Genomic DNA, 236,160 nt, shown 5'->3' with positions numbered 1-236,160 from the left:
TCTTAAAGTTGTGATTTCCTTGGCATAGGGAACTTCCTGTGAGGAAACTCCTTCTACCAACTCATGTCAGCTGTTCTGTTACATATAGTCTTAGAGAATTGCCTGGGGCAAGCTCACCTGCCCAGGATCAGACAGCAGGTATGTTTCAGAGGTGGGACATGAACCCAGATCTTATGATTTTAAGGCTAACCTTTTATCCACTAAGTCATGGTACTTCTCAGGTACCATTTTTACTTAACAAAAATTATAGATATTATTCTAGACATGTCTCAAAGAATCACAGAACTTAAGAATTTGAAGCCATATCCATCCCACTGATACATTAATCAATCTCTTTTTCAACATACTTCAAAAGTGATTATTGAGCCTTTGTACCTCCAGTGACAGAGAATGTAGATGTATACATAAATATACATATGTATACATACATATACATAAACATAGACTTGGACATAGACATGTAATGGGGGAACTAACCAATGAGAATACAATCCTTAGAGCATGTGTAATACACCCTACCTGGTTCCAATCTGTGTGAAGGCTTGGCAAGTTTGCTTCAGGGCATGTATAATAGAGGACTCTTTCACCTTACTTCAAACTATGGGCAGCTATAAACCATCTGTTTCTTGTTGCTTTACTGAGTGGTGATAGAAAACTTTTTAATTGGTTCCTGAAAATGCATATACAAAAAATTGAACAGACAATCTCTTGTTCTCTTCCTTGACAGCTTTTGAGGAGGAATTGCTTGTAAGTCTCTGGTTGGGCAGGAAGGTGGCAGCCTTGCTTGCTTTGTCTCCCTACTTGGATGCCATATGTCTGTGAACACATGGCACCTCAGTTCCTTGTGTGTCTCTTTCCTGATTGATTGTAGGTGAATGAATATCCTGAGATGAGAGTGTCCAGGTGACTAGTGAGATTGGGAATCCATAAATTGGAGGACTCAGGGGATTAGCAAGATTGAGAGATCTATCATGGTTGTCTCAGGTCCTAGGAACAACTGGTAGTCCTGAAACCAACTATAGTAGTAGCAAAACGCAGGAAACAGACCACATGGTAGTCCTGAGGAATGATCTACCTGCCCTAGCCAACAAAGGAGCCACCTAGCTGAGCAAGGTCATTTATCTGCTTTATTGCTTATCAGCTATGCTACTCCTCAAGTTAACATTGTGGGCACTCTGCAAAGGGAGGGCTCCAAGGGCCAGGAAATGCCACTTTCCAGGTTGGCAGTGTGGTGAAGAATTAGCAATCACTTTGAGTCCATTCTCCCCAGTGGACTATGTGGAGGGAAAAATATATCTCCTGGTTTGGAGGAATATTGTTGTTCTTTGGTCCTTGCTATACTTTCTCAGTAAATATCCCTTTGTAAAAGCTAATTATGCTAATTAACTCATTGATATCAGGTTGTTAACTGGTTTAATGGTATTGCAAAGCACATAGTAGGGGCTTATGAGAAATAGTTCTAGAAACTAGTGAGTTAGGAGAATGAATCCAGTCCATCTTCCATTTCTGTCAATCAATTACTTGATGACAACCTTTCTTCCAGTTCTTCAGAATTCCTTATTGGTTATGCAATGCAGTCAGCTCGCACTCACATGAACCTTTCCATTGTCCTCTCTGTAATGCTCATTTTTAGTTCTTCAGATGTAGTGATGTCTCAATACCGTATAGCAATAATGGTAAAATGTTTGCATTAAAAAAGATGAAACATCTTTTGATGCCATGGAAAGTTTGCGGTCAGTAAAAATGTATTGCAATTTCTCATTAGTAGTCCAGCCCACTGTCCTTTCCAGTTTAACTCTGAGCCCAGCTCATTGTCCATTTGCATTGTCTGTCCTATGCATGCATACTTAGATGGTCAAACTCTGTAGAATATCCATTTAAATGCATGTTAAAATCTGGACAACAGTTACTTCATCCATTTGGTCTCCCTTGTGTGAATGGGCAGGTCAGATTTCTCTGAGTGATTACAGATCTCTTCCAGTAGACTTTGCAATGCCTGGGGACTTGACACAACATTCCATCCACAAACAGGAGCATCTGCAGAACTCCACCAACCACTTGGAATCCCTCACTGACATGGAGTCTGTGCTGGATCTGCTCCACCTTTTGGTGAGTATAATGTTTCTCTTGTACATAATTTTATAATGTGCATTGTCAATATTACATAAATACTAGTGATTATAAAAATAATTTTATTTCAAAATTTGAAATACTTAGACCTTAACACTGAAGTAATTTTTGAGCACTAAGTTTGAAATCAAATCAATTAGCATTTAGTAAGCATTTACCATGTTTCAGGCCCTGTGCTGAGTACTGGGGATACAAAGAAAAACAAAAACAATTCTTGTTCTCAAAGAGCTCACATTCCAGTGTAAACAACATCGGGGGAAACAATGTGGATATAGATTACATGTGTATGTATGTGTGTATGTATGTCCAGCATTCAGCTAGGAAGCCGGCCTTGGGCAGGGATGCAACTTTCTCAGTAAATCTCCCCTTGTAAAAGTTGAATGATGGGTTCCCCCAGGAACTTGCCAGCCTCTTCACATGTGACCGCTTTCTAAGCTGATCTGAGGTTAAGAACCAGAGAGAGACTTTCAGTGTGCACCTTCGTACCTAGAAAACCCAAATACACTATATATATGCATATACACAGATTGTATATATATATCTGTATCTATATCACATACACACATATAGATACACACACCTACACCTATACACATATATCATTACTGCACTTATTAATCCACTTTGCATCTGCTGCCTTGCCTGTTTTCAACTCCTAGGATAAGCTCATCACTTCTAAACTTAGCAGCATGCTGTTTAACTCAATCCCTGATTGACACTATCTCCCTCAGTCTCCTTTCCCCTTTGAATGGAGGATGGGAGAATCAAGTTTTCCATTACTTCCAATGTCTTCCTTTAGAGAGTATAGAAACTGGACTAAGCTCACTCCACTTTGCATCTGCTGCCCCACCTGATTTCAAGTCCACAGATGTCCCTTTGAGGGATAATAAGGCCCACTTCCCAAATAGAGAGTATTTTGAGAAGTACCAAGGCCTGACTCATTACCCCACAGAATAGTGCAAAATGGACCAGCCTTCATGGGAGTAAAGCCTAATTTTAGTTTTGATCCAGTCTTCTCAGTGCTCTATTTTTCATCAGGGTTTATCTTCCAAACAAAATAAAGTTTCCCAAATTGGAAATTCCATCAGCCCTCCTAATGTTACCTTTGGACAACAAATCAGTTCATGTAGAGGTTTGAGAACTCTCTCAGAGAGTTCTCTATCTCACATTAATGATTAACCCAGGGACTGAGGTCTCAAACACTAGCAGCTGAATTGAGTCAAACCAAGGTTGGGGCACTTTCATGAAAAGCAGCACCAATGGTTTACTGCTGCTTACCAAGATGGACATTTTAAGGATAGTCTTCATTTTAATCTGCATTGGAAGAAGCTGGGGACAGGAGCAGACGTAAGTGAAAATAATGCATATTAGTTTATAATGCTACTTGATGGTGAAACTTTGCTACTAACTCTTAATTGTGACCAAGGATGAGCTGCTTCATCTGTTTCCCTTTAGTTTCTTAATCTGTACAAGGAGGGGGTTTCAGATGACTAGAACCCTTCCAGGTTTAGATTTCTATAATTCTGATTTGAGCCAACAGGCAAAACTAATAGATATATTCATAGAAGCAGAAGCTTTGTCTTGGTGGTAATGAGGGGTGAGCTTAGAAAGAAGACAAGGGATTTATGGGCTGACATTGTGATTATGAACCTCAGGTAGGGTGGGTTGTCATTAAAAAAACAAGTACCTTCTCTTCTTGCATGGAGAGGGATAGATGGGAGGGAGGACAACCTGAAACATGAATTTGAGTTCAACTGCTATATTCCAAACGCAGTTCTGCATAACAGTCAATTAAAATTTATTTTGTTTTTCAGAATATTTTAAGCAATTTTATAATGTCCTTTAGTGGTAATTAGGACCCCTCTTTCCTACTTGAGGTAGTTTGAAAAATCCCAAGTTATTTTATTGATGTTTTTTGTTTTTTACATTATCGTAATTTCCCAAAAGATCTTCGCCATCCCTTTCTAGAGAACTATCTCATGTAACAAATAGAATTTTTAAATAAAGAAGAAAAATAAGAGGGAAAAATCAGCACAACTGATCAGTACGTTGAAAGTGAAGGTATCTTTTTCTTTTTTTGTATATATTTTATTTAATATTTTAGTTTTCAACATTGATTTCCACGAGATTTTGAGTTACAAATTTTTTCCCCATTTCTACCCTCCCCTCCATTCCAAGATGGAGTATATTCGATTGCCTTGTTCCCCTGTCAGCCCTCCCCTCTTTCACCCCATTTCTCACCCCCAATCCCTTTTCCCCTTACGTTCTTGTAGGGCAGGATAGATTTCTATGCCCCATTCGCTATATATCTTGTTTCCCATCTGCATGCAAAAAATAATTTTTTTAAAATTTTTTTAAGCATCTGCTTTTAAAACTTTGAGTTCCAAATTCTCTCCCCTCTTCCCTTCCCACCCATCCTCCCTAGGAAGGCAAACAATTCAACATCGATCACACATGTATCATTATGCAAAACATTTTCACAATGCTCATGTTGTGAAAGGCTGACTATATTTCCTTCCATCCTATCCTGTCCCCCTTTATTCAGTTTTCTCCCATGACCCTGTCCCTTTTCAAATGTGTTTGCTTTTGATTACTTCCTCCCCCTATCTGCCCTCCCTTCTATCACCTCCCTCCTTTTTTTATCCTCTTCCCCTTACTTTCCTGTGGAGTAAGAAACCCAGTTGAGTGTGTATGTTATTCTCTCCTCAAGTCAAATCCAATGAGAGCAAGATTCACTCATTCCCCCTCATCTGCCCCCTCTTCCCTTCCAACAGAACTGCTTTTTCTTGCCACTTTTATGTGAGATAATTTACCGCATTTTATTTCTCCCTTTCTCCCTCTCTCAATATATTCCTCTCTCACCCCTTAAATTTATTTCATTTTTTTAGATATCATCCCTTCATTTTCAACTCATCCTGTGCCCTCTGTCTATATTCCCTTCAACTACCCTAACGCTGAGAAAGGTCTCATGAATTACACACATCATCTTTTCATGTAGGAATGTAAACATAACAGTTCAACTTTAGTATGTCGCTTATGATTTCTCTTTCTTGTTTACCTTTTCATGCTTCTCTTGATTCTTGTATTTGAAAGTCAAATTTTCTATTCAGTTCTGGTCTTTTCACTAAGAAAGCTTGAAAGTCCTCTATTTTATTGAAAGTCCACATTTTGCCTTGGAGCATGATACTCAGTTTTGCTGGGTAGGTGATTCTTGGTTTTAACCCTAGCTCCTTTGACCTCCAGAATATCATATTCCAAGCCCTTTGATCCCTTAATGTAGAAGCTGCTAGATCTTGTGTTATCCTGATTATGTTTCCACGATATTCAAATTGTTTCTTTCTGGCTGCTTGTAGTATTTTCTCCTTGACCTGGAAACTCTGGAGTTTGGCAACAATATTCCTAGGAGTTTTCTTTTGGGGATCTTTTTCAAGAGGTGATCGGTGGATTCTTTCAATTTCTATTTTACTCTCTGGTTCTAGAATATCAGGGCAGTTTTCTTGGTAAGTTCTTGAAAGATGATATCTAGGCTCTTTTTTTGATCATGGCTTTTAGGTAGTCCAATAATTTTAAAATTATCTCTCCTGGATCTCTTCTCCAGGTCAGTGATTTTTCCAGTGAGATATTTCACATTGTCTTCCTTTTTTTCATTCCTTTGGTTCTGTTTTATAATATCTTGGTTTCCCATAAAGTCACTAGCTTCCACTTGTTCCAGTCTAATTTTTAAGGTAGTATTTTCTTCAGTGGACTTTTGTACCTCCTTTTCCATTTGGCCAATTCTGCCTTTCAAGGCATTCTTCTCCTCATTGGTTTTTTGGAACTCTTTTGCCATTTGGGTTAGTGTGTTCTTTAAGGTGTTATTTTCTTCAGTATTTTTTTGGGTCTCCTTTAGCAAGTCATTGACTTGCTTTTCATGGTTTTCTCGCATCCTTCTCATTTCTCTTCCCAATTTTTTCTCTACTTCTCTTACTTGCTTTTCCAAATCCTTTTTGAGCTCTTCCATGGCCTGAGCCCAATTTATACCTTTTTTGGAGGCTTTTGATGTAGGCTCTTTGACTTTGTTGACTTCTTCTGGCTGTATGGTTTGTCACCAAAAAAGGAATCTAAAGTTTGAGTTTGAGTCTGAGTTTGAATCTGAGTTCATTTCTTCTGCCTGTTCATGTTCCCAGCCAACTACTTGACCCTTGAGCTTTTTGTCAGGATATGACTGCTTGTAGGGTAGAGAATACTTTGTCCCAAGCTTTAGGGTCCAAGCACTGCTGTTTTCAGAGCTACTTCTACTCCACCATCACCCCAGGCTCTGTTCCAGCAGTGCTCCTCCTCCCCCAAGAACTGCCAACCAGGACCGCAATTCAGATCCAAGCAGGGCACAGCAAGACAATCTGCCTTTGTGCCCACAAAGTGCTCCTTGCATTCCCACTCTGATCTGCTGCTAGATTCCTCCCACCATGTGAGCCAGGGACTTGGGAAGCTGCTGATGCTGGCACTCTGGAGGCAGCCTCAGAAGCCTCCTGCTAACGCTACTGCTACATGACCTCCTCCACCCCCAGAGCTGGTGGCCAGACCACTCTGCACTCAATCCCGCAGTTTCCCCCTAACCTGCTCTTTGGCCTTTGTGGATTGAGAAGTCTGGTAACTGCCACAGCTCACTGTTTTATGACCCCACAGCTTGTTCCAGCTGGCTGATTCCGGGTCTGGTCTGTCCTGGTGAGGCTCACGCTGGGCTGCCCTCTGCTCTTAGCACTGTGCGATTGACCCTTCCCAGCAACCATCCAGGCTCTCCTGGGCTGGAGATCTGTTTCCCTTTGCTATTTCATGGGTTCCACAGCTCTAGAATTTGTTCAGAGCCATTTTTTACAGGTGTTTGGAGGGATTTGGGGGGGAAGCTTAAGCAAGTCCCTGCTTTCCTGCCGCCATCTTGGCTCTGCCACCTAATACATCCTTTACCGACAATGAAAATGAAGGTATCTTAAAAACCAAAGCTGGAAAGCTCTGTATCTCAGTCTTTTTCAAGGCTTTGATGTGAAGTTATGCAAAACATTTCCATATTAGCCATGTTGCAAAAGAAAATACACAATACAAAAACAAGGAAAAAAAGTTTAAAAATCATGCGTCAGTCAGCACTGAGTTAAGAGAATATATTAATTTTAAATGTTTCCAATAGTATAAAAATAATGATAATAATCAGAAAGCTTGGGCTATACAAAAATTGACCTATCTTTTCTATTGTTTTAACAGATACATCATTTCAGCAGCAAAAGTATTCCATGTTGGAGCATCTGAAAATGTTGTCATTCAAGCTTATGGATACACAGAAGCATTTGACGCTACCATCTCCATTAAAAGCTTTCCAGACAAAAGATTTACTTACTCCTCTGCCAAAGTGAATGTATCCCCAGAAAATAAGTTCCAGAACTCGGCATCTTTAATTGTATGTCTTCAAAGAACACTTTGTCTCCTTTTACAAATACAGAGGGAAAGGCAATTTAACATAGTATGAAGAGTACTTGTCTACAGGTGACAAAAGAGCTTGGTTTGAGTCCCAGACCCACCACCTCTGTGGGTAGATCATTTAAACTCTCCAAGCTTAAGGTTTTTTTAATCTATAAAATGGAAAGAATAATACTTACCTGACTCACCTTCCCGGGTTGTTATGAGAAAGCTGCTTTGTAAACCTTAAAATGCTATGACAATAATAACTATAACAATAGTAGCAACAAGAGCTAGTATGTAAAATTTTAAAGTGCTTTTCAAATATCTCATTTTATCCTCACAACAACCTTGGGAGGTAGTGTCGTTATTATCCTATTTTATAGATGAAGAAACCGAGGCAGACAGAAGTTAAGTGACTTGCCCGGGGTCATACAACTAGTAGGTGTTTGAGGCTGGATTTGAACTCAGGTCTTCCAAGCTCCATGTCTAGTGCTCTGTCCTAACTGCCTCTATAAAAATGTGAATTGTTATTTTCATCAAATCCTGATACGGTTTGAATACTGACATTTCCAAACATGGAGAGAAAACTTGTATTTCCATGTGAGATCACTAAATAGTTGAAGTAACATGCCATGTAACATCACTCATTCTAACATGTCTAAAGTAGACATTCAAAATGACAGAACTGCATCTAATACAGAAAAAAAAAACCTGAATGGATTTTAGAATATAGTTGAGAAATGGAAAATATCCATGAAGTATTGAGATGGCAGGTACTGGACTTCAAAATTTAATGCTAATGACTAACATTTACAGGGCTCTTTACAGCATAAAAAGCATTTTACTTTTATTATCTCAATTAAGTGTAACCATTTCCAGGTAATACAATAATTATGAGGAGAATTTACCTGTATCTTGTTTACTTTGAGGAGAATAATAATCCACATGTAAATAGCACAGTTACCAGCAGCTTTTCACGTATCAGTCCTCACAATTACCTTTGAGGCAGGTAATTGTTTATTGTTATTATAATACTTTATAGGAAGTAAACCAAAGCTACAGCAGTAACCTTCTCGAAGTGTCATAGCTAAGATCTGGCTAAATCAGTACTGGTTTCCGAAGATTATTCTCTTTTTCTTCTAGCGCTGAACTTTTCTAGTACTATTCAAAACAACACACTCAAAAAGATCATTTTACATTCTTTCCCAATACTTGTGTTTCAGATTCAACCAAGAGATTTGTCTAGAAGAGAAAATCCAGTTTCGCATGTGTATTTAGAAGTTGTATCTCCCCACTTTACAAGAGAGAAAAAAATGCCCTTAACTTATGAAAATGGATTTCTCCTCATTCAGACAGACAAGCCTATTTATACTCCTGATCAGTCAGGTAAAATGCTAATTATTCTTTTCTGCCTGGAAAATAATTACATGGTCCTTGAAAACTGTTCATTACTTAGTTTTGATGTAAACTAGCCTTGTGAGGTCATTGTTTTCATTCTTGGTAACTTTCACAGACTCACTAAGAGTGAGGAAAGGGATCTCTCAAGGGAAGTAAATCTGAGCTAAACCTGAAAAAGGATATCCTTTCCAATACTTATTATCTAATCTCCCCTTGAAGACTTCAGGTGACGAATTTACTCCTTTAGGAGGCAACTCATCTGACTTTTAGATGGCTCATATTGTTAATAATTTTTCCTAAAATCCACCTAAAATCTGGTTCCTTTGATATTTTCGTTCTTTGCCCTTAGTTCTTCCTTCTACGACCAAGTAGAACCAATGTACAGCTCTTCCATATAATAACCTTTCAAATACTTGAAGACAACAATCCTGTCTATCTCCCCTCCCTCCAGTATCTTCTATTTACTTGACTAAACAGCCACAGCCTAGGATGACATCATCTTTAGTCTCTTCTCCATAAAGGTCACATTCCTTTGGGTAGGTTTCCATTTTTCAATGTATTTCCTGAAATCTGACACCTAGAGCTGAACACAATGCTTCAGATGTGGTTTGATCAGGGCAGTTAAAAATTTTACCTGTAGAGACAAAATGAACCTATGGCTCATAAGTAGTGGTGGGTTTTTGAGCCAGGAAGACCTGAGTTCAAGTTCTGCTTCTGACAATATTAGTTACAAAATGTTAGCCAAGTTCTTTTACTTTTCCATATTGTAAGCAGCTAAAACTAGGTTGCAGAGAGGCTACCTGTCTGCATTTGTAGAAGGGCCTTCTTCACCTAGAAGCTCCCTATACCAAAGAAATCTCAGGTCTTATCTCTATCTCTATGTCCTAAATGAAAAATCACAGAATTAGGGTGTTTATCTTCATCTATAATTTGCAATGAGAGGTTTACAAAAGATATTGAAAATTGTTTTATCATTGTTAAGTTGTTTTAACTAAACAAATATAATGCTTAATTATAATTAGAGTATGATGCAGTGTAGATGCCAACTCCTTAACATCCTTCATTTTCGGAGCTAAGTTATTTCATTTCCAAGTTTAATGTTTAGTTGAATTGAACCTGAACTCTCATAATGCCTGGCCATGTAACAATAAACACAAGTTGCAGAAGGAAAGGCAGCAAGGTAGAGTAGAAAAAGGACTGGACAAAGACTCTGGAGAAACGGGTACCAGTTCTGCCACTAACTAGCTGTGTGACCTTGGGCAAGTCACTTCATTTTTTTTGAGCCTCTGTTTGCTTTTTGGTAAAATGAAGGGATGAAGTTAGATGAATCGAAGGTCCCTCCCAGTGCTGACATTCTTCATTCTCTGTGTAGAGAGGGCCAACCAAGCTGGTGAGGAGATCTAAGACCTTGCCATAGGAGGAACAGTTGAAAGAATTGGGGATGTTTAGACTGGAGGAGAGATTTGGGGGAAGGGTGAGGCGTTACTTATAGTAGCTGTCTTCAGGTTAAGTGCTATTATGTGGAGAAGAGATGACCTCTTTTGCTTGATCCTAGGGAGCAGAAGTAGGAATAATGGGTGGAAATTGCAGAAAGCTAGACTTAGATTCAATGAAAGAAAATACTTCCTATGAAGTAGAGATATTCTAAACTGGAGTTGAATATCTCAAGGGGAATTAGGTTTCTCCTTAACCAGAGGTTTTCACGCAAAGACTGGATGACCCATTTATTGGAATATTGTGTGGAGTATCTCTGTTGGATTTTGTATGGCCACTGGAAAGGGTCGCTTCCAACTCTCAGATTTGGTGAATCTGTGAATGTTATTTTGAAATTCTAGTTTTCTTTGGTATGGGAGTCATCTCGATCTGAAATTCTATAATTCTCTGAATACAGGAAGAAAGCTTTGAGGCATATAAATAGGATTTTTTAAGGGGATATATTTCTTCAAACCAGGGTCTCTTAACCTAACATTTGTAGACTTTAAAAAATATATTTTGAAAGCCGGATTTCAATATAATTGGTTTCCTTTGTCATCCTGTGTATTTTATTTTATTTTACGAATTTAAAAACATGATTATTATTATCTGGTGTCACCAGATTGTCAAAGAATTTTTAAGAATTCTTGACCTAAATAAGTAAGTGAGAATATTTATTTCAAATTGATTTTCTTTGCTTATATAGAGAAAAATAGAGGGTAGATTTTCAATGGAAACATTTACTTGTTTTCTAAACAAAACATCCATGTTTACGTCTTGAAATTGACTCCTGGAAGGTATTGATAAATCACATGTAAAACTGTCAACTTCATACATACCCATGTGTATATTTGCAAAAGTTTTTGCAATATTTTGCTTAATAGATAAATTCCTCAAAACTTGTGGTCAAATCAGATTTTTATCTATTGTATTTTAAATGAAATAAACTATATATTTAAAGAATTTTTTTTAAAAAAACTTTCGAAGAGGAGCTTTTTTTCCTTTCGTTTTTGAGAATTGGTCTTTCCATTGCTTTTAATTAGGAGTATGTAGTTAAAATAGGCAGATGCCTATATAATGCAGATTTCAGGAAACCCCTAAAGGTCCCTCTATCCTCAGACCATCTGATACCATGCATGGAATTATTCTATGGGTCACTCCTATGTGTTAAGTGGTTCTCTACAAATTTCCTAGAACATGAGATATACAAAACAGTACAAAACTTGACAAGATTTTTAATATTATTTATAATGAGATTACTTATTCTAGGATCCTTCTCCCCTTTTTCCTCCTATTTCTCTGTTGAATGGAATATCTTTCTCTACCCAGCTATATGTGTGTCCTTTTCCCTCCTTTGATCAATTTAGATGAGAATGAGGTTCAAGTGCCACCTACTCCCTCCACACCCTTCTTTTTGCTTGTGTACACTTCTACTTGCATATTCCGATGAAATATTTCCCTATCTCTTGAGAGAAGCTTTTTTCAATGTGAATGATAAGACTGTCATTCCTAATTTATCTGTTATGTTTTTTTCATATTAGACTTTATTTTCTGCAAGATCAACTTGCATTTTGAGACTAGAAGTTTTAGAAATCAAACAGTCCTAGAGTTTTGTTTTTGTTTGTTAAATTAAATAGAATTCAACATACTTTGTAATGCACAAATTGTTCTTGCAGTAAAGATAAGAGTTTATTCCTTGAATGAAGAATTGAAGCCAGCTCGGAGAGAAACCACCTTAACTTTTATAGTGAGTATCTTACTCATATAAATAATTTAGCAATGTCTTTTTCAGAAACAAGAATAGGGAAGTGCCCTCTTTAACTAAACTTTATCAAAATCCATTCAATTTTCAAAAACCTTTCATTAAAGCATCTATTATGCACAGATGTACAATGCACTGAGCCTATAAGCTATTAGGGGTAATAAGACTCATAGTCAACAAATCTTTACTGAGCACTTACTGGAAGCCAGGCACTGGGCTAAGTTCTGAATACACAAAGTAAGGCACAATGTGGTCCCTGCGTTTAAGGAACTCACAGTCTAATGGGGAAGACAATATGCAAAGAATGATGGACATACAAAATACGTACAGTGTAAATGGAAGGTAACCACAGAATGAAGGAACTAGCAGTGGGGAGAAAAGGGAAAGGCCTTTTGCAGGAGATAAGATTTGAGGTGAATCTTGAAGGAGGCCAGGGAAGCCTGAAGGTAGGAATAAGGAGAGAGAACATTCCAGGCCTGAGGGACAGCCAGTATAAAAGGTGTGAAATTGAAAGATGGAGTATTATGTGTAAGGAACAGAAACCATTATAGCTGGATCCTAGAGTTGAGGGGAATAAGTATAAAAAGCTGGCAAGGTAGGAAAGGCCAGGTTGTAAAGAGCATTAAATACCAAACACAGCATTTTCAATTTGAGAACCAATGGAGCTTATTTATTAGGGGGTTGACATGGATAGACCTATGCTTTAGGAAAATCATTTTGGTAGTTTAGTGGAGGATAGGTTGGAATAGAAAGAGATGTGAGGTAGGGAAATCAACCAGAAGGTAATTGCAATAGTCCAACTGTGAGGCGATGAAGGCCTACACCAGGGTGTATAAGAGAAGGGGACATATATGAGAGATATCATACAGATAGAAATGATGAAATTTGGCAACAGATTGGCAATACGAGAGAGAAGTCATGGATGACACCGACGTTGTGAGCCTTAGTGACTGGGAGAATCATGATGCCCTCAGTATCAAAAGGGAAGTTTTTGGAAGAGGGGAGAATTTAGAGGGGAAAATTATATAATTTCTGTTTTGGACATGCTGAGATTGAGATGGCTACAAGACATTCAGTTTGAGATTTCCAGAAGGCAGTTGAGAATACAGCAGTGGACCTAAGGAGAAAGACGAGGGCTAGGTATGGGAGCTAATGAGATCATCAAGCGAGATAGGTTTTAGAGGAGAAAGGAAGAGGTTCTAGGACAGAGGTTAGAAGAACACCCACAATTAGGTGGTGTGAACTGGATGAAGATCTAATGAAGAAGATTGGGAAAGAGTGAGGGATCAAACAGGTAGAACCAAGAGAAGGCAGTCACTAAAACCTTGGAGGAAAAGGTATCCAGGTGGAGTGAGTGATCAACAATGCTATGTGCACTTAGTCAAGATGAGGGTTTAGATCAGCAATTCTCAAAGTATGGTCCTTGGACCACTGGGGATCTTTTAGATTCTCGTGAGGTGTCTGAAAGCTCAAAACTCTTTTCATAATAATACTAAGACATGATTACCTAATAAAAAACTCCTCCTTTTCCCAACTATATAGCTGTGTGAGGCTGAATTTTCTTCATATAATTCAACCAAATCAATATATGGAAACCAATTAAATGTAGAAGCAGATGTGAGACTCCACTATCTTTTATTAAACCAGATATTAAGCCAGAAGCTTACAAAAATATGTAAAAGAAAGCAGTTCTAATTTTTTGGGGGAGAAGATAAAGTTATTTTTTCATAAAACATGTTATTTATATCAATATGTAATGGATTTATTGTTTTAGATGAATTAATAAATATTTTTTAAAATATCAGTTTTAATTTCTAATACAGTAAATAATCCCCCACAAAAGGCTCTTTGAAGTCCTCAATATTTTTTAAGAACGTAAATGAGTTATGAGAGAAAAAAGTCTGAGAACTTCTGATTTAGAGGAAACCATTAGATTTGGCACTTAGGAGATCATTGGTAAATTTGGAGAGAGGAGTTTCAATTGAATGGTGAGGATGGTAGCCAGATTGCAGAGTTAGAAAGAAAGTGAGAGGAAGGGAACTGGGGACACAGATTATAGATAAACTTCTCAAGTAGTTTTGTCACAAAAAGGAAGAAAGATATAAGATTATAGCTAGAAGGAAGATCGGATCAAGGGGAATTTTATAAGAATGGGAGATACATGGACAAGTTTGTAAGTATCAGGGAAGCAGCCAGTATATAGGGACAGATTGATGATAAGAGAGAGAATAGAGATGAAACAGGGAGAAATTTGCTGGAGGAGATGAGAGGATTTAGGACCAAGGATGAATGTCATAGGGTTTGTCTTAGCAGAGAGAAGGGCTACCTCTCCATATGAGATAATTGTGGGTGAGGAGAGAGTGGGGAAGATGTCTGAGTGATGGGAGATGTAGAGAAGAGGAAGGTCTCTGTGAATGACCTCCATTTTTTTTCAGTGAAATATAAGGCAAGATCCTCAGCTGACAGGGAGGGAAAAGAGGTACTATGGGAAGCTGGAAGTGAGATCAAAGTGTTTGGAACAGCCTTTACGGTGAATGAGATAGAGAAATGATTAGGTAGCTATAAAAAGATTGCTTTGCTCCAGTGAGAGCTCAGTTGAAATTATGTGACATAAATTTGTAGAGTTAGTACTCTTTTTATTATTTCCTTCAGCTTTATTTAGCAGCATATGAATAAGAGTGAAGGAGGTGGAAGGCGAGAGTAATCCGTGGCTGAATTTTGGCACAAGATACGGGAGGGATCCAGGGGATTCAAGAGAAGACAATGTAGCGTCGAGTTCATCCACCAAGAGGAGAAGAAGGATGATATAGTTAGTTCAGGAGTGGTCTTACTAAAGAACTGAGAGGTATAGGAATTGGTTGTCAAGCTGATGATAAAGAAAATGATTAGAAATCATAAGGCAGAGGGAAAGATGGAATGATTAGAGATTATGACCAGATAAAGAAATTTCAGAGTTCACAATTATGAAACTTCATACGAAATTTGAAAATTATAGAACACTTGTGGAGAATGGCAAGATCCAGACTCTGACCATCTCTGTGTGTAGCCAAGGTAGAGTTGTGGAGTAGGTCATGAAAATTGAGTAGCTTGAGGAACTTGGAGGTTGGGGTATTTAAAGGAATATCAGTATGTATCTTGATGTCCTCTCATATGATGGCATCACTTGGGATGGAGAGAAAGATTGTGAACCAGGCACTCAGTCCCGATCAACTAAATCTGGGTCCACTGTGTACAGTTCTTCTTGTCTCATTTTAGGAAAGACATTGATAAGCTGGAAAGGAGTGAAGAAGGATGATTGCAACAGTGAAGAACTTCAAGTTCATGCCATAAAAGGATTGGTTGAAGGAACTAGGGATATTTACCCTGGAGAAGAGAAGACTTGGGGAAGATAGGATAGATTTCTTCAAGGAAGTGAAAGGCAGTCACTTGCAAGAGGGATTAAACTTGTTCTCTTTGACTTCAAAGGGAAAAATGATAAGCAATGGGTGGAAGTTGCAGAGAGGAAAATGTAGATTAATGTGGGGGATCATATTCTCATAGCCAGAGATGCCTAGAAGTAGAATGGGCTTTCTTAGACGTCTCTGACTGAGGGCTGGATGACCATTTATTGGGCTTGTTGTACAGGCCATCAGGGCATCTAGTTAGACTAGATGACCTTGGAGATTCCTTCCAACTCTTCCTTCCAATGCTATGATTCTGTGATCCAGTGGCCATTTACAGGGTTTCATAGATGCACAGATTATTTGAGTTGGAAGGGATCTTAAAGATCATGTAAGCTAAATACTCTGAAGATTAAAAAAAATGACACACAAAGCATAAATGACTTATCCAAAGTCACACAGGTAGTCAAATGGCAGAACAGGGATTCAAATCTAGGACTCCTGATTCCTTGCCCAGTACTCTTTGCACTGTACCATTTCCTCACATTCCCAAGAGAAGACATTGACCCTTACTGTCATAGACATTGCTATGTTAGCTCAAAGTACTTGGTTCAATACCAAATTAAACACCCATTGTACTAATGGGAGGGGCACCATTTTTAAGGTCAGTTGAAATAAATCTGTGATCCTTATTCTAAGGAATCAGTTATCTAGTTAGAAGGCAGAATGCTATAATGGCAAGAACATTGGATTTTGGAGTCGGAGGGCAAAGAAGAGAGCTACTAACTACTGAGAAATGTGTCAGTTGGTGAGCAAAGCATTGAAGACTTATCATTCTCTCCATGATTTCTCCTCCTACAGTGGAGGACCTGAACTAGGGTCTTAAACATAACCACACCCACACACATAACCCTAACCCATCCCCTTTACATGATCTGCAGGTTTGGGTGGTTTGAGAACTGTTTGACCATATCCAAAGATCTGGGAGAACAAGCAGGAGGAGGTTTGGGGGACATGGCTAGGGGCTCATGGGTGCTTAACCTTTTTTGTAAGATGTTTAATATGTTCAATAAACTATGTTGCCAGATATAGTTCAGTATGTTGAATCATGAACAGAGGTAGGTAGGCCCAGGTATAAGGTGAGCATTTTGGAACTTCAAATTTCATCTTTTTGACACTTTGAGCAATAGTTCACTTTATGCCCTAGTGAAATTCTGAACCTAGCCTGGATTGTTCAAGGATAAGGGAGATTGTTAACAGTGCCAAATCCTGCAGAAAAGCTCAAATAGAATAAGGACTGAGAAAAAAAAAGATAATCAGATCGAGCGTTTAGGAGGTAATCTTTGAAAGAACGATTTCAATAGAAAACATGAGATTGCAAATGACTGAGAAGTGAACAGGCCTGAGGAAGTCAAATTTTTCATGTTGACCTTTTAGACAAAGTGTTTTTTGTTACTATCCCTATTATATACTTAAAAATTTAATCAAGCAAGTGATTATTAAATCATTTTAATTTATAATAAAATGTATTTTTAAAAATTTTATGATATAAATAAAATAAGGAAATATAAAATTCTAATTAATATAAAAATAATGCAAGTTTGTGACTAAATTAAAGTTTTTATCTTTTGAGGTTGCAATAAAGGTTTTCTTTTTCTTAATCCAAAGGATCCAGAAGGCGTAGAAGTTGAAATCCTACATGAAAACGACTATGTTGGCATCATTTCTTTTCCTGATTTCAAGATTCCACCAAACCCGAAGTATTTTAAAATCTTTCTAGATAAAAGCAGCTTCTCTTGCAATGAGTGGTATACTGGAAACAGTATTAGACTTATACATGAGAAAAACTGAGGCACATATTCTATCACTTACTACCCGTGTGAGGCCTTGTGCAAATCATTTAACTTTTCTGAGTCTCAGTAGCCTCATCTGTAAGATGGGAATAACAATACCTAACTTGCCTGTTTTTCTGGGCCATTATGATTCTCAAATAAGATAATGGTTATAAAAATAATTTGTAGACTAAAAAGCACTATATAAATATAAGCTATTTTTACTTTTTATTAGAATAATTATATAATTATCAAATATATATACATTTACATATGCACAAATATATTTACATATGCACAGCTGCTAGAGGCAGCTAGATGGCTCAGTGGATAGAGCTCTGGGCCTGGAGTCGGGGAGACTAGAGTTCAAATCTGGACTCAGACACCTATTAGATATGTGACTTTGGGCAAGTCACTTAACCTCTGTTTGCTTGAGTTTCCTCACCTGAAGACATTCGCCATCATAAAAATGGGGTTAATAGTAGCTCCTACCTTCCAGGTTTGTTGTAAGGAATACATGAGATAATAATTGTAAGGTGCTTAGCACAGTTCCTGGCACATAGAAGGCCCTTAATAAATGCTTATACCTTTCTCTTTATTCCCCTATATAAGCAATAAGTATTTCAGGGTGTTTTGTTTGTTTGGATCTGTGACTTCATTGATGCAGGGAGTTCCCTGTGAGGAAGCTCCCTCTAACATTGGGGATCTACAATTGATAACCTGGGATACTGAGTCAGTGTGAGAGAAAAGATAAAGTTCCTCTCTGAGGCGAGGAAACCCGAGTTCAAATTTCGACTCTTCTACATACCAGTGGTATGACATAGAGTAAATCATTTAACCTCTTAGTGCCCTAGGCTCTTAAGTTGTAGATATTTTTACATAATTATATTTTAGTTAAAAGTAGATGACAGTGTTCTCATGCGGTGTGGTGTCAGAAGTTGTTGGGTTGTTTTCAGTTGTATCCAACTCTTTGTGACCCCATTTGGAGTTTTCTTAGCAAAGATACTGGAATGTTTTGCCATCTCCTTCTCCAGCTCATTTTACAGTTGAGGAAACTGAGGCAAACTGGGTTAAATCACTTGTCCAGAATCACCCAGTAAGTGTCTGAGGCCAGATTTGAACTAAAAAAAAAAAAAATAAGTCTTTCTGACTCCAGACCTGGAGCTCTATCCAGTGAGGCACCTAGCTGCCCCACCTATTAGAAGATCTGGGTTCAAGTCTCACTTTGGCCGTTTTTTGCTGTGTGATTTTAGGCAAATCACTTCACTTTTTTAGGGCTCAGTTTCTTCCTAAGTGAAATGAAAGGGTTGGGCTAGCTGATCTCTTTACATCCTTTCCAGCTCTAACATGTGATTCTAGTGCTTGCCACCAATATTACAGAAAATCAGTCACGTGGAGCCACCTAGAGGGGACAAAAAGGTATTAGTGTGGTACAAACACATGTAAGACTACCTTAGGCTGGCCCTAGCAAGCTGACTTTTTTTTTTTTTTTGAAAGCCATGACTAATAAAAATCAGTTTCCTGGCAAGAACCACAGCTTGCCTTTCCAACTCCTTCTTGCTCAGGGGTGCATCTGAGCCCAATGAAGTGTGTCTGGAAAAGGATTTTTTAAAAAGGTGCTTCAGAATATTTTTATCAAAGCCTTAGAATTGTTCCAGTGTTGGAACAGATGCCTAATGTGCCATGATTAGTCTGTAAAGTATGTTCTCTGTTCCTTCCAAACCACTGTTAGAAGTCACACACACACGGAAAAGAGGGGTTGGGGGTGGGGGAGAGGAATGAGAGAAGAAGAGAGAGATACAGAGAAGAGAAAGAAAAGAGGAAAGAGGGCAGAGAGAGAGCAAACACTGAGCTATTAGTGACACAGCAAACTATATTACTAACTGAGCAAGTAATACAGTTAACAACCACTTTGTGGCTCAGGCAACTGCCTAAAAGTTGTCTACTAAATCATAGATCGGAGTGGGGAACCTGTGAAGTTTGGATTCAGCCAAAGGGCTGAGGGGTTGGGACCCAAGGAGAGGAATCAGAGAAGAAAAGAGAGAGATACAGAGAAGAGAGAGAAAAGAGGAGGTGGGGGCAGGGGGGAGAAAGAGGGGGGAGAGAGAGAGAGAGAGAGAGAGAGAGAGAGCCAGCGCGAGAGAGAGAGCACTGAGCTATTAGTAACACAGCAAACTATATTACTAACTGAGCAAATAATACAGTTAACAGTCTTTTTGTGGCTCAAGCAACTCCTTAAAAGTTATCTACTAAATCACAGATCAGGAGTGGGGAACCTGTGAAGTTTGGATTCAGCCAAAGGGCCGCACTTGAGGACCTAGAGGGCCACATGTGACCTCAAGGCCACAGGTTCCCCACCCATGTCGTAGATGGATTATGCTCTAAGGCAGTGGGGGGAGTGTTTCACTAGAATGAAATCAGATATCCTTTGTATAAAACATATATAATACATATATGTATGTACTAGATATACTACAATGTAATATATTATCTATGTGTGTACATCAATATAAGGATTAGGAAAATTCCCTCTGCTAATGCAAGTCACTATTATATCTACAATTTATAGTCTTAGAGAGCTGCTTAATTTGCAGAGTTTAAGTGATTTGCCCAGTCAGACAACCAGTATGTCAGAGGTGGGATTTAAACCTTAAGAATACCTGGCTCCAAGGCTAATTCTCCAACTACTAGGCTAGTCTGTTTCTTATATATCCAATATTTATATAAATATGTAGTCTTTTGACATTTACATAGTTTTTAACTTCAGAAAATCCATTCTCTTATTTTATCTTTACAATCCTATGAGCCTGGGCATGAGCCAATTTCATTGGGATATACACCCAGGGAATTTTCTTTTTATTTTTTAAACAATGGAAACTTTATTACATATAAATAAAATCATAAAGGACATTTTATTCATCAAACAAAATAAAGACACTAAAATTAATTTTAATAATTAGCTAGACTACTTTAAATATTTTAAAATGAGACATGAAATAATATTGGCATATTGGGTATGTCCTGTGCCAACACCTATGGTTGTACTTTGCAAATATTGTTTTTCCCATTTTATGAGAGAGGTGAAACTCAGAAGGGTGAAGTCATTTAAGTGGCAGAGGATTATAGTACACATAGAGAAATTGGTTTACAAAAGGGAAGGCCTTCTTGGAGAACTAGAGGGTTGTCCTCACTCTAGCATTATGGCTGATCTATACCAAAGGACTCCTGAAGTTCCAAAGTCTATATTCTATAACCAATATTTTAAGTTCATTTTTTACCTTTAAAATTTGAGATTTTATGCTGTAATATTTTATATTTAAGGAATTTTCTAGTTCTAATGTTCTAAGTGCTAACATTCTGTGTTTCTTTTCAAGCCTTATTAATCTGTGTTCTATGCTCTTTCCTTTCCTTTCCTGCTCTAATGCTCTGATGGTACTAGCCAAGTTTAGAATAACTTGTGGTTTGATGGGGGTTGGAAGAGAGGGGACAGGAAAGGGTGTTGCTTTTTTTTTTTGCCTCAGTCCAGCAGAGGGTGCTGGAGTTTCACAGCGTATTCTGTGACTCCCCCAACCCCCTGCCCCCAAACCCCATACAATGTCTTGGAAATTGGGGGGAGGGGGATGAAAAAACTGTGGAACAAAAAAATTATTTGAATAATTTGATAATTGTACAGTTCTCTGAAAGTAAAGAACAATATTTGAATAGTAAAGGGTATTTCCAACAATAACTTCTTATCAAGTTTGGATGACTGGTTTCTCACAACTCCAGAATTTCATCATTTGGCAAGCAGTGTTCTGTACCAAATGCTTTGGGCAGCTGCATTATTTATTTTCTGAAGTTTATAAATTATTGTTGAAGTTAGACTTCAGGATTGGCCCACTAGTAAAATTTTATTCAATTCAATAAACATTTGAGAAGACATTGCTTGGAATTGGCACTATCGGAAATTGAACTTAGGTATCTGTAGCTTTTTCTTCATTTATTCTGAAAAGAATATTTTATTTGTGCCCTAGCCCAATCCTGAAAACCATGCCTACTGACTCTATTAGCCTCAGAAACAGGCATTGAATAGATGAACTCTATTTGTTGAGTGAAGCCTGTGTTAGTTAAGGAAGGGAATTTGAGAATGTGTAAGATAGATTCTCTGCCATTAGAGAAACTTGTCTAATAGAATCATGTAAATCTCCATATGACAGCTATTTGCTTTGATAAACTATAGAAAATGGAAAGAAGTCATTAGGGACATAAACACAGTGCCTTGTGAGTGCTGTGCTTGCTGAGTTGAATTGAATAAAAAAAAATAAACTTCAATTACATGGATTTAATTTCATATAAACCTATTATCAAACTCCAAATTATTGTAACTAAGTAGGAGAAACAAAATATACATGTGAAAGGTGTGCTCATGTTGATTTTATGTGAGTTTTTCCCTTCTAAAAATAAAGTTGTGTTTAACATTTTCTGGGCAAAGGTGAGAACTATTATTAATCGATGACAACTCTAAATAATTTTGGCGATTTTGTTTCCTAGATATGGAGTGTGGACAATTAAAGCCAAATACAAAGAAGACTTCACAACATTAAGCCTTACACATTTTGAGATTAAGGAATATGGTAATTTCCAGCAACTGCTAAGATTTTTTATTGTATTTTAAGGATTTCTTTAAAGATGCTTTGTCTTTGATAAATTATAAAATGATAAACTACTTTAAAAATAAGAAGTAGGTTCTTATTCTAGGAATAATTATGATAAACCCTAAGTATAAGGTACTTTATAGCATGCTATTGAATAGGAATCAGGATTACTTGGGTTGTAGTTCTGGATTTGGCACCAACTCTGTAATCTTGGGGAAGCCATTTTAACTCTTCAGGTCTTAGTTTCCTCAACTAAAAATCATATAATGCTTTATGTTGTTATTTATTTTTTGCATGTATGTTTTATGTTTCCAACTTAATTATAATAATGCTAATGGCAATAGAGTCCACATATATGTAAGACTTTAAAGTTTTGCAATATAATTTCCTCAAATCATTTTTATGAAATAGTGTCCCATTTTGCAGATGAGGACAGTGAGGCTTAGTGAAGCGGTGATAAATTCACCCTAGGTCACAAAGCCATTAGGTGGTAGAGCCAGAGGATCAAACCCACATTTTCTAGCTTCTACTCTAAATTTTGCTATGGGAATTAATGGATCACAATCTCTTAACCAGAAGGGAGGACTATTAAGAAATAATTTTTCCTATTTTAATAATCCATTTAGCTATACCAAAAAGCTTTATCCTTTAAAAAAATTTTCAATGGTTATATGCTTCATTTTTTATTTTCAGTGATGCCACGCTTCTCTGTATCAATAGAACCAGAAAATAACTTCATTAGCTACAAGGAATTTGAAGATTTCAGTATTACTATAAAAGCTAGGTAAGTGAATAAATTTTCAAATTTACCAATTTTTTTTTAGCATAAGGACTTCTTTTTAGTGTAAAAAATGATAGCAGCTATTAGTACACATTGACTGAGAAAATATGTGAAGACAAAAGGCTCAAAAATTCATTAATACCTTTAGATGAATTTGGATTTTATTGGTCACTATATCTACATACATCTGAAAACAATGCAGTGTATAAAAGAGAGATTATTTATTCTGTCCGCAGAAAGTATGTTTGCTTTAGAGTTCACCTGAAATATTGAGATCATTCATAGAGAGCTCCCTCTTCCTCCTCTTCCTTCTATCATGCTCCCCATTATATCCTACTTCGCTCTATCTCTTATGAAGAGGTGGCCCTTCTGCTTGCCAAGATCACCTCCACTATATGTACCCTTGATCCTACCGCCTCTCCTCTTCAGCAGTTTGCCTATCATCCCCACCCTGTCTCTCCCTGTCTACTGGCTCCTTCCTTGCTGCCTACAAACAAACCCGTGTTTCCCCATCCTTAAAAAATATCTTCCTTAGTTTTTACCATGCCAATTAGCCATCATTCTATATCTCTCCTCCTTTTCTCAGCTAAATACCTTGGGAAAAAAAACCATCTACATTCAGTGCTTATTGTTTCCTCTCCTCTTATTGTTTCCAAAACCCTCAGTAATCTGGCTTCCAACCTCATCATTCAACCGAAATTGCCCACTCCAAAGTTATCAATAACCTGCATTGACAAGTCTTATGATGTTTTCTTGCTCCTCATCCTTCTTGACTTCTCTGCAGTACTTGACACTGTTGATGGTCTTTTCCTGGATATTCTGTCTTCCTTGGGATTTTGTGACCACAGTTTTCTCTTGGTCCTCTCCCTTTCCCTCTGAGCACTTCTCTGTCTCTTGTGTTAGGTATCCATGCATATCAGACCTATTCACTCTGGGTGTCCCCCAAGGTTCTCTCCTGAGCCCATTTATCTTTTCATGCCACACCGTATCACTTGGTGATCTAATCATTTCCCCTGGGTTCAATTATCATCACTATGTGGATAATTCCTCGTTCTATTTATCTAGCCCAGTCTCTATTCTGAACTCAAATCTTGTTTCACCAAATGCCTTTTGGACATTTCAGATGGATGTCTATATGTATTTCAAACTCAATGTGTCCAAAAACAATTAATTACTTTTCCCTCCCAAATCCTCTTCTCTTTTGAATTTCCCTATTATTGTCAAAGAGACCACCATTCTTCCAGTTGCCCAGGTTCAAAACCTCAATGTCATGCTCAGCTCATCCCTCTCACTCACCTCACGTATGTAATCAGTTGCCTAGCCTTGTCATTTCTTTCTCTACAACATCTCCTGTAGATTTCCCTTTCTCTTTACTCACATAGCCACCACCCTAGTTCAAGTATTCATCACCTCTTCCTTGGACCATTGCAATAACTTCTAGTCTCTTTCCCTGCTTTAAGTTTAGCCTCACTCCCATTCATCCTCCATTCAGCTGCCAAACTGATTTCCCCAAAGCATTCATCTGACCATATCATTCTTCGGCTCATTAAATTCCAGTGGTTCCCTATTACTTCCAGGACCAAATACAAAGTCCTTTGTTTGGTATTTTAAACTCTTCACAAATGGTTCCCTTCCCACCTTTTCATTCTTATTATGTTTTATTCCCCTTCATGCACTCACTGATTCAGCCACACTGGCCTACCTACTGTTCCACGAACAAAGCACTTTATATCACATTTCCATGCCTTTGTACTGGCTTTTACTCATGTCTTGAAGGCCTTTCTTTGTGAGCTAAGGCTCTTAAAGTCTTTGGCTTACTTCAAAATTCATCTCAAGTACCACCTCCCACCAGGATGCCTTTCTTGCCCCCCCATCCTAACTGCTAGTACCATCCCTTCTAAAGTTATCTTCCCTCTGATCTGTACTTATCTTGTGTGTCCTGATTTATATCTTATCTTCCCCTCTACAATATAAGTTCTGTGATGGCAGGAACCATTTTACTTTTTCTTTGTATCTCTAAACTTTAGCACAGTGCCTGATGCATTGTAAGTGCTGAATAAATGCCTGTTAATTAATTAGTTGAACTCAAAGGAAAACCATGGACTCCTAGAACTTTAAATATGGGATGGACCTTACAAATAATTGTAAAATGTAAAACCAGAGGCAGGATAGTATAGTGGATAGGGCACTGGACTTAGAGTCAAAAATTCTTAGTTTCAAATGCCAACTCAGATCCTTATTATGTGTCCTTGGACAAGTCATTTAACTTCTTTTTGTGCCCCAGTTTGCTCATCTGTACAATGAGGGGCTTGGACTCAATGGCCTCAAAGGTCTCTTACTGCTCGAACATCTATGATTCAATGATCTTATGAATCAGAACTAAAAAACAGTAGGTTTGCCTTCAATCCTAATAAAAGCTCACATTCACAGTGCTTTTTGATGATAAAACACCATGCACATACCACTAATATGTACCTTGAAGGATGATCAAAAGAAAATTTTTATACCTTCAAACACTCTTTAATATTACTCAAATAATATAAATTAGAAGTGGGCTTGGATTTAGCAATAAACCTTTATTAAAGAGGTTGCATTATATACAGGGGAACAGATCTCCAGTGGTGTCATCTCCCCATAGGCAGGAAGGGAGAGAAATAATAATGCTTCCCAAGAGTACATGACTTATAAGACCATCTAACACATTATCTCACAGTAGCCTGGTGAAGCAGGCAGGACAGAGATCACAATCCCCTCTTGATAGATAGTGATAATGATGATAACTTACATTATTAAGGGTCTTAGGGACTAGACCTGTGATTTCATTGGTCTAGAGACATGACTGTGGTCTTAACCTAGGATTGCACACCTAGGATCGTAGTATCTTAAAGTTAGTTCATTGACTATTATCTTGGAATGACTGGAGTATATGAGTGAAGGCATAACAAACATGAGGTAATATACATTAGATATCGGAGTCCACTTAGGCAGATATGGAGGACCTTGAATGAAGACTGCTCTAAGTTGAGTAAAAACTCTTTCTCCCAATGCCCCTTCTCTGCAACTTATAATCTTAGAAAGTTACTAACGACTCAGAGAGGTGACAGTCACACAGTCCAGGGTCACATTTCCAGAATATGTCAGAGGCAGATCTTGAACCTAAGCGTCTCTGGCTTCAGTGCTGGTTGTCCATTCCCTTTGCCATGCAGCCTGTAAATTCACATTTATATAGCACTTTAAAGTTTAACAATATTAACTAAAATTTATGTAGCGGATTGAAGGTTTACATAGAACTTTGTATTCATTCTCTCTTTTAGTTACGTCACTTATAAAATACTTTGCTCACAATTTCCCAGAGAGACAAGTAGTGCGTAGTACATGCTATTTCCCCCATTTTATAGACCAAGGCTTAGAGAGGTGAATCGCTTTGCTCAGAGTCAAACAGTGAACGAGTAGTGGTTTCAAAAACCCAGGCCCAATGGGAAGGTAGAAATTCTCTTCATTCATTCACCAAGCCAGGATTTTGTAAAGCTGAGTCTGAATCCTTTTCGTGTAACCTTGGGCACATCACTTTGGGAAACAGCTCAGGTGGTTCAGTGGACAGAGCACAGCTAGGTCCCAATTAGTGCAAATAATGAATCCTATGAAATGGTCACATATATCCATATGGGGCTTTGAATCAGAAAGACTTGAATTCTAATCTTGCCTCAAATATTTACTAGCTGTGTGACCCTGGGCATATAACTTTTCTTAGGCTGCATTTCTTGATCTGTAAAACTGAGGGCTTCTAAAGTCACTTTTAGCTCTAAATCTATGATCCTATGAACTCTTGGCCTGAGTTTTCTTATCTGTCAAATGGAGAAAACAATCTCTGCCTTACCTATGATGCAATGCTATTGTAAGGATCAAAACTTGATATAAAGTTAAGTATTGTTTTATTTTATTTGGGACTCATTATAGTAATCATTTTAAGTGTTTTCATTATGTTATCATTTGACAGCTATTTTTATAATAAGAAGGTCTCTGAGGGAGATGTTTATGTCTATTTTGGAATAAAAACAAGTTTAGAAGAAGGTAGGAAAGAAATGATGCATAAAGCAATACAGCAGACACAGGTAAGAAGATGTCACAATGATATGTTCACAAATTAAAATGTATGTTTATTTGTATATATTATACATAGGCATGGCTTTGGTCTTTACACATGTAATCATACACATAGAATAATAGAATCTTAGATTTATTTGCATGGGTATTATTTTGGAATGACTGGGGTGTATGAGTGAGGCTGTAACAAACATAATAAGGTCATGCATGAAGGCTATAGGAATCCATTTAGACAAATATGGAGGTCCCTGAATGACAATTATAAGATGCAAGTGGAAGAGCTCTAAATTAGGAATCAGCGTATCTGACTTGTAGTTTCAGATTCCAATTTGCTGGTGTAATCCTGTGCAAGTTATTTCCCTTTTCTGGTCTCGAGTTCTTCTTCTGTATTGGACTAGATGACCTTTATGACTCCTTCCAGTTCTAAAATTCTATGATTCTATAAAAGTTAAATTGAGGCAATTTTTTCAGATAATTCTGTTAAGAATAAAAATTAAGCCTTCATGAATCTGTCTTCCAACAAATTGTCTCTCACACATATGTAAAGATTATACAAAATTAATTGATAGATACAAGGACAGAGTTAATTTTGTTCCATGATTTTCTACTTACTGATATCAAGTCAGGCGCAAAACCCAGGGACTTATGCTTACTGAAGGTATTTATCAGTGGAATGTAAGATGACCCAAGGAAGGTCTAAATGGAAAAGGCATCTGCTTTAACTGTTACAATCCTCCAGATCCTCCTGTTTGCAGATGTCATTGACCTAATTGCACCAATCCCCTAAATACTGCAAGGCCTTCTTGATGCCATTCATTGCCCATAAAAAGAGATTGACATAACAGTCCATGTGGAAGACAAAAAAGGTAGATGAAGGATGCTTATTGTTAAGAATATAATGTGCAGTATGGCAACATACTGAATTAGTCTACCAATATACACATCTTGGGTAGTCATTATAGATGGAGAGTGAACTGGACTTGGAATTGATAGGAAGAAGAGAATAAGTTAGATTGTGTTTTGGGAGTGTGTAGTGCTCTTGTAGTTCCCAAGATGCTCCCTGAAGCAATACCTGATCCTTTAGCATCAATATGCTTCTGTGGATGCTGTGTCACTACAAAATATGAAGCATTGTAACATCCAAAGAATCGAAGTTATGGGTGATCAATAGAACAATGGTGAGTCTTATGGGGCTCATAAATTGGCTATAGAATATGGCAACCAAGGGGTAACTGAAGATCTGTTGACAAGAAGTGGTTTAAAACTTGTTCTTTAGGAAATTTTTGATTGGAAAAGGAAAGTGGTCCTTACAAGAAGTGAGGGATGACAGACAGATGGGCGGCCTTAGTGGTGCCCCAGTACCTGCGGAAAGTTAGAAGAGAAAGAGAAAGGGATCATAATAATTAGGTTTCTTAAATTTACTTGATTGGCCCCTCAAAACAATTCTGTTTCCGCAAAGGCAATTTGCTCTGGCTTTTGATACGCTGTCACTTGGTAGAAGGTGGCCACTGAATTTTGGATTCATATTCCAAATAAAAAACAGCCATTCTGAGGCTTCAATTCCAGTTGGGGACCCTTCTAAGCCAACAAAGCAGATTAGCGTGGGTTGCATCAAAGTATTTGGTAAGAAGCAGATTTGGGGGCAAAGCTGAATATTAAGTCAAACTTCAAAGTACCCTCACCGCATACAACTGGGGCAGTATTCCTTTGGATCTTAATGCTTACCCGTATGGACTGTATTGCCATATGACTGCTGATTGTGCTAAGGGCTGCTCAAAATGGATTCTATTTACCTCTTTAATTTCCCATGTGGTAAATATTCCACCTTTCGGTCTCTTTTGAAAAAACAGATAATAAATGGAATTGCAGAAGTGACATTTAACAGTAAAAAGGCAATTGAAGAATTATCATATCGAAGCCTGGAAGACTTAAATAACAAATACCTTTATGTGGCTGCTACAGTCCTGGAGTCAGCAGGTAAGAGTCTGACCTTATTTTGAGCCAGAATGAGTGAAAGTGGTTAAATATTTGGATATCACATAGGAGTGGCATAAAGCATGTAATCATGGACAAGAATGGCCAGATAAGAAGAAAAGTCTAATATGTATTGAGAGCAAGAGCTTACAGAAGGGCAGAGGGAAGCGTTGCACTGGTACCCAGGAGACAGTAAGACTCATGTATTGGGCGAAAGCTCTCTACAGGATTTATGAACAAGAATTTTACACAATGTTCAGGAGAATTTGGGTTATAAGCTGCTCCTGTGAAGGGAGTGCCCCTACTGATGGGATCCCATATGCACAGAAGAACAGCATCTAAAAATAAAACTATAAACATAACTTATATGTGTATATATACTTACATGAATCAAAGAGAAACAAAAACCCAGTATGAACAGATGCTACACTTCTGTTACTATTTCATGCTCCAAAGTTCAAGAGTCATAAGATGACAGGCTTGAAAGCTGGAAAGGGACCTTAGAGATAATCTTAGTTTAATCCTCTAATTAGGCAGACAAAGATATTGAGGCTCAGAGAAGAGGAAGTTATATGCCCAAAGTCATTCACATAGTGAGTAGCAGAGCTAAGGCTCTAATATAGGTCATCTGACTTCAAATCCGTTGCTCTTCCTGTGACACCACTCCATGACCTCTCCAAAATGACACAGCTGGTTAGTGGCAGAGCTGTTCCAGAAACAACTGTAGCAAAGTAAGCAAAGAGTAAGGAATGCATCTGTGCCTGGAATATAAGAAGCACTTAAATGCTTGTTGACTGGTTGGTTACATGCTTTCTCTGTAGTTTATAATTAGGTTTTGAAAAATAGAATTTCTGCATCTTTAATATGAGAGAATTGGATTTGCTCTCCAAGGCTTCTTCCAGCTGTAATATTCTGTCTTTTAACACTATGTATTCTAAGGTCCCTCCTAACACTAATGTGTCAGGTTCTGTTTTTTAACATTCTATGTCCTAAGTTGTCTTCTAGCTCTAGCATGCCTGTTCTCATAATCCGTGTTTTCATATTATTTGATAAGATCTCTTCCAGTTCCATTAAAATGCATTTTAACTTCTATAAATCAATCAACAAGCAAGCATTTATTAATCACCTACTATATGCTAAGAATTGTTATCAACAGCAGTGTTACAAACATAGAAGGGAAACAGAGCCTACTATCATGGGGCTTAAATTATAATGAGGGAAACAATAAATGTGTGTGTGTGTGTGTGTGTGTGTGTGTGTGTGTGTGGATGTGTGTGTATGCACACACACACATATATGTACAGAATATTTTTTAAAATACAAGGGAATTGTAGGAAAGAGGATACTGGTAGTGGGGAGAATCAGTAAAGGCTTCAGGGAGAAAGTAGATTTTGAGTTGAGTCTTGAAGATGACCAAAGATTCCAAGAGAAAGAGAAAGATGTGAGATGGTACCGCATTCCCCAGCCTGAGAGACAAGGAACAGCAAGTAGTTCAGTATAGCTAGCTGGACTGCAGATTTTGTAGAAGGCAGTGATGGGTAACAAGACTTAAAAAAATAAAAAAGGCCAATGTTGTAAAGAACTTTAAATACCAGACAGAGGAGTTTATTTTTGATCTTAGAGATACTAGGGACCCACTAGAGTTTTTTGAATAGGGGGAGGCAGAAAGAGACATGAGGCAAGACCAATTAGGAGAATATTAAAGTAGTCTAGGACAGAGGTGCTGAAAACCTGAACTGGGTTGTGGTTGTGTGAGAGGAAGGAAAGGCAAGAGATGTGGGGACAGAAATGACAAGTGTTGGCCAACTGATTGGATATATGGGATAAGTGAGACTTGAGAGATGAGAGATAAGTGAGAGATAAGAGAGAGTTGAGGATGACACAGATTTTGAACTTCAAAGATTGGGAGGATAGTGGTGACCTCAGCAGTAACAGGGAAATGTGGTAGAAGTATAGGTTTTGTGAGAAAGGTAATGAATTCTGTTTGGGCATTTTGAGTTTGAGAGACATATAGGACATCTAGTTTGAAATTTTCATTTGTCAGTTGACAATGTGGGACTGACATTCCAAAGAGAGACTAGGGCTAGATATATGAATCTCGGGATCATCTGTGTAGAGATGATAATCGAATCCATGAGAGCTAAGGTCACCATGTCTAAGATTGTAGAGAGAAAACAGAAGAGGGCCCAGGACAGAGCCTTAGAATATACCCACAGTCAGTGGTTGTGACATGGATAATGAAGCAATGAGGAGTCTGAAAAGAAATAGTCAGACAGGCAGGAGGATCAAGAGAGAAAAGTGTCACAAGGATCCAGAGAGAAGAGTGTATCCAAGAGGAAAGAGTGATCAATAACATCAAATGCTGAAGAGAAATGAAGGATAAAGATTAAGAAGTCATCACATTTGACAATTAAGAGATAATTGATAACTTTGGACAGAGCGTTTTCAGTTGAGTCATGAGACTGTGAGCCAAATTACAAAGAGTTTAGCAGAGTGAGAGGAGAGGAAGTGGAGGTACCAAGTAAGCGTAGGTGACTTTTTTTAGAAAGTTTACCTGAAAAATGAAGAAGGTACATAGGACAATAATAAGTAAGAATGATGGGATCTAATGAGTTTTGTTTTTTTTAAGAATGGGAAGACTTGGGCGTGTTTTTATACAACAGGAAAGGAATCACTAGATGGGGATAGACTGAATAATAGACGGGGTGGGGCTGATAGTAAAGGCGATCTGCTATAGAGAATGGGAGGGATGAATACATACAGAGGGCTTGGTCTTAGTCAGTCTTCCTTAGAGGAGGAAATAATGGGGGATGTTTTCAAGTGGTAGTGAAATGAGAAAGACAAAAGAGATGTTACAACAATTAGCCTAAATTTCCTTGTTAAAGTATGAGTCCAGGACTTCAGCTGAGAAGGTACTGGGCAGTGGTGCTATGGAAGGCTGTCCTCATCACGCTACTAAAGCTGCTCTTGTTAGGAATACCTGCTAATTTTTCGTAGTCAGATCCAACGGCCATTTATCTGGTCTTCTTTGCATCACTTGGGTGAATTAGCTTTCTGTGTCTACCTCCTTTCTACCCCCAATTCCTGATTCTCTTTCCTTGAAAGAAAAGACCACATCTTATAATTCTTCTGCAGCCCCATCATAGAGTCTTGGGTATAGGACGTGCTCAATTAATTTTTGTCAATAGTTCTTGTTATACAACTCATTTGAAATTATTCTTCAACCCTTTTCTTGAAAGTCTCTCTATCCTATTTGTATTTATTTCCTTTGTGAACCCCATTCATGAAATGTCTTTGACTCTCTATTCTTTCCCTTTCCATTCCATTATTCAGAGAGCTCATTTATTCTCCTTTCTTCAATGATCTCTATGTCACTAACTTCCACATTTACATTTTCAGACATTACTTTTTCATCACCTTTCCTCTAACCCTAGAGAAAGGACATTTGAATCACCTGAAACTTACCATGTCATACTTGAACTATTGCAAATAGCCTACTGGTTGTTTTGTCTGCCACAAATCTCTCCCTACTCTAGTCTATCCTTTACTCAGTTGTCAAAGTGTCTTTTCTGAAGCCCAGATCTGACCATGTCACCTCCCCCCAACTCAATAAACTCCAGTGGCTCCCTATCACCTTCAGGATGAAATAAAGAATCCTCTGTTTGGCATTCATACCTTATCCACTTCATACATTATATCCCCCTTCCTCCCACTCCCCATATACTCCATGATCCAGTGACCCTGTCCCCTTTGCTGTCCCTTAAACATGATATTCCATCTCCTTACTTTGGGTGTTTTCACTGACAGGATGTCCCCCTATATCTAGAACTCTCTCCCTCCTCATATCTGCCTATGCGACTCTTGACTTCCCTGGATGTCTTCAAGTCCCAGCTAAAGTCCCATCTTCTAAGAGAAGGCTTTCCCTGTCTCCCTTAATCATAGTGCCCTCTCTGACATTTTACCCATCTTAGCCTGTATGTATTTTGTTTGTATAGAGTTTTTTGCATGCTGTCTCCCCCATTAAACTGTGAACTCCTTGAGAGCAGGGACTACCTTTTGTTTTTCTTTGTATCCTCATCTCTCAGACAGTGCCTTGCACATAGTAGGCACTTAATGAATGTTTATTGAGTGACTGACTGATTGCCTTTTTCTTCTAAAACTGCACCTCTCCTCAACCTCCTCATCTGTTAAAAGCACTACCACTCAGTATGTACCACACTATTATTTGTTTTGCTTAGACATTAACTTGGAATTGATTGCGTCATTGGTTGTTTCATTCCATTGGTTAGAATCTACTTGTTTTATCCATGTGCCTTCCCAGCTCAACAATAATTCTGTTGAGGACAGGAAGCTTCTCTTCTGCTTTCCTCATTCATTCAGCTAAATAGCCAATGAGTTGAGTACATCAAGAGGGATACAAGAAAATAAACATATATGCCTTGCACTGATGGAACTTAGATGACATAACAGAAAAATGGCTGGATTTTTAGTCAGAAGACCTGAGTCCAAATCCCAGCTCTGCTATTTATGATGTGTATGACCCTGGGCTAATTACCTGACTCCTCCTGACTTAGATTTCCTCAACTCTAAGGTGTGAGGACTGAACCTGAATTAAGGTTCCATCCAGCTCCAGATCTATGTTCCGTCAGTCAACTGATCAGTCAGTTAATCAGACGTTTTATTAAGCATCTACTATGTGTCAGGCATTATTCTTGGTGCTGCCATCAAGGATCCTGCCTCCTATTGTTCCTCTGTTAGGAATGGAAATGATATATGCTGAAACAGCTACAATGCAAGATTGAATGTAAAAGTCCCAGGAGAGCGTTATAAAATACAACATTAATTCAACAATTCAATAAACATTTATTATTAATTATATTCAAAACATATTGCTAAGCTAGGGATACCAAGACAAAAAAATGAAGCAATCCCTGGCCCCCAAGAGCGTACATTATACTAGGCCCTACAACATGTAAACAAAGGAGGAAGGAACTACATCTGGCATGTGGGTCATGGAAAGCTTCATGAAAGATGTGACATTAGAAATGGGCATTACACTAATTGTAATGCATACTATGAGGTTATACATTTAGTAAATGCTTAATAAATGTACAAAGTGGTTGATTGAACAAATGATTGAATGGCTAAATGACTGGAAATATGGAAAATATAGAGAGATGGAGGGAGTATCCAGGAAATCATTCCACTCCATTGTACATTATAAAAACATCCCAAAGATGGGAGATAATGTTATTTATAAATGCTTATTGACTGATTATTAGGTGGATTTTATGAAGAAGCTGAAATACCTGGAATTAAATATGTCCTGTCTCCCTACCAATTGAATTTGATTGCTACTCCTCTTTTCTTGAAGCCTGGGATACCATTTCCCATCAAGGTGAGATGCTTTTGGAATACACAGTTATATTTTAAAAAATGTACAGGCAGCTGCTTCTACCTTAGTGTGTTAGGCAGTGGAGGGGGAAGGGAGTAGAAAAGATGGGACAAGAATCTAAAGAAATAAAGAGTGCAAAGAAAAGCCAATATAGCCAATTCTCTTCTGCACAGAGTTTTGTTGTTCGGTTGTTTTTCAGTTGTGTCTGGTTCTCTGTAACCCCATTTGGGGTTTTCTTGGCAAAGATACAGGAGTGGTTTACCCTTTCCCTCCCCAGCTCATTTTACAGGTGAGGAAACTGAGGCAAACAGGGAGAAGTGACTTGGTCAGCATCACCCAGCTAGTAAATGTCTGAGGCCAGATTTGAACTCAAGAAGTTGAGTCTTCCTGACTTCAGGCCTGGCACTCTTGCCACTGTGCCACCTAGCTGGCCCTTTGCACAGAATAGCCACACACACACACACACACACACACACACACACACACACACCCTTCCTTCTAAATGGAATTGGATTAAGCGTGGAGCAAGAGAACAAGGAGTACCACTAGTCCTGTGTTCTCAGGACAGGGAAGGGGGAAGGGAAGGGAATAAGCATTTAGTACAGAGATGGGAAAACCCTGGCCCAGATCCAGCCCCTGAAGCAAACACTAAGAAACAGCATCGATATGCTGGCAGTTGTGAAGACTCCATATCCTTTAAAAGTCTTTAGCAGTAAATTCCTATAAAGCCATTAAGGTGGAAATGCTTTCAGGAAAGTATGAGGCTTATCTTTCTTCTGTCTGTTTTTTTTTTTTCACTCTTCCCACTTTTCTCTCTTAGTGTGTCTTTGCATGTGCTTCCCTCCCTGTATGTGTCTCTCCATATGTATATTTGTATATGTCTGTCTGCAGGCCTCTCTCTGTCTCTCTGCATGTCTGTGTCACTTTCTGTGTCTCTCAGTCTCTTCTATGCCTTGCTCCTTGTTCGTCTCACCATGTCTGTCTCTCTTTGTCTTCCCTTTCTCTATTTCTTTATCTCTGTAGGTCTGTCTTCCATTCTTCCTTGCTACCTTCCTCTTCCCTTTGTCCCTTTCTTTTATATGCCCAGGATATAGAACTGGCATTTTTTAAAACTGAATTAAATTTATTGGCTATAATGTTGTAGGCAGCTAGGTGACACGGTGGGTAGAGTAATGGGCCTGGAGTCATGAAGACCTGCGTTCAAATATGATCTCGGACATTAGCTGTGTGTAACCCTGAGGAAGTCACTTAACGGCTTTCTGCCTCAGTTTCTCCAACTGCAAAACAGGGATAATCACAGCACCTACTTCCCCCAGGGGTGTTGGGAAGGTCAAACAAGATAATACTTGCAAAGTACTTAGCACCTAGTGCCCGCCACATAGCAGCTCTTAATAAATACCTATTTCCTTCCTTGTATTCCCAGGCTTTGTTTTAAAAACAGATGAGTGGAATGTTTTCTATTTTTCCTCTCTAAAAGATGGCCCCATTTAGCACCTCCCTCCCCCCAAAAAACCTTTCTTACACTAAATTTTTTTTTCTAATGTGAGCCTCGCTCAATCAGTTTTTAAAAAAAGGTAGATTGTTGGGTTTCAATTTTTTATAAAAAGTTTTCTACTTCTATTCTAGTTGAGTCCTTAGCCCCTGTGTGAAAACTGAATGCATATTTGCAGGAGACTAAGCTGCAGGGGCGAAAATTCTTTCATTGTTATAATCAGATTTGTCTCCCAAGGACTCCGTTCTCCCTTTCACTCAAGACTAAACTGGGTAAAACAGAGACTCCTGCTGTCCCTCTAGTCCGTCCTTTTCTCAGTATGAAAGTCATGCTGTATGACGGCGGTAAGTATTTATTAAGTGCCCACTGTGTGTCAGGCACCAAGCTAAGTGCTGCTGGCTAAAAGGTTAAAAACAGTCCCTGCCCTCCAGAAGCTGACAGTCTAATAGAGGAGACAGCATGTCAACAACAAAGTGAGTCAAGGGAAAGCAGTAGAGAGAATATTGGATGAGGAGTCAGAGGCATGGGTTCTAATCCTGACTGCTACATACATGGGCTGTGACTTTGAGCAAATTGTGATGCCTTTTTGGGTTCCATCTTTCTAATCTGCAAAATGTGGAGAGGAGGTTGGACCGGATGGTCTCTAAATTTCCTTCCAGTCCTGCCATACTATGAAATACTATTATGAATGTGTGGAATCCCCAAGACAGAGGGTCTCTTTAAGAATTAAATAGTTAATTTCTCTTGCTATAAGTCAAGGATCCTTCTATTTAATCATACGGTGAACATTTTGTCCTCTGGCATAGGAAGATAGCAGAATGATTAGAGAAATAAAGGTTCCGTATGCTTTAAAAGAAATGATATCATTTCAACTGGATTTTGGCATCTCTGGCACACAGGTTCAGGTGAAGGATCCCCTGGACCAATTTGTAGGAGGGGTTGTAGTAACTCTGAATGCAAAAGCAATTGATGAAAATCAGGAAGAGACCCAAAGAGAGCCCCAGAGAAGTACCACCCATCAAAATAATGGCGTAGCTTTGTTTGTGGTTAATCTTCCATCTCATGTGACAGCGCTGGAGTTTAACGTGAGTAGAATTCTCCTAACGGTTGTGCTTTCTAGTACAGTATGTACTTTCTGACTGTGTGTTTTGGCTGGTGTGCAAAACAGATGGGAAATTTTTATACATGAGGCAAGTGAACAGCTCTGCAATTTTACATTAAACATGTGGGAATGGGAGCCATAGTTTAGTTGGCTGAACAAACCTTAAGGGGTATAAATTCATCAAATGTACTTGGTAAATGATTTCTCCTATTGCCACCTCCTGTCCTCATGAGCCTCAGAAGAAGTCTGATGAAATGGTGGTTATGAAAAGTGGAATTTTAAATTCTTACATGTTATAATTCTAAGTAGTAGACTCTTCTTTCCATTAGCTGTTCCTTACCATGATAGGGTGGGGGAGGGGGAGAAAGTCTAAAGTGATCCCCCTCCCTTCTCTCTCTTCCTTTTCTTCTTGCTCTCTCTCTTCTCTCCTCTCTGTCTGTCCTCCCCCTCTCAATAACATGAACTCTTTTTCCTTTGACCTTGATCAAGACTATCATCTTCATCAGCAAATAATATTTACATTTCAAGATGCAAATAAAAAATCAGCAGAAAGGAGCCTGGCAACCTACAATGTATCAAAAAAGTAGTCTGCAGTCAGTTTTTATTTCCTTTCTTTTGAGAAATACTGCCACTCCCCACCCTATCCCTGAAAGCAGAAGTATGCTGGAGCCAGCTGCAGCTAGCTTGTAAAAGCTGATTGTTAAATTTTCAGGGAGAACATTTACACCTCAGAAATCAACAAATGCTATAAATTAGGTCTTCATTTACTCTTTTGTTGATTGTTTCCACTTACGAAAGTGATGGAGAAAACGTAAATAAGGCAGATTAAATTTAAAAGTGTGTGGTGGGTAGTTGACATGGTCGCTTCCATAGATAATATAAAGTATATAAAGTGCTGCCCAAACTTCAAAGCACTATATAGATGGCAGTTATTAATAATTATTATTATTATTTTGCTTACCCAGGTGAATGTTTATCTGGCTGCTCTCCTCCACTCTGTGGGGTTTAATAAATAGTCACGACCACCTTCTCCTTGCCAGTTTTGAAGAACCATAGGTCCATAAAGCCATAGATTTAGAAGAAGAAGAAAACTTAGAGATCCTTTAATCAAAAGGTTTTTAATTTTTTTGTGCATCATGGACACCTTTGACATTCTGGTGAAGCCTATGGACCCCTTCTCAGAATAATATTTTAAAATGGATGAAATAAAATATCTATGATTATAAATGAAGCCAATTATATTACAATGTAGTTATTAAAACTTTTTTAAAAAAGAATACAAGTTAATAGACCTCAGATTAAAAACCACTGATCTAGACTCCCTGCTCATTTTATAGATGAGGCCCAGAGAGGTTAAATGATTTACCTTAAGTCCCAAGGCTAATAAATAATAAAGCCATTAGTCCAATTCAGATCCTCTAACTCTATTTCTGTAGATTCTTCCTACACATCAGAAGAACAGGGGTCTATAATTTAGGATCATAGGACCATAGATTGAGAGTTGGAATGGATCTTAGAGGTTTTTAAGTCCAGCCCCTTCATTTTAAAGATGAGTAATCTGATTCACAGGCAGCTAGGTGGCTCAGTGGATAGAGCCCCAGGCCTGCAGTCAGGAAGATCTGAGTTCAAATGTGGTCTCAGACACTTACTAGCTATGTGACTCTGGGCAAGTTAACTTAATCCCTGTGCACCTCAGTTCTTCATCTGTAAAATGGGGACACACTGGAGAAAGAAATGGCAAACCACTCCAGTTTCTTTACCAAGAAAACCCCACGAGTTTATGAAGAATTGGACACAACTGAACAACAACAACCTGATTCACAGGGGTTAAGACTTGTCTGAGGAAGGGTTTGAATCCAACTCTTCCTGATTCTAAGTCTAGTGCCCTATCCACTCTGCCATGATACACTACTTTTTTAAAGCTGTTTTTTAGTATTTTATTTTTCCTCAGTTACATGTAAAAATAATTTTTAACATTTGTTTTTAAAACTTCAAGATTCAAATTCTCTCCCTTTCTCCCTCCCCCCGCAATTGAGAAGGAAAGCGATTCAATATAGATTATACATGCGTAGTCATGTAAAACATATCCATAACAGTCAGATACACTATTTTTGATACTTTGCCAGACTTTATTCTAGGAATTTTCCTGTCTTTCAACTTCACCTGTCTCTGCTATTTTAGATTTCTTGGGCCTCTCCTCACATTCTTTTTTAACCTCCTCTGTGGCCTTTCTTTGTAAAGTTACTCAATATTACAGTTTGCCCAGCTGTTAGAACAATGAAATTGTTATTTCTTCCTTCTCTTTTATATGAGGTGTTGTGAAATCTAAAAATTAAGGCAGATATAGGTATCTGGATTTAAAAAAAGATACATTGGTAGAAAGCATTAACATCATAGTCTTCTCCCCTTCTTTATATTTTTTCAAATAATAAGTATTTTTAATTACTCTGTCCTTCCTACTGGCCCCAGTCCCTGTGTTGAGCCAAAAAAAATCTATATAGCCTGGCAAAACAAATACCTAGGTTAACCATGTCCAAAAATGCCTGCCTCTCTCTGCATTTTAATTTCTTCACCTCTCAGTCAGGAAGTGAGTGGTATGTTTTGTCTTCATTCTTTTGGACTCAGTTTATCATTGCATAGATTAGAGATCTCTCTCTCTCTCTCTCCCTCTCTCTCTCTCTCTCTCTCTCTCTCTCTCTCTCTCTCTGTCACACACACACACACATACACACACACAGAATAATATCAGTATTCCTCTATATATTCATATCTATGTAGATCTAGATATGTATCTATATATCTATATATGGATATAGATATATCCAGATATATACACATATCTAGATAGAGATTAATTAAAATGTTAATCAAGTGGCAGAATGTAAGATGAATCTGTATAAATTATCAATATTCCTCTTATATAGTTATATTTATACCAATGTATACATATATGTAGATATCTATTTATCTATATGTGTAGATATAGAACTATATCTAGGTAGATCTATATCTATATATGCAACTTGGTTAAAATTATGAATTCAATTAATTTTAATTGACTAAGTCCATCATCATACCTTCTGTAAAAAGCAATAATTTTGTGTTCTATTTGCCCAGGCTTATGCCCTCAATTTCTTTTTCTTGTTTTATTCCCATTGCTAGCATTTTCAGTACCACATTAAATAGTAGTAGTGATAATGGTCATTCTTGTTTTACCCCAATCTTATTGCAAAGGCCTTTTTTTCATACTACATATAATATTTGCTCTGAAATTTAGGGAAATATTATTTATTACAGTGAAGAAAGGGCCATTTATTCCTATGAGTTCTAGAGTTTTAATAGAAATAAATGTTGGGTTTGTCAAGAGCCTTTTCAGTAACTATTAACATGAAATAATAGTTTTTATTATTTATGTTATTAACATGGTTTATTATATCTCTAGACTTCCTTATGTTGAACCAACTCTTAATTCCTGTCATAAAACTAACCTAGTCATATTGTATCATCTTTCTTATCTGTTATTTTAACTTACTTGCAAAATTTTATTGAAAATTTCATTATTGCTAAATTTATTTCTAATTGTTGCTAAATTTAATTATTACTTATTAATATTTTATTGAAAAACTTTACATCAATATTCAATAGAGTAGTGGTCTATATTTTTCTTTCTCTGATTTGCTTCTCCTTGATTTGGTTATTAAGACCACATTTATATTATAGAAAGAAATTGGTAGGGCTCCTGCTTTTATTATTGCAAACAGTTTATGCATCCCTAGCACTTAGCCCAGTACCTCTCACATAGTAGGCACTTAATAAATGTTTATTTACTGGCTAACAGCATTGGAATTAATTATTCTTTGAACATTTGATAGAATTCACTTGTTTAGTCAGCTAGTCCTATACTATTTTTCCCCTTTGGGAGTTTATTTGTGGCTTGTTCAAGGTTGTTTTTTCTTTCTGTTATTGGGTTATTTACATGGTCTGGTATTCTTTTGTTAACCTAAGTATGCATTTATGTCTTCTACATGATCAGTTTTACTCCTCTTCAATTGTTGCAAGTTGTCCTTTCTCATTTCTGATATGAAAATTTTGTTTTTCTAACATTATAATTTTACACCTCTTTGTAACCTCCTCACTTCCCTCTTTTCTCTTTTATTAGGTCAGAACTGAAGACCCTAATCTTGGAGAAGAAAACCAAGCTTTTGAAAAATATAGAGCAGTAGCATATTCATCCCTCAGCAAAAGTTACCTTTATATTGACTGGACAGAGAACTTCAAACCTTTACTTGTGGGAGACCACTTAAGCATTACTGTTAAACCTAAAAGTCCATATATTGACAAAATAGCCTCCTATAGTTACTTGGTAAGTACATCAAACGTCTATTTACTCCCATGGTATATTTCACTGTGTTTTTAGGGAATAGCTTTAAAATGACCCATTACAGGTAAATAGCTTGACTAACTTTTTATTCCATTTTGTCTGACTTGAACCCAGGACCTTTTTGTGTGAGAGGTTACATGGTGATTTAGTCAATTTTTAGTCAATAATAAATATTGGGCACCTATTTATGTCCTAACATTTCTCAGTCTCAAGAATCTCACTGTTTCAATGATAAAAATACCACAAATGACTTTCACTACTTTCACACTTTCACTATAATAGTTACAATGGTGATTAGAGAACCCAAGTCCTGTACATTCAGTGAAACCTGGTGATCTCTATTTTAAAAATAAATTAACAAAGGCTGTCCCTAACATTTGAACAATTTTATGTGAATGGCAAGCCTCACTCCAAAAGCTACATCTTTATTTTGTTTCTCTTTTAGGTTTTATCCAAGGGAAAAATAGTTAGTTTTGGGACCAGAGAGAGGCTCGAACATTTATCTTACCAGAGTCTAAACATTCCAGTAACTCAGGACATGGTTCCTTCAGCCCGGCTTCTGGTCTATTACCTTGTGACAGGAGAAAACAGGGCAGAGTTAGTAGCTGATTCAGTCTGGTTAGATGTGGAAGAAAAATGTGGCAATGACCTTCAGGTAAGTATCCCTAAGTCTGTTTCCTTCAGGAGCCAGCTCTCCACCTCAATGACTGACCTATGTGTATCAATATGGTTCTCTCCAAAAATGTGGTCTTTTGTGGATAATTTTTTCTTGTTTCAAATTACCTTTCAGGTTCAGCCGTCAAGAAATGAAAATGTATTTAGTCCTGGACAAATCCTCTCTCTTAATTTGTTAACACAAGAGAATTCCTGGGTTGCTTTATCAGCTACAGACATGGCTGTCTATGGAGTCAAAGGAAAACTCAAGAAATCCAAGGATATGAAAAATGTAAAGTATTGTAATTCATCATTCACAGGCTTGTACTGCGGCTTAGAACTGTGTTTCAGAAATAACATAATAATAATAATTCTTATTAATGAATAATGAATCATTTATATGGGGCTTTAACATTTGTGAAGCCCTACAGATATTATCATATTATCTCATTTTACCCTCACAATAATCCTGGGAGGTAGGTGCTATTGTTATCCCCTTTTTACAGAAGAGGAAACTGAGGTGGAGAAAAGTTACATGACTTGCCCAAGACACATGAATATTAATAATCTGAGGCCAGATTTGAACTTAGATTCTCCTGACTCCAAGTCCAGTGCTCTAACCACTGCACTGCTCCTTCTGGAGTCCTTAAGATCAGATCATATAATTGGAAGGGACCTGGTATATCATTTAGTCTAGTCATCTGTTGCATGTAGTAGTCTGCCCAACAACATTCCCAAGAATTAAGAAAAGGGTAGGAGTAAGGAATGGGGGGGGTGGTATTCTTTAATTTAAAAATTTGAAGCTGGCAATTATTTGAGGAAAGAAGAAAGAATCTGAGATCTCATGAAAATAAAGACATTCTGAGAGTGAGGAACAGAGAAAAAAGGGTATTTGTGGGCAAAAATTAAAAGAATATTTAAAGAAACCTGATAACAAAGTGAATATAAGACTTGGTGATATCCAATGTAGATGACAGCATGAACAATTTTAGATAAGTAAGTAGATTTATTTGGCCTGAGAAATCTTGTTGGTAATTTGTACATTGATTAAATTAATTAAGTAATCCTCAAAATTCTACTTTTTGTGAGCTATGTTGACACATGTTGAGCTTTCCTCAGGAAAATTTGCCTTGAAAAAGAACTAAAATGCATCTTCTCCTGAAAAAAACTGAGAGGTTGTTGTTGTTATTATTATTTATCTAGCAAAGTGATGAATATCATTTATGTCAATTCCCACTAATTTGATTTCAAGAATTTTGCAATATTTTTATTTGCTCTTTTTAAGTAAAATATCTATTGGAATAAATAAGGCCTTTACTAACTCTAGCTTTTTAAGCAAACATATAATGATTTTGTTACTTCCCCAACTCAAAAGTATAAATCAACAAGGTGTAGGTGACAAGTCTATTCTCTATTAGACTGGGGGTTTGCATCAGTCTGAGAGATGATGCAGCAATGCAATGGGAAGCAGGGAAGATTTTAGAGTAGAGGTGTGTTCTAGAAGCTTCTTTTGGGGTCAGAGCTCTGGACCTGTTATTTCATCAGTATGGAGAATTTCCAGTATGGAAACCTATTCTGATGACAGCAAATAGGCAACTCATTTGTAATTTATAGACCTAGAGAATTGCATGGGGAACTGATGGGTTAAATTACTTGCCCAGGGTCACACATCTAATTTGTGTTAGTTAAAACTAGTTTTTCCTAATTATAGGTCCAAATTCCTATTCACTATACCAAGTTGCCTCTTTATGCCGCAAAGGAGGCATCATGGCTATAAAACACTCCCTGAAATAGATATTCACTTTATGGCTTTGAGAAGGAATTAATTACCCAAACTAGATTAAGATTCTTTCCAGTTCTAAAATTCTGTGGTGTATGCTCTCTTATACTATCCTATGAACCGCAATTGTCTCCAGCTCTAACATTGTATTTTTATAATCTTTTATTTGGATAAAACATTGTGAATTCCTCAAATACTAGAGATACCTACACTCAAAATTAAGGAAGTAGATTCTTGTGAGAATTTTTGGAAATGGTAGTTTTGTTCTATTAACTGACTAGTTCAGTTAAAGGCAGGCCTGGGGAAATCATCTTAAGAGTTATAATACTTTTCTTGAGATTCACTGGTGTATTGAGTGTGGAGGTCAGTGGCAATTATAGAGTATGTGGACAGGAATAAGGTCTGAGAAGACTGGAAAGTAGGAAGGGGGTTTGTTATGAAGCCAAGTGTAGGATTTTATATTTGATCCTAGAAGCAATCCTAGAAACCATTTTTCAGTCATATCTGACTCTTCATGACTCCATTTGGGGTTTTCTTGACAGAGATACTGGAATGATTTACCATTTTCTTCTCCAGCTTATTTACAGATAAGGAAACTGAGGCTAACAGGGTTAAGTGACTTGCCTAGGGTCACATAGCTAGTAAGTGTCTGAGGCTGCATTTGAACTCAGGTCTTCCGGATTCCAGGGCCAGCTCTCTATCCACTGTGCCACCTAGTTGTCCTCCGAGAAGTAATTAGAAGCCACTAGAATTTATTGAATAGGGGTATGATATGGTCAGATAGGGGCTTGAGGAAGATCACTTTGGTAGCTGAGTGGAGGGTGAACTGAAGTGGGGATAGACTTGAGGCAGGGAGATCAACCAGAAGGCTATTGAAATAGTGCAGCATGAGGTGACGAGGGCCTGGACCAGGGTAGCTACAGGGTTAAGAGGAGAGAAGGGAGTAGAGAAGAAGAGAAAATTCTGTTGCCCTTCTTTTCTTAAAATTTCCTAGAACACTTTGGATCTCTCTTTAACCCCTATCACACTCCCTGCATTATATTTTTCTGTTTACATATTATATCTCCCTCCAACTCCCAGGTAATGTATAAGCTTTTTGAAGGCAGGGACTATATAATTTTTCATCTTTAGCTCCTCAAAGCCAAGAGAAAGTCCTGACACATAGCAAGAACTAAATAACATTGGTTGAACTAAAAATGTCAGAAATTACACTGTCCTTCACATTTTCCAAGGTCTAGAGGGAAGACAGAAATCAGAGGATATGAGTTCAAATTCTGACACTGACACTTGTTAGCCCCCAGAACAGCAGACAAGGAAATTCACCCTTCTGAGTTTCAGTTTTTCTCATGTGTAAAATGCAAGACTTTTTTCCTGGGTTACTGTGAAAAAAGGGTTTTATAAAGCTTAAGATGCTATAGAATTCAAGTTCCCTGAGACTATAGAGGGATTCATTGTCTCTATTTCTATCTTTGGGACTTTTGTAAATAGCAGTTGTTTCTGTTTTGGCCAGAAACCTTAAGGGTCTGTTCCTCCCAGTTTGATTCTTTTTTTTTTTTTGAGTGGGCAAACCAGACCATCTTTTGCCTCATTTCTTACTGAGGCTTAAATCACTGATTGGGTGTTGCCTCAGACAAACTGAGATCTAGCAAAGACCTTAGCTTAAAAAGGCCAAGCATTCCCACTGTATCTGGGGTTATCTCCAGTCATCCTGGGCTACGTCTTGCCTCTGGACTCAGATGATCCTGGAGGAGAGAGTGAGGCTGATGACTTTGCACAGTTCTGCCTCACTTAAATCCAATTCACTTGCAAGTCAAGGTATCACCCTCCTGATGTCATTGGTCCACTTTGAGAAGGAAAAACAAACAACTCTTTTATTGAGATTCCTAGCCTTTAGGACCTCATGTGAATAAATACATTTGCTATGAGGCTTCAGGACACAATGGAAAAAAGGGTGCACTGACCTGGGAGTCAGAATACCTGGGTTCTGATTCTAGCCTTGACACTGAGAAGTTATATAGGATGTCCCAAAAGTCTTAGTTCAATTTTAAGTTTTAATAGCTAGGTAATACATTTATTCTAATATCTTAATTTATATTATCTTTATTTATATTATTATTACATTTATTTATATTAGTATGAAACACAAATATTTAAGCTTAATAAAGCTTTAAAACAAAGACTTTTGGGACACCTGTATTACCTTGGATAAGACACTTCAACTCTCTGTACCTCAGTTGCATGTCTGGAAAATGGATTAGACAATTTCTGAGGTTCCTGCCAGACCTAAGTCTTCAGAATCTATGAAACTTCCCCTATTAAAATCAGCTCATGATTCTGTCTTCTTGTTATAGGCAATGCAAATTTTTGAAAAAAGTGACCTAGGGTGTGGTGCTGGTGGAGGTCGGGACAGTGCAGATGTGTTTCATTTAGCAGGACTTACATTTCTCACCAACGCTAATGCAAAAGACTCACAAGAAGATGGTAATGTGTTAATAATGTATTCTATGATTACATTTGGATTTATCTTTTTAATGGACCATGGTTTTATTGTTTTTAATGATTTCATGATAATGGAGACATGGAAGAATATGTCATACAAAAACTGGTTAATGGAAGAAGAGATAGTTAAGCTGGAGAAGAGCAAATCAGGGGAGGGACATAGTAGCTGCCTTCCAATATTTAACAAGCCATCATATGGAAGAGAGATTATGTTTGGATTGCTTGCTCCCACAGCACAGAATAGGGAATACTGGGGTGGAAGATGAAGAGAGGCACATTTTAGCTGTATGAAGAAAAACTTCCTGACAGGTCAATTCAAAAGGGAAATCAGCTTTCTTGGAAGGTAGTGGATACCCCTTGACTGGGAGGGTTTTTTAAGCAAAAAGCTAGACAAATCCTTATTGGGAGTATTATAGAAGAGTTTCCTGTTCCAATTTGTGCTAGAGCAAATGATCTCTTAGGTCTCTTCCAGTCAGAGGTATAGTGGTCAATGATTAAGAATTGACTCGCTGGAGGGGAGGGGGAAGAAAATGTACCCGCAACTCAATTTTGAGTTTAATCTGTATTATTAACATTTTCTCTAACACTTTTATAAAGCTAGACGACCAACAAACCAATAAATCAAGCCCTGGTTTGAAGTGTTGCCATTTATTAAGTATAAATGTGCACACTGAAAGTTTAACAACCTACTCTTGAGGGCTCCAGCATATCCACACCTCCAAGTGTGAGATACTGTGATATGGCAGTAAACAAACAAATGTATGAATGAACAAATAAATGAATGAATAAATGAAAAATAAAATACAATTCTTATCCTACACTTAGGTATTTTTCTGCAATGATACAGTTTATGATGAAAAACAAATCTTAATCTGAAATATTGAATGTGATTTTAAAGTATAGATAATTTCATGGAAAATGTATTTAAAATTTTTCTCTCCCCTTTTTTTTTAAAAACCAGATAAGCCTTGTAAGGAAATACTCAGACCAAAGAGAGATCTGAAAGAGGAAATTGATAAACAAGGTACTCTGAAAATTTTTTTGGATTACAAAGAATACATGGCTATATAATTTTGGAAACTGGATGCATTTTAAAATCATATTCCTCCCACTTCCTTATTTATAAACATAAAAAGTGAGATCCCTACCCTGTGGTATTAACATGGATTTAGGATGAATTAATTACTTAATTACTTAATATTTGGATTCCTGTTTACTTATCATATCTTTTGTATAATTAACATTAGACAATAACTAATTAAAAATTTACCTTAACAAAAGTGCTATGTTGGGTGCTAGGAAAATGCAGAGATACATAAGATGTGTCTCTACTGTCTAAGAGTTTATAATCCAGCAATGGACAGAAGACATTGACATAGGTAAATATAATACAAATTAAATTATAATGAGTTTATAAGAGCTATATGAAGTGATAGGGTATGTCAAATAATCTGCTTCTTGCTAAAGGAACTTGATCTGGAATAAATAGTCCTAGATTACTTGAGTCTCCACAGCTTTATAAAGTTTAGGTCTTGCTCATCTCAAAAACTTTCTCTCTTCCTTTGCAGCTAAACAATAGTTTAAATTCAGCGGTCCAGCCCTGCAAGTATTATAGTGATCCTCATTTTACATGACAGGACTAAGATTCAGGGAGGTTAAGTAACTTGCAGCAAAACTATGTCCTCATGCTAGTAAGTTGCAAACACTAGTATGTGTCCTTAGCAAATAAGTGGCATAACTGGAATTAAAAACAAGGTCTTCATTGTATAACATGAGCTGGTTTGGGGAGCTCTCTCTAGAGGCATGGGTATGGTGAATCAACACCCTGAGCCATACTATTCCACCCTCCTCCCAATCTAGTGCTAGGTAGAAAATCCAGAAAATCTTTATGGTTTTCTAGGCCTCACCTTTCTTTTGGACATCTCTCCTCTAGACATCTTCTTCCAGTTGCCCACGATTGCCTTCCTTTTCTGGAATTTTCCAATGCCTAGAACCTTTCATACAAGCAAACTTTCATGCCCCAAGAAATCTCACAAATTTGTGCCTCCAAGCCCAGGCCCTTGTCTACATTATGGAGCTTCCTTGTATTGGATAGAACCAGGTGTCGTTGTATTGAGCTTGGGAGGATGACAAGGATCTGCCATAATTTGTTATCAGATCAAGAGGGTGGCTTTCATAGCATTATTGATCCCCATTTCTTCTCTTCTTCCTCCTCTCTTCCTCCTCCTCTCTTCCTCCTCTTTTTCCTTCTCTTTGCTCAATGAATGAAGATGAGTCTTTAAAATAGATTTTTAGACTACCTAGGAAGAAATGGACTTCATATCTTTTAAAAAAATCCTTTTAGGCTCTAACTCTACAAAGCCTCCTGAGGTTGCTAATAATAAAATACTATATATTCCTCCTCCTCATCTTCCTCCTCCTCTTTCTCCTCCTCTTCTTTGTCCTCCACTTTAAGAAAGTAAGCAAAATGAGGACACAGTTACCAGCAGATCCTCTGACACATTCATTTCTGGTCCATATCCAACCAGGCGAAGTGTTTGTGACTGCTGGTGAGAAGGGCCTACCTCTCCCTATCTCCCCTTGCCAAAATGGTAGGCAGGAATTTAGTACTACTGGAACCCTACAGTTTTCAGACTCCCCAAGTGACCTCAGCTACTCTGTAATTATCGTCAAGCCTTGCAGTGATGACTTTAATCAGTTGCTTTGTCCAGTGCTGTTTGTCCTGATACTGACTGACAGCTAAGCCAACCAGAGACAGAGATTAAAGACTGTCAGAGGATGCTAGACTCTTCCTTTTCTTCCTCTCTTGTGATTAAGTACAAGAAGGTCCAGAGCAGCAGTCTGAAGATGCACAATACCCGCTGCCCCTGGAATGCCAGATCAACAACCAGACTACAGAATCCTCTCAGTTCTTTATTGCTCATGTTACTTCATAAGTACAGGTCTCAGTATAGGTGTGGGAAGAGATCAGGCAGAACTTCGCCTCACTTCTGGATGTTCCCAAATGTTGCAGTGTTGTTTTATCTCTACTACCTCCTGGCCATCCCCTCAGGATGTCTTCTTGATGGTTCTTTGAATGTTTGAGATTAATGTTACCAGGATTAATGTTAAGGGAGACAGGTCCTGGAGTAGAAATGGGGAGAGTCATGGGGGAGCACATGGTATGATTTGCCCTGAGCCAGAATCCCCTCGGGGCAGCTCTGTTTATGTTTGACATCTGTTTTTCTGGTAAGAAACAAACATGTATAGCAGTTTAATTAAAAATGCATTGAGAAGACTTCAGTAATGTCAAATCTGTTATTAATTACAGCTGCTAAGTACAGACACCCCCGTGTTCAGTCGTGCTGCTATGATGGTGCCTATAGAAGCTATGAGACCTGTGAACAACGGCTTGCCAGAGTTAAAGAGGGAAAGTATTGCATCGAAGCATTCAGGAATTGCTGTCTTTTGGCATTAGAAATACGTTCGAAAAACCCTCATAAACCTTTGTTACTGGGAAGAATGTGTAAGTTCAAAAACTTTATACTAGTTTTAAGCTCAGAGTTGGGAGCATAGAAATGTCACAAAGATAAAAAATAATGGTGATGGTAATATTAATAATAGTCAGACTAACACAGACCTTAGAACTATATTATTAATAATGATAACTTACTTTTATATATCATGGTATGGTCACAAAAGAGCTTTTACAAACATTTCATTTGGTTGGTTTCTTGAATCAAACCTGAAAGAGATAGGAGGGATATTACTATTTCCACTTTACAGGTGAGGAAAATGAGGCTCAAAGAGGAAAGACTTTTGGATGGAGTTGGAATGACTTGTTCGGTGTAATTCAGCTAGTAAATAGCTTGGTTGAAATATAAAGTCCTGCCAAATGACATACAGCTACACTGTTCTGACCTTTACCAGCACCATAACTCAGATCACTTTAAAAAAAACCCCTTACTTGATTACTTATGCAAGAAGGCAGAATCATAAGCTGATTTTAATGGGAAGAGTTCCCTAGATTCAGAAAACTTAGATCTGGAAAGAACCTCAGAAATTATCTAATCTGTTTTTCCAAATGTGGAAAGTGAGGTCCAGACATCCGAAGTGTCTTGTCTAAGGCAATATAGGGTGTCCAAACCAGATTATCTAATATTTATTCCAATTCTAAAAGTCTATGGTATACATTCTAAGCTATACTATTCTTTAACCCAAAGTTCTTTCCAGCTCTAACATTCTATTTTTAATGATTTATTATTTGGATAAAATATTGTGAAATTATATATTTCAACAACGCCAAAATACTAGAGAATCCTATGATCAAAACGGAGGGGAAAATAGATTCCGGTGATGAGAATGACTTTTTGGAAACAGTGATTTGATTTTATTAACTAGCTGATTCAGCTAAAGGCAAGCATATAGAAATCATCTTAAAAGTTCCGTTCTATAGGGCAACTCTCATTAACTGTTTACAGAGAAAATTTTTAAATACTTTTCTGCAATTGTCCTTTTGGTTTTTTGAGATTCCAAGCCTTAAAGGCCTTATGTGAATAACTTCACTTGATTTGAGGCTTCAGGACAAAATGAAAAGAATAAATTGAACTGGAATCAGGAGACTTACATTCTAATTCAAGCCTTGTCACTGACGAGTAAAACGCGTGTCCCAAAAGTCTTAGTGTGGTTTTAAACTTTAATAGATGGAAGTAAAGAGGGAGAGTGCACAAAGAAATGGAGACAGGAAATGGAAGTAGGTAAGCTTGATCAGAAAGTAGAATGTGTTAAGAAGTCAGTTGATAAGGAAAAAATTGAATGTTAGACAGGTGGTAGTTGAATGGGCAAGTTTCTGGGATGGATAAGAAGGGATGGGATTAGGGCTACGGGTAGATTGGTTAGCCTTATCAAGAACAGCGGCTACCTCTTCCACCAAGACTGGAACAAGTGAGGAGGAATGGGAGATGATATTGAGGAGTTTTGAGATCTAGAATTGGAGAGACAAAGGTATTTATAATGTGTGGCCTTCATTTTTTAGGTAAAATATGAAGGGAAGTCCTTGGCTAAAGAGAATATTTTGCCAACAACATAAGGTAGATAGTACTAGAATCATCCCAGGTATATGTGATTGCATTTATTCCAATTTCAAAATTATTGTATTTCTTAAATTCCAGGTGCTACTAGAAAAGAAATTTGATTTACGGAACATGTCTTTAAAATTTAAGTCATACCCTATTTTTATACTAAATAAATTACTCATATTTCAGAAAAGACTAATGATTAAGGCTAAAAAGTTATATCAGTATAAAAATATTAATGTTTTTACATATTTCAAATACACATTTTTTTCAGATTTAAAGGCTCTGATGGAGATTGGCAATCCAGAAATTCGAAGCTATTTTCCTGAAAGTTGGTTATGGGAAGTCTACAATGTTCGTTTAAGGTATTGTAGTATTTTGATTATACTCTTGGAAATATTATGAGTATGCTAAGTATAATGGCCACAAAATTGGAAAGTCATTGCCTTAAAGAATCTATCAGCAGTTCTTTTGAGAACAAAAAGTGACATTCCCATTCTAATGTGCTTTAAAAAAAAACCCAAACAACATACAATTTTGGTCAGCTAGGTGGTGTAGTGGATAAAGCAATCTGACCTCAGACACCTACTAGCTATGTGACCCTGGTCACTCAACCCTGATTGACCCCTGCCCCCTTACCAAAAACATGTACCTTTTCCCATCAACTAAGTAGTTTGGTAGCATTATAAAGCATCTGAGCCCAATGCAGAACTTTCAATGTTTGTTGGGGCAAAGAGCTACCTCCCAAGTGTGACCCAAAGCAGGTTAAAATGTAATTGGAAAACACTTAACAAAATAAATAAGAATATAGTAGCACATAGATAATGATAATATGTAGTTTTCTAAGTCAATATGCAGCCCACAGGGGTACTTACAACCAATTTAGTGGCCTCATTTTTTATACCCCACCTGGATTGTATAGCCCAGGCTCAGTAGATAGCTGTAGCTAACATGTACTCTCCAACAGTGAACTTTATCCACTTCAAATGCATAGAAATAATGTTAAACAGAACATAGAATGTGAGAGCTATAAGGTGCCTTAGAACATAGAATGTTATGACAGAATATAGACGGTTAGAGACCACAGAGATAATTTAGTTCAACTGCTTTGTTTTATAACTGATGATACCGAGGTTTGGAGAGGTGAAATTACTTTCTCAGTCTCAGTACTCACAGGAACATAAATTTAGAACTAGAAAGAATCTTAAAGGCAATTCAGTACAAACCTCTCATAAAGGAAATAATGCCCAAAAAAGTTAAGCGACTTGCCCAGTGTTGTTATAGCTAGTAAATGTTTAAAGTGGGATTTGAACACATATTTTCTTGAATCCAAATCCATTGCATTACACATTATGCCACTCTGCCTCCATGGCAGAAACTAAGACAGAACCCAGATTTCTTTGTTCTTCATCTTGTCCTCTTTCTATAACGCTGGAATTTCTCTCTGTATGTCCAATGCCATCTCTTCATAATTCAAATAGAAGGCGGGAATTTCCCTACTAAGAAATGTAAGTCATATAAAATTCCATTTAACCAAGATACAAGGAAGGTGGTGTATTCTATTAATTGATTTTTCTTGTTCACTCGGGTTTAATTGGGAAATTCAGTCTTTCATCCCAGGTGGTTGAGAATATGACCAAAATGTAGCATTTCATTTCCCAGCCTTTAGCAAGGAGAATACACCAAACATTCTCTAATAGTAATTTGATTGTTGAGAATCTCAAGCTGTCCTTCTGAATAGGAACACACTACACACCACACAAAAACTGAAGGTAGAGACAATCTAGGAGAGTAAATCTAATATGTTGTAAAACTAGAACCTAGAAGTTTTTCTTTTCTTTTTAAAATAAATCCTTGGTATGAACTTGTCTGCTTATAATTTATTCTTATCTTAATAGTAGAAGGCAGCAAAATTCTAGGTATTTGACAGCTTTGGGTTACGGATAGTTAAGTTCCTATTATATAGGAATGTCATGAAACATTTGAACCTTCAGGTACAGGTTTCCATTGACCCTACCCGATTCTTTAACTACCTGGGAGATTCAAGCTATTGGCATTTCAGACAAAGGTAAGCAGCTTTATCTAATTTACTTCAAACCTAAGGTGTTTATTTTTGTTGTCTCATAAAATGTTAGTTTCCTTTTGGACAGCATTAGCTGACTATATAACATAACAATTATTTTTAAAGTAATTTTTATTATAAACATAATTATTGTCAATAAAAATGTTCAAATAAACCAAGGAATAAAATCATGCCTTAAACCATAAAATCCAAATTATTTATGATTTGGCAAAAGAAAAACATATATGTATACATTTGTATGTGTAATGCATATAGACACATATGTAAACATACGTATATGTATACATATGTATAATTTTTAAATCACAAAATTACTTTTTAAATTTAACAAAATGATAGTATCCCATTTGCTTCTATGTTTCCTTTCTATCTCTTTCCAGTCTATGTCTTTATCAGATTCTGGTTTTTGTTTAATAGCCACTGTCAGAGATGTTCTGATTCAACTTTCTTCATTGTTTACATACTTTATAGTTATAAAGCACTTTGCATACATTATCTTATTAGAGCTTCACAACAACTGGGCAGGGATCATTATACCTATTTTATGGAAGAAGAAATTCAAATAAAGGTAAAACGACTCTCCCAAGGTCATACAATTATTAAGTGTTAGGGCTGAGAACCTTTTAAATTAGCACACTCTTTCCCACTTGATATTTTCAAAAGCCTCCCTGTAAGTTGAAAATCTTTCTTCTTGACACTGGTGATGACCACTCAGTATTGAATTTAAATTAAATTATTCTGGAAATTCATAAAATAGGTGTTACCATGTAAAAATTTCAGGGATATGGGAACAATGGGGGGAGAAATATGACCTGAACTTCCTTCTTAAATGTTGAGGACAGCTACATGCTACAGTAGAGAGTTCTATTTCACAGTGAGAAAGACCTGTCAAAATATTAGGAGACACCTTGTTTTCCAGAGCTAAGGCCCAGCAAACAGGTTGTGCCCTGAGCTTGGTGTAACAACAATCCTTTGTGCTCACCCTCTGGATAATCTCAGCTACAGCAAAATCTCAGAATTGTTTCACACCAGCATTAAGTTGGTCTCTGCGCTTTGAAAGGCACCTGTAGTACCCACCTTCTGGCCATGAAGCCCTCCTCTGAATCAGACTTGTCACATTGTCAGGTCTACAGCTCAGTGCACAGCCATTGGTATAAGTATCAAGATCTCTCCACACTGCCACAGGTCCCACCTTCTACAGGCCAGGCTCCAGCACATGTGTCCTTGCTTGCAAGCCATTTCCCTCACTTTGAAATTAAACTTCTCTTTGATCCCTGACTCCCTGTCTCTAGGCTGCTTTGTTCAGCTTTGGCTGCCCACAGGTTAGAGGCTGGTTCCAGTCCAGTAGTTCAAATTCTGCCTCAAGCACTTATGTTTCCATTGGGCTGGAACCAATTACCATTTTACATAATTTTAACTTCAAATAGTGCAGTTTTGAATACATGTGACTGATGGGATGCTTGGGTACCTGTGCTTGGACCCCAATTCCATGATCACATATCTCCCTAGCCTCAAAACACTATCCCTGGCAGTTTCTCCCCAGCCCAAGGACGTTATGCCTACCAATTACTCACGAGTGGGCCCCAGTGAAACACTTATATCTCTCCCTGGTGTAGTAACAAACTGCACCTGTAGGAATTATTAGTTTGAACTGGCTTTGTATTAGCTCATAAAGATATTCAGTACCAACTAGACTATCTATACGCATCCTGGACTCCTCATTATGTGTGTTCTAGACTTAAGACATATGTATACTGCTTACATCTATCTTGTCAAATGAGATATTGATTGGTGGCAAACTGGGCAATCCTCAGTCAGCCCAGACTGCTAGTTAACTTAGTGACATAGCAGACTTAAAAACCACACCTCCCTTTGGCCCTGCCTTGGGCTTTTCCTGGTGAACTCTGGGTAAAACGCCTGAACAGTAGATACAAAAATACATGTTCCTTTAAGAACTGACCACTCCTTAACCACTCCCTAATCCTGCCCTGCATCACCTAGTTAGCATATTTGGTACATGTTTTACTATAGTTTTTCCTACATAAACTTTAACTGTACCCCTCTAAGGTCTCAGGTTCCTTAAGAACTTTTGCCCGCTAAATAACATAAAAATAAACCTTTGCCAACTTAACTTAAAGAATGCTTGAGCCTGTGAATTTTTTCCAGATGACCCTTTCCTGCACCCTGGTTCTTGAGGGGTCCCTGAACCCCTCAAAACTGCATCATGTCCACTTTAGGGGATTCGTTGTTCACACGAATCAAGACCTAGATGTAGCTAAGCGAACCTGAGCAAGCTGCTCTATAAAGCTCTTTAAGCCTCTGTTTCCTCCTCTGTAAAATGGGGAAAATAATAGTACCTACCTCATAGGTTGTCAGGAAGATCCAATGAGATAACACATGTAAAGTGCTTTGCAAACCTTAAGGTGTTATTAAAATACTTGCTATTATTATTATTACTATTACTATTATTATTATTATTAAAGTGAACTACCTGTAAAATGTTTTAGAATTGATAATATGATCTGAGTTCCCCAATGAGGTTGCTGCATATTCTATTCGGTTTCTTAGGTATCTGTGTCGCCGACCCACTCCAAGTAAAAGTATTGAAAGACATCTTCTTGGAGATGCAAATTCCCTACTCTGTGGTGAGAGGGGAACAGATTCAAATGAAGGGAACGGTTTATAACTACAGAAGTTCTGAAACGAAGGTGAGTAGGGATTGTAATTATAGACCGAAAGTTCATGTAAGAAGTGATCTTTCAAGCTTCTGAGGGTTTGGAAGCCTAGGTCTACCCCTCCTCTGCACTTTTTATCTGATCTAGAGAATTTTATCTCTGAGGCCTTTGGACAAGAGACACACTTTAGCAGGGCTGGTGTAAAGGGTGCCTTGGATGCTCTTTCACAAGAAAAGAGCTTCAGATGCCATTCATCCTTATCCCTAGCCTTTCCTCCTCTCATGTTCTCCAAAACCCTTCTGAAATAGTACCTCTCTGAAACAAGCATCCTTAACTGACTTCAATTCCCGTGTTCCTTAGAGAATATTCAAAGTATTATAGAAGAGACAGCACAGTGGAGTGGAGAAAGCACTTGGCCTGGAATCAAGGAAACTGGGTTTGAGTCCTGTTTTTGCCACTTACTAACCATATATTCTCGGATAATGCATTTAATCCCCCTGGGCCTCAGGTTTTGTTTTTCCCCCTCTGTTTAAAAAAAAAAATGAATGGGTTGGATTACATGACCTCTAGATTCCTGGGCTTCAATTCACTATGTAAAATGGTGACTCACCCCCAACACGGTCATAGTGAGAGTCAGATGAGATAAGAGATTTAATGGCATGTCATAAACCAGACCCTACAAAGGGGAAGGGTTATTATTCTATGGTTTTGATTCTTGTGTTCTAGGCTCTAGTCTGAGCTCTGGTTGTGACTGTCTAGCTCAATAACCTTGTATAAGTCATTATGTCCCTTTGGGCCTCTGCTTCTCCAGCCATATAATTTCAGAGTTGAAATGGATGTCAGTGGCTATCTAGGCCATCCCATGTATATGACAAGTGAGAAGCTCAATTTATAGATGAAGAAACTAAAGTGAAGGGAAGTGGCTTGTTTAAGGTCACGTAATGAGTATCAGAGTCCAGCCTCAAACTGAAGTCTTTTCATTTTAATCCCAGTATCCTTTGCTTAATACCATACAGTGAGTGTGTTCTATGTAGCAGTTGCTCCATGAATATTTATGGAATTGGACTGAGTTGAATTGAGTGGTTTTAATGCAGATTTTTAAAGTTTAAATTTTCTATTCTGAACTTAACAAATACCTCCCAAAATGAACATTTCTATTTATAAAGTAGAACACAAAAGAGGATTTCACACGAAACTGTGAACCTCTATTCCACACCACTTGCTTTTTAAATATCAACTAAATAAATTCAATCCATTACTTTCAAAACTGTCCTACTTGCCTCTACTTCCTTTTGAACTTCCTTCTCATCTCCTCTGTGCACTTTCTCAGCTGTTTTAATGATTCTTCTCTTTTTTCTTTTCTTCTTTTGTAGGTATCACCATTGTCTACATTCCTCTCTCATCTTGAATCAGTCACTTCTCTATCAGGAAATGGGTAGCAAGCTTCATCCTAGGTTCCCATAGAGACATAGCTGGTCACTGGCTAGAATTCAAGTTGTCTTTCTTTATGATGTTGATATCATTGAATAGACTGTTCTCCCATTTCTGCTCCCTTCACTCTGCATCAGTCTAGACTCACCAGGATTATATCCTTCATAATTTCTCATGGTATAATAACATTTTATTACTGAATGATTTTTAATAACATAGTAGTGCCATAAAATTACTTAAGACCATGGGCTCATCATTTAGAAACTGTAAGCAGCAGGAGGAATTCTTCCTCTTGATATAAAATATTCTGACAAGTGGACTAATACTATTTCTAATTTTTGATATTTCAGTTCTGTGCTCAAATGTCTGTGGGCGAAGGAATCTGTCTGGCTGGAAGTTCCTCATCTCATAAGCAAGGGATAAAGCATACTCAGTGTGTTCTGAAGAATATAGAGGGTTCTTCTATCCAGTCAGTTATTTTTAACATTCTGCCATTAGAATTGGGTCTTCATACTATCAACTTCACACTCAACACTCATTATGGAAAAGAAATCTTGGTGAAAACCTTACGAGTGGTGGTAAGAAAAATGGTTACATTTTTAAAACATTTTTTACTTTCAAATAGTTATGTTCTTATGGCATGTTGCCTAATGTACATATGTTACATAGTATAGATATTGTCCTACTAATGTTTTCAAAATTATTTTGTATCTGTGATATCATTTTAGACCCATCAAAGCTCTTTGAAGTAGTCAGGGCAGGAAACGAGGCTCAGTGAGGTCAGATAACTTACTCAGAACCACACAGTGATTCCCAACTAGTGGAAGAAATGGCATTGAGATTCTCTGAGTTCACTTCCAATCTGCTTCAACTTTCAAGTGTAAGGTAGTTGTGCTGTTTCTAACCTTTGATGAAAATAGTAGCCCCTAACCGTTTTAGTGGATTTAATTGAGATTCTGACAGAGCAGAAAGGACACAGGGTTTAGAGACTGTAGACCTGGGGTTAAATCCTGTCCCTGCTACTAATGACTTGTGTGTCATTTAATTGCTCAGACTGTTTCCTCATCTGTAAAACAAAAGGGTTGGAACCCAGTACCCAATTAGGCCAACACACATACCTGACAAGGGTTATCTATCTTCATTTTTATAGATGAAGAAGCTGAGTTTAATTTTTTTCAGAACTTAACGAATTCTTTCCATTTACAAAGAGCATCTTCTTATATAAAAAAGAGGATTTTACGTGAAACAATGAATCTCTACTTTTTACCACTTGCTTTTTAAAAAAAAAAAAAATATATATATATATATATATATAATAAATTCGGCATTGTAATCATTATAGGAAGTACAGACAAGCAGGATGAATCTCTCAGCTCCCTCCCATCTCTAAATTCTATTGTCCCATAGAATACAGAGCCTTTTTCAGTTTGCACAGTGAGAAGGAAAATATCCACTCCCTTGACCTCGGGCCCTGGAGGGTTCTTCCACTGTCTTTTTACTACAACCACACACAAACTCACCTCTCCAACCATCACTGGGCACAGGGACAGGATCAGATGGTAATGGCTCTAGAAATCATGTCATAACATGAATAGTTATAGAAACTCATTTGACCAGTGGACAGCTTGGTCAAGAAGCCTTTCTTTATGTTAAACAGACATTTGTGTTCCTGAAACTTGCACCTCATTGATCCAAGTTCTACCCTCTGAAACCTCCTGGTACAAGCCTACAGCAGCCCCTTAGATGTCTGAAGACATAAATCATATCTACCATAAGTCTTCTATTCTTCAGGCTAAATGTCATTGATTTTTTTAACCTTACAGATTAATATACTATATATTCGATGTTTTTATTAAATGTGTTTTTATCCTGCTATATTTCAGCCAGAAGGCATCAAAAGGGAAATTCATGCTGGTTTCACACTGGATCCCCAAGGTGTATATGGTATGCAGAACACTTTGTACTTTACTTTGTATCATTATATATAAATACTATGTGTACAATTCATATTATTGTTATTAATGACATATTAAGTGATCATTAATATTATTGATAATTCATAATAGCTCACATTGTTATAAAGTAGTAGCATTGACAAAGTGCTTTCTTCACAGCAACTAAATGATTTTCAAAACCTACTTATGCAGAGCATTATATTAAGTTCTGGGAGAGAAAGTAAGTAGTCCTTGCTCTCATGGAATTTATAGTCAAATAGGAGGATTAAATGCCAATGTAATGATAATACACAATGTTCCATGGCAGCCACATCAGGCAGTTACAAAGCAAAGTACCATGTGAGGTCTGCAGGAGAAAGTTATTACTCATTAAGAGATCAGGGAAGACTTCATGAAGGGAGGCTTTCAGATGAACTTCAAAGGCTAGGTAAGGATACAAAGGGCAGCTAGGTGGCACAATGGATAGAGTGCAGGGCCTGAACTTGGAAAGACCTGAATTGAAATCTGGCCTTAGACACAAGCTGTGTAACCCTGGACAAGTCACTTAAACCTGTTTTTCTCAGTTGTCTTATCTGTAAAATGAACTGGGTAAGGAAATGGCAAACCACGCCAGTATCTTTGTCAAGAAAATCCCAAATGGGGTCAGAAGAGTCAGTCATGACTGAAAAAGAACTAAACAAAAGATACAACAGGTAAAAAGAGGGAAGAAGAGCATTCCTGGAAAAGTTATGGAGGTAGAAGAGCTCAGTGAATGTTCAGAGAGCCACAAGATTACATGGAAGAGATGCATGAGATTCATGGTGGGTATGAAAAGATGTAGCACATTACCAATGAAGAATGGTGTAAAAAAATCAATAACAGGTCAACCTGCCAGCTAACCTCAGCAAGGCCATTTTCTCAAAGCATGTGGTATGGCACTGGTGGAATGAGAAGAGAAAAGAAAAGCTCTGGAATTGTCATTCTTGGTAACAAGTTGGTAAGGCTGGAGTAGAAAGACTGATTATCAAGCAATGTCTAGGGAGCAATTGAGAGGCAGTGGAAAAATCTCTGCCCTGGAAGTCAGGGGCCTGTGTTCAAATTTTGCCTTGGATGCTCACTATGTGTGTGATTGTGGCAAGCCATTTAATCTCCATGGGCCTCAGTTTCCTTATCTAGCAAATGAGGGAGAGGTCAGACTAAATGGCATTTGAGACATCTTCCAGCTCTAAATCTATGTGATTATGTAAAATGAATTTGAAGTGAGTGAAATCAGTGCAGTTTTGTGACTTTTTCCAGTGATGTTCAGAAACCCAGGAATAAGGGGAGAAATCAGGCGATGAGGGTTACTGAGAAATGAGAATTCATAGGCCAGAACTAGTAGAAGGTCAGAGGAGGAAGTGATTTCAGGGCCAAATCTAGTTAAACACTAAAACTGAAGACCATGGAATCAAGGCTGGGTATGCAAACAAATGAAGCCAGAGTTGGGAGGTCAATTGGGAGAATAGGGATTGGGCAGTGAATAAGAGGTCACAATAAGGGCAACGAGTGTGGCTGGTGTGAATTAGAGAGTGGGATAGATCAAAGACTGGGAAGTTATAGTCAGAGAAGAGAATTTCAAAATTTCAAATATTGAGGTGGTTCACCTCTGAGAATTTGTATGGCCTTAGGTCTGACTTGTGTTGGTCTGTGGCTACAGTGGGAACAAGAAGGAAACCCTTGAAGCACTGGTTGAGTAATCAATAAACAGGCGTTTATTATGTACCTGGTACTATACTAAGCACTGGAGATATGAAGAAGAATAAAATCCATTATAATAAGTGTTGTCAACAGGCAGGTAGGTAGCATGGTGGATAGAGCTCTGGGCTCTATCTCTAGCCTCAGACACTTACTTTCTGTGTGATACTGGGCAAGTCAGTTAACCTCAGTTTCCTCGACTGTAAAGTAAGGATAATAATAGTACCTACCTTCTAGAGTTTTGTGAGAATCAAATAAGATAACATTTGTAAAGTGCTTGGCATAGAGCTGGCATATAGTAAGTGATACATAAATGCAATATTGATATCCCAGAACGTGATGGTGAGTTATAAGGCCAAAAGGACAAGCCTAAGGGCAGAGAAGCTCATAACCAAGTGCTTGACCAGCAGGAAGAGATTTTTTTGGCCATAACTTCCTAGGGAATAGAGGAATCAGTCTGAGTTGGTGGGGTGTATATCTACCCCATTGAATTTTGTTTTGTTTTGTCATTTTCATTAAGCATTAGAGAGCAAAAGCGTGTGGACAAAGTACTCTATGTGTTTCAGAGAGAGAGAGAAGAAGAAGGAAGGAAGGAAGGAAAGAAAAAAGGAAGGAATAATGGCTGGCTTGAAAGGAGGAAAAGTTGGCATTGGAAGTGAGCCTTTTAAAGAATGCATAGGACATTCGTTGGCAGAGCATGGTTTAGGTGGAGAGGGGTGTGGGATTCCTTTGCAAAGCCAAAGTATGAAATTGGAAAAGTCCAAAAGGACAGATCAGAACTTTTCCACATCCTCTCATCCTGTGCAATTCATATTAATGTCTTCCCATAATTCCTCCAGGGCACTGGGGGGATCCAACATACTGGAGGCTTTCATCTAGATAAGACATTGTATGGACAACAATGGAGCATATGAACTCTTTTCTGGATATCCCTTACTCTTCTTCACGACCAGTTCACCTTCCTTTCTGGTCATATGTTTTTCTGGTTACATATTTATGACTTTAATTTTTGCATTTTTTATCCTCAGTGCTTGCCATAGAGCCCGGCATATAGAAGATGCTTAATACTTCTTGATTTAGTGTTGGTTGATTTTTCTACACCTCGGTAATGTGCTACAGCCTTTTCACACCCACCCTGCATCTGTGTATTGCCTTTTGAGTGACCTTCAACTTTAATTCTTCAGAGGTTATGGCACTCCATGACTCAGCCATTTGATTAGGTAGAGGAAAATGTATTTTAAAGGCTCTGTTCCCACAAGGTGTCTGTTATTCATCTATCAAAAATCACAGAAAATTCTCTAGTATGGAGGAAAGGGTACTAGACTTAGTCAGAGGATCCAGATTCAAAATTACTAATTATCTATATATCCTTGGATGAGTCATTTAAGGGAAAGAGAAGAAACATTTACATAGGACCTAATATGCACCAGGCACTGTGCTAAGTGCTTTTACAAATATTATTTCATTTGATCCTTATAACAACCCTGTGAGGTACATGTTACTATTATACTCATTTTACAGTGGAGAAACTGTGCAGTTTTACAGTTGAGTCAGGCAGAGGTTAAGTGACTTGCCAAGGGTTACACAGCTAGTAAGTATCTGATGCTGGATTTGAATTCAGGTCCTCCTGATTCCAGGCCTACCACTCTCTCACTGTGTCACTAGTGACCTCCATCTAATATCCTCAGTCCTTAGTTTTCTCATTTTTTCCTCATTTCTAGAATAAATTTAGGGTCATGATGACCTCTAAGGTTCCTTCTAACTCTAAACCTATGATCCCATGCAGCAACAGAGATCATTTAGTTCACCAACCTTCTGCTGGTGATATCAAAAGAGGCATAAAACAGGGAGCTGTATGACCTTTAAAGGTCACCATCATGAAGGAAGTCCAAGACAAAGACCACTTAGGAGAGGGATTTCTCATAGATGATTGGCTCCTCCAGGTATTCTTTAAAGGAATAAGTTTTAAAAAGAATAATTGACTGATTTTCTTTGTGTAATTAAATAACCAAATGGTCATGTAATAATGACTGGCTATCTCTTATTCCCAGAAAGGAATCTAAGGTCAAAAGTTCTCTTAGAATTAGAAATTCAGAAAATGATTTTATATCCTTTGCTTGAGAATTTAGATAATGAAGCAAATTATTTCACGAACCTATTGTTGGACTTATGTCCTCCCTCCTACCCATAACTTGGGAGTTTTTCATTCTTGTTGAAATTAATTAGAATGTTGCATATATCTGAGGACTAAAGATTGTAAATATATAACATATCAATGAGCACAAAGTTTGCACAGATAGCACGTATACATAGGGACTTACCTATATCAGCAGTTCCACAAATATTAAGGGAAGTGATTGAAGAAAAGACATAATAGTTGACATTTTCATATCACTTTACCATGCATAACAAAGAGCTTTAAAAACATTAACTAAATTGATCCTCATAGCAGCCCAATGAAGTAAGTACAAATATTTATACCCATTATATAGATGAGGTTCATAGAGATTAAATGACTTTCGAAAATTTTTATAGGTTGTAATTGACAGAGCCAGAACTAAAAAACCATGGTCTTTTAGTACCAAGTCTAGTATAAAAAACAAAAAACACGCAAAAAACCTAAACTACATTATGTTGCTGGTATTTTGAATGAACGAGTGAATTCACTCAAAGAAAACCTCTAATCATTAAGTAGTATGAACTCATTTTGTCTCAAAAAGCAACTCTGTTGTATAAATGCAACAATTTTCTTCCTCATGGTAAGGTAGCAATAGGATAAATGTTAACTAAGAAATCGAGAGTACTATTCCAAGACTCTGGCAAAGCCAAGAAATTATATCCTCGTGCACTTTGGGGGAGGAAGACATGACAGAGTGAATATGGATGTTTTAGGCATGGGAACAAAGCAGAAACAAAACCCATTTTCTGCCCCGTATCCAAATGCTAAATGATCTCTCGTTACACTCTCACAGATTTCTCCAGATTCTCCTTTCTGGAGCAGTTCTTGGATTTAGTTCTGATAAATTTTATTTTTTGGTCTCATGGAATTATCTTAAGTCCCAGAGAACCAATTTGTCATTTGCTTCCCCTCCCTTTTTAGCACTCTGTCTTCCATGCTGATATTATAGTTTGCAGCTTCTCTGGACTCCTCCATCTTCATTCTCCTGTGCATGAATGAACATCTGGACTTCCACGCTAGGAATGATTTTTCATTTCTGAGTAAATCTCACCAGGGAGGTTAGGGTTATAAAAATAATCTGTGCCTGTTTCCCTATGTTCAGCCTTCCCAGATGGGGATTTCTTTTCCTTCTATACTTAGAGGCAATTTTAATGTTAAGGCTTGTTCAGTCGTTGTCATTGTTTTTAATTGTGAGAATTCATAATGCCTTCATCTTGAGGCATTGTCTTTCTGAAAATTTTAACTCTCATTTTTACATAGATTACTACTACATCTACATATCCAGCTCCAGTCTTTCTCCTGACCTCCACATCCACACCAATTAATTGCCTTTTAAAGCTAGATATTCCATTGGCATCTCAAGTGCATGTCCATAACAGAACTCATGATCATACCCCCCAAAACCTACCCTTACTTCAAACTTCCCTGTTTCTGTAGTAGATGCTAACATCCTTTTAGTCATCCAACTTTGTAATTGCCAAGTTATTCTTAAAGCTTCCCTCTTCCTTTCCCCCAAATCCAAATCCTGTTAATTCCTCTTTCACAGTATCTCTTGTACCCATCCTGTCTCATCAGTCATACAAACATAACCCAAGTTTAGGGGCTTTATCGCCTCTTTCCTGAATAAATGCTATCTTCCTGACTGGTTTCCTTGGTTCCAGTGTCTCACCTCTAATAAATCTTTCCGACAATTTGCTAAGGCATACATCTGACTGTGGAGTCATTGCTCTACTCAAAATCTTCAGTGCATTCCTATTGTCTTTGATATAAAATGCAAATGACTCCACTTGGAATTGAAAGGTCTTCTCATTTATTTCACATTACTCCTCCTTCATAAATTGTTTGTATCCAACCAAACTGAACTACCAATTGTTGCCCAAACTGGATCTTCAGCAAGCATTTATTAAGCACCTAGTATGTGGAAAGCACTGTGCTAGGTCCTAGGAACGCACAGTTAAAAATGAAAGTCTGCATTCTCAATGAGCTTACGTTCTATTGGGAGGAAACAATGTATATACAGATGAATCGTTGCAAAGTATATACAAAGCAGATGCAAAATATACTTAGCGATTTCAGTGGGAAAAGGACTAATCGTTGGGGTGGGGGGCGGGAATCAGGAAAGGCCTCCCCTCGGAGGTAGCCTTTGAGCTGAACTTTGAAAGAAGCTACAGACTTTAAGAGGCAGAGGTAAATTGGGGCTGCTTTACAGGCACGGAGGACAGCCTGTGTGAAGTCATGAAGGCCGGAAATGGAATGAGGCACACAGGCAGGAGCATGCACAGTTTGTCCAGGCTTGCAAAAGCCAATTGTTAAATTTTCAATGTGACCATTTATACTTAAGACATCAGGAAATGCTACAAATCAGAGCTTGGTTTATTGTTTTCTTGATTATCTAGAATTAAGAGAGTAATAGAGAAAATGTTAATAATGCAAATTAAACCTAAAAGTGTGTGGTATATACTTTTTTGGGGGGGAGCCAGTTGTTAAATATTTACTAGCATACCCCTGCATAAAGAACTGCAAGTTGGCAAGTTTGGCTGGAACATAGAGTATATAAAAGAATATGGAATCAGTTTGGAAAGAAAGGTTGGCGCTAGATTGTGAAGGACTTTAAATGCCAAAAAGAGAAGTTTGTATTGACAATGGGGAGCCACAAAAGTTTCTTACACAGGGGAATGACAGTTAGACCTGTGTTTTATGTGAGGCCCAGTTAGGGTCTTCTTCTTGTGGGGGGTGGGGCTCTTTCATCCACCTTGTTTTTTACAATAGCCAGAAAGAGGGTCAGATTACCAAACATCATTCCAGGAAAGAGATCACGTGGGCATGGAAAGCCAAGCTACTTCTCAAGAACCGGGGGGAAGTTAAACAAGCAGATTTGGACTGAGTTGGAAAGACAAATATAGATAATGCCACTTTTGCAGGAATATTCCCTACCCACCTCTCACCATGGCAGGGGAGGTCTGAAAGGGAAACATATGGTCCTAATTCCACTTGAGTATTCAAAGGAATTAGGAAGTGGGCAGAGGAATAGTGTCATCCCTGAGGATGCACTCTGAGAATGGTTTGGGAGAAAGAATGAAAGCCGGTGAGTGCAGGAGGCTAGGAACTCTCAGGGTTACAGAGTTTCCTGGTAGCTCCTTGTTCTACGTGGTCAGTGTGTGCTTGGAAACCATGCATGGTAATAAGATTTGTGGTCTCAGAAGGTATGGTGGCCCACACCTGTAATCCCAGCTACCTGGGCAGCTGAGGCTGACAGATCTCTTGGGCTGGGGAGTTGAATACTGAAATGGACTATGCCAATTAGGTCTCTGCACTAACTTTGGCATTGATTTGGTGAACCCCTAGATGTGAAGAGCCACCAGGTTGTCTAAAAAGGGCAAACTTACTTAGGTCATAAATGGAGCAGCTCTAAGCTCAAATGTTGATCAGTAGTAGGACTGGGCCATGAGTAGCACTTGCCTGTCCAGCCTGAGTCAAATGGAGAGACTCCATTATTAAAAAGATACTTGAGATTTAGTTGTGAGAATCCTGATCCCTTAACTACATGCCCTACTCCCTGACACATGCGCACACACATACACACAAAATAGAACCATTACAACATGAACATTGACAAAAGATGTTTAGATCAGATTTTGTCTAGTACAAATTATTTGAACCATATGCAAATCTAAGCTTACCTCTAAGCCTCCATTTTAGAAATAGAATATCTGGTGCTGGGTACTGGGCAACCTAACTTCAAGCCGTAAAGAAGAGGACAAAAGGGCTTGAAATTCGCCAAGCCGAGAAACAAATTCCAAGAAAGTAAATCCAAGAGGATGTTCAGGACTGACACCCTACTAAGCTAGAACAAAGAGCCAAGGATTCAACACAGTCAATTATGAAGGAGACCAACTACTGCGTGACTGTTAAAATGTGGTTTTCTATCAAGCATCATTTATAAAGGTCTGTTTGGTAATTCTTCAAAATCCTAAAATCTTGGAGTTTGAAGGGACCTCAGAAGTCATTTGGTCCCACTCATACTTTAACAAGAATATATATACTTCACATCATTTCTGAGAAAGGGTCATCCAGACTTTACTTGAAGACCTTTAGGGAAGAATAACCCAGGAACTCCTTAGGCATTGCATTTCACTTTTGGATTGCTATCATGGATAAGAAGTCTTCCTTCTATCGAGCCTCTATTTGCTTTCCGGTCACTTCTACCTGTTGCTACTAGTTCTGCTCTCCAGGGCCAAGTGGAGCAAATCTAATAATCATTTCAGCTGATAGTCTTTCAAATAATTGAACAAAGTGATAATTTTCCTCTTTTCTTCTCCAAGAGAAACATCTTTAGTGCCTTTACTTGATCCATGTTGTGCAAGATCCCAAGGGTCTTCACTATCTTGGTTTCTCTTTCCCAAATTCTCTCTAACTTATCAATTTCCTTGCTAAAGTGTATCACATAAAACTCCAAATGTTATCTGACCAGAAAAGAGAATAGCAGAACTATCATCTCCCTGGTCTTGGGACTCTCTTCCTCTCATAATGCCATCTAAGACTGCATTATCTTTTCCCCCTGCCATATTACTGTGACATGGAACAAAGTAGTTTGAAGGCATTAAACCAAGACCTTTCTCAACATCTTTTGATCTGAGATTTGTGGAACTGAGAGAAAAAAAAAGCTTGAACAATCCTTGCCCAGCAGATATCACTATAGAGAGTCTTAGAGCAGTGTTGACTCATATCAAATTTGTAGTTCACTAAAACCCCCATATCTTTTACACATGAACTGTTATCTAGCCATAACTCTCCTAATGCAATATCATCCACAAATAAAAATTTCTAATTTTAACCTCAATAATTTTAGTTCTATTTTAGCTTTATGAGTGGCAAAAGTATAATTTATGTTGAATTGTCTTTTGCGATGTAAGAGAAAGGTAGAATATAATTAAATTCACAGATAGTCTCTAAATCTAATTTCTGCCATTAGTTTCAGCTTTGCTCCTTCTCCTTCCCCTCCCTATCTTGCAACCTACAATTTATCATGGTCTCTAGGAAGTAGTGAAATAGACTGACCTCTCTACTTTCCCTTTACATGATGGTGGAGGTGCTAAGATGAAGCAAATTGGTCATAGGACAGGCAGAAATGAGAGAGGGAAGGAGAAGGTTATTGGAAATTAGATAGTGCTCTCCCTAAGAGTCATCCATAATCCTAATAAAACCTTCCATTTCAGGTTCCATTAGCATTCGAAAAGAGTTCCAGTATAGGATACCATTAGATATGGTGCCAAAAACGAAAATAGAACGGACTGTGAGTGTAAAAGGTAAGTTGAATGCTGCCAATGGGTGTCCACTTTTGTTCTCTGTCTCTGTTTCTCTCAATAATGGCATTATATTGGTAAAGCCTTTTCCATATTCTTACATGTATCATTTCATTTGAGCCTCCAACAGTCTGCAAGGCAGGCAAGTCAAGGATTATTGTGCCCATTTTATGTATAAGAAAACTGAGGCTTAAAGAGGTAAGTGAAGTAGCTTCCTAAGGTCGCATAGCTGCTAATTAATAAAAGTTACAGCTGGAACCCACGTCTTCTGGCTTCTGGTCCTGTGTTCTTACCGTTGCCCCATGTGACCTCTCTTGCAGAAATCTTATATTCGCAGGCATTCTGCCTCTTCCCCTTCCAGCTTTTGGAATACACACAAATGTATTCTCTGGTATTCCAAAGGTCAGAAGACCTTCATCCATGCCCTTTTTTGTTTTTCTTTTCTCACTGGTTTTGTGTCTACATTATTTTTGTCATAGACTGATCAGCCCCTGGCTTCAATACCTCTCTAAAACAGAATAGGAAAAGCATCAGATTGAGGTTCCAGGGACTGCTACTGCAGGACCAGGAGAGTGCCCAATATTGTTTACAGGCAGCTTTCTTTCTCCCCATCCATTTGTCTATCCCATACCCCTTATTATGCCTGGCTATATCCCAGGAAAGGGCTGTTCTTCCTAAGAAATTTACAAATGGAGCAGCTGTTAGAACACTCTACAGCTGGAAGATGGATATTTCAGGGCTGGGGAACCTGCGGCCTGGAGGCCACAGGACATTTGGATTCAGTCAAAGGGCCGCAATAGAGGACCTAGAGGGCCACACGTGGACTCGAGGCTGCAGGTTCCCCACCCCCGGACTATTTCCTTGTGCAAAATTTGGGAAGGGAAATCCTTCCTGGGTTTATGTGAACCTTTTGTCAAAGGTTCTGTATTCCTTGGCATTGTCACAAACTGGACACTCTGTGTGTGTGTGTGTGTGTGTGTGTGTGTGTGTGTGTGTGTGTGTGTGTGTGTGTGTGTGTTGGGGGGGGAATAATGGAGGTGGTGGTGGCGATGATGAAATGTTTCTATGACCCCTTTGTTTCCATGCCGCTGATTGGTGAATCTTGACATAACAAATCACCTTCTACACAGCAATGATGTTGGGAAATGACCTTTCTGCTTATAATAAGAGTGAAAAATAGGTGCTCTTTACCTCTTTACAATCTGCTATGCCACAGTTGGGTGGTAAGAGAAAGCAGCACTGAATAAATTTATTTTGTATCTGGTTGGGGGGGATTTGGATCGACAGGAGCTCTTATTGGTGAAGTGATTTCTGCAGTTCTGACTCCTGAAGGCATCTCTACTCTAAGCCATCTCCCAAAGGGGAGTGCAGAAGCAGAGCTAATGAGCATCATTCCTGTATTCTATGTCTATCATTACCTGGAAAATGGAGATAATTGGAACATCCTTGGTGCCAGCCATGTAACTGAAAAAGAGGCTATGAAGAAGAAAATGAAAGCAGGTAGATATGGGCTTCATGTCACTTATTTAAGGGTCCTCCTAATTTCCAAATGTAGCAATTTTTTTTCCACCAGGTTATGGGGGTAAAAGTGTAAACTAGCCAGTAATTTAGAATAGCTAAATCAAACTCCCTCCACTAAAACCTTCATACAGTGTCCTCAGCATAGGCTGGAGGTAACCCTAGATCCTCTAAGCAAGCTAGAAAGTCTTTGACTAGTGATTACGTGGCTTTTGTCCAAGCATCAACCTAAGTGAATTCAGAGAAGATCGTCCCCTAGTTGGCTACCAGATGATGAATTTTTCAGCTACACGAGCTCTTACCATAAATTATTTAAAGAGTTTAATCAGTGGAGGGAATATCCACACTAATGAAATCATGGTCCCATGAAGAATTGAAACATCTAATGAATTAATAACAAATAATAATGTCAGGAAGTTATTAGATCCATTATGCAACAACAAAAGAAACAATAACTAGTAGTTAGGTCTTTATGGTTATAAAATATTTTCATATCCATTTTCTCATTTGATCCTCATAATAGCAACAAGAAGTAGACGGCACAATAATTATTATCCTTCTCATTGTGTGGAGGGCCGCTAGGTGGCACAGTGGTTAGAGTGCTCAGCCTGGAGTTCGGAAGACCTGAGTTCAAATGTGACCTCGGATACTTACTATGTGACCTTGGGCAAGTCATTTAACCCTGTTTGCCTCAGTTTCCTCATCTGTGAAATGAACCAGAGAAAGAAATAGCAAACCACTCCAGTATCTTTGCAAAGAGAATCCCCAAAGAGGTCACAAAGAGTCTGACATGACTGAAAAACAGCTGAATAACAACAATCTCATTGCGCAGATGAGGAAATCGAAGGTCAGAGAGGCAGGGTAGTTTGCTCAAAATCTGTAAGGCCACATAAAGACTATTAACCAATGAATGGTGGTACTAGAAACAAAACTCAGTTCTTCTGATTTCTAGCAGTATGTGATTTCCACTACACTTTGCCAATTAGTATTGAGCTATTTTTATGAGTGCTTTATTAATACTCAATTTTAAGAACCCTTCCAACAGCAAACCGCATTCAACTAGAGCCAAGAGGTGAACTACAGTCATTAAATACACAATGTTCTTTAGCAGCTGATACGACTGCCAGTTCCTTAGCAACTGACAAGTCACCTGCATTGCAAACTCTACAAAAAAACACCCTTTCTTTCTGAGAGCTGCGTATGCTCTATTTGATAATTCTCTTTTCTTTCACATTAGCCATAAGGACATCCACAATAAGTAAAGTGAATACAATTTATGGCAAATACTGAAGGAAACTCACAGTTCCTAGAGAGTAATAAAACACTCTAAAGAGCATCTCAAGCCAGTGAAACACTATGTTCTTCTTTTGTCCCTTAGGGATTGTAAGTATCCTGTCTTACAGAAATGCAGACTACTCTTATAGCATGTGGAAGGGTAGGGATGCCAGCACTTGGTAAGTCAACATTTCTAATGTACTGATGTTTCCTACAGTAATTCATTCATTTTTTAAAAAAATTTCTTAATCATATTTATCTACTCAATGGGAAATTTTTGTTTTCAATTTTGTTTTTCCTTGATTTTTAGATCACTCTTTTATTTCATCAGTCTTTTAAAAAATTTGTTGCTTTTCTAAAGTGTAATTTTTCCAGTTGCATGTCAAATTCATTGACTTGTTCTTTTTCTCTTTTATTGACATGAGCATTTAGAGAAATAGATTTTCCTCTAATGACTGCTTTAGGTGCATCCCAAAAGTTTCAGTATGTTGTTTCATTGTTATTTTCTTTAGTGAAATTCTCTATTGCTTCTATGATTTGGTCTTTGACCTACATATTCTTTTGGATTATCTTATTTGGTCTCTATATAAGTTTGAATCCTTTTTTCAACTGCTTTTTGTTGATTGTAAGTTTTATGGTATTTTTAGTCAAGAAAGGTTGTATTTAGTATATCTGTTATCCAACATTTGCTTATGAGATTTTCTTATGCCTAGCACATGGTCAATTTTTGTCAAGGTATCGTATGCGGCTGAGAAATATTTGTATTCCCTTAAATTCCCATTCAGGAACCACTAGAGATCTATCATGTCCAATTTTTCAAAACTTTTATTCAGGTCCTTAATTTCTTGCCTACTGTTTTTTAGATTTGTCTAATTCTGAAAAGTACATTATGAGATAAAGCCCCAGCTATTTTAGTTTTACTGTTTATTTCTCCCTGAAATTTGATTAGCTTTTCCTTTACATTTATATTTAGATGTCATGTATGCCCTTCAGTTCATACATATTAAGCGCTGATATTTCATTGTCAATGGTACCTTTAAACATAATATAGTTTCCTTGCTTACCTCTTTTTGTCAATTTTTATTGTTGCCTTGTCTGAAATCATAGTTGCCATCTTTGCTTTTCTTAATTAGTCTGAGGCATAATAAATTCTGTTTCAACCTCTCATTTTAATTCTCATTGAATGCTTATTTCAAGTATGTTTCTTATAAGCAACATGTTGTTGGATACTGTTTTCTAATCCATTCTCCTGCCCCCCTCCATTTTGTGGGTGAGTTCATCCCACTCATAACCATGTCTGTAATTGTTCATTGTGTTTTCTCCATCATATCCTTTCATAATTTTTTTCCCTCTTTTCTCTGCCCCACTCCCCTTTTTATAAAGAGAGAAAAGGGTGATGAAAGAAAAGAGATGTGATTACCCCTAGCAATCAATAGTTGAAGTACTCTGATCCTAGACCTTGATCACTGGTTCTTACACTTCTGTCCTTTTAATTCCACTATTACGTTCCACTCTCCAATGCTCATTTGTTTTGCTTGTGACTTTTGCTACCCCAATTATACTCTCCCTCTTAACCCTTCTCCTCCTTTTCTGCCCTACATGTTTATCTAATCTATTGAATTTAATGTGTTTTTATGCCAAATTCTTTTTGTGTGTGTTTTAGCTTTTCCCAGTTCAGATAAGATTGAAGTCAATTAGGTGCTAACTATCCCTGCTCTTTCTCCATGTTTTTATGCTTTTCTAATTATTAGAAATAATAAATTCCTCCTTTTTTGTCCTCGTTTTTTTAATCTAGTGGATTTCTTTCCCCTAGACTTTTCTTTCCACTTTTAAAACCACCAAAATATAACAGAATCACACCTACATTCTGTATATTCTTCCTTCACCACCTCTGTGACTTTTGAAGACAATAAACTTCTGAAAGGACTGTTACTCCTTGTTTCCTTGTTAGAATGTAAGAATTTCATCTTTATTTAGCTCCTTCTAGTTATTCAGATGTTTTTGCCTATCTAGGTTTTTCTTGTTCTCTATGTGTGCTATTTCAAGTATCTACCCAGTTCTGGTATTTTTCCGAAAAAATGTTCTAAGCTCCCATATTCAGGTAGCTAGGTGACACAGTGGATAGAGCATGGAGTCAGGATGACTTGAGTTTAAATTTTGCACACTTAATGGCTGTGTGACCCTTGGCAAGTCACTTCTTTCAGCTTCAATTTCTTCATCTATAAAACAAGTATAAGAAGAGCACCCACCTCACAGAATTGTGAGGATCAAATTAGGTAACATGTGTAAAACAATTCGCAAATTTTACAACATTACATAAATGCTAAATAATATTAATGTCTCATTAAAGGTTTATTTGTTCCCTTTGTAGGATTATATTACATTTCATAGAATGTTTTTCTTAGCAAGTCTTTTTCTTTTACATTTTAAGAATCATATTGCAAAATAACCTCTCATTTATAGAGTTTACATCACAATTTCATGTTATCCTGAATGTGGTCTCTTGATCTTTGGTTTCTTTCCTTTTGGCTTCTTTTAGTATTTTTACTTTGTCCTAGAAGCTCTGGATTTTGTTTATGACAATCCTGGGTGTTGTCAATGTGAGATCTCTTTCAGAAAGTGACTGGTAAATTCTTTCTATTTTCATTTTGACTTCTGGTTCCAATGGATTTGGGTAGTTTTCTCTTGTTATTTCTTCACAATATGGCATTCAGGTTTTTTGTTTGGTCATGATTTTTAAGAAGTCTAATGATTTTAAAAATTATTTCTCCTCTATTAATTTTCTGGGTCAGTTGTTTTTGTTAGTAAGCACCTTACATATTCTTTTAATGTTTTATTCTTTTGACTTTGTTCTAATATTTCTTGTTGCCTCATGGAATTATTAATTACTGTTTGCTTTATTCTGTTTTTTGGTAAGATTTCACACCTTGTATACTATTCTCATTCCAATTTTTTTTCTTTAAGAGCTCTAATTTCATTTCTAATTTTATTTGTTATTTGTTGCTTCATTTCTTCCAGTCACTTTTGGAATCTTTGTAGCTATGCCTTTCTTTTTTCCCTGAGGTTCTACTTGAATTTATGGGGGAATTATTCTCTTCTTTTGGGGTTTAGTCATTGACTTTTTCATGATCTATAGTATGTCTTCATCATATTTCGAGTTTTCTTCCATTTACTCACATCTCCAGCATCAGTTCCTAGATTGAAATGTTGTGCCAAGTTAGGCTCTAGTCCTCGTTACATTCTTAGATGGAGTGGTCAGAATCTGTTTGGTCCTGTCTTCTCTTCAGTCTGCATGCTGCATATATGGGATTGGTTGGAATCTGATCTTGTCTTCTTTCCTAATTCCTAGCTTCTTCACCCATGTGGGTGGTGGCCTCAGCTATATTCCTGTCCCTTCCTCTTCACGTGACCCCTAACCAGGAACTGGCTCCAAACCTTCATATGGCCTTGACAAGTTCCAATTTCAATTTCATGGAAAAGGATAAAAGAGTTTCAAGATGGAAGCAATGTTAGAGACCCATTTGTTCACTCCTCTCTGTTTATAGTTGAAGAAACTGAGGTCCATAGTGATCAAGCAACCTTCCAAAGGCTGCCCAGGTACTAAGAACTGGATTGAGGACTCAGATTCAATGTCCTCTAACTCAAGATCCTGTGCTCATTCCACTAAACCAGTGGTCTCCAAAGTAGAGGTCATGGCCTGACCCCCCAGGAAGCCCCATAATGACCCCAGGCTGTACATGATCAACCAGTTAGATGATTAACAACTATACTACCTCCTGTTGTAGTTTAATGCTCTTTTTCTTTGCCTCTCCCATGGCTGGGCCAACATTGGTTCCTCAGGGCAGTGATAATTTAAGTGGGATCCAGGCACTCAAAGTAGTTGCACAAGCAAAATTCTCTTCTTTTTCCGGCCCATAGAGTATGTTGTGGCTTCTTCAAATGATTCTCAATAGGCAGGTTCTATGCACTAGAGCAGTTGCTAGTGATAAGAATCTCCTTTCCCTAACCTTCTACATGCTTTTCATTTTTTTTTTCTGAGAAAGAATGGTAGCACAGGATGACTGGCATGCATAGTTACAACCTGCATCCCAGATTTCCTTACAGTACCTTTCCCCAAAACCCATCCTTCTTCCTTACTTCCCTATTGTGATGGATGGTACCATGGACAAGTAGGCAGAGGAAATACAATGTATATTTTGTATTAATTCCACTCTAAGTCAAATTTCTACCAACTTGTCATTTAGTAGCTTTAATCACAAGAAGGGCCCTCATAGTAGCAGTTCTATGGTAATGTCTGGTGTTTTAGGGGGTTTTGTATATTATTCATAGGCCAGGATTATTATTTTTTAAAAATTAATTAATTAATTTTTAGTTTTCAACATTCACTTTCATAAGATTTTGAGTTCTAAATTTTCTCCCTCTTTCTTTTCCCTCCCCAAGATGGCATGCAATCTGATATGGGATCTACATATACATTCATATTAAACAAATTTTCACATTAGTCATGTTGTAAAGAAGAATTAGAACCAATGGGAGAAACCACAAGAAAGAAGAAATAAGGACTAAAAAACCCACAAAAAAAAGAGAAAGCAAATATTATACTTCAATCTGCATTCAGACTCCATAGTTCTTTTTCCGGATGTGCATAGCATTTTTTATCATGAGTCTTTTGGAGTTGTCTTCGATCCTTGCATTACTCAGAAGAGCTAAGTGTATCGAAGTCAGTCATTGCACAATGTTTCTGTTACTGTGTACAGTGTTCTCCTGGTTCTGCTCACTTCACTTGGCATCAGTTCATATAAGCTTTTCCAGGTTTTTCTGAAGTCTGCCTGCTCATCATTTCTTATAGCACAATAGTATTCCATTACATTCATATGCCACCACTTGTTCAGCCATTCCCCAATTGATGGACATCTCCTCAACTTGCAATTCTTCACCACTACGAAAAAGACTGCTATAAATATTTTTGTACATGTGGGTCCTTTTCCCATTTTTATGATCTCTTTGGGATACAGACTTAGGAGTGGTATTGCTGGATCAAAGGGTATGCACAATTTTATAGCCTTTGGGCGTAGTTCCAAATTGCTCTCCAGAATGGTAGGATCAGTTCACAACTCCACCCACAATGCATTAGTGTTCCAATTTTCCCACGTCTTCTCTGACATTTATTATTTTCCATTTTTTGTCATATTAGCCAATCTGATAGGTGTGATGTAGTACCTCAGAGTTGTTTTGATTAACATTTCTCTAATAGATAGTGATTTAGAGCATTTTTTCATATGACTATAGATAGCTTTAATTTCTTCCTCTGAAAACTGCCTGTTCATATCCTTTGACCATTTATCAGTTGGGGAATGATTTGTATTCTTATAAATTTGACTCAGTTCTCCATATATTTTAGTAATGAAGGCCAGGATTACCCTTGAAAGACAAATCTACATTGTAGCCTACCGATAACAATAAAACAAACTACAATAATAATAATTCACATAAAATTAAGGCTTTCAGGTTTGCAAAGTGCTTGCCTTACAATGACTTTTTAAGGTTGGGAACGCTATTTCAGCACCATGCAGAGAGAAGCAACATGGAGGAATGCAGAATGAGCATTGGGACCTGGGGTCGGGGTTTGAATTCTATTTCTGATACTTATTTAGGTGAGTGACAATGGACAAGTCATTTAACCTCTCTAAGTCTGTTTTTTCAGATGCAAAATCAGGTTAGTTCTCTGATTTCAGGACCATTGCTTTTTCCATCAAACTATGCTGCATTCTTCTTCTGTGAATTCCAACATATTTGTTGAAAAGATGAATTATCACTTTAACATGTCATCAAACTTATCTGCATATGTTACTTTGAGTGCAATATTTGAAAGGAACCTTAAAACAAAGAATATTAGAACAAAGGACACAGAACATCAGAGATGGAAAAGATCTAGTCCAAACCCTTAATTTTATAGACTGGGACACTGATGCTCAGGTTAAGACATCTCTGTTGTTATTTTTATTTAGGATAAAACTTCATTACAAGCAGATTTTGTAACTTTTTAGCTTAATTTTTTTGTTTTAGGTCCCTTTCCAGATCTGTCTGAAATCCCACTATTTTTACTTATTCCTCCCTCCTTTCCTCTCTCCCTCTTTTCTTTCCTTCTTCCCTCCCCTTCTTCCTTACCCCTCTTCCTTCTCTCCTTCCCTCCATCTCTACCTTCTTTCCTTCCTTCCTTCCTTCCTTCCTTCTTCTTTCCTTCCTTCCTTCTTTTCTTCATGTAAGGAATATATATGTGTACACACACACATACACACACACACACACACACACAGTCTGCACCTGTGATTTTACTGGTATAAGGAAGTCCTGGGTAAAGGAACTCTCTCCGCCAATGCAGTTAGGCATCTTCTAGTCTTAGAGAATTGCCTAGACAATATGACCATATTGTCACTCAGTCAGTAGGATGTTGGGACGCAGGAGTGGGATAACTTGAACACAGGTCTTTCTGTCTTCGAGGCCAGTTCATGATACTTTATTACCTCTCAGCTGTCTTATGTAGTTTTAGTCAATATGTATCCATTTCTGATTCTCCTGATCTTCCTTTGCATCACTTCATTCAAAAGATTCCCTCTGTTCTTATATGCTTCATATTTATCTTTTTATGGCATCATTTATAGACTTCTATTACATTGATCTATCACAATTTATTCTTTCTGATCAGACATGTCAGTTGTTTCCAATTTTTTGTACTTTTGTAAATAGAGAAATTATGAATAGTTTGGTACAGATCCAACATTTTCCTCTGTATGTTATTTTTAGGACAAAATTCCAAGAGATGGAATTCCTGAGTTAAAAATATGTTTTAACTCTTGTTATATATTGCCATAGTGCTTTCTAAAATGTTTGCACTTATTTTCAGCCTTACAAATAACGTATTAGATTGCCCATCTCTCTATATCTCTGACAACACTGAATTTCATCTTTTTTTGCTATTTTTTACTTGGCTTTATTTTGGATAGGTTTACGGCTCTTGCCTTAAGAATATTTGGACAAGTAAATAAATACATACCACAGGAGAGAAATTCAATTTGCAATTCATTATTGTGGTTGATTGAGAAATGTCAGTTGGAAAATGGATCTTTCAAGGATGATTCTGACTATCAGCCAGTAAAATTACAGGTAAGGAAACCATATGAGGAGCAATTATTTCTATTAACAAGTCTGAGCCCAGTTCTCCAGCTCGTGTTGGAGCATATGATGAGAAGAAAAAAGAAAACACTTTGTCCTCATAGAGAAATCTTCCATCTGAGGGAATAGGGGCTGTCAAAGGCTACTCTCTACAGCTATTCTAACATGCCACTCTCTCTATGGAAGAGATGGTGATGAGGGTGAAGGGTCACAGTCCCTTTCCCAACACAATTGCCATTCGTCACTTCAAGGCAGCCAGAGAGAGAAATCCCTTTGGCCTAAAGTTAGTGCCTATTGTATACACACTCAGTTCTGACTTGGGAGCTAATCAAAAGACTTTTTTTTCCACCAGCAATTAGGGGACAAGAAATAGTCACAGAATATCTGCATTTACTCCGAAGAGGAGAGGTGGCCCCCTCCCATCAGGCACATGCAGAAGCAGGCTCATAAATGTGCATGTTTCCAGGACTGGATCCTCACTGGCTTGTTATATAATGAATCAATAATTTATGAACAAATTTTTATAAGAGTCCACAAATACTATACTTTACCTGAGATGAGAGATAAAGCCAAATATAGGATATCAGTTAACTAGAGATATTGGAACCTGTTTGGAGGTTAGAACTCCAAGGTATGAACAAGGTCTGAATGACTATAGAGTTTGATAGCGCATTTTTATATAACTGCTCATAGTTCATAAAACACTTTCCCCATCTTGAGAGGTAGTCAAATTATTGTCATCCTTTTACAGAAGAGGAAACTGAGGTTCAAAGAGGAAACTGAGGCTCAAAGAAATTAGAGACTTACTAACAGTCACATAGCTAATCAATGGCAGAACTGAGACTCAAACAAGGGCTGTGGATTTCAAATCCAGTGCTCTTCCTACTGCATTCGTTATTTAGCAGTCTATGGCATTGACCCTGCATACTTTGGATATTCAGAATTGAGACTTTCAAACCATAAATCACAGGGGTCTCCTGAATAAGGGTAAGGATTAGACCTTTGATTTTATTGTCCTAGAAAACTCTCTCTAGCAATGCGATTCTGTACCTTTTCTACAATTTATAGTCTTAGAAAGTTGCCTAGAGATTAAGTGACTTGCTCAGGATTACAAAGCCAGTGTACGTTACAGACAGAACTTGAACCCAGGTTTCCCTGACTCTGAGGTCCGTCTTTAACCACTATACCTGGCTTCTTCACACGCACACACACACACACACACACACACACACACACACACATACACATATATATGTAAAACCATACTATACATACTTCTATTTATCAGTTCTTTCTCTGGATTCAGTAGTGTCTTCCTTCACAGATCCTTTGTAGTTAATTTGGGTATTTATAATAGTCAAAATGACTTAGTCACTCAAAGTTGTTCTCAAAACAATATTATTGTTACTATATACAACATTCTCCTGGCACTGCCCATTTCAGTCTTCGTTATTTTATGCAAGTCTGTCTATGTTTTTCTAAAATCATCAAGCTCGCCATCTCTTACTGCATAATTGCATTCCTTCATGATCACACACCACAACTTGCTCAGCCATTCTCCAACCGACAAGCATCCCCACAACTTCCAGCTCCTCGCCACCACAGAGAGAGCTGCCATAAACATTTTAGAAGATGTAGGTTCTTATCCTTTGGCAACAGACTCAGAAGTGGTATTGCTGAGCCAAAGGGCCTTTCAAGAACTCCTTGGGCATAATTCTAGATTGCACTCCAAAATGGCCTTGTCAGTTCACAATTGCACCGACAGTGAATCAGTGTCCCAGTTTTTCCACAAGGATCTCCGACATTTGTCTCTTACCCCTTCAATCATTTTAGCCAATCTGTTAGGTGTAAGATGGTATCTTAAAGTTGTTTCAATTGGCATTTACCTAATCAACAATGATTTAGAGAATTTTTATATGATTATAAATTGTTTTGATTTCTTCATTGGAAAACTGCCTGTTCATATCCTTTGACCATTTATGAATTGGGGAATGATCTATATTTTTATAGATTTGACAAAGTTCTTTATGTATTTGAGATATAAGACCTTTATTTGAGAAACTATAAAAACTTTCCCCCAATTTTCTGCTTTCCTTCTGATCTTGGCTATATTTGTTTTATTTGTACAAACCTTTTTAATTTAATGCAATAGAAGCTATGCATTCTACCCGCACACTGCTCTTTATCTCTTATTTTTTCATAAATTGTTCACCTATCCATAAGTCTGATAGGTAAGATGTTCCATGTTCTTCACATTTTCTTGTAATATCTCTCTTTATATCTAGATCATGTATCCATTTTGACCTCATCTTGGTAAATATGTAAATAGAAGCATTACATTTAAATCATATGTTTAATCATATGTTAAATCATATTTTAAATCATTTGCTGTTTTTTTTTTAGGGTACCATACCTAAAGACACAGAAGAAAAAGCTAGATATCTCACAGCCTTTACTCTTATTGGAATGAGAAAGTCATTTGAAATATGTCCAACTGAGGTAAGTGGTTTTAAAATTTGTTCAAGATACATATGCCCATCACCCAAAGTTATTCCATGTGCTTTGCCACCAAAAGACCACGCATCAAATTTATATATATAATATAACATTTTATATATATAATATGACATTATATATGTATATATAATATAACATTTTATATGTATATATTATATAACATTTTTTATTTTCATATATATAGTGCAGGGCTCTCTATATATGGTCCAGTTCCATCTAGCATTCCTTTTTTTTTCAATAACAGAATTCTTATCAAATTTGAGAGTCATGGGAAGCTAAGTGGGACAGTAAATTCATTGGATGACAGACACAGGATCCCAAAAGATTTAGATGTCCTAGAGTCTCAAATGGGCTGAGGCTAATAAACTTAATTTTTTTCTTCTGTACCTCAAGGATCTATCATGTCATAGGTCTGAATGGTCCTTCCACCAATCACAGTCCCTCTCTAACTTATTAGGATGGTCTTCCTGTACTACTGTGACTGAAATATTCATCACACTGAGGCCAAGCTGGTGCCAGGTTCATACTCAAATACCTTTCCAACTTGGTAGGATGACCTGTGAGACCTTTGCCAGGAGGTTCTTAGCTAATCCATTCTAATCAAATTGGCATTTATTGGAGTTGGCTATGTGCTAAGTCCTCTAAATACCAAGATAAAATGAAAAACAGTTCTGCTTTCAAGAAGTTTGCATTCTACTCAGGATTCAACATGTAAACAGACAAATATATGTGATTATTTGAGAAGTGAGAAAGCTAACAGCTAGGGGGATCATGAAAGCCTCCTGTAGGATTTGGAACTTAAGGAAGCCAGAGATTCTAAGAGATGGAAGCAAGGAAAGAAAGCATTCCAGGCATGGTAAATAGCCTGTGCAAAAGCCTAGAGACAGGAAATGGGAGATCATGTCTAGGAAGCGGCATATACAGCAGATTGGCGGGAACACAGAATATATGCAAGGAGACTAATGTGAAATAATGTTGGAAAGGCAGATTGGAGCCAAGAAGAGGAGAGCCTTAAATGGTAAGTTATGGAGTTTGTATTTTATCCTAGAGACTAAAGGGTGTTTAATGGCTTTCCCCCCTTCCTTTCTTCTCTATTTTATTCTTTGTTGTAAGAATAGTTCCTGAGGCATGGGGTGGAGGGTAGGGTGGGGAGGGGGAGGAAGGGAAGATAGGTTGAAAAGGGAAAGTAATTTCAAAACAAAAGATTTCAACAAAAATTCAACAGTAAGAATAAAAGGATTTCTGTGGAACAGTGAAGGCCTTCTGGAGATTAGATAAATAAATTTGTAATGGATCCAATAAGAATGACTAGGCAATTATCTCTAATAGCACTCAGTAGCTTGTATGTAGGAACAGAAAAGGCATATAGGGAGTATGGGATTTGGTCAAGCATGCATGGCAATAAGACAAGAATATAAGGAATTCAAGAATAGAGAACCAAGGACAGGGTAATAAATAACTGGTTGGGGGCAGAGCCAAGATGGCAGAGTAAAAGCAGGGACTTGTTTGAAGTCTTCCCCAAACCCCTCCAAATACATGTAAAATGACTCTAAACAAATTCTAGAGCAGCAGAGCCCACAAAATGACAGAGTGAAACAAAGTTCCAGCCCAAGATGACCTGAAAGGTCGATGGGAAAAGTCTATTGCACTGGCTTGGGAGAGGAGTGCAGTCCAATGCAAAATGGGCAAGCACAGACTGGGTCCCAGCAAACCTGGACAGGCCTCGGGAGACTGAATCACTGGCAGCTGTGGTGGTTTCCAGAATTCTCAACCTACAAACACCAAAGACAACTTAGAAGCTCAGTAGAAAAGGTCTGTCAGACCTGAGTGAGAGAAGGGCATGGTCTAGCCCCAGCCCTGGGGCTGTGGCAGCAGTGGTGGAGGCAGTGGCTGCTTCCGGAGCTCTCAGCCCACAGATGGTGGGGGAATCGAGCAGCTGATCAGAGGGGGATTGCCGGGATCTCTTTGTTGGTACTGAGGCAGGATTCTCTTGCTTTGCCTGTGCTTGGATATGGATTGCAGTCCTGGGTGGTGGTCTTTGGTCAAGGAGGAGTGCTGGCATGGCAGAGCTTGTGGTGGCAGTGGAGAGGGAATCCTCCTCACAGTTCCAAGGCAGAAAAGAGTGCTTGTGGTCACTCAGAGACCAGAGCACAGGCCAGGAGAGGAGTAAACACCTTTCCTTTGATCATACCACCTTGGAGGAACTGAAAATTTACATGTCCCTAGAAGTGTCTCTGAAAACAGCTATCCCTGAAGCTTGGGACAATACACTCTCCACACTGGAAGCAGAGTCCTACCTTAACAAAGAGTTAAAAAGTCAAGTAATTGGCTGGGAAAATGAGCAAACAGAGGGGAAAAACTCAGACTACAGAATCTTACTTTGGTGACAAAGAAGATCAAAATATACAACTAGAAGAACACAACAAAGTCAAAGCTCCTACATCCAAAACCTCCAAGAAAAATATGAATTGGTCTCAGGCCATGGAAGAGCCCAAAAAAAGATTTGGAATATCAAGTAAGAGAAGTAGAGGAAAAGTTGGGAAAAGAAATGAGAGTGATGCAAGAAAATCATGAAAAATGAGTCAACAGCTTGCAAAAATACTGAAGAAAATAACACCTTAAAAACAGACTAACCTAAATGTCAGAAGAGGTCCAAAAAGCCAATGAGGAGAAGAATGCTTTAAAAAGCAGAACTGACCAAATGGAAAAGGAGGTCCAAAAGCTCACTAAAGAAATAACTCCTTTAAAATTAGAATGGACCAAATGAGAAATCCAGAAATTATTAAGCAAAATCAAAAGAATGAAAAAATAGAAGATGGTGTGAAATATCTAATTGGAAAAACAACTGACCTGGAAAATAGATCCAGGAGAGATAATTTAAAAATTATTGGACTACCTGAAAACCATGATACAAAAAAGAGCCTTTCAAGAAATTATCAAGGAAATCTGCCCTGATATTCTAGAACCAGATGGTAAAATAGAAATTGAAAGAATCCACTGATCACCTCTTGAAAGAGATCCCAAAAGGAAAACTCCTAGGAATATTGTAGCCAAATTCCAGAGCTCCTAGGTCAAGGAGAAAATATTGCAAGCAGCCAGAAAGAAACAATTCAAGTATTGTGGAAACACAATCAGGATAATACAAGATTTAGCAGCTTCTACATTAAGGGATCAGAGGACTTGGAATATGATATTCCGGAGGTCAAAGGAGCTAGGATTAAACCCAAGAATCACCCACCCAGCAAAACTGAGTATAATTCTTCCGGGGAAAACAATAAATATTCAATGAAATAGAAGACTTTTCAACATTCTTGATGAAAAGACCAGAACTGAATAGAAAATTTGACTTTCAAATACAAGACTCAAGAGAAGCATGAAAAGATAAACAGGAAAGAGAAATCATAAGGGACTTATTAAAGTTGAACTGTTTATATTCCTACATGGAAAGATGGTATTTGTAACTCATGTAACTCATTCTCAGTATTAGGGTAGTTGGAGGGAATATATATATGTGTGTGTATGTATATGTATACACACATTTGTATATATATACATATATACATCTATACATACGCACACATTATATATATATATATAGAGGGAGGGAGAGAGAGAGAGAGAGAGAGAGAGAGAGAGAGAGAGAGAGAGAGAGAGAGAGCAACCTCAGGGTGACTTGAATATGAAGGGATGATATCAAAAAAATAAAATTAAGCAGTGAGAGAGGAATATGCTGGGAGAAGGAGAAAGAGAGAGGTAGAATGGGATACATTGTCTCACATCAAAGAGGCAAGAAAAAGCTTTTACAGTGGAAGGGAAGATTGGGGAGGTGAGAAGGAATGAGTGAGCCTTACCCTCATAGTATTTGGCTTAAGGAGGGAACAACATACACACTCAATTAGGTATGGAAATCTATCTTACCATACAGGAAAGTAGAGAGGAAGGGGCTAAGAGAGGCGGGATGATAGAAGGGAAGACAGATTGGGGGAACAGGTAATCAGAAGCAAACACTTTTGAGAAGGGACAGGGTCAAAGGAGAGAATAGAATAAATGAGTGAAGGATAGGATGGAGGGAAATATAGTTAGTCTTTCACAAAATGATTATTATGGAAGTGTTTTGCATGACTACACATGTATGACCTATATCGAATTGCTTGCCTTCTCAGTGAGGCTGGGTAGAGAGGGAGGAAGGGAGAGAATTTGGAACTCAAAGTTTTAAAAATTAATGTTGAGAATTGTTTTTACATGCAACTGGGAAATAAGATATACAGGAGTATGGAAATCTATCTTGCCCTACAGGAAAATAGAAGGGAAGAGGAGAAGAGAAGGGGGTAGTGATAGAAGGGAGGGCAGACTGAGGGAAGAGGTAATCAGAATGCATGTTGTCTTGGGGTGGTGGGAGGGGAGAGTTGGATAGAAAATTTGGAGCTCAAAATCTTGGGGAAGTGAATATTGAAAACTAAAAAATAATTAATTAATAAAAAGAAAAAAATAACTGGTTAACAATAGAATCAAGACTTTCAAGTAAGAGCTTAATAGGCATGGCATATTGTGAAAGGATAGAGCAGTAGAATAATGGGGAGTCACAACAGATTTAGGAGGAGAAAAACAATGAGAAATGGAAAGATAGTAGATTTTGGTGTAATCAAGGAATTTTAATCTTTGGTGTGTGTGATTAAAATGGAATAAAGTTGAAGGTCATGGAAACAGGGAAGGTTGATGAACTGTGAAGCAAGGGTGTTTAAGAAAACATCAATACATATATTAAAATCTCTAAATATAAGGGCAGGGGAAAGTAAGACTAGAAACCGGGTACTAGACTCTTTGAGAAAGGAGGGAGAATAGCTGTGGGGCTTATAGATGACAGCAGTCAGGATTGGGATAGAGTAACACAGAATGGTGGCAGCAGGAGAGCCTTCTGGAATTGGCAATGAGGAGCAAGGAGTATTCATTTCTACTTTTCTCCTCATCCAGAATTTCAGAGGTAGTGGGGGAAAGGGTGTGAGAGAAGAGGGATCTAATACTGGAAAAGGTTACCATGGACTTAGTGTTTTCTGGGGAGAGCCAGGTTTCTGGAACTGTAGGAATGTTCAAAGTCAATGGAAAAGGTCTAAGCTGAAGGAAAGTTTGTTAATGGTAAAATGAAGGTTTCAGCAGGCACAATGGAAAGGGAGGACAGAGCAGAATAGAGACTTAGGAGGGGGAGTGCTAAGGTGGATGAAGATGAAGGAGGGAGGAATAATGGCAGGAGAAGGGAGCCAGTGACTGCATCCTGGGCATTAGGAAAGGAAATGGTAGGAGTATGCTAGCCAAAGGAATGAAATATAGAACATTCAATGGTCCTCTGACCCTCAAGGGTCCAGCATCTACAGAGGATGGTGCCAGTTCTCTCTCAAGAGTCAAGGGAAAATAAAGGAATATGGGTCAATAAATATTGGTAATTAGGCTTCCTGGGGCCTGACTAAAATTTACATTTAGGACCAGTTCCTTTATCTCACACTAAGATGGTGGGAGATGATGCTGAACAACCATGTTGAAAAGATTCTTTGCATGTAGAGCCATATGTTGCACCTGGTGCCTGTGCCCTACTTCTAGATGAGGTCCTGATGATAAGTAGCCTAATGTTCTAGTCTTTGGTCTCAAGCAAGTTCCTGGTGGTAAGAGACCTGGTGTCTGAGGTGATTGATGTCTTTGGTCCTGGGTGAGGTCCAGTTTAGTAAAGGTTTATCCTCTGCATCCCAGTTCAGTCATCATGGAAAACTGTAGCATTTTTGCATTGAATCAAGGCAGAACAACAGTGTTCCAGGATTTTGGTGGCAGGGTTCAGGTGGCAGGGTTCTAAACCAAATTCTGAACAGGGTTGGTGGTAGGGCATACCTACCTTGGCTCCCATGATAGTGGCTGGAGAAATAGTCATCCTCATGTTCCTGATTGTGGGACCCTGGAGATGTTCTTACCTCTGTATTCTGGCTTCTGCCCTCATCAGTCAATGAAAACTGTTCCTTCCAAAGTTACCAGTGATCTCTGAATGGCCAAATCTGAAGTCTCCATGTTTCTTCAACATAAAGGTGTAAGAGTAGGTGGTGTCAGTTGCCAGGACAATGCTGGGCAGCGTGACCAATGTGTCTTCCTCACTTGTTTTCAGAAAATCAACGAGGGGATCATCAAGGCTGAGTCCTACCTCCTGGAAAATGCTCTACATGCCCAGAGCACTTTTACTTTGGCCATCAGTTCTTATGCCTTGGCCCTTGGGGTTCCATTTCACCCTGGTTTTCGTGCCATCTTTACAAAGCTGAAGAGAGAAGCTTTTGTTAAAGGTATGGCAATTAATTTCTCCATTCCATAATTAGTTATTGATTATTTCCTATGCCTGAAACCTTTTACTAGGCACTGAGAGGAATACAGTGACGGAGTGAGGATGGTGATGGCTGGAAGTCAGGAGACCTGGGTTCATGTTCTAGTTCTACAACTCACTAGCTACATCACCTTGAACAAGTCACTTAACCCCTTTGAGACTTGTACTTCTTCTGGGAGAAAACAGTCATAGTCAAGGGTCCCCAAAAGCCTGTAGAATTTCATAGACTAGATTCAGTCTTGGAGGTTTACCCTGATGGGTCAGTATCTCTCTTGGCTTATTGTCCCCCATCTGAAGTTATTGCAGAAAAATGTCTAATATACTCATATTAAAGCTCATGGCTAGACTTCACCAGATATAGTAAAAGGGACCCCCAGCTCCTACAAGAAGTTAAGTTAGCATAAGCAAATTGAGGGTGGTATAGACTTTATTTCACTCCACCCAAAATTCAGAAGATGCGAAAGCTTCGTGGACACCATAAACAGGTATAGAAAGCACTTAAGGCCCTCAATAACCTATGAGCTCTCCCATGAAGCAAATTGAGCTTGGATTTGCTATCAGGACAAACCTTTAACATTCCTGCAAGTACTGTTTTCCCACAGAGTCCCACACAGCTCCCTCCCCACAAAACCTATAGAGCTACTCTGTTGTTAGGATTTCCCCTAGAAGGCAAATATACCTTGGGGACAGCTGAACAAACAACTCCCTTCCCACTGACCTAGCCCTGTCCATGTAACTTATTGACTTTACTCTCCAAGCAGAATACGGTGCAGGAGCTATGTGGATTCTTGTCTTCTTTCTTTATGCTATATCAGGAAGACTCTAAATATATAATCCAACTGCCTGACTCTCAAACCTGTGAGGCAACTCCCCCAAACTGGCACTACTCAGTTATTGTTCTTTTCTGGCTAGAAGGCTAGATTCCAGGATGCTGCTGCCTTGGGCATTCAGAATCTCCCCTCCTCGCCACAGGAGGTATGCGTTCAACGCATGCCTTTCTTTGCCATATACTTCTGCTGCAAGTCACTGTCAACTGCTCCTGGGGGCCAGGGGATCTGCACAGGGCCACAGATTCTCTTCCCAATGCCATCCCCCAAATACTGCTCTATTGTTGTCTGTATTCTCAAAGGCCAGACTGCAAGAAAGAGGGAATTGGTTTCCCAAGTTATTTTTATAGGCCACAGATAGGAATAGATGCTCTGATAAGAACATGTTCCTCAGAGTCTCAGGCAGACAATCAACAAGAATTCCTTATGTCCTATCAGCAAGTAAGGTACCCATGGATCACTCCTCAAGGGGTGAAACCTCTCAGGTGCTCTCAGACAAAGGTCTATACCCTGTGACCTCATCAGGTCACATCAGATCAAATTAATCAATTCCATTGATTAAATCCATTTATAATCTATTTTCCAAAGTTGTTCCAAAGTAATTCATAAACACAAGGGATTTCCCTTACCTCTCCAGGGACTTAAGTCTGCTCTCTCTGTGCAGACAAAGAGTTCTTAACCTTCTTGGGGTCATGGACCCTTTTATCAGTCTAGTGAAGCCTATGAATCCCTTCTGAGAATGTTTTTAAATACACAAAATACACAAGGTTACAAAAGATGGTATTATAATATTTCATTGCAATAATGTATTATAATTTATATGACCATTCCTCTATCAATGTTGCATTTGTGTGTGTGTGTGTGTTTGTGTGTGTGTGTGTGTGTGTAATTAGTGGGATAATAGAATAATAGATTTAGAACTAAGGGGAATCCCAGAGGTCATCTGGTCCAACCACTTGAAAACTGCAACACAGATGACAATTGACTTGCCCAAGGTCACAAAGCAGTAAGTACAAAGTCAGGATTTGAATCCAAGTTCTAGATGAGTAATATAGATACTAACTAGCATTTAGAGAAGGGGGAGATCCGAGGAATTTAAATTCTACATAATTTCAGCAAATTTACTTTCCATTCACTTCTTCTAGGCAATCCACCCTCTTACCGTTTTTGGAAAAATGGTTTTAAAAATAAAGATAACACTGTTCCCAGTGTTGCTACAGCCCAGATGGTAGAAACCACTGCATATGCTTTACTTTGCAGCATACTTCTGAATGACATAGATTATGCTAACCCCATTATCAAATGGTTGTCTGAAGAACAAAGATATGGAGGTGGATTTTATTCTACCCAGGTAATACTTCTTAATGTTGTTTCCTCATCCCTCATTTACTTTCATGGTCCCCATGTATATTCCGTTTTCATGTCTTTGCTGCCACCAGTTCCACCAGAAATATAAAAATATGTTATTTCAAAAAACTTTTGGATAATGGGATTTTAGAGTCAGAAGGGACCTTACAAATCACCTAGTCCAATTTGTTCATTTCACAGATAAGGAGACTGAAGTCTAGAGAGGATTTGTGACTTACCCAAGGTCACACAGAGGGTAGGGTAAGAAAGCCAATATTCAAACTCACCTCTTCTGACCAAGATCTATAAAATTCCTTCCATAGTTAACCTGTGGATCAGAATCGGATCTCTGGGTGTATTTACATTGAGTTTGATCTTGGGAGCATCACAATGGCCATATACTCTTTGATTCATGTCCTACCCAGACTTTCTTCTGGGAACATCAGATGGAACTCACGTAAATTTCCAAAATAAAGGGTGAAAGTGCCTTGATTTCTATACGAGCCCTCGGATTAATAATTCAACTCAATTAAACAAGTGTTTATTAAGTGAATTCCATCTATATTTACAATATATATGTATATTCTATGTATCCATTATATACATATGGATCTACTTGTCTATGTTATCTCCCTCATTAGGATGTAAGCTCCTGCTTTATGTTTGTCTTTCTGTCTTTAGCACATGGCACACAGTAGCTACTTGGTAAATGTGTATTATTGAGCACAATGTAGGTTTTGCTTAGCTTTTGTTGTTTATTGTTCAGTCTTTTTCATCATGTCTGATTCTTTGTGACCCCAGTTAGGGTTTTCTTGGCAAAGATACTGGAGCAGTTTGCCATTTCTTTCTTCAGCTCATTTTACAGATGAGGAAACTGAGGCACACAGGGTTAAGTGATTTGCCCAGGGTCACACAGCTAGGAAGTGTCTGAGGCCAGATTGGAACTCAGGAAGATGAGTCTTCCTGACCCCAGGTTTGGCACTCTATCCATGGCACTGCCTACCTGCCCTTTTGTTTAGCTGGACTGACATAAAATGCAAAACACTCATATCAGAGTCAATTGACAGTCAAGGCAACTCTCCTACCTGCTCTAGTGGGCCTCCATCTCCCCCAGGGACCTGTGTAGTGTTCCTTGTTTATGATATTACCCAAGGCTTAAATGTCCTTTTACAAGGGCAAAGCACTCAGGGTCACTAAAGAGTTAACCCTTTTCTTTCTGAAGAGAACCATTTTCTCATTGGTTCATTCAAATGTACTGAAACACTTCTAATACTACCCTGGTTGCCTCCCTCCCTAAACATGTGAAAACCCTCAGTGGTGGTAGAGCCTGAAGGAACTTTTCCTTCTGGAGAGCTCTGCCTTTCTAAGGACCATCTACACAGTCACAGGATCATAGACTTACAGCCAGGAGGGACCTTAAAGTCCAACTCACTCATTTTATAGATGAGGAAACTGAGGCTCAGAGAAATCACACAGCTAGTAAATCCCTGAACCAAGATTTAAACTCAGATCTTTTTACTCTAAGTCTAATATGCTAGGCACTGCACCATAGTACCTTTGAGTAGTCCACACCTCTCACAGCCCCATTTGAAGAGCAAGGATCAAGGTCTCGCCTCTACATCATGGCTATTACTCCTTGACTCCAACTCTAAATTAATCCTAAAACTCCTTTGTTTGGTCCCTAAATCCTTCTGCCTGGTCTCCAAACTCTTCTGCTTGGTCCAGGAGCTACCATTCCACTGTTGTTATTTGAGACCAAGAGGTTTCCTGGGGACCTGCATGTATGTAAAGGATTTCTTCCACCCAGAGGGAATGTGCTGATAAATGTTTAACAACTGGATCTCTGAAAAAATGTATGCATGACACAACTTTATGTTTAATCTGCATTATTAAAAATTTTTTCCATCACTTTCTTAAGTCTGGATAATCAAGAAAACTATAAATTAATCCTAGATTTGTAGTTTTTGCCCATTTCTAAGGTATAAATGATCACAATAAAAATTTAACAATCAACTCTGAGCTAAGCCAGTATGAGCTAACTCCAACACACCTCTCCCCCCTTCCCTCCAGGGACCCTAGACTGAGTAGGCCAGAGATTTTAAACTTATTTTATTTTACATACTCCTTTTGTCAACCTACTGAAACCTTATAGACCTCTTCTCAGAATAATGTGTTTAAATGCAAAAAATAAAATGTGTAGACTTACAAAGGAAACCAATTATATTGAGATATAATTGTCAAAATATTTTAAAAAATAAAAGCCAGGTTCATAGATCCTGGCTTAAGACCTTCTCTTCTCTATCCTCTATCTCTCCAGCAGCTCTCTAGGCCACTAGGCACACCCACTATGTTTATATCTAACACTAACTATCCTAGTACCACTGTCTGAAGGCTAGGTTGGTTAGATTTCACCCCTCACTGAGGGTTCTTCAATACCCTTAAGGTAGGTAGAGTTGTGTAGGCTCTCTGCAAAGACTTGAACCCTAACGAGTGGTGTCCCTTCAAGTGTAAGGTTGGTCCCCTGCTCCATTTAACCATTAACAGATTAGCTTTTACAAAGCAATTTACTTTAAAATGTATAGTCATGAATGTACAAACTTACTTCACAACACATAGGAGGTATAATCTCTGCCACCCCCCCACACTTATACCGCCTCAATCTCTGGGGAGAGAAAGGGGATGAGGTTCATAGCTTAGCTTAGTTCCCATAGAGCACAGTCCCACTTCCAAGTTCAAAACCCTCCTAGGGCTCAAGATCTAGACATCCTTGCTTTTCAGGGCATTCCTGTTGGGCTGGCTGGCTCTAATATCCTACCTAGAATCCTGGTTCCAAGACTGCCAATGCTCAAACTCCCAGGTCCAGTGGGTCAGGTGGGAACTACTGCCTGGCACTTGAAACTGAAAAACTGAGACGAGCCCCATCAGGGCCTACAGGTTAGGTGATCAGAACATGATGCAGAGGCTCCTTACATATACATGATGTAATTTGAGCCCCACGGGCTTCCTTTGAGGTTGTTACTACAGATTATATTCTCTCCATTTTGCAGATAAAGAAACTGATGTTCAGAGAGGTTAAGTGACTTGCCCATGGGTACACAGCAAATGTCAAAGCAGGGTGGGAACTCAGGTTTCTCCTAACTGCAAAGCCAGTGACCTCTCCCATATGCCAATCCATCTCTCATTGTTTCCGTTCCTATGATCTTGGATGAGTCGTTTAACCTCTTGTGGTCTTGCTTTCTTTTCTCTGTAAAAATTACAGGTTTGCTGTGTGACCTGAGAGAAATCACAAACTCTCTGGTCCTCAGTTTCCTCACATGTAAAATAAGGGGGTTGGACTGATTGATTTATAAGATTTCTTCCATTTCTGATAGTCTGTGATTCTGTAATAGTAAGAAGTCAGTCAGTCAAAAAAGCATTTATTAGGCACCCATTGTGTGCAAGGCACCGTTCTAAGCAAAAGACAGTCCTTGCCCTCAAGGAACTCACAGTCTGATGGATTGTAGAATTGTAGGTCTGTTTTAGGGTGGCCAAGATTGTGAGGGGTCTGAAGACCATGCCATGACCTATGAAGCTGAAGGAACCAGTGATGTACAGCTTGGAAAAGAGAAGAACAGAGGGAGGAAGGGGGAATATGAACTTGTCTTCAAATATTTAATGGGCTGTCAAGTGAAAGAGTTATTAGACTTATTTTACTTGTCCTCAAAGGGAAAAGCAGGGAGCAATGGTTGACTCCAGCAGAGAGGAAAGAAACAGCTAGCTAAAGGGAAAAACTTCCTAATAATCTGTGTTGAATCTGTAGTTTTGTGAAATAGGGCTTATTGTGACTGTAGTCTAAGCATAGTTAAGTATTAATAATAGCTAGTATTTATATGGTACCCTTGGGGCATCTAGGTGGTACATTTGGTAGAACACCAGGCTTGGAGTCAGGAAGACTCATCTTCCTGAGTTCAAATCCAGCCTCAGACACTTGCTAGCTGTGTGACCCTGGGCAAGTCATTCAACCTTGTTTGCCACGTTTTCCTCATGTAAAATGAGCTGGAGAAGGAAATAGTAAAATACTCCAACATCTTTGCCAAGAAAACCCCAAATGCAGCAACAAAAATATGGTACTTAAGGTTTTCAAAGCACTTTACAAATACTATCTTACATTGACTCTTGGAGGTAGGTATCATTATTAACCCCATTTATAGAAGAGGAAACTGAGGCAAACAGGGGCTGTGACTTACCAAGGGTCACACAGCTGATAAGTATCTGAGGCTGGATTTGAATTCAGTTCTTCCTGACTCCAAGTCTAGTTCTCCACAAACAGTGCCATCTAGCTACTATTTTGCATTGTAACGAATGTCATATTAGATGAAAAGATGCTTTGCGGCTTATAAAGGGTGAAGCAAATCTAAGCAATTATTGCTGTTGGTCATCATATATCTCTTCACTGATTTTTCCCAGGATACAATCAATGCCATTGAGGCCCTGACTGAGTATGCACTCCTGATTAAGAAGCTTCAGTTGAATATGGACATCAAGGTTTCTTACAAACACAAAGGTGACTTCCTCCGCTACAAAATGACGGACCAGAATTCTCTGGCGAGACCAGTGGAGGTAACTCAAAAAAAGTGTTTAGAAATTAAATATGAACTCCATAATGGTTTCTAAGTTGACTTTAAAATGACATTAAAAAAAGATTATAAATCTGGTATTACAGAATATCAGAGTTGGAAAAGACACCAGAGGCTTCATTTAGTCCCAATCACACCTAAAGGACACTCTCCACTATACAACACCCTTGGTTATTGTTCTTCAAGCTTTGGCTCGAAGATGTCAAAGGATGAGAAACTCTCTTGTTCTCCAGGCAGCCCATTCTGCTTCTGGATAGCTCTAGGTGTATGTTAGCTTTTCCTTACATCAAACCCAAATCTGCTTCTCTATAATTTGTAGGCACTGCTCCTAGTAACCCTGGGGCCAACCTGGTCTTTTTTCCAGGCAGCAGCCTTTCAGATATTTGAACATAGGTATCATGTCCTTCACTGTATCTCTCAGACCTAACTATTCTCATTGGTTTCAATCAATTCAATCAGTCTTCCAGTGGCATGATTTCAAAGTTCTATAACCCTCAGTTAGATAGCCATCAGTTTCTCTGTTTCCTCCCTAAAATATAGTGCCCAGAACTGAACACAATAGTCCCCATGTGCTCTAACCAGGGCAGAGCAAGAAGGACTGTCTATCATCTTCCTTATTCTGGGAACTAAGCTTCTTAATGGGGCCTGTGATCATATTAACCTTTTTGACTTCCATATAAAAATGTCGACTCATTTTTAGGCTATAGTCCACACAACTCACTTCTATCCCCGTTCCGCCCCCCACCCCCCATTCCTCAATAGATCTTTTTCACAAGAACTGTCATTTAACTTCCCCTGACTCTTTACCTGGGGAATTGGCTTTTTGAATCCAGACAGCAGACTTTACTTTTATTAGGGAGGCAGTTGCCAGATCAGCATAACATCTATGCCCTTTATTCAAGTCACTGATAAAAATAGAAAACACTCTTGTAGACAAAATAGATGGCCGTAGTTAATTAATGGTCTTCTAGATCTAAAATTATTTAGAAGTTCAAATCTGAATATTAAGAAAATAAGGGAAACTTTTCACTGTTTGGTTCTCACTATGAGAAGCAATGCCATGCGGTGGAAAGAACATTAATGTAGAAATCAGAAGACGTAGGAGCTAGTCCTCCCCCTGCCTCCACCTGCTGTGTGACCTTCCCTCTAGAGCCAATGCCAATGCCAATGTTCATCTCGTGTAAGTCATTCACACCTGGTTACTTTACTCATATTACCTAGCTGCTGTCCAGGAAATGGGCAAAGCTGCATTTCAAGAAAGAGAGTTTAACTTCTGGGTTTTTCCTTATGCCAGGTCTGGATGCTATTTGTCATGATTATTGAGTTTAATTTTTTTTAATTGAGAAAGGAAAGAAAAGTTGGGCAGAGATAGAAGAGAGATTTCAAAAGATGTAGGAGATTAAAAAATTATCATAGATTTATAGCTGGAAGGGGTCTCAGAGGACGTCTAATCCAAACCCCTCATTTTGCAGGTGAGGAAAATGAGGTGTAGAAAAGTTAAATGATTTTCCCAGAGTCCTACACCTACTGAGTATCAAAGCCAGGATTGGAACTCAGTTGTCTCTTTTTCAAAGGGAAGCTCTTTAGCCATTACACCATATTGCCTTTTATCCATTTTGGAGTTTTATCCTGTGCCTCTGGTAATGGCAGTCACCTTAGGTCCACGGAAAACCATCACACTGCTATGGATTGTGAAAAAACTGGATCTGTTTAAAAATGAAAATTTGTGATTATGCACATTGGTTAGGTTATTCTCTCAAATAGAATGAGTTAACTCTGTAAGAATGCCAATGGAGCCATAAGGAAGCATTTGGGTGTCAGCACATTTTCATTTTTCTGGCATATTCAGCAAACCAACCCCAAATAAATGTCAATATTTCAATGCAAGCATAATCATCCTGGGTATTCCCTTCATCAGTGCAGACATCCCCCATCTGCGTCCTCTCATCCTAGGTGAGTTTTATCCTCATCTTTGCATAAATACTTCAAAGAAGAGCCACAAATCAGACTTAAGGCCTTCCCCGGGCTCTTTGTAATAGTCCATCAATATCATTGCTAACAATCTGTCATCCATCACCCTTACTCTGTGTCTGGCCAGCCTCCTGTTCCAATCATACATGACCTTAGTGATACTGTTTTATGACACTTTTTAACGTGTAAGTCATTGCAGGTAATTTGCTGTAGCAAATTGCTTTTCCCACCGCGTCTTTACGTTGTGCTTAGGCCGCTGCCGTTGTATTTCTTCTGAGGTGACGATGTGATCTGAATCTGAAGCCATATTCAAGTACAACCCTGGAAGCAAACAGCACTTCCTCTTTGAGAACCAGTGTAGCTAAGTGCAGAGCAGCCAAGTGGTGCAGTGGATAGAGTGCTGGGCCTGGAGTCAGGAAGACTCATCTCACTGGGTTCAAATCCAGCCTCAGACGTGTACTAGCTACGTGACCCTGGGCTCCCTGTTTGCCTTAGTTCCTTATCTGTAAAATGAGCTGGAGAAGGAAACAGAAAACTGCTCCAGTATCTTTGCCAAGAAAATCCCAAATGGGGTCATGAATAGTCAGGCACTCCTGAAACGACCCAACAACAACAACATAGCTAAGTGCAAAGGGCTCATCGACCAAGGGGGTCATCTAGGTGATATTTTGCTATGGAAGCTACAGCAACCCATAAGGCAGATTTTTAATATGTACTTTAAATGTTGCATTTATTTTCAATGTCAAATGATAAGAGCCATGTTTCTTTACCTTTTCAGGTACCTTTGAATGATGACCTAGTAGTCAGCACTGGATTTAGTAAAGGCTTAGCCACTGTACATGTAAGTAAGTGCTCATCTGGAAAATATCAGTGAGCTAAATATTTGCTTCTGCCATTTCACACCCACCTCATAAGGGAGTAATTCACCCAGGGAATTCTGTCTCTTCTTCCATGGAAGCCTCCATCCACAGGGCTAATGTAAGGCTTGCTGTTAATTCTGTCTGGAACTATAGTAGCTTCCTACATAATTTTCTGTTGAAGAAAATTAATCATAGCATACGGAGAATAGTACATAGTCAAAGTTTCTCTCCAAATTTTGAATATTTGTGTAAATACATGGATCAGTTTTTGTACATTATTTTTTTGCAATGCTCTACGGAGCCCTGGTTTCATATAAGGTTTCATGAAATAGTAGAGAGAATGCCAGATCTGGAGTTAGAGCACCAAGGTTTGCATGCTGTGTTATTTATTCCCGGTATAACCTCAGGAAAGTCTCTTGGCTTCTCTGGGCCTTACTTTACCCATCTATAAACTTAGAGGGTTGGACTAGACTCTGAAGGTTCCTTCCAGTTTCAAGGCTATGATCATACAATCTCATATTCAATGTAGAAACTCCCTTCACAAAGAGGGATTACTTCCCAAGTCCTGGGTCTGAAAAAATATTTTGTTTTGTTTTTTCTGGTGGTCAAACTTCCAAGGATGAGCCTTCTCTGAACTTAGCTAAGTTGGTCCTTTGGATTACAGGAAATCAATGGTCAGGCCTGTAATTAAGACTGTAGCTTTGAAGGAGTTTGTACTATACTGGCCCAGACTTTGAGGATCCAGAATGATTTTCATTCCATGATGAAGCAATGGAGTATGACTTAAGTAGAAGTTTTTTTTAAAATCTATTTTAGCATGTTGAACAGAGGCAGTATGGAGAGGCTGATAGAGACCTGGCTTCAGAATCAAGAGTACTTGACTATGAGACCCTGGGCAAGTCTCATTCACCTTTTCCATGCCTTTGGCAACTCTCTAAGACTATGAGTTGCACAGAAAATACTGATCTTCATTGGTAGAATAGGTTCCTCACCTGTAGATCCTCTCCCCGATCTAGTAAAAAAAAATGAATACAGTATTTTTCTAGAGATTTTTCTCGACTATGTTACACACATGCCTATGTTGTTGAGTAGAACACAAAGAAAATAATTTTAATTTTTCTTATTTGCTCATAGTCATCGTTCTAAACACTAAATCTCCTTGGAACTGTACTGCAACAAGGCCTTCAGAGATGCTTGAGCTAAAAAGGCCTATTTGTCCCTTTACTGAATGGCCACAGACTGTTGAACTTTTGGAGTTATTATATCTGCTTTTTATTGTTGTCGTCAAATTGTCAGAAGTCATTTTTCATCATTAATGTTCTTGTTTTACCCCCACTGCCCCCGCCTCAAACTCTTTACTCACTTGCTGGTTCTAATTGGTTCTGAGTGGACCAGCTTCATCTTGCGCCCTGACATTCTGCCTCAGATTCCCTTGTATTCCATTACTCCATGCAGACATTATTGGGGGTGGGGGGAAGAATTGTGCCGTTCGGGTATACCACATCTGACAGGACTCTTTTTATCACTGTCCCAGAACTGGAATTGCTCAGTGGGAAAAACAGAATCCCAGGCCTGCTTAGTCTAACCAATTGGACACACAAGCTAGGCCTATCTGCCTGCTCATGTTACCTAAAGTCTCCACTCTCTCAAAAATATATACCGCTTTGGCATTACTCCCAGAGTAAACCCAGACCTCCAGAGATCTAGAAAGGGACGCCTCCAAAACATTGACATAGATTCACATTCTCTCAGCTTCAAATAGTCCAATTACTCTCTAACCATCTTTGATCTCTAACAATTGATTGTCCTAAATATAACTTGAATCCTTTGCCTGCACACTATTCTCTGCACACTCTATTCTCTCCATCCCAAGGGGCCATTTATCTACTCATACTTACTCAGATGATTGACCAGGAGGAATGAATGAAAAGCTAAGTTCTGAGAACAAATAAAAAAAGCAAAGACAATCCTTGCCTTAAGTTGCTTACATTCCAATAGGGGTGGAGACTTCAAATATAAGGGAAATAGTGGCTTAGGAAGGGTATTCTGGGTTGGAAAGTAACAGAGATGGTAAATGGAGCTATAGAAGAGGAGACTGGCACAACTTTCCGAGGAGATGAATTGATTAAGGCAGCTAGGTAGTGCTGTGGTTAGAATTCTAGGCCTGGAGTCAGGAAGACCTGAATTCAAATTTGACTTTAGACATTTGCTAAATGCTAAATGCTAAATGCACTCATTTTCCAGCCTATTTCTTGACTTTGAACTTTATGCTAAAGTTGGGGTCTGCTCACCTGGGGGTGGGAAGCACTGTGCCAAGCTTTGGGCTTTTCATGTTGCTGCCTTCAGAGGTAATTCTGGGAGTCTGCAAGTTTTCAGTACTTCCAGGGTGGTGTGGTCTAGAGAGAGGTGTGGTCACTGCTCTTCTGGCCTGCACTCTGCTTTTTACCCAGGAAAGACTCTGTTCTCCTGCAGCCACAAGTGTGAGGCCCTGAAACTGTGATCAAGGCCCCTCCTCCCTTGTGACTGATCACAAACGCCTCCTCTCTGTCCTGGAACCGCAGCCCAGAACTACTTGTGGGCAATAGGGTAGCCACTCAGCACAAGCTGCACCCAGTGCCACAAAGGGTCTTGTGTAATCTCTTTCTGACCAGTTGTCTAACCCCCTTAGTCTCTCTGGGCTGAGAGCTCCCAAAGGGGCTGCTCCAGCTATTGAGGAGGCTTTCAAGGCCTACCACTGTTGTTCCTGCCCCATTCCAGGCCCCATTGTTACAGACCTCTCCTGCAGACATCCTAAGTTGTCTTAGGCTAGAAAAATGTCTCCCTCTGACCTTTCTTTGACTCTACCATTCCAAAATTTGATTCGAGGCATTATTTTAAAATTATTTGGAGAGAAATGTTGGGAGAGTTCAGCTGGATCCTGACGTTCTCCCTTCCATCTTGTCTCTGTCGTCTCTTCCTTTTTTTCCCTTTTAAATCTAAAATCTTTATTTTTTCTCTCTGTAGGTAAAGACTGTTGTTTATAATATTGGTACTTCTAAGGAGGTCTGTAACTTTGAGTTGAGAATTGAATCCCAGGACATGGAAGGTAAGTTAGTCACATATAACATTGACAATGTTTTGGATTAAGCACAAGATTGCCTCTGTGAAAATCTACTTTGGATTAAAAAAAAAGTAGTCCAAAGTTAAATGTTCTCAGCTCCATTCTCTAGCCTGTAGGATTGTGGGTTGAGATTCCAAATGGGCACTGCTACTACAGCTAAATGAATTATTTGCAGTAATCACTGATCAGGAATCATTCTGACCAATATATTTGGTATTTTGATGGCTCAGCAATCTCAGTGGTACTGTTACTTCCATTATTGCAGACTGGAATCTCATCATACTTTCTCATTCTGTGTAATCTTTCCACAAATCATCCTCCATTGGAGATTTACAATACCCCCAAGGAGCTGATTGTCTTGTAGGACAATGAGACATCAACACAGAAAGCTATTATAATTCATAGTATTACATGACAAGGCCCTTAGAGGATTACAAAACAAAATCCTATATGAGGTTTGAGAGGGAAGGTTATTATCAATAAAGGCAGAGATAGGGAGAAGCAAGGAAGGCTTCCTGGGGGAGGAGGCACTTAACCTGGGTTTTGATGAGTGGGTAAAATTCACAGGGTGCAGACGGGAAACAAGAGCACTCCAGGCTTAGAGAACAGCCTAAACAGACACAAAGACATGAGTATGAGATCTCCTCAGAGAGCAGTGAGCTGTTCAGCCTGGTAGTAATGATGCCTTCCACTTGTTCTTTTAATATCTTGAACAAACCCCAAATAGTCAATTAATAAACATTTTATTAAGCACTACTATGTGCTAGGCCCTGTGCTGAGTGCAGTAGATACAAATAGGAAAAAGAAAAACAGTCCCTGCCTCCAGGAGTTTACAATCTAATGGGGGAAGACGACAGACGAAATAAAGATCAAAAGTGGGGGGTGAGAGGAAGAGAAGGATAATACTATCCATCTGTTGTCTCTCATCTTCGCTACCTGATCAGTCGACTTCCTTTTCTGATCAGACACAGAAGTCACGTGATGTAGGGAGTTTTGTGAACTGGCCTGATACAAAGATAATTAAGAGTCATTTTATCTTTGTGGGGTTTACACTCTTGCAGGAAGAATTTGACAGATATTTAAACCTTACAATGGGCTTTATAGAGGTGCAAAGGTCCTACAAAGGTCAAATGGTAGAAAAATTATTGATCTTAGTCTTGACTCCATCTGGTTCAGGCTTTCTGATCATCTCCCATCTGTCTATTGCCACAGCCTCCTAATCAGTCTTCCTCCTTCCCTTCTCCCCCTTCCCCAATCCATTTTCCACACAATTGCCAAAATTAATTTGTGAGTCACAGGTGTGACCAGGTCACTCCCCGCTCAGAAACCTTCAGTGGAGACCTTTTGCTTCTGGGGTAAAATACCAACTCCTTGGCTTGGCACCTAAAGTATTTCCCATTCTGCTTCCATTTCCAGCTCAGTTCATGTTACCAACCTTTTACACTTTGCACATTCCAACCAAATTGGCCTCCTTGCCACTCCTCATACATGGCATTCTCTCTTCTGCCTCCAGGACTTTGCACAGACTGTCCCCCATCCCTGGGACTCACTCCCTCCTCACCTTCACCTCTCCCACCTCCTACCTCCTGCGGGAAGCATTCTGTTATCCCCTTAGTTGTTCATGCACTCTCCTTCTTCAAGTTATCTCATATTTACGTACCCGTTTACACATTGTATTTTCCCAGTATAATGTAAACTCTTTCAGGGCCTATATTGTTTTGTTCTTTTTTTTTTTGTATCTTCAGTGCTTGTACATAGTATTCCCCTTAGGCTTAGAGCTTAAAAGTCATCTACTCCAACCTACTTATTTTACAAGAAGAACCTGAGACCCCAAAAGACTAAGTGACTTGGCCAAAGGTCACATAGGTGGCAAAACACAGAGTCCAAATTTGAACTCAAGTCTGACTTCAAAACTATCGATCTTTCCGTAAATGCTTGTCGAACTCAACTGAATTTTTTTCAGGAAAAGTATCTTATCTAATGAGTTAAAATTATCTTGAGTATTTAATTTGGTGCCATGTAGGGTCTTATGATCATAGATTTCAAGCTGAGGGCAGAGGCCATCCAGTTTAATCCCATCATTTTACAGTTGAGGAAACTGAGTCCTAGGGAGGTTGTGACTTGCCCAAGCTCATACAGGTTGTGAGTAGCAGGGGTGGGATTTGAGCCCAGATGCTCTGACTCCAGAGCTAGCATTCATAATTGATCAAAGCAATTCAGCCAACAACAAGCACATATTAATCATTTATTATGTACTATGTTCTTTGCCAAGTATTGGGGATACAAAGGAAGGCAACCCTGCCCTCAAGGAGTTCTCATTATAGTTATGGAGACAAACATGAAGATAACTGAGTGTGTACAATATATCTGGGAAGTATTCTCAGTGGTAGAGGCACTAGCAGCTGGAGAGATTAGGAAAGGCCTCCTGTTGAAGGTGAGATTTGAGCCAAGTCTTCAAGGAAGCCTGGGAAAGAAGAGGAAGAGGTGAGGAGGGAGGGCCTTCCGGAGACAGGAGACAGCCAGGGCAGAGGTGTGGAGGTAGGAAATGGAGTGTGAGGAGGGGTTAAGATAGGGAAAGATGGAGGGTATAACCAGTACAGGAGTAATATTCTGGGAAAGAAGCAAGGGATGGAACAGTTGGAGGTCACAGTGAGGATGAATAAAGAGGTTAGGTACAAAAGGCAGAGGGAAAGATGGAATGCAAAGAGATTATGATTTGGAAATAGAATTGCTGAGTTCATGAATATTTAAGAGGAACATGTGTAGGTGATGGCAAGATCAAAGATATGACCATGAATAGCTAAGGTAGATAAACATATCTATAATATATGTGTGCATATATATATGTGTACATATATCTCTACATAGATGTGTATATGTATATGTATATAGATATCTACACACATGCATATACACATATACACACAAACTATATATAGATATATGTACATATACATATATGTAGATATAGAGCTATCTACACATATATATGTATACACATTTATATAGAGATATATTAATGTATTATTAATGTCAATAATAGAGCAATATATATTCCCTAGTATGAGGGCAGGAGTTATGGTGAAAAGAAAGACTGAACCAGTCAGGACAGGAGAATGTCTCCTAGCTCAGTAGATAATGGCCACTAGGATCTGACTAGAGTGATAAATTTGAATTGAATGAACCTCAAAGGAGAGGTTTCTAAGTGATAGTGGTAGACAGAGAAGTAGCACTGGGGAACAAAGAGTATTCCAATTTTCCCCTAAGACAAGTGAGTCAGGAGGTATATAGTAGAAAGGGTGTGGAGGAAAACAATAATCATCTGAAGGGATTCAGGTCTCAGTGAATGCCAGGGAATGGACAGAGTGAGAAAAGAAGAGTTTTAAAATGAAAAAAGCTAGTTAGTTATGAATAGAGCAAGCATTCCAGAGGGCACCATGGAAGGCACAGGCAGAGCTGAAGTGGGACATTGGGAGAGGAGGGGTGAGGTCGATAGGAAAGTTGGAAATGGGGACTGGAGTTTGTACACTAGAGCTAAGAATGGAGGATCACTAATCTGGGAAGACCATCAGGGGCATGGGAATGAGCTAAGCATTGAGGAATGAGTTCAAGAAGAGTGTAAGGGGTTGGAGAAAGGTCCGTGGAGGGATACAGGTGACTAGACTGCACAAGGACCGCCCGCAAGGGCCTGGCTTAAGTTCTTGTGGCTAAGGCAGAAGTCAAGAGGTGGGTAATAGGTAGAGGCTAATCCCTGGTCTGGTCACAAGGGCTTGGCTGAGACCCTAGGGAAATTCAATCTTATATTCAGATATAAATGAGGGGGGGAAGGAGAGGGATAGTCAAAGTTCTTATTCTTCTAGAACCCATAAATTTTTATTAAACTTTACTATCAATTTCCAAATGACATATAAAGCTTCATATCATATAATATTTATTAAGGGGAATGCATATTAAATGTAACTCAATTCAGTAAAACTTTATTAAACACTTACTATATAAATGACCCTGTTTACTTTTTATGTTTTCTAAATAATTAAGAAAATGATGTTTATATAATTCTATTTTTGCGTGTGTGTTAGTTGACAGCTATGGAAGATCTAGTGAATCAGGAGATAAGCTCATAATAGCTTGTGCCAGGTAAGTTCAATTCCTTTCCTATAAATAGAAGTTATAGGGCTGAATTTCTCCTTTAGCCAACAATATTCTCTTCTCTGTAAAAGTACTTGGAATAATGAAGTACTTTAACTACAAGGGAAGGGAACAAGTGTTCATAAGGACTTACTATGTGCCAAGTATTGTACCAAGTGCTTTATAGATATTATATTATTTTATTCATACACACCCTGGGAAGTAGGTGCTATTATTAGCATCTCCACTATACGGTTGAGGAAACTGCGGTTAAGTGACTTGCCCAAGGTCATATAGCTAGTAAGTATCTGAGGCCAGATTTGAACTCTGGTCTTCCTGACTCCAGGCCTAGTACTCTAGTCACTGAGCCCCCTAACTACTATAGAAAAGAACTATGAACATAGAATATTAGCAAATAGAGCATGGAATATTAAAGCTTAGAAGCATCTTAGAAGATAAACTGTAAAAGCATAGATTATTACAATGGAAGTTTCCTTGGAGGTCATCTCTCTCACATTTATAAATGAGGAACTGAGGATCATGATGGGGAAGTGACCTCTTTAAAGTCACTTGAAAGTGGAACACAAGCAAGAAAAAGTCAGACAAGAATCCAGGACTCCAGACTCTCAATCCAGGGCATGTCCACTATAAATGCCCTCTTTCTGAGGAGGCAGATGAGCTAAAAAATTGGGAATGCCATAAAAAGTAGAGACTAATGCCACTTAAATGTACTATTCGATATACCTAAGCTGTCTTCACAGATGATATGTAGAATGTTAGATGCTTGAGAGCAGAGACAGGTTTTTTTGTTTGTTTTCATCCCCAGTTCCTCGCACATTTTTTGCGTGTCTCAACCTATGAGTCCATTAGAAAGAGGAATTCCTGGTATAGACGTCAATCCCATCCATCAACAAGTATACACTGAGAGCTTACTCTCTGGGGATAAAAAACAAAAATGAGACTGTTCCTGTACATAGAAACATACATCTATTAAAGGAATGAATAGTGATAGGAGAAAGCATCAAGGGGGTCAAAAGTATAGCAGAATGTAATATTGAATGACAGGGTCAAGATTGGGAAGGGAGACAAATATAGCCAAAGGAGGAGCTATAGCCGAAGAAAGCCTGAGGGGTGGAGAAAGCCTGAGGGGTGGAGAGACCGGAGGTCACAATATAGATCAAGTAGGTGAAGTTAAGAGGAGAGAGATGTGGAGAGAATTAGCATGACAGGAGGCTATGGTCAGAGAGAGGAATTTCATAATTCTTAATCCTTGGACCCTTCTAGGTGATTTTAGGCCCCACTCATCCTGTAGTCCCTACCCCTATGTAGATCAGCTGTTGTCTAATTTACAGTTTTAGATAGCTGCCTGAGGATTCTGGGAGTTTAAGTGATTTGTTCTTGGCAACACAGCTAGTGGGGCAGTGAGGTGGCACAATGGATAAAGCACCAGGCCTGGAGTCAGGAAGACCTGAGTTTAAATCCAGCCTCAGACGTTTACTAGCTGTGTGACCCTAGGCAAGTCCCTTAACCCTGTTTGCCTCAGTTTCCTCATCTGTAAAATGAGCTAGAGAAGGAAATGGCAAACCACTCCAGTATCTTTGCCAAGAAAACCACAAATGAGGTCACGAGGAGTCAGAAACAACTGAACAACAACAAAAAACACACTAGTATGCATCGTAGAAAAAAACTGAACCCAGGCCTTCCAGATTCCAAGGCTAGCCCCCTGATCCACTATGACACAGTGCCTGTGCATAATAGGCACTTAATAAATGTTTGTTGAATTGAATTATGGTTTCCTTTCATTGTCTTGAGACTTCTCAGAAGATGTGGGAAAAAATTATACTTTTTTATGCTTAACTCAACAAACATGTTACAATAGAATATTTATAAATAGGACGCATATAAACCGTGTGACCTTAAACAAATCCTCTCTTACTCTTTGTCTGTCTGAGCCTCCATTTCTTCGTCTGTTAAACGAGGGAAAATCCTTGCACTACCTACCTCACAGAACTTTGATGAGGAAAGTCGTTTGCCAGCCCTGGTGCCTTATAGAAATGTTAGTTACAAGGGACTTGATTACCAAAGAAGCTTAATTGCCTATTGTGAAAATGAGGAAAGAGAGCCAAAAAATGTGATTCTTCATTATTTTAAAGTAATATCTTTTGATTTTTACGACTTTGGGACAATGTGTTCAATGAAGGCTGAGTGAATATGGTTTTGGCTCAGACACAAAAGTTGGGTCGAGTGAATTCCAAGAGTAACTGAGCCGTTCATGTCAGAAACTCTGTCCTCAAGTTTTCTGATGATCTTTCTCCAGATTAAAAACATTGTTACACAATCAGTATGTATGTCCAGGAGGACTTCTTCAGTCATTTTCTCTCTTTGTAGCTCCTCTGGCAAGTTCGTAAGAAAAGAAAAAGCGTTTCTCCCCTCTTCCCACTCCTTCTCCCTGAACAAAATTGCCCTGAGGGAGGAGTCCCGCCATCTTTGGCACCAGCCCTGAAAGCTTTGAAAAGAAGGCTCCTTTTCCACAGTTTAAACATTCTCCATGGAAACCAGTCATAAGGGCTCCAGCAACCTTTTCATAGAAACTCTGCCCACAACTCCGGGGCCCCTTTTGGGTACGGCTAACAGGAGAGTTTGCATCTGTGAACTAGAAATAACTGGCTGTTCCACAAATACTTCACTCCAGCTAGGAGAGGCTGAGGTGCCCTACAGGTGTGCCTTTAAATTGCTAATTTGGCTGAATATCATTAGTCAGAGAATTTACAGTCTAAAATCAAATCCTTACCTTAGAGAGCCCATCTCAAATCTCAGAGAAGGCATGGTGTGATTTAAGGGTCAGCAACCTTGTCCTTTGACTCTGACAACTAGGCATACAATTCTTGGCCTAGGAACCAGGAAAACTGGGTTCAGCTCTCAGTTCTGCTGCCAAGTAATCATGTGGTACTGAGAAAAGTCATTTTGCCTCTCTGACCCTCAGTTTTCTCATCTGTGAAATGAGTTGCTAAAAAACAAACTCTAAGCTTCCTCCTCACTCTAACAGGTCTATATTTTTTACCTTGTAACACATGAAATCACTTCCAAATCTTACATTCTCTAATACATGCTCTAATATTCTGTGCTCTAAGCCTTAGAGCCCAGCACAGTGGCTCCCAACCTGTGAACCATGAATCCCTTGGAGCCTGCAAAGTTACTACAAGGGATTCATCTCAGGAAACGGCTAAAACAAATAAGCAAATAAATATATCTTCTGTAGGCTATCTACACTATTAGTGTAAAAAAAGTCTCATATCTTCTGTAGACCAAATAATATCTCGTATATAAAGCTTTTAAATGCATATGGATGCGATTTATAAACTATAAATTAATTTAAAAATATTACTGAATTAATAGTATTTTTATGTTATCATATATTTCCCCAATCACAGATTTAACAGTGAAAAGAGCCTTAGATGTCATCTTGTCCAACCTTCTCATTTTACATTTGAGGAAAATGAGGCCTAAAGACTTGTCTAAGGTCGAACAGTATAGTAGATAGAAAAACCAGTATTTGAATATAAGTCCCCTGACTCCAAATTCAGTTCTCTTTCCATTGTATTATATTGCCTCGTAACTCAACAGATGGCAATAGTTCAACTACTAGCCTGTGAGGATCTGCAAGATTTATTTTGACATGTAAAGATACCTCAGACCCCAACATATCATGAATCACTGTTCTAATATTTTTCTCAACACAAATATCAGATGTTCCTATTGTCACTTCCATATTTAACATTCAAATTAAAGTCCCTTCCTGCTTTATTACTATTCTATAGCCTGATAACAATGAATCAAAATTCATTCTTCCTCATAATGAAGTAGTTTCATTAACTACTAGGCTTAAAGAAAATATTTCCTTTATTTTAATTTAATTTTTCCTTTAACATACCGGTTTACGTTTACTCAATGCTTTTAAGTTATCAAAGCCTTTCACACGCATCAACACGTTAGGTTCTCACAACAGGGCCATGAAGTAGGATATACATGAATTATTACTCCCATTTTACAGGTGAGGGGACTGAGGCATATAGAAGTCAAATTACTTTCCAAGATTCACAGGGCTATAAGTCGAAATCAGGTCTTCTGACTACAACTCCCATTTAATTTTGCCACATCAGGTTATAGTCTATGAAAAATGAAGGTGAGTTTAAAATTTCATAGTCAAAAGGAGAGGAAGGTCTTTAGTTTTCCTGAGGTATTCTATCTACTAAAATATTTACTTTCTTATCCAATTTAGCTACAAGCCCAGTGAGGAAGAATCACTATCTGGGTCTTCCCATGCTGTGATGGACATAGCTTTGCCTACTGGAATTGGTGCAAATCCAGAAGACTTATCTACTGTAAATATCAACAAAGCTTTTAGTTAAATATTTTTGTGGGCCCTAACTTTTATAATGTATTGGATTTAATCTTCTTTTTAACTGTTTTTTAAATTCAATTTTATTTTAAGTTTTGAGTTCTCTTCCTCTGCCCTTCTCCACTCCTCATTGAAAAGGCAAGAAAAGCAAAACCCATTACAAATATGTAGTTATGCAAACCACATTTCTACATTAGCCACACCCCGAAAAGAAAGGAAGAAAGAAAGGAAGGAAGGAAGAAAGGAAGGAAGGAAGGAAGGAAGGAAGGAAGAAAGAAAGAAAGAAAGAAAGAAAGAAAGAAAGAAAGAAAGAAAGAAAGAATAAAATATGCTTGAATTTATACTATTAGTGTTCTCTATCAGTTGGTGGGTAGCAAGAGTAGATCAGAGTTACCAGGTCTTTCAAAATTGATTATCTTTACAATGTTGCTGTCATTTCATAAATTGTTCTCCTAGTTCTGTTCTTCACTTGGGATCAGCTCATACTTCTCAGTTTTTTCTGAAACCATCACCTTCATCATTTGTTACAGCACAATATTATTCCTTGAAATTCATATGCAGCTACCTATTCAGCTATTCCAACTCATGGGTACCCTTTCATTTTCTAATTCTTTGCCACTGTAAAAAGAGCTGCTTTGATTTCTTTATGGTATCAGCTTTGTAACAGTACTGCTGGGTCAAAGAGAATATACAGTTTAATAGCTTTTTGAGGCATAGTTCCTTCCAAATTGCTTTCTAGAATGTTTGGACTATTTCATAGCTCCACCAATAATGCACTATTGTACTTGTTTTTCAACATGCCCTCTAGCATTTGTCATTTTCCCTTTTTGTCGTCTTAGACAGTCTGATGTGCACCAGTTATTTTAATTTGCATTTCTCTATTAGTGAGAGTATTTTTTATATGACTATAGATAGCTTGTATTTCTTCCTCTGAAAATTGCCTATTTATATCCTTTGATTTTCAATTGAGGAATAGTTATTTTTCTTAAATACTTTAGAAGTGAGACCTATATGATAGAAGCTTACCACAAACATTTTTTTCCAATTTCCTCCTTTCTTTTAATTTTAGCTCCATTAGTTTTGTTTGTGCAAAAAACATTTAATTTCATGTAATCAAAATTATCAATTTTACCTTCTGAGAACCTCACAATCTCTTGTTTGGTTATGAACTCTTTCTCTATAGATCTGACAGGTAATTTCTTCAATGCTCCACTAATTTGCTTATGATATCATATTTTGTATCTAAATCATGTACCCATTTTGAGCTTATCTTGGTATACAGTATAAAGTATTGGTCTATACCTACTTTCTGCCAGACTACTTTCAAGTTTTTCCAACAGTTTTTGTTTATCAGTGAGTTCCTCCTGGGATCTTTGCATTTATCAAATATAATGTTACTATGATCATTTGCTTCTATAAATTATATGCCTAATCTGATTCACTCCTCAACCTATCAACCTCTATTTCATTTTCCCCCCAAACTGAAACTGGCCCATTTATTATTTGAAAACTGACCAATACAAATAGTATGAATGTGAAAAAAAATGACTTAAGTAAGCCCACACAATTAGTCAGGGGTCTTGATGCCAAATTTCAATCAACTGGTTACATTTTCAACATTTTTCTTTTCTATTATACTTGCTATTTCTTTCATTTTTTAAGTCAATTTTATTTTTAGTTTCAAATTCTCTTCCACCCCCAACCCACTCCCCACCCATTGAGAAGGCAAGAAATACAAAATTCATTACAGGCATGAAGTCATGCAAAACAAATTTCTTTATTAGCCATGTGCTGAAAAAAAACTGCATTCTTAGTCCATTAGTTCTCTATCTGAAGATGAGAACTTTTTTTGTGGGTCATTGTGTTAATCAGTTACTAATTCTTTCACAATTTTTTATCTTTACAATAATGCTGTTACTGTGTAAATTGTTCCCTGGTTCTGCTCAGTTCACTCTGCATCAGTTTATATAAGTCTTCTCAGGTCTTTTTTGAAACCATTCCCTTTAATATATCTTATAGCACAATAGTACTTTATCATATTCATATAACACAACTTGTTCAGTCATTCCTCAATTGATAGGCATCCTCTCAATTTCCAATTCTTTGCCACTACAAAATAAGCTGCTATAAATATTTTTCCTTTTTCTTTGATCTCTTTGGGGTACAAACCCAATAGAAATATTGTTGGGGAAAGGGTTTGCACTCTGATTATTTAGATCTGTTTTTGTTTGTATGAAGAGTGTTTTATGATTATGTTCCTCTAGTGCCTGTGTGTGTCAGCAGGTAGGCTCCCAAGTAGTTTATATTGTCTGTAGTTATTTTAAATGGAGTTGCTCTTTTATCTCTTCCCTGTTAGATTTTGATGGTGATAGAAAGAAATGCTGATAATTTGTGTTGGCTTACTTTCTATCTTGCGACTTTGCTGAAGTTAATTGTTTCAAAGAGTTGTTCAATTGACTCTCTAAGGTTCACTTTATCATCTATAGAAAGTGATAATTTTGTAGACTTATTCTTTCAATTTCTTTTTTTAATCTGTTGCTTTAACTAGCATTTATAGTACAATATTGACTAGTAATGGTGATATGGACATCCTGTTTCACCCCAATTTTGTTGGAAAAGTTTCTAGTCTTCTCCCATTACAGATGATACTTACTCTTGGTTTTATATAGATATGACTTATTTTAAGTAAATCTGCATTTATTCCTATGCTTTCTAGTGTTTTTAATAGGAATGGGTATCGTATTTTGTCAAAAGAGTTTTTTCATCTGTTGAAATAATAATATGATTTTTGTTGATTTTGTTACTGAAATGGCCAATTATGCTTATAAGTGTATATATTCTGTTCTTTGATCAAGCCATTCTTTAGGATTAAGTTATTTAGTTTTCAATTAATTTTTAATGTTTTTAATGTTTAATTGTTTTAAAGGACCTTTATTGAGTGTAATTGTATTGTGTTATGGTAGGGAAACAATGCATTGAATATTTCTGCTTTTCTGCATTTGGTTGTGAGGCTTTTATGCCCTAATATGTGGTCAATTTCTGTGAAGGTGCTATACATAATTGTGCACGGGTATATTCTTTTCTATTCCCATTTAATATTCTCCAGAGGCCTAACATATCTAACTTTTCTAAAATTCTATTCAAGTCCTTAACTTCTTTCTTATTCATTTTTTGTTCAATTTATTTAGGTCCAAGACAGGTAAGTTAAGATCCCCTACTTTTATAATTATACTGTTTCTTCTTCTAACTCATTTAACTTTTTCTTTAAGAATTTAGATAACATGCCATTTGCTGCATATGGTACCTTTTAGCAAAATGTAGTTTCCCTATTGAGCTCTTTTGATTAGGTTTATTTTTGCTTTGTCTGAGATCACAATTCAGCTGAAGCATAATAGTTCTGCTCCAGGCCCTTACTTTAACTCTATGTGTATCTTTCTGTTTCAAGTGTGTTTCTTGTAAACACTGTATTGTTGAATTCTGATTTCTAATGCATTCTACCATCCACTTCCATTTTATGGGTAAGTTGATCCCATTCATAGTCACAGTTATGATTACTGTGTATTTCTCTCCTTTATCCTTCTCTTTCCCCTCTGTTCCTCCTTTAAGAGTTTAGTGGCTTCTGACTAATGCCTCCCCTAATCTACCCTCTCTCTTACCCACCTCTCTTCCTTTACCTCCTTTCCTATTTCCTTTTTTGGGTAAGAAGTATTTCTGTACCCACCTGTGTTACATGTCTTTTTCCCTCCTTTAGCCAGTGAAGATGAGAACGAAGTTCAAGTGTTATCCACTATATCCTACTGACCCCTCTTTTTTATATAAACTTCTCTTTCCTCACCCCATTTATGTGAGATATTTCCCCCCATTTTCTCTTCCCTTCAAACCTCTCCCAGTGCATTCCTCTTCTTCACCTATTCCTTTCTTTTTTGATATCATCCAAACCACAACAGAATCACTCTGTCTAATTAGAAATCCTCTATGACACCTTGTTGATTATGAAGTTCTGAGTATCACCTTCCCATATAAGATGTTAACAGTTCAATCTTTTTTAGTCCCTAATGATTTCTCATGCATGTTTGCTTTCTTATGCATCTCTTGATACTCTGATATACCTGTTGTATATCAAATTTTCTACTCAGCTCTGATCTTTTCTTCAGGAATGCTTGTAAGTTCTCTATTTTGTAAAAAAAAAATCCATTTTTCCCTTGTAGTACTATACTCAGTTTTGCTGAATAGGTTATTCTTGGTTGTAAACCTAGCTTCTTTGCTTGTTAGAATACCATATTTCAAGTTCTCTGCTCCTTTATTGTAGTAGTTGCTAAATTTTCTATGATCCTGATTGTGGCTCCTTGGTACTTGAGTTCTTATTTTCTGGCTGCTTGCAATATTTTTTCCTTAACGTGGGAGCTCTTAATTTTGACTGAGAGTTAATTATATTGTATATATTATTTCTGAGAATTTTCATTTGGGAGATTCTTTCAGGAAGTGGCTGGAAGATTTCTTCATTTTCTACTTTGCCCTCTAATTCTAAGATACCCGAGCAGTTTTATTTTATGATTTCCTAAAATATGATGGCTAGGTTCATGGCTTAAATTATTTCTCTCCAATCTGTTTTCTGGACAGTTGTTTTTCCTATATTTCCCATAGTTTTTTATTTCTTTAGTCTTTTGACTTCAGTTTATTATTTCTTGATGTCTCATAGAGTCATCACCTTCCATTTGGCCAATTCTAATTTTCAAAGAGCTATTTTCTTCAGTAAGATTTAGTACTTATTTTTCTGAGTTATTCTCTTTTCGTGTCTTTCTTCCCTAGTTCTTGCCTCTTTTCTTATTCTTTCTTCTACTGCTCCCTTTTGGTTTTTAGCTCCTCCTTTTAGCCTTGCTTTAGATCTTCTAGGAATTTTTGTTCAACTTGTGTCCAGGCTGCATTAATCTCTGAGATTTTGCTTTATATTTTTATAAGTCATTCTTTTCTTCTGCATTTGTGTCCTGAGCTTCCCTGTCACCAAAATAACTCTTTACATTTGTGTTCTTTTTTAGTTTGCTCATTCTTCTAGCCTACATTTTGACTTTGGACTTTGTTAATTCTGGGCTCTGCATACATCTGGAGGGTGAGGGATGTCTGGCCTGTATACTCTTCTGAAGCTTTCAGAGCTCTAGTTGGGGGATTGCAATATTTCAGTGCTTCCAAAGTGATGGGATTTGAGGGGAGGTCTGTTTACTGCTCTCCTGGTATGAATTCTGCAAGTTCCTGACCCATATTTGAGTCTACTGGCTTATTTTTGATTGGGAATTTCAATACTGTTGCCTGACTCAATCATTATTGGTCTGCTAAGAGACTCTGCAGGTTCAACTGCTGGCTTCCCTTTGGTCTGGAACTCTGTTCTCTGCTCCAGGGATCAGAGACATACAGCTACTATTTGCTTCCCAGAACTTCTTCTGCGCTCAGAAGACAGCTAAGGCCAATGCTCCCAACCCCTCATCTCTACTGGTTAGTGAGTGGGCAACAAAGCTGCCAGATGGTATCTGTTCCTGAACTAAGTGCTTGCTTAGGGATCCTCAGTCATCTCTTCCTGCTGTCCTGTCTCAGCTAACTCTCAGTCCCAGGCCACTGGAATGCTCTATGCCATGTGCACTTAAGGTCAGACCTCCTTCCCAGAGTTCATCTCTTTCTCCATCTCCCTAAGCCTCCCTGGGATGGAAGAAGTGACTCACTGTGACTTTTTGGCTTTCCTGATCAAAATTCAGTCTGGTACATTCTTTAGATCTTTTTAAAAAATATTTATTTATTTTTACTTTTCAACATTCATTTCCATAAGCTTTTGAGTTTTAAATTTTCTCACCCTCCTTCTTTCCCTCCCTCCTCCCCAAGATGGCATGCAATCTGATATAGGCTCTACACATACATTCATATTAAACATATTTTCACATTAGTCATGTTTTAAAGAAGAATTAGAACGAGAAAGAAGAAACAAAACAAAAAGAGAGAGAGCAAATAGTCTGCTTCAATCTGCATTCAGACTCCATGGTTCTTTTTCTGGATGTGGACAACATTTTCCATCATGAGTCTTTTGGAGTTATCTTAGATCCTTGCAATGCTGAGAAGAGCCAAGTCTATGAAAGTTAGTCATTGCACAATGTGGCTATTACTGTGTACAGTGTTCTCCTGATTCTGCTCACTTCACTCAGCATCAGTTCATATAAGCCTTTCCAGGTTTTTCTGAAGTCTGCCTGCTCATCATTTCTTATAGCACAATAGTATTCCATTACATTTATATACCACAACTTGTTCAGTCATTCCCCAATTGATGGGCATCCTCTCAACTCCCAATTCTTGGCCACCACAAAAAGAGTTGCTAAAAATATTTTTGTACATGTGGGTCCTTTTCCCATTTGTATGATCTCTTTGGGATACAGACCTAGGAGTGGTATTGCTGGATCAAAAGGTATGCATGGTTTTATAGCCCTTTGGGGATAGTTCCAAATTGCTCTCCAGAATGGCTGGATCAGTTCACAACTCCACCAACCATGCATTAGTGTTCCAATTTTCCCACATCTTCTCCAACATTTATCATTTTTCTGTTTTGTCACATTGGCCAATCTGATAGGTGTGATGTGGTACCTCAGAATTGTTTTGATTTGCATTTCTCTAATCAATAGTGATTTAGAGTGTTTTTTTCACATGACTATAGATAGCTTTAATTTCTTCCTCTGAAAACTGCCTGTTCATGTCCTTTGACCATTTATCAATTGAAGAATGACTTGTATTCTTATAAATTTGACTCAGTTCTCTACATATTTTAGAAATGAGACCTTTATCAGAGACACTGGCTATAAAAATTGTTTCCCAGATTTCTACTTCCCTTCTAATCTTGGTTGTATTGGTTTTATTTGTGTAAAAACTTTTCAATTTAATGTAATCAAAATCACCCATTTCACATGTTCTCTATCTCTTGTTTGGTCATAAATTCTTCCTTTCTCCATAGATCTGACAAAGTAAACTATTCCTTGTTCTCCTAATTTGCTTATAGTATCAGCCTTTATATCTCAATCATGTACTCATTTTGACTTTATCTTGGTACAGGGTGTAAGATGTTGGTCTGTGCTTAATTTCTGCATACTATATTCCAGTTTTCCCAACAATTTTTGTTAAATAGTGAGTTCTTATCCCAGAAGCTGGAGCCTTTGGATTTATCAAACAATAGATCACTATAGTCATTGACTATTGTGTCTTGTGTACCTAGCCTATTCCACTAATCCACCATTCTATTTCTTAACCAGTACCATGTAGTTTTGATGATTGTGGCTTTATAATATAATTTAAAATCTGGCATGGCTATGCCACCTTCCCTTGCACTTCTTTTCATTAATTCCCTTGATATTCTGGACATTTTGTTCTTCCAGATGAATTTTGTCATTATTTGTTCTAGCTCAATAAAATAATTTTTTGGTAGTTTGATTGGTATGGCACTGAATAAGTAAATTAATTTAGGTAGAATTATCATTTTTATTATATTAGCTTGGCCTACGCATGAGCAACTTATATTTTTCCAATTATTTAGATCTGACTTTATTTGTGCAAAAAGTGTTTTATAATTATATTCATATAGTTCCTGAGTTTGTTTTGACAGATAGACTCTCAAATATTTTATAATGTCAGAATTAAATGGAATTTCTCTTTCTATTTCTTGTTGTTGGACTTTGTTAGTAATATATAGAAATGCTGATGATTTGTGTGGGTCCTTCTTTTAATCTTCATTGAGGAGGTATAGAGGGAGAACTGGACTCTAATGCTTCCTCTCACTCTGACATCTTGGCTCCACCTTTTAAATTGTTTTTAAAGATGCTTGTTGTTTCCTAGAATTTCAGTAGTTGGGTGTAGCCCCATATAAAATTGCCCTGACCAGCATTATTCCACAATAATTGTTAATACAGTATAACCAAAACCTCACTGTAAAGTTGCAATACCTCCTTAGTGATGTCATTTGGCCAATCACCCTCTTATAACATTGTTCCTGTGGAAATAGGTTGTCCCACAGAATTATTTCACCTTGTTTTCCTGGAATCAATTAAAGATGATAGAGAGCTCTGTATCACAAAGCTGGTTGAAATTTGCTATCCAGGGCAGAATTCCATCTTAGATCAGATTGCTTTTGTGGATAATCTGCATGCCTAGTATGTAAAGATCTGTGAAACGATTGCATGTGTAAATGTAATGGGACTTTTTCAAAATCCATAAGGAAAAGATGTGTAGCTCTCCATCTCCTTTAGAAGTTAGATTAGTGCTTTAAGATTGATGAATACTTTACAAATGTTGTTGTCCTCCTTTGTTCCTCACTACAACCCTAGGAGGTAAATGCTCTTATTGTCCTGATGTAAATAGCTGGCCCAGGGCTACACAAATAAGGCAGCATTTGAACTCAGGTCTTCCTGATTTCAAATCTAGTACTCCATCCACTGAACCATATTGTTGCCCTATAATTACTGTGCCATAGTTGTATGAAGAAGTAAAAGCAAGATAAAATTAAATTTGTCCTTTTCCTTCCCCCATTTAGCTCACCAATGGGGTTGATCGACTATTGACAAGTTATGAAATCAAAGATGGGCATGTAATTCTGCAGCTGAATTCAGTAAGTCCTTCATTTATTTTTTTATTGCTGTGATTAAAATATATTCAGCCTAAAAAAGATATTTAATGAAGCTAAATTTTCTATGTGATTTCCTTAAATTTTTAAATTTGTTAAACAGATTCCTTCTGATAAGTTCCTTTGTGTTCGATTCCGGATCTTTGAGGTTTTTTGGGTTGGACTCCGTAGTCCTGCTACGTTCTCAGTATATGAATACCACAGACCAGGTACCTGCTTCTACTAAAAGTTTAAAACTTCCTCAAAGCTATCTTTTGTAGTAACAGAACATAGGATATGACTGCCGAAGAAATCATTAGAAGAGAGAATGTGAGATCTAGTAGGGATTCTCAAGAGCAACCCCCCTACCCTTATGTAACAGACAGGGCAGTTGAAGCCAAAAGAGGGTACATGGCTTGTCCAAGGTCTCGTGATGAGCTAGGGGAAGTGCTAACATCAATGCCCTCATCTCCTAATTCTTCCCTTGTTCTGTCCAACGTATGACACTAATTGTCTTCAAATCAACCATCACTAAGTGTGTGAAGCTGATGACATTTGTTTTGGGCACTACCCCTACTCAGAGGCCCCTTCTCCACCTTAGGATTTCCTTTTTCCTTTCTGCACCAGGATTCCCCCACTGCTGGGCCCCTCCTAGGCCTTCTCACTCCGAGCTGTGTGCTGGACTTCGCACCTGTTTTTCTACACTTTCCACCAACCCAAACTAATTTGCCCTATGTCCCATTCCTCTAGCAATTATAGTTGGAAATTGATACAACAAGCTAAGCCCCTGCTAATGTATTAATAGCTAGTAAAGATGGAATGCTTTACTGCTCTGGGAAGGTGTTTGTATTTTTATAGAGAAGTTCTGGAAAAAAAAACCAAGTAAATGAATGAATCTTTAATAACTGTAGGCATTGAGCCAACCTGATAAGGGAGCAAGAGAGACTTTCTTAGTATCCTCAAGAAGTGTTTGTTGACATCTGCCTAATCTTTCATAGTGTATAAAATCTCTCCCCCTCCCCCCCCCCCCCCCCACCACACAGACATTCAAATCATTTCATTCCAACAAACATCTCAATACCTAGCATTCTCTAGAATAGAAGTGGGCAAGAAGTGGAAAAAGTTCACTCATATTCTATTCTAGGGCTCCCTCGCCTTGATGAGCTGGGAAATAGCCATCATCTAATGGCAAAATAGAAAGGACCATGCTTCCTTTCACCCCATGACAAACAATGATGCATTTCCTAGCTCAAACCATTTACTCCAACCTCAAAACATTGTCATCTAATATCCTCAAAGGTCTTGTCTCCAGGGCTATCTCCATGCTAGGACATTTGGCGATTGTGCCCCATAGGAGAATGCCCAAATCCCAATTGTAGCCTGCCAACTTTCCACCTCCTCTACCCTTTGCTCATCCCTATTCAGTTTCTTACTTTTTATTTACCTGGGAAAAACCCCATAGCTCTCCACCAAATCCAAGATAACCTTGAGGATTTGGGTCACATATAGCTCTGGTCCTAAGGGGCCAAAGGGATTTTCTGATTTCCCTCCTTTTAATTCTAAATATCTGAACAACCCTGTTTAGTCTGATTCCCAATCTCATTCTCTTCTTTGTGGTACCTTCTCACTTATACATTGTGACCCTAAATATCAATCTGCTTGGACATTCAATGCCTCTTATACCTTTCTGACCCAAGACATTGTTGAGGGTTTTTTACAGGATGGTAAAAAAAAAAAAAGTAATCAGAATCCTTAACAGTTAACTGAACAATAGAATTAATTAGTTCTTAGCTTCCTAATCTAAGATTGTCTCATCTCAACTACTGCTCCACTTTTCTTCCAAACCTCAAGCCATAAAGCTCCTTCTTTCTGAGATATTCCCCCCATTTCCTTAGCTTTGCCCTTTTTCTTTGAGAAGACAGTGGCATACTCGTTACTACATTCACATTTGTCCCATCCGTAATGTTTGGAATAATTGTTCACATTTCCATAGTGTTTTAAGATTCACGAAGCACTTTCTTCACAATGATCCAGTGAGACAGTTAGTACCAGTATTTTTATCCCCACTTTGCAGATGAAGAATTTGAGGTTCAAAGAGATTAAGTGACTTGCCCAGGATCATACAGCTAATGCTGAAACCAGGATTCAAACCCAAATCTTCGGGCCTCCAAAGCTAAGGTTCTTTCCTTTACATCATGCTTCTAGCAAGGTTTCAATATGCATGTCCCAGAGGATAAAAATGGCAAATACTTTTCATCTATGTTTGTACAACTTCCTAGGAATATGTTGGAACCAGCTTGGAATAGTTCACAGAGATAATTGTTAAATTTTCATTGTGAGCATTTATACTTCAAAAATCAGCAAATGCTACAAATCAGGGCTTGATTTATTGTTTTGTTGATTGTTTTGACTTCAAAAAGTAATGGGAAAATGTTAACATTGTAGATTAAACATTAAGGTATGTAATACATAATTTTTTTGGAGACCTGGTTTTTAAACATTTATCAGCATACCACTGAGGAAAACCATGTCATTATAGGAACTCCTACTATTTCCTGGGCCCCCAAATTACAAAAGCCTTCTTTGTACCCCTATCCTTCCCTCTATTTGATAGGAAGTAAGGTAACTATGTTAAACATTTGAAATCCTCTCCTTATTATCTTCCCAATTCTTTCTTTGCTTCAGATAAACAATGCACCACATTTTATAACCTTCTCCAGAGCAAACTGGAAAAAGTATGTGAAGGATCAACCTGTGGTTGTGTGGAAGGTAAATTCTACATAAAGTGCTTATTTTTGTGCATATTAAGGAAGAGCAAGGGAAGGGAATAAGCATTTATATAGGACCTACTATGTGCCAAGCACTATTCTAAGCATTTTTTCCTGCATAAATGTATTTATTTATTTTAAAATTTATTTTATTTTTTAATTTATGGAATAAAACAAGCATTTCCATAATGCAGTATAATAAAAAAAATGATTGCACATGAAACTGCAAATTTATTATGTACAACTTGCTATTCTTTTAAAATATACAATAAAGTTATTGTGTAAATTTCTTTTTTTCCCTTTTTTTCTTCCCTTCCCCCTGCCCTGCCCTAGAGATGGCTATCATTAGACACACACACACACATATATATATATATATATATATATATATATATGTATATTTATATGCATATATGTATGTAAAATTATTCTACATATACTTCTCTTTATCAGTTCTTCCCCTGGTTGCCGATAGTATCTTTCTTCACATGTCCTTTATTTTTAATTTGTGCATTTATGATAGTCAAAGTTATTCAAAGTCATTCTTAAAACAAACTTGCTGTTACTGCATATGGTGTTCTCTTGGTTCTGTTCACTTCACTCTTCATCATTTCATGCAAGTCTTTCCATGCCTTTCTAAGATCACTGAGTGCATCATTTCTTACAGCACAGTAGTATTCCATCACAACCATGCACAACAACTTGTTCAGCCATTCCCCAATTGATGGGGATCCAGGCAATTACCAGTTCTTTGCCATCACATAGAGAGTTGCTATGAACATCCCATTCACATTCAAAGCTATGATTACTATTTGTGAATTCCCCTCCTTCATATTTTTACTCACTATTTTCTTTCTCAGCCTTTCTTTTTACCCTATCCCTGTTATCTTATTTTCTCCCCCTACTCTCCCACTCTCCATCCCACCTACACCTCCAAAAATCTCTCCCCCATCCTCTCTCCTTAATCTTTCAAATCCCAGTCTACACACCCCATCTAAAAGTCCCTCCCAACCCTGTCCCCCAGTTTTCACACCTCTCTCCATGTTCAGAAAACTTCTACACCCTTCCATTAAAATTTTTTTTGAGATCAGTCTTAAAAAAGAATGATGAATTCATCCTAGGTTTGCAGCTAGAAATCATAAGGGGGAGGTTTCTTCTTCAACCCAGATGAGAGTAAGGTTCCAACATTACCAGCCCTCCACCCCCACCTGCTTCCTCTGTATTAGTTCTTCCATTCACTCTCCATTTTTATAATATAATTGCTCCCTTTTACCTTTTTTTAACCCAATTTTGCTTTTTAGAATCACCCCATCATATACAATTTGAACCCCTGGACAGAATTCAGAAAATAACAGTAAGGAGGATCTGAGGTGTAGGGCAACATTACTCACAATTTGGGATTAAAATCTGATTATTCTAAGCATTTTTGACAAATAATATCTCATTTCATCCTTACAACAACCTTATGAGGTAGCTTCTTTTACTATCCCCATTTCACAGTTAAGAAAACTGAGGCAAACAGAAGTTAAGTGATTTGCCCAAGGTCAGTGTCTGAGGCCATATTTGAACTCAAGACTGTAGTGATTTGAGATCTTCCTGATTGAAGCTTCTATCAGAAATTTTCCATGTAACCTGGGGCTCAAGCATAAGCCTCCTCATTGATGGAAAATGATCATTCAATGCTTCATTCCTATATGAGAGGCAGAGTCGTTGAGAGCTTGGGAGAGGAGAGGTCCTATTTCTTCTGGCTTTTGACATTGAAAAAGGACACACATGGGGCAGCTAGGTGGCGCAGTGAGTGGAGCACTGGCCCTGGAGTCAGGAGGACCTGAATTCAAATGTGACCTCAGACACTTGACACACTTACTAGCTGTGTTTCCTTGGGCAAGTCACTTAACCCCAATTGCCCTGCCTTCCTCCCTAAAAACAAAACAAAAAAACAAACAAATGAAAAAGGACACACATGGTTCTAGGCTCTCTCCAAGGAGAAGTCTCAGGAGGGAAAGAGACTCTGGGAAGACACCAACATGTAGAGGTGCCAGATCCCTGAAGAGAGTCTAGAACTTTGAGTATCTTCTCTCAGAGTCAGAGGCCAGAAGAACTAGAATCTCTCCTCTCCCATACTTTCAACAACTCTGCCCCTTACACAGGCATGAAGCACTGAGTAATCATCCTCCACCAATGAGGAGAGTCTCATGCAAATAGTTTTAAACTCCAGTTTATAATCCAGAAGAAGAGACATTTTCTTAGCTGAATGTGACCCACTGGATATTGTCAGACCCCCTCTCTAAAATACCTAAACAAGCGGGCGCTTCCATCATTTCCAGGAAAACCTGGTCAGAGGAGTTGTGAGGCACCAATTTTTTCACCCTTCAGCAGGTGTATCAGCCAGTCAACAAGTATGTATTAGGTTTTTTAAACATCTCTACACAGTCCAGAGTCAGTGGTGTGACAGTGGATCCAAATGTATAGAATGCGAGTGCTAGGAAGAAGCTTAATAAATAAATTTGGAACTGGAAGGAGCTTTTGAGGTGATCTAGTCTGCCTCCCTTATTTTACAACGAGGAATCTAAGTCTGGGAAGTGACATGCCTTAGTCAAGGTCACACAGTGAGTTAGTAGTGGCAGAGCTGAGGCTAGAACTCAATTCTTCTGCTTCACTATGCTATGCTGCCTGAACCACAGGTTGCACGGTGCTCCCCAAAGGAGATGCTTGATAAGCATTTCTTGATTGGTTGTTAATTGTGACAAGACCCCTAATCAATCTAACTTTTTTAATGATTGTGATCCTATCCAGCTATTCAGACACCACTGGTGTGCAATTTAACCAAGAATTCACAAAGGGCAAGGACACTGGTAGAGAACAGAAATATTTTTTCTTCAAAAATGTCATTTCCTGACCCCAACCCTTACTCTCCTGCACGTACCCTGTGATCCAGCTACACAACACTCCATCTCTTGTGTTCATGCTTTTACGTGCCTGGAATGCTCTCCCTCCTCATATCTGCCTCCTAGCTTCCCTGGCTTTCTTCAAGACTCAGCTCAAATTTCACTTTCTATAGGGGGCTTTTTTCATTTCCTCATCTGCTCATGCTTTCCCTCTGTGATTTCTGTTTATTCCCACCATGTATATTTTCAACGTACCTAGTTATTTGCATATTGTCTATCTCATAGTATGCGGGGCTCCTTGAGAGCAGGGACTGTTTTTGCATTTCTTTGTATTCTCAGCATTTAACATAGGTCTGGCACATAGTAAGTCCTTAATAAATGCCTCTTGACTAATTGATTCCTGCTAACTTGTTAGAATGTTTCCTTCTTTGTATATTATAGCATTTAGTTCTTTTGAAGATAGGACTTTTAACCAAATTATCAATAAAATAATTCATTCAAAAACCCTTCAGTTGCTATAATCATGTGCAAGGTCTTTGTTAGGCCCCAGAAAAAGATATGAAGATTAGACAAAGTTCCTTTGCCCTCAAGGAATTTATGGTTCAGTAGGGGAGATAAATCTATGCCCAAATAACTTATACAAAGTAGAATATGACAAATATGTGAGGGGCATAAAGTGGTATGTACTCAGGTGTGGAGAGGTCAATTCTAGTCTGTGAGATACAGCGAAGTTTCACAGAGGAGTGTGATTTGAGCTGCACCTTGATGAATATGTAGGATTTCAACATATAGGGAAGGGGATAGGCATTCCAGGTATAGGGAGCACTATGAGCAAAGGTGTAGGAGCAGGAAAATATGTTGTGTGTTTGGAGTTAGCAGTTGGTCCAGTTTGATTAGAGTATAAAGGACATGATTGGAAGTAGTGTGAAATGAAGCTAGAAAGACAGTCATAGTGGGGAGGACCTTCAATTCTAGGTTGAACATGTGGACTCCAATGTAATGGAGCATATAGGTAACCATGAAAGTTATCTACCTTCTAGGCCAACACAACAAAAACTTATGAAGTACCTACTGTGTGCAAGGCACTGGGCCAGGCCCATGGAATGGCCACTTCTGCTAATGATATAACTGCTTGCTCCTTCAGAAATGCTATACTATATTGGGGTGGGAGCTCAGGAATTGAGGGATTCCAAAATTATATTGGCTTGAACATGAATCCATGGGAAACCCTGTACTCTTGCAAAGACGTTGTGTTGTTATTGCCTCATACTGACTCTATATATTTCTTGAAAAAAACCAACAACAACAACCAAAAACCACACCAACAGCGGATTGTGGGCAAATGAAGAAAAAGTTAGACTTAACAATCTCTGCAGATGCCAGAAAGGAAGCAGCTTGCCAAAAAGACATTGCATATGGTAAGTCTGAGCAATAACTCCCATTTCTATAGCCCTTGGCGTACATTATTTCATTTTGTCCTCATAACCGCTCTATTAAGTAGGTAGTGCAAGTATTATCAAATCCATGATATGGTTCTGATGATATACATTTCTGTCATGCTTTCCTTGCAACAACCCTATAAGTCAGACAATGAAAAGGTAATATGACCCCATTTTACAGATGAGGAAACTGAAAACTCAGAGGTGTAAAATAACTTCTCTAACATACCAAAGTGAGAAAGAGCTAGGATTTAAATCCAGACATTCTGACTGAAATCCCACTGTCCTTTCCACTATGGCATTTTACCCAACTTACCTACTCTCCTGTGAAAATGGAGCTCAATAATACAATATTTCGAAGGACATTTAGAAGGACCCAAAATTCAGTACAGAGATTCTATCCTATGTGTTCTTTAGGAAGGAAAGGCCATCATTTCCCAATTGTGTGTTCTTCGGTGCAGAAATGTGATTTTCATTAGTAGTAATAAGACTAACATGCACGCACAACTGAGATGCTTTACCCCACTGAATTCCTTTGGATTGCAAAGATGAAAATATATTCCAAGAGAGCTTTTCAGAAACCACAAAGAAATAACGTTAGCGGAATGTGTGCTGCCCACTGATTCAGAAGGGGCAAAGGCAACTCGGGAATTTCAATTTAAAAAACAACACTTCAAACATAAAAAGTAAAAAGAAAAAGCAGTAAATAAATCTCATACACATTTATAAAGAAAACTGCTTCGTTTCATTCCTCTCTCCTGCCCCAAAGGTCTGGTGTATTTTAATGTGCATTTTAATGGAAGAATGGCATTTAGACAGATTTCTGCACAGATACACAACATGGGTGGTTTATAGTTGCTTTTATTTGTTCTTCTTGCCCCAGTAGGAAGGGGGTTGTCCTAGAATGTGAGAGCACGAAGGTTTTTTAGAACATAAAATGTTGGGCCACAAAATGTATGAGCCTTTAAAGGCTCTTAGTGTCCAGCTAATCCAGACCCCTCATTTTGCAGTGTGAAAAAGAGTCCTGGAGAATGGCAGAGTCTGGCACAAAAACACACAAGTAGTTAGGAACAGAACAATAACTAGAACCTGCCCTCGGTGTCCTTTCTTTGACACTACACTGCCTCAAATATTGTACTTAGCAAAGATCCTTTGCAGACTTTTTAATAAGTTGAAACCGGGGGATGGGGGGACGTTGTCTTATTGTGACAGTCACTCTCCTCAATCTATTTCAGCAACAGATCATGTCTTAAATATTAGCAGTACAGTTGAGAGCAAAAGGAAGAATATCCAATGTGGATTTATTTGACTTGGTTAATTTTTTCTAGAGACAGCAGATTCACAACAGAAACGAATTTAATCGCTCCCTTTCCCCTCACCAACAATGGAAACATGTCCTACTCCCCACTCTCTAAATCTTCACCCTTCCCACGCTCACCATAAAGAGAAATGGTCTAAAATCCAGAAGCTCCATAGATTTGTTGGATATATAAAAGTATAGAACCGGGAGGTTCATGGAATGTTAGAACTAGAAGGCACCTCCTAGTGTAATAGACGAGAAAACTGAGGCCCTCCCAGCAATGGGTTTGTATATCCTTTTCTTTTCTTTTTAAAATTTTACATTTTGTTTTTCCTCAATTATATGTAAATAAAAATTCTTAACATATTTTTGAAAAAATTTTTGAGTCCCAAATTCTGTCCCTACATCCTTTCCCTCCCATCTACTTGAGAAGGCAAGCAATTTGATATAGATTCTAATGTGCAGTCATTGCATGTCCTTTAGATGAAGTCTTCTTGGATGTGTCTTTATATTTCTGAGCCTAGAAAACCTAGGAAAAAGGTACTTGAAATTAATGAGACCCTTATTCTTATTAGCCCAAGTTGAGATTTACAAAAAAGGTGAGGAAATCCCGAATAGAGGTGTGTGTGTGTGTGTGTGTATTATGTGTGTGTGACTGAGTCTCCCTATCTCACCCAAACTGATGGATCCTTGTTGACCCACATAGAAACTTTGACCTGTTCTATTTCTGATCTGGGCTAGTTCCCTTCTCCTTAGGCATCCTAGTGTCCCCTACTCCTGGGGGCTCACCATCTTGGTGCTGAACTCAGTGCAGATACCTGATCAGCTTTGGTCCTATTGCAGCTCAGAACTCCTGAGCTCAAGCAATCCATTAGCTTCCATTTCCCCAGTAGCAGGAAGTGGCAGCTAGGGGGCACAGTGGATAGAGTGTGGGGCTTGGAATCCGGAAGACCTGAGTTCAGATCCAACTTCAGACACTTACTGGGCTGTGCACCCTGGGCAAATAACTTAACCCTGTTTGCTTCAGTTGCCTCATCTGTAAAATGAGCTAGACAAGGAAATGGCAAACCACTCCAGTATCTTTGCCAAGAAAACTCCAAATGAGGTCATGAAGAGTTGGAAGCCACTGAACAACAAGCAGCCACTATGTGTGGCTAAAGTGATATTTTAAGAGCATGAGAAACATGTCCATGGCCCTTAAAATATACCAATTTATTTAACTTCCCACCCTCACCCCAAAACAAAGTATCATCAGTTTAATAATTATCCTGGCTTATAGGCCATTAAGATATCTCAGGATTTTTAGAAAAAAGCTTACTAAACTTGTATAATGATATATTGTTGTTGTATCAGAGGAAGTGTCTTGACTGTTTGTTTTCTTTTTTAGCTTATAAAGTCAAGATTTCCTCTATCGCTCAAGAAAATAGTTTTGTTAAGTACACCGCAACCCTTTTGGATGTCTATAAGACTGGTAAGAACATATTCACTCATGTAATAAATGTCTTCCAAGTACTTGCTACACTTCTCTGCCATAACTAGGGCTTGGAAACTGGAGCTTTCCCCAAAATTTACAGGGTATTACCCTTGTACTCCTTTAGCTGGTAGATTCAACTGAACTTAGCACCTGGCTCAACAGTTACATAAATATGCAAGCTTCCCCTCCTGCCTCCTGCCTCCTTCACCCTGCTCTGCTCCATCTCCCCAGCAACAACCTTCCCAACAGGAGACCTGGGATCTCCCTCTATCCCCACCCCTATGGTTGTGGTATGCCCAGGTGTATCTTGGGATGCTTGCCCCATGTGCCAGAACCCCTAGTTATCATTCTACTTCTCGGCATAGGGCACTGGGAGATTTGTAAAGCAAAACTTCTCCCCATAGATGAGGATCCTGAGGCCTATAGTGGGTAAACAACCGGACCAAAAGCACACGGGTGATAACAGCAGAGCTGACGTTCAAATTTAGGCTCCAGAGCACTTTACGCTGTATCTTGAGGCCTCCTTGCCCTCAAGGAACTTGTAGACTAATGGGAGAGATAAGACAGAGACCAAAGAACTTTTAAAAAGGACAATGTGTCAGCCTCATAGGAAAGACAGAAATAGAGTGCTATGTAAGCGGTGAAGGAGAGAACACCTCTGGCCCCTTAGAAATCAAGGAAGGATTTATGAAGGGGGTAGGATTTGGGCTGGTTCTTAAAGTGCCAACTCAAAGGTTTCCAGAAGGCTCATTGATTTAGAGATGGGAGGGCTACCTTAGAGGTCAGCCAGTCCAACCCCCTCATTTCACAGGTAAGGAAACTGAAGCTGAGAGGGTTTAAGTGGCAGTTAGGCTATAAAATAGATAAGAGTTCTGGACCTGGAGCTAGGGACATTGAGTTCAAATCTTGCCTCACTTATTAGCTGTGTGACCCTGGGAAAATCACTTGACCTCTCTTAGCCTCATTTTCCTCATATATTAAACAGGGCTAAAAATAGCACCTATCTCCCAGGATTGTTGTGAGGATCAACTGAGATATTGTGTGTAAATTGCTTTATAAATTGTAAGGTGCTATATATGTCTTAGCTGTTATTATTATTATCATCATCACATGACTTGTCCAAGGTCACACAGGTTATAAGTAGCAAGGGCAAGATTTCAGTCTAGGTGCTATCAGACTCCCTACTTCAGCAAGGGTCAGCTGCAGAGAGCATGATGTAGATGGGTACAGGGGGACAGGGGAGGAAGAAGGGGTGGTACCCTTGCACCCTCAGGATGTCAGAACATTCACTTTACTACTTTGTATTCCAGGGGAAGCTCTTGCTCAGAAAAATGCTGAAGTCGTCTTCATTAAGAAGAACACTTGTACTAGCACTAACATTGAAGAAGGGAGTCAATATCTGATCATGGGAAAGGAAGCACTTCAGATAAAATACAATTTCAGTTTCAAGTAAGTCACTAGTGCTTGGAGAAGGGGAGCTCTCCTCCAAAGCATAACTGAATTGACAGGAAGGTCATCTCCATTCTGACCTGCAGGAAATCCCTGAAACTTTAGTTTTAATCGTTTAAGTGAGGTCGATTCTGATATAACTACAATTTACCCTCGTTAGTATTAACAACATGAGAATTGCCAAAAATGGCAAGTTAATTTTTTGTAACTTTGGAAAAGAGATGTAGCAACGCATTATTTATCTAGGATCCCCTGGGAATGAAGATTGGAATCTAAGTGAGTTCTTCAGTTGCCTGGAACCCTTCTATATCTCTTTTATAAAATGTTATACACTCCCCCTTGCCTTCTTAAATAGTATATATAGAACACAATTTAATTTAAGTGTGATGACTTAGGGTCACCACTAGTACAGCAGTTACTACACCATCCAACAAAATGGGGGTGGTTGGTGGGAGAAACATGTGGATACCGATGTGTGTGAGGACTATTTCCTCCTATGACAACTGATTCTTCCTACTTCCACTGCATTGCATCTCCATTGTCCTGTCTCCTCCCTCTACTGTCAGCCTGTCCTGTGATCCTTTTAATCTTACTTTACCAATAACTGCATGGCTGAAGGCCTGAGCATGGTTTTATGCCTATTCTGCTGAGGGAAAAGCGTGAGCTCGAAGACTTTTTTCTCACACCTGAATTCCTAGATGTGTTCTGCAAGATGGCAGCTTTTGGGAGTCAGATTCTTGCTAAGGGGGATGTGTGAGCACTCATGAAGAATGAAAGGCATCAGCCAAAGCATTTGTTGAACACTACTAGGCACTAAAGATAGAAAGCCCAAAACCAACACAGTACCTGCTCTTGAAGAGCTCAAATGCTAACAGGGGAAACAAGAACATATGGAAGGATATACAGAATGAATACAAATCAAAAGGCTTCATGCAGAATGTGCTGCTTAAGCTGTATCTTGAAGGAAGAGTGGATTTCTTTGAGGTAGAGGCCCAGAGATGGAAAATGGAGTCTTGTATGTAAGGAACTGCGGCTGCCAAGTGTTACAGTGGATAGAGTGCCAAGTCTAGATTCTGGAATACTTATCTCTCTGAATTCAAATCCAACCTCGGACAGTTACTAGTTGTGTGACCCTGAGTAGGTCACTTAATTCTTTTTGCCTCAGTTTCTTAAACTGTAAAATGAGCTGAAGTAGGAAGTGGCAAATCCATCCAGTGTCTTTGCCAAGAAAACCCTAAATGGGATCACAGAAAATGAGACACAATTGAAAAACAACTGAACAACCACAAAATGTAAGGAATATTGAGGAGTCCAGTTTGGCTGGTTCACAGGGTGCAGGAGGATAAATAACGTCCGATGAGGCTGGAAAGAAAGTTCAAGGAAAAGTTGTGAAGTTTTCCAAGCTAAACAGAGGAGTTTGTATCTTAAGACCTTGGAGTTCATTGAGTAGGGGAATGGCACAGTCATAAGGAAAATCATCTTGGCAGCAGTGTGTAGGATGGATTGATGTGGGGAGAGACTTGAGGCATGGAGACCAATTGGGATGCTGTTGTAATCATCTAGGCACAGGGTGATGAAGACCTGAACTAGATTTGTGTGTAGAGAAGGCACTGGATATGAGAAATATGGTGGAGGTAGAAATGGCGAGATTTGACAACTGATTGATTATGTGGAGTGAAGGAAGGTGAGCTGAGAATATCACCAAGGGCACAAATCTGAGAAACAGAAAGAGTAGTAGTACCTTGGACAAAAATAAGGGAAGGTTGAAAAGAGGAAGAATTTGGGGGAATCTTTTAGATAACAAGTTCAGTCTTAGATATGTTGAGTATAAAACTCAACTTGTTTCTGAAATATCCAGCTTGAAGTATATGATAGACATCAGTTGGGGTGTGTGGGTTGTTCAGGGAGAGCTAACACCTCTGGTGTAAGGGCTTGCTAAGTCCTTTTCATGGGTACTCATCTACCTTTGGTCTTCACCTGATTTACCCAACTCTCACCTGTGGCTCTAAGAAGCTCTAGCATGCACAGCAGTCACACCCCAGTAAAACCATCTCAGCAGATGAGCTTAACTAGATTGAGGGGAACTGACAGGCCTCAAACCTGTCAGTGAGTTAGGGGGATGTCTATCCCAACCATGTGAATACGTCCCCTGGCAAAACAGGTGAATGAGAACAATTTGATCCAACACCATGAAGGTGGTTGTAGCAGGAGCTCTGGAGCACTTAGAAGTTGGTCAGCCATTGAAGATGCCAAGATCATCTACAGCATTCTAGACCATCACCAGTGATCTTGACTTTTGTCTTGCCACTGGACTCAGTGACTCGGGGAAAAGAGAGTATGGCTGATGACTTTATTCCACTTATATCCAATCATCTCCAATCACACCCAAGTTAAGACATCACCCTTTGTCATTGTTCCTCTTCAAAAAAGGACAATTGTTAATAAGGGACTGAAGTTCAGGGAAGAGAATGGGGCTAGATATTCAGATATGGGAGGTGTTAACTAAACACAAGAGAGCTGATGGTGTCTGTAAGGGCGTAGAATAGGATAAGAAGAGAAGAGGGCCCAGGGCAGACCCAGGGGAACTCCCGTCATTAGAGAACAAGATGTGGATGATAATCCAGAAGAGGAGACTGAAAAGAAGCAGTTCTTTAAATAGGTATGAGGAGAACCAGGAGAAAACAATGTCACAAAAGCTCAGAGAGGAAAAAACTATTCTGGAGGAAAATGTAGACAACAGTGACAAGCGCGACACAGAGGTTGAGAAGGATAAGGCCTGGTTTTGAAAAAAGCCTTTAGATTTGGAAATTAAGAGATTGTTGGTAACTCTGAAGATGTGATGAGATGAGAAGGCCAATTGTAGAGTTGAGTGTGTGAGTAAAAGCAAAGGCAATGTGTAGACTGTAGCAGTAGTTTGGCTGTGAAAGAAAGGAGAACTATAGGATGATAGCTTGAGGGGAGAGTTGGGTCTAATGAGATGGTCTTGTGGTTGTTTTTTAAGGATGAGGGAGAGTCGGATATGTTTGAAGTCAGTGACTAAGGAACAAATAGATAGGCAGAAGTTGAAGACTGGAGCAGGAGGCATGCTTGAAGTTAAAATCTACTACAGAACATAGAAGATGAGACCAAAGGTACTTGATCAACGGTCCATATGAATGGATTAGCCTAGGCAAGGAACAGGGCCACCTAATTGTCAGATACTGGGAAAAAGAGGGAAAGAGAATGGAAAATGATGTCAAAGTGTTCTGAGATGAAGCGAATGAGAGAAGAATGAGCTCACATCAAATGGTCTCAACTTTCTCAGTAAAACAGGAGACAAGGGCTTCAACTGAGAAAGAGGAGAAACATGGAGATATGGGAGTTTTAAGAAGAAAAGGTTTGGGAAAAACTATTGTCAGAAGTGGACTAGATAATCAATTAGGGAAGAATAAATTGATTGCCTTGTTGCAGTTGAAGATGGATGACATGAGTTTATAATGTACCCAGCCAGCACTTCCTCCAGCTCTCTTCAATGGCATGTGAGAAGGAACAGAGGAGTCAGGCGGTGGGAGTGATCCAAGGCTGAGGTGTAACGTGGGGAAAATGTCAGTAGGACAAGGGGGCAAAGGATTTGAGAATACAGAGAAATGTTGAGTTGAATTGGATCAGAATTGGAGAGGGAAGGTGGTGAAGTCAGAGCAGGGGTAATGGCCTGAGAAACTGCTGAGGGACAGAGGACATGGAGGCCTTAATGTTATTGCATTTGAGATTTAAGAGGTGAGAGACACAGGAAGAGATGAAATGTTAGAAGGTTATGGTCAGATAAGGGAATGTTGGAGTTTTTAATTAAGGAAATGGAACATTTCTGGGTGACAGTGAGATCAAATGTGTAACCATACCTATGTCTACCCGAAATGAATTGAAAGAGTAGGTCATGGGATTTTAAGAATTGTTAACTCGATATTTTATCACAGAAGCTGGTTGTTTCTTGCATGCCAAGTTATGGCATTGTTTTCTCAGGTTTTTTTTTTATTTTTGTTTGCTTGCTTTTTTTAAGCAACACTGAGAGGAACTTAAAGATTCTGGTATTCTCTGTTCATGGTCATAGCTGACAAAAGTCTTCATTTCTCTTGGCAGATACGTGTATCCTTTGGACTCCCTGACTTGGATTGAATATTGGCCTTCAGATGAAACTTGTCCATCGTGTGCAGATTTTATAGCTAATTTAGAAGAGTTTTCTGAAAGCATCTTTTTATATGGTTGTTAAAACACCTGAACAAATCCAGCTCTGTTTGATATCCACATTGGGCACTGCAAGAAAATTAACCCAGGCAGAAAAGAGGATCTGAAATTTGTAGCCAAACCTAGAGGATGCTCTTTATTTCCTCTTTATCTGACCTGAACCCCAGGGCTGTCATCAGAGCCTTGGGATAGAGGAGAGAGCAAAGGGAGGCCATGTGTCTCTCATAGAACCGCTGACTGGTAAACCCACGCAGGCCAAAGACCAGCCCTTCCCATCCAGAGCTGAGACCTTTCCTGCTTGGATTTGTTACTTTCCAGGCTTCCTTAAAACTGTATAGTTTCATTTGTTTTTAGCCATTTTCTCTGTGCTCTTTAGCATTCAAACCTGGACCAGCTTGGAAAACCCTCTTCATTTCTATTCTGTGGTACTTGCTTTGATAAGATAATGATTTTAAGAGCTGTAACTTTCTACAATAACATGGCCTTGGGGGGACAATGTAGAAAAATACACCCAAGTCATTGGAAACCAGAAGCAGTGAATTGGAACCCCTCCTAAAATAAACTGCTCAGGAATGCTTCATTGAGCCAAAATAACAGACACATTGAAATGTAGTATCTTACCCAAACATGCCCACTCCTTAGAGGAAAATACAGGGAAAGAGAGAAGTGATCATTAAAAACTGTTCTTGGCATTTAAACTCTGCTTGAAAAAAAATGTGTTATTTTACGCAAGCTCAGCACTATCGGTACAGACCTTGGCAGAACAAAGCAAGAACAAAGGCATTGCTTTGGAGGAGGAACAAAGTTTCTAGAAAGCTGAGTGCTGGGTATCATCGGTGTTTTGGATGTACAGTCTAAACAGGTCTAAGTCAGCTCACATGTCACCAGGAAATGTGGAAATCACTTGTCCCAAAGTCACAAAGAGTTCATTCCCTTAAGTCTGCTTTGTTAAAGTTAAGAATAAACCTACATTTTTACAAAGGAAAATTAACTACTTCCTGAAAGCCTATGGGCCCTTCCACCTACAGATGTAGTAGATTCCTCTTTCTGTGTGACCTTGGGTGAGACACTTTCCCAGTATGGCCTCAGTTTCCCCTTCTATCAAAAAAGGGCACTTGCTGTATTTGATGATGTCATTTCCCTTCCAGATCTCAAATGCAATAATATAGAAAGATGGGGGATCATTTGGGAAGAACATCACAATTGGAACTGGTGGATCTGGATTTAAATCCTGAGTCTATTGCTTTATTAACGATGACACAAAAAAAGACACTTAATCGTTCTCAAACATTAATTTCCTCCACTGTAAAAGGGGAATGGGGAGTAGAAGGGAGTTTTAACTAGTATAGTTTCTAAGTTTCTTTTCAGCTCTAAATCCTATGATTTCATGTAACTAGTACTGCCCACCTATAAAACTGTGCATTCCCTTTGACCCAGCAATACCACTAGTAGGTCTATATCCCAAAGAGATCAAAGAAAAGAAAAAAGACCTTTATGTAGAAAAATATTTATAGCAGCTCTTTTTGTGGTGGCAAAGAATTGGAAATCAAGGGGTTGCTTATCAACTGGGGAATGGCTGAATAAATTGTAACATATGATTGTGATGGAGTACTACTGTGCTATAAGAAATGGGAAGGGAAGCGGTTTCAGAAAAAACAAAAACAAACACGGCAAGCTCTATATGAACTGATGCAAAGTGAAGTGAGAAGAACCAGGAGATTATTGTTCACCATAACAGCAGGGTTGTAATGATGATCAATTGCAAAAGACTTGGCCACTCTGATCAATACAATGATCGAAGCCAACTCCAAATGACTCGTGAGGAAAAAATGCTATCCACCTCCAGAGAGAGAACTGATGAATTCTCAGTGCATATTGAAGTATAATTTTCTGACTTTTTTTGCTCTTCTTGAAATATGGCTAATATGGAAATAGGTTTTGCATGATTTCACATGGACAATGGATATCATATTGCTTACCTTCTTAATGGGTAAGGGGAAAAGGGGAAGGAGAGAGAGAATCTGGAACTCAAAATTTAAAAAGAAAAGAATGTTAAAATAAAGAATAATAATATGTAAAATATATGTAATATATAAATAAAAAATATAATGTAAAGGTTGGGCGGGGGGGGAGACAAGTAGGCCTAATTCATGAACAGTCATGACATGCAAGTCTCCATTGGATGCTAAATGTGGGAAAGAACTCTCTCCATAGCTGGATTTCTTAAGACAATATTTTCCCTTTGCCTAAAATCCAGGAAAAATCAAGAGGACCAAAAATCACAGAGACTTGAAGAGCTAGAATATGTGTAGCAATACATTTCCCAAAATTCTTGGTAGACCCCATAGAAGGAGAATCACAAAGTCCTGGATCAGCTAATGCTTCTTTTCCCATCTCTCTGCTTATTCAAAAGTCATAAGTAGAAGTCCCCTGAAGGCCAAAGGGATCGAAACCTGGAAATATATGATCACACATATTGTAGCATTTTGAAGACCTTTAATATTTATATTCATTCACACATTAAACAAGTATTTATTAAGTACTTACTGCATATAGAACACTTTGCTAGTTTCAGAGGGAAATGGAAAGTTTAAGACAGACATTGCTCCTGACCACATGGAGCTTACTCTCTAACTGGAGAATCAGTCACCAATATAGATAATTATGTAGCACAGCTTCCACAGGATTCATTCAATTCATCCATTTAGGAAGGCTGAATAAGCACCTGCAGCGTGCAAGGCTCAATGCTAGGAACTTGAGAAACAAGCAAAAAAAATGAAAGCTATCCTCAGAAAGGACAGCTACGTGGAGCAGTGGATAGAGTGCCAGGCCTGGAATCAGGAAGACTCAGACACTAGTTGTGTGACCCTAGGCAAGTCACTTAACTCTGCTTGCCTCAGTTTCCTCATCTGTAAAATGAATTGGAGAAGGAAATGGCAAACCACTCCAATATCTTTGCCAAGAAAACTCCAAATGGGGTCATGAAGGGACAAACATGATTGAAAAACAATAAAAACAATCCTCAAGAAACCTGCATTTTACTTAACTTCCCTAGGTACAGTGTGGAGAATTTTGAACAATCATAATCACACAAATGAAATTGTATGATTTGTCCATAGAATCTTTATCCTACATAGAAATCATAATTATAAAGAATGATACTCAATTGATCAGAATAGCATCAAAAATCCTGAGAATTTCCCTCCCCCGCTCAAGAGTTGTGCCGGGGATTTCATCAACCAAATTGAATACACTTTTCAAGATCATCTGGTTTGTCTTGGAAAATACTGATTCATATTTAATGAAGTAAGAGTTTTTTGAGAGAAGTTATTGCAGATATTTAGATCAATATGAATAGTGTTTATAAAATAGCAGGAGCAGTTGTTGCTGTTGTTCCTTTCAAACAAGACCAGTGACATCACGTGTGAGTGGGGTTTTGACTTGCTCCTGAATCGGATTTCAGTGAGGCAGAGTTGCACAAAGTCATCAGCCTCACTCTCTCTTCCAGAGTCCTTGAAGTCCAGTGGCAAAACAAAAGTCATGATGGGATGCAGTGGATGACCTTGGGGCCTTTGATGTCTGACCAAGCTCTAAAGCCCTTCACAGCACCTACTTTAGTCACCTTTCTAAGGTAGTATAGTTCGACAGAAAGACTGTGAGTCAGGAAGGCTGAGCACCTATACTGTCACACTGTGACCTTTGGCAAGTCATTCACCTTCTCTACGATGAGTTTTCTTATCTGTAGAATTGGAATCAACACCTATGCTGATTATGACCCAAAAAGAGGACAAAAATGTGATAATAGGAAATACTCTGAAAAGAGTAAAATGCTGCATAGATGTGAGGTAGGGACTGTGCCTGATCTGTCCTGGCATCTCCTCCAGACTATTACAGTGTTATTCTTGCCTGGGAGAATGAATGAATCGATGAATGGCTGAATTGGGTTAGCTACAAGTTCATCATAACAGAACTCTAACCTTGACAGTAATATTAATATTGAATCTCAGATGATTTTTTCCCCTGTAAAGTAAGTGTCTTTGAAATTTAAAGGAAGGATTAAAGAAACATTTCCCTTGTTTCAGGAGAGAAGTAGCAAATAGTGAGTATGATATTGCCTATGCTTAAGATGTGGTCATTGTGTCACTTTTTTTAAATTTTATTTTTAATTTATGGAATAAAACAGGCATTTCCGTAACATAGTATAATAAAAAAGATGATTGCTCATGAAACTGTAAATCCATTATTTACAGCTTGCTATTCCTTTTAAATATCTAAGAAAGTTATCATGTAAATTTCTTTTTTTCCTTCCCCCCCCATCCTAGAGATGGCTACCATTAGACACAAATAGGTATATATATAAAATTATTTTACACATCTATTTATCAGTTCTTTCTCTGAATGTAGTTTGTTTTGCTAAATTTTTTCTTTATTATAAGGAAGGATTCACATCAAAAGATGTTAGTAGGATGTGACTGTTATAAAAAAATACGTATATATATATGTATAGTATCATTAATAAGGTATTTTTTTAAGTTTAAAGTAAGAGGTTAAAGTAATTCTCAATAGAACCCTCCAGTAAGTACTCTTTTGGGGATCCCTTCTGGTCAAGGACTCAAGAAGGCTCTACCTTTCTTCAAGTTTGATACATTTGAAAGACCCTTTCCATGAGACGGGCTAATCTCCTCATTACCATGGCAGGAAATCCCCGGGTACTTGGAGGTTCAGAGAAGCTTGCGTCTGGATTGAGGACCTTATCCGTCAGTGGCTGCTCTGTTCCCAGTGGGGCCATGGAGGGGTTGCTGACAGAAATTACTGCAGAATGAAACTAAATATTATGTACATCTAGGCCTCAATGAGTGTGAATTATGAATCCTGTGAAGTGGTCACATTATTTAAATACATACTGCATATTTCCATTGGGCTGGAACTAATTACCATGTTATATATAATTATAACTTTGAAAAACATGAATTCAAATATATATGAACACCTTGTGTTCACACATTAATCACATTAACCAGGACTTGGATATAATTATAATGGCCAAGATTGGCTCTGAAAAAAAGTTTAGCAAACACACCTCCCTTTACTGCAGAAGTAAAGAACTGTGGCTGTGGACTCTAGCATACATTATCAGACACTGTCATTTATTGGTTAGTTTTGCTAAAATGGCTTTTTTTTTCTATTTGCTTATTAACCTTTGTTATAGGGGAGAACTTGTTGGGTAGGGAAGGAAGAGGGGATACATTCAGAATTAATGTGACAAAAGAAAAGGTATCAATGGAAAATAAGATTTTATTTGTTTTATAAATTCTACTGAATATATTTATTCTCTCTGCAAAAAAAGTCTTTTGTAGATCCCAGTACAGATCCCATTCGGACATTACTGAGATGTGGCCTATGATAAGTGGGTAATAACAAAGGCAGATTTTTTACAATTAGTGTTATAGTCACATTTACAGAGAGTATTGGTGAATGTTTACTTTGGAAAAATTAAGATTTAGGAGGTGTAGTTATGAAGTTCAGGGCACTCCTCAGAGCATAGGTCTGAGAAAGTTCCATGCACAATGAGAGGTTCAGGGGCAATCAAAGGACACTATTCTTTTGAGAGGCAAAGAGAAGGACGTAGAAAGGGAGGTTTGAGAGTGTCAAAAATAAACTTCACCTGGCTCAGAATTTTGTCAGCTGAAAGGATCTTTTGTCATCTGAGTTTAGAGTTTGTGAATTGTGAAAATGAGTTCCAACACACACACACACACACACACACACACACACACACACACACACACATGAATTCTAGGCAGCTGCTGGGTTGTTTTATATGTGTATGTGGAGTGTCTGTGTTTGTGTTTTGCTTTTGTTGTGTCTTTTCAGTCCTGCCTGACTCTTCTTGAGGTTTTGGGATTTTCTTGGCAAAGGTACTAGAGTGGTTTGTTGTTTCTTTCTCCAAATTCTACAAATAAAGAAACAGGGTTAAGGGACTTGTTCAGGGTCACACAGCCAATAAGTGTCTGAGGCCAGAACTCAGGAACATGAGTCTTCCTGACTCCAGGCCTGACTCTCTATCCACCGTGCCACCTAGATACCTAGAGCGAGGACGGACCTTTGGAAATAAAATGCTGGATTAACTGGCATCATGGTATAGTGGAAGGAGCCCTAGAGTGAGAGTCATAGGATTACATTTACTTGTGCTATTTATTTCCTGTCCTGAAAAAGCCCTTGGTTGTTTCTTCAATCTCTGCTGACCGTTGTCCTCTTTCCCTTCTGCCTTGGTAGCTAAACCTCTCACAAAGATTTTCTAAATTGGTGCCTCCGCTTTCTTCCTCACTCTGTTTCCAACCTCTTACAACCTGGCTCTGACCTTATGATTACACCAAAATGCTCTCTCCGAAATCACCAATGATCTCTTAGTTGACAAATCCAATCGCTTTTTCTCAATCCTCATTCTCCTTAACCTCTGTAGTTTTTGACACTGTTGATCACTCTTCTCCTTTATACTCTCTCTAGGTTTTGGGGACACTACTCTCTCCTGCTTCTCCAACTACCTATCTGACTGCTTTGCTGGATTTTTTGTTGGATCCTCTTCCAAATCACCTCCTTTAACCATAGGAGTCCCTCGGGGTTCTGTCCTGGACCTTCTTCTCTTCTCCCTCTATGCTACTTCACAGGGTGATCTCATCAGCTCTAATGGATCTAATTGCTGTCTTTGTGCTGGTGATTCTCATATCTACCTTTCCTGCCCCAATCTCTCTGCTGACCTCTAACATCACATCCCCAACTGCCTTTCAGATATCTTGAACTAGATGTCCAGTAGATGTCTTAAACTCACTATGTCCAAAACAGAACTCATTATCTCTCCCCCTAAAACCTCCTCTCTTCCTCTTTTCTCTGTTACTGCAGAGGGAAATACTATCCTTCCAGTCCTGCAGGCTGGCAGCAAATGAGTCATCCTGGTTTCCTCATTTTCTCAAGCTCCGCCAACCCCTCCCCTCAAACCCAAGCTGTTAACAAAGCCTGCCGATTTCACCTTTGCAACCTCTCCTAAATACCCCCCTTCTCTCCTCTGACACTGCCATTTTTCCAGTGCAGACCCTTGTTACCTTAAGCCTCAATTATAGCAATAACCTGCTGGTGGGTCTATCCACCTCAAGTCTCTCCCCATTCCAATCCATTCTCCATTCAGCCACTAAAGCGATTTTCCTAAAACCCAGGTGTGGTCATGTCACCAATAAACATGTCTCAATAAACTCCAGTGGCTCCCCATTGCCTCCAGGAGCAAATACAGAATGCTCTGTTTGGCATTCGAAGCCCTTCATAACCTAGCCCCCTCCTAGCTTTCCAGTCATCTTACATCTTACTCCCCACCAGTAGTGGGGTTCAGCAAGTTCACAGCAGTTCTACCAAACCAGTACCTAATTTTAGGTTGAGTTGTCGAACTGGTTGTTTGCTGGGGCGCTCTGGCCACATGAGCGGCGGGGGTGACGCCTCTGATTGGTTCCCTGGAGGACCAGTTGTTAATTCATTTGAATCCCACCACTGCTCCTGGCTGTTTCACAAATAGCCATCTTTTGACTCCAGGCATTTTCTCTGGCTGTCCCCCATGTTTGGAATGGTCTCCCTCTCCTCCAATTACTGACCTCCCTGGTTTCCTTTAAGTCCCAACTAAAATCTCATTTTCTACAGGAAGACTTACCTACACCCTCTTAATTCTAGGGCCTTCCTTCTGTTAATTATTTCCTACTTACCTTGTATGTAACTTGCTTTGTATATATTTGTTTGCATGTTGTCTTCCCTATTAGATTGTAAGCTCCTTGAGGACAGAAACAGTCTTTTACCTTTTTGAATTCCCAGCACTTAGTGCAGTTACTAGCACATAGTAGGTGCTTTACAATTGAATTCTTACCTGTGTGACCACGTGCAAGCCACTTACCCTCTCTGGGTCTCAGTTTCCTCATCTGTAAAATGAGCAGGTTGGATTAGATGACCTAAAAGATCCCTACAAACTCTGAAATCACAGGCACGTGGGTTTGTTAAATCAATCTGGGCCTGTTTTCTAATCTCCAAAATGAGAGGGTCAGACTAGATAATTTCTAATTTCTCTTCTACCTCCCAAGTTCTTATAATTTAGAGTTGGAGAGAAAACTGAGGCCTGAGAGGTAAAATAAATTTGCCCAAAGTTGCCCAAATGGCCGAGCTGAGATTAAAACGGAGGCTTCCTGATTCCAAGTTCAGGGAGCCTGTCATTAGACGGCCTCCTACTAACTGCTCCTGAAGTTTCTACAACTCCACTGGAGTTCAGGGAATGGACGGCTGCTTGGGGGTCGGGGCAAGACTAAACGGGTGGGGCAGGGGAGGGTGGAGGGAGGAGAGGAAGATACATGAGAATTGCCTATCAGTTTGTGGCATGCGAGTTTGAGGGTGTTTTTAATGAAATGTGGTGGGAGTTGTTCTTTCTTTGCTTGTCTTGTTCTTCTGAGAGACCTTAAATTGTCTTTATCTAGCCTATCTCCAAGATCAATATGTTTTGCTTGAGTAGAGATCGTGTTTTCTTTTATTCTTAATGCTTTTTGCTTTGGTTCTTCTAGATCAAAGGTTCTCAAACTTATTTGGCCTACTGCCCCCTTTACAAAAAAAATCGCTCGGTGTCCCCCTGGAAATCTACTTTCTTTAACACTTTAGCAGTTTTTTTTTAAAAATTTGCATCACTACAAAAAATACAATTTTTTAAAAAAATGATGCATCTTAAATTTAATAATTTATTGTAAATTTGTGGGGTTTTTCCTACATTGAAATTTTGATGATCCAACATTGCATCATGTAATGATATAGTATATTGTAAACAAGTCATTACATACATATATTCCTGCCAATGCATGCTGGACTTCCTGACAATGTGTGACACAATAATGTGGGTCATGCTCATCTGACAGCGCTTGCTTGTTAAGACCTCTTGGCAGACTTGACCACTGATCAGTTCTAACTTGCATTTTGTGTGTTTATTTGGAAAATAATATAATTACTAAGACTTTAACTCTGTCATACAACAGATGAAACATGTACGAACAGTTTTTCAAAATTTTCTTCTCTTCTTTCCTTATGCTTCCACCTCCCCCTTATTTTTATTCAATGGTCCACAATTGCACCTGAGGCTACTACCACCTTCCTGGATGTCTCCAGTGCTCTCCAGGCGGTGGTATCACCCACTTTGGGGATCTATTCATTGTCTTTCACTTCTACGTATTTGAATTCCCAATCACTTGCCTTCTCTTTTGTTTCTTTAGTAATATTTGCTACCATGGTTTTAAGGTTTTCTTTCTGCCAATTATTTCTGCTGTGCAAGACATAATTTCTGCTTTTGCAATTCTTATTTCTCTCTCAAACCATTAAAAAACATCCAGCTGTTTCCATGCTCACTTGAGAATCCACAGAGCCCCCTGTGTCTTCAGGTATTGATTAATTTATCCTTTGCCTAGCAATATTTATTCAGAGATGTTTGGACTCATTTAGACAGCTTGGAAGCCATCTTCCCCTCTGTTATCAACTTCTTCCTTGTTGGTTTAACTAAGTTTCCTTCCTCTTGAGATCTTCGGTAATTCAATTTCCTCATCAAATGTAGATCATAATAATTGTAGTACCTACATCATAAGATTATCATAAGGAAGATGATTTATAAACATCAAGTTTTGTAGAAATATGAGTTATTATCAATTGTCAATTACGCTGAGAACAAGGCCCTGTTCTAATGGGATAGATCAGGCCTGATGAGACATGATAAATCTTTAGGAGTTAAGGAGGAGAGGTGGAAGTAGGGTCAGTGGGTAGGGCCAAAGACACGCTTCCCAAAGCCACCCTTGTGCCCTGGAGGAGAGAGGCCTATGAAATGGGAGATATGGTGACTTGCCTGAGAGGTATGTGAATACACATTATAATTATAGCTCACATTTTTTGTGTCCTAAAGTTCTCTTCTCACAACATTCCTGTGCAGTAGGTAGTACAGATACATTATTAATGTAGCATGTGAGGCACTTCTCACACGTGGGACCCAACAATACTACCCTAAATTTGAGTCCTTCGGTGGGTCAATACCTACTCAAACCCACAGCTAATAAGCTTCCACTAACATGTTTACTTTTCTTCAGCCAACCAGAAGATACATTATTCAAAAGCAAAAAATATTTAATCGAACAGCATAGCAAATTAAGTGACAAGAACATATTCCTCTCCCATACATAACATGGTTTATAGTCTTCCACAGGTTACCATATCACCAGGGAAGACCCACATGTGAAGAACACAGATAACAAGAGAAGACACATGAAGGGCTTACATATACAGAACACCTTGCCAACAAAATTTTACAAATCGGACACAGGCATCAGGAACTGATATGACCAGGGCATGAGTAAGTGCTTACATAGTATTGGAGTTAATTCTTATCTAAGCGTTGTTAGAATTCACTTGTAAATCCTTCTGATGTTGGTTCCCACCCCCAACTCCCCTAATTTCTCCACCTCCCAAGGAGTTCATTTATGATTTGTTCAAATTCTTTCTCTAAGATAAGTATTCCATTTCCTGTTCTGTTGATCTGGGCAATTTAAGTTTTTGTAAATATTCATCTATTTCATTAGATTGTCAGTTTTATTGGCATATAGTTAGGCAAAATAGCTCCTAATAGTTGCTTTAATTTCTTCTTCATTGGTTATAAATTCACCTTTTTTCATTTTTGATTCTAGTAATTTAGTTTTCTTCTTTCTTTTTAAAATCAAATTAGCCAATGGTTTATCCATTTTATTGTTTTTTTTAAACAGCTCCTACTTTTATTTATTAATTCAATGTTGTTGTAGTTTTTACTTTTAATTTTGTTAATCTCTCCTTTGATTTTCAGGATTTCTATTTTGATGTTTAATTGGGTGTTTCAAATTCGTTCATGATTTAGTTGCATGCCCAATTCATTAATCTGCTCTTTCTTTTATTAATGTGAGCATTTGGAGACATAAATTGTCCCCTGACTGTGGCTCTGGCTGCATCCCACAAATTTTGGCATATTATCTCATTTTTGTCATTATTGAAATTACTGATTATTTCTATGATTTGTTCTTTGACCAACCCATTCTTTAGGATTGTTACTTAGTTTCCAATTAATTTTTAAATCTATGCCTCAGCAGCCCTTTATTGAATATAATTTTTATTACATTATGGTCAGAAAAAGATATATTTAATATTTCTGCTTTTCTGCATTTGTTTGTGAGATTTTTATGCACTAATATATGATCAATTTTTATGAAAGTGCCATGCACAGTTGGGAAATAGATATGCTTTCTATTACAATTTGATATTCTCCAGAGGTCTAGCATATCTAACTTTTTAAAAATTTTATTCCAGTCTTAAACTTCTTTCTTATTTATTTTATGGTTCAACTTATCTAGGTCTGAAAGGGATAAATTGATGTCCCTCACTATTAAAATTTTACTATTTCTTCCTGTAATTCATTTAGCTTTTCATTTCAGAATTTAGACACTAGGCCATTTGGTGCATATGTTCTGTATTGATATTAATTCATTGTTTATGATACCATTTTAGAAAAATGTAGTTTCCCTATTTATCTCTTTTAATTAGGTCTCTTTTCACTTTCGCTATGTCTAAGATCACGATTGTTACCACTTCCTTTTTTTCCCCTTCAGCTGAAGTGTAGTAGATTCTGCTTTAGCTCCTTATTGTAATTCTTCTTGTGCTATTTCAAGTAAGTTTTTTGTAAAGAATATATTGTATACTTGGAGAATCCTAGAGAATCAACTAAGAAACTGAAATAATTAACAACTTTAGCAAAGTTTCAGGATATGAAACATACCCACATAAATCATCAGAATTTCTATACATTACCAACAAAGTCCAGCATGAAGAGATAGAAAGAGAAATTCCATTTAAAATAACTGTAGACAATATAAAATACTTGGGAGTCTACTGCCAAGACAAACCCAGAACTACACAGACACAATCACAAAACACTTTTCACACAAATAAAGCCAGATCTAAATAATTGGGGAAATATTAATTGCTCATGAGTGGACCAAGCCAATATAATAAAAATGACAATTCTACCTAAATTAATTTACTTATTCGGTGCCATGCCAATTAAACTTCCAAAAAAATTGTTTTAGAGGGCTAGGAAAAATGAAAAAACAAAAGGTCAAGAATATCAAGGGTATCAATCTTTGAAAATGCAAAGGAAGGTGGCCTAGCTGTACCAGACCAAAAACTTTATTATAAAGTGGCAGTCACCAAAACTATTTGGTGCTGGTGGTGGATCAGTGGAATATGGTGGTAGATGACCATAGCAATCTAAAGGTAAATGACCATAGCAATCTAGTGTTCAAAAAACCCAAAGATCCAAGCTTTGGGGACAAGAACTCACTATTTGACAAAAACTGCCAGGAAGACTAGAAAGCAAGTTGACAGAAATTTAGGTATAGACCAACATCTCACACTGTATACCAATATAAGGTCAAAATGGACACCTGATTTAGACATAAAGGACGTACCATAAGCAAATTAGGAGAGCATGGGATGGTTTACCTGTCAGATCTAGGGATAGCCCAAGAATTTATGACCAAATAAGAGATAGAGAGCATTGTGGGATGTAAAATCGATAATTTTAATTACATTAAATTAAAAAGGTTTTGCACAAACAAAACCAATGCATCTCAGATAAGGAAAAAAGCAGAAAGCTGGGGGGAAATTTTTTACCATCAGTTTCTCTGATAAAGGCCTCCTTTCATCAATATATAGAGAACCTAGTCAAAATTATAAGAAGGTAAGTCATTTCCCAATTAATAAATTGTCAAAGGATATAAACAGGCAGTTTTCACAAAAAGAAATCAAAGCTATCTATAGCCATGTAAAAAATGCCCTAAATCACTATTGATTTGAGAAATGCAAATTAAAACAACTCTGAGGTCCCACCTCATACCTCTTAGATTGGCTATGACAGACAAGTTAAATGACAAATGTTGTAGGGGGAGTAGGAAAATTGGGACACTAATGTGCTGTTGGTGGAGTTGTGAACTAGTCTAACCATTCTGGAGAGCAATTTGAAACTATTCCCAAAGGACTATAAAACTGTGCATACTCTTTGATTCAACAATACCTCAACTAGGTCTATATCCTAAAGGGTTTTTTTTTAAAGGAAAGGGACACATATGTACAAAAATATTTATAATATCTCTTTTTGTGGCAGCAAAGAATTGGAAATTCAGGGGATAACCATCAATTGGAGAATGGCTGAACAAGTTGTGGTATATGATTGTGATTAAATGCCATTTGTGATATAAGAAATGGCAATTAGGATGATTTCAGAAAAAACCTGGAAAGACTTCTATAAACCGATGCAAAGTTAAGTGTACAGAACCAGGAGAACATTATACACAGTAACAATAATAATGTATGATGGTTATTTGGGAATGACTTGGCTATTTTCACCAATACAATGCCAAAGGACTTAGGATGAAAAATGCTATCCACTTCCAGAGAAAGAATTGATGGAGTCTGAATGCGTATCGAAGAATACTCCTTTTTACTTTCTTTATTTTTCTTGGGTTTTTTGTGGAGAAGGGGTCTGTGTTATCTTTCACAGCATGACTAATATTGAAATATATTTTGCATGACTGTACATGGATAACCTATATCAAATTACTTGCCTTCTCAATGAAGGGGGGGGGGCAGAGGGAGAGAGAGAATTTGGAACTCAACAATTTTTTAAAATGAATGTTAAAAATTGTTTTTACATGTAACTGGAAAATGTATTTTTAAGGAATATTTTGTTGTATTCTGGTTTCTAATGCATTCTGCCAATCTCTTCCATTTTATGGGTAAGTTTATCTCATTTACATTCACAGTTATGATTGCTTAACTGTGTATTTTATTCCATCCTATTCTCTTATAGTTATCCTTCTCTGCTTTTCTGCCCCTTCTTTAAGAGTTTCTTTGGCTTCTGACTAATGTCCCCCTTTATCTACCCTGCCTCTTCTTTCCTCTCTTCCTTTACCTCATTTCCTCCATATTTCCTTGTTGGTTAAGATTTATTTCTGCACTGGCTGTGTGTACGTGTATTCTTCACTCCTTTAACCAGTTTAGATGAGAGTGAGATTCAAGTGTTACCCACTACATCCCATTGACTCTCCTTTTTTGTATAAACTTTTCTTTGCTCACCTCATCTATGAGAAATGTCCCCCATTTTTCTTTTCCCTTCAATCACCTCCAAGTGCATTCCTCTTCTTCACATGTTCCACTCTTTTTTGAGGTCATCCAAACCATAGCATAATTATACCTAAGCCTAATTAGGCATCCTCTATTACCTATTGTTGATTATAAAGTCCCGAGAGGTTACATGTATCATCTTTCTATATAAGAATGTTAAGAGTTTAACTTCTTAAGTCTCTTATGATTTCTCACTCACATTTATCTTTTTATGTTTGATTCCTGTGTTTATATGTCAAATTTTCTACTCAGCTTCAGTCTTTTCATCAGTAATGCTTGAAAGTCCTTTGTTTCATTAAAGATCCATTTTTTCCCTTGTAATAGTAAATCTGGTTTTCTTGGGTTGTAATGGGTTATTCTTGGTTGTAATCCTAGGTCCTTTGCCTTCCAGAATATCATATTTCAAGCACTCCATTCTTTTATAATGGTGGCTGCTAAATCTTGTGTGATCTTGACTTTGCTCCCTGGTACTTGGAATTATTTCTTTTTGGCTGCTTACGGTATTTTCTCCTTGATCTGAAAGTTCTGAATTTTCAGTACAATATTCTTAAGTTTTCATTTTGAGGTTTCTATCAGGGCATGATGGGTAGAGCCTTTTAATTTCTACTTTGCCCTCTGGGTCTAAGATATCTGAGCCGTTTTCCTTTATAATTCATTGCAACATTATGTGTAGACTCTTTGTTCATGGCTTTCAGGTAAAGCAATGATTCTTAAAGTATCTTGCCTTGATCTGTCTTTCCAATTCATTTGTTTTTCCCTATCAGATATTTGATATCTTCCTCTAATTTTTTAGTCTTTTGACTTTGTTTTATTATTTCTTGATGTCTCATGAAGTCATTGGCTTCCATTTGGCCAATCATAATTTTAAAAAGGTTTTTTTCTTCAGTCAGGTTTAATTATGTGTGGTAGAGATACCAGATGGATCCAATCTTGTTCCAAATTCAAGGGGTCCCCTGAGATCACTTTCTGCCCTGGTACTTCCTTCCCTGGTGTTCTTTCTAAGTTCCTGTTTTGTCCTTGGGTGCTGGAATACTCTTGGTTACACCACTGTCTCCACTGCCACCATACTGCATTCCTGACCAGCCTCCACCCCACTGTCTGAAGACCTCTCTGTCTTCCTAAGCTTCCCTAGGTTGGAAAAAAATTACTCATTATGACATTTTCTTAACTTACCTTGATCAGAATTCAGTCTGCTGTATTTTCTAGGTCGTCATGGAGATGTATTCGAAAGCTAGGTAAAAATATTTCTCCTCACTCTGTCTGCTTAACTCCATCCCTCTGCCTCCGTTTCCTCATGTACAAAATGGCAGGTTTGTATTAGATGACCTCTAAGGTCCTTCCAGAGCTAAATCTGTGATGCTACTCTTGTGAACAACACTAGCAGAATACTGGTATTAAAAATATAGACATTTTTGTGAGAGGAGTTTGGAGTCTTTAAGTGAATTCTGTAATTTCCCAATAGCAACCCAGCCTGTTTTCCTTCTCCTACTCAATTATGAGATCAAGCAACCAGTCAACTAACATACATATATTAAGTATTATGTGCCAGGCACTCTACCAGGCTTGGAGAACACAGGGACAAAAATGAACCTTCCTGCTCTTGAGGAACTTACATTTCATAAAATTAGACCAGTGATTCTCAAATATTTTGGTCTCAGGACTGGTTTACACTTTTAAATTATTGAGAACCCCCTCCCCCCAAACTTTTGCTTATGTCGGTTATACTTATATAGATATTTATAGTACTATAAATTAAAATGTCCTAATATTATTATGAAAAGAATTTTGACTTTATAGACTCCATGAAAAACTGTCAGGGACCCCCAGAGTTCTCTGAACCACATTTTGAGAACCACTGAGATAGATGTGTACATAAATAAATGTATACACAATAAACACAAAATAAATTAAAATAATTTGTGGATAGAGGAAGGCACTCACAGCTGGGAGGGTGAAGAATGGCCACTTATAGGAGGAGGTACACACTGCCCATTTTAAGAATCTGTCATATGAACATATATTTGCGTATATTTAAATTATATAAAAGTATACACGTACAAATAGGTACATATATGCACACTGATGAACAGTGTGTGTATATATGTGTGTGTACATATGTGTATATATGTATATATGCTTTTTATATGTAAATATATAGATAGAAAACTTTAAAAAATGTTCATTCAACTGTATTGCATAGTCTGAACAAAAACTATTCTTCAACAACCTGATTTTTCTTGCATAGATAGTTAGGCCAAACTTTCGAATACTTATGGCACTTATCAAGGTGGCTTTATAATGTTCTAGGACTTGATACAATGAAACTGCCCATATCATCTGCAAACAAGAGCACCTGGAGGATCTCGCCATCTATAAAGAATCCCTGTTACCCCTGTACTCTTCCCTGGAACTCCTCCATGACAGTAACAAATGTCTTTGGTGAGCTTATATCTCCCTGTTTTATACCTTATCTGATATTAATGATCATAATATCATCAAAGTAATCCCTGTCTTTAGATCTTTCAAAGAATTTAGTACCATTCTAACACAAGCGTAAGAGACATTTTGTTAGAGGAAAGTCTTTGAGGCAATGATTTGCTCTAAGAAACCAACAGTTTTTTTATGGTCAACAAACATTAATCAAAGTCAAAGTTTGTATCCTCTACATCTCTCATTCAATTTTAGTAAACATGTGATTTAGTGTGTATTATCACTTGCAAAAATCTGCATAGTTCTTTCTGATACCTTCATCAAGGATGCCCTCTATGAATGTGGCGATTATTTTAATAAAATTTTACATAGATGAGAAAGTATGTATATAGGTTACTAATTATTAGTGATGTTCTCTCCATTGCCTTTCTTTCTTTCTCTTTCTTCCTTCCTTCCTCCCTCCTTCCTTTCGCTTTCTTTCTTTTTTTCTTTCTTTCTCTTTTTCTTCCTTCCTTCTTCCTTCCTTCCTTCCTTCCTTCTTTCCTTCCTTCCCTCCTTACCTCCCTCCCTCTCTCCCTCCCTCCTTCCTTCCATCCTTCCTTTCTTCTTTCTTTCCTTCCCTCCCTCTTTTCTTTCTTTCTTTCCTTCTTTCTTTCTTTTTTTCTTCCTTCCTTACTTCCTTCTTCCTTTCTAACTTTTCTTCCTTAATTTTCTTCTTCCCTTCCTTCCTTCCTTTCTTCCTTCTTTCCTTCCTTCCCTCCCTCCCTCCCTTCTTTCTTTCTTTCTCTCTCTTTCTTTCTTCCTTTTCTTCCTTCCTTTTCTTCTTTCCTCCCTCCTTTCCTCCCTTCCTTCCCTCTGTCCCTCCCTCCCTCTTTTATTTTTTTCTTTCTTTCTTTCTCTTTCTTCCTTTTCTTCTTTCCTTCCTTCCTTCCTTCCTTCCCTCCATCCCTCCTCCCTCTTTTCTTTTTTTCTTTCTTTCTCTTTCTTCCTTTTCTTCTTTTCTTCCTTCCTTCCTTCTTTCCTCCCTTCTTTCCTTCCTTCCAGAAGGCCTGAATTTTTTCATGTTTGGGGGATCTTCTTCTCTTTCAGAATCTACCCCCTCAACATTTTTAAACTTCATCACTTCTAGCATGAACCTCTGATGTATGCTTGCTCAAGTCTAATTGCTTTTCCCATCTTTGTTTTCTTTGGTACCGCTTCCACAAGAAGCACATCTGGTACTCTACTGTTAGGGTCCAAGTGTGATGGCTCCGTTCTCCTTAATGATGAAAATTCTTTGTATAAAAGTTTTTATAGGTCTTTTAAAATTTTTTGTTGGTAGAACCATATGCTGAGCATTGCTATAGAGATATCAGGCTCTTTCCCAGAATTCACCGGTTTGGTGACATGAAATTTAATCTCGTGAGTGACGCTTGTGGTAAGAAGATGGAGGAAAAGTATCCATCTTTCCAATTTGCACTGAAGGAGTTGGAAAGGGTCTGAGCTCCAGGCATGCCAGTCAGTGGCATGAAAGCTGCAGATTAGCCAGCTGGCCAGCCAAGAGCCCAAAGTGAAGACTGGTGAGACAGACAAAACCATACGCATCCATATACACACACATATATACCCCAAACCCTTAACACCTTCTTTTCCCCTTCCTCTCTCCCTGGAAGGGGAGCCCACCTCTATTTATGGTCTGAACTGTCCCATTCTTGTTCTCCCTTCTTGCAAGCAACTCAGACAGCTGTTCTCTTAAAAACAAATTGTTCCAATTGCTAATCATTGTTATTATTATTTATGAATCTATTCCCCTATTATGTAAATGGAAAAAATTAGGTCATCACTAAATTCTTATGTGGCATCATTAATGATGGCAGCAAAGAGAGGTTTGGGAGAAGGGGCTCCTTCTGTCCTTCAAGAGAAAAAGTCATGACCCGCCCCCCCCAACAATTGTTGGTGGTGTATTTTTACTAAAGAGAGAAAGTGAAGTAACTGATAATATATTGCCCCCCCACCCTGACCCCTCCAGACTAAAACGACCTACTGAGGAGACATTAAACCTCAGAGAAACAGACAGACAGAGCACTGGAAAGCTACAGCAGACAGTCACTTTATGCTGGACAGATTCCGAACATTTAAAGCCAGACCTCACCAGATCCTGTCTGTGGGGCAAGATAAATGTGCATTTCTATAAACCCAGCACCAAACTACACAGAATTGGGGTCTTTATTACACAGAGGGTCCAGACCTAGTGGCTCCCATTTGCCTTTGTGGGCATTCTACAAACTCCAGTAGTATTGAATTCTAAACTTCTCTTAATTTTTTATTTTTCACATTTAAAAATACATTTTTATTTTTTTTTTGTTTTTATATGGCCTACATTTCCCCCTTTATCCCTCTTCTTCACTGCTATCAGAGAGTTATCCTATATAATGGGATTTTAAAAAAGAAAATAGAAATAAGAGAATATTTTTTAAAAATCTGATCAGAATATTGAAAAAAATCTGAAAATATATTTGATGTTCCACTCTGTCGATCTCCCCGCTTTGGCATCCATCATGGTGGAAGGAGATATAATTCTCTGGCACTGCTTTAGGACCCTGCTTGTTCTTGGTACTTTGGCAACATTCATTTAGGTGGTTTTGTGAGGTTGTTTCTGTTGACGCTATTGTAATGACTTTGCATGTAGTTTTCTTGGTTCATCACTTGGCATCAGTTCAGGCAAGTCTTTCCACGCTCCTCTGTAGTTGCATTTGTGGGTTTTTACTGCACGGTACTGTGGTGTTCATGCACCAGAGTTTATTTTGTCACGCTCTAATGATGAGCATCTACTTTGTTTCCAGAACTTTGCTACCACAAAAAAAAAATGCTGCTATATTTTAGTGTATGTAGGGACTTTATCTTTTTATCTTTCTTTTTATACCCCTTTGGGGTATATGGTTAGCAGTAAAAAAAATTTTTTTCTAATTTATTGTATTTTTAAATTTATTTTAAACACTCTTTTCTTTTTCAATTTTGAATTTCAAACTCTTTCTCTTTCTCCCATCCTTCTCTCACCCATTGAGAATGCAAGCAAAATTTTATCAATATATGTGAAATCATGTAAAACATATTTCCATATTTGCCATATTGCCAAAAAAATGAAGCAAGAAAATTATACTTCAGTTTGCACCTAGAGCTCATCAGCTCCCTTTCTGGAAGTGGATAGCATTTTTTCATCAGGAATCATCTGGAATTGTCTTACATCACTCACTTTATTGATCGGTGTAGCCAAGTCTTTCACAGTTGATCATTATTACGACATTGCTGTCACTGTACACAATGATCTTCTGGTTCTTCTCACTTCCCTTTGCATCAGTTAATGTAGGTCTTGCCAGGATTTTGTTTCCTGAAACCCCACCCCCATTGTTATTTCTTATAGCACAATAGTATTCCATCACAATCATATGCCTCAATTTGTTCAGCCATTCCCCAAATGATGAATACCCCCTCTATTTCCAATTCTTTGCCACCACAAAAAGAGATGTTGTAAATATTTTTTTACATATAGGTACTTTTTCATTCTTTTTCTTTATCTCTTTGGGGTATAGACCTAGTAGCGATATTGCTGGACCAAAGGGTATGCACAGTTTTATAGCTCCTTGGGCACAGTTCCAAATTGTTCTCCACAATGGTTGGACCAGTTCACAACTCCACCAATAGTTAATCAGTGTACCATTTTTCCTCATCCCCTCCAGCATTTGTCATTTCTGATAGCAGTGAGGTGGTACCTCAAAGTTGTTTTAATTTGTATTTAATCAACAGTGATTTAGAACATTTTTTCATCTGACTATAAATAACTTCTCCCTCTCCCTCTCCCTCTCCTTCTCCCTCTCCCTGTCTCTCTCCTCCCTCTCTCTCCCCCTCCCCCCTTCTCCCCCCCCTCCTCCTTCTTCTTCTTCTTCCTCCTCCTCCTCCTCCTCCTCCTCTTCTCCTACTTTCCAGGTCAGTTGTTTTTCCAATGAGCCATTTCACATTTTCTTCTACTTTTTCATTCTTTTGACTTTGTTTTTATTGTTTCTTGAAGTCTCATGGAGTCATTAGTTTCTACTTGCCCTATTCTAATTTTAAGGAATTATTTTCTTCAGTGAACTTTTTAAAAATAACATTTTATTCCCCCCCAACTACCTGTTAGAACAATTTTTAACATTTTTTTTTAAAGTTTTCAGTTCTTATGCCCAAAGAGCTATCAAACTGTGCATACACCTTGATCCAGCAATACCACTGTTAAGTCTGTGTCCCGAAGAGATCATATAAAAGGAAAAGGACTCACAGGTGCAAAAATATTTATAGCAGCTCTTTTTGTGGTGGCAAAGAATTGGACATTGAGGGAATGCCCATCAGTTGGAGAATGGCTGAACAAGTTGTGGTATATGAATGTAATGGAATACTATTATGCTATGAGAAATGATGAGCAGGCAGATTTCAGAAAAAACCTGGAAAGACTTACATGAGCTGATGCAAAGTTAAGTGAGTAGAACCATGAGAACATTGAACACAATAACAGCAATATTGTGCAATGATCAACTATGATAGACTTAGCTCTTCTTAGCAATGCAATTATCCAAGACAATTCCAAAAGACTCATGATGGAAAATGCTATCCACATCCAGAGAAAGAACTCTGGAATATGAATGCAGATCAAAGCATACTATTTTGACCTTTTTCTGTTTTTTGTGGGTTTTCCCTTTTGTTCTGTTTCTTCCTTCACAACATGACTAATGTGGAAATATGTTTAACATGATTGCACCTGTATAACCTATATCAGATTGCTTGCTGTCTTGGGGAGGGGAGAGAGAAGGAGGAAAGGAGAAAATCTGGAACTCAAAATCTTATAAAAACTGAATGTTGAAAACTATCTTTACATGTAATTGGAAAAAATAGAATACTATTTACACAAATATATATAGTTTTGCATTCCAAATTCTATTCCTCCCTCCCTTCCTATCCTCCTCCCTTCTTGAGATAGTAAGCAATCTGATATGGTTTATACCTGTACAATCAGGTAAAACATTTCCACATTAGTCATTTTGTACAAGAAGACTCAAATTTTAAAAAAGAATGAAAGAAAGAAAGTGAAAAATAGCATGCTTCCATCTGTATTCAGACAGTATCTGTTCTTTCTATGCAGGTGGACAGCATGCTTCATCATGAGTCCTTTGGTATTGTATGCTGAGAACAGCTAAGTCATTCACAATTCTTAATTATACAATATTGCTGTTACTGTGTACAATGTTCTCCTAATTCTGCTCACTTGACTTCAGTGAGCTTTTATACATATTTTTCCATTTGACCAAGTCTGCTTTTAAAGGAGCTCTTTTCTTCAGTGAATTTTTGTGCCTCTTTTACCATTAGGCCAAGTCTGTTTTTTAAAGTGTTATTTTGTTCAATATTTTTTGTGCCTCTTTTCATAATTTTTTTGCATTGCTCTAATTTATTTTCTCAATTTTTTCTCTAAAATCTGGATCTTTGTAACTCTTTCAGGGATTCTTGCTGGGTTTGGGTCCAATTAGCATTTTTCTTTGTGCCTTTGTTTGTAGTTGTTTACACATTGTTGTCTTTTTCTAAGTTTATGTCTTGTTTTTCCCTGCTACTGTAGTAGCTTTTTTATGGTCAAGTTTTTTTGTTGTTTGATTATTTTTCCAGCCTATTTCTTGATTTTGAACTTTATTTTAAAGTTGGGCTCTGCTCATTTGGGGTTGAGGAGGCACTCACCCAAGCTTCAGGATTTTTTGTTCTGCTCTATTCAGAGCTAGTTCTGGGAGTCCACACATTTTGGGCACTTCCCAGATGGTGTGATCCAGAGAGGTGTGGTCACTGCTGTCTTACTTAGAAAGGACCCCTGCAGCCACAAGTGCTAGTGTTCTTCTTGGTCCTAACACTGTGACCAGATTCCTTGCTCCCCTGCAACCATAAATGCTGATGCTTTTCTCTGCCTTGCAGCTGTGACCTGGGCCCCTATTCCCTTGTGATGGACCAGAAGCTATCCTCTCTGCCCTGGAACTGTATATGTACAATAGTTACCAATCAGTGCCAGCTGCACCTATGGCAAGCAAAGGGTTCCATGCAATTCCTTTCTGACCAGTTGTCTGACCCTCTTCCCATGCCTGGGCTGAGAGTTCCTGAAGCTGCTGCTGCAGTTATTATAGCCTCCTCTAAGACCCAACCACTGCTGGTGCTGCAACCACATGCAGCCTGGACTGGTCCTCCACCCTGGTGTCATAGACCTCTCCTGCTGACTTCTAGTCTTGGGCTGGAAAAATATCTCAACCCTACTTTTTGTTGACTTTGCCACTCCAGAATTTGATTTGAGGCATCATTTTACAGAGGTTTGGAGAATACAGGCAGGTTACTGCCTGTATTCAGCCATCTTGACTCTGTCCCTCCAAACTACTTTACACAGGGGAGTTGGATTCCCTGCCTGTTTTAAGTGCTGCGTTCAGGTCCTCCACACTGCCCCCAGGCATGCTCCATGCTGCTCAGGTGAGGGAGCTCATATGTCTCTTTATCGTCCTACCAATTTAACCCTTAGTTGAGTGTCTCACCACACTTTCGTTAAACATCCTTCTCCTCTCATTGCTTCTTGTTACATGGCAATAAATATTGCTCACGATGTTAGGTAATCTTACTCTGGAAGCCAGCATTGCCCTTGGTTGCCATATCTCTCTGATTGGCAGGGTGATCAAGTATTTGTTCATACATACACACACGCTAAACTTCTTTACAAAATTGTTATGGTAAGTGTTGATATTTTCTTCCTCAATCCATTTCTCATTTTGAGGATGTTGATAACTTGCTTTAGGTCAGGTTCCACATAACTGCCCTTATTAGGGGTGTGTGCCAGAAAAACACTGCCGTCTTCTGTGTTGAATTCTGGGTCGCACAAAAGTGGTGGTCAATCCACATTATTATCCCCGTTTTAAAGATGAGGAAGCTAAAGTTCAGAGATGTGAAGAAATTTGCCTAAAGCTTTACGGATAGCAGTAGTAATGGTAATTATAACCATAACACTAATACCAAGAACAACCACGATAACTATGCTAATAGCCAGGCATGGCTGTGCATGGTCCACACTGTAATCCCAACTACTAGGGAGACTAAGACAGTTGATCTCTTGGGCTTGAGAGGTCCAAGCCTCTAAAGGCTAAGCAGATCAGGCGTCAACATTAAATTTGGCATTATTAGGGTGAGGTCTGGAGAACAGGTGTGGGGGTGGGGGGCTATCATTTTGCCTAAGGAGAGATGCACTGGCCCAGTTCAGAAAGAAAAGATCAAAACTCCTGGGAAAAGCTCCAGAGTCAGACTGGGCCTGTGAGTAGCCCCTGCAATTCCAACCTGAAAAAGGCAGGGAGACCAGTCTTAATAACAATAGTAATATTGAGAGCTCATCATCAATGACTGCATAATTTATAGCAATTTCTTCACTCATAACCCTGTGAGGGAGGTGGTACAATGAACGTTAGCCACATTTTATACAGGAGGAAATTAAGGCCCACAGAGGTTGAGGGCCTTTCCTGTAGTTAATTTCATGGTGTGGCTCAAGCCTTTCTGATATGATGTTTTCTTTCTTTATGATGTCCAGTGTTCTTTCCACTGCACCATCCCAGCTTTCTCAGGAACCTGGAGCAGACATTATCCAACAATAGCCACAGAGAAGACAGAATCCTTGAAGCGCCCACAGCCTTATAAACCCCGGGAAGGTAAGAAAAGAATCTTCCTTCATGGGAATATAGCTGGGCTATGCTGCTAAGCTTCTAAAATGGACCATCTCGGACCCTCCCCTCCTCCCCTGAGTTTCCATTGCCTTGGTCCTTTTCAGTCTGGCTGGTCTGATCTGCATGCTGAGTTACATAAAGTAGTTCTCTGTTACTGTCTGGTTTATGTCCAGAGGCATTCAAATCACCCAGTGTTCCAGACTACGTCCCGACAAGAAAACTCTAAAGATTCCTAGAAAGCAACTTTGAAATGGGGCACTCATGAATACTCCCCAAACCCTGTACCACTCCCTACTCACCTCCACCCATCATTTCCTGTCTCTGCCCATGGTGTGGTGCCCTCCATTCAAAGTAAAATGCATTAATCAGAGGCCTCTTCTCTTTTCCCTGGCTCCTACAGAATTAGCTAGCCAAAGAGCTGCCTAAAAAGAATCGTAGCTATATCAAAGCTACAATTCTATCATAAAGGTCAGCAAACCAGCGGCCACTTTGGCAAGGTTATCCTTCAGTTTATGTTCAGTGACACCGGCTGGTCACTGATTAACCTCTATGAAATAGCTTTTACCTCCCTTCTGCTGTCAAGGGTCCTTGGCTGGGATCACCCCATTTCCTTAGAGCAGGGGTTCTTAGCCAGGGATTGGTGAGCTTAAAAACTGACAACTGCATTTCAATGTAATTGGGTTCCTTTTGTAATCCAATAGATACTGTTTTATGCATTTAAAAACATTACTCTTAAGAGGAATCCACTAAGAATCACTAGGCTTCCAAAGGGGACCATGACACAAAAACGGTTAGGAAAACCCTTGCCCTACAGAGACATTGTTGCCGCCATCCGCTGTCCACCCACTCCCATCAAAAGGACAGAAGAAAAGCTTTCAACTGAACACTTAGATCTCAGTCAGCTCCTCTTTGTCTTTCCCAGGGCCAAAGATGCCGGGACCAAATGACAAGTTGTACGTTGAAACTGTGATCTGCGAGATCCAGAGAATGTTTTCTTATTTCTCAGAAGATTCAAATACTCAACTCTCCAACAGATCTGTGATCTTGTCAATACAAGTATTCACTCCAACAATGAAGAACACGACCCATTCCTATCTGTCCATTCTGCATGATTTTGTCCACATTCTCCCACAAGTTTGCCATGGGGGCTTCATCCAACATACTGAAGGTCTTTCTTGTTTTCACTCGACATCCCAAGGACACCCATGAAGTACACTGGCTATCTATAGATTATTGCTCACTCTCACCACGTGACCCACCCATTTCCTTTTTTTTTTCTTTTGCATTTCTTCACTTAAATCTTTTACTCCTCCACAGTTCCCCCTTGTAGTATGTTGCAGCCTACCTACTTCTTCTATGTGCCTATCCATGTCCTTGGTGTCATATTCACTTTTAGTTCTTTAGAGGCTATGATGTTCTGTCTCTTCATCAATATCTTTAGAAGATATAAATATATTTCTTATGGAAGAAGCCTTAAGCATACATCTAGTAAAACCCAATATAAGAATCTTCCCAACAGCATCCTTGCCAGGACATGTTGCCAATCTCTGCTTAAAGCCCACTCCACCCAACTCCCAGTTATGAGACGCTTACTGTTGATTATTAGAGCAAACCATTTCACTTTTGGACGGCTCCAGTTGCCAGGAAAATTTTCCATACATTAAGCCAAAATCTGAATGCTCTTTTTTTCCTCCACTCACCCCACTGTTCTTATGCCAACCTATGGGGACCAAACACAGCAAGTCTAATCCTTCTTACACGTGACAGCTATTTAAATACTTGTAGACAACTATCATATCCTTCCTAAGGCCTCACATCTCCAGGTTAAACCATCCCCAGTTCTTCCAATCAGCCCTCAGTATTGTAAGGGTTCCTGGATATTCCACTATCCTGCCACCACCATGGCTCAGGCCCACATCACCTCCTGCCTGGACTATTGGAATAACCTGCTAATTGATCTCCCAACTTTAAGTCTCTCCTCAATCCAGGCCATCTTCCACTCAGTTGTCAAAATAGTCACAGGGCTGACCATGTCACCCCTTCCCTATCGGATAAACTCCAATGGCTGCCTCTCACCTCCAGGATCAAATATAAAATCCTTTGTTTCTCATTCAAAGGCCTTCATAACTTGGCCTCTCTTACTTCTCCAGTCTTCTTATACCTTATTCTCCTTTGTTTACTCTGTGATCTTGTGACACAATGGCTTCCTTGCTGTTCCTTAAATATAATATTCCATCTGACCATTCTGGGCATTTTCTTTTTTTTTGGAGGGGGGAGGCAGGGCAATTGGGGTTAAGTGACTTGCCCAAGGTCACACAGCTAGTAAGTGTGTCAAGTGTCTGAGGTCAGAAACTCTGGGCATTTTCACTGGCTATTCCCCATGCCTGGAATTCTCTCCTCATTTCTGCCTTCTGGCCTCCCTTATTTCCTTAAGTCTCAGCTAAGATCCCACTTTCTACAAGATGCCTTTCCTGATCTTCATTAATGCTACTGTCTTCCTTCGATTGGTTATCTCCAATTTTCCTATCTATATCTTGCTTGTGCATAATTGTTTATGTGTTATCTATCCCATTAAAATGTAAGTTCCCTGAGGATTGAGACTGTTTTCTGCCTTTCTTTGAATTTACACAGTACCTGAGGTGGCCCAGTAGATAGAGTACCAGGCCTGGAGTCAGGAAGACTCATCTTGCTGAGTTCAAATACGGCCTCAGACACTTACTAGCTGTGTGACCCTAGGCAAGTCACTTACCCTGTTCTCCTCGGTTCTTAATCCATAAAATGATCTGGAGAAGGAAGTGGTAAACTACTCCAGTATCTGTCAAGAAAATCCCAAATGGGGTCATGAAGAGTTGGACACAGCTGAAATGACTGAACAACGATAAATGCTAGTTGACTGTATAACTGACCACTCTCTTCAGGACATGCTCCAGTCTTTCAGCCTTCCTCCTAGAAGTAGAATGTTGACCTAGAACTGGGCACAGTAATCAGGTGACTCTTCTCTCCTCCAGGCAAAGTATGACCTATCTTTCTTCCAGAATTGATTTTTTTCCCCGGCCTCATCAGACAATCAGTCAATAAACCATATTCATTGAACACCCATTGTGAGGGCCACTATACTAGTCACTGATGAGTGAAGAGGATGGAGAAAGAAATGGATAATATAACCCATGCCCTCCAGAGATTCATAGTCTGGTAGCAGAGGGTGGGGAAAGGCACACATGAAATAACAAAAGAGCTTACAATCTAATCTGATTGCTCAACCTCTCTGACCCTCAGTTTCCTTATTGTTAAAATGAAGGAGTTAGACCAAATGATCTCCAAAGCCCCTTCCAGCTCAAGATCTAGGTACCCATGAACAAGTGTAAATCAGTGGAGTACAAGTTGAACATGAATGTAGAAAGGAACCCCAGAGGGAAAGGATCATCAGAGCGGATGATGCCAACAGAGGAAGGAGACTTTCTGTAGGTCATTGAGATTTTCTTTTCTTTCCTTTTTTTTTTTTTATAAAAATGAGCCCTATTCAATTTTCTAAAATTCTAAATGTCAGAGAAGGTGCTGCCTGCATTAGGAAAGGAGCTACCTTGCCTGGTAGTTGCTTAGACGTTGAGTTCCTATCCCTTCTAATGGTTGAGGTACTGGGGAATTGGAGACAAAAAGAAACAGACCTAGTTTCAAGTGTGTTATGTTCTATTAGGGGAGAACACAACAGTCTATCATTGTCTCCTCTTAAAAGGCAGTATAACATAGGGAGGGGATATGGTGAATTATCTGGAATCACAAAGACCTAGGTTCAAATCTTACCCCAGTGCCAGGATTATACTAGAGCCATTCTCAAACCTGCTGTTTATATTTCAGAAGTCAGTTAACATGACAAAATAGGATTTGATTTATAGTCTTATTGATTGTCCAGACCAAAGAAAGTGTTAGAGAAAAAGTTAATAATACAGAATAAATTTTAAAATGTATTAAACTTTTTTGAGAGAGCCGGTTATTAAGCATTTACCGGCACAAAAATAAAATAAAATAACATGAGTCCTATCAATGTTTTCTGACCCTACCTCACAGTTATTTCCAGACCCAGTACTCCCTCCCTCCCTCTACCCCAGCACTGAACCCTCCCCAGGAACAAAGAAAAACAATTAAGCGTAAGCAATGACCATATCAGACACTGTAATTATTGCCCCCCAAACTCCTCTCCCCCAAACTGTCTGTCCTCTGTCCACATAGAAAAGAGAGAGCTCTGGCTTGTTAACCGTTCTTCAAAACCAAGATTTTGCTCATTACAATGACTCAGAGTTTGGCTTCCTTTTAGAGTTCTCTTCGTTTATATTATTGAAGTCATTGTGTATATTATTCCCCCCTCATGTCTCTCTGCATGTCTCATATTTGTCATTTCTCACACTACAATAATTTTCCATCACCACTGTATATCCTGGTACATTCAGCCATTCCCTAATCAATTGGGTCCCACTTTGTTCCCAGGCTGTTGCAACCACCAAAAGTGCTGCTATCAATATTTGACACATGTGAGGTGGTAACTGAATTTTGAGCTGGGTTCCGAAGAGAAAGACACAGTCTGGTGAAGAAAGGAGGGTGTGTCCAGGTGCAGAGGTGTTATTTTTCTGTATACACAAGCATACTCGACATAAAGTGGTCTCCCCTCCCCAATGCTACATTTTGCAATTCGATAATACAATTTACCAAACATCTATTGAACACCTGCTAGTACAGAGCAGCCCACCCCAGACATTGGGGGAAATAAACAACGTAGAAAAGACAGTGTCCTCTGAGAGCCAAAATCTAATGGGTGATAAGACATAAACAACAAATCCTGCTAACATACAATAATAAAGTGCATTAGAAATTTATAACATAAAGTATAAATGGGATTATAAAAGGGAAGATCATTCCATTATCTACAGGGAGAGAATTAGAGGAGATTTCCTGTAAGTGATAGCCTATGAGTTGGGGTTTAGAGGATTAGTAGTAATTCAACAGGCAAAGAAAGGGAAGAGGTACATTCCAGGTATATAGAATAACAGAAATGATATGCTGAGAGCATGGAGGAGAGGAAAATGGGAGAAGTCTTGAATCATAGGGTGGTGCCAGATGGTAGAGGACTTTGAATGCCAGCAATGACAGAATAGCAGCATTCATCATTATAACCAAACCTCAGTGCTAAGATAGAAAACCTTGCTTAACATGATCCTTAGCCAGGATGTAAATCAGAGAGTCAGTAACAATCTGAGCTCATGTCCCATTAGTATTAACTACTCTAAGAATTATTCTGCTTAATATCCCACTTAGAGCATTGTTTCTATGGAATCCACTGCCTCCCATATGGCCATTTTGCCCTACATGTGCCTACAGAATCAATTCATGAATTAAAGGGGGGGGGTAATATGCCTGTATATTATGAGCAAATATTTAACAACTAGATTATAAACTCTGTAAGAGCATAGAACAGTCTCATGGCTCTTTGAAACCCTACATAGTACCTTCCACACACGAGGCGATATAGTGTACTAGTTAGAGTACTAGACCTCAAATCAGGAAGAACTGGGTTCAAATGTCACCTCAGGCATCTACTTAGCTGGCTGAACATGGGCAAGAACCTTAACTCCTCTGAACCTCCGTTTCCTCATCTAATAGGTTTGTTGTGAAAATGTGGATATACTGCTTTACAAGTGCATTATATAAATAGTTGTTACTGTTACTTTAGCAGATGTTTAATCTGTTGATCTTTGAACAAATCATTATTTTTAAACTCAGAAAAAATGTCAGTAGCTGCTAATTACCACAATTTTATGTTTTGGGTGTCTGTGAACTAAGTTTGGCAGTTGAGGATCAATCTCCCTATACCTTCTAACACGTAAACTTTTTACTACAGGAACTAATCCACAGCAGATCAGTGTTGTCACCAGCAGCCAGTTTGCTATCAACCCCACCGGCATCAAGAGGCCATCGAGTCCACCAGACAGTCGGTAAACTCTGGAAAACTTTCCTCTGAGGCCATGGGGGTTCTGTAAGACTGCAGAGATCCTAGAACCCAACGTCCCCTAAATGGAAGCAAGACTCTGCAATTTGGAGAAGATATTATTAAAAAAAGAGTGGAGGACCGTTGCTGATGATTACCATTGGTTCTGCAGTCTGAAGCTAAAGATACCAAGACATGATATGGTCCTAGGTTAGTTCCCACAGTCCATATGAGCATGTGAAGATGAATAGTACTGACTCTCAAATTCATCCAGAAAGATTAGTCATTCTAATGAACCACAAAACTGATTTATTACAGTCATGGGAAATATAATGCCCCTGATTAAGTGACCCAGCACCAGTTGTCCTTGTTTCTAGTTCTGGAGCCCTTGCCACATAGCAGGCACTAAGTCAATGATCACTGATCGATTGATTCACTAAATCTTCCTCCTTTCTGAAAAGAATTTTGATTTTTTTATTAATGTATTAGTCATGTTGTGAAAGAAGACACAGACCTAAAGGGAAAAAAAAACACAAAAAATACAGAAAGTGAAAAATAGTACACTTTGGTCTGCATTCAGATTCCACCAGTTCTTTCTCTGGAGGCGGACCATTCCTTTCGAATTGTCTTGGATGGCTGTATTGCTGAGAATAGCTAAGTCATTCCTTCTCAAGTTGATCATCCTACAGGGTGTTCCTAAAGTCTGGACACATAGGCAAAAATGCATATTTTCAAGAAATGAAATGAATGAAACTTTCAACAACATTTTATTTAATTGGAATATTAACAAATAACATCTTCAATATGATTTCCATCATTTGTGATGCAAAGGTTGATGCACTTTAAAAGATTCACGTGAACTTGATGCAATAACTCCACATTGCCGTCAACTTTAGCACATTCACTCTTTATGCATTCAGTCAAGTGTGTTGCATCTGTGATTTTCATTGAGTACACTTTCTCCTTTAGCATACCCCAGAAAAAGAAGTCAAGGGGGCTAAGGTCTGTTAATATTCCAAATATTTCAAAATATGCATTTTTCCTATGTGTCCAGACTTTAGGGACACCCTGTACAATGTTGCTGTTACTGTGCACAATGTTTTCCTGGTTCTACTCACTTCACTTTGTATCAGTTCATATTAAGTTTTTCCAGGTTTTTCTGAAATTATCCTGCTCATCATTTCTTACAGTACAGTAATATTCCATTACAATTATATAACCACCACTTGTTCGGCCATTCCCCAATTGATGGGCATCTCTTCAATTTCCAATTCTTTGCCACCCCAAAAAGAGCTTCTATAAACATTTTTGTACAAATAGACCCTTTCCCCCCTTTTTATTATATCTGTGAGATACAAACCTAGCAGTAGTACTGCTGTAAGTCCTCCTCCTTCGAACCTAGAGACTTTGGAGCTACAGACTATGAAGGGTTTTATTACAGAATCATAGCTGTGGAGTCAGAAGTGGCTTTAGAGGTCTAAATCCTTCCTTTTAAAGATGGGGAAACTGAATCTCATGGAGATGAAATGAGCTGACCAAGGTCACAAAGGTCCTTTGGCTCCAGGGCTGTTTTTATGATGCCATCTAGCTTCTCATTAAAGTAGCTCACAGTATAATTTTCCACAATATGTTTTTATTAATGATGATTTTAACCACATCTTTCATATGATGATAGCTACTTCTCATACCTTTCAGTTTAATAAAGTAAACATTTATTAAATGCTTACTGTTTGCAAGGCCCTAGGAATACAAAGATTAAAAAAAAGTGTCTACCATCAAGGAATTTACATTCTCCAGGGTGAAGACATTGTGTTCCCTGGATTCCAAGACTGATTGATATGCTAAGGTTTGGGCTGTGGAAGGGCCTGACCCTTATCCTCACATGAGTCACTGGAGAGATAAACAGCAGCACAGGAAGGAGAGACTTTTCATTCAAGGCCTACTTTCTTCCTTCTTCCTCATTCTCTCTGGCAGCCCTTTATGCAGTTACATACACAAGACAGTATGGATACAAGATGCTTTTCCTGCTTTTCCTGAATGGAGCCCATCTGGGGAAGAGAAGCTGCATCTCCACGACTATCCAGCTGTTGAAAAGCAGCTTTGATGCTTTTATGTTGCAGCTGTTCCAAGCCAAAGTAGTCGAAGCTGGGACTCAAGAGGACCAATTGTTTCAAGAATGAAATAGCAAATAGTTATGCAAATGTCCTGCCCTAGCTAAACTCTCTCAGATTTATCAGTGGTGAAATTCTCTCTCAAAGAAGTGTCAGGGCTATTCTATGTCAGTCAATAAACATTTATTAAGTGCCTTCTGTGTACCAGGCAATGTGTTAAGTCATGTCTAGGGGAAAGGGGGTGGGGAGAGGTGGAATTGACAAGGAGGGAGATCTAGGTTCAAACAGAAAAGAACTGTCCCAAAATGAAGTGGGCTGCCTTTATATCCAATGAGCTCCCTGTCACTGGATATGTTTGAACAAAGGCAAAATGACCACCTGTTAGGGATACTGTAGATTTTATTCCTGCACTGGGTAAGAGGTTAGACTAGCTAACCTCTCAGATCCCATTAAACTTTGAGATTCTGTGATCTTCCTCCTGAGATCCCAGACACTAAATTATTTTTTGGTTGCTGAATGGCCTGACAGCCATATAAAAAAGGGGAGGGGGAGGGGAATGAGGAAGAGGAAGAGGAGAAGGAGGATAGGTAGCAGGCAGCTGAACATAGATTCCCAAACCATAAAGCCCCATTTCCCAAGATAAAAAGAAAACAAACTGTGACCTTTTGTGCTCTTTCTGCCCTCCAGTGGCTCCAGAGTCAAAAAGAGAAAACAGACAAGAGAACTAAACACACACTGTGTTCTCTTTTCTGGTGTTATGTTTTACTATTATTTTAAGATAGAGAAACCCAGGCAGGGTGGCTAAGGAAGTATTGGCAGGATGAAAACTGGAATTTGGAACATAAAATTTTGACGCTAGAAGTGACCTTAGGAAATATCAATCAAACACTCAGTTGACAAGCATCTGAGTGTCTACTCTCTACAGGCACTGTGCCTGTGTCACTGAGGAGCCCCTCCACCTAAAAAAAACTAACAAACCCAAAAGCCAACACCCTGCAGGATAGAATGTTAGAGCATCAAAAACTAGAAATGGAAGGCAATTAGAGGTCATCCAGGTATTCGACAAGAGCAGAAATTCAGGCCCAGAGAGTGGTAGTGGCTTGCCCAATGTCACGCAGCAATCACCATGTCTTGTGAGTCCCAGGGCAGCAAAATTCCATAGGCAGGACCCTACTGTCTTCCCTTAAGCAAGCTCTGGGACCTCTGGAAGCAGGGTGCTTTCCATGGCCCCACCCAGCTACCTCCATTTCCACAGATTAGACTTCTCATGTTGGCTTCTCTTGTCTCCAGGTAACAGCCCAGACACAAGGGCCTGAGCGGTATTTCTGACTGAGGGAGACTTAGAGGGACAGGTGAGGGGAGAGGCAGTTGGCTGGTAACTGCTTCCCATCTGTATAGCCTTTTATTATTTCTAGACACTTTAAGGCTTCATTGTATTCCCCCGCAAAGCCCTGTAAGAGAGGTAGGACAAATATAAAAAGGGAGGCTCAAAGCAGGGACTAAGTCAATAGAGATTGACTTAGCAACACCCACACACGGAAATACTCATTAGAGAACTGCCAATCAATCAAAAAGCATTAATTAAGCACCTGCTGGATGCCAGGTGTAGTAATAGTCATGGAGATACAAAGACTTATATACAAGTATATACACTTAGCATATTCTCCAAGGAAGCAGCTAGGTGCCCAAGTGGTTAAGAACTGGACCCGGAGTTAGGAAGACCTGAGTTCAAATACAGCCTCAGACACTTACTAGTTGCATAATCCTGGGTAAATCACTCACCCTCTCTGTACCTCAGTTTCTTCAACTGTAAAATGGGGATAATAATAGTACCTACCTCCCAGGATTGTTGTTGGGATAAAATGAGATACATTTATAAAGTGCTTGGTGCCTGGTACGTAGTAGGTTTTTTGATAAATGTTTGTTTCCTTCCCCCTCCCCAAGGGTTGTCCTCTCAATTCACACTCATGGGTGAGATCCCACTGTGGGCTGCTACTAACCTTGAGTTCAGAGGCAATCTGTGAGTCTACATTCTCAAATCCCTCACGAGCCCCCGCCTATAGCCTTACCCTTAATAATCAGACCATCTAATTAATCCTTGCGTTTTAGAGAAAAAGAAACTGAGTCCTAAGGACTGTGTCTTGTCTATAATCACAGAACTGGTAAGCAATGGAGCCAAGATCTAGGTCTTGCAGTTCAAGTCTACCACTCTTGCCACACCATCATGCCACGCCACGCCACGCCACGCCACGCCACACCACGCCACCACTCATAACTACAGACACAAACACATAGACAGACACACAGCAACATACAGATAGACATATGTACAGAGACACAAACACACAAATATAGGGGCTCACACACATATACACACACATGTAGCGACCTGGTTCATTTGTACAGCTCATTTGTTATTGAGAGTGGTGTGAAGGAGTTAATGGTGTGAATTTTGTCATCTATCAGAAAGGCTGAGGAAAGGAAGGGGACATTCCTCTGCATTTTCATTAGAGATTTCAGTTACTAAGCGTGTCAAAGAGACCTGGACTGAAGCCAGCTGGCCAGGCTTGGGCAGTGACTATCTATTGGTGAAACATGTTCTCGATCTCCTCTTTGACTCACACATGGAAATCTGCCAGGACAAGATTTTTTTTTTCCTAGCCAAAAAGAAAAAAAAAACACCTCCTGGAGTTTCCTCTATCTGTAATTTATGATCATATTTTAGAAAGTTTCCTCCCTCTCACCGTGGTAATTTTGTTCTGGAACTTTCCCTAGCTTGAGAGGCCTTCTCCTTTCTCTACTGCTAGTTCATTTCCAGGACCCCTAGGCCCAACTCTAAGGGAATAAGTTTTAAGTTTCTACTGAATATTAGCCTTGGATCCAAATCTGAGGAGCAACCACAACTTCCCTGGAAAACATGGACATGGAGTAACTCCCACATCTTATGGGGAAAGAACACTGACAGCTCAGCTCCAGATAAGTCCAAGAATGATGATGGTAATCCTGAAGACCCATTTAACTCTCAGCACCAGTGTAAACATGAATGTGCACAAGAGCCCAGGAAAATTGTTTTATAGGACTAGGCTCCCAGTATTTGGAGCTTAAAGGGACCTTAGACTTCATCTAGTTCAATACCCTCATTAACAGAAGGGGAAACTGAGGTCCAGAGAGGGTAAATAGCCTAACCAAGTTCACATCAAACTTGGTCCCATCAGCCTAGACCTTCTCATCTCCCTTTAAGCGTCCTCCCACCCTAGCAACTGAGAATTAAGTTTCATATTTCACTGAAAAAATTTGTAGAATGCTCTCTCTTCATCCCGCCTCCTCATCTCACATCATTCAGATGCCTAATGCAACCAAATCCTCCTTCACCCAAGTGACCCTTCTCCTTTCCAAGGCAAACCCTTCTACATGCAAAAATGATCCCATTCCGTCCCATCTTCTCCAACAGATTGGCACCCTTGTCATCCCCACTCACTTGTCTTCAATCTCTTCCTCTCTACTGGCTGCCTATATGCCATCCACCAAAAACCCTCACTCAATCTGCCCATCCCCACTAGCTTTCATCACATATTGTCCCCCCTTTTGTGGTTAAACACTTGGTACCTTCACTTCCTCTCCTCTCACTCTCTTAAGTCTCTACAGCCTGGCTTCTGACCTCACCACTCAATTTTAACTACTTTTTTCAGAGTTACTGATGATCTCATAGCTCTAGAAAGACTGGAATTTAAGAATACTTCAAAGACTCAAGCCATGTTAATAGGCTGCATTTTTTATGCATAAGGCAAAGAAAATAGAGATAGTAGGATAAAAGTATTTATTTCATAGTAAAATGATAATATCTGCCTATAGTTATTTGTGCTTACAGTGCATTTGCACAAATAAGAGTATTTACTAGCAAATATATTTCCTTGTAATTGCTTATTTGGGAATTACATGTTGCACACTTTTTCACCCTGCATTTGCTACAAGTGGGCCTTTTGCAAATGATAGTCCCGTCCTGTTTGTAGCATCACAAGTAAGCCTCATTTTGAGTGGAAATCATCCTTGACTTCAAACATGGCTACTCTAGCCTTTGATTTGCTGGTTAGACAATCTCCAGAAGGCTCCTCACTTCCCTCTTGGGTGCATTCTCAACAGCTGTTTGAATTACAAACTTCTCAATACATGACCCAGCTGTTGATGAGGGCCATATCTAGAACACTGTAGGAAAATGTATAGGCCATCTCCTACTTGCCTCTTTAACTGAGTTACACCTTGTCATTTGGTCAAGAACATCAATTCTTAACCTTACTTTTATCGTAAAGTAGGATAGTATCCAGCTTTTGCTTTGGGTTGTTCTTGGCTGGAATCTGGACATCTGGAAGGAGGGAACTCATAATAGTTATGGATTTGGATCTCTTACACCGGTATGAAGTCACTGTACGCTTCTCTGTCAATTTTAAAACCAGATTTTCATGCAGTGGCCCTGATGCTTTGGTTACATCTAGAGGTTCTCTGTGGTTCTGATGAATAGTCCCAACTATTCTGCACCTTTGCTCTGCAAGTCTCAAAGAAAGATCAAGGGATACAAAATAATTGTCACAGGTTATATTATGGGACAGCTAGATGGGGCATTGGATAGAATGCCAGGTCTGGAGTCATGAAGACTCATCTTCCTGAGTTCAAATCTGGCCTCAGACACTTACTAGCTGGGTGACCCTGGGCAAGTCACCTAACCCTATTTGCCTCGGTTTCCTCATCTGTAAAATGAGCTAGAGAAGGAAATGGCAAACCACTCCAGTATCTTTACCAAGAAAACCCCAAATGGGGTCACAAAGAGTCGGACACAACTGAAAAAATGGCTGAACGATAGGTTGAACAGTTGAACAGTGATTTCATTTCAACAACAGGTTGAACAGTGATTTCATGAGCTTCAGCACTATATCTGTAGGTACACTGGTATCATTGCTCCTAGTAGCATCTTTTCTCAAATAAGGGAATCCATTGAACGTGTGTTTATTTTCAATGCCTACTGCCAACCAAAATTTGAGGCTCCATTTGTCTGCTTAATTGACATATGTTAAATAAATTGCCTTCCAAGGCTGAAATCGCTCATCAACCATAATATATATTATGCATAATGCTATATAGAACATAAAACATCATTATAATATATTATATATAACAGTATGTACAGCATAATAACATTACATAATTTTATTGAACAAAGGACCCCCAGGAGCTATTCTACGTGCTTTTAATTGGGAGATTTTTTTTCTACTGATAATGCCATGGGTAACAGTAAGACTAATGCACTTTTCTAATTAATTTCATGTAACAGACCAGTTAGCATTGCCTGTTACGTGTTGGCCCTCAGTACTTGTACATCTCTGAATATTTCTAAGCATTAGCTCACTAAATAAAGTGCAAAAAGAAGAAATGGGACTTTTCTTGATGACCTGGGTTATAGACTATGTTATGAGTCCAGAGGGAAGTATAGCAATGAATATTTAGCTGTTGCAAGTGCCCTCACAGCGACCGAGAAGCAGCCACACTCATAGTGGACTTTCAAACGTTGAAGCTCTCCATGCCTTGTCGTGAACTCTAATCCAAAAAGAAAGTGCATTCATTGCTTATGGCTTTTTAAATTGTTAGCTGTAGAAGGAACTTCACCGATAGACTCAGTGGAGTCTGGAATCAGATAAGGGATACTCTTTCTCTGTTTCACATATTGAAATTGTATCATTCGTGTCAACAAGTTCACTATCTGAAAGTTCATCATTGGATGAGTCTGATGAGGTATTTCTTGTTTGTTCTAAAATCTGTTCATGAGAAATTTCTCAGATATTTTATCAGTAAGGATGCAAACAAGCTATATTATCATGACAACAAAACTATAAATGCTGAAAACAGAAAAATAAAAAATAAGTTTGTAAAATTATGTAAAATATTCACAAAGATAAGATTTTATTTTACTCTATAAATATATTTTTCACAACATTTGGTGAATTTTTTTGGTGAATTCCACTTACACTCACACTTGCAATTCCACTTGTACTCCAAGAGGCAAAGAAATGGCCCAATAGAAATCAATGTGGGAGTATTTCTCTTATTTATTTACAACAACAAAAAATAAATAAGGCCATATCTAATGACCTTTTCTTAATCCACACCCTTCTTGACCTCTCTGCAGCCTTTGACATTGTCAATCACCCTTTTCTCCTTGATACTTTTTTTCTTTCTAGGTTTCCATGACCCTGCTCTCTCTTGATTCTCCTTTTACCTATCTGACCACTTCTCAGCTTTGCTGGCTGGATCTTCATCAGGGTCACACACACACTAATAATGGATGTCCCTTAAGGCTCCATCCTGGGCCTTTTCCTCTTCTCCTTTGTCATACTCTTTCACCAGGCAATCTCATCAGTTTCCATGAATTCCATTATCATGTTTATCTAGTTGGTTCTTGGATCTATTTATCCAGGCCCAATCTCTCTCCTGATCTCCAGACTCACAACTCCAATTGCCTTTTGGACATCTCAAACTAATTCCCCATAAACATCTTAAACTTAACGTATCCAAAACTAAACTGATGTTTCCCTCCCCACAAACTCCAACCCCCTTTTTAACTTTCCTATTCTTGTCAAAGGCACCGCCACCCTCCTGATAACCCAGGCTCACAGCCTAGATGTCATCCATAACTCCTCACTCTGTCCTACCCCTCCTCTCTAATCTGTTACCAAGTCCTGTTGATTCTACCTCTGTGATATCTCTCCTGTACACAGCCTTCTCTCCTCTGACACTGCTACTACCTTGGTGCAGGACTCCTCATGTCATACCTGGATTCTTGCAGTAAGCTTCTAGTTGATATGCCCACCTCAAATTTCTCCCCATTCCAGTTCATCCTTCACTCAGCTGTCAAATTAGCCTCCCTAAAGCACAGTTCTGACCATGCCTTTCCCTATTTCAATAGGGAAATTTCCATTTCAACTTTCCCTAGTCAAATAATGGCCCTGCCACCTCCCACTTCAAATATAAAATCCTCCATTTGGCATTCAAAGCCCTTCATAACCTGTCCCACTCCTACCTTTCCAGATTCCTCCACTCTCCCTGTGATAGTGACAGTGGCCTCTTCGCCACTCTTTGAACAATATTCTCCATCTCCCCACGGACTGTCCTCCATATCTGGAACTCTCTCCCTCTTCCTCTCCTTCAAGTCCCAACTAAAATCCCACTTTCTACAAATAGTCTTCCCCAGTCCCCCTCAATGCCGGTGCCTTTCCTCTACTGATTATCTCGAATTTATCTTATACAGCTTGTTTGTACATGGGTGTTTGCATATGGTCTCCTTGTGGATACCTTGAGAGCAGGGACTCTCTTTTGCCTTGCTTTGTAATCCTAGAATTTAGCACAATGTCTGGCACATAATAATGCTTGTTGACTTCATGCAAAGGTGGAAAACAATAGGTGTGAAGTATTGCGAAAACTATCAGACATAGTTGAAAAATTGATAGATTTCATTCTCTTTGCTTTTTAATCTTTGTTATAATGCAGAGATCTCTAGGTTAGGGGAAAAGGTGTATATTTAGAAATGAATTTGAAGTCACGGCAAAAATCATCAAAACAAAAATTGAAAAATCAAACAAAGAAAATGTTTTTCCTTATACTGAACCAAAATCTCCTTCCTTTTTCTTTTCTTTAAAAATATTATTTGTTATATTGAATGGCTTTCTGGGAGGTAGAAGGGGAGGGATATTGGGGGAAATTATGGTGATTAAAAAAAGACATCAATAAAAATTTTATTTTTTAAAGTAGAACTATAATTACAATAATATATTCTGCTACACCCTTTTTCCTTTCAGGAAGCTTGTTATCAGATCCTGCTCTCTTTCTGGATCCACAACCCCTCCCCTCCCATACACAAATACCCCCTAAACCCACCAGAATAATTGTTTGCCTGAAGAGAGACAAAGAGGCCCATCCCCGGTATGGATGAGCTCCAAAGTCTGGTTTTTCTTCACATATACATATACACACTCACACACACATATACATACACATACACACACGCACATATATTCCTCAGTAACAAAAATGTGAAAGCATGTTTAGTTCACTGGAACGCGTACAAACTCTCAGACAGCCCTCAGGCACTGGGGAAAGACGACAGAGGCTGCCTGTCCTGGGTGGCCCTAGACTCAATATTCTCCAAACTTTGCCAAGCTCTGTGACACTCTTTCCTCCCCATGAGGCAGAATCAACTTTGGCCCCTGGGGAAATGATTTCAGGCCAGAGGGGAACACAGGAAATCATCAAAAGTAGACAGCCTCTGACTCGGCCCTGTCCCCTCTTCCTTTCCCCTTGTCCCTCAACTATGAGAATTAAAGAACCATATAAGATGTTAGAACCAAGAGGGACTTTAGAAACCATCTCTTGCTCTGACTTTCTCAAGGGAAGATTGCTTCTGAATGCTAATCTCTTGGCTAGGATCAAGGTAGAGAATCCCCAGGAAGGAGAAAAGCATGGAAGGTACCCTAAAGATCATAGGATTTAGAAATGGAAGGGATTTCAAACATAACTAGTCTAGCCTCATTAACTCTGATCACACTTTACAGAGAAGGAAATGTTGTTCTTGTTTGTCCTTCATTCTTGAAGAGGACTAATGACATCATAGGGTGATATCTTGACTTGCTCATCAATTGGATTTAAGTGAGAAAGAGTTGAACAAAGTCATCAGCCTCACTCTCTCTTTCTGAGTCATCAAAGTCCAGTGGCCGGACAAATGTTAAGATGACTGGCAATGCCCCGGGGTTGTAGTGGATGACTTTGGCACCTTCGATGTTTGACCAACCTCTAGGCATCCTGCAGTGCCTGCTTCAGCTACCTTCATGGACATTGGAACAAATTGTTCCCATCTGCCCATTCTGCTGAGAGAAGTCTTCACATGCTTGGGATAGACACCCCACCCCCAACTCACCAATGGGTTTGAGGCCTGTCAGTTACTCTCAACCTGGTTTAGCCCATCTGACAGAAAGTTGTGTGCGCTGTTCATGCTACAGCTTCTTGAAGCCACAGATCAGAGTTGGGTGGCAGGTGGACACCAAAGGTGGGTGAGCAGCCCTGAAAGGGGTTCAGCAAGCCCTCACACCAGAGGTGCTAGTCCTCCTTGAATACCCCATGCACCCCAAAAGGTGTATAAGGAAATAGGGAACCATAGAGGGGAAGATGAGATCACACAAGTGAACCAGAATCTGCACACATGTCCTCCAAATTTAGGTGCCATGTCTCAACCCTATGTGTCTTGATTGGACTGTGGTAGTAATCTCCCTTCCTGCATGACTGCAGGTCCCCTGTGGCCAAGATAAAATTAATGTGTAGACAAAGCAACTAAGTGATTACCATGTGCTGGGTACTGTGTTAAGAATGCAAATACAAGCAAAAGGAAAGAAAGTCTCTGCTTTCAAGGATTTCTAATAAAGGAAAATAACGTGTAGAGGAATGAGCATAAAAAGGACAGAGAGGAAAGAGATGAGCTGGGTTAAAAGTGAGCATGGTAGGTCTGGGTACTTCTACGGATAATGGTTCTGGGCAAGAACTCAGCAAACGAGCTGATCCATTTCCTTTATAGGTTCCTAGAAAATCTGTTTTATAATTCACAGCCTTGCTAAAGGAAAGCAGTATTTTGTGAATTTGGAGTCCTGAGGACCTGGGTTTGAATATTGATTCTAGGACCATAGTCATCTGTGTGACTTAGAGCAAGTCAATTAACCACTCTGGACCTCAGTCTCCTCATCCATATAATGAAGGGTTTGGGTTAGACAGCCTCTGAGGTTCCTTTTGGTACTATATGTATGACGCTATGAAAAAGCATAAGATCTTTGGTTGAATATTGATGTCCATGACCAGCAAGTACATTGCTTTACCTGTGTAAAGCTATTTAGTCATTGGAGAATCACAAAATATCATATCTGAAAGGGACTTCAGAAGTCAACTAGTCCAACCCATACCCTTCTACAGTAGCCCTGACCAATGGTCTTTGAGGCTCCACCTCTATATTGCCAGTGACAAGGAACTTAGTACCTCCTAAAGCAGTCCAGTCTAATCTAATTGCCTTGCATCATATCTAAATCTACCTCTTTGTAACTCCCCTCCTTGGTTCGTAGTTCCACCCTCTGCAGGCAACCAAAAAAAAAAAATCTATTCCCTTTTCCAAAGAACACTCTTCAACGCTTGAAGACAGCTCTCGTTCCCAGCACATCCTCCTCAAGTCTTCTCTTCTCCAGATTAAGCATTTCTAGTACTTTTAATACACACATAAAATAATAATAAAGTATGTGGCATAGTAAAGATAGCACTGACCAATTAGGAAAACTGGGTTCAAGGCCTACTATTTCATTAAGTTCCTTTGTGACAATGGGTAAATAACTTCCCCCTCTTGGCTTGGGCTTCCTCACCTATAAATCAGAGATCATAATGACTGCCCTGTGTCCTTCCACCAGCTACTCCAGTGAGGGAAACAAAATGAAAGTAGTTTATAAAATGTAAAGGGGTCTCTGACTGTAAAGGGCGCGCGCGCGCGCACACACACACACACACACACACACACAAGAAGCCCATAAGGAAACTCCAATATGCAAAAAAAAAAAAAAAATACAGCCTAACAGTACAAACTGGGGTAATTCTTAGTATGTGAAAGCATTATTCATTTCACAAAGCTATTCACCATAAGGTGGTTGTAAATAAGATGTCCCATTCATTTGCAATACGAAAAGCAGTACATGGCACAATGTAAAAACTCACTGGCCTGCGAACTGGGAGGCCTGCTAGTTCTGACTGCCAGCAATGTGGCTGTGAGCCTCAGAATGCGCCTCACATTCACCAACCTCACTTTCCTCCCTTCCAACCAGAAAAAGTTGGTCTAGATGTCTCCAAGGTCCCTTGCAGTTCTGAGCACTAGCTTTCACTCTCCCCAGTGTCTCCCTGGGGGCCCTTCTTCCTCTCTCTTCCACTGGGGAGATTCCCAGTGGTCAGAGACTGAGGCCCCGGCAGAGGGCGCTCTGCGAGAACCCTTCCAGGGAGTTTGTGGTGCGGGGAGGGGGAGCCAGACATCATTAGAGTGGAAAATATGAGGCCAAGCTGCTACTTTTATGAGTCCCAGACTTTGAAAAGCAAAAGTGCTGAGTTGTCTTCCTGAACCTGATAGAATAGGACCCGGCAGCTGCCCAGTAATTTCCAGGAAACCATCAGCTAAAGTGCTGGCAAATACTCCAGGGGAAACTGCTTGGAGTCCAAGCCCAGTTTTTGCTGCACTGTAGGCTCTGAGTGTGTATTTATGTGTGCTTATGTATGTGCGTGCATGCACAGAGTTATGCACTGTGCGGGGGCCTCTGCGCATACGCACATGGGGAGTGGATGTGTGGGGGCACACATGTGCTGTGCATTCTGGGTATGGATGCTTATGAATAGACTGGGTGCCTGCATACATGTGTGCACATGTGTACATGCATGTATTGGCTCATGGTGCATAACATGGATTGTGTACATGCATAGATATTACATGGTATGTAGGGGCATTATATATATCCTACATGTGTGAGCATTCCAGTATGTGGAAAGAGTTACGCATATTTGCGCGTGATAAAATATCTGACTCAATACCTGATGTCCTTTCAACTGTACCATACTGCATCTACATTGTATGTGCATGGATATGTAAGCATGTTTACATGTGTATTCCAAACGTATAGTGAGCATGTGTGTATTTGCATGCACATACTTGTTGCACATGGTTGCATGTGTGCTTGTGTGAGACCTTTGTGGCAAAGAATCCCTTCTGACATGAAGGGACCATGTGCACTTTGGAGACCTCTTGCTTATCTAACTCATTGGTTCCAACACAAGTGGGTCCAGAGGACTGCGAAAGTTGACATTTCCCCCATGGTCACAACATAATCATTCAAGTTCAGGCTTACAAGAACTCAGAACAGAACAATTTTATTTACACAATTAAGCACACACAAAGGACTCATTTATGAGCTGATAGAAAAATCTCAAGAACACCACCCCACCGTCTCCAATGGGTCACATTGTTCTGATAACCTAGATAATACCTGTGACCTACAGTTCTACCCCGGGTGGGCCCCAGTAAGAGGGAAGGCTGGGTTCCCTCTTCCACCATTCTCCTGCACTCTCCTTTCACTCTCCTTTCATGAATAACTCTCCTCCTATTTGGGCTTTGCCACCAGAATGGGGGCAGCAGAAATATGTCTGGTCCCAGGGGTGCTTCCTTCCCTCCACTCTCACTTTCTTTACTGCTGTTTGGCTGCTCCACATGTCTTTGATCTCTTCAGCTGAAGTCAACAGTGTGACATCTCTTTCCCACCTCTGGGGCATTACGTGCCTTCAGACTATTTAGACCATGGCCTGTTTTACTCATGGCTCCCACAGCTTCACTTCCTACAAAAGGGTCTTTTTGGGTCAATGTAGGAAAATTTCTTTCTTGGTCTACTCAACCAGGTTTTTGTTTTGAGCGTTGGGGAGTCCATAATTATTTAATGCCTCCTTCTCCTGCTAGCCAGAACGTGTGCTTCTCATTCATATCGGCCCTTCCTACCAAGTCTTTGGAGGTTTAGAAAGGCAGTCCTACTCTCTTTACATTTTTCCTTCCATCTCTCCATCTTCCTGTGGGCGGTTGGATACGTTCGTGCAAATTCCCTTGGGAGGCTTCATTTTTAAGTTTTCTAAAAGGGAGGGAGAACAGCAGAGCCAGAAGCTTCCACCAGCTACTCCTAGTACAGACCTTGTTACTCAGAAAGAGAGGGACAGCCTCTCTCTAGATGTGTATTAAGTGTACATCTATACGTATGTATACACAAATTTGTATGTGGATTTTTTGTGACCACATTTGAACATGTGTGTTTCTGATTCCCATCAATGGATTTATTCATTCTCAACCATCGGAGGAGAGAACAGTCCATCCTGAACACAATGCCTGGCACATAGCAGTCACTTAATAAATGTTTATTGATTGATTTATTGCCCAGACCATTCCTATTGTCTTCAGAGGGTAACACCAATGTTCCTATGCTTTATTTCAGGCCCTTTCCATGTTTGTCTCCAATAGGAAGTTTTAGGACTACTACTGGAAGTTTGTATGTGATGCTTTCCTTTGCAAAAATCAAAGCAAAACCAACCACTGATGATACCATAATGTACTTCTGACTTCAAAAAAGGATTCCAGTTTCTGTAGGAAGCTGTCCATGGAGATCTGTCTTGACTTCATGATATATTTTTGGTTTTTAGATAGAATACTCACTATACGAGATGTCATAATACCCCAAGTAGAAAGGAATGCATTTAAATTAAGTGATTTCTGAGCCAGGATCATTCAGCCAACCAATATGGAGAAGAGCTGATCACATCCATAAGCCTTTCCAGGAAATGCAGTAGGCTACCAAGAGTTACTATGATGGTGTAGGGGAAAGCATGTTAGACTTCACATCAGAAGACGGCTGGGTTCAAATTCTATCCTCTGACATTTGCTATGTGGCCACAGGCAGTCACTTAAACACAGTTTCTTCCTCTGTGAAATAGGCATAATAATAAATACTTGCACTATGTACTTCACTTGCCAGTCTTGGGAACCTTAAAGTACTATAGATACTGCTAAATGAATCAGCCAGACATTTTGGGACTCTTAAGTATGTGTGGTCCTTCTGATTTCCCTAGAGCTTGTCACAGTGGTTTTTAATTAATTGAAAAGCATTTAGTAAGTGCCTACTATGTATGAGACTATTTCATTACGTGCTAGTATGAACCTTAAAATAAATCCTGAAGGGCAAAGAATGCCTTTCTCTGCAATATTCTCAGACTCTATGGATCTAGGTTCTATGTGTCTATTTTCTTGCTATTTTCACAAAAAGACTAGCCCAAAAGAGTGGACTCCAAAGGAAAGCCTTCTATATATCTTGCAGAGATTTCTAAAGCCTAAGTCCAGAGCAAGCTTTTGAGTGGGTAATGTCAGCTCCCCAACATTCATGTCTCTGGGCAGATTTTATCTCAAGGTTATATTCATTCACCAAACATGTGTTCAGTGCTTAGGCTGTTGCATGCACAGTCCTTTCCTAAGAACTAAAGGGAATCCTGAAGTGATTAAGACATGCTCCCAGCTCTCAATCAATTTAGTAACAGGGATAAAGACATGGATGTAAATAACTCCAGTATAAAGTAGGTTTTAATGTATGCATAGGAGGCACTACAAATAAGCAAAAGAAAGAGAAAGAAGTTCTGACTGGATTGGGAAGGGAGGTGATGAATAAAGTTCGGGAAAGATTTCCTAGGGGAGATAATATTTGAATTGAGCCTTGAAGGGTAGGTTAGATTTCAAGAGATGGAGGTGGGAGAAGGCATTCTAGGTATGAAGAATGACATGAACAAAGCTATGAAGGCAAAAAAAAAAAAAAAGAATGTGCTTGGAGACAAATTGGACAACTTCCCAAATTATCCAACAAGGAAACAGCCCGCCATGTGAAGTAATAACTTCTGGAAGTATCCACACGGGCACTTGATTGTCAGGAATGCTACAAGGGCAATGCCTGCATTGAATGTGAGGATGGACTGGATGAGGGAGCAGAGTGGAATGAAAAGGGCCCTGGAATTAGAGTCAAATCACATGGATCCAAGTCTCCATTCTTCTGTTTTTGAACAGTGTGACCTTGAATAAGTCACTTATTCTCAGTCTCAGTTTTCTCACCTATAAAATGAGTGTACTGGAATCGATCCCCTCTATGATGCCTTCCAGCTCTAAATCGATGATTGTCTGATTTCTGATGCCCATTTCAGCTCTGAGTTTGCTCCCAAATCTAGCATTTCCCTCACATACAAAGGTTTCTCATAGAATGTAGACCATGAGATTCTTTCCACTCCTCCTCAATAGGTGCCCCGCCTAGCATAGAACAGAGAGGTGCTCACTTATCAGAGCTCACTATAGCCACAATGACATCTTAAATCTCTTTATAAGCCACATCCTGTTTTTGGTTTACTAAGTTTATGGGGAGGGGGAGAGTGGGAGGAAATTTACCAGAGGAAATAGTTTAATTTTGGAAAGTACCAAAAACTCATGTTGAATTTCTCAACTTAATTTTGGGGGTCCTTAAAATAGAGGGGAGTAAAGCAGGAGACCATCAAAGAGCTCAGAGAAGGGATGGCTTAGAGAATAGAAACCGATTCCCATAGGGCCTCAAATTGACTCAGCAGAGGCAATGAAACTCTTAGGACATCCCCTAATAAACAGAATTCACATTTCTATAGTTTTAACATTTACAAAGGGCTTTCCTCACAACAGCCCTATGAAGTGGGTAGTACAGACAGTTCTCGTTATTCCCATTTTATAGATGGGGAAACTGAAGCTCAGAGAGCTGAAGTGATTTGTACCAGGTCCCATAGCAAATAAGTATCAAAACCAGAACCTGAACTCAGGTCTTCTGACTCTCAAGTATTTTGACTAAAGGTCTAGCTAGCACTCTACCACTGGTTGTCAGTGTAGGCGGGCATATGAAAAGTCCATGTGGACTGGCACAAAATGGAAGTGTCTAAGCACTGAAGAACCAAAGCAACTGAGAAAGAGCAAAGTTTGATCCTCAAACTCTGCCTTTTTTGTGTGATCCTGTAGGGGTCCAACCAGATTTTGTGACTTGCTATGTTATACTTAAAGGAATAACTATATTTTAATAAGCAGGACCACAGAGATAAGGCAATATTTAATCCCCCCCAAAATGAAATTCTATGGTTAGAATTTTAGGCATGGATAGGATGAATATTTTGAGGGGGCAACTTTCTAGTGCCCCTCAAATCCCACCAGTAAGTGATAACCTACTTCAACCCTTATTAGGATATAAGAACCTTGAGGACAGGGAGCCTATGCTATAGCACTGAATATATTGCCTTGAATGTGGTAGATAATAAATTTACAGCAGATGGATGGATGGATGGATGGATGTTGACCCAGCCCAACCATCTCTCTACAAAGTTGTGAAATTGGCTACATTTGTTTTTAGATACTCCTTTATCCTTGTTTCTATGCCTCGCTTGTCCCTTCCAGGAACTGGGAGTCAGAACGCTAATGTCTGTTAGAAGGTAGATCTTTTACCATCCTGCCTTTAGATATGTTTATTCTATTCCCCAAATCTGCAAAACTCTTCCTTTCCAGTATAAACTACTTGTTGAAACCTTACCCATTTTCAAGACCTGGCTAAAATCATGCTTTACCCAGGAAATGTTTGCTGATCCCTCCACCCTGAAAAATAGGAAAACAATTGTGTTTGCTTCATATTAGTTATGTTATCTTAGATGTCAACTTTTCTGAGCTTTCATAATCTATTAAAAATAGAATAATAATACTTTGCCTTCTCCATAGGACTTTCAAGAGGATCAAACGAGAGAATGGAGGCGCTTTGGAAACTATAAAGGGCTGCAGCAACAAGAGGTATTATTATTAGACTTAGACTTGTATGGAGTCCCCTCCTCCCACCCTTCACAAGCTGGTCCTCCCTAAGAAGTGTTCCATGTCCCAGACCTTGCCTTTGTCCCCTTCCCTTTCCAGCTTCTTCTTGACGTCAAGGACTGACTTCCTTTCTGCTTGTATTTGTATTCCCGGTGCTCAGCACAGTGCCTATCCTATAGTAAGCATTTAAGTGCTAGTTGACTAATTGGCTATAATTGACTATAAATTAATTGACTATAAAACAAAAGGATTAGACTAGAATCGGGGATTCTGAGGTCTATGGCCTTATTCTTTTAAAAATATTCTTATAGTTCTATTTCCACATAATTAGTTTCTTTGATAATCCTTCATATTTTATTTTATGTGTTTAAAAACACTATTTTGAGAAGGGGTCCATGTGAGTGGCTTGACTGTCAAAGAAGTCCATGACGCAAAACATGTTAAGAACCTTGAAACAAGATGATGTCTAAGGTCCCCTCCAGCTTTAAGAGCCTATATTCTAAGGACCATTCCAACTTTAAAACTGCATGCAAGGTTAGGTCTTGGAGATACAAAAACCAAATGAAATATTCCTTGACTTCCAGAAATTTACCTTCCTTCTACTAGAGAAAGGGATGGTGTGAGTTACATTCAAGTAAGTAAACAAATACAAGATAATTTAAGGAGGAAGAAAGCATAGAGATAGCACTCCAGATGAACAAGTCAACTAGGAATTTGAAGAGGTGGAGGAATAGGAGGGAGGGCATCCCAGGCAATGGGGATAGCCTATGCAAGGACACAAAGCAGAGACAGGAAATGCTATGTCAGATTCAAGAGACAGCTGGTAGATCGGTTTGGCTAAAATACAGAATGTGTGTTTGTAGAGTGAAATGAAATCTATTGAAAGGTAGTCAGGAGGAGTCAGATTGTTCATGGCTTTAAAAGCCAGTTTGTACTTTATTTGGAAGAAAAAGATAGCTGGGAGACAGAAGGCCTGTGTCACTGGATGGCAGAGGACATGGGGCAGAGGTTGGTGGGGGGGAGTGGAGGGGGAGAGGAAAGTATAAGACTGGAAAAGGAGGGAAAGAAGGTTATGAAGGGCTTTGAATGTTAACCAGACCATTTTATATTTGATTCGAGAGCCTTGAGAAGAGCCAATGAAGGTTTCTGAGAATGGAGAAATATGGTCGGACTTGTGTCTTAGGAATATTCATTTGTAGTTGTTTGGAGGATCAGTTGAAGAAAAGATGATCTTCCAACTCTTATATATAGTTCTAACATTCTATGTTCTAAAGTTCCTTCTAGCTCTAACATTCAACGTCTTAATATTCTGTGTTCTCAGGTCCATTTTCAGATCTAACATTCTATGATTCTATAACCTTGATATTCTATAAATGGGCTATTTGTAGCTGTATCTTAAAAGCAATTGTTGTTTAGGAGTCAATATTGGTGAGTTTGTTTCAGGGGAAAGGAAAGGAGGGAGGGAAGGAGAGAAAGAAGAAGGGAAGAGAAAGAGAGGAAGTAGGAAAGGAAGAAAGAAGAAAAAAGAGAGAAGGAAAGGAATAAAGGAAAAAAGAAAGAAGGAAAGTGATAAATAAGGAAAGGAAGGAAGGGAAAGAAAGAAGGAAAGGAAGGAAGAAAAAGAAAGAAAGAAAAGAAGGAAGAAAAAGAAGGAAAGAAAGAAAGAAGAAAAGAAAGAAAGGAAGGAAGTAACAAAGAAAGAAAAAAGGAAAGAAAGAAAGAAAGAAAGAAAGAAAGAAAGAAAGAAAGAAAGAAAGAAAGAAAGAAAGAAAGAAAGAAAGAAAATGTGACCAGCTGGCAATCTGTTTATGTTCTGGGAAAGATACACCATCCAGTCCCCCATAAACACTTTTTATTTGGTTTGGTTTGACGAATGTTTTTCATCTCTAGTGGATGTTGAAAGAACCCAGGGCCTTTGGAATACCAATTGGATTCTCTGTGAGCTATTTTCTTCCCTGTTCCTATGAGAAATGGAAATGGTCAAGGTATTTTGGTGGCCTTCCAACATCTATTGCCTTGCACACTAATGAGAATTGAAGACATCATTGTAGTTCCAGAGATAAGATGTGTTTGTTTGTTCCTAGTTTCCAAAAGAAACATAGAACGGGGAACATTTATCCTGGCCTTTTTTTTTTTAACAAAGCAGACAACATTCCCAATTAAATGATAGGTCTCAGAGGAAAGTTCAATTGTATTCCTTAACCCAATGATTCCCTGATCTGATGAATCCACATCCTCAATCTTGTACGATTTCAAAGGACTATGTAAAATTCTCCAAAATTCCCCATCTCAAAGAAAAATATTTAACCATGTTCAGTTTTTAAAGCCTCCATAATAGTCCTCCTCCAAGGACTGTGGGAGATGTGCTTGACCCCTGAGTTCAAAGGATCATAGATTTACAGTTGGAAGGGATCTTAGAAGCCATCAAGTTCTCTACCCACTAAGATGGTGCCTGCCCTGACTCATACAGTGCTTGTGTGTGTGGCAACTAGTGAGTAGAGCATTGAACTTGGAGTCAGGAAGGCCTACATCAAAATTCTGCTTCAAATGCTTACTATTTCTGTAACCCTGAGTAAGTTACAGCCTCACAGCCTCAGTTTTCTCATCTGCACTTTAGAGACTATTAATAATAGAACCTCTTGCATGGGGTTGTTGTGAAAGTTAAATGAAATAACGTATGCAAAATGTTTTGCAAATCTTAAGAGTGCTATAAAAATGCTAGCTAACATGATCATTTTTAAGGTTTGCAAAGCACTTTACATATATTATCTTAAAGGCTATGCCAGAGGAGCTCAAGATGGGCCAGGATCTACCAAGGAAAGGCTTCGTCAACAGGCCTGATGACAGACTAGATGTCTGTCCTTTAAGGGCAGCTCAGCTAAGTGTGAAAACTCAGCCCCAGAGAACTGAACTCCAGGTGAATTTATTTAGCCACAGCTGCCTGTCATGATGGCCATCTATCAAAGTTTGGGGGAAGGGGAGGGGATGGGGAAGGGGTTCCTATCTGCCCAGCCAACAGGAAGATCCACACCAATGAAACCACGGTTCCTTGCAAGTATTGAAAAACAGCACTGGGGGGACAGAGAGGGCACTGGAGTCAGATGATCTAGCCAGAGGTGGGGAACTGTGGCTTCCAGGCCACATGGGGCCCTCTAGGTCCTCAAGTGCAGCCCTTTGAATACAAACTTCACAGAACAAGTCCCTTAACAAAAGGACACCTTCTGTAAAACTTGGAGTGGATCAAAAGGTCCCACCCAAGGACCTAGAAGGCAACATGTGGCCTGGAGGCCACAGGTTCCCCACCCCCTGGCACAGTTCAGCTAGTAAATGGCCAATTTTCTTGATTTACTCTCTTGACAATCATGGTCATAAAAATAACTGAAATAAACTTTAAAATGTTTTGTCATGGCTAGAGGAACCTTAGACATTTGCTGGTACCATCTCAGCATTTTACAGATGAGGAAACTGAGGCCCAGAGAGGGGAAATAATTTTGCCCAAGATCACAGGGTTAATAAATGCCAGGACCCTGATCAGAATCCAGTTCTCTCCTGGCTCCTAGCCTAGGGAGATCTTCACTGCAGTACTCAGTCAATTGGTTAGGCAACTAGCATTCATTAAGACCCTACTACGCTCCAGGCACTGTGTCGAGCGCTGGGAACACAGCAAGGTAAAAAGCAGAACCTGCTCTTAAGGAGCTCACAGTCTGATGGGGAAGACAAAGAGGCAAACAAACCAGATAGACACGGGATACACTGGAGGTAGCCTCAGAAGGAAGGCACTAGTAGATTAAGGAAGGCTCCTCGCACACGGTGGAACTTTAGTTGAGACTTGGCCGAACCAAGCCAGGGAAGCTCCTCTCCGTGGGGGCACACAGACAGCCGCAAAGTATGAGTTCGTGGAAAGGGGTATTTCCCTGGGGGTGGCAGGGAGTTGCTATCGACTAATAGGGCCAACACTCCCTCCTCTAGATTCCCCAGCCCCTCCCTAGGGTCCCACCAGGCTCAGCCTCCCTTTTTTCAGGCCGCACCCTCCCGGAAGGGGGTTGCGGGGGGGCGGGGGGGAGGTCCGCGGGGGAATCCGCCAGGACCTGTGACAGGCAGATGGCTGAGATGCAAATGCTCCAGGTAAGCCCGATCCCTGCGGAGGCAAAGGGTTGGGGTAACAGCTCCCTCGGGATGACTCCTTAGTCTCCCTGATCTGCTCTCAAGGCCACTTCATAACAGCTGGCCTTCCCTCCAACCCCTCCGACTGAGCACGACTCCCCTCAACTTCCCCCCAACTTCCTTTTTACATCTGGACCCTAGTGGTCGCGCCCAGAGGCCACACCTGGACCCATGTTCCCCGGTTGAAGGAGTCCTCCTACACATCTGGACTTCTGCCTCGTTCGCTTGACTTCCCTAGTCGCTGAACATCTGGTCTCCTTCCGCCCGCTATCGACCCCCCTCCCCCGCCCCCATCTTCCAGATCGTGTCTAAGTGACCTTAATCTTTGATCCTGTGTCCTCCCGGAGACTGGTCTCCTGAACTACCCTACTCTCGAATTGGATTAGGGCAGCTCTTGACAGGTGTTAGGACCTACAAACCGGCAAACATTTTAGGCTGAAGTAAAACTAGGTGGTTTTTCTCGTCGCCTGTGAGCACACCCTCTTCACAAGATCACAAGTACGCATAATTACACCGCCCCCCACCCCCAGCTCCCTCAGAATCTTATTTTTCAGCTGCATACATCTTTAACTGAAATGGGAGGAACACCGTCAGTAGACTGAGGGGGAAACCAAGGGTCCGGGGGAGGAAGAAATTTGGCCAAAATCACAGAGGAAACTAGAGCCAAAACTGAGACTGGCACTCACTACCCAGGCAGTGCTCCCTCCCCCGTGCCGCAGGAGTGTCTCCTGTCGTGCAGCGCTGTTATTACATTGTTAAAGTTTTTCCTATTGTGGTTTGATACATTTTGTCGCATATATTACTTACATACAACATGTCCCCAAAGTCTTAGTGCCGTTTGAAGCTTTGATAGCCTTGGGGGAGCCATTTAAGCTTTAATCGCTTCAAACGGCACTAAGACTTTGGGGACACCTTTGTATTTGAGTATAGGTTCCAAGGCTACACTTCTCACATTCTCATTAATGAGTAATTTACCATATTTGTTACATGGCCATTTTTCATGTTTGCTGTATCGCTTTGTGTTTCAGACACTTCGGCAAATTTAAAAAGTTTTTAAGTGTGTACCTTCTGTGCTAAATGGCTACAGAGATAAAATCTGCCAACAATCCTTGGTCTCAAGGAGTTGAAGTCAGCCTGGGAAGCAGCAGGCCTGCTTAGAATAGCAGTGGTAGCAGTTTAAGAGGAGGCAGGCTTTGTTAATGTTTTGTTGTTTTCCAGTTGTGTCTGACTCTTCATGACTCTATCTGGGGTTTTCTTGTCAAAGGTACTGGAGTGGTTTGCCATTTCCTTCTCCAGTTCATTTTATAGATCAAGAAACTGAGGCAAACAGAGTTAAGTGACTTGCCCAGGGTCACATAGCTAGTAAGTGTCTGAGGCTGGATTTGAACTCAGGTCTTCCTGATTCCAGGCCCAACACATTGTCCACTGTGCCACCTAGCTGTCTATAGGTGGGCTACTTGTGTGCAAAATAGTGAGACCTGATTATCAGAACTGGAGAACCAATAACATTAAATTGGTATATCACTCCTGTCAGCTGATCGAGAATGGATTTTCCAACCTGATCTACCACTTGAATTTTTAAATAAAACATAGAATGTTAGATCAGTAAGGCACTTTAGTACATAGAATGTTAGGACATGGAACAATAGAGAAGGAATGGACTTGAGGAGGCCCTGACTGAGAAGTAAGCTACTATTCAGGGCTCCATATAGCTCCTCAGCCCAGAGGGCATGAATAGAACACATTCTCCCTGGGGAAGATGCCAGGGCCAGACTGAAGATATCAGTTGATCTTGATATCTACACTAAGTCAATGTTCCTTAGCTCTGCAACTCAACCTTGAAGGGGTTGGGTCAATGAACTTGGGTGGCTCCAGCTCAGAAGAGGGACCTGTGTCACCTCAAAGCCACACCTCTTTCAATGGGAATGGGAAGGAAGCGCTGCCTTCATGTTTGGGTAGGTATTTCCCCTCCTCCACTCCGTGAGAAGCATTAGAAAGCAATGTACTCACCTCTAAGGTTTTTGTACTTTTTTGGAGAAAAAAAATAAAAAATTTAATCCAGAAAAAGTAAACAAGGGAGAAAGTGTTCCAGTCAAACTGGACAGCTAGCTGGACCCTGAACTTGACATTCTATCTCCTGTGTCGATAACCAAGCCCTTCTCCATGCCTGGAATGTGTTCCCACTTCATCTTTGTCTTCCAGTCTTTATCTTCCTTCAAGGCTGAGTGTAGGTGCCATCTCTGCTAAGAAACTCTCCTTGATCTCCCTGTCCAGCTTCCTCTTCAGATTTTACTAATGCCCTTTTAAGTTTTGTATTCCAATTATCTGCATACATTTTATATCCACACCCCCTTCAATCCCTATAGAATATAAGTTCATTGAAAACAGGAACTGGTTACTCTTGGTACCCAACCCACCTAACACAGTGGTTGTACTTAACAAATGCCTGTTGAATTGAATTCAAACAGAGAGAGATCATAAAACATAAAATGTCAGTGTGGGAAGGGACAGTCATTAGAATACAGAATGTCAGAGCTGGAAAGGATCTTATGACTTAGAATATTAGAACTGAAAAAGACCTTACATAGAGAATGACTGTCAGACCTAGAGAGGACTTGAGAAAACAGAATGTTAGGATCTGAATGTTAAGCACTAGATCTAGAAGGGACTTTAGAATACAGTCAGCCATAGAACCACTATTTTAAAATATTCTTATTGCCACAGACCCACTGGTAAGATCACCCTTTGGCTGGAAAATTCTGTTGGGTTACCTACTGGGTAGTTACTGGGAGTTCTGGCCTGATGCTGTCTGGGACTTTCTTAGCCCAACTCTTGCCCAGGGGAAATGATTCTGCTGAAGCAAGGAGGGGCTCTGGTCGAGGTTCTCAGATGATATGACTCGGTTCCTAAAGTCTATGACAAATTTCTTTGTCTTTTTTTTTTCAATCAGAAGGAAGACTGGACTTTTTTTTCTTTTTTTAACCATTACAATTCAATGTCCAGGGGACTTTTCCACCCAGCAGGGTAATTTCTTACTCATACTTATTCCCTCCCCCTCCCCCCATGACATTTCACCATAGGCTAGGACTCATCAAGTGGCTGAACAAAGACATCAACATCTCACCTCACAAGAGAGTAAGTGACAGGAATCACCTCTCCTCCAAGCACCTGCTTGCCTGCTCCTTGGGACCGGTGGAAATCAGAGGACCTACCTTCATTTGCCAAGAGCTCCCCAGATGGCAGAGAACCCTACTGATATTGCCCCTGTGGGCCCCCGCCTCACCCCTGATGAAAATGAATTTCCCTTTGGATACCCTACCAGTATCTGCCAGAGGACCCCTGAGCCCAAGTACTTGTGCTGTGGTTGCCACAATGTTCTGAAGAAGGCCCAGCAGACCCTATGTGGCCACCGATACTGTGCTGCCTGCCTCTCCTGGATAGTGAGGTGAGGGGGGAGGGGAAGGAATGGAGGAGGAACTGGCTGATCTGTCTGTCTGTCTGTCTGTCTCTCCAGGGGAAGGGGAGAAAATGGACTGGCTTAAGGTTTGACAGAGACAACCCCTTGAAGACAGACAATAGTCTCCTTCCCCCATTCTACATATGGATGCTTGAAACCAGTACTGTAGTTTAACGTTCCACGTTCTGTATTCCAACATTCTTTGTCTTTCATCTGCTTTAGCTTTGACATTCTGTGTTCTAACATTTTATATTCTGAAGTCTTTTCCAGCTCCATGATCTAGGAAATACAAATGTCTCTGAGAAAGGGAACTCACTGACTTTTATTCATACTCAGATATAAATGTCTGATATTAGCTCTCCTCCTCAGAGCTGAAGTTAAGAGAGCTGTGTTCTAGGCCTGGCTTTACCACATTACTGTGTGGCTGTGAGCAAGTCATTCCAATTTACTGAGCCTGTTTCCTCATATTACAGTTCTGATACTGTACGAGTTAACATTCGATGCTTTAAGCTCCCTTTCAGGTCTAATGGTCTCTTTTCTCAAGTTTCTTTGTACTCTGATACTGTGTGTTCTAACCTGCTTCTAAACTCTAATATTCTGTATTTCTGTAATTCTATGGAGTGATCAAGAGCCAGTCTTGACTCTGTGCACTATGTTATGAGTTTAAACCTTCAAGTTAAATAATAATAATAATGAATATTTACATAAAGCTTACTATGTGCCAGGCACTGCACTTTACAACTCTTATCTATGTTATCATCTATCCTAACAACCCCATAGTGCTTTTGGGCCCAGAGTTTGGTCTTGCTTCATGGCTTTGGTGCTTCTAAATCTTTCTTGGACAGGGCTTGGGGTGGTAACCCATCTCTATTTGTTGCAGAGGGTGATTTCTAGGTTTTCTAGTTTGGGATCAAGACAGGTAATGAAAAGGACAAGTTGTATAAACCAAACTTGCTGAATGTATTTTGCCAGGATCAGCAAGAACCCCATATGTTCAAGGTGCAAGGAAGAGAATCCACGGTCTGTGGAAGATGAAAGTTTCTTATCGGAAGAGAAGGTATGCTTGTGTGAAAAAGATCCTTATGCTGCCTTTGTTTTGTCCCGTGAAGGATATGAGACAGGCCTTCCTTATCTCATCAACAGTCACAGTGCCTAAACTGTCACTATTTATTCCTTTGGTAATCAAAGGGTTTTTTGTCCCTTATTAAAATACAAAGCCCTCTGGAGGGGGAACATATTATCAAAAATGAATGATTAGAGAACAAAGAACCTTTGGGGATGGCATACAGTATTGGCTTCCTAAAAGGGAGGGAGAGAAAGTACAAAGAGAGACATGAGCACTGAAGGGGAGATGAGAGATTTACAATTATTCCTCAAGCGAACTTTTCTATATGTTTGTTTGTCCTAAGAGCAGGCAGAGTCTTTTCAGATAATTTATTCCAACTCCCTCATTTCGCAGATGGGAAAACTGAGGTCCAGAGAAGTGATGTGGCTTCCTCTCTCCTTGCTCCCCTCCCTTCCACATACATTAGAGTTCATTTCCCCACTTTATCCTGTCTGGAATATAGCTTCTTGTACATAAGTATAGACCATGTCCAGGCTCTCCCAGAGGAAGGCCAGATTAATAGACAGTGGAGGTTAGAGTTAAGTGGGACAGGGGATTCTGACAGAATCAGGAGTAGATCCAGAGTCTCCCAATTCTCCCACCAAACTGCTAGCGGTGCTCTGCTCCCTCCCCATGCTCTGGACCGCCATCTTATGTCCTGTTCTTTCAAAGCTCTGCTAGATGACTCAAGTTGTTCATGTGTTAAACTGAGTGACTAGTGATGGGCTGTTATTCCCAGGTAACACAGTTACATTTTGACAAGGGCCTCCCTCAAAGGTGACACTAGTGGGGGAAACCCAGGCACTGTGGTCAAATTGGTCAGAGAGATAGTTTGAGTGTGGGGGTAAGGAGGAGGGGGACAGTTTTTAAAGTAGAACCTAAATTACACTCAAGTCCATCATTCTGCATAGGGTGAGTACGAAGGAAACCAATGGTTCAGTCTTAGTCACAGACTCTGTGGGGAAGTACCAGGGACTTCTCTGACTCCTGACCCAGGCCTGCACTTGCATGAGACATTTAAGGATCTGAAGGCAGCAAGACTATAGTACAGTGTTTTGCATAATGGATATTTCTTGGTTATAATGGATATTTCTCTAGCCTGGGCCGTAGACCAAGACACAAAATGGAGGTCATCTCCTCCAACTGCCTCATTTGATAGAGGAGGAAAACTGAGACTTAAAAAAGTTAAGAAACTTGCCCAAGTTTACTCTGCTAAGAAGTAGCTGGCGCAATCTTTAAAGCCAGGGCTTCTGTCTATAAGCCCAGTTCTTCCCATTATATCAAAGCACAGAAAAGTCCACATCCATGTGGCTCAGACTAACCTCTTTGTGAAAAGACATAGCTTACCAGCTGGTTATCAGTTTGTCCTTATCCTCTTATCTAATCAAGCTAATTCTGCTCTAAAGTGTACTTAGAATTCATGAGGTGATTGGCTGAACAGAGGACACAGACATGAAAGGATTAATTTTAGGCCTTGGTAGAAGCTTAGTTTGTCTGAAATGATGTTCCAGTAGCTGATAGGGTGTGATAAATGTGGCCAGGCCAGGTGAAGAACTGCTTTTTTCAAGGTGGCCCATACTGTGCCATGTATCTGAGACATGTGACTACTTTTCTTCATCCCTTCCCCCACTTTGCGTGGCTCACAAAGGGGACAGTATGGTACATTGGAAAGACCACAGGATTTGGAATTAGAAAACCTGGATTCAAATCTTGCCTTTGCCATTTGTTACCTCTAATCCCTTTCCCTTCTCTGGGCCTCAGTTCTTTGATCTAGAAAATAAAAGAGTTGAACTAGATCAAAGGTTCATAACCTGTGATCTGAGCTTTTTTTTTTAATATATATTTTGATAACTATTTCGATAGAATTGGTTTCCTTTGTAATTCTATGCATTTAAAGTGTTTAAAAACATTATTATGAAAAGACTTTCCCAGACTGCTACAGGAGCCCATTACATACACAAACATGTTAAGAATCCTTGACTTGGGGCAGCTAGGTGGTACAGTGGACAGAGCACTGGCCCTGGAAGTCTGGAGGACCTGAGTTCAAATCTAGCCCCAGACACTTGACACTTAATCATTTAGCCCTGATTGCCTCGAGGGGAAAAAAAAGAATCCCTTGACTAGATGGTCTCTAAAGGCCCTTCTAGATCTAAATCTTATAAAATGGTCAAACGATGTTGAAAATTTGTCCGCAAAGTCGAGGAGCCTTGGCTTCCATGGCATAGGGCACCAAGTGGTGGTGGAGAGAGCTCTAGGATAGCCACTAGAACGCTGGAATCCTGATCCCCACCTCAGTCATTGCCTCGCTGTGTGATTTCAGACCAGTCTCTTTCTCTCTTTGGGCTTCTGTTTCCTTATTTGTTAAGTTAGGTGGCCTTTTAAGTCCCTGTGATTTAGTTTCCCATATTAGAGCTTGGGGCATTAGACTAGACAAGGTCAGGACTGTCCTCTGATTGTCTTTCAAAGTTCTCCCTCTGAACGCTCAGTTGAATGGTGAGAAATTACTTTGGCCACATTAGCCAGCTCAGTTTTGTTTGTTGTTCAGTTGTTTCAGGTGTGTCTGACTCTTTGTGACCCCATTTGGTATTTTCTTGGCAAAGATACTGGACTGGTTTGCCATTTCCTTCTCCAGCTTATTTTACAGATGAGGAAACTGAGGTGACCAGGGTTAAGTGACTTGCCCAGAGTCACTCAGCAAGTAAGAGTCTCAGGCTGGATTTGAACTCAAAGATGAGTCTTCTTGACTTCAGGTCTGGCATTCTATCCACTTTACCACCTAGCTTAGTTTTAGGCAACAATTAAAATCAGTCTCTGGACTAAAAGAACAAAGGCTGGGTAGTCTCTGATCATGGCCCCCTAGAGGCAACTAGGTGGTATGGTGAATGGAGTGCTGATACTAGAGTAGAGAAGACCTGAGTTCAAATTCTGCCTCAGATCGTTCCTAGCTGTGTGACCCTGGGCAAATCACTTAGCCTCTATATCTTTCAAGTGTAAAATGCAGATAATAATAGCACGTACCTCCCAGGACTATGGTGAGGACTAAATGAGATAATATTTGTAAGGCACTTGGCATGATACCTGGCACATAGTAGGTTCTGTATAAATGCTTATTCCTTTCCCTTCTCACAGGCAAGAGTACCACAAGTGGCCCCAGAGAAAGGAAAGGGAAAGTGATAAGAAGACTTGAGAGATGGTGGGGGGAAAGAGTTTCTGTGAAACAGAAGGGAAGTACATTTAGCAGAGCACCTTCTTTCCAGAGGTTTTTAGAACCAATAAGTTGTAGCAGAAAGAGGGCTAGATTTGGAATCTGGCCTTGAATACTACTTCTGCTACTTACAATTTGACCTTGGGAAAGTAACTTTATCTGTTTTGGCCTCAGTTTCCTCCTATGTAAAATGATGAAGGCGGACTAGATCTCCAAGGCTCCTGTAAGCTTTAAATCTCTCCCAGGATAAGTATTATGTCAGGTCTTAAGTATAATATAGTTCTCTGTATAACATGCTTTTTCATTAATTAAACCTCCTTAGACAAGATTTTTGGGAGCAGAGTCCATTTTAATAGTGCAAAGCATTACAGTGAAGTCTATTAAGCTATTCCACCAAACCTGACTTTTGGTTGACTCCATGGGAAGACTATAGTATCCTAGGAGCGTGGGATGGTAGAGAACCCAGGTTATAACAAAATGCTAGAACTAAAAGGGACTTTAGGACACAGATTGTTACAGCTGGAAAGGAACTTAGAACATAGAATGTCAGAGCTAGAAGGGAGCTTAGAACCCACAATGTCAGCACATACATAGAACAAAAGAGCTACAAAGGGTTTTAAAATAGAATGGCAGAGCTGGAAGAGAGCTGTTAGAACCCAGGATGTCAGTGCCAGATAAGAGCTTAGAATATGGGATGTTAGAACGTAGAATCTTCTGGAAGGGATCCTGGAGCTTGTTTTGTCCAACCCCTTCATTTTACAGTTGGAGAAACTTAGAAGTGAAGTGGCTTGTCCTGGCTCATTCAGTGGGATTACTGCATAGCAGTGACTAGAACCTCCCTCTCTCAATTTTCCTTCTAGACTGCTTTATAGAGGCGAGGAGCATTTAGCCAGGTCCTACAGGTTAGGTGGGATTTTGCTGAGCAGAGGGTAACAAAGTTGAGCTTTCAGGACTCCAGGTGGAACAGCATCAGCGAAGGTGCACAGCCCTCCTGGAGGTCCTTTGCTCTTGAAATGGCACCCAGTTACCCCACCGGGTCTTCCAAAAAGAAGTTCTTAAAGCCCTCAGCAGTTCCCAAACAAAGTAAACAACTCTGGAGAGACAAATTCTGAGGCATGGGGCCAAGGAGCCTCCTACACCCACTCCATTCTCTTTGGGGACAGGTACTGTTGCTAAGTCTGTACAAAAGCAGTATTGACACTCCCTTTACTTTATAATACTAGTATTCATGAAGGCAACAGCCTTCATGCCTAAGCAAGGCACTCCTGGCCAACCCCCTCCAGCGGACCCTGAAACTGTAGCTTTCTCCAGCTCTTCTGAGAACACACTGGGAATCCATCTGTCATTCAGAATAGCCTAGACAGAAGAACAAGTGTTTTCCGTGTGTGTGTGTGTGTGTGTGTGTGTGTGTGTGTGTGTGTGTGTGTGTGTGTTCACCTTAGAAAGTCCACCCAGACTTTTATTTTTAGTGATCTCCAAGTATCTGGGACAGTTCACGGCATTGAGCACAACCCCCATTGACATAATGGTGGCATCTGTCCTGGGGAGGATCCAGAAGCCTGAGGCCCTTTCTCGTAGGGCAAAAAGCTTGGTGTCCTCAATCTTCTGCACCCCAAATATCATCATAGAAGTCAGAGCTAGCAGAGTCCTTAGAGATCATCTGGTCTAGAGAGGAGGAAACAGAAGCCCAGAGAGAAGTTCACAAGTGTTAAATCTGGGACCCAAACTCAGGTCTCCAGAAATGCAATACATCAAACCATGCTGCTTCTTTTCGCAATGCTGTCTAAGACAACAATATCACCACTGCCACCAGCAATAATCATTACTGACATACTAACAACTGGTTTTGGAGTTTATAATGCATCTTATACATATCTGTCTAAAGTTCAGAGTGGCATTGTAGGGTAATGGAAAGATCATTGGCTTTGCAATCAGGCAAATCTCAGCTCTGGTACTTAAAGAGTGGCCAAGGTAAGTAACTTCTCCATTTCCTCATCTGTAAAAATGGAGGGAGGGGAGTTGTGTGTGATTGATATCTATATTATTTACCTCAAAGAGATGTGAGGGAAAGACTTTGTAAACTTTAAAGGGCTTTAGAAATGTGAGCCACTATTGTAATCTACAACTCAGAAAGGTATGTAAAGTACTCAGTATTTACCTGAGTACATCAAGTATCTCCCTGGTAAAATGCAAGCCCCTGAAGAGCAGAAACAGTAGTGGCCTTTGGTGTCTTTAGATCCCCAGCACCTAGTGCAGTGTCCTGTATGCAGCAAGAACTTACAAATGTTTGCTGAATTGAACTCTAAATTGTTCAATTGAGGTAGGTAACACATTTTACAAAGAAGGAAACTGAAAGTCTTGCCCACTGTCACATGGCAGTGCCCACATTAGAGCCCAAGCCTTTCCTACTTCAGATTCAGTGCCCTGCCCCACCCTGCCGTGCCTTGCTGGGGACTGAATGTGTGTCCTCCACCCAGCCCTGCCTCCCCTGTCTGGGTTCTGCTAAGTATTCAATAAGATAATGGATTATGTAAATGTAAAATATTATGTATTTTACATAATATAAAAGTGTTTATGCAACGGGTTATGATTCTCTCTATTCTCCAGGCTTTTGTTGATGCTGCCATTAATAAGGAAATCTCTGAGCTGAGTGTGCATTGCGTGATTTCTGGGTGTGGCTGGACTGGCCTCATGAAGAATTTTGAGGTCAGTTGAGTTTGTGGGTGGTTGGTTCAACGTAGCCCCAGAATTCCAGGGTCTCTGAGTAGAAAGGGATCTCAGAGATAATCTAATTTAGCTCATTCTTAAAATAATTCCCATCTACAGTGGGCAAGTAACTACTCCCAGCCTCCTCTTGAGAGCCTCTTATCTCCTAGTAGAGCTCATTCACCTTTGAGGTACTTCCTGCACTTTTTGCTCCCAGGAGAATGGTCGGTCAGTGAAAATAGCTAGCATTTACGTTGCTCTGTAGGGTTCCAAAGCGTTTTAGAGCTTTGTGAGTATTATTTCCTCTGATTACCACAACAACCCTTAGAGGTAGGTGCTATTATGCTCTTCCTTTTACAGGTGAAGAAAGTGAGGTTGACAACATTTCGGTGATTTGCCCAGGGTCACATAGCTAGGATGTGTCATGGGCAGGGTCTGAACTCAGGTCTTCCTAACTCCAAGTCTGGCAGGCCATCTAGTCACCATCAGAGAAACTCCTGGGTGCTAGACGCTAGCAAAGGCAGAGGAAGGCAGGGCAATAGAGTAGACAGAGCACTGGACTTAGAGTCAAGAAAACTTGATTTTTAGTCCTTCTTCCTACACTTACTGTGTGACCCTTGATAGGTAACATAACCTTTCTGGACCTTGTTTCCTTCATCGGGAAATTTTCAGGGCTGGACTTAATGACCCCTGCAGTCTCTCCCAACTTTAAACCTGTGATTCTATGGGAATTCTTATCCTTGTCTCAATAAGAGGCTTCTTTTTGGCTCAGAGTAGATGTATCCACACATTGACTTATCGAACCTGAAGGGTTTGGGGAAAGTTCACTTGGGTTCAGACATGGATCCTGTAGGAGGTTGTTTCCCCTACTTGGAATCTCTCCCTTTCCTGACACTTATCCACACCCTATTCAGAGATTAAAGTCCCCTGTTCCATTCTCCATTCCAATGCATGACTCCTCCCTACAACAGCCCTCACTACTACACAGTCAACCTCTCTCGGAGCCTTTCCAGGGACACAGAGCTCGCTATCTCACAAGTCATCTTATTTTGCTTGTGTACAGGTCTAATTACTAACAAGTTCTTCTTTAATCTCAAGGAATGACATTCTAATAGTAAAATTTAAGCCAGTATTAATATTAACATGCAGTACATAGTAGGGATACTTGCAATGGGCAGGCCTCCCTGGAAGTCCTCAAATCATACCAAATAGACTAAACTGAATTATATGTCAATTATCTATCAATTAGAATTATTTATCAATCAACAGTCATTTTGAAAGCACCTACTCAGGTGTCTGGTACAGGGCTAGGGATACAAAGACAAATATGAAATAGTATCTGGCCTTTAGGACATTATATTCTATCAGAAAAGGCAGCAGGCACATATAATTAGTTGTGTTTAATCATTTCAGTCGCGTCTGAATCTCTGTGAACCCATTTGGGGTATTCTTGGCAAAGATGCTGGAGGGGTTTGCCATTTCCTTCTCCAGCTCATTTTACAGATGAGGAACTGAGGCAAACAGGGTTAAGTGACTTGCCCGTGGTCACACAGCTAGCAAGTGTCTGAAGCTGGATCTGAACTCAGGTGTTCCTGACTCCTGGCCTAGGGTTCTATCTACCGTACCACCTAGCTACCATATACATATAGAGCTATAAACCAAACAGAAACAAGGTAACCTTGAACAGGAAGGCATAGCTCTTGTAAAAGGGGGTACTTAAGCTGAGTCTTGAAGGAAATTATATATTCCAAAAAGTGGAGGGAGGAGGGAGACCTTTGCAGGCATGGAAGATAACCAGTGCAAAGTCCCAGATAGAGTGTCTTGTATGAAGAAGAGCAAGAAAGACAGATTGTGATATTTAACAAATCTGGAAAGCCGGTAGCTGGGTTGTGAGAAGCTTTAAATACAAAACAAAGGAGTTTATATTTGATCCTAGAGGAAATAGGGAGCCACTGGAGTTTATTGAGGCATCTAGGTAGTTCAATGGATAAAGCACTAGACCTCAAGTCAAAAGGACCTGAGTCTAAATATAGTCTCAGATACTTAGCCGCTGTGTAGCCCTGGGCAAGTCACTTCTATCTGCCTCACTTTCCTCATCTGCAAATTGGGCATGGTGATAGAGCCTACCTCCCAGGGTGGCATGAAGATCAAACACGATAATATTTGTAAAGTGCTTTGTAAAGTTGAGCATGCTATATACGTGCTAGTTATTATTAGTTACTATAAAGTGATATAATCAGGCCTGCAATTTGGGAGATTCACTTTTCTGGCTGTGGAAATGAATTGCGGCTGTAAAAGATAGAGACAGAGACCTAAGAATCAGGAGTCTCCTTCCACAGTCCAGGCAAGACACAGGAGAAGTAGGGCAGCAGCTGCATGGTTGGAAAGAAGGAGCCACCTGGGGAAAAGGTCCTGAAGCCAGAAAGGGCAAAACATGGCAACTGATTAGATACTGAGGAATTGAGGCCAACACCATGGTTACCCACCTGGGTGATTAGCAGGATAGTATGTACCTAATGGATTCTAGTCCTGGTTCTGACACTAGCTAGTTGTGTGACCTTCAGCAAATTAGTCCCTCTCTGTGCCTCAGTTTCTTCATTTGTGAAAAAAACCATTATAGACTAGAATATTTTAAGGCCTCTTCCAGTTCTAAATTCTCTGTGCTGATATTCTGTGCTCTAAGGTTTCTCCTAGCTTTTGTTATTTCATGGTTCATACTCTAAATGAGGTGAGCCATGATAGCCCCCTCCCCTTTTAAAAATATTTAGTTCTTCTACTAGTCCCCAATCCCTCAGCCTGGTGTTGCCAAATGCTACATTTTTTTTTTCCTATTTATTGGTATCTGTGGTTTCCTGTTTGAAAAGGTAAGAGGCCAAGCCTTCTTGCTCAGAAGTCAAGCTTTTTTGCACTTTGAGCTAGTGTGCCATAAGCACAAGCCCCAAGGATGATATTTTCCCTGCATATGCTCCAGGTGGCTTACCAGAGGGACAATGCTCCCAGGCAGCTGAAAATGAAACATGTAGTGCTCCAGAGAGCATGGCCACAAGAAGAGCCAAGGAATAGGGGAGAGAAGATGGGGCCCACAGGGGTATTTTGTTCTAGTTAAAAGCTAGAATTTCTAGGGTTTGGTTTAGAGCCCTTCCGAAATATTATAATGGTTTGAATCAAAAGCTAAGTCATTCTCCAAAGAAGGCAGACAGATAAAAGCCCATGTCCATCCTGAAGAACCTTTAATGGCTCCCTATTACCCAGAGGATAAAAATCATTCACTGTCCTTTCTCTTTCCCTTTTTTTTTAAAAATGATTCCATAAACTTTTTTTTTAAAGACACATTTGGCTCACTCTTTTCCCAAAAAAATTTTGACCAAAAAACTCCGAATATATCTCAGGCTCTAAAGGGACAAATATTACAGTATTTCCTCCCCTTCTCTTGGCTGAGACAGATGTTCTGGGGTCTAGGGCTAGAAGGGAACTTAGAGATTGTCTAGTTAAACCCTATTATCTTATAGAAGAGACTTGGTTCAGAAAGGTCATAGGATCATAGATTGAAATTTTAGATGAAGAGGCCAACCCCTTCATTTTAGAGATGAGGAAAGGGATGCCTGGAAGTGAAGAGACTTGCCCAAAGTCATACAGATAGTGAATGTCAGAGGTGGGATTTGAGCCCAGCTTCTCTCACTGTTCTTGCTATAAGATCAACTCTGCCTCCCCTATGGAAAGATAAAGGGCCTTTGCCCCAGATCACACACAACTAGTGTCAGAGCCAGGACTAGAAATTAGATCTCCTGATTCCCCTCTTTCCCATACAACACACTGCCTTATATCTCGCAGGTACTTTCCAAGATGTGCACCACTGTCATTTCTGGAGGCCTTTGGTACAAAAGGTAAAGCGTAATGGTGCTGGAGTTAAAGGCCCGGGGTTCAAATTCTGCCCCTGACACTTCCTACCCACATGACCTTGAATAAGTCATTTCCTTCCCCTGAGCTTTGGTTTCATCATCTGTAAAATGTTGGTATTGGATTAGAAAGCTTCTAACCTCCTTTCCAACTTGAATTCTGTGATTCCATGATTCTGTTGCCTACCAAATCAAACTTAAACTCCTGCCCTCCCCAGTGTGGTGCCAACCTCCCTTTCCAGACGTATCTCATATCATCCTCTGTCACTCACTCTCAACCCAATCTAAATTTAAATTACTCTGAATATGGATCAAGCTCTCCTGCTGTGGTCCCAGCAGCTCTTTGAAGATTCTCTGTAGAGACGGGTTTCAGGCACTTCACCTGAAGCAATGCCAATGATTTTTGGAGGGCACAAAAGGTGCCTTCAAAATTCTGTGCAGTGCCTTGGGGGCAAAAACACCTTCGTGCTGCTCAGGTTGCTGGCATCGCTTCTGGAGGAGGGTACTATCTGGATTAGCCTCCAGTTGTACCTACAACTGTCTCCACTACCTGCCAGGATTGGCTGAGGCATAGCAGACTTCCTGCTTTGGCTCAAACCCCGCCCCCTCCGACTGCCCTCCTTCTCTGCCCCCTCCCCGCGGCTGCCCTCCCCCCCCCCCCCAGAACAGCTGTTTTGAGCTCCCTGCTGTTTTCGGCTCCTGCGTTGGGAACAGCATGTCCCTGGAAGGGGGAGCAGAGCCCACGGGGAGGCACCCAAACACGGTTTCCTGCGACTTTGGCTGGGCTGGGTTCCACATCCTTACCCACTTTGCTTAATTGTCCACAGAACTTTTTCCTTATTCCACTTTTGAAGGAGAACTAACAGTGTTGCTACGGATTAGTTCAAATTAAAAGCCTATAAAATATTTGGTTCCTTCTCTTTCCTCTCCACCCCTTCCATTTAAATCCTTGTTTTAAATCTGCCCCAGAGGCTCCTTGTCCACAAATATTTACAGAGGGCCCACTATGGGTACAACCATGTGTTGGGCATTATGGGGGATACAGAAGAGATGTGAAAATCACGGCCCCTCCCTTCTAGGAGCTTATAGACTAGTCAGGGAGACAAGACATTCACATGGAAAATTAAACAATACCAGGCAGACAGGGTATAATCTAGTACTCAGTGAGTGCCATAGTGAGCACTACAGGAGTTCAAAGGAAAGAGAGCTCAGTGGGGGCATGGCTGGTGAGGGAAGACTGCAGAGAGCATGTGGCATCCGAGCTGGGCCCTGCAGAATAAGCAGGGCTTGGTTGGACTGAGAGGGGGTGGAGGGGGGCATCATGGGAGGTGGATTTCAGCAGATAGATGGGGGCCAGATTATAAAGGGACTCAACATCTCTAGAGTTCCTACCAGTTCTGAAAGCCCTTTTACAAGTTTCTCTTATTTAATTTTCACAGCAGGCCTGTGAGATAGATAGGGCAGAGACTGTTATCCTCATTTTACTGATGAGGCCTAGGGAGGTAACTGTAAACTTGCCCAAGGCTGCACAGCCAGGAAGTGGCAGAGGCAGGACTTACGCTATCCACTAGATCAGAACTTGCTGGAGAAGCTGGATCCTTGAGCATCCAGACATTAGTGCGTCAAGGAGCACTGCATGAGAAGTCAGAAAAAGACTAGCTCGCACCTCAGCTTGTCTCTTTACAAATAATAGCTATATTGACGCGGCACTTTAAGGTTTGCAAATCACTCTACAAAATATTATCTCATTTGATCCAGACAGCCCTGTAAGGTAGGCACTGTTATTTCACCTAATTTACAGATGGGGAAACTGAGGAAGACAGATGTGAAGTGATTTGCCCTAGGCCACACAGCCAGTAAGTGTCTGTGGCAGGATTTGAACTCTTCATGACTTTGTCATCTAGATCTCTAAGCCTTCGACAAGTCCCTTCACATAGTTGGGCCTCAGTTTCCTTGTCTATAAAATAGGAATTGGATTAGATGACTATTGTTATTCAGTCGTTTCAGTCATATCTGACCCCATTTGGGGTTTTCTCGGCAAAGATGCTGCAGTGGTTTGTCATTTCCTTCTCCAGCTCATTTTATAGATGAGGAACCAAGGCATACAGGGTTAAGAGATTTGCCCAAAGTCACACATCTAGTAAGTGTCTGAAGCCAGATTTAAGTCATGAAGATGAGTCTTCTGATTCCAAGCCCAGTGCTTTATCCACTGACTACATGATACCTTAAGCCATTTTCTTGGTTATGAACCTGGTATTAGCAACCCTGTTTGTCTTGGATGCAAGAAGCAACAAATATACTAAAGATGATGGGGCAGGGTGGGGAAGAGGGAAGGAATCTTTGTTCCTAATTTTCAACAATTTTCTTTTCCACGATCCCTCTAGTGAAATGGTCTCATTACAGTCTCCTTTTCACCTATGAACAGACACATGTATGTGGGGGAATCTCCTTGAAGGACCACAGTCAGACCGTGACCAAGATCGGCACAGAAGAGAAGGTAGATAAGACCATTGAGATGCCTTTTTGCCTTCCTTGGATCCTTCACACTGCCCAGCCTAGGGCTGGACACCAAGGAGAACTTGCTCACTTAGACTTCGTAGAGCTGTCTCCAGCTTTCTGCGACCATATCTGGAGGGAGAGTTTCACAATGATTCGGCCTGCGCCGTGAGGGTATCTGGAATTTCCAAAAATGCAAAAATAGTAGCTCTTTCTGGTGATTGCCACAGACCAGGGAAGATTTGTAAAAACATTACCCAAGTGATGGAACTTTGTTTTTTCCAGGATAGTTTGGTGCCGGCTGAGGTCCAGGGTAGGTGCTCCTTTGCAGACATTGGCTGTTCCTTTAAGGTAGGCATCATTTTGAACTTGGGTCCCAACATAAGAATAGATAGGCTGGACAAAGAGCACTGACCCCCAGGCCCAATCTCTTTCTCCCCACCTCTTCCTCCCATCCTTCTTTCATATGCTACCAGATGGATCTGAAAGTACAGCTTTGATGATGTTCCTTCTTTGATGAAGAGACTTTTTTAATGTTTCCTCATTGACCACAAGATCGAAATGACTATATTTTGTCTTACCATTTCTTTCTCCTTTTGAAGTATTTCTATAAATTCTTTCTCTGAAGCCATAATTGGCCCAATCTATCTCAGAATCTTGGGTGGGATTTCCCAAGTATCTCTCAGGATATCATGATCAAGTCTCTCTCCTGGGAGACAGCACTTAGGATATTTGAAAGCCATGCTCATGTCAAGTCCTTTCATACCTGATTCCTTCAAATGGCCCTTATGACATAGTTACAAGCCCCCTAATGTTTCCAGTACTAGATTTGGAGTCAGTTTTGTTACTGTTATTTAGTCGTCAGAGTACCTGGGTTCAAACTCCAGCTCTGCAACCTACTACCTGTGTGACCTTTGCTAATGTCATTTAACTTCTCTGGGCCTCAGTTTTCTTATCTGTAAATTGGGTAATGGGCTATTACTCTTTCAGATCTTTTGCTGCTGTGACCCTCCTCTTGAGGCACTCCACTTTATCAATGTTCTTAAAATGTGGTACCCAAGACTAAACTCGGGTGATAGGGAATACTCTAAATGTTGAGTTTATATAAGATTTCACTGCTGCTTTGTTACCTAAAAGATCCCACATGACATCACTGCTTGTTCTAATTCTCTCATTTTCTATAATCTTTTAAAGATCTTTTAAATACTGAAAACCTTTGGTCTATCATTTTTGATGTGATATTCCGTATTTAACATTCCTAAAACATAACATCAGAGTGTCTCACTCCCCCTTCATTCAGATGTTCTGCATGTTTGATGACCACCCTCCCCCATTTCAATCAAAGTCCCTTAAGGTCCTTTGTAACTTTGGCAGTGTATCCAAGTTACTGAGCTACCTCTGCCCTTAGGGATAAAGCAGCAAGCTGTTTCTCTGGGGATCTTCCCAGATGTGAGCTGTCTCTCAGTCTTCTCTACCGTCTCACCTTGACCACCTCCCTCCCATCTCTCAGCAGGGTAGCCAGGAAATGGTGAAGGAGCATGAGGCTTCCTCACTAAGAGAACACCTAAGGCTGCTGTTACAGCTCGTGAACCAAGTAAAGGCGCAGTCAGATCCCAACAGAGGGAAAAGGAAATCAGGCCTCAGTCATACTAAGCCTAATGTGAATCCCCTGGAGGGAAACCTGTCCGACCTACAACTACAAGGAGCTGTGGAGGTCAATGGTGACTTGGAGGCTGACTACTTCCATGCCACCTCCTCTGACTCTGAGGAAGAGCTGGCCCTTCAGAGGTTCATGAAGGAGAAGCTTCTTGCTGAGCTGGAAGAAAAGCTGCATGTCTTTGAGAATATTGTGACCGTCCTGAACAAGGAGGTGGAGGCCTCCCACCTGGCCATTGCTGCCTCTGTGCACCAGAGTGGACTGACCCAGGACCTCATCCTGAGCTTAGAGCAGAGGGTGAGATGGCACGGGTGATCCAGCCCTACAGTCTGCACCAGCCAGAGACAGGCTAGAGCAGGCCAAGTTCATTTGTTCTAGACACAAAAACATTTGTTAGGTGCCAACAAGGTCTTGTGCCAACCATAGGGGGAGTCACAGAGACAAGGGAGACCTGGGCTTATAATCTAGTGGGGGAGATAAGATATGGACAGAAGTAACAGTTCTGTGTGTGTGTACACATACACACACCTGTATGAAAGCATATGTATGTTTGTATAGAGTATGCTATTGTATATTAGTATGCGTTATAAATTATATTATTTGCATGTTACTGAGTGTAGCAGTGGAAAGGAATGCTAGATTTGGAGTCAGGTGATCTGGGTTAAAATCCTGACTTGCCTTGTATAAATTACTTAACCTCAGTCTCCTTACCTGTCAAATAAGGTGATGGAACTGAATGACCTCTAAGGTCCATTCCAGCTATAAAACCAAACTCCTCATATGCTATAATTTATATTACCTTAATTATATATGATAAGTCTTCCCTGATCCCCTCACGTGGCAACCCCTTCCCCTCCCCCTCCCTAACCCTGACTTTACCAGGTACTTCCTTTTGGACATTTCTAAAGCATTTAGCGTATAATATCATGTACAATAGGTATTCTTTAACTTCTTTTAGACTATCCTCTCCCTGAGGAAAGAAGCATATTTTATCTAAACCTTGCATCTCCCCCAGTCCGTAGCGCAGCATCCTGAACACAGGTGGTGCTTATAAAATAGTTGTTGAACGTTGTTGGAATAATGAGAGGCAAAAGGCCTTGACTTGGAGTCTGGAAAAACCTGGGTTCAAATCAAACACTAGTTATATAACTTTGGGGCAAATCGGTTTCCGCATCTGTAAAACCGGCACAGTAACATTTTCACTGCCCACTTCACGGGGTTTCTGTGAGGAAGTCAGTTGGTAGACCTGAAAACGCTACACAAACATGAGTTAGCATAATATGTGTTATGTTATCTGTATAATTGAGGCATAGGGATAAAGAGCCAGCCTCAGCCAGGAAGACGTGGGTTCAAGTCCAGCCTCTGACATATGCTGGCTATGTGACCCCGGGTGGGTAAGTCACTTTACTTCTCCATGGCCCAGGTAATTCCCTGAAACTTGTTGCAGATGAGCTGCCTCTCTGAACTGACAGAGTGAATTTCCCTACTTAGAGTTTCCTTCACTAATGAAATCCAAGGGCTAGACCCCCCAAAAGTTATATAATAACTAACAGCTGGAATGCTAGAACTCTTGGGGTAGTTGGGAAGAAAGCACTTCTCCAACCTCCGAATGCTGTAGAAATGTATGCTCTTCCTATGATACAAATGAGGCTCTGTGTGTGTCAGAATACTAACAACAGCATATGCAGCTATGATGATTGAAGACGCACAGAGCACTTTCCCCACAGGATTATTTCCAGGTGTATAGTGAAGATATTATTATCCCCTTTTTGTGGACGAGGACATTAAGTCTCAGAGTGGGGAAATGATTTTCTAAGGGTCACACAGCTAGAAAGTAGCAGAGATAAGACTGAGCCTAGGTCAGAACCAGTACTTTTTCCATTCCACTTTTAATAACTCACATTTCCTTGGTACTTCACAATTTACTAGAAAGCTCTTTTTTCTGTAACAATCCCACAGTTATTATTTTCCCTGTTTTTCACATGAGGCAACTGGAGCTCAGAAAGTTAATTAAAATTGGTCCATGGTCACATGACTGATGAGAGCCAAGACTTGAACCTAGGTATTTTAACTCCCACGTACAGTATTTTTTTTTCCACCACCATGTTGCTGACGTCTACTATGCTCCCAAGAAGCCATGGGGCTCACCAGATGATGGATAATATTGGAATGCCCCCGGAGCTGCAGAGGTTGATCTGGGATGGGGTCCCTCTATTCCAGGTCATGGATTTGCAACAGACCTTGGCCCAGAAAGACCTTGCCCTGACCAAGTTGGAGCAGAGCCTCCATCTCCTGGAGGAGGCTTCCTATGATGGTGTCTACCTGTGGAAAATCACCAACTTCACCAGGAGATGTCATGAGTCTGCGTGTGGAAGGATGGTCAGTCTGTTCTCACCAGGTAACAGCTTCACTATTTTTTAGCATGAAGCACAAACACGGGCATCTAGCTATCAGTGCTTCTAAAAGAATAAGGGCTCACATTCCCATAGGGCTTTAGAGTTTACAAAGTGCTTTCCCCACAATAACCCTATGAGATAGATGATACAAATATTATTATACAGATGAGAAAACTGAGGTTCAGAGGTAGTAAATGATTTACTCAAAAGTGATGGAACCTCAACTCAAGCCTAATTCCAAGATACCACACTGTTTTTTACCAATGATAATAGAACCAACCGAGTATCTCTGAAATTCTTTTCTAACATATCTGGACATGTCCATGGTGGCATTAATTGGAACATACAGACAGAATAAAGAGCATGATGATGTTTTTCACTGGGAATGTACTTGGGATTTCTGGAGGGAGAAGGAAGAGGAGGTAATCCTTAGCTAATAAGTTTGCCCAGGAGTAAAATTGGTCCCATTAGGAATGTGGTTAGTGAAACGTTTATGGACTGGCGTGATTCCAGCTGCCTAATTGGACATCTACACCCACCTGTCCCATGAGCACTTTAAACTCAAAATGTCCAAAACCAAACTCATTATATTCCTTCACGATTTCCCTGTTCTCTACCACTAAAAATAACCCTGTTCCTTTTTATCATTCCCTTAGTTTTCTTTGTGGTGCCATCCTCCCAGATACCCGAGGTTAACATTTCAGGGCAATTTCTGATGCCTCTTCCTTTTGTTTCCACATTCAGTCATTTACCAAGTTTTATTAATCTATCTCCCCCTTCCCCTATCCATATAGCCACCACCCTAGTTTAAACCCTCTTTACCTCTCACCTGGACTATTACAATAGCTTTCTGAGTGGTCTCCCCATTTCTAACTCCTGCCCCTTCCAATTCATCTCACATACCACTGCTAGATTAATCTGCCTAATATGAGGCTGTGATGGCCTCACTCCCTTCTTCAAGGCTTTCAATGGTTCCTCATTAGCTAAAAAAATCAATAATTCAGAGACTGGCCCTCAAGGTCCTCTAAACTGAATCACATTGTTATGGATCTTTTGTTTTTGCAACACCATCTCTTCCAAATATATATCTGTAACTATCTATATCTATCTATATGTATATATATATGTATGTATGTATGTATGTATGTATGTATGTATACATACATATATATCCCCCTTTCCTATCTAGTGAGCCATCCCTTATAACAAAGACAAGAAAAAGGAAGAGAGAAAACAGTTCAGGAAAAACTAACAAAGATGCCAACCAAGTCTAACAATATATGCAATATGCCATACCCACAGTCCCCCACCTCAGGAAGGAAGTGAGTGAGACACATTTTCTAAAGTCTTCTTTAGGGCCAAGCTTCTTGGTCATTATAATTATAAAATTTCAGTTTCATGCTTTTGGGTTTTTCTTCATTGTTGTAATCATTGTGTTTATTGTTTTCCTAGTTCTGCTTATTTCATAATTTCTGATGGCATTAGTAATATTTCATTGCAGTATAAATGTTATATATTAATGCTACCTTAAAGTGCCTGAGAATGACGGAATTTCAGGTTATAGACTGCCCCACTGCGTTGTCTATCCCCTAAGCAATGTGACTGACTGAATCCTTAGACTTATAGGCATTTAGAGCTAGAAGAGATTTGGAGGATCGTTGAATCCAGCTCTTCCATTTTTGATAACTTAGATAAGTAACTTAGATAAGTTACACAACTTTGGAAGAATGTTTCCTCATCTGTAAAATAGACATAATAGCCACTTTCACTATGCTTCTCACAGGGCTTTTGTGAGAAAAGCAATTTGCATTTTGTAGATGAGGACCTTGAGATCTGTAGGGAGGACGTGACTTACACAATCTGATTCGTGGAAGAACCCGAGTCTTCTGACTCCTAGCCTATTGTCCTTCCTACTGTACCATCCTGCCTCTCATACATCTGCAGTCTGAATACTATTGTGTATACTTTTGTGCTTGTATACAAATGCTCATATATATGTATTCATACGTGTGTGTGAGTACATATATGTCTATGTAATGAGTATATGTGCTTTTCCGTTTTTCTCTAAAACTAGGGAAATATTAAGCACCAGGAAACCTTAGCTTTAGAATGCCCTATTACTGTTGCATACAAATATATATATGTGTGTGCGTTTATTTGTATATACATGTACATACGTACAGAAATCTATTAGTTTATATACATGAGCTAATGAATGAGTGTATGTGAATACATGAGTTTGTGTATGTGTATGTTATATGTGATCATATGGCCATACGATCATAGAGCTAGAGCTGAAAGAGGTCATCTTAGAGGTAATCTAGTCCAACCCCCTCATCTTCAAATGGAGAAACCGAGGCCCAGAAGAGTAAAGGATTTGCCCATGGTCATCCAAGGATAGCCGTAACAGAACAGGGATTCAACTTGGGTCTCAAGAAAGGCAGGACCCTTTCCACTGCTCTATACTCCCCGTATATGTATTTTTGTATAGAAATGTGTATGAGGGAGTCTGTAAGCATGCGTGTGCACGAGTCCATGGTCCTGCCAAGAGAGCTAAGGGCAGCTCCAAGCTTGGGGTGGGAGGCCCCAGCAGCAGGGACTGTACAGCCTTAGACAGGACACAGCTCTAATCCCCACACACATGCAGCTTTTTACGTTGAGGTTTGCCAAAAAGGGAAAAGACAAACTGTGCCTGAGGCTTCCTGCTATTCAAAAACTAGAGAGAAGAGATGAGTCAAAGCCTTGCCTGGGTCTCTCCTCCGGCCTCCTCGCCTCCTCCCTCCCCAAGCTTACCAAAGGTTCTGCTCCCAGCCCTCCAGAAACTGCTATTTACAGTGACATCTGTTGGAATGTTTCTCTAACCCAAGTCCAAGAGGCCCCATGCTGTCTCTCTCCCAGGCTAGTGTAACAGCCTCCCTTCCAATCCATTCTTCATATAACTGCCAAAGTAATCTTTCTAATGTATAGGTCTGGCCATGGCACTCCCTTTCTCAAAAACCTTTAGTGGTTCCCAGTAGCCTATAACATAGAAATCTCTTAGCCTGGCATTTTAGGCTCTTCCATTTAAGGCCTTAAGCCTTGGAACTTAAGGTACCTTCTTATATTTGTCTGGATCTCTCCTTTTCCCTTTTACATGTGCCATACCACTGCACCCCTTCCCCCCCTTAATTAGATTGTAGGCTTCCTGACAACCAGGATCTAATTTCTGTATTCCTGCCCCCAAGCACATCATACGTATTGTATGTGCTTAATAAATGTTTTCTTAGTGGCGCAGTGGACAGAGCTCTGGACTCAGAATCAAGAAGACCTGAATGCAAATTCTGCGTCAGATACTTTCTAGCTGGGTCTCTTATCTTCTGTCTGCTCCAATTTCCTTATCTCTAAAATGGGGATAGTAGTAGCACTTATTCCCCAGGGTTGTAGGAATCAAATGAGACAAAGCCCTTGGTAAAACTTAAAGTGCTAGCTATTATTCGAATTAATTTTAATTTGTTATGGGAGATTGTGTGATTGTTATTTGAAGGGATATGGGAAAACCAAGCATCCACAGAACTAAACCCAGACTCCTTTCTTGATTTCAGCTTTCTACACTGCCCGATATGGCTATAAATTATGCCTTCGGATCTACCTGAATGGAGATGGGACAGGAAAGGGGACACACCTTTCACTCTTTATTGTGATCATGAAAGGGGAATATGATGCTCTCCTGGACTGGCCTTTCCGGAATAAGGCAAGTGGTATAAGAAGTGGGAGGGTCTGGGAACCAGATAATCTGGGTTCTGGACCAGCTTAGTTACTTACTTTCTGTGCCAGCTGGTTGCTTGGTCAGATCATTTAACTTTTATGAGTCCCAAGTGGCTCACTGGTGAAATGGGGGTGGCAATGGTTTCCCAGTTGTAGGCAAGATTGGACCAGATGATGCTGAAATACCTTCCAGGTCTAAATTCTGTGATTCTATATGTTTCTTCAGTTTACCCCAAGCCCATCCAACAAGTCTTGATCCCATGTTTCATTTGTGTGGCCACCTGGGCTTGATGCTGTTGAAGGATGAAGAGAAGATACAGCCCCAGACTTAAACTGGGGAGATAAGGCTCCCACTAGTGTGACAATGAGAGAGAATAATGTGCGGTAGATGCCCAATGAACAGCACAGATAGTTGGTGCTTAGGGTTTCAGAGGAAGGAGAGAGAAAATCACTCTGAGTTGGAGTGGTCAGAGCACACTTCACAAAACAGATGGAACTTAAACTGGCCCATAGCAGCAGTGTAATGGAGTGAACACACACACACACACACACCCCAGCAGGGAGACTCCTGGAATGTACAGAGGACCGTTTGGCTAAAGCAGAAGGTTCATATGGGGAAGTCATAACAGATAAGCTTGGGATTCATGGAGCATCTTGAATGTCAAGATAAAGAACTTAGCCTTGATTCAATAATCATGAAAGCCAATAATTATTCTCTAACAATGTTTCTTTGATAGGTGATATATATATATATATATATATATGTATCTCCATGTGCCTACATATGTATGTAGATAGATAAGTAGATAGATAGATAGATGGATGGATATAGATGATAGGTAGGTAAGAATATAAAGTATAAAGATAGAAACACACTCGAAGAGAGAGAGAGAGAGAGAGGGAGAGAGAGAGAGAGAGAGAGAAACTTTCTATTATGTATCTTGTCTTCCTTTAGACTAGTAATTGGTGAACTATGGCCTGGCCAAATTCAACCCACTACCTATTTTTGCGTAGCTCTGGGAGCTGTGGTCTTCACATTTTTAAATACAATAAAACTTTATTTAAAAATATAAAAACCACTGTTAGCTCACAGGCCTGTACAAAAAGAGGCTTCAGGCTGGATTTGTCCCTCTAAATGTATTTGCCAATCCCTGCTTTAGACTGTAAGCTCCCAGATGTAACAGTGACGTCTCCCATTTCCTGAATCAAGCACCTGGTATGACTGCCTCCCTGCCTCACTGACTGATGGCTGACTTGGTCCCCTCTCAGTTAACCCAAGCTAAGCTGCCCCAGGAATCCTTGGGATCAGAGAACACAAAACCTTAATTGTTAGAAAGGTCCACCTGACACTTGAAGAAAGCATCCCACCCACAGCAGCCTCAGGAAGGCTATGTCATCTTTCAGACTTTGTCTGTAGATGGCCAGTGATAGCCCACGCACTACCTCCTGAGATAGCCTATTCCATTTTTGAACAGTTCTTACTATTAAGGAAATCTGTGAGAAAATGGTCCTTATAATCCTAAAGTTAAAAAATCCCTGAGAACATCAACTGTCAGGGTAGGAGTGACCATATAACATGGAATGCCAAAGCTGGAAAAGAATCTTAGAACATAGGCTATTTAAACACTGAATATAGATTCCCAGGGATAGAAGGCCCCGAGTATCATCCAGGCCAACGCTTACCTGAGCCAAGAAGTACTCTTCCTGTTCTCAGAGTGTTCCTGTGCCTCCCCTCTGTCCCCACCTCACTCCAAGGCCCCATCCACTGAGTAGTAACATTCCTTGTAGCAAGCCTGGTTTTTAGCCAGTGATCAGCTTTGACCCAAGGACTCCAGCAGAGCACCTTACAGCTTTTCTCCCATTATTCTCCAGGTCACATTCATGTTGCTGGACCAGAACAACAGAGAGCACATTACTGATTCCTTTCACCCAGACCCGACTTCAGGCTCCTTCCAGAGGCCTCAGGGAGAAAGCAACGTAGCCAGTGGCCGCCCTATGTTCTTCCCACTGAACAAACTACAGTCCCCCAAACATGCCTATGTGAAAGATGATACAGTCTTCCTCAAGTGCATTATAGAAACTAACTTATTAAGCTGAGAAACAGAGGCCTAGCCAGACCTTAGAAGAATACAAGAACAAGAAAACACATAGAAAGAAGCTGATGTAAAGAATCATTCTCACTGTTGGAAAGAACCTCAGAGGCCATCTAGCCCTGCAGAAATCCCTTCTTTAACATTCCAGACAAGTGGTCATCTGGGCTCTGCTTGAACACTTCCAGTGATGGGGAACTCACTACCTCTAATGGCTCAGCCCATTCCATTGTTGGACAGCTCTGTTACTAGGAAATTCTTCCTTAAACCTCCTTCACAGTGACTTCCATTTACTGCTCTTTGTTCTGTCTTCTTGAGCCACACAGAACAAGTTTACCACATCTTAGAGAAGAAGAAGGCTTGGTCCAAGGCAAAAAGTCCAAAAACCTAGGTTCAAGGCCCCATCACATGACCCACCAGCTATGTAATCATGGGCAAAAAAAAATAATTGAACTTTCTGAACCTCAATTTACTCACTTCAGGAGTAACTCACAACTCTGCCCCCCTCCCCACAAGAACTGTTTGGCATCCAGTGAACTGGCTACTACCCATGGGACTATTAGGATGGAAGTATTAACCCCACACCACCCTCATCCCCATTGTGCTGTTCAAATTCAGAGTCTGTGTGTGCTCTTTTAAGCAATCAGCTGTTACTTTATGCTAGCTTGGTGTACTCTCTGTCCCTGGCCTGGTGGTCTGCTTGACTAGACAGACAGACAGACATCTGTCTAGATAGATGTAGACAGAGTAAGCATTTATTAAGTGCTTACTGGAGAAGAGGACCAGAGAGTGAGTTAAGGTAAGAGGAAGATGAAGCATGGATCCACTTGAAATGGCAGTCCCAGGGACAATAGGGTAGCGGAAATGACATTTCTCAGGAGATAAACAGACCTGGGTTCTAGTATCTACTTTGCCAGTAATAGAGTTATTGTGAAGAAAGTGCTTTGTCAATCCTAAAGTGTTAGAGAAATGTGAGTTTTAATTACAGGGTCTCAATTAGTGCAAATAATGAATCCCATGAAGTGGTCTCATCATTTGAATTTGCACTGTGTATTTCCATTGGTCTGGAACCAATAACCATATTTTAACTTTGAAATTTGAATATATGCAACTACTTCATGGAATTCATCGTTTACACTCATTGGGACCTAGCTGTACATACAGCAGACAATCCATTGATGTAGATGGTGGCTCACATCATGAGGCCTGGAGTTTTGCAAGGTCCCTGGGCTAGAAGGCCCTGATGAAGGGCAATTGGAAAGGGGAGAAGAAAGGATGTGGAAAAGGAAGACTGAAAGGGATGGGACAGATGGGTGAAGTGAAGGAAAAACAAGGTGAAACTGTTCATGAAGGTAAGGAAACAATGGAGGGGCCATTTGGAGAGAAACAAAATGCCACCAGAGACCATCAGAATTTATTTAACCAAGGTAGAGCTGCCAGCTGGGGACAGCTTAGGAAACATTTCTGATGGGGTAATTGCCACCTATTGGGATAATAATGTTTTCTAAAACCATGTGATAATACATATAAAGTGCTTTGCAAACTTTGAAGCACTATATAAAGTAAACTAATTTTTTAATTATCATTTTGTTGGATCCTCATGAAACCTCTTTGAGAGAGGCTGGAGAGATATGGTTATCCTCTTATAGAAGGGGAAGCAGACTCAGAGAGGTTGCACAACATACCCAATGTCATGAACCTCTGGTCATTGTCCAAGATGAAACTTGAACACAGTCCTAGTCCTATCTTTTGTCTCTAAGTCCAAGGCTCTTTCTACTATGTGTGTATAGATATGTGTATAGATATTTGGAAAAAATAACCCTAAAAGCCAAACCGTGTTTTGCATATCACCAACCTTTCCTTACGAGTATATCCCAGTGGAATCATTTTATATCCCCAGGACAACCCTGAAATAGAGTCACCAAAGCGGAGCCTGAGGAGAGCTTTGAGACAGAAGCTGGAAGGGTTATTTATTTTGAAGCTGATCAGCTTTTAGCTGGAAGCACCCACACACCTCCACCACCCCCCTTCCTGCTTACATCACGTAAGCAGGAAGCAATGCTAGACAATCTCCCCTATTGATTGAGGGGGGAGACAGTGACATGAAGACTGTATAAGAATCTGAGAACTTTTTTCAACTACAGCTGGTAGAACCCTTCCTTCCTGTTATTGGGGGTATGCCTAAATTATACCCAAGTCACTACTAATTAAAGGAAAGGAAGCCCACAGTCCAGGGCAATCATTTCAATTCTCAATAATCTGCATTGCATTCTAGAAGATTATTTTGATGTCTTGCTTTTTCTTTCATATTAGAGGTATAGCTTTTCCCCTTTCATCCACAATCAGAGAGGTCAGATACATAAGCAGAATGTTTTTCTGTTTTGATTTTCTGAGAAAGAAACAAGTAAGTCAACTTATCAGTAGCAATAGTTAATTCCAACGATCAACTTTTCAGAGCCACTTAATAGAACTAGAAGGGGCTTTAGAACTTTGAAGATTCAAATACCACCAAACCTTAGAACTAATTTTACAGGTGGATGGATTTCTATCTCTAGATGATCTGGTTGTATTAACACTATAATTACTCTTTAGAACCCATAGCCCCCTCAGGCTGATAGGGAGGGTCCTAATGGACAGTGAGGGTGGGAGCAGGATGGTAATATTTCTAGCCCAAGAAATGGTAAAGTCAGAGAAATAAAGAGGTGGCATATCACTTGAAAAGTTTGCCAACCCCTGTAACTGAATGAACAGACTCTGGGGGGTATGCAAGGGGGAAGAGAAGGGGATCCTCTTTTGTGGAAGCTCTGCCTGTGGCAGGGGGCATAATATGGAACAAACTAAACTGCAGCTGCTTTTTGGCATGAGTTGGCCTTGATTTTCGGTTGATGCTCCCCAGTCCCGCCCCACCCCCAATTCCATCATAAACACATAGTTATACCGGCAACTGCCAAGAAAGCAAGATTTAAAAAAAAAAAAGAAACAAAACTCAGCCTATATTCACGTGGCAAGGAGTCAGCTTTCGGTAACATTCCAAAGGGGGATGGATGTTGCAATCGCCTGAGCTGGGATGTTTTCTTCTTTCTTTTCAGTGATTTCTTTGACTTTCTAGGGGATTTGTTGAGTCCTGGGTTGGGTCAACTCTCTCCTGCTGAGCTGAATCTCTCTTCTCTTCCCCCCTACTCCTGCCCCCAAGAACTTACAGAGGGAGTGAACCAAGTCAGGACATGCTCTTTCTCTGCCTCTTCTGATCACCCAGGATCACAATTTGATTTAAATGACTGCTCAAGTTATTCTAGAAGCAGGACAAAATGGGGGCCAGGTGACAGGGTCCCAGCTTTCATCTCTAGTCTCAGCCCTTTTCAGAGGCCAGACAGACTAGGCGTGAAGTAGGCATTTGTTGAATTGAATGATGCACACTCCACTTATTCCCCCTCTAGCCTTCTTAGCACACACCACAAAGCATCCACTGGGTGACCCCAAAAGAGGTGATTAGAAGGTAAAAAAAGGCCAGTAGAGCCCAACCTTGTATGATACAGTGCTAGATTAAGAATCAGGAGGCCTATGTGCTAGTCATGTTCTATTAACATCTACTCTATGACCTTGCACAAATCACTTACTTTGGCCCTTAGTTTCTGTAAAACGATAGATTGAACAATAGATGACCTTAAGGTCCCTTCCAGCTCAAATGTCCTGTGTCCTACGGTCTATTCTGGCACTAACGTTCTCTGCTCTAAGAAGCCTTCCAATTCTAACATTTTATGTCCCATGGTCTAATATTCTGCATCCCAAGGTCACTCCCACCTCTCACGTTCCGTGATTCTATAATTCTGTGACCCATTGCAAACAACTGGTTTTGTCTTTCCCTCCTACCCCACAGAGGGCAGCTCCCTCCATCTGGCAATAAATTACCCCCAGACAGCGTTAATAGGATCCACTTGTGAGACAAGCCACTGGCTCCTAAGTCTAAGGCAATCCTGCAATAAACACTCACTCAGCTGTGGCTGCGGGTTTGGGTGTGCACATGTACTACATGGAGAGGCAGCTGCAGCCCCACTGACCAGCTGTGAACCAGAGAAAGGGAAAGGTGATAGTGGGAGGAGGGGAGGGATGGGTGAGGATGATGAGGGGGAGGGGCTCTCATGGCCATGAGAGAGCTTTCGGGGAGGGACTCCTGCGCCCTGATTTGTGGCGCTCAGGATTGCTAGGAATCCAGATTATTAGTATAATTTGTAGTGATAATAATTATACTGACACTGTACATTGTACAGTATTTTACAGATGACATGGAACTTTCTCACACGTTATTAGTTCATTTAATCCTCAGAATCTTATGAGGCCTGCTACTAACTCACTGTATGTCAAAAGCGAGTTATTTCCCTCTTTGAGTCCCAGTTTCCTCTTCTGTAAAATGAAGGAACGTGTCAAGCTAGATGGTCTCTAACGTCCCTTTTAGCTCTGTTGTTAGTTCTCTTTCAGTTCTCCCATTCTGGGCTCCTATGTTCTAAACTCCTTTCTGGTTCTAGAATTCTATGATAGATGGGAGGAACAACAAGATTTGGCAAATGATTGGATCTGGGGTTGGGGAGAAGGAAAGGTGAAGAATGAATGACTCCAAGGTTATGAACTTGGAGAAGTGGAAGGATAGTGGTATCATCGACAAAAACGAGGAAGTTTGGAAGAGAGACTGGTTTAGGAGAAAACACAGTGAATTTCAGTTTGGTAGTGTTGAATTTGAAATGTCCAGGTTGAGATACCCGGGAGAAAGCTGCTAATATTGGACTGGATATAAAGAGAAACATTAGTGGTGAGAGAAAGCGTCCTACCCTCCCAGGGAATATTTTGGTAAGGGTCTTCTGGAGACAACGTCTTAATCCTCCAGAAGGAAGTTCATGTTCTCTCTTCCAACCATGCTACTTTGCATGCTATTCTCAACTAAGACCATTTGCATCATGGCAGTATCCTAGACATTAAAAAATTCGGGCTGAGCGGGGCGGTGCACACCTGTATGTAGCCCCTGATAACAATAACACCAACTAATATTTATATTGTACTTTAAAGTATGCAAAGCATTTTACGTAGATTCTCTCATTTGGTCCTCGCACCCACCCTGGGAAGTAGGTACTATTATTTCCCGTATTTTACAGGTGAGGAAATTGAGGCATGGAGTGGTTAAGTGACTTGCCCAAGATCACACAGCTAGCAAGTATGTGAGATTTGATTTGAACTCAGATCTTCAGTGCCCTCTCTACTGTACTGCTACCACAGAGACTGAGACTCCTGGATCATTTGAGTTTGGGAGTTTTGAGCTGCAAGTAATTTAAAATCAATCGGATGTCTACATTATCCGGCACTAATATGGTGAGCCCGTGGGACCTGGGGGACCACCGAACTACCTAAGGAAAGGTGGACTGACCTAAGGCGGAAAAATAACAAGTCGAAGCTTTCTTGCTAGTCATCAGCAGGTCCACCATGACTAGCCACTGCACAAAAAGTGGCTCAGATGAGGACGGGACTAGGGAAGACCTGAGCGGGAACGAGGAGATCTAGAGGGCACCCTAAGAGGCTGAGTGTGCTCTGGGCTCTAAATGAGGAGTGTAACAGGTATAGTCGAGGGAAACAGCAATATGATGGAAAGAACTCTGTCTATATTCTTGTATTCTAACATCTGATATCTTAATGTTACAAGGTCCCTTATAGAGCTAACATTTCATAAAATCCTAAGGTAGGAGGAGATAGCAGGGGTCATCTAGTCTGACCCATTCTATGCTATTTGTTTTAACATTCTATATTCTAAGCTGTAACAGTCAATGTCCTCTGTTCTAATAGTCTCTATTCTAAGATCCCTTCTTGTTCCTACATTTTATGTATTAAGAAAATCCTTTCCAGCTCTAACATTCTATAGGTTAAAATTCAGTGTTCTAGGGGTAGCAAGGTGGCACAGTGGATAAAGCACCGGCCCTGGAGTCAGGGGGACCTAAATTCAAATCTGGCCTTAGACACTTACTAGCTGTGTCACAACCCTGATTGCCTCAAAAAGAAAAGCAACATTCAGTGTTCTAAAATCATGGGCACTAACACTCTCCATTTCTATGGTTATAGTCTGTATTCCCCCTTTCCCCATTTCACACATATATACAAACACAGGGATCTCTTAGGGTTGACTCAATAGAATATCCTGTTGAACCATTTCTTCCTGGGACAGATAATCTTTTCGGGAAAGAACGGGGAAGATTTGAGAGAATGAGGACCAGGGTAGCTATCTTTTCCCCAATACCTAATGCCCTCAGTTCCTTTGGTCCTGTATCCAGTCTGAATCCCATATTGATAGACAAGTGAGCATATATTAGTAACATAGAAAATTCCATAATTTTCCTGCTCCCATTTTCCCCTTCAGTCAGCCAGGCTCAGCCTAAAGACAGGTGAAAGAATAAACCAATCATATCTATTTGCAAAGACTTTTGAGGGATATATTGGGTATATGCTCTGAATCCTAGAGTGTCACAGCTGGAAGGTGCCTCAGAACTTATTTGGCAAGAAGATGCAATCTAGGATGTTAGAACTGGAAAGGTCTTAGAACAAAGAATGTTAGCGCTAGAAGGGGCCTTCCATATTTTGGCAGCTTTTGATGCTGTTTGACCGTCCTCCTGGATTTTTTCTCCTATCTTGCTTCCCTAAAGCTGGCTCTCTCCTAGTTCTCCCACCTATCTGATCATTCCTTTTTGGCATCTCTATTGGTTTTTCAGTGCATTCCTCCCCCTACCACCCTAACACCCCTTACGTGTGGACATCCACCAAGGCTGAATCTTAGGCCTCCTTTTCTTTCCTCTATTCTTGGTGACCTCATCAGCAACCATGAGTACAGTCTTTTCTACACAGACGACTTTCAAATCTAAATGTCCAGCCCTCATTTATTCCCTGAATTCTGGTCCCTAGTTACCAGCTCTGCCTGATGAACATCTCTAGACAGTTCCATAAATATCTTAAGTTAAACATCCAAAATGGACTCATCTTTCTCTCCTAATCAACCCCTTTCCCAAACCTCCCTTCTTATGACCAAGGTAGCACCATTCTCTAGGTATACAACTTTGAAACCATATTCTTCTGTGTTCTCCCTCGCCCCCCACATTCAATCAGTTAACATCTCTTGATTACATTCCCTTTTAACCATTCACAAAGCCACCACCCTAGTTCAGGTCTTTATTATCTCTCTCCTAAGGTATTGTAATAGCCTCTTCATTGACTCCCTGAGACCAGACTCTCCCCCTGTCCAATCAAACCTCTCAAATAGCAATGAAAATTCTTTTTTTAAAAACCCAGACCTGATCATATCATCCCTCTATGCAAAATCCTTTAGCAAATCTGTATTGTCTCTAGAACGAATTCCTCAATGTGGTGCTTAAGACTTTCCATAATATAGCTCCAAACTACCTTTCTAGACTTACTCTATGTAACTCCCCCACCTTCCAGCCAAACAGAACTAAGAATTGTTCTCTTAAAAAAGCCACACTGGATCATTGCTTCTCCCACCTCCGTCATCTGCACGAGTCACTCCCCATGCCTGGAATACATTCCCTCCTCTTCTTGGCTTCTGAGAATCCTCATCTTCTTTAATTCTCAACTCAGGTGCCAGCACTTCTGTGAAGCGCTCCCTGAGATTTTCCCTTGGCCCCATTTCTGCCAGATGTTAATTCTCTCTCCAACCTCTAATTATTTTGTACTTACTTAATCTGTGTATGTGCTACCCACCCCCATCCCCAACCCCAGTAGAATCTGAGCTGTTCCATCTTTGCTAAAATATCCCCAGTGCCTAGCACAGTGCCTTGTACTGTACTTGTGCTTCCTCGATATGTGTGTTTAATGAACTGTTAGAACATTAGATGTTAGAACTGGGAGGGATTTTAAAACAGGGAATGTTAGAAAGACTTTTAGAAATCAACTAATCTAACCCCCTCATTTTTTGCCGATGAGGAAATTGAAGCCCCAAAGTGACTTGTCCAAGGTCTCAAGTTCAGTTTGTGAAAGAGTTAAGGCTAAAATGCAGTTATTTTTCTGCCCAGTAAAATGTCCTTTCCTCTAAAGCAGAGCCCTGAGAAGCAGTCTTCAGAAGTGCCTGTAAAACTCAATCATAGGGAAAGCGGGTGGGCAGAGCAGAGAAAGGGTTAATCGGTTAGCTGCCAGTTTCAAAGAAACTGCTGAAAGTCCAACTTATAAAAAGAAGAACCTGCCTTTGGCGGCTTTTCAGGCTTTTCTCCACTCTGGAGTGGGGGAAGGAAAAAAGAGAAAAAGCGGGAACAGAGATTCTTGGGAAATTCACCATCTGCCTGCCGGGCCCCAGCTCCTGGTCAGGATCCAGAGTGGGGCCTCGGGCCAAGGCTTGAGAAGCAAAGTGGAGGGACTGGGGTGTGTCATCTGTCCCATCTCAGCAGGAAGATGGAGAGCCTGAGGTCGTCAAGTCTAACCAGCAGCAGAACCGCTGCCTCAGTGGCAACTTTACCGTTGTCAAAGCCTTTTCATATCTCATTTGCTCAGGAGGCAGATGTGAAGCATGGAAAAAGGTACTGGATATAAAATCCGAAGACCTCACTTTGAGATCCCACTCCCACACTTTACTGGCTTTAGGACCCTTCTTTCCGAGCTTCAGTTTCCTTCTCTAAATAAAATAGGAAGGAAATGCTACCTCCTTCACAGAGTTGTGGTAAGAAAATTACTTATAAATCTTATGGTACTATACGAATGCAAGGATAATAATATTTGTGCTCCTTAGCACAAGTAAACTTGAAGGTACTATATCTACCTATCTACCTATCCATCTATCCATCTATCCATCTATCTATCTATGCATCTATCTATCTATGCATCTATTTATCTATCTACCTACCTATCCATCCATCCATCTATCTATGCATCTATCTATCTACCTATCTATCCCTATATATCTACATTCAGATATAAGTATGTATAGACTAATAATATCAGCAGTAGTAAAGTGGGGCTAATAATATTAGTGATGGTAACTCATGTATTTACATTATATATTCATATCTATTTATATTATATATGTTTATGAAGTAATAAATATGAATTAGTATTGCTGATACTATTAGCCCTATCTTAGAGAGGAGGAAATTGAAGCTCAGTGACTTGCCCCCAAACACACAGCTGGCTAGCAGTGGAACCAGGAGCCAGTGTCATGTCTTCCAACACCCTGTTTAGTGCTCCTTCCACCACACCACGTTGCAAGATAGAAAGAATTCTGTTCCTAAGAGTTTTTGCCCCCTGACAGAAATTCTCCAATAGCTCAACTCCTGGCCCGCTTTTCATTTCTGTGACCTTGCCCTCCTTGCTCATCTCCTGGCCCCTTGAGCCTAAGGTGGGGTGCAGAAAAGGGAGACGCAGCATAAACCCCAGCCCTGTGTGCATCTGGGAACACGGAGAGTGGGGGTGGCTTCTGTGCACAGCACATCTGCCTAGACCCACACCCACAGTTGGGCCAAGACATGCCTCTGTGAGACGTGGTATTTATTTTTAGCAGCTCTCCTGACTGCTTCCCAATAACTGGCTCAGGGACTCCCCAGGCTTAGGCTGTGCCCTCGGGGCCCCTGGCTTCTCTGTCTGCCAAGACTCCAAGTGTCTCCGGGTGCTGGAGCTGCGACTGGCTGTGTAACTGATCAATATGACGATTATGTCATGGTCACATGCTGCAATTTATGTCATCTCCACACAGCTGGAAGAGCACTTAGTCTCCCACACAGACCTGACCAAGAAAAGAAATTTAAACAAAAAAATAATAAAGGGAGTTTGTTAAGGAGGTAAAAGGTGGGGGAGAGACAGAACCAAAAATATAAGACCATGTTTCTAATAATATTATCAAAAAATAACAACTCACAATTCTTTTAGGACTCTATAATTTACAAAACACCTCTACAAAAGCCAAGTATATAGTTGTCTCCGTTTTATGAATAAGGAAAATGAAGGCAAAAGAGATGAGTTGACTGTCTCAAGGTCACACGAATAATAAGCAGCAACAAAGTCAAGACTTGAACCCAGCTCTTCTGACTCCCAGACAGTGTCCTTTCCCTTTTAACTCTCTTCCTCAGTATCATTCCAGTAACAAAGAAGATGTGTTAAAGCAGCATACTTCATTATTAGAAATGTGTTTGTCAGACGTATTCATGGTGGGGGGGAGTAGGGAAAGGGGGGACTGGATGTGAAGGAAGAGAGCAGTATTTTATCTTCTCAAGGTGATTCTCCATCTAGTAACTCTGAAAAAGAATTCACCTTAATTCTGATGTGCACTGACTTGGGGATCAGGAAATCTCTTATCTATTGAAACTAGGTATTACAGTAGATGGAGTGTTAGCCCTTGGAGTCAGGAGGACCTGAGTTCAATCTGGTCTCAGATACTTACAATAGCTGTGTAACCCTGGTAAGTCATTTTAACTCTGCCTCAGTTTCCTCATCTGTAAAATCAGGATGATTTCACCTACCTCCTAGGGTTCTTATGAGGATCAATGAGATAATATTTGTGATTTAATAAATACTTGTTTCCTTCCTTCTTTTCTTCTTTTCTCAGCCACCAACTCACTGTGCATGCTTAGACAAATTCATTTCCCCTCTATGAAGCTGTCTCCTCATCTGTAAAATGAAGGTACTTGAAGATCTCCCAAGTCCTTTATAGAGCTAATATTCCATGTTCTAAGGCTCCTTCTAGGACTAACATTCTACATTCTAAGTTCTATTCAAGTGCTAATATTCTAATATTCTATGGGGCTGCTCTGAAATCCTCACATGGATCTATGATCTCATTTACTTGAATGTTCCCTCTGGTATTACAGCTCCCAACCTATCTGCCTATCCCATGAGACCTTTTCCATACCTCCCGGAGGTTCATCATAGATGATCCATCCAATGTGCTGGAGGCCTTCCTCCATCCTCCAAAAAAAGCAAGGATACTAATGGACCCTTCAGGCTGTCCAACTGTTATCTTTTGCCCTTGACTGTAATTAGCCCATCTTCTCTTTTTATCAAACATCTCCCTGACAACATAATTTACTTGTGTTCTTCTTTGAAGCTCCTTATTGGATCCTCATTGCAGCTTGCTCACATCTACATGCACCTCTCCATTTGCCCAGTGTCATATTCATTTTCAATTATTTGAATAGTGTTACCTGACTTGCATATATGCCAGCAATGGTAGAATATTGATTTATTTAAAAGATGGGCCATTATGAGAAGATACTTCATCCCACTCCTTTGCAGAGGTGGGGGACCATAGGTATAGAATGTTGCATATAATGTCAGATTTTTATATGTTAATTTTGCTTAACTTTTTTCTCTTTTTATTAATTATAAGGGATGACTCTGAAAGGGGATGAAAGAGATATATGTGATTATAAAAACAAAATATACATTTTTTTAAAAATGAGTTATTATTCCCGGGAGAAGCTTGGAATCATTAAGGAAGCTTTATATTCTTTAAAAGGCAGTCCAGATCAACCTCTTCCAGTTTAGTTCAGAGCCTAACTCATTGTCCATTTGTATTATCTGTCACCTATATCTATATCTATACACAAACACACACATATATACATATGTGTATATGTATCTCCTGCCAGATAAACTCTATAGGTTGTCCATCCAAACGACATGTGAAAATATGGTCAATAGACATTCTTCCTCTGCTTTTTCTCTCCTGCACACATGCATAGATGGTTAGGTCAAACTCTTTTTACAATATTCTAGAGCTGAATGCAACTAGTACAGTGTTATCTGCAAACAGGGGCATCTGGAGGACCTCACCATCTACCAGATCCCCTCTTCAACTGGAATTCTATCCGGTATCTTCTCCATCACATTAACAATCACCTTTACTTTTCCCTATCTTATGCCTTATCTGATGTTTATTATCGGGGAGTTTTCTGTTGTTACACCTTTCAGTGAACCTTGAATGGTACTAAGGTATAGAGCCATACAATGTATAGAGGCTTCTTCTAATGTAGAGAGGCTTCTTCCCCTCCCAGGTGACTGAGCCCTGAAAAGCCCTAGTAGTTACTCCTTCACCCAGGTTTGGATCCTCACTTTCCTAAGAGACTTTTGTACCTGAAGCAGATGGTAGATTCATCAAGGTGTCACTGTGTTAAATAAATGCAAAATAAAAAAAAGAGAAACCATCCCACCAAATCATTCTTGAGACGCAGCTGGTTTGGAAAAGGGAATTACTTAGTTGGACCTAGTTTGTTGCAATGCTCTGAGATACTTCAAGTTATTCTTCTCAGTCTCTACAGGTGTATCTTTTGGGGAGAGGAGTGAAAGAAAGATAGGAAGGAATTGCTGATAAAGATATGGAAACCAGTTTTGGAATAGTACAGGGCAGCAGAGAATAGAGAAAGGCTTAGAGGGAAAGGGGAATAGAGTTTTTGCTGCTAATTTGATGTTCAAGCTTGAGCAAGTCACTTCTCCCTTCTGGGTCTCAGTATCTCTCTGCATATGTATGGAGAAGAACAAAATTATTTCTAAGATCTCTTCTAGCTATAGAGTTCTACAATCTATTTTATGACACAACAGAAGGTAATTGGCTTATTCCAGGAAGAAACATGTTTTTAGTGCAAGAAAGTTAGAAATGTAGTGTAAGAAGTAGATTCCCTGACCCTGTTGCCTTGGCCAAGTACTATGTTCTTGCCTCACCTTCAAGACAGGAGGATTTTGCCTTCCTGACAAGGATGGGGGCCAGGCGTGCTCCCCTTCTCTAGAATGTCTTCAATTTTCCACCTCCACCTACCCAAATTCTCTCCTGCCCATTCTTCGAGATCCAGCCCAAGTCCCAGTTCCCAGTTAATCCAGGGGAAGCACTGCAGAGCTCATAGATTAATAGACTACCAGAGCTTAAAAGTACTTTAGAACATAGAACTTAAGAGCTGGAAGGAGTCTTAAAGTATATAATTGTTTAAAAATAAAATGTTAAAACTAAAAGGAATCTTAGCGCATACAATTCCTAGAATTTGAGAAACTAGAATGTGAAAGCCAGAGGAAACCTTAGGGCACACCATGTTAGTATATAGAACACAAACTATTAGAGCTAGAAGGGATTTAAAGTATAGAACACAGAGACTGTGGGACACTTGGGACAAACACAGCTTCCCCCAGCCTGGCTCCAGAGTATGGGGAACATTGCATAGCATGATGATGTTCATATGGAATGCATTGAGTGAGTGGTGGTTGCATTCCAAACATGAAGATGTTTCCTGGGCTGGGGTTCCTGGAAGGAGTGGGTGATGTGCCATCATACGTCTTCCATCGGCAGACCCCACCGTATTAGGTTTGATAAGAGAGCAGCTTGTGTTACAGAGAAGAGGAGCCAACACAAACAAGACAGGGCAATGCCAACAAAGAAAGTACTTAACCTTGAGAAGGTGAAGAAACTGGGTTTAACCATCAAAGTCACATCAACACAGACCAAAGGAGATCAGAAGAGCTGGAAAAGAAGTCAGAGTGGAGGAAGGGGACTTTATGTATTCACGTTTCTGTTACCTTAATACCCAAGTGGGCAGACAAGGCGGTCAAAATCACAATGGCTTTGCTAATTTGCTGGATAGAAAGTTGCACATCCAGCCACCAGTGGGTTCCCTTTGCCTACCAGATGAAGCATAAGCTCATCACCTTGGCATTCGAGGCCCTCTACCCAGTTGCCCCCCATTTCTTCTTCAGCCTTATTTCCCACTGCTCTTCTCTAGCAATTGTCTACTGCTTATCTTTCAAACATATACATTCCTGCTTCTCCAGCTTCGTTCATAACATTCCCTTTTCGTGCCTTTCCATCTATCCACATTCTACCCATTTTTCAAAGGCTAGATTGGATTTTTCCAGCCTCCTCCAGGAAGTCTTCCTAGTGCCTGTGCACAATAATCTCTCTGGCCTCTGAAGCTTTATAACATATGCCAGCTACACAATCCATTGACTGATTTGTGAAATCTCTTATATGGCCATTTACATTTATATGTGTGTGTCTTATCTCTCCAACTAGAGTATAAATTCCTTCAGGGCAAAGACAGGGTTAATTGCGCAGTAGTCGGCCATCAGTAGAGATTCGTTGTCATCATCATCATCATCATCATCACCATTATTGCTATATAGCTACTGAGTCAGTCCATAGATATACACATACACACACACGCATGCATGCACACACGCACACGCGTGCTTTTCTTTTTTTTAAACCTAGGCCTGTGATTTCACTGGCATGGGAAACTTCCTTGTGTGGAAACTCCTTCCGTTGGTGTAGACTAGCAATTCATCTGTAATTTCTAATCTTAACGAATTGTATGGAGCACTAAAGCATCAAGTGACTTACCCACGGTCATATGGGTAGTATGCGTCAGGCATGTAATTTGAACTTGGGTCTTCCTAACTCCAGGGTTAGTCCTCTATCCACTATGTCACACATGACCTGTCATCTATATATTTATATGTATAATGTAGGGACTGGCCAATGAGGATCCAGCCTTCAAACACACATCATCTGTCCTGTCCACATGGATGCTTGGGGATCCTGCTTCTGAGCATGTATACAGGAGAGCCCTGCCCTCTGCTTCGGGGTATATGTATGACTGTTTGCTATCCACTTACTTTGTGGTATAGGTAGGCATGGAGGTAACAGGCTACTGGAGCTGCCTCTCTCCCCACCTGGAACCTGACAGCAGACCTTGCCTCAATCACTACCAAGAGAGAGGGTGAGATTTGACTTGTTCATGCCTTTTTGCATGCACACTTGGTTTTGACTCAACAGTAAATACTGGGGCCTGAGTCACTCTAAGCCAGTGGCGTCAAACTCAAATAGAAATAGAAGCCATTAATCATACATAAGGAACCCTGTGGGTCACATATTGACTTAATTTTAAAATGTAATATTGTCTGTGTTTTATTGTATTTTTCTTTATTTTGTTAAGTATGCCCCAATTACATTTTAATCTGATCTGGGCAGTACTATTGTAGGCTGCTGTGTGTTTGACGCCTCTGGTCTAAGCACCAGCTACCATTATACTTTCAGTTTAAGCCCAGAGCTGTTGCATGTGCAAAGAAAGCAAGCAACCAAGAATGGGGAGTAGGCAGCCGATGGGAGAGGTCGTTTTTGTAACTACTGTTCTCGCCATAGTTTCTCAATAAATCTTTTTTTCTAAAAATGAATACAGTTCTACTGGTTGTTTAATAATGAGGAGTACACAGAAGAGGAGTTCATTAGCAAAGTACTAGAAACCGCAACCTCTCAGGTTCACTCCCAGCACTCTGAAGGGAGAGGTAAACCCTCTGGGGACACAATCGGACAGGACAGTGTGAGCATGAGTTAGAAGAACGAGCCCAGAGGAGCCCCTACATGTTATTCTAAGATCCGTTCCAGTCTAATATTTTGTATTGCACATTCTAATATTCCCTATCCTTTTTTTTTTTAACAAAAAGGAGGATTCAATTTAATTCAACAAACATTAAGTACCTACTATGTGCACTCTGCAAAGTGCTGGGGCTACCAGAACAAAAAAAGGAAACAGACCCTGGCCTCGAGGAGTTTGTATTCTAGAGAGGAAAAAATAGGGAAAGGCAAGAGAAATAGCAGAAGTAATCAGAGAAGCAGAAGAGAAGAAAGGAAAAAAACAGTGACTCTGGAGGCCAAAGACCTGGGTTCAAAATCTGCATCGGTTGTTTACTGTTTGTGTGACCTTGTACAAACCATTTCAACTCTTGGAGCTTCAGTTTCCTCATCTGTAAGAAATAAGGAGTTTAAACCAAATTGCCTCTAACTTCCCTTTCAGTCCTCAAATTCTGGGCCTGTCAGTAACTCAGAAGGATATTCATATATGCTATGGCTTCTACTATTTGTCACTCAGATGTGTAAAAGGAGAATAATGATAGTTTACAAAATGCTATGTATATATATATCATCTCATTTGAACTGTGCAACAACCTGCAAAGGCAGGTCCTCCAGACATCATTGTCTCTATTTTACAGATGAATAAACGGATTCAGAAAAGTTAATTGGTTCACCAAACATTCCCTGTTCTGAGACCCATTCCATTTTGTATATTTGCTCAGTGCCTTAATGAGAGCCTTGGGTGGAGGGGGGAAGGGGCAGAGAAAGAAGAGGCGAAGGTCCATCTCTAATATCTCCTGATGACAGGTTCAGGCCCTCTTCCCATCTCCTTGAACTGTCCACAGCAGGAGGTAGAAGACAAACTTATTTCCAGTGTGAGAACAAGACAAGGGAAAGCAAAAAAGAGAGCCTTGGCTAGCACATTAATGGGCAAAACTGGCCCTGTGCCCAGATGTGAATGACTCTGACTAAATTCATAGATAACAACTTCCCAACTGCCGCCAAAGATCTGAGAATCTGAACTGTGAAAGGAAAGGTTATGGTCATAGATTTAGAACTGGAAGAAACCTCTGAGGTCATGTAGTCCGATGCCCTTCTTTTACAGGAGAGGAAATTGAGCTTAAATGACTTGCCCAATGCCACAGAAGGAAGTGAGGGCAGCTAGGTGGCGTAATGGATGGAAGGCTTGTTGTCAGGCAGACCTTAGTTCAAAACTGACCTCCAACACTTACTGGCTGTGTAACCCTGGACAAGTCACATAACCCTGCTTGCCCGAGTTTCCTGATCTGTAAAATGGAGATAATTAGAGCACCTATGTCTCTGGGTTGTTGTGAAGATCACATGAGATCATAATTGTAATGTGTTTAGCACAGTGCCAGGCACACAGTTGGCTCTATGTAAATATTAGCTGTTATTATTAATTAATAATGATTATTAATTAGCTATTATTTAGCTAATAATGATTATTAATTAGCTATTATTATTCTTATTAGGTAGCAGAGCTGAGATGTGAACCTAGGTTCTCTGTCTCCCAATTTAATGTTCTTTCTGCCACACCACTGACAGTGAGGTAGCACATTGGATGGAGCACCAGGCCTGGGTCAGAAAGACCTGAGTTCAAATTCCGATTCAGACACTTACTAGTTATATGGCCCCAGGCAAGCTGGAGAAGGAAATGGCAAACCAGTCTAGTATCTTTGGCAAGAGAACCCCAAGTGGGGTTAGAAGAGTCAGATACAACTAAAGCAACAATAACAAAAACCACACCACACTGCCTTAGTTTAATCTGGGTGAAGAAATGTGCAATACAAATTGTCTTTGTATTCTGTGACTCACAAATCATAGACTCTCAGAGCTGGAAAGAACCTTAAATATTACCTAGTCCAGACTCCTACCAATAAAGGAATTTCCTTCAGTTCATGATAAAATCATGAGTCACTAAAAATTCGGTTAGAGAAATTTTTCAAGGATCTTTCTGGGAATAGAAAAACTCAGAGGCATGATGTCTGTGGTTTTAGGAAGCCTCATTATTTGATGGTCCTGTTTGGTTGGGCCATTTGGTTGGAGCACCTGTTTGTGGTTCACTGTTTGCTTTTTAAAATTTCCCAAGAAACTAAAGCAAAACCCCATAATGACCACAAGGCCCAGCTATGCAGAGATGAAAAGGTCAGTGGACCTGAGTTCAAGTTTAAGCGCCATCATTAACTCCATCTTTGTAAGCTTAGGCAAATTCCATGGATTCTTTGGGTATCAGTTTCCTCATTCAATAAAATAAATGTAAGTTCTTTGCTGCCTTGGTGGCTGACATCAGTCCATTTTGTCTTTGTATCCCCTGTGCTTTCTACAGCGCCTAGCAGATAGAAGGCACTTAATAAATTCTGGTTGATTAATCAGAATTAGAGGTGGAAAAGATCTCTGGGATCATGGCCCAACCACCTCATTTTACAAATAAGGAAACTCGAAAGCTAATGTGATTGGATAGACAGTTCAGGGATCTGTGAAAAGGGCTAAATCTGAATGATTCCCAATCAGGTATTAGGGAGGCACCTTTACTCCTTCTCTTTCTGCCTTCCCTCCTCCCCCTCCAACCCTACTTCCCATTACCAGGACTCTAAAACAAAGGGGTTGAACTAGACCAGGGATGGAAAACCTGGGGCCCCAAGGCCACATGTGGCCCTCTAGGTCTTCAAGTGTGGCCCTTTGACTGAATCCAAATTTCACAGAACAAATCCGCTTAATAAAAGGATTTGTTCTATAAAACTTGGACTCAGTCAAAAAGCCGCACCCAAAGACCTAGAAAGCGACATGTGGCCTTGGGGCCCCAGGTTTCCCACTCCTGAAATAGATACAATCTAAGGTCCTTTCCAACCCTGAAGCCTGTGATCCTACTTACTAGCTAGGTGACATTGGTAGGTCACTTTCCCTCTCTAACTCTCAGTTTTCTGGGCAGCTAGGTAGTACAGTGGCCCTAGAGTCAGGAGGACCTGAGTTAAAATGTGACCTCAGATGCTTAGTAGCTGTATGACCCTGGGCAAGTAGTTTAACTGGGATTACTTCCCAATAAACAATTAAATCTCAGGTTTTTCATCTATGAAATAGCAACAATAATATTTTACTGTCTAACAGGATTGCTGTGAGATAATAACTTATATTTATATGGTGTTTTAAAGTTTGATTCCATTTGGTCCTTACAATCACCCCCTTAGGCAAGTATTGCGCATACTATCCACATTTTCCAAATAAGAAAACCAAGGCTCAAACAGGTTATTTGACTTCCCCACAGCAATTTAACTAGTTAGTGTCTGATTCCAGCCTCTGCTTTGGATATATCTTGGTTCCAAGGCCATTCCTTCCCCCTTTATACAAAGCTGAGATAATACATATGAAACATGTTGTAAACCTTAAAGCATCATACAAATGTAAGCTATTACTACATAATAATAGCTGTATAAATTCAAGTTAACATTTTTCCAGAGCCTTTTTTTTCAATGAATACTTACGTTAAGAGAGAAGAATAAAAATTCATTAACCAGAAAGGCAAGAAAGGTTGCATATTTGTGTCTCCACATTTGACAACTAGCTCCAGAGGCCTTTTTTTTATAAATAATAATAAACATCCTTTCCTGCTTTTCAGAGAGCTTTCATACCATTTAATTTAATTCTTAATACAAGCCTGTGAGATAGGCAGAGGGCAGGACTATGATTCTTAATTGGCAGATAAGGCAGCTGGGGCCCAGAAAGGTAAAGTGATTTGCCGAGGAAGTAAGTCTGCACTGGTTTCATGGCAGGAAGTCCTCTAGTCAGGGCAAGAGCCCAGCCAGAATTCTTAGTCCAATGTCCTTTCCACCACACAAGGCTGTCTCTTAACATGTCTGTATTTTAACAAGGGGCCTTCTATGCCTTAAATTATAGAAATGAATGGTGGGAATTTCAGGCATATGAAAGGAGTGATCGAGGAGATATTATTGGAGGCAGTTCCTTGCAAGGCCCCTCAAATCACAAAATGCATCTAGAATCTCAGAATGCTATATCATGAAGGGAGCTGAATAGATGCAGGTTAAAATAGAATGTTAGAGCTGGAAAAGTCTTTAGACCCTAGAATGTTAGGAAATAGAACATAGGATGGTAGAATTGGAAGGATACAGGTGGAGGGGGGGAACCCGTGGCCTCAAGGCCACATGTAGCCCTCTAGGTCCTCAAGTGCAGCCCTTTGACTGAATCCAAACTTCACAGAACAAATCCCCTTAATAAAAGGATTTGTTCTGTAAAACTTGGACTCGGTCAAAAGGCCACACCCAAGGACCTAGCCTCAAGGGCACAGGTTTACCACCACTGATGGAGGTTGTCTTATCCTTCAAATTCAGACTCACAAGGCCCCCTCTTCTATGAAGATTTTCCCACTTAAACATCTCCAGGATTTCTCCCCTGCTTTTATCTTACTCTCATATATTATATATTGAACTGGCTCTTCCTCCCTCTTGGGTCATAAGTTCCTTAAGACCAGAGCCTGTGTTCTATCCTGGTTCACAGCACATAGCTCAAAATCTTACAAGGAGTAAATGCTAAATAAACATTTATTGAATTTCACTGAATTGGGAGGGCCCTTGTAGAATATTTAGTTCAACCCCCTTATACTTACAGATGAGGATACTGAAGGTCATGAAAGGGATGTGGTTTGCCTAAGGTCATAGGAAGCTTTTGTTCAGAATACAACCTCAGCCTGGGTAAGAGGCCAACTCATAGATTCATACACCACATTGGTTGAGGGACTTACTTTCCATACTTTCCCACAGAAGCCACAGGTAAAGGTGTTTATATCCTAGTTGTGCTGAGGAAGGCCATATGCTCTTTAACGAGGCAATGCCTGGCCCTTGCAACCAAGAATTTTTTAAATGGTGTTAACAACCAGACTTTGTGGTAGGACTTTTAAACCTATCAACACCTCAGTGGCGACAAGGATAATAAAGTGATCCATAAATTTAGGCCTATGAAATCTGAGCCAATTTAGTGGTCACCTGCTCGCAGGAGAACATGAAATGCTTCAACTATATTATTGCATTTTATATTTGTGATACCTTTGTAAAGCACTTTATATTTCATGTTTTCCTGCTTGACAGCTTAACTTCTGGTATTCTTTAAGCAAAATAATATTCTGTGAAACAGGGGCTGTATAAAGAGGAAAGAGAATTGATTTATGCAACAATTGACTTCTTGGTGTCTTGGCCACCCAATTTCCTCCTCTGCCATCCTTTGGATATATAGCTCTTTATGTGAAAAGTTAAAAGGAAAAAAAATGGTATCAAGACAGGGCACTTCATGTGCCACATGCAGCCCACAATGCAAGAATGGTAGGCTTAGCAATGTAAACTTCGGGCCAATAACAAGAAGCAAATGTTGGCCAGTAACGTTCTCACATCATCAGCTTTGCTAGGTCTAAGGACACATGTTGTTTTGGCAACACTGCTGTAAGTAGCAAAATATTATTACTCCTTTGGGAACCAGTTGTAACAATGTTATTTTTGTGTTGCTGACAATGACGTATTGTTTGATGTGAATGTATTCCTGAACAAGATGAAGAAGACTGGGTTGAGAATCGGTAGAGATTACGGAAGAGTCGAGCTGGGGATCTTAGAACCCAGGATCTGGAGGATGTAAGCTCCTTGAGGACAAGGGCAATTTCATTTTGCCTTTATAACCTCACATCGTGTAGTAGAACCTCACATATGTAGTAGGCGCTTAATAAACATTTGTTGACTTAAATTTTAATGTTAAAATGTTATGGGGAATGCATTTTGTGTGTATTGGAGAGGTTTATGGGTGTTCATTGGGAAGTGTCTTTTGCTTCAGAACAGAATGGGTCCACACACACATATACACAAAAAAGGGGAAAAATGTAACATAGGATGTTAGAAATACATAACAGTGCTAGAAGTGTAAGAGGACCTTGCAACAAAGAAGTGGCATGATGTAGTAGAAATAGTGCCAGATTTGGCTTCAGAAGACTTGGGTTCATGACATGATGTCTATACTTTTAGTTGTATGATCATGGCCAAGTCACTTATTTCCTTTTCTCTGAGACTCAGTTTCTTCATGCGTCAAATGGGGATAATAATAATTATATTACCTACTGGGGGAGTTGTGGGGAACGGAATTTGCAAACGAGTTATGGAAATATAAATTATTTTAGAACATTAGAGATGCAGTGACTACAGTATAATGCAACCTTCTTGTTTTACAAATGAGGAAATTAAAACGAATAGAAGTAACTTGGCCACAACTACCTGGCTAGGAATATCAGTTAGAGCTATGATTTAAATCTAGTCTCCCATCCGTAGGTCAAGCACTCCTCATCACTATTCCAAAGTCCCAACTTGCTACCTTAAGTTGGATGTGATTCGTGAGTCATGTCAGGTGGTAGAAAAGGAGGGAGAAATAAATTAGGGTAGTCTTACTTCCACCAAAGTAATATATTGGAATAGGGATGGAGTCCCCTGAATCCCTTGGTCTCCTACTCCTTAGCCCTTTATTTATTTTTTCAATAAACATTTGAACCCTTCTTATATACATCTTCTCAGCTCCCTTTTATGCCTTCCTCTCCTCAAGTCTCTACTCTCCGTATTCCTTTAATCCCCTTAATATCCAAATATTATGGGGGTGAGTATCATATTAGAAAGAGCACTGGACTTGGGACTTGGCCACCTCTGAGTGGTGTATCGTAAATCATTAGAGACAGAAGATACCTTAGAAATCCTTTGGCCCAACCCACTCATTTGGAAGGCAAGTTGCCCAGGTTTACAAAGTGAATTTCAGTGGCAGAACCAAGGAGAGAACCCCAGTCTTCCACTCCAACTTCAGTCCTTTTCCCACTCAATTAAACTATCTCTTATCCAAGTAGCTTCCCTTATCTGGTCCTCAGTTTCCACATTTATAAAATGAGTGTATTGTGTTATATGCTTTATCTCCCAAATCCTTTCGAGTTCTAATGTCCTATTACTCTAAAATCTCCCTTTGCCATAATCCCTCTAGCTCTTAACACTTCTCTTTCCTTCACCCTTTCCACCCCTTCCCCCTACCTTCCACCCCCGCCCCCCAAACCACTAAGCAAGAACACGCCAACGCTACAGATCAGGATTTAGGGGTAGAGAGTCCAGAGTAGCTAAAGAGTGTCCCTCCTCTGGAAAGATGCCTTAACTAACGCTAGGGACTAGTTGGGGGGGGGGAGGGGAGGGTGGCGCGGGGCGCGTTGGGTCCTACGAGTAGGATGGTGAAGTGTTAGGGAGCAGGGTTGGATAGAGATGTCAGAGATCCAGTTACTGGGGCATGGTGATGGGAGGGGTAGATGGGAAACACAGAGTGTAGGGCGATGCCAGCAGTTTGTAGCTAAGGGTCCGAGTCTTGGAGTCGAAAGACCTACGTTCATGTCAATGACTAATCGTGTGACTTTGGACAAGTCCCTTGTCCTATCTGACAGCCTCTGGCTCCTCTTCTTTAACAAGGAATAATATTCCTCTGCCCGGCTTAGATTGCCGAGCTCAAGTGAGGAAAGTGACTTCAGGGCTTATATAAAAGGTAACAGGTAAGGGCTGTGCCAACCCTAGGACAGCGTAGCGGTCTACCCCGGGGCTCCTCACGCTCCAAGCACTGCCAAGAGAGGGCACACGTGGGTGGTTGCGCGCGTGGGAGACGAGTGGTCAGGAAGTCCCCGAGCGGTTCTCCACTCGGGCTGGGCACGTGTGTGTGTGTGTGTGTGTGTAGAAAGAAGGGTAAGGGGGAGGGCTGGGCACGTGTGTGTGTGTGTGTGTGTGTGTGTGTGTGTGTGTGTGTGTGTAGAAAGAAGGGTAAGGGGGAGGGCAAAGAGCGGGATCGGGAGCGGACGCGGGGGAGAGACGCTGCCCCTTTAAGCTCAGCCCGGGGAGCCGGCTGGGGGTGGGGGTGGGGGCGCCTCCGGGTGGGCGGCCGGGAGGCGGCGCGGCTTTGACGGCCCCGGGGCCCGGGCCCCACTTCCTGGCCGACGGCCTCCAATGGTGAGCCGGAGGATGCCCGTGTTAATTACATAAGCAGAACGT

General features: G+C 39.7%; 2 protein-coding genes across 2 annotated transcripts; both read left to right on the top strand.

The window, feature by feature from the left end:
• Positions 1-3,342: 3,342 nt before the first annotated feature.
• Positions 3,343-133,534, top strand: C5 (complement C5). The gene is made up of 41 exons (XM_036749092.1): positions 3,343-3,477; positions 7,366-7,558; positions 8,784-8,946; positions 12,108-12,178; positions 17,242-17,333; positions 21,936-22,018; positions 22,733-22,823; positions 26,818-26,932; positions 28,775-28,901; positions 34,181-34,296; positions 36,685-36,870; positions 41,047-41,250; positions 41,714-41,923; positions 42,059-42,214; positions 46,054-46,183; positions 47,163-47,225; positions 49,512-49,706; positions 51,530-51,620; positions 53,250-53,323; positions 55,907-56,046; positions 57,795-58,022; positions 59,328-59,388; positions 68,508-68,597; positions 69,882-70,094; positions 71,491-71,566; positions 78,392-78,551; positions 80,964-81,059; positions 87,220-87,391; positions 89,402-89,607; positions 94,050-94,202; positions 96,969-97,031; positions 100,054-100,135; positions 104,230-104,287; positions 108,558-108,660; positions 117,229-117,303; positions 117,422-117,527; positions 119,983-120,066; positions 124,282-124,371; positions 127,080-127,163; positions 128,477-128,615; positions 132,732-133,534. The coding sequence occupies exons 1-41, from the start codon at positions 3,374-3,376 to the stop codon at positions 132,859-132,861; spliced, it is 5,073 nt and encodes a 1,690-aa protein (XP_036604987.1). The 5' UTR covers positions 3,343-3,373; the 3' UTR covers positions 132,862-133,534.
• A 55,686-nt stretch (positions 133,535-189,220) lies between these two features.
• On the top strand, positions 189,221-214,020 carry TRAF1 (TNF receptor associated factor 1). Its single transcript, XM_036751899.1, has 9 exons — positions 189,221-189,429; positions 190,414-190,498; positions 196,359-196,457; positions 202,779-202,850; positions 203,135-203,200; positions 204,360-204,803; positions 206,727-206,904; positions 210,484-210,632; positions 212,519-214,020. The coding sequence occupies exons 1-9, from the start codon at positions 189,221-189,223 to the stop codon at positions 212,741-212,743; spliced, it is 1,527 nt and encodes a 508-aa protein (XP_036607794.1). The 3' UTR covers positions 212,744-214,020.
• The last annotated feature ends 22,140 nt before the right edge of the window (positions 214,021-236,160 follow it).

Source organism: Trichosurus vulpecula, chromosome 3 (assembly GCF_011100635.1).
Source record: "Trichosurus vulpecula isolate mTriVul1 chromosome 3, mTriVul1.pri, whole genome shotgun sequence".
Lineage (NCBI taxonomy): Eukaryota > Metazoa > Chordata > Mammalia > Diprotodontia > Phalangeridae > Trichosurus > Trichosurus vulpecula.
This window is presented reverse-complemented; position numbering and strand designations above follow the sequence as displayed.

Bases quoted from the DNA above. Each gene is read 5' to 3' on its own strand.
- C5 (XM_036749092.1), top strand. From the start codon at position 3,374: ATGAAAAGCAGCACCAATGGTTTACTGCTGCTTACCAAGATGGACATT. The intron at 89,608-94,049 runs GTAATACTTCTT...GATTTTTCCCAG, and splicing joins GTGGATTTTATTCTACCCAG to GATACAATCAATGCCATTGA. The intron at 97,032-100,053 runs GTAAGTAAGTGC...TTCTCTCTGTAG, and splicing joins AAGGCTTAGCCACTGTACAT to GTAAAGACTGTTGTTTATAA.
- TRAF1 (XM_036751899.1), top strand. From the start codon at position 189,221: ATGGCAGAGAACCCTACTGATATTGCCCCTGTGGGCCCCCGCCTCACC. The intron at 189,430-190,413 runs GTGAGGGGGGAG...GTATTTTGCCAG, and splicing joins TGCCTCTCCTGGATAGTGAG to GATCAGCAAGAACCCCATAT. The intron at 204,804-206,726 runs GTGAGATGGCAC...CCTCTATTCCAG, and splicing joins TCCTGAGCTTAGAGCAGAGG to GTCATGGATTTGCAACAGAC.